A 240,638-nucleotide genomic window follows, 5' to 3' on the forward strand; every position below is an offset into this window, starting at 1 on the left:
TACTCCTCCCCTGAAGGAGGACTGAAAAAACATTTAAAAATCCAAGGAACTCAAACCATGTGAGTTCCATTCTAAAGCAGGAAAAGAGGTAAGGAAAGGAAACAATGTCACAGCCTAAGAATCAATAAAATTTGAAACTTTTTTTCCAGACAACTCATCCTCTGTAAAGGATGTTATTGTTCTCAAAATTCCTGGAATCAATTGTTTAAGAGGGAAAAAAAAAAAAAGAAGAGGACTTCATGTGGTTCAGCAACAGAAAGCCACTTAATACTATTTACAGTAATGAACACCAAGAACTTTAATTAAAATGGAGTGAGCTAAATAGCGTGTATAAATGGTAATAAGAAAAAATAAAAAATGAGGTAGGCTATTAAAAAGAAGTGACAATTAATATGAAAGAACAGCACATCATGAAAGATACCTGTAACAACTATTTAACCACTCAGACTGAGTAAAATACTTCCAGCTGCTAAATTAACTGGGGATCAAATAACAAAATCAGAAAGTAATCCGAAACACAGAACAACTTCAGCTAACATTCCAGTGCATAGTGTCAGGGTACAGCACAATTTTACACATTTAATAAGTTCTGTATTCCTTGCCTTTCAGCTGGTTCAAAATAATTAATTGCAACTTATCACTTTTTGGGGTATTTAGCAGGAAAGGTAAAGTGCATGTCACTAACCTTCAATCCTAACATGGGATGAGCATCCTTGTGATCTCCAAGAACTTGTTCAGCCCAGAAGTGCTATTAAGGAAACAGGTGGGTTTAATTCAAGTTGCTGTCTGGTTTAGCAGCTAATAAATAATCTGGTTTGCAACTGTTTTGAACAGCTTGTCAGGAAAACAAGACACTGACCAGGGCAGTGACTGTCTGCTTAAACTGAATGCTTTTTGTGAATGCACTGATCTGTCTCAGAAATAAACCCCCTAAGCTTCAGTCTGATGGAAACTTGAAGGAAAATACAGAATATTCATGGATTGAATACTTGCAAGTGAGGATGGATTGTTGATGTAAGGACATCCCTCACAGAATGAGCAATCCAGAAAAGTTTGGGAAGTGACTTGCTCTGCTGTGGGTTGAGTTTTGCAGCAGTCCTCAGTGATAAACATGTGCAGGACTCATGGTCTAGATCCTACCCTTGGAAGTTTTAAAGCTTTTTCCATCTCATCATACAAGACATACTCTGGAAGACCAAGCAGCACATATCAGAAGTTGAATAATGCATATTGCTGTCTTTCAGAGTGACAATGTATTTGTGTCACCTGTGTGTCCAGTACAAAACATTATCAGACTGCTCATCCCCATTCTGCCACACAGGGAGCTCTCAAGCCCCAGCAGCCATAACCAGAGTTAAGCTTGGACTATTGCAAAAGCAGCACAAAGCTGGCATTTCCATGCATGATCAATTACCAGCTTGTCTTACAATTGCTTTGCACACCTCAGGCCCAGGGCAGTCTCTGTTCAGGAAGCAGCAGGAGCACAGCACTGGAGCTGGAGGCAGTCCCTCCCTTCTGGCAGAATAGTCTGTTGTTCACCCATCCTGCTGGGACTCAGAGCTGTTCAGGAGCATTGCAAGCTTCTAGAAGCACTGCAGCATACTGGCAGGAGCTGTTTATAGAAACTCTAACCCAGCTGTGCAAAGTTTAGGTTGTATAATTTAAACCACACCTGGAATCAAAAGTCAAAGCACTCATCTCCAGTCTGGGCATCCTGGAGAAACCTCACTGCTCCTGTGAGCCAAGTGAAACTCCCAGGGGTGCTTTGCCCTTTCAGCCCTTCCTGCTCTAAAATACATGAGTAATAAAACAGTCACCCAGTGGCCTTGAATAGCAAACAGAGTCCACATCTCCATTCAGGGGCTGTTATTCTCTAGTGCTACCTTTTAGCACAGACTAAGGAAAAAAGCATCCACCATTCCTACCATCCAAACAGCCCCCACATCCACCACAGGGAACTGACTGGAAAACAGCATTTCTGTAGCTAAGCCTGAAGCCATTCCTGCTTTACTCAGGAAACAAAGCACACCTAACAATTTCTGTCCTTTCTGTGATCCAAAATGCTTGGGCAAATACAAATACAATCCAATCAACATCAGTCCTTCCCCATCCTTTCAGCTGTGGCCCCAGCTCTAACACAATTTCAAGACACTAACCCTATTAGAAGCCAGAAAAGCTTTTACAGTACCTTGCCTCCCAGATGGAGATTTAATTATATTATCCCCTGGACTGTTTAGATGTTTCATAATGAATGGACTAAGGGAAGCAAGATTTACATTTTTCTTAAAAGCAGTTTTATAAACAGATCTCCTGATTTTAATGTAGCTTTATTTAAGCATCTGAACATCAATAAATCCAGAGTCCAGTTAACATTGTTCATGGTTTCAGCATATTTAGTATATATATATTTCATATCTTACATCTGATGAAGAGAGCCACACTGTGCCTTATTGCCCCAACATCCAGGGGATCACCACAAGCCAGGTGATAAGCCAGGTGATAAGCCAGGGCACTCCTGGCAGATTGTCAGGAATCACTCTGGAGCTGGATGGAGCTTCCCCCTCTGTACACATGGGAGGCCTCCAAACTTCTCATCCCCCAGCTTGCAGCACTGCACCTTGGAGCCAACCTGATGCAGAATGTTACAAGCAGGACCTGTAGGTCCAGGTGCCTCCTCTTCCTTCTGATGGAAAAACGAAAACCTTTGTGTCCTGGAGGCATCTTAACCACCCCACCTTAAGGACAAGATAATCAGTAACTGTTACACATTATCTACCTCTGCCAGCCCAGAAGGTGGAGGGGTTTTTTGACAAATACCACCAAACAGGTTGAACTTGTTTCAGTAAAGGCTGCTCTGTTTCAGGAAGTCAGAAGAGCTCAGTCCACAGAGGATTCTCATTCTCCCCCTTAACACTGAGGGAATGAAAAGGGAAGGAACAAACAAGAGGACAAGATTTCTTTTCCAGCACCAGGTTCAATCAGCTTTAGCCTCCTATTTAGGTCAAGAGGTGTAACAGGAACTGACAGCTGTTAAAGTGAGGGGAACAACAGAAGAGAGCAATCAAGCAGCTCTCTAGACTGCATCCATGAAAAACACTGGCAGAGCACTGAACAACTTAATTTAACAACTTAATTTTGGGGGAAGGCAGAATGGGGGACAAGAGGTGCAGAGGAAGCCCAAATTTCCTCTCCAGCCCCATGAGAGCCCCTGACACACTGGCCAGTTGTACATTTCTACTTGATATGCAACAAAATAACAGCAATTAAAAAGTAACTTGGAACTAAAAAGCCAGAAGCAACTCAATGCTTCTCAGAGAGTAGATTAGACAGTCCAACTGCTTTTTATCCAGATCTCCCACCTGCACTATAACCATCCATTTCAGAACAGGTTAAAGCTCTGGAACTGTGTCAGTGCCTCCAGGACATCAGCTGGAGAAGGATGCTGTGATCTACTCACCCAAACAAGTGACTTGAAACCATTACAGTAGTGCAATCTTAAAGGTTTGGTTCCTTCTCCAGGGGCAGAGAAGGTAGGGAGTGTGCAAAGGGGAAAGAAAATTAGTAAAAAAAAAAATTCTGCCTTCAAGCAGCTGCGAGATGTTTATCTCTCAAATCCTAATGCCAGCATCTAGATAAAATCAGCTGTCTGTGTCCTATCCCACCCCAGTCTGGGGACTCACTGACTGAATCTGAGTCCAGCTGTCACAGAGATGGAGGTTCAAGAGGTTTCCTTGTCTCTTGATCTTTGCTTGCAGGACACTGGAGTCCCTCAGCCCCTGACACATACAAGCCCTATTAGGAGCAATGCAGCAATCCCCACATTCATTTTCTCCTCCATTCAAAGGTCATTTCTTCTCACCAGCACCATCCACCTCACCCCAATTCCTGTTCAGAAGAACAGCAACACCTCTAATTCCCCCTGGGCCCTGCTCAGAGGCCAATTAATCTGTCTTCATCCTCATCCCAAGCCTCCCCCATCCTGCATCTGAGGCAAGAAGCTGACTCATTCAGAGTCATGTTTGTCAAGTACTCCTTGGCCAGTTTGATAGTGATTGGAGCGGAGAAAGGGGAGCATCTGGGTGAAAGGGGACTGAAATGGCCTTTTGCTTCCTTCTAGTTGATCAGAGGCTTTCCCCTTTTCTCAGGGGTTCAAGCTTGCTCTTTGTCTGCCCTCCAGAGGCGCTCTTTGACTTCCAAGGGCAGGGTGTTGAACAGGTCCTCCTCCACCACGAGCCCACTGCGTTTGAGCAGCGGGCACTCCCCCAGCTCCACGGGCAAGCACTCCAGGCGGTTCCCGCGCAGCTCGATCTGCGACAGGTTGGTCAGCTCTCCCACCCGCGAGGGCAGCGACTGCAGCACGTTGTTGCCCAGGTTCAAGGTTCTCAGCTTCCTGCACTGGAACAGCTCTGGTGGGAGACTCTCAATCTGAAACAAAAGAAATCAATCATAGGCAAAGTCACCAACAGACACAGGTGACTATCGAGCCAACACGAAGCTCCAAGGTTTACAGAGTCATTTTCAATCATCCACTTCTCCCTTGAGTGAGTTCCTGCTTTCTGAGCTTCCTGCTCTGGGTGCTCCCAGTGCTATGATTGTATGGATTCCTCTTTCAGACACTGCACTAGTTACAAGAGATCACCAGTGATGGTGGCTAAAGTGTTGGGAAATTTAGGTGACTAGAGACTGGAAAAATACAAAGCCGTGGCTAATTCCAAGTTTTGCACCTGCTAGATAGTGTGTCCTTGGGCCTAGCTGTAGTAGGATAACAAATAGTGAAAGAGACATGAGAAAAGAGAGATGTAACCCCTAAGGAATGAGGAAGAGTTCATGGTATAGTTTAACCAATAGATTGCTTGGCTTACAGAATATTCATAAGCTTATTATTTGCTGTATAAGTGTTTGATGCTTTCTTCAATAAATTGGACCTGTTGGACCTGTGATGAACCAGCTGGTGTCCTGGTCCCCTGCCTACAACACTAAAGCAGATGTTGTCTCCAGGATTAGAGGACCAGAAACCTGCTCACAGCTGGGCTACACTGTCAATGCTTTAATCGGTACTGGCTTCTTTCCATCCCAAATCCTTAATTCTGTCATTGGATCTTGGTTCCTTTCCTTTAAGACACCATTCTACAGTTGACATTACACTGAACAAAGACTGGATTTAATCAGGACTTCTAGTTGGGCTGTAATCTCTGTCCCCTTATATGGGTACAACCTCCTGGTCCTGAGGACCAGGAATCTTCTTCCATTCTTTCCGTAGGGCTGCAAAATGTTGCAAAGACTTTCTAGGCTCCAGGTCACAGGGATTTTTTACAGTGCCAAAAATAAAACAAGAACAAAGTCAGCAGCTGTTAGCTTTCCCAACACCACCTTCAGGTAACCATGAATAACTAATTTAGTAAGACTTATTTCTAGCAAATCGTTGTAATAGTCCTGTCTTCCCAAAGAATTTCTTCCTACGGCTAAGGTTTAGCAAACACTAGGCTAGAAACTAAATGCAGCAACTCAGGATCCTCCCCTTAATACAAAGTCTCAGCTTGGAGGCTATAGTTTGCCTTTAAAAGCAAACATGACTCCTCTAAACTCAAATTATGTAGCATATCATTTGTGCTAAATTAGCCTGCAATCCATTCTGAACGAGGAGCAATCTAAGAAAAAGCCAAGATGAAACCAGACCAATTAGAGACAATTCAATGCAGTCATTGTTACTGGTACTGGAGTGTTTTGCAAACAGCAACATATGATCACAGACTCTTGAAAATAATAGAGTTATTTGAGGGACAAGTATTGGTTTAGGAAGGAAGCAATGTGTTAGAACAGCCTGCTTTCCAGGACAGGACAGCAGTGCCAGCCAACTCCAGAAGTCTCTATTTACTAACACTGCTGAACTAGGAGAGGACATTTGAGATAATTCCTGGTCTTGGGAAGTGCCAGTCTACCAGTCCTTGTGTTTCTTGCTGTCACCATTTACCGGGAGTAACCAGGTTGTCAGTAATTCTGGCTTGCCCAGGTACCTAGCACTGGTTGGCTGTTCCATGGGGTCTTCACCACCTTTTGTTTCTGAAGCCACTGGAGCAAAGGCTGCTCTAGCTTTCCTGTTTCATGTTTTTTGGTTTTTTTTTCAGAGAGAAATGGGTGGTGCCACACTGTGCTGCAGGAAATGGAGCTGCCTCTAACTCCACTCATCCAAGAAATGCTCGAGGACACACTGCAGATTAACCCTTGGGAAGCTGTGCTAGGAAGGCTGCCAGAAGGCAAATGGTGCAGAATTATCTGAGTTCTAAACAGTAACATACCACAAAGTTTACCAGAGCTTCAGCCACCCACACAAACACATGCATAATCCTCCAGTGCCAGGAAACCCCAGTGAGCAGATGTTCAGCTGGAGCTGGTGAATGACTGCTCCTTGTCTGCTCCTACTCTGCAGAGGCACAAGCTCTTTCAGACACTAACCTCAACTTATGGCTGGAGTTTTAGGAGCCCTGTCTAATACTGAAATATACTAGAAATTAAATACTTGATTTGAGAGCACTTCTGTGAAAAGTCAAAGCTGTTCTGTGTCTCTCACAAGCAATCTGGCAGTGTTCAGCCAGCAACAGATCTTGCCAATAGTAGAAAGGACCTTGATGTATGACAGTGAAAACTAGCACTGCTCCAGACAATCCTGCTTGGTCCCAGAAGAAACCAGAAGCACTTCATTATCTGTCTGCAATTTGTACTAGTGTTAGAAGTTCTTTCAACTTAAGGTGATGATAAACTCAAAGGGAAAAAGTCTCCCAGGAATTTGCAGACAGAATGAATGAAAGCTTCAGCTTTGTCAGATATGGTAAATGAAGTCTCCTTAGTCTTAAAAAAAGAAACAAAGAACTAGACATGGGTATAGTTTACTTTAAGCAAATAAACACCCTCCAACACAAGCCAAGAAACATCTTATGGTAATCAGGCAGCAGAGCACACTTGGTCATCCACTCTTCTCTGTCCTGCACTTAGACTGAAACAAAAAGAACATGTTTACAAGACCAAACTATGGAGTACTCCCTGCAAATTCAAGGTACTCTTAAGGGAAGCTGTAAGCCAGACATGCATGCCCTACATGGCTGCTCCCACAGTATATGCACATGTCTGAAGTAGGCCGGTTTAAGAACATAGTTTTAGATTAAGACTACACTTCCTCAGATCTCCATTTTAAGCCCAAAATCGATGTCAATCTAGAGACTACATGCTTCCAACTGCAGAGAAACAACTGACCTCCAGGGTTTCTAAACAGCCTCCAATTGGCACTTGGAAGCAGCCTCACTGTTAAGAGAAGAAATGCAACAGGACAAGGACTCTTGGAAGACAGGCTTGCCCTGGAGCTATCTGCAATGTTTGGCCTTAGATAAACCCCTCAGAGAGATACAAAAGCAGTGCCAGTTGTATCCACAGACCATTGTAGCATGTTTAATCACACAGATAACAGAAGTGCCAGCACTATTTCCTCACACAGCAACTTGGCTCTTTGCTCACTTACCCTGTTGGCTGTCACAGCCAGATTCTGCAGGTTTTGAAGAAGTCCAACATCTGGTGGTATGAAAGTTAAGTTGTTGTGGCTGAGATCCAAGTACCGAAGCTTTCGGCAGTAGAAGAGCTGGGTGGGGATCTTTTCTATCTTGTTACGGTTCAGGTAAAGGCGCTCCAGGTTGGTCAGGTTGCCTATCTGCATGGGGATGTAGGCAATGTGGTTGTACCACAGTTTAAGGCAAGTGAGACGATGTAAGTGCTGGAAGCTGATGATTTCCTCAATAGTCTTTAGGTTGTTGTCCTTCAGGTCTATTTCCTGCAGATTGTGGAGGCTGAAGATTGAGTGAGGAATGCGTTCCAAGTCACACCGGATCAGCTCGAGCTCTGTCAGGTTGACCATCTTCTTAAGGCTGTTGAGGACAATAAGCTTGGTGCCCTCATTGTTGATGGAAAGCTTCTGAAGATGGACACCAACATCTGTCACCACCTGTGGCAGTTTGGTGAGGTTACTCTTCATCCTCAACACCTTCAGCCTCTTCAGCTCCCTCAGACCATCTATCACAATGTACCGGTTGTTTTCAGCGCTCAAATTCCCTGTCAGGTGAAGCTCCTCTAGTGTCTTCAGGCTATAAATCCAAAGAGGAATCTCCTTAATGTCTGTGAACTTGATGTGGAGAGATTTCAAATTCTCCCTCAAGAAGGCAAGGGCTGGGGCCTCAATTTTGGCAGCTGTGTGGTAGAGCCACAGTTCCTTAAGGCTGGTGAGCTGAGCAATGCTGGGGGGAATAGTGACATCAGGGATAAGCTCCAGCTTCAAGACCTCCAATTCGATGAGGTCAAAGACTGTGTCAGGAATGCCACTCAACATGAAAAGATGCAATTCCAGCTTATCCTGAGAGTTTTTGGTGATCCTCTGGCGTAGTTTCTCCAAAGTCCACTCATTGTTGAGGTTCAGCTGCCGCAATTTGTTCTCACTCACCTCTGACAGAAAGACAGCAAAGCGCTTGGAGTAGAGGGGGTCGTACTGATCGATCAGATGGAGCATAAAAGCAAAGTCATTTTTCACATCAGGAATGTCACTGTAACTGCTCTCCTCCCGGATGGACTCAAAGGAGTATTTCTTGAGTGACCGCCTCAACATCCACCACAGTGTGTACATGCAGATCAAACCATAGAAAATCACCAGACTGATGTAGAAAGAAGCCAAGATCTTGAAGAGAGTGGCCAAAGGATGAGCACAGCGGTACATCCTGTAGCCAGTCAAGCTCTCAATGTCCACTTTACAGTCTACATCAAACGTTATGTTGTTGACATAGTACACAGTATAGCAAATTATCAGAATGAACTTGATTACTTTGATTATGGTCTGTCTCATGTACAGGCGATAAACTATGTCTCCCTCTTCCACATGAGTACGGAACTTTTTCACTTTCTCAAAGAGTGCTTTGGCTTGCTCACCTTCCTTTTTGTCCAAGACACCAGTCTCAGACCTGTCCACAATCCCTTGCTCAATTCGAGACTTTGTTCTCTGCAGCATGGGAACAGTGGCTTCCACATCCTCACTGACCGTGGAGGATTTCTTGTCCATGGAGCCATTCATTTTTCCAAATGCTGGTTTGGTATCACTCTCTTCCACTACCGTCTCAGACAACGCTCTCGTTGTCCATGGAGAGTCAAAACACTTCAGCAAAATAGACACAAAATGCTCCAGCTTGGAGCTGGTCCTTGGGAACTTGAACCAGAAGTTGCTACAAGCCAGAAAGATGAGGGTATGTAGCAGCACCAGATAAGGAAAATACTTGGCAAACCAGTGCAGACGGTTCTCGTAACACACCGCATCCACGTAGTTGTACTGGTGCCGGTCCAGATCGTATCGGATCCCTGTAGGCCCTGAATCAGCCGAGGAAACAAGACTGGTGTTGTAGTAGGGACGCTCCGGGGCTGCCACTGTCCATCCCCTGACAGAGTCATTGCAAGAGTCTTTGGTAACCCATTTACAGGGCAAACAGATCATTTTGTCCTGGGTGACCTGCAGCGTCCCTCCGAACACGGCGATCATCAGCATCACGATGGAGATGTAGTCCGTGAACACGTCCCACCATGGCTTCAGGATGCGATAGGCTGGCTGGGTGTCAGCGAAGTAGCGCAGCTCGGTGACTGGAATCATGATTCACCTGGAAGCAAACCAGAAACAGCTCAGAGAGTTTTGTTCTGCTCTTCGAGAGGGCATGAGAAAACACATGTTAAGTGCTGGCATAGCAAAACTGGGATTAGCTGAGATGCAATTTCAAGTAACTGTGAGACAAATGAATGAGGCTGCCTGTGAGTCATTTGCTATAGCCCAGGCGGTGACATTTGTTCAGCCTTCCCTGACAGACAAATTGTCACAAAACCTCAGAACTGGTATTTATTGTTAGCAGTCTGTGGGGTAAGACACTCAAAGAAAGCTCACAGGGCAGACTTAACTCCCTTGACCAGACCAGTACTTGGAAATTTACTGTTCTATCCGGGGATTTTATTTCAGGGCTGAAGGAATTTGTCAGCACTGTTAGAAGTGATAAAATCTACACACAGACCATATTTATCATTGGTTTGTTACTGCTCTACACAAAATTCTGCATATGGCAGAAGGGGCAAAGAAAAAGATCTACATACAACACAGTTATGTTTCCTAGAACCACTTCATTGATGCAACTCATTATGACATTCATAAAACAAGCTGGAAAAGAGAAAAAACATTGCTCAACATCATGACTTTTCCAAGTAAGTAATTTTGGCTTCCTTCCTTTGTGTTAATTCTCCAAGGAAAGATTAGCTACTTGCCTTCTGAGAAATTCAGTACTGAAATGCTGTAGCAGCTGGGTTTTTGCCTTCCTTCAGAAACAGAGGAAGGGGAAAAAATACTTCGAAGAATTTGCTTCTCTGATCAACCTAGAGTTCATCCCAGCAGGGATTTAAGTGTCACAAAGGAAATCAAAAGGTTCTGGGAAGCACAGGCCTGATGGCAGTGCTTATTCTGTCCTTCAGACTTGCAGATAAAACTTTGAGCAGGCTCTTCAACAAGCCCCAAAGCCTCACTGATCCATGGATAATGGAGCTCACAAAATTCCCCTATTTGACAGGTAACACAGAAGGACATGGAGTCACTGTAACTCATTCTAATGACAGTGAAAAAGCAGTAACACCACAGCATCCTTCTAGCAGAGTTCAGGAGCAAGAAGACAAGCATTAGTCTTTCAGTGATTTTGAAGCCCACACAATTCAAGTATAAAGGAGAAAAAAAAATTCAAGCATGCTACCCCAAGCCATAAGATTTCATTTGTACAGACAGTCCAACAAGTCCTGGAGGGCCAAAAGCTCAATATCACTGATTGGGACAAAGCCTTCTGTGACAAGGCAGGGGTGCCCACACTGCTTGCTTTGGTAGAACTCAAGTTTTTATTTAAAATTAACTTCCACCACTGAACTGCAAAGAAAGCCATTCCTAACATGAACTCAGAAAGCACCACATTCCCTAGAGACACTAAATACAGAACTCTATTCTTTGGTTTGCTGTTTACAACAATAAGTGGTCAAATGACAGCTTTGGCTCAGTGCTGCTTGGGAAAGTTTCAAGCAATTACAGGTGGCAGATTGATAGATGAAAACTATTCCTGAAGTAAAGTTTTTCCTTCTGCCCATCCAGGTCCACCACTACATTAGTCCATCACAAAAGCCATACTGGGGAAATTCCACTTTCTTTTTGTGGGTAATTTTGAGAGGAAAAAGTGGTATTACCTGTTCTACAAATTCAGTAAAACAAGGAACAGCAAATCTATTAATGATCAACCAGCAAAATCACAAACAAGGGACGAAAACAGTGATGTAGAGCACTGTCAGAGGAAAAAAATGTCCTGTAGAACCCCAGAGAAGTGGCTGACACACCTCTGCAAGAAGGAACTGCACTAAACAGGGCAGGAGAAATGTGCATCCACAGGGGAGGGAGCAGCCAAAGCTTAACTTCTTCTGGAGAGCACCTGAGCAGCCAGAGGAGACTGACAAGGTTTTGAAAGCCTCCCTCCCAGCCCTGTGACTGCCTTGCTGCAAGCCCTAGGCAAAGCATTTCAGCTTCCTCCTTGGAATACATCTGCCCCAGGGAGAGGAGAGCCCACGTGCAAGGTACACTTAGGAAAAGCTGTCTGTGAGTACCACAGAAATAATAACTGCAGGATAAAGCAGAAACTCTCTCTACACACCAGAACACCTGAAATGAATCCAGCAGTTAAACAGCTATTCATGAAAGAACCTACTCCTTCTACTCCATATCAAGGGGAAAAAATATGTTTATCTCTTTCTTCTTGCCTTGATACTACTTGTCCTCAAAGGTCCTTCCTGCTTCCTCCCTTCTTGGTAGACAAACGTGTAGGCAATATCAGACCCTCCATAGTAACATTATGAAACTGGGGTGATCTCTTCTGGAACTGGGGTCTCATGATATTTGCAAACATGTGGGTTTACTCAATTTGTTCAATCCAGAAAATGCCTAATTCTTTCTCACAAGAAATTAACCTTTTACTCACTTTGATTTGTAGCTCAGGATATGTAGGAAGGAAACAAAAAAGAAATTAGCATAGCTGGCTCCCTAGTTCTGCTTACCAGTCACGTGGGGTAGGAAATCCCCCTTTACACCGTGCACTTACAAGACACCTAAAAAAAAATCATGAGCATCCCTTGAAACCTATTACAGTTCAGTGTCAGCAATTAACAGGGTGGAGCAGGAAACCTCCTGCCTTCCAGGAACAATGACAGGGGCACTAGGGGAAGAAAAGAACATTGACAGCAAATTCCCACTTCTGGCAGCAGTGGAGACCTCATTAATTCAAGTCCCAAAGAGGAACAATAAAACTAGGGGCCACCTTTGCAGGAGCTGGAATTTACTGTCTTATCTAACCTTATTCCCAGTATCTGCAATGAAAGGGAAAAGTACCCAGCAAAAACGTGAAAAAGTAGATGGAGAAAGTCACATCCCTCCTCACCAGATTCCCTATGCATACAATTCAGCTCTAACTCCTGATGGTTCTACATCAGGAGATCATCTTGTCATCAAATGTCATCTTTACTTTGTGAACTCCATCCTGTAATGATTTTAGAGCACGATTCTTGCTGCAACATTCTCCATGCTGGGTTAGAGCAGTTTTGCTGCTAAGGTGGATGACAACAGCAGACTACAAGTCACATTCTCAGGGCTCATCTCTGTCACTCGAGTCTCCCATGCACAGAAGGATTCTTCCCACAAGGACTTGGATTTCCACCACTCTACAGGGAGAAAACACGCAGGTAGCTGGAACACCAACTCCCCCAACATGGGCAGCAGAACAGAGGGATTTACATGGAGGGCATTACTCTGGCCTAGGACTGGGAACAATCCTTGCATGAAGAGAGCTGGCCAGAAATAAAGCTACCTTCCGTGTGACCAAGAGCAAACCAAGATCTCCAGGACCAGAACACTGGAGATTTCAAGCTTCTGCTCTTTTTAAGAGTCGGATTCCAGGATGGTATGTCAGGTGAAGAAGCTTTATTTGCCAAGTCACTTCCAGCACACAGCCTCACCAAGGGCTGAGCACAGAACACCTGAACTGAGTGAATGAGTTTATGGACAGGAACAGCTACAGAAAAGGAAGTTCAGTGTCAGGGCAGTGTTGGTGAAGAAGGGTCCAAGCTCTTTCATATTTACTTCAAATTGCAGAGCCTTCCAGTTGGAGCCCAGGACCAGGCAAATTTGCAAGTTTCCTCTGCCTCAGGAAGTCATCAATACTGAGATTCTGAGAGAGTGCTTAAGGACAAGTTGATTTTACTAAACTTGCATAAGCTGATACATGAAAACTTCTGTCCAAACTCCTCTCAACTTACCAGCCACATCTACCACACAGTCCCTGAGCAGTCCCCCACCCCTGCCCCCTCAGAAATGACTTTACATTGGAGGGTTTCAGCTACATCAAGTAACACTACTTGGAGCTTCTCTACATCCAGTAAAGAACCACCTCAGGTCAGTTTAGAACAGCAACATCTGAGATTGTTCAGTAAAAGATTTGTATGCTAAAGCCCCATTGTTACATAACAGGATCAATACAGCCAAGATAAATATGCTCCTGGAAATATTTACACATTCCATGTTTGGCTACTACAAACCTTTTCAGTGCCTGCAAATTCACCTGGATCCAGATTTGCATCCCAGCAGGGACCATCCCTGCCTCAGCCTGCTGGGCACAAACCTCCAGCCTCCCCACTACTGCTGAACAGGCTGTCCCAAGTGAAGGAACAGCAGTTCCAGACTTACATAACCAGCCTGCCAAACCTTCCCAGCCTCCAGCCAACCATAAGCATCACCAAGTGCTAATCCTATGTTTTACCAAACACACCTGGAGGAGAAAGATAATCACTCATGTTGGAATAACAGGGACATTCTGAACAAACCACACCTACACAGTAAAACCAGTCAGAAACAAGATTAAATGCATCTAGCTGACAGACATCATAAAAGCAGCAAGTGCCTTCTTAAAGGCTGACAGAGCTGAGAGCATGAATGCTTCCCACAAACCACAGGTACTAACAGAGTAACTATTCAGATTTTGACAATTCCTCTGTCCAAAACCATTTAATTTCAAAAACTGAAGATTCACCTATTGTCAACAGACACCTAGCTGAACAGTACTTCAAATTCCTGCCTGCAGCTGCTGGCCAGGACATCCAGCTCAGGACAGAGGGAACAGAAACAACATCACTGTTCTGTTTCACTGGCCAGTTTGTCAGCTTGACTCATCATTGCTGAATACTTTATCCAGCCTCCTCTTTCCTCCTTTCTGTTACTAACAAAGCTATTGGCCAGAAAGCACTTATATACACGACATCAAGACACACAACAATGCACAAACCCCCCTGATTTTAAGAAAATCCTCACATTTAGTCTCACAAAACAGTTCTGGGTAAGTAGACGTGGATGAATTTTTATGTTGAATCTGGCAACCCTTTGGTTTTGTGTATACGTATTTTTAATTACCAGTTGATTTCATTTTAAAATTGTGGACTACAAAGCACAAGTCAAACCCTGCTGACAGAATTTCTTACCTCTCAGAAGCCCAGAGAGAGGGAGTTGTTCAGGTGCTGACAGCATCAGAGGTAGACAGAGGAAATAAAAACCTTGATGCTTTCAAGACTACAGCCCTGATTATTAACGCGCTCCAACACGTTACAGTAAGTTTTCAACAGAGCAGAGCTTCCCTCCTCAGCAAGCTGCCACCTGAAATCCTAAAGAAGGGCATGACACAGAGCTCTTTGTTCAAAAATCAGGAAATGCAAGAGCTTACTGGGCAGAAATGGGACTGGGAATTTATGTTTCTCCTCCCCCATGTTTACTAGGTCCAGAATTAAGAGGGGGGGGAAAAAAGGGAGACTGAAAACAGAGCTGCTTTCAGGCACCCCTCAGAAAACCTTCCAAGCTCAAGAACAGCCACATGATCAACTGGAAAAGCCCAAGACATGAGATGGAACAACTGCAGTTGTTTTGTCCTTTGCTGCTTAGAACAAAACAGCAGTGAAGCCAGACACCAAAGCCCTAAATAACCATTATTCCTGCATCAGGCCCCTTATGCTTTTAAAAGATAAAACCCTCCTGTGGGACAAAACATCTTCTGAAGCAGAGAAATGAACAAGATCACTAGGTGATCTTTAAGGTCCTTTCCAACCCAAACCACTCTATGATTCCATGTCAAGTTAAAAGGGTCATTTATCATTTTGACAGGGTGGAACAGGCAGTGAACCCAACACTGAAAGCAGGCTAAGGTGGTTTTCACAGCGTTCAGCCCCACCCAAGCCACATGACATAGCACAATGAAGTGAATCCACTGCATCACATTGTCTTCATTGAAGTTCATTAAAAAGAATAATCCACCTACATTTGGAGTAGTATTTTATCATCTTCACACCTAGCCATTAACTGACTCTGTCAGATGCAAGACTGTCAGTCTCAAGCTTAGTGCAACAGCTCCTGTTTACCATCACAGCCACACGTGTCCTGACAAGCACAGGGAAGAACAGCTGCACCACCAGAACAATCCATGCTAGACTCAGCTTGGCCTGCCACATTTTCTTCCTCCTGACAGTGTTTTGCCCCAGCTGCACAGAACTGAGCACAGTCTGTAGTTCCCAGCATCACTGACACTTGGGGCAGGGACTGTGTGCTGGTGTTGTAAATTTAAGTCCATCAGATGACTTCCAACACTGATGTAAACCAGAGCAAAATGGCTGTGTCAGCTTATAAATTATGAATGCACATGGCCACAGGCTTCCTATCCAAAATTAATTTTCTCTTTGCCATAACAAAAATGCTTCAAGGACAGGGCATTGAACCTGTCTTGGAAAAGCATGACTGGCTGCCTCCAACAGGACACAATGAAGCAGTCCCTTGTGCTGCCTGATACAAGTGATTGAATTAATTCTGCTAGTAACCACTCAAGAAAACCAGACCAGCTCCAAGCAGCTCACCAGATGCAGGAGGGGCTCTTCAGCACTGAACTCCAGCACTGAGAGCTGGAGGAACCAGCTGCTCTCAGTTCTCTGTGGGAAGGGTAGACAGAGCAGAGCTTTGGCATAACTAACAGCAGATAAGAAGGCAACAATAAATTCCAAGTGAGTAAAAGCAAGGATAACTTAATTCATTGATGACAGACTGTCACAACATGCACAAATCCATGGGTGTTACCACAGTTATTTTCAAGCTCCAAGAGATGAGCCAGGCAGGATGAAAGACAACACAGACCAGAGCAATGCAAGACAATTAAGACATCAACATTAATATCTTGTCCCAGTCTGAGCAAAGAGGAGCAAGTACCTCTTCATACATTCCCTACTACAGGGCTTGCCCTCAGGGCCACCAGCTCCAAAACTGTGACTTCCAGCTCAGAACATTTTCTGACTGTATTAGTTAATAAAAAACAGACCACCTCACCCTGCATCATCAAGGCCTGATAAAACCAAAACCCTAAAAGAGAACCTGTTAACTAGACCAGCACACATCTTTACTGTGCACAGAAGCAGGCTGAAGCTCCAGGAGCAGCAGTCACTAGAGGAGCTTTGTGAATTGCCAAGGTAATTTTATAGCACATGTTAACAATGTTTGGTACACAAGGTGAGGGTAGCGCTGTTACTTCAGCAAGGGGGCCAGGACTGAATTCACCTTTTAGTTTCAAAAGCAGTTTCACAGCAGCAGGAAGGGCAGAGATAACCCAGCTATAGGAACTGGATTTCAAGTTGCAATACAAGACATGCACCACATCAGTTGTTTAAGAAAAAAGCTGCTTGGAAGCATTCAAGATACACTCTCCAAAGCATGTAGACTGCTGAATGCCCATTCAGTATTAGTGTGCAAAACCTAAACTGAGGCTGGGTTTGAAAACACTTGTAAAAATGCATAAAGGGAGACTCACCACACAGCAACTGAAGACTGAATTTTAACTGTTACCAAAACAATAAATGTGCACAGCCCCCCTCACTTTAATGAGCCCCACCCAGAAATCCTAATAAACCCTTCTCCAGCACCACTCACCAGATAGTGCACCTCTATTTTCTGAGATACCAGTTAAGCTCAGTTAAACACAAAAAGACTTGCTTCTGAAGTACTCTACTGAACAAAAACCTTCTTTACTATTTGGAAAAAGCACATGAAGGCTTCTAAAAAGCCTGCTCTAATCAAACAGCAATAATTTGATACATGTGACCTCCACTACTTGTTTTTTTTTTTTTTTTAAATAGCACAAGGGACCCCCAAACCACAGACCATCTCTCTTGACTGCCTGCAGCAGTGACTATAATGTAACCAGCTTCAGAAAGTCATCACTGAAAGGCTTCAGGCACTCACATCTCAAGCATGGCAACATTAGCTTTTAACACATGGCTTCTGGCATGCTTTAAGGAAATATTTATGCATGTTGACTTTGACCTACAAGAATTAAAAGAGTTTTCAAATACCACGACAAAGTTAAAAAAAGAAAAGGGTCAGCGAACTGCCAGAACACCAGATGAGCCTGAGGGGTTTCTTCTGTTCTGGAATGAACACAGTGCACACCCCTGCTCAGAACACAGCCAAGCTGGACAGAATTCCCCATCCTGAAGATGGGCACAGAACTCTGCAATGCCTTTAATCACTGTCCCAGTGCAGAACCAAGGAGGCTGGGAGATTCCTGCACCTGGTTTCTGTCATTGCCCAACTGACACCCACACAGGTGACAGGTGAGTGCGCTGGGAAAAGCTGCCTGGAGACGCCTCCACAGGAGGACCAACATCAGCCCACGGGAAATGGAAGGGCACCCACCAAACCAACAGCTCCTCCTGCTTCTGAGCTGCATTCCTTCCAGGCAGCAGTCACCAAAACATTTACCGGGCAGCCTCTGTATTTACTGTTAAGTGCAGTAACAAGTCAGGGTTTATGTGGCCAGGATTTAGTTTTATAGGTGACTATATACTGTTATATTCTACTTTTTATAAGGCTCGGTTCCTTTGTCATCTCCAAGCTAAGGGCACCCAGAATTTAATTAACACCACCACTCCACCTTTCCTCAATATCAATTATCTCATGCACTGAGCTTTGCATCTATGTTTAAGCAAGGTCTTTTTTTTTTTTTTTGGCTTGACCACTCAGAGCTGGCCCAGAGCCCTCACCTTGCAGCAGGGTTCTGCTATCTGCACGTCAGTTCTCTGTGCTGGAAGTGGCTGATATTCCTACTTGCTGGATCCCGAGCGAGTGCTGAAGCGCTGCACTCCCCACAAGCCATGGGAACAGTTTCCCTGAAATGAAACACAGATTTTCAGCAAAAAAGAGCAGATGAGTTCACAGAGGGACATATAAATGCTCAGCAAACGGTATCTAAGAAGCAACAAACAACTCAGAGGGTCACTGGGAGCCAGAAAGAGACATGCTGATACCTGGAAATATGGCAAGAACACTAGGAGCCAAGTAAAACTCAGCAGGAAGGAATTTCCAGCATCTGTGATTCTAACAGAAGTTACCAAAAAGCAGGTGTTGCAGACCAAGCCAAAAGAGATGCTGAATACTAATATCACAATTAAGTCTACACAAGTAGAGGAAGAATAACAAATCATTGTCAGATGGGGAAAGAGATGACTTTACTGCCTAATTTCTAGTCTAAAAAGCTTGATCCACTTTAAATGTAACTATCAGGTATCAGAAAACACAGATCACACTCCTAACCACTCCAGATCTAAGAAACTGCCCCCTTCACTCACAACACGGCTCTTCTTGAAGTGGAAGCAGTTTAGCACCATCAACAAAAATTACAACAGGGATGGGGTTTTTTTCCGTGCTTCCTGCATGTCAGCACGGGGCATGGGAAAACGGGCAAGGGAGCAGATCCTTAGAGGGATCTCTCCAGCATCCAGCCTCCCAGCCATATAGGAGAAGGCTGCAGAACATCGGAGAGCGTTGTGTTAACAACAGGGAGAAATGAGAAACAACAGACATCAGTGGGAGAAAGTCCAACCCTATAATGCTGAAGATGTCCGAGGCTTCATTCCTCTTGAGCCCAAAGTTACCATTCGGGCTGACAGATTTTGAAGCAACACCCTGCAAACCAAAGCTATTGCATTTTAGCCGTACCACAGTGCCGCAAAGGCAGCACCGGGAGGAGAGGACTCTCTGACCTTCTCCCCGCTCCAGGCAATGGGTACCAGCCTCAACCCCGCACACCTCGGCACCAGCCCCCGCCATTCCACCGCGGATTTCCGGACACATAAAAAAACATCTTCTGGGAGATATAAATAAACCCCACCACCCTTCCGTCCGCAGGTAAGGAACAGCGGCGTCCTCCCCTCGCCGGGGGGACACTGCGCACAGCCCGGCCCTGCCTCACCCCACAGACGGGGCGAGGACCCCGCTGCCCCGGGCGCTGTGGGAGCAGGGACGGCGGGACACGGAGGCTCCGAACCACTGCCCAATTACTCAGCAAATCCTTCCTGCTCGCCGCTTCCGAGCCCCCTCAGCCGCGCCCCCCCCCCCGACCCGGCGTCCCACCCCATCCCCTCCGGGACATCACCCCACAGGGGGACACGTCCCCACAGCCCGCCCGTGGCGTGAGGGGAGCGCGGCACACCCACCTGCCCGCCGCGGCCGTGCCGAGAACCCACCACACCCACCTGCCCGCGGCGCCCACCCTCCCTTACGCCGCTCCGGCGCCTTTTGTCCGCCCTGCCCGCAGCGGCCCCGCCCCGGATCTGACCTCACCCGGCCGGCGCTGCCACCATCGCCTCGTCCCGCCGCCATCTTGGGGGTGGGCATGGCGACGCGGGCGCGGCGCCATCTTTGTGCAGGGCGCGCTCCACAGGGGAGCGGGCGGGAACAGCGGGGGGAGTGAGGGCGGCGGCGCCATCTTGGTGCCGGGCAGCGCTCAAAATGGCGCCAGTCTTAAAGGAACAGAAAGCATTCAGCTGCTGAAAAGTTTGTAGTGCCTGAAAAAACTGATTCAGTGGTAGTTATTTTTTACTTGTCTGACTTAATGGAGAACACTGTGCTGCATAATTTCTTTTTAAATTAATAAAGGATGGTTCAAAGGCATTAGTTGTAATTTTATTAGTGTACAGCAGGCGGTTCTGAGTGGTTAAGTGCAGCCAATTTTAATTTGTCTACACCAGTGATGTGTGGAACAATAAAGTGCATCTGTGGCTTTCTAGGAATATTATAAGTCTTAGCAACTTCCTGTAGCCACCGGCACAGGACCTATACCAGAGGAGCTGGGATCCCAGTGCGAGCACATAGGGCTGTAGACTCTTATCAGCCCAGTCCAATAGCTATTTTTTTTTAATTCAACACTAGTTAAGAATTGTTCATGTCCCAATGCATTTGTTAAATTAAAATTACCTGAAGAAAACTAAGGTTTAAACTTTCCTTGAGTTTTATAGTAAAATGTACAAGGTCAGATGTGTCCTTTACATCACTGACCTCATCCAGAAATTTCTGCTGAATTTCAAGAGGGCATTAAGGTGAAGTTTCGTTATACTGTTGGATCAATATAATGTCCAAATCCTGACAGATAAGGTCTCCCTACTCCTCCCTGCCCACATCTTTTTCCTTGCAGAACCTTTTGCCCACATATCCACCCTGAACCAGTTCAACTCATGGACCTGACAGAAAATTGGCCACTTTTCTGCCAAATTGGCTTTTTTCTAATATGTCTAATCAAGCTAGTTCAGTTCAGGGGTAAACAACAACCAGGGAAGATACAAGGCCGGTGGAGGACAGGGCAAAGAAAGCACAGGAAAAAAAGCCACTGAGCCATTCGAAAGTTCCAGGTCTGACGTGAACATTCTACAGAACCAAATTTTCCTTCCATCTGTTTGTTTCAGTGTTTGATTTAAACAGAAATCTAGACAACTGAGTTTTCCTCTCCCTGCAGACATTCCCTCCTGCTTAATCACCTCAGGGATGCCTGAGGGGTGTCGCGTTGGGATTGGGAACCTTTGGCACAGCGGATGCAGCCGCTTCCTTTCCCCATGGCTCATTTTTTCCTGCTGTGAAACGGCGACAGAAATTATTCAGGAGACTTACAGGACCTGACTCACGGGTGCAGGTCAAGCCTTGTCACTAAAGGAAGAGGTAAGAGAAGGCAATTTTCTCTCAACACCTCACTGCAGCAGCTGTCAGCCCTCAAGCACTGAGGGAGAGCTCGGCTCCCACCCACAACCCAGGGCCGGGCAATGCTGCAGGATCGTGGCAGGAGGACCTTACACTTATCCCTTCCCTTCTCGAATAATATTAAGCCTGCAGGACGAAGTTTTTGAGAGGATTTTGACTTAGAAATTCATTTTCCAAAATGACAAAAGGCTTCACCCAAAGGGAAATTCCCTGCCATTGCCACGCTAAAGTATTTACATACCACAAAAAAATATGCCGCTATGGTTATGCCAGCATGAACTTCCACCTGAACACTAGCTGGGGTATTTCCCCAGGCAGCCGAACCCCTCAGAGCCCGCAGAGCTCTCAGAACGCTTTTCCCCGCCAGGGCTGCAGCTCCACTCCCGCCTTCCTGCGGCCTCAGGGCTCCTCCCAGGAAGTCCCAGCCGCAGATGAAGCCTTAGGAGCCGAGGAGAAAGCACAATGTGTGCCAGGGCAGCCTGGGCGGCTGTGCCAGCCTTTGCCGCCTAAAGCAGCGCGGCCCAACTCGATGTAAGTTGTTTTTTGTCCCCGCTGTCCCTCTGGCAGCTGCTTTGTCCCTCAGTGTCAGCTCCTGCTGGCGCTGCTGCGGCTGCTGCTCTAGCCCTGCACTCGCCTTGGTGCTGTGCTCCTCCTGGGGCACATCCAGGGACAGCCGTGTCCCCAAAGCCTCCCGGGTGCACCCCCGAGCTGCCAAGGGAGGGATCGAGGAGCACCGGGATGGAGGAGGCGGCTGCGACCCGCGGGCTGGAGGTGGTGAGTGACCAGTCCCCGAGGTGACCTTCCCGGCTGTCACCTCCCGAATCCTCTGCTCAGCCCAGTGCACCCTCCCAGAGTCAGCGGTGACGCGGGTGCTGCCCTCAGTCCAGCGCACAGCTCTTACACAGCTCTGTGTTTGCTGCTATCTGATAAAGCCTTTTTTACTGCCACACTTGGATTCTGTCCCCTGCAGGGTAGGTCTCCTCATTCCAGGACTCCTTTGCTTTACACCCCAAAGCAGTGTCCCCCCACATCTCAGTGTCATGCAAGCACAAGGTGGAGATTTTACAGTCATAAGCAATGTGATGCTCTGGCTTCCACTTTGTGCTGTTTTTTCCCACTTGGTGAACAGATGTGAAACCTCACTGGTCTCAGCTGGCAGCTGCTTCACCCTTTTTTTTAGAAATAACAAAAAATGCAGACACTGGGGACTCACATCCTGCATGTAAGGATGGAAAGTGCCCTTAGGAGTATTGAGAGCTTACGTGTGGGCTGGTCAGCTTCAAATATGTTTTAATTAATTTATTGGCAGATGGGTAAATTAATTCATGGCTGGTCATAATAAAGGTGGATACATCCTCCAGCCTCATTGCTTTTATCTCAAGTACCTAACAAAACATTCACTTGTTTTAGCTTAAATATTGCATGTTTAAGTAATGCTGTGGAATAGTTGAAGGGACCTGAGGTGAAGTAGCCAGAGATGAAGGTTCTGCATTTTACACACAGAAATCAATTTGTTTGGGGCCTTGAAGGAAAGATAATCACCAAAATCACTTTAGAGATAGAAGGTGTTTTATTCCTGTTAATTGGAATAAAACTTACTGGAATAAGTTTAACTTATTCTGTAACTAAACCAGAGCTGCAGCTGCTGAGATGCCAGAGATTCTCTGATGGGCCAGAAGGTGAAAGTGTTGCAGGGGAGGAAGGGCAGAGGCAGGAGTTACCTGGGCTCAGTGACACTGGATGGGGAGGATGCCCTCTCACTGTGTCCATACCACTCCCATTGGTGCAGAGGAGAGCAGGGGAAGCCTGGACTGGAAGAGAGGAGGCAGAAGGCAGAAGTCATGGTTGCCCTTGTGATCCTGATCCTGTGTGTCACTGGCACAAAGTACAGCCCCAGCACTGGGGACGTTGCAGTGATGACACAAAGCAGCTCGCTTTGCCTTTTCCCCTCTGTGGCAGAACAACCTTTGGGTCTGGGCCTGCCTGATCCCAGGTACAGGTGTGCTTTAACCCTGTGCAGCAGTTGTCTCAGCCCTGTCCTCTGTCTGGGAATTGCAGGTGTGTGCCTGCAGGAGTGAGAGAGCCGGAGCTGTGGCATGCTCAGGAGAGCGGGACCGTCCCTGCGCCACTTCTTGCTGCAGAGGAACAGCAGTGCTGGACACAGCTCGAGCTCCAGAGAGGTATGGAATGCCCAGTGGTGCTGTTCCTGCCTGGCAGCCTGCCCAGGGCAGCTCAGAGCAGACAGAGCACATCGGGAAAAGCCACTCTGGTGCAATTTCCTCTATATCTGCTTATTTCCAGGGAGCATTTAAAGGATCCTCATAAGTAAGGGGATATCCTTCATAGAGGAGTTCTGGGGTTGCTTCTTCTGATGGTCTCTACCTCAGAGAGCTTCTTGGCTTGCAAAGTACTTGGAAAATATCAGCATCCCACTCAGAGATCCCAACACGCAGAGCAAGGCAGTCACACACAGCAGAGAGTCACTGGTGGAAGATCATGGATGCCAAGTCTTCAGCACTGGCACCCAGCTCTCCTGTGTGGCTGCCAGGCAAACTGCCCCTTCTGTCTGGGGACAGAACAGGCTGAAACAGATTTGAGGGCTGCATGGTCCTGAGCCTGTGTTGCTCTCTGTGGCAGCATCACACACAGGCTGGGATAGGATGGGATGGAGGGGATATCAGAAAAAAAAACGGTATTTATTTATCTTCCTGAAGCAGACGAGGCCTTTCCTCAGAACTGGGAATTTCAAAGCTTAAGGCTCCCTCTGATCCCCATCACACTTTGTCATCTGTTAAATTCTCTGACCTGTGGCCTTCAGCAGCCCCACTTTGCAAGAACAGCTTTGGAGCTGTTAATATTTTACCTCCAGCTATCTTTTACTTCCCAAGCCATAAATCCTTCTGCTCCCACCCAAATCAATCTCAGGCACCAGGTCTTGTGACTGTAACAGCCACGAGCTTGTGCAGAAAGAGCAGAGCTGAGGGAGAGGAGAGGAGAGGAGAGGAGAGGAGAGGAGAGGCTGCCATGGATTCAGTGACTTCTGCTTGTCATTGGCTGCCTGCCTGGCACCAGGGTGGAGCAGAGTCCACCTGGTGCCCTCTGAAACACAGAGCTCCTTGGCTGGGTGTTTGCAAAGATCTCCAGTAAGGGCTGAAGCTGTATAAAAATCCAGGGACCTCAGCACAAAGTATCCTTGGGGCACAGCCCAAATTCTGGAGCAGTGCTGGAAACAGCAGAGGGGAGCAGGTAAGTCCTGTGCAGCTGAGTGCTGGGAGGAGGCTGACCCAGTGCCCCCCCACCATCCTGGCAGGGCAGAGCACAGAGCCCTGCACATCCCCTCACCTCAGCTGCTTTCACATGCCTTCCTTGTGCCAGTTCAAATGTATTATATTTGCTGTGGTGACAATGGCTTTCTGGACTCATTGCTTCAGGGCTGCCCTCCTCCTGCCCCCACGCTGGCTCTTTCTGGTGCACTGAGCATCATTTGTCTCCAGTTTCCAACCCCTTCCCTGTCTGTGCCTTTTCCCTGCACTGCTGAGTTACTGAATTCTGTCTCTGCTGCTTTTCATCATCCTCGTGATGAATTCCCCATAAAGCACATCTAACTTTCTCCCACTGTGCTTATGCAACTGGAAGGAGGGTTTTGCTTTCAGTGTTTCCTGCTGTCTTTCTTTCCACTCCCCTGAGCCATGATGTACATGGAAATTTCAAACCAGTCACAGCTTGGTACCTCAGTGTGTCTGTGCCTCACTGACCTCTGTGCTCTGCTCTCTCTTGCCTGTACCTAGTTACTGCTTGGGTTTAACATGAACTTTAAATAGAAAACTGCACATTTTGTAGGATTTAGAGCAAGCCCCCTCACAAGCACTTCATCAGGACAGAAGAGTATCTACTTCTGCTATTTCACAGAGCAGCATGGAATAAAATAGTTTGTTCTTCTAGGAAAAGGGGGTATTTCATGGCTTGTAGAGTAAGGAGGTCCTTCCATGAAGATGGAGAGGTTGTGGAAGGTAAAAGCCTGAGGTCTGGGGTCCTTGGCCTGGCTGTTGCAGCCTGGCTGAGCTTGACCCCATGACTAATCCAAACAGGGAATGAGATTTAAGGCATTGCCACCTCCCCAGTGAGTGTACAAAAGCTTCTCTTGTTCATCTATTTTCCCAATTCTTGTTGAAACTTGTAACTGAAAGCAGAAACCACTGCAACAGTTATTACTGCTCCAAGATCAGTCAGGAGCAGCCCATGAAGCAATACTAAAGCCACACCTTCTGGTGGGAAAAAACTTCCCTGGAGAGGCCACAGCCCCTCTGTGGCCTCATTTAAAAGCTTCAAACTCACTTTATTTTTCACTCTCCGCAGGCAAAAATGTCAAGGCCGTTGCAAGCTCGGAGGCTGGAGGGAATAGATAAAAATATCTGGTGAGTTAAAAGAATATCTGGTTTACCCAGGTGGTAGATGTGGTTTTAGGCATCCTAAAACCATATTGAAACCACAGCAGCCACACAGCACAGAGCAGAAGTTTCCCTCAGCTGCTTTGCACATGTTCAGGAAGCACATGAGAGCAAGTTTGTCCCAGAAGACTTTACCATGAGTCAGTGCTGTACCTGCAGCTCTCACTTCAGCATGTATCAGGTTTTTGCACCACTGGGCAGGCAGAAGCACTGCCCTCCCTCTGACCCATCCACCCAAATCTGAGCCAAGTGTTTGCTGCACACTGGCTGCAGCCTGGCACCTGCTCCAAGCTCACCCTGGGACACCACAAGCAGAGGGGCAGAGCAAGGGCTGCGGAAAATGCCATTCCCATCCTGCCAGGAACAATGTGGCATTGGGAAAGTTGTGTGCTGGAAAAAGAGATTTAAATGGTCCTTCCCCAAGGCCCTGCTGTGTCTGGGCTCGAGCTACAAACTGCCAGTGAGCTGGTGCTTGTTTGGTTTGAGATGAGCAGTGAGTTCAACCTCCTTGCCCTCTGCAGAGGCCTTCACAATGTTTAGGTGCTAAATATTGCAGAGCTGGAACTTGAAAATCTCCAAATCCCCTCCTGCTCAGTCCAGTGTGATCTGAAACACCACAGGCTTTCAGCTGTGACCACACACTGACCCCAGGAGGTGTTTCCTGGGAGAATGAATTTAAACAGTTCCCCCAGTGCAATAGTTCATCATTGAGACCAGCAGGTCTGAAGTGACCTGTGCTGGGTCCTGGATGGCTCTGCAGGAGGGACACCAACCCCACTCCTTCCAAAGGGATGCTGTGAGCAGACCCTGTGCCAGCACACTGCTCCCACCCTCTGAAAGTGCTTTTGTTTCCCTTCTCTCCAGGGTGGAGTTTGTGAAACTGGCTACCACCTACTCCAAGGTGAACCTGGGCCAAGGCTTCCCTGACTTCCCTGCACCAGAATTTCTGAGAGAGGCACTGATGAGAGCCCTCAGCGGGGGGAACCACATGCTGCACCAGTACACCCGTGCCTTTGTGAGTGACACATCTCCCTGCCAGCACCACCCCCTCAGTCCCCACCAGCCCTGGATGCTTCAAAGCTCACCAGGCAGCAATCAACAGCAAAAAACATGAGGCAAAACACACATCCAGCCTCGACCCATGCCCACTGTTCCCAGTAACTCTCTGGGATGTTTGAAGCAGCCAGGCTGGAAGATGTCATGGGGTTCTTGGCTTCCCTTCCAAGGGTTCATCCTTGGTTTAGGAATCTTCTGCAACCCAATTCCCACCCTCCTCTCACCCCACAGGGACACCCACCTCTGGTGAAGGTCCTGGCCCAGTTTTTCGAGAAGCTGCTTGGACGAGAGCTGGATCCTATGACCAATGTGATGGTGACTGTGGGGGCATACCAGGCCCTGTTCTGCTGCTTCCAGGCTTTAGTGGATGAAGGTGATGAGGTAACCCAAGATAAGGGCTTGTAGCACTGGCAGCCTTCCCCCAGGCTGGTTTTCATTGTCCTTTTCCAAAGCAAAACCAGTTTTATTATCCCCATTCTGCCATACTTGAGCTTCCAAAGGAAGAAATTACTTGCTACAGGGCACTGTCTCATTTCTGCATAAAGCAGAATAACCCTTTTTGTCCTGAGTGGTGATGTCCTTCCTGACACTCCCCACAGGCAATGCAGGTTCTCCATTACAGTAATGAGGGATTAAAATGTCCTGTCCCTCCCATTGCTCTCTGCACTCCTCAGGGAAGGTCTGAGCAGGACCAGGAGGATGCTGACATGTCCCTTTCTTCCAGGTGATAATCATTGAACCATTCTTTGACTGCTATGAGCCAATGGTGAAAATGGCTGGTGGGACACCTGTGTTTGTGCCTCTGAGACTGGTGAGTGGCTGGAGAAGGGAAGAGTCACAGCAGTCAGCAAAGAGGTGAGTGGTAAACAAGGTGCAGAGGTAGCAAACCAAACCAAGATTCCCATGTTCTCTCTAGAATCCTCCAAAAGATGGAAAATTGATGTCTAGTGCAGACTGGCAGCTGGACCCAGCTGAACTGGCTTCTAAATTCAGTGAACGGACAAAAGCCATCGTCCTGAACTCACCCAACAACCCTCTGGGCAAGGTAACACTGCTGCCCCTGCTGGGGTGCCTCAGCCTGCCCTGCACACAGGGGATGTGGGTGCTGTGGGAGCACCACATGCTGTGCTCAGTCTCCTGGTGGTTTTAAGCCTTGTCTTAAGGCTTAAAGACAACTGTTAGATCACTGCAGCAGCTCCTGCCCCTCCCTGGCATGGGAGATGGTGCCAGGACACTCACAACCTGCAGGGACAGGCAGGGGCTCAGAAACGCTCCTGCTGTGCCTCTGCTGCAGGTGTTCAGCCGCGGGGAGCTGGGGCTGATTGCAGAGCTGTGTGTGAAGCACGACGTGCTGTGCATCAGCGACGAGGTGTACGAGTGGCTGGTCTACGACGGGAAGCAGCACATCCGCATCGGTACGGGGCAGGGCCGGGCTGGGCGGGGCGGGGCCGCAGGGCAGGGAATGGGCACTGCACTCGGCCCCTGGAAATCCCAGGAGCTGCCTGCATGCACAGCTCTACTAGGCATTAATCCCCCACTGGAAGGATTTTGCTGAACTTCAGTCTCAGCCTCCAAACCAGGCCCTAAACAGAAGCTCTGACTTCAGAGCCAGAGGGGAGATCTTGAACAAAAAGCTGCTTGGCTCCAGTGAAACTGATTTTTTCCCATGCTTTGTAAAGCCACAGTTTTCTGAATGTCTCTAGTTCCCAGGAAATCCATTTCAACACCGTTTCAGCCTGTTCTTCCAGTTGGAGGAACATGCCATCACCTTGATGCAGGGTGATGGTGCTTGGCATCTCTGAGTGCCCCTGGGGCTGGGTACATGCCTGTGAAAATGCTTAATTAAAAGGAGATGCTCTTGAGAAACCTGGCTGCCTGCTTGGGATGTGTTTTGAGGCTCATCCAGGTGAAAGAGGTGCAGTGAACACTAAAGATCACCGTGGATTATGGTGACAGAGGGCTCAGCCCGGAGGAGCATGCTGAGCTCTGCCATTCTCTCCTTCCATTGCCAGCCAGCCTGCAGGGGATGTGGGAGCGCACGGTGATCATTGGGAGTGCTGGGAAGACCTTCAGTGCCACAGGATGGAAGGTGAATATCCCATGTGGCACCTCCTTGTGTCCCCAGCCCTGTCCCTTTGCCACAGCACAGCGCTGGGGACACTGCCCACGCTCAGCTTTGAGCCTCAGGGTCAAAGTACCAGAGGTGCTCCATGAAATTTCTGTCTGTAACATACAATGAAACCAGCACAGGCACAGAAAGGGGAGCCTGAGCAGGCAGCCAGACTCACCATCTTCCTCCTCCTCTCCTGGCTGCAGGTGGGCTGGGTTGTGGGCCCTGACAGGCTGCTGCAGCACCTCCGTACTGTGCACCAGAACTCCGTGTACCACTGTGCCACCATTGCCCAGGTAAGGCAGCTCCCTGAGCCTGGCCCTGCAATGCCCAAGCCCTCAGAGCAGGGGTAAGAGATGGTCCTCTTGCCCACAGCTGACCTGAAAGGCACACACAAGTGATTTGTGGTGCTCTGGAGAGGCTCCTTCCTCTCTCGCTACTGTTGTTCAGTGTCTGGGAGAAAGGGGAGAATCCAGCCTGCCTGGGGTATATTCCTTATCTTGCATTGACAAATCTAAGGGGCAGTTCAGAGGGGCTGAAGGCAGAGAGCTCCCTAATAACCTGTGAATTGCAGGAACTTCAGTTCCCAAGGAAGCCCTGACCATATTCCTCTGGGCTCTGGCCCCTCTCTCCTTACAGGAGGCCGTGGCTCAGGGTTTCCAGAGGGAGCTCATGCTCTATGGAAAACCAGAGAGCTACTTTGTCCAGCTGCCCAAGGAGCTGCAGCAGAAGAGAGACTGGCTGGTTCAGAGCCTGGATGGGGTGGGAATGAAACCCATCATCCCAGAGGGCACCTACTACCTGGTGGCAGACATCTCCCCGTTCAGTGAGTCATCTGCAGTCCTGCCCAGGTGGGCTGGGTGTGGGGCGTGGTGCTGCTGCCAGGGACAGGAACCTGCATAAACCATCATCAGAGCAGGGATGGGCTGCCTGTTCCTCATCCCAGCTGCAAGGATGTGGGCTTGGGACTCAGCTGAGGCACCTGGCAGCTGCCCCAGCCTCTGTCCTGCTGTGCTTCTCCTGCAGAATCTGATGTCCCCGATGTCCCCAACTCAGATGAGCCCTACGACTCCAGATTTGCAAAGTGGATGGTCAAGAACAAGGTAAAAGGGTGTGGCCCTTCCTGCTGCCTTTTCCCTGGGTGGGTTTGTGCCCCTCCAAGCTCAGGGCTGGGGCACAGCCCCAGAGCAGCACCCTCAGCTCTGTGTGCTCCCTCTGCCCAGGGCCTTGCTGCCATCCCGCTCTCCGCTTTCTACAGCGAGGCCCACAAGAACAACTACACCAATTTCATCCGGTTCTGCTTTGCAAAGGTGAGATGTGGACAGCACTGAGGAAGGCAAGGTTGGGAGCAATAATCAGAGCTGGTTTAATGAGAGAAATGCCAAGAAGAAATGCAGGATGGGCCGGGCAGTGGAGCCCCACCATGGCATCCCAGCTGGAGCAACCTCTCCTGCAGACACATGAGCTGAGCTGGGGGCAGCAGATGTGCCAGGGCCATCCTAAACTTTGTTCTATCAGCATCCTACATCTCTTGGCCAAGGAAGGGACTCTCTAGGTGCCCCTTTAGCTGTGCCTGTCTCAGACTGAACCTGCAATGCTTCAGAATGAGAACAGGATTTTTGTATCAACAATGGCTGCAGTGAGGGGGAATAGGATTTGGCTGGGAGCCACTGACCAAATCTGTGGTATTTTTTAGGAGGAAGCTACACTGAAGGCAGCAAGTGACATATTGCAAAAATGGAAACAGGAGAAAGCCAGCTCCTGAATACACTGAGAGAGCCAGGCTCTCCTTGGTCCTTATCTGCCCCAACTGCTCTTCTTCTTCACTTGTCTACAAACTTTGGTATGTTCTTACTTCAGTGCTTTCAACAACATTTTCTGACAGACAAATGGTTAAGTTTTTCCAGGCCCAGGGCCTGGAGGACATTTTCAGTCACTGTGAAATTATTTCAAGAAGTGAGACTTTGTGTGCACCGACAGCATTTGACATTTCTTACATGTGAAAACTTTGCTAATCAGTTCTGGGATGCATCCAGCAACACACAGGGTGAGGATGGCTCCTGAGCTCTTTCTCATCACCAAATGCTGAAAAAGTGTTTCAGGACTTACCTTTAAGGCTGTGCTGGAGGGTTAGTGTGGCTTGTCTTGCTTCACATCCCCACTCAGGGCAGCATTTCCACTGGCACTCACATTCCCACAGGATTAGACAGCATCACCAGCCATCAGTAAGGTGACTCCCATGATCCTGATTATTACAAATCCAGTGAAATGACATTTCCCATCATAAAGTATTTTCCCACAATTTTTTTCTGTCCATCTCTGGGGAAAATGACCACACAATTGCTTTCCCCTCAGGAAACAGGCTTTCAGCAGTAGCCTGGCTATTGTCAAACCTTCCAAATTACTCCTGGCACTTTCTCAGGGCTGGGCAGCATCATCCAGGCTGCAGAGCAAAACCTTTTCTGGCCTTTGACAAGTGCACACAGGGGAGGATGGGCCCAATGGCTTTGGCTGCTCCTACTGCTGGTGGCCACCACAACCTCCCACCCAGTGAGCTGGTGGGGTAACATGAGCAATTCTGGAGAGGAAATTCTTACATCAGAGTCGATTTCAGCCTGGATAAGAGTGTAAAACATCATCATCAACCACCTGGGAGTTGTGTGCAGCAGACTGTGCAATGAATGTTTGTAGCAGTTAAATTATTAAAGTGGAATTACTGCAATCATGGAAGAGTGTCTCTGTAATGCCTGCAGGGCTGGTGGAGCTCTCCTTGAGAGCTGCCTCATCTGTGCTGGCTCCTGTGATGGTTGCTGCTTGTCCCACTCAGGCTGGTGGGGAGAGCTCTGCAGGTTTTCTGTGTTGGGCTGCAGCTGGTGATGCCAGTCCCCTTGGAGCAGAGCTGCACAGGCCAGCAGGAGGGAGGGAGGGAGGGAGGGAGGGAAGGAGGCAAAGAGCCACCTGCCCCTTCCTGGTGTCCCCTCTCACCTGTGTGCTCAGCCTGGGTGGGTGAGGGTGCTGCTGAAAGCCCTTTTGCACCTATGTAAGTACCAAACATGGGGAGAGTTGCAACAGAGAAAGAACCGTGCAATTAGATTGTTGATATGGAGATTAATTACAACACCTCCACATGCGTGGGCCCTTATCTAGGCCATGACACAACCTGCAAAGGGCAGGGTGCATCTATGTATCGCCCAGAACACAGGCAGGGCTTGTACAAAGACTGGCAGACACGAGTACGCGGATTTTACACACACAACCACGCAGGAATTGTGATGTTCCGAGGCGCCCGGGGCTGTGCCCGGGGTCACCCATCCTCCCGCGGAACGCGCCCGACCCTGCTTAGCTCCGCTGCCGCGCGGGCCGCTCAAACACCAACCACGTGACCTCAGGCTCCTCCCCGCTGTGGGCGGAGCCTGCGCCCTCCGGCCAATCAGCAGCGCGGAGGCGCGGCCGGCAGCGCGGGGAAGATGGCGGACACGGAGAGCGGCGTGGGGAAGCGGCCTCGGGGCGCGCAGGTGGGCGCTGAGGGGGGCCCGGGTCCAGCCCGCGCCCTGAGGGGAGCCCGTGGCGCTCCCCGGGTCGGGCTCTGAGGGGAGCCCGGCGGTAACGCGTGCTGTCCCCCGTAGGTTGAGGACAGGAAAGTGGACTGGCGACGCTGGAAGCAGGAGAGTAAGGAAGGCCCGGTATCGCGGGGGCTGGGGCCGCTCGGAGCGGTCACGGCGCGGTGTTTAACGCCAGGCGCTGTTCTCCGTCCCAGGGAAAGCAGAGACGAAGAAATGGAAGGAGATTAAACTGCTGAAGAAACTGGACAAACAGCGGATGCGAGAGCTGGCAGAACAAGAAGCCCAGACGCAGGAGGAGCAGAAGGAAGACAGAGGTGATGCTGCTGTGACCCAATGGGGAGACCTGGGTGGAAGGTGCTAGAAAACCTGGCTGTTAAAAGGCAGTCGGTGTTAGCTATGGATAGGAAAGGTGTTACTTCACAGATCCGGTGTGGATCAGTCCACATGCCCAAGCAGGCATGAGCACTGTGCAGCAACCACTGCAGCAGAGATCCTTCTGAAGAGAAAACCAGTGATTAATCTAAGGAACAGAAGTTGCTTTTCCCCCAGCACACAAAGCAGCAGATGTGATGCTCTCTCGTGTCTCTGCTCCCCAGGGCGGCCGCACACGCTGAGCGTGGCCCTGCCCGGCTCCATCCTGAACAACGCGCAGTCCCCGGCGCTGCGCTCGTACCTGGCCGGACAGATCGCCCGCGCCTGCGCCATCTTCTGCGTGGACGAGATCGTGGTGTTCGACGAGCACGGAGAGGACGTCAAGTAAGGCAAACACTGAAGGAGAGCATGCTTGGATTAGGTTTCAGGAAAGAGTTCCTCCCTGTGAGGGTGGTGAGGGCCTCACACAGCTTTCCCAGAGAAGATGTGGTTGCACTGTCCCTGGAAGTGTCCAAGGCCAGCTTGGATGGGGCTTGGAGCAAACTGGGATAATTGAAGGTGTCCCTGCTCATAAAAAATAATCTTGTTCCACCTCCTGTCAAGTTCCCTTGCAACCCAGGCCATTCTGTGATTCTCTGAAGGAAGAGCCATCTTGTTCTGCATGATATTTCCTCTCAGCTTTCTGTTCCTTCACTCTTCTGTTAAGCTGAGGCCTGGAAGGAACTGCATGTACCTCTCCCCAGTGCCAGGATTACAGGGACCACTATACTCCAGGGAAAAAGATACTGACTGAACTGCCCTGGCAGCTCAGATCATTTATCCCAACATGGGGTTGACAAAGCTACAGGAGGCCCAGCCCTTAAACCTTGCTGTGGAGGGACAGGACATCTGTCAATACATCTTCCTGACATCCTGACACATCACATTTATACATAAAGATCAAAATACAAAACTGAAAAAGGTATTTGGCTTGGAGAGTTCCAAGGATGATTTGTTACAGATTGTCTCTGGAGCAGCCCTTTTACAAATGTTAGAGGGGAGGGATGTGCTGCTGTTGTCAGATTAAGAAGCAAGGCTTGGTGTTCTGGAGATCTGACCAATCTCATGCTGAGTTAACAAGCTGCTTGCTTTCACTTTCAGGAGCGTGGAGGGGGATTTTGAAGGAATTGGGACGAAAGGCAAGGCTTGTGTGCAGCTGGCTCGGATCCTGCAGTACTTGGAGTGCCCTCAGTAAGTTTGCTTTTCTCTATACTCAGCTCCTTTGAGTCAGAACAGGGCCAGAACTGAGATCCAGATGCCATAAACATACCTTTTCACATTTCACCTTTCTCTGATGACAGGTACTTGAGGAAATCCTTCTTTCCAAAACACGAGGACCTGCAGTTTGCAGGTAAATGCAGTTGTCTCTCCTTCCTGAGCTCTGGCTCCTTGTGTGTGGGACAGCCAGGACTTTTCCCCATTCAGCACTGGACCTGAGAGGGAAGGAGCAGGGCAGCACCTGCCCCTACACCTGTGTTTTCCCCCAGCACCTCTTTGCTCTGTGCTGTTCCAGGGCTGCTCAACCCCCTGGACAGCCCCCACCACATGCGGATAGACGAGGACTCGGAGTACCGGGAGGGCGTCGTGCTGGACCGGCCCACCAAGCCAGGCAGAGGCTCCTTTGTCAACTGTGGGATGAGGAAGGTGTGTCTGTTACCCACAGATGCCAAAACAGCTTCCCTTGCTTCTCTGGCAGATTTGCAGCAGGCAGGGTGGGCGCTGCTGGGTTTCTGAAGGCTGCAATGGGCTGGTGGGGGGGTCTAGGGCAGTTGGTGTCTTGTTCCTTCTGACTTGGCAACGTTTGTGGCTTCCCAAGCCCCAGCAGGCCCCAGGCATTCCAGCAGATCATTGCTTTACTGCTGCAGCTGAACCTTTGAGTAGCAAAATAAACTTCAGACTGATGAGCAAGCCCTGAGCCACACACAGAGCTCCTCATCTCAGCTCCATGCCAGAACAGACCCCCACTTCCTCAAAAGATTCCTTTCCTTCCTTCCCCACCTTCCCCAGTCCTTCCAGAATGTCTGGTGCTGATGGTGACTGTCACTGCAGGAGGTGCAGATTGACAAACAGTTGAACCCTGGTCTGCGAGTCACCGTGCGCCTGAAGGAGCCCCAGAATCCAGGTAATCCATGGCTCCAGGAACAGCTGTAAACTTCAGTCCTGCAGGAGCTGCTCCTTCTGCATGACAGGTTTGAAGGTACCCAACAGTTCTGCATGTTCCCTTCACTCCATACACAAATTTAATAACACTCTTACCATGCCTGCCTTAATAACTGGAAAGAACTGTCAGCTCTTCTTGGACAGTAAACAGCCCCAACACACTCACAGGCTTTCCAGAACTCACCAGATTTCCAGAATACTTTTTCACATTGGAAAACGTGGAAAAGTGGAAAAAGAGAAGGTGATGGCTGTGGCTGGTCAAATCCCACCAGATCACAGGGGCTGTTAAACCTCTTTGCTTTCTTTCAGAGGCCAAAGTGAGGAAAGGCACCGTGGTGTCCTCGCAGCACCCCCGGGCAGTCTCAGGCTTGTACTGGGGCTACAGCGTCCGCCTGGCCTCCTGCCTGAGTGAGTATCCACAGAGATTCCCTGCCTGGGTGTCCACACCAGTCCCAGGCCTACTGGCTTCACACATCTTTCCTAGAAATCTGCACATTACATGTGCAGCCAGCAGCAATGTGGCAGTCAGATTTTAGGGCTGAAACAAGACATGAACCACCTAGTCACCCTCCAGGACTCTGCTCTGTAACTTCCACTCACTGTTGCTCCAATGGCAAGAGATGAGTTGATGCCCCTCTCTATTTCCGTGATAACTACATCCCACTCATTTCACATCAGAGCCAGCAATCAAATTTGAGCTCAAGAGCCCTGGAAAATTCTTTTTGTATCTTCTGGTTGATTGGACCTTGTAGGAAGACTGTAAGCTGTTAGGAGGTGGTTCCTGGCACCTGTCTTGAGCTTTGAGTGTGAAAAGGATGTGGGAGACTCTTGCAGCAAGGGAATTATATGGGAAAGAGGAGTCATTCTGTCTCCAGCTGCACTTCAGGCACTGAAAGCAACTCCTGCTCCCACCACTCAACCATGGAGTGTTTCAGCCTGTCCAGAAGGCACATGGGTGAGGACATGGCAGCAGTAATCCCAAACTCTCTTTTCCAGGTGCTGTCTTTTCCGAGTGCCCATTCAAGGAAGGTTATGATCTCTCCATTGGCACCTCAGAGCGGGGCAGCTCCGTGGACCAGGTCACTCTGCCCTCCTTCAGGTTTGTCCTGCCTGCTTGGACCCACTCAGAACTCCCAGTGAGGCTGGTGCAGGCAGCAGAGCAGGGGAAATACCTCAGAACAAGGCCAATTCTTTTCCTCTTTCTCTGCAGTTGGTAGCAGGGACTGTCACACTGGCCAGGTGCTGTGTGGCTCTGGTGGGGAGGCAGCTGCAGTGGCCACCATCAGCAACAGCCACAGCTCCCTGCTTCAGCAGCACACAGGAGCCTGGATGCAGACCTGGACAGTCTGTCCTCTCACCCTGTCCTTGTGCTCTCCCCAGGCATGCCCTTGTTGTATTTGGAGGCCTTGAGGGCTTGGAAGCTGGGGTTGATGTGGACCCAAACCTGGAGGTCACCGACCCAAGCGTCTTGTTTGACTTCTACCTGAACACGTGTCCCAGCCAAGGCAGCAGAACCATCCGGACTGAGGTAGGGCTGGGGGTGCTGGGTGTGCCCAGGGCAGTGCTGGGTGTCTGCCTGGGCAGTGCCACATGGCCCAGCTGTGCTCTGACTGCCTTGGCTCTGCTGCAGGAAGCGCTGCTGATCTCTCTGTCTGCACTGAGACCACACATTGAGGAGGCTGTGAAGACACCCAAAGACACCTGAGGGAAGGGAAACCACTGACCTTGCCCTTGGGGAGGCAGCTCTTCAAATGTGGGGTGCTGGGCAGGTCACTCCAGGAGCCTGGAGAGACCAAGGCACAGTGTGACTGGAGCTGGCAGCGCTGCCCAGCTGTGCAGACCCAGGGACCCAGCACTGGAGCTGTAACACCTCAGCCCTGGAAGGGCAAAGGTGACCAAGATCAAATAGAGACTCCTTTGGATACAGTGGTCTTATGGGTGAGACAATGGTCTCACCCATAAGCATTTGCAGGCTCATGTTAAAGCCACAGGTATATATGTGTGTGTGTATATATATATATCTCACCCAGTCCAACTGCCCTTTTTTCTTTATATAGACTCCCTCTAGAATGTTCTCCTGTCTCTTATTGGTGCTGGTTTATTGCAGTGCCCTGCCCCTGTTGCCTCATTGGTTCCCCAGTTGGCTGCCCCTCCTCTACACCATTTGTACTCAGTTCCCATTGGCCCTTAACCCGCGGATCCATCCCTTTCTCCCTTTATAAACCCCATGTCCTCAGCCCTCTTTGGTCTCTGTCCCTGGACTCTCTACATTGCAATAAACTGTGTTTGGAGCTCCACACAAAGAGCTGTGTCTCACCTTGTTCATCAGCAGTTTAAGCAAGCTCTGGGCTGTAGGAGTGCAAGTGGCTCACAGAGCCTGGTTCTGGACACACCACAACACCCAGCCAGGCATTCACTGCTCTGGGAGCTCAGGTCTGTGCCCTCCTGCCTCTCGGGTCCAGCCAAGGGCTGGGTGCTGCTTCCCAGCAGCTGGCACAAGCCTGGCAGCAGACTGGTCTCAGCAACTTGGACATCAGGGTGGGAATAAAGCTGTGTGGAACTTCAACTGCTGTGGAATCCAGGTGTGTGCCTTCATTCCAGACAGTGCCTCTGCAGTGATGTGGCCTTCAGACTGAAACAAAGTCAGAACTGATGCCAAGAAGCTGTTCCTGCCTCAGCCTGATTTCCCCCAGCCCCCCTTCAAGGCTTCATCTTTCCCAAGAGCAGGAAGGGCTGCAGCTTCAATTGAGCCTCAGCACTAAAACACATAATCTCATTACAGTCTGCCTCTGTCTGTGATGCCTTAAGCTCTGCCTACAGTGAGCTCAGACAGGAAAGCAGCTGGAAAAGTTGGCTCCATCCTCTCCTCCTCCTGCTGAGATATTCAGAGCTTTGGTGAGAGCAGATAAGAAACAATATCATGGGTGTTCAAAACTTTACTGCTAAAACCATCTTCTGAAAGAAAACAATTGTACAGTTCTTTGGCCTGAGGAAGGCAGGAACTTCTCCTCTCCTCCCTTGCCACCCACCTTGCTCCCCTGCTAAACAGCAACAGCTGACTTCCCTTTGTGCCTGAGTGAGCCTCACACAACTCCAAGGCAGCAGTGGATTAGGAGCAAATCCTAGAGAGCAACTTCAGTGTCAGGTGCCCCTGAGCCTCCTGCAGGACCACTCTGGAGCCCTGCTGTGTGTCTGTGTTTCAGTCAGACACAAGGGCAACAGTGGAGAGAAGCACAGGTTTGAATCTGAATTCCCACATTTACAACTGCACAAGGAATTCTGCAGGTGATTGCCAGTCCCTTGCCAGGGGTTACCTGTACTTGTTCTAGTCAGGGGTCACTGCTTTCCAGCTGTGATGGCTTTCAAGTTACTTGTTCTCCTGAGGATGTTTGGGACAAAGAGGAGCCCCGAGGCTCTCTCAATGCTCTCAATGGGAACCAGGAACCGTTCCAGGGGGATTTTATCATCCACAGGGCTGTTGGGCATCACGTAGGAGCGCAACTCAATCTCCCCACTCTCCTTTTCCAAGATGAGCACCTTGAAGAAGTGGGTGGGGACAGCCACGTTGTTCTTCCCAATCACCTGGTACTTCACGTACATCTTCCCATCGGCCTCCATCCTGCACCAAGAGCAACATCCCAGGTTAGCTCTGGTGTGGTGTCACTCCACCCCCTCAATCCTCCAACACCTCCTAAGACCCCACCCACAGCAGGCAGCAGCTCTGCCTCTGCCACAGGGCTGTAAAACAGAGCTGGGGCAGAGGCCATGTGACATAGTGAGGGTGAGCTGAGCATTGGGGCCGCTCCCAAATCCCCTCCCTGCTGGTTTTAACAGCCTTTCCAAGCTACTTCCTGCTGCTGAAGAGATCTCAACATGAGACAGCTGCTCTTTCGTGCTATGTGGAGATCTTTGAAAATAAAATCATGTCCTTAAGTAGAGAAGCAGTTCATGACATTGAACCTGAAAGCTTTATTCTGCAGGGATGGGGTCTGCAGTCTAATCTGGTAATCAGCTAATCTACTAAATTGTTAAGGACTGCCAACCAGAACAAACTGGTTATACTGCAGCTCAACAATCACGCTTGACTCATTAAATAATGATCTTGATGAGAAATACATAAACTAATCCTAAACCTAATCAGGTACCTTCCCACAGAACCTCTGTGCACAGCTGGTCTCACCTACTGAGGGCCCTTAGTAGATCCCTCCTGGTCCCTCAGCCTGTTTTCCTTTGCCAGCACAATGCATCTTTTGGGTGCCAGTCCAGCTCAGCCCTTGTGTTTACCTGGGCAGGAACAGGGGTCCTGTGCAGACGTAGACATTCCTGTTGTTTTTTGCCAAGCTCCTGCAGTACTTCTCAAGGTTATTCCAGGCATTCTGGTTTAAATGAGGATTCTAGAAACACAACCAGTAGTCAGTTACTGTTTAGAATAACACATCTCACAGAGCCCCAAGCACTTTCCATACCAGATCTCGGCTATCACCTGTGCTTTGGGAGCAGTGATGGCCTGGTTTGCACACCCAGGACAGGACCCACTGCCTAAGGCTGCAAGTTTTAGCAAGTGAGCATCTAATTGTTTAATTCTGCTCCTGAGAGGAGCTGCACTGAACGGGCTTGAGAGGCACACACAGGCAGGTGCATTTGCAGGATCCCTGCTGTTAAATCTATCAGGAAATCGGCACCTCCGAGTGCCTCTGGCCCCTCTCTGCCTGAACTGCAGCAGGCACAAACACAGCGGCTCTCCCGGGGGTTTCCCGCAGGGAGCAGCGCCTGCCCTGAGCGCGGGCCGTACCTGCGGGGCGATGTTGCTCAGGTAGAACGTGTCCCTCATGGCCTTCTGGCTCCACCGGTGGTTGGCGGCGGCCGCCAGGTGCCCGCGGTCGAAGCCGCTGCCGCGGTAGTCGGCGTTGGTGGCGCGGTGATATTCGTGCACCGAGTCGTCCTCCTGGAAGTCGCAGGCGGCGCGGTCGGAAGCACCGCTGAGCGTGTCCCGGTTGAGCTGCTCGATGACCCAGAGCGCGCTGCGGCTCCGCGGGTCGTAGCACAGCACGTAGGACTCGCGGCTCCGCAGCTGCGCCAGCCCGGGCAGCCCGTACTTGCTCAGCTCGGTGCGCACCGAGCCCGGCGGCGCGGGCAGGCTGGCCGCCGCCACGGCGGGCAGCACGGGCAGGCGGGCCAGCAGCCCCTCGGCCGCATCGCCCCGCTCCCGGTGCTCCCGATGTTCCCGGCGCTCCCAGCGGCCGAGGGCCGCCCCCAGCCCCGCGCCCACCGCCAGCGGCAGCACCCACCGGGCCCGCAGCATGGCCGCTACCCCGCGCGGCCGGCCCCGCCTTAAACGGGCCGCGGCCCAGCCCCGGGCGGCCGCGCTGTGCCAGGGACATCGCCGCTTTAAGGGGGAGCGCGCACCGCGACCCCGGGGCCGCTGTCCTGAGGAACGGCCCCGGGCCCGGAGAGCGGCCGGGGACACCGGGGACACCGGGGACAACGATACCGTGGACACCGGGGACACCGGCACACGGACATCGGGGACACCAGCACAACGATACCGGGGACACCGGGGACACCGGCACCGGGGACAAGGACACCCTTGCCCACCGCCACCCACAGCGCTCGCAGGAGCGGTGGCACCCGTGCCGCGTTTTCCTGGGGAAGGCAAAGCAAACCCACGGCGGAAAGGAGAAGGCGCAGGAGGGGCCGGGCTGGCTCCCCAGGGCTCTCTTTCTGTCACACCTGCGGCCCCAATCCGAGTCACACCGACAGGAGAGGTTTGCACAGACATCCGTTTAGTTAAAGGAAACCTTACAAAAATAGTGTTTGGAAAAAAGAAGCGTAAAAGAAGGAGTTTTAGAGTGATGAAATGTTCACTACACCATTTTCTGGCAGTTCTTCACAAATAAAGTGGAAAAACATAAGTTTAACAGATAACATAAGTGTTATCTGTTCCTTTCTTTGGGGAAAGGGCATTTTAGAAGATTGCTACAAACAGCTAAAACAAAGTCACTGACATTCCCTAAGGAAAACCAGCCTCTGATTCCCAAACACCCCAGGCTCCCCCAAAACAACTTCTGGCCTTCACTCTGTTCAATGCCAAAGTGTGAATAATTCTAGGTGGAGTCACAAAATTCAAACTCAAAATCAGTCTCCCCAGTGACCACCACCAGCAGCCAGATCTACCTCAATGGCAAAGCCACCAAGTTCTACAAAGCTTGAACTCTAGTGAGGTGCAGGTAGAACAGACCTCTCCTTCCCAGGGAAAACTCATCTCTTCCACATCCAGGAGTGTCCTGATTTCCCTCCCAGCTGAAGGTGATTTCCCTTTCCCCGTCTGGCAGTAGTCCTGCCTGTGAGGAACACATGGTAGGATCTATTTAAACATCCTCTGTGAGATAATGGGTCCCCAAGGCACCCCAGAGTAACACCTCCCACCCCAAAGATCAGCTCTTTCAGCAGGTCAGCACTGTAAGAAACCAGAAGCAGAAACATCTCAAGGCTGGAACAGGCGTTACTTGACCACACAAGTAAGGAAACATCAGTTAAGTATTGTCTCACTTCAAAAACAACAAAAATAAATCACCAAAAACCTGTGAGGAATGAAGCCAAGGGCAACGTGAGGAGATTTAAAAGCTGGTAAAAGGTTAAGACTTTCTTTAGTCCCCCCAGAAAATCTGCTTTTGCTCTTAAAGAAAGGAGAAAGTCCTGGAATAAAGAAATAGATGTGCCAAGACAATGAAAAGTACCACTCCTTTCAACAGCAGGACAGTTCAACCACACAGGAAGGAAATAAGCAGAATATAAAACAGCTTTTTATGTATGGAACAGCCTGTCTGGACGTTTCAAAGTCGTTGCAAGCTCTCCCCACAGAACTCAATAGGTTTGGCAGCCATAGTTTGGATAAGGCTACAGAATTTATCCCAGAGATCCTTTCCAGCAGCCAAATCTCTCATTGCATCCCTTTAAACCACTGCAAACTCCTTCCAAAAGCACCCACTGTCACCCCCTGAAGCAAGGTGACACAACACAAGCCTTTGGAAGGGAGAAAGCACCACACCTGTGCTGCCACCTCCCCTGTACCCTCCCCAGTGGGATGTCACCCCCTGGGCCCAAAATAATGCTGAAAACATGCACAAGTTGATTTCCAAGTCATACTTTCATCCTGATTTGCCTGCTGCCTCCTCAGGTTACTTTAAGGAGATTTCCAGCTGCTCAGAGCAGGAACACTCACGGGTGGTCCCTGGTGCCAGTAAGAAATTCCAGCATAAGGAAACCCCGCAGGTGCCAGGGGAACCCAGAATGAACAGCCCAGCCAGGGATTCAGGGAGATGAGAGCAGAGTTTGTGCATGGAATGGGAAAGCTGCAGTATTTACAGCAGTTCGAGGCAGAAGTGTTTGGAGCAGGTACAATTCTGCCTCCCAAGAGTGGGGCCCTGTGGTTTTACATTTGTACAGAACCTCCCAGGTGGCTCTGACCACACCAGGTCTGGCCAAAAGCCTCCCTAGGGTAGGTACCCAAGAGCTGATAAGAACACCTGGAACAGCTCAGAACACCCATCCAGTGGCCAGAGCAGCCAGGATGCTTCATCACTCCGCTGTCCTGGTCTACCTGTCCCATTTTAATTGGAGGAAAACCATACCCTCAAGAAAAGATTGCAGCACAGAGGGACACTGTTGCCACAGGTATTAATTACAGATTGCTTTAAACCTTAAATTGCTCTTGCACCACAGCAGTAACACATGGCTGCACAAGTGGTACTTGAGCATCTCCTCAAGAGGCAAAGAGTGCCTGGGATTGCCAATAAGAACATGGGAACGTGCACCAACCTGTCCTCCCATCTCCCCACACACCTTGGTGAGAATTACAGCAGCCTGTGAAGGCCTTCAGTGAAGGAAATAACACCAGGAAAAAAAGCTGAAGGCTGCCAGCATCCCTCCTGCTAGGGCAAGTCTAGGCCAGCAGCAGCTTAAGCAGATCTTACAAAGACTGACTGACCTTTAACAAATCAACACCCATGAACACCAAAGGCTGCAGTGTCCAACAGCAGAGGTGAGCCAGCACAGCACAGAAAGAAAGGGAAAAGCATTTTGGATTAGTGTTCACTCAAGAGCTTCTGCACCACACAAGCACCTGGGTGCTGGCAGTTTCTCTCTCTGAGGATCAGGGTTTCTGCTCAGCTCAGCACTGTGCAGGGCAGCAGTTCTCCCTGTGGTTTGTCTCAGTCCCTGTTCACCTGAGCCCATTGGACCATATCTGAGGTGCAGCAGTTTCCCTCTCAGGAGGAACAAGTGTCCAGCTCAGGGCTGTGACTCCAGAAGGACCAGGACAGAACAGTGGATCAGCCCCAGCAGCCAGCTCATGACAGATGTCTCTGTGCCGGCTGGATTGTGCTAGAGAAGGACTCTTATTGCAGATCAGAACTGTCTCTTCCTGGCAAGGAGTACTGTGAGACAATAGCAAGGTTACTGTGACCAGACCTTAAAGAGAGTAGTATTATTTAAGCCACTGAGGCAGAAAACTCCAGTTGTGTGCCTGTATAAATCCCTAAATAATCTGTCTTCATTGCACATGATTAGGTGTCCATTTCTTGTGTTTCAGAATCCTGATTGTAGCTGGATATGCTCCAGTTCAGAGCAGCATGAGGCCTCCCTGCTCTAAGGCTGTGTGTAGTAAGGCTTGACTTGGAACTACACTTCAGAGGGGGGTTAAAACCACCACAATGTTACTTTCAAGGACACCTCGTTGATAAGGCAGTTCTGGATTCAGGCAGTTTGGGTGCACAAAGCCAGCAGCTGTCACTGTGTCCTCCCACCTCAGCTTCCCAAGTCTCTTTCCCAGTCAAAGGAGTGCAAACTGCCAGGTGACCTTCACCAAAGTGATGCAATCTTCTTCTTCTTCCTCACACACCTCAGGGATGGCCAAGTGCAGACATGAGAGAGGAGAATCCAGAATCCACTTGAATGGCAGAATGTGTGACTTCACTGGAATACATTCTATTCACAGGAGGAAGATCCTTCTATCCTCACCCACCAAAATTCCCTGGAATTAAGTCTGTCCTTTCCCCATCAGAAGTTACTCCATGTGTTACTTCCACGATACAGGAGTCCATCCCTTCAGGGATATGCAGACAGAAGGTTTCTTTCTCCCCAAACTCAAAGTCATTAAAAAAAGATACAAAGAACTGCTTTTGGCAGCAAAGAGGCTTTTGAGATGTGGAAAAATCTGGAGTGCAGGACCCAAGTAGATAGGGAAGTAATCAGTCCTTGACCTAATAAATAGAGTAGAAGTCTTCAAGGTGGCCAGTAGTTCTAACAAAACCTGAAGTCTTGCAGAGACCAGTAGGAGCTTTAGTGCACCACACTGCAAGGGGCCATCTCCCAGGATCCACTGCCACACAGTTCTCTGATACCTTTTGTTAGGCCCATGGACTATTTGGAATCTTGAAGTTCCTTTGCCTTCTTCAAAATCAGATGAACATCAGAGATGGGATAATCCTATGGCAAAGGAGCAAAGGCATTTCAGTGACTTCCCAGCATTCCTGATACAGATTGTTTTATTTTAGCAAGGCAAACCTTGACAACAAAGTTCTTGGCCTATTATAACATACAGCCATGTTCAGTTACTCCTTTAACAGCTATGGTTTCCTGTTTTGTAACTGATCAAACTTCAACACCCTTCCAGAAGGTTTGTTGTTGTTTTTTTTTCACTTTGTCCTCCAAGGGCACAGTAACCTGGCCTGACACAGGGCTTTGTCTCATGCCAGAGAGCCTTATCAAAGCCAGTATCTGGCACAGCCCAAAGCAGGAACTGGCAGAACGTGAGATATCCAACTGTGCAGTGCAGGCATTTCCAACCTAAGACTCTCACAGATCTCAGAACTGAACAAAACCCTCTGGCCAAAAAATTTAGCAATGTTACATAAGATTTCATATCCTGGCTTGAAATTATTCAATTTTTTTTGTAAACCAAAGGAACATTAGAAACCTCCAATCTATGATAATTTCTCTGGAGGGTAGAAAGGGTGCATATGCTAAAGACTCCCACTGATCCCTGCAGATTTTCCTGCAAGCAAACATCACAAATGTGGTTCTTGTCTTGAACCAAGCATACTCTCCCACCCTCTCACATACTGTCACCATCTCTCACAGCACTATTTTAAGACTTTTCCAATTGCTCTCTGCACCCACTCTAGTTAATTCTTACCTGGAGCAGCCTCATGTTCAGAGTGAAGTCTCCTTCCAGCAACTGATCCCGGATGAGTCTGAAAGACGGAAATTATTCCAGCTACTTCTGACTCTTTACAAAAAAACTTTAAACCCGACAACCTCTTCACCAGCTGCCCTAAGACATGCCTAGAGAGGACTCCTGGATCCATGGAAGAGAAGAGGAGGAAGGCTGTGTGTGTACTTACGTCAGCATGGCACAGCAGACGAGCAGCAGGAAGTCGAAGCGCTTGTCGTCAGCGAAGAGCGAGTCCCAGATGCGGATGACATCTGGCAGCAGGAACTCTTGGGACAAGAGCAACGTCAGCCAGCGGAAGGCAAAGAACTGGGGTTTGATGTTCTGTTCTTGCTGTCAGACAGGCACCAGGCAAACAATGAGTACGTGCTCCCGGTCAGCTCCCTACAGGCAAGAGATCACCCCATGTTTCCATCCCTGTCTCCTCCCCAGTGCTGCTCTAAGCTCCCAGCTCATCCTGCAGCAGCAGGAAAACCTCTGCATCCTTTGGAGACCCTCCCATTCAACCTTGACTGGGAGATTTTCAGTGCAGCCACACTCCACACCTCCAGCCAAGCCAGAAATGCTCCTCTATCCACAACATGGAGTAAAGGAAGCTTTTCTCCCTAAAGGCTCTATTTGTGTTCTGTTAAAGCTGCCAAGTAATTTTAAAGTTCCCATTTCAACAGTATTTTATCTGCAAAGCTGCAGCCCTCCCCCGCTAGCACAGGCACTGTTTGTCAGGATTTCCTCTGCTTTCCAGAACCCTTGTATTTATGAAAAGGCTTACTATTCAAAAAGATAAACAAAAATGGAACAGAGTTCACACTGATGGTCAGTAAAATATGCTGTAAGCACCTTCAGCCTGAAGTTTTCCTGTTTTCTGATGTTAAATCCAACATAGCCTAAGTTTAACCAAGGTCAAACAAGCTCAGGATTCTGCTGATATTCTTAAGGACCAGCTGCTGCATGGCCAAGACCATTTCCTGCCAGCCAAACATTAAGCAGTTTTTCTCCCCACTGGATCTGCTACCAGCCAACACTGTGGGCTGTGTCACTGTGCTGACAAACCATCTTCTGGATTATAGAAGAAACTTTTCTAGATGGAAAAAAACCTCGTTGTAATTTGGTCAAGGTTGCAGTAACAAGAATAGCTTTCCCTTCCAAAGTCTCCTTGCACTTTCACACCAAATGGACAATAAGACTGGAGATATTTGTAATGAGAGCTGCCTTCTATGTTCTACAAAACTCACACAAACTCAAAGGAGCTGGAAACCTTTGGATGAAAGGGAACAGTGTAATTTGGCCAGTGGGATCACCCAGCTCACTGGATTTCACTTCTCCTTTGGAATGTGCTTCATGGAGTTTAAGTCAGTGCTGTCAGGGCACCATTGGAAATAGAAGTGTGTGTGTGCAGCATGGGGGATGTTTTTTGTTTTGTTCTTAAAAGCAGAAACAATTTCTGTAGCCTGGAATGCTGAAGAGCTCTACAGCAAAACTCGTGTTTTGATGTCTACAAGAGAGTAAAAACTCCAGCTCCAGCTATGCAGGTGACCAAGGATCATGGCCCAGTCCCTTCAGACTCCCAGCTGGCAGCTGTGCAACAACCACAGTCTGCTTTCAGAGGCAGGCAGGGGAGGAAGCCTTGCTGTGTCAGCTCACTCTGGGCTCACTCCAAGAGGCTGTTTCAGCTCTCAGGTAAGAGTCTCTCTGCCCTACAGCAAAGCCCTTCCTGCACTCTGTGTTCCACTCAAGCAGTTTAACAAAACTGACGTTCATGTGCTCTGTTAATCCACTCCTCACATCCCACCCAAGACCCAGAGAAACACCTGGCTCCTCACCAGTTTCAAATACAGCTCCACATCTTTTTCCTTCAGGGTGGAGTACACCTTCTCCATTTTGTAGGTAATACCACACTGAGAATCATCCAGGCTCTTAATGAAGTTGTCCCGAATTTCAGCCATGAGATTGGTAAAGCAGAAAAATGTGTCTGCTTCAGCATGTTCTGGGGAAAGAAAAGAACAACATGGGAGAATAGAGGAAGCCTCACTGAGAGAGGTACAGAGCTGTAAAATTGTCCTTGTTCCATATCTGGTTGCTGTATTGGAGCTGAGGACTAGATCCCACCAGAACTTGGCTTGCTTGGTCTGGGTCAAAAGTAGACAACCTTTTTTTTAGGTTTTTTTCTAAACTAGAAACAGCTACAGAGGCACTGCAGATACTAACCCTGTGTCCAACACAAGGTCTTCGTGACATGAGGTCACAAAACAGTTATCTATGCACAAGAACATAATCTGCCACCAGCACACCCTCAGAGCTCCTGTGAAGCAGAAGCAACAGGCAAAGTCCTCCCTTTCAAATTTTTCCTTACTATCTATATCAATACAAGGAAACAAGAGCTTCAAAGGGGATTTTGAGTTTAATAAACAAACAAAAATTGCTCAAAAATCCTCACTTCCCATGTCCTTGCTACTCCCAGCCCATTCAGCTCCCACCAACTCCCCAAAACTCCTCATGCCATGCAGAGAAGTCACAGTACCACAGCCACTGCTGAGCAGTCAAAAGGCTTCCTCACCTTTCCATTCACTGTTAGGGTCTGTAGCAAAGGTGTAGTAAAGAGGCCCCACAATTTCATTCATGCCCTGGACATAGGCTATCCCAGGGTTCAGCTTGGCATAGATGAACAGGATCCTCTCCACCACTTCCCAGTGAGCTTCGCAGCCGTTGGGCAGAACTTCGTACTCGCTCAGAGAGCTGGGGGTGCTTTTAAGAGGGGAGCTCACCTGGAAAACAAAGCTGAATCAGGACAACCAAGTGGCACAGATCCCTTAGCACATGTGCCAAGCTTGGCTTTTAACACACACAGGCCCCTCAAAAGATCTGGGCTGTTTATACCACATAAACCAAGACAAGCAACTCTGGAAGCACACAGGCAGAGAAGTCCTGGTGCTGGCTGTCCCTGAAGAACAAAGTCTGTACAGCAATGCACAGTTCCTTCTGAATCATTGCACCACATGATCTCACACAATAAAAACCACAGCAGTTCCACTTCTTTGTCAGTAGTATGAGGGAAGGGTATTGAGAGTTGTGGGAGAAACCACCTTCCCCAATAGCACATGTACTGTAACACTCATGAAAGGGGAAAGAGACTACACATTTTAACAGATACTCTGCTCTTCTCCTAATCCCAAGTTTGAGATCCAGTTCTGGAGGACTATGGAAATTTGTAATAAATTCATAGTAAATTAACCCTTCAGTGTTTGCTGCCATACAGGAATGCATATGTCAAGCATAAAATAACTTGTGACTCCAAATTCTACCAGAAGTCAGGTAAAAACAATCTTTAAAATTAAATACACCTATAATTCCCTACAGTCTGTCAAGCACTTCAACTGATTCCACCATGTCCAGCCCTCAGTATCTGCTGGGGTGTTTCCTTAATTCCACTGCACGAGCAGAAAGAGAAACAGAGAACAGCCCAAGCATCGCCCTTCCCCTTCCCAACCTGAGCCCTCGCCCTGTGACAAGGACAGCTCCCACCCAGAGCTCACATTTGTCACCCCGCTGCGGTTCCGTGCCACCGTCTGCGACTTGAGCGTGGTTTGCTCCACGCGCCGGCGCAGCGTCTCAAACTCGTTCTGGGGGTCCAGGATCAGCAGGCAGGGATAGTCCGTGGGGCGCTGGAAAAACGCCATGTCAGGGTACAGCCTCCTAGGAGGGACACGGCAGGAAATCAGGGACAAGAAGGAAGTTTGTGCCCCATGTTGAGTGGGAGGTTTGGTTTAATATTAAACTTCCTTTTCAAAGTACAATTTGTTGGTCAAACCGCCCGGGTTCAGAAGCAGAGTGGTTGTGCCTCACACACCTGACATCTTTGTCTATCTGGAGGAGCACTTCGTTATCCTTGAAGTAGGTGTTCCATCGACTGTCTGGGTTTGGGTTGAGAGGCTGAAGAGAGAAACAACAGAAACAGAATAAGCATGTTTCACACATATCAATATCCTCAGTAAACATACAGTGATTTAACATTTCTGCTGTCACTCTGCCATCAGCACAATCTGAGCACATCAGGGTCATTTTTTCTCTCACATTTTTGATCCTTTTCAGTCATCTCTTCAAGAGTTTGTTCCAAATCAGTTCTTTTTTTCCCCTCTGTTAACAAGATTCCTGACTGCAGCTCCAAACCTGTACCATGGAGATGGTATTTAGGCTTGGGGTAAGAGTTATCCACCCACCCAGCACTTTGATGTTGTGGTTCTTCTCTCCATACCAAGATCCACACAAAGTTAACAACTAACCAAGGAAAAAACAACAAGCAACATTCCAAGGGATTCAGAGATCACTGTGACCTGGCTGTGTGGTTTTACAGACATGCCAGTTTTACACCACCAAGGCACCAGAGATCACAGTGGGGCAGGTGACTGCAGGGGAGTGAACGCTCAGAATGGTCATGGGAGCAGCTGTATCATTTTACAGTCTCTTCTGATCAGTTACTTCACTCACTCCTCCCACACACACACTCCTAACAGCACTTTCAGAAAAGGAGAAAGCCAAGGCATGCAGGAAATAGTCTGTTAAAAAAAAAACAACCCAGCAGCATTATCAGAAATAATCAACTCTCCTGCCTTCCACACCACAGCCCAGCCTGACTCTCCTGCTTCTTTCCTATCCTCTGCTCCAAATTCATTCATGGACCCAAATTCCCAGGGGAGCATCTCATGGCTCCAGGAACCTTTTGTGAGCCTCTTCCTTTCCCTAGGAGACCCATGGCCTGGGCAGGAGGAGAGGAATGCACAGCTGGAAACAGCTCTCTACAGAGCTATTGCTGCTTTGCCAGTAACTCACACTCAAGGCAAGCACAACAAAAGTGCCAGGCTGGCACCTGGGAACCCACAAAAGTGCCAGGCTGGCACCTGGGAACCATCCCTCCCCCTGGCAGGGCAGAACAGTTGGGAACAGAACCAGAGCAGCCCAGGGGGCCAGAAACTCCCCAAGGAATTTTCTGCAGCACAAAGGCTTAACAACACTTACGTGATCCTCCAAGGTCACATCTTCCCTGGAAACACCCAGGTTGGCCTTGGCAATCCCAGGCTGGATAATCATTTCTTTCAGGAACTGGGAATACAGATCCCTTAAAGAAGAAAAGAGGAATTTGCAATGAGGAAGATAAGGTCAAGGTGAGCGCACAGAGTTCAAACAGATGTTTCTGCCCCACCCTGCTCAGCCAGAAGGCATCTGATTTTCTCTTCAGTGTAATTGAAGAGGTCAGTCCACCAGGCAGCAGAAAGAACAGCACATTACACTCAAGAACAATTTGTTTTATGAAAGTACTTAATTATTTAAAGCCTATTTTTCTTCTCTGCAGATATCTTTGAAAATAAAGGGACAAGTACCAACAGCCTCACCTCTGTTTCTTCAGCAAAGAGCTCCATAAGGCTTTCTCTAAAGGGAGGTAGTTCAGGAGTATCTGCACAGGAAACAGGTGAACAGGAATTAGTATTCAATGAGCTGTCACACCTGCAAAATGAGCAAAGCAAACCCAGGGGCTCAAACTGGCTCTTGGAAAATACTGGGATTTCTCTCCAGACAGCCAAGTATTTTGCTAAGCAACAGTCAGGAATATTTCTGGAAATTTCAGGGACTGGCTTTCCACACAGAACTATTTGTAGGACTGATCAATAGCTAACCTGACCGAAATGCATTGCTTGCTTATAACTGAGGCTGCTCACATGCAAAGTGCTGATCTCCACAAATTACTGCTGACTTCTAGTGGCTTTTAAACTCTGGATTTATTGTTTGTTTACAACTTCAACCGCCAAAAAAGCACTATGTGTACTTAACCAACCCAAAGCATCACTCTCAAGAAAGAAAAGCGCCCCAAGCAAAACCCACCTTCCAGCACAGGCAGCGCAGCCCACCATCAAAGGGAATTCCTGTGGAACACCAGGCAGAGAAACAACCACGTTAGCCCATCTCTCACCGCGGGATGCTGATGTCACCTCACAAACAGCCCTGGCAACACTTTTCCTTCCCGAGGAGCACGAAGCTCCCCCAGGGACGCTGCTGGGGCTGTCCAAGGGGTGATCTCCCAGGGGACAGCCCGGAACAGGCGGCAGCAGCCCGAGCAAGGAGCCCCCTCCCCAGCCCGGGGCAGGGCCGTGCCCGGAGCCCCCTCCCCAGCCCGGCACTCACCGCTGAAGCACAGCTCGCGGAGCTTGCTCAGAGCCACCGTGGGTTCGCCGAGCACCTCCTGGAAGTCCGCGATCCTGAGGGGAGCGAAGCCGCGGGCGTCATCAGGGTTGGTACAAGCAACCTGAGACCCCCCCCCCACAGCCCACAGCCCCTCAGAGCCGCCGATTCTCGGGAGCCCCCAGCCCGCGCAGCGCAGCCCCGGCAGGGTGGGAAGGGAAAGGAGCCCAGTCCCCACATAGACCCCGCCACCGACCTGCTCTGGTGCAGCCGCGACATGGCGGCCCCGGCGCCCCTTCCCCGCGCGCCGCATAAACGCTCCGGCTGGAAACGCCGCCCGGGGAGGGGGATGCGGGACGGGCCCCGCCCTGCGGGGGCGTGGCGGAGCAGCCCGCTCCACACGGACCCTTCCCTGCGCTAAGCCCCGCCCCGCGCGCCCCAGGGCGCCTTTCCTGAGCGCCTGGCCCCGCCCCCTCCGCGCAAAGCTCCGCCCCGCTCCGCCCATAGTGCCCAGCCCCGCCCCCGCCCCGTTGCGTTCACCGTCCGGTAAGCCCCGCCCCTGTCCGGTAAGCACCTCCCCCTGCACGACTCGGGGCGCTCTCGGAGCCCCGCGGGCCGGTCCCTGCTCTGTCCCGGTTCCCTGCACCCCTCGGCCTGCGGGACACGGCGAGGGTCCCTCCCCAGGCACCAAGCGCCAGGAAAGCCCCCGCGGGCTGGAGCAGCCGCTCCCCCAAGCACTGAGGAGACACGCGGGGTGGTCGCGCTGTCCCGGGCACGTTGCGGCCCATGCCAATGGCAACCGTGTGCGGGGCTCGCGGGAATGGCCCCGCTCAGTGAGGAGGCGCGGCGGGACCTTGGCTCTGCGGCGGCGGCGGCAGCCGCGGCCCCTGAGCGAGGGAGAGCCCGGGCTGCGCCGGCCCGTCCCGGGGAGGCCCTGCCGGGACGCCGCGGCCAAGCTCTGCCCCGCGCGGTGACGTCAGCACCTCCGCCGCGTGGCGTCACGACACTGTGACGTCACCGAACGTCCCCGTCCCCGCCGGGTCCCCGCTGACCGAGCGTTCCGGCCGGGCCGGTGTTTCCGGGGAAGGACTCGCTGGCGCTTCCGGCGCGGGTGGAGGAAGTGACGGCGGGTTTGTTGACAGCGGAGGCTGCGGCGGGGGGAGCGGGCCCGAGCAGGACGCGGACCCCGGCCCGCCCCGGGGAGCCGGGACCAGCCGGGACCAGTCCCCCATGGCGCCAGGTGAGTACCGGTGCCCCCCTCCCCAGCCCGACCCGGGCAACAGGCCTGCCCGCCCGGGCGGGGGGAGGAACGGCCGCCCCCGGCAGTGCCGTACAGTGCCCCCGGCGCAGCCCCCATCCCCTCCCCGGGGCCGCCGGGAGCAGCCGGGCCCCGCCGGGCAGCGCTCCGGCCCGCGGCTGCAGGTCCGGCGCTGCACGGCGAGGTGACCTCTGAGTGCCTCGGGGACGGGGGAGGGCTCGGGTCCGGGGCCAGCGCTGCCCGCGGGGTTCACAGACACCATCACGGGCTGATGGAGCCCCAGCGCCCAGAGAGCCATGACAGGGACTCCGGGTAGGGTTCTTGGGCAGGTGACCTATGGAATGAAAATCCGTGATGTAATTTAATTCAGTGAGCTGAAGGAACATCTTTACTGCAGGCAGGTAAAGATCAACGCATTCCCCGGCGAGTGAGAGCCGTCTCATTTAGGATGTCAGCCTGGCTGCCTGACAAGTCTGGGAGTCGCAGGCTTTGCTGGGACAGAGGAGAGTTCCATCTTCTCCTCCTTCACTTTCCCTAGTGTCAGAACGGATGGTGTTTCCCCACAGAGGCAGCGATGACCCATCAATTAATGAATCACAGTGATTTACAGCTGCAGGATGCCAGCTAAAGTGACAGTGCAGTTTCCCTTCAGAGCATAACCTGTGCCAAACTCTGCATTTACATTACATTTGTAATTCTGAAGTCGCTGTAATCAGCTCATGTCAGTGCATATTGTTTGCCCTCTCCTTGGATGAGTCCCTGATGCTGGAACAGTCAGCTTTGCCAACCATTTTTGTAGCAACAGCGTAAACGTTGTGTGGCTGGCGTGGAGCCACGGTGAGTCAGGCTAGGCTTGGCTTGGCTCCGGGCACTGCCTGAAGAGAGGCTGCGAGAGATGATGGGTCTGAAGTCCAAGGGAGAGGAAATTGGCACTGGCAGCCCCAGGAGAGTCCCCAGCCTCACATACCAGTGCAGCAGGGAATGCTGTAACAGTGCAGATGCAGCCTGGAAAGAAGCAATATTTGCAAAGAGCCTGGGGGGTGCTGGATGCTGAGGAGGGGGTGAGTAGAGCTGCCTGTACTGCTCCTGGTTTTGGGTCCGTGGATGGCAGGAGGGTGCTGTTACTGCACAGACAGGGCTGTGTGCCATGGGAAGGGCTTTTGTGTGCCTGCTCCCAAGGCTCTGAGGAGCCTTTGTGCACTAAGATGGAAGCAAACCTGTCAAAGAAATAAATTGGAAAAACTACTGGCAACTGAAGTTCCGGTCACTTTTCAGTTCTTGCTCTTGAATTTTCAGCGTTTTTCATGCATCTTTCTTTAACTCTACCAAAATCCACGTGGCACCAGGAAGCCCACTGCTGGAAAAGCACTGGTGGCAGTCACTAGGCAGCTTCATCCTGTGTGAAGCTTCCTGAGCAGAACAGTTAGACAAATGTTAATGTTTTCCAGCCTCTCCAGTTATTTTCTTTTTGTCACACATGGAGGTTATGACTAGAGACAGTATTGATCAGGGCAGCTATTGGCACTTTTACTTCCCTCTCTGCTGCTGAGGTGTCATGTCTTCAGTCTAAGGAGGGAGAGGCCAGCTTGTGTTGTTTCCTCGAGAAAAGGTCACAGCAGCTGCTCAGATATGTGTAATAAATCAGGAGGATGAAAGCTTTTTTTTGGTCTTATTTCAGTGAGACAGCTGAACCATTCTTGATACTAAACTTCTGCATGGGATTGTGTTGGTGGATCACGGGGAGCTCAGAAGTTAAAGGGCAGCTGATTTCTTCAGGGCTGAGATCAACCAGCTGCATTGTGCTGGCCTCAGCAGAGGGGGAGCAGAGCCACAGGAAGGCAGTCCTTGCCCTCTGGTGCTCTGAGCTGCTTGGCCAAGTCCCAAGCACTGGCCTTTTCCAGCTGCACGTGACAATAGGTTGTCAATGGGAATTTGTTTTCGAGTTCTCTGGCCGTCGGTAGTAAACAGTGGAAGAACACTGGCTGCAGGGACCTCCTGTCTGGTGGCACAGGGGAACTGGTAGGGACAGCAGAACACGCTTCCCAGATCTTCCTGCTGATCTTGCCTTTCTGGAAAGATTCTCTCCAGCAAGCTTCAGGCAAAATCTGCAAGAGGGACTTGTTCTGTTCTGGAGGTGAGGCCAATTCATCTCCACAGCAGACACAGGACAGCTTCCTCCCATCTGCATTCCCTTTGCCAGGACCTCCCAGCCAGGGAGACAACACTGTGCACTCTGTGGCACATTTCAGCCTTGACTTCTCACCTTATTTAACCCCAAAGTTAAGAACTGTGGATTGTGGAGCTCCTCCTTTATCAAAGTTGAAAACTCTCCATTTTTGTTGATTGGACCTCATGCCCCTTAATGGAGCTATTGTGGTGCTATTGAAAAGTCTCAGTTTTATGTTCTTGTGACCCCCTGTCAGCACTCAGTGACCAAAAGAGCAAGTTCCACCCTTAACACCATGATTGGAGAGATTTTAAAGTATAATTTTACAATTGTTGAAGTTTTGGGGGTTTTTGCCTCAGCATTTACCTTTTAGAGTGATTAAGCTGAGGAATGGAAGTTAAACTCTTCTGTCTTGTACTGATCCCACAGGAATGAAGGAAAGAGAGCAGCAGAGGCTTTAGAGAAGCAGAGAGCTGGTGACACACAAGTGTCCTGCTATGTGCAGCTGCAGGATAAAGATCAGAAACAGAATATGGTTCAGGACATTTTGCAACAACTTCTCCAGCAATGGCTGCTCAGCTGTGGTGCAGAGAATAACAGCTACCTCCACAGCATCAGTGTTTGCAGGGCCAGCAGGGCCAGACTTTTGATTAGACGTAGGTTTTATATCAAAAATAAACATTCAACACAATTTTTTGTGTCTGTGGAAATATTTAGAAAAGTTTAGGTTTGCTTGTAATGTGATTTGACCCTTTGAAATGTCACTGCTGGTCTTCAAGCTAGCTTCTCTGACAGGTCCCTTGGGGCTCCACTGAGCAAGTCTTGATACCAGAGCAGCCAGGTCATTTCAAGTCTGAAAACAGAAATAGCTTCCCCCAGTTGTGTGCCTCACCCATCCTTTATCCTGTTCTAAAAATGAAGAAGGGCAAAAGCACTTTGCCTTTTTCCAGTTTAGTCACTCTTTGTGACATTTTTGGGGTGGTGAGGGTGAGCTGGATGTACAGTTGTCCAGCACAGTCACAATCCTTGCCTTTGCACTCAGGGGGATCCCAGACCAGTCTGTGTTTCCCTCTGGCTTCTGATCCACCTCACACTCTAGCTCAAGGACTTGCATGAAGTTTCTGGCTTGGCACTACAGAGAAACACTGAACTTGAAAATGAAACTTGACTTGGAATGTTGGCAAAGAGAATGACAGGCAGGAGATACAGGGCCACAGATCCCACCAGTGCCTTACAAAGGATTATGCTAACAGTAAATGTTCTGCTGGTTTATCCAACCCACCCTGAAGGAAACCAAGCAACGTGGCTTCTACCACTTCCCTTTCCGAGGGCCTTTGTCAGCCAGATAACCCTGCAATGAGGAAACATTTTGCTGTGTAGCCTCATTTCCAAACACATCACACTAACTCATTCCCACAGTATCCCCTTGGAGTGGGAATATCAAGGAATTAAGGGCACACTGCCAGAGGGCCCAAACTGCTGCAGGCCCTTTTGAGGTCAGCCAGTGATGAGCTGTAAATACAACATCCTTCTGCTGTGACAGCTTTGTGGGACACTTGCAGTTGTGCCTTTCTCAATGCATCTTTTTTCCCTTCTCTGCTTACAGCTATCCTGATGGCCCCATAAATTCATCCCAGGACTTCATTTGAGGGAAGGATCTCCTGCATCAAACGCTTCCTTGTGCTCTTCCCCTTCCCATAATTTCCCTCAAGATGGCATCTGACAGTCCTGAGTCTCTGATGACCTTGTGCACTGATTACTGCCTTCGCAACCTGGAGGGGACTCTCTGCTACCTCCTGGACAACGAAACGCTGCGGCTCCACCCCGACATCTTCCTGCCCAGCGAGATCTGTGACAAGCTTGTCAATGAGTATGTGCCAGGCCTGGTTTGGGAGGAGCTGGCAGCTCAGAGAAGGGGGGTTTAGTTCTCCAGTTGATCATATGGGCAAATAAGGGTTTGCACGAACTTCAGAAGGAAGTGTTCCCTTTTGTACTGCTGCCATTCTGATTTCTGTGGTAGTCACCTTCCCAAGTTAGTCAGAGCTCAACGTGATGCTGTAAAAAGGGAAATGAAAAGAGTAAACCCAGAGTGAAACAGTCGCTGCTTCTTCCTAGAATGTCAGTGAGCAACAAAGAAGCTTTCCCATTTCCTATCACTGGAGCATTACAACACTCTGTCCAAGCAGAGAAATAAGAGTGCAAAGTGCTAACAGATGTTAAATTTTAAGGCTGCTGCTCCCATAGTTTTACAAAGCAACTTGTTTCCAGGGATTTATGTAATTTGGCTGTCATAGTCTCTTTTGGCTGAACTTGTGCTCACAAAGTCTGGCAGAGAATTCTGGCCAGCTAATTTTCTGAAAAATGGGGGGAAAAAATCAAATTACTAAGTTTAAACAGCTAGGGAAAAAAATTCCTGGAGTCTGTGCTTGCCGGAATCCAGTTTGCTCACACATGCTGAGTCCTGCACAAATCTTTGCCCAAGATTTTCCTAGGGATCATTGGTTCTGTGCCAGAAGAGGTGGGTGAGCTGCTTTGCCCCAAAGGCTGATCTGGGTGATACTGGGAGGGGGTGGGTTGGTGTGTGCTCACAACTCTGTCACACTTCCTTGTCACCAGTGCAGGTTCCAGAGCTGTGGCTGAGCCTGCGCTGTGCTAACACCATTGCCCTACACAGGTACGTGGAGCTGGTGAAGACAGACAGCATCTTTGAACCCCATGAGAGCTTCTTCACCCTCTTCTCAGACCCACGGAGCACCAGGCTAGCTCGGATCCACCTGCGGGAGCACATTGTGCAGGACCAGGACCTGGAGGCCATCAGGAAGCAGGTGGGGCTGCACAGCTGCCACATCACATAGCAGCATTGCACAGGCACCAACTGGATTTCCAGACACCCAGGGATTCCCAAGGCTCCATCCTTTGCTGTCCAAGCCTTCTTTGGACTAACCTCAGCTTCTCCCAGAGCCACTCTTGGGAATGGCATAGGACACTGGTCAAGTTGGGTGATACATGGTTTCAGGCTGTCTCAGTGGGGCAAACAGGGTGGGCACTTTACCTCTGAAATATCTCTAACCTTGATTTCCCTTTTTTCAGGATCTTATTGAGCTCTACCTGACTAACTGTGAGAAGCTGACAGCCAAGAGCCTGCAAACCTTGGTGAGCTTCAGCCACACACTGATCTCCCTGAGCCTCTTTGGCTGCAGCAATATCTTCTACGAGGAGGAGAACCCCGGGGGCTGCGAGGACGACTGCCTGGTGAACCCCACTCGCCAGGTCTTGGTCAAGGACTTCACTTTTGAGGGCTTCAGCCGCCTGCGCATCCTGAACCTGGGCCGGCTGATCGAGGGCGTGAACGTGGAGACGCTGCTGCGGCCCCTGGCCTCCCTCGCGGCGCTCGACCTCTCTGGGATCCAGCTCAATGATGTGGCTTTCCTCACCCAGTGGAAGGACAGTCTGGTTTCCTTAGTGCTTTACAACATGGACCTTTCAGAGGAGCACATCCAAGTGATTGCACAGCTTCGCAAGCTCAGGTCAGCAGATCTGTTCTTCCTTCTTTATCCTTCTCTAGCTGATAGGGAAAGGTCTTTCAGGAATGGTCTTCTTGCAGATCTGTTCTTTCTTCTTTATCCTTCTCCAGCTGATAGGGAAAGGTCTTTTAGGAATGGTCTTCTTGCAGATCTGTTCTTCCTTCTTTATCCTTGTCTAGCTCATAGGGAAAAGTCTTTCAGGAATGGTCTTCTTGCAGATCTGTTCTTCCATCTTTATCCTTGTCTAGCTCATAGGGAAAAGTCTTTCAGGAATGGTCTTCTTGCAGATCTGTTCTTCCTTCTTTATCCTTGTCTAGCTCATAGGGAAAAGTCTTTCAGGAATGGTCTTCTTGCAGATCTGTTCTTCCTTCTTTATCCTTCTCCAGCTGAGAGGGAAAGGTCTTTCAGGAATGGCCTTCTTGCCTGCTATCAGAGAGGCACTCACTGCTGGGTTCAGCTTATAAACCTTCCTGTGAACAGGCTCACTGATTGTACTCATCACTGTACATACCTGACATGTCTAAAGCCAGCCTGAATTTTGCTTGTAAGAAGACACCACTTAGCAGAAACTTCCCATTGGAAAAACAAAACCCAACATATATATCACCCCATCACCGTGACCCCATCACCCCCACTTGGTGTGCAACAGGTAGAAGACACTTTTGTGAGTGACATGTTTGCTCCAGTCTTCAGTATGAGCCTGCAAAGTCTCTCTGTCCTGTAAGGAACCCCTCCTGCACACAGTCTGGTCAGGTTATCCCACCACTCCCTTAGCAGCAAGATTCCCTCAAAGCTTAAGCATTTAAATACCTGAAAGAAATCAAGATAATGTAATAGCCTGGGGTGGAAAAAATATAAGATGGGCGAAGCAGACAAAAACCTGTGCAACTTAATTTGTGGGATGAGGCAAGATACGTTTCTGGGGGTGCACAGATCTTCTGGTGCATCTAAATCTCCAGGTAGAAATGCTCAGGTGGCTGCTGTGATGGAGGTTGGAAAAGGCAGTTTCTGAGCCTGGAGCAATTTCCTTTGTGATGTGTGGCTAGATGACTCACTGTGGTCCATTCCAAGTATTCCTCTACCAAATACCTGTGTGCTTTGGTTAGACACAGGGCCAGCTGCTGCTGCCACAACCTACAGAACCACATTCCTGTATCTTGGGAAGGAAATAATGATAAATAATAATCACACTTGGCTCTGGCAGGGAGGCAGAAGCCCCAGCTAATGCTTTCCAGGCTGTGAGATGCTCTCTGTCACTTGCAGGCACCTGGATATCTCTCGAGACCACCTGTCCAGTTACTACAAGTTCAAGCTGACCCGGCGGGTTCTCAACTTGTTTGTGGAGAACCTGGTGAACCTCACTTCACTCGACATCTCAGGGCACACCATGCTGGAGAACTGCACTATCCCCAGCATGGAGGAGAAGATGGGCCAGACAAGGTAAGGGAACAGCAGTTCCTGAGGTCTGCTTGGATGGATAGATCAGTCAAAGATGAATTAAGAACAATTCTCTCTTCTGAGTTCTCAAATTCTGTAGGTCTAATCAGTACTAAAAAGTAGGATTCAACTCTTGCCAGGTTCCCCTGACAGTAGAGACTGGTGTGCGAATCAGCTGTGATTGCTGTATGCAACACATGCAAGGACTTGTAAGAGTAATAAAGAATTCATCCCATCTGCCTGCCATGCATATTTGAAGTATTTCAGTTCTTTTCCCCACACACACATTCTCCCAGGGATCTTCTGCTGAATTTTTTTCCTGAAAAGACTCCAAAGCCCTTTACACATTTCCTACACAGAATACTCTTACTCTTGTGGAAATCCAGGCTTTTCTGACAGAACATTTACACACTGAGTCAATACATCAGCACTCATAGGAGGGCTGTGTGTTTTAGGACCTTGGAATCTAAAGGTCTGTTTCAGATTTGACCTGAATACTGGGCAGATCAACCCTTGGAAACTCTGGTGCCCCTCAGCAGAGGCACACCTAGAGGTCTGGTTTTCCACATCAGCCAAGAGCTCTGCCCTCCTATTAAGCCCTTGCTGAACAGAATCAAAAAAGTGAGACAGTAATGGCTCCTTTTCACCAGAGCTGGTGAAAATGCACTGGCTTTTGGTCAACAAGAAATATGGCAGCCAAAACAATGTTCTTGCATGTTAACAGAAGCAGACTTAGCACATCTATCACATTACAAATACATTGGATGAGTGAAATCCACGGCCCTTTAAGAGGAAATTTTCACCCCAACTAATGAACTTCCAGGACAGATTTTACCTGGGAAAGTTGCATCCTGTCTGCAGTAATTCTTTCTGCTAGTCCCATTCAGCATGTTCACCTTTCACTCAGGATCACCTAGGATGAATATTTAGAGTTATGTTCACAAGCAGCTGCCTGGTATAAAATGAAGTGTAGCTTTTACCACTCTGGGTATGGAGCAGTACAGAGTGAATGGAGGTCTGGCAGCCATCTCTGTGGCAGGAAACCTGAAGAAACATGGTACCAACATGAGCAATCTCTTGTGTTTTCACCCCAGCATTGAGCCAGCAAAGAGCAGCATTGCTCCCTTCCGGGGCCTGAAACGACCACTGCAGTTCTTGGGCCTCTTTGAAACATCCCTCTGCCGCCTGACCCATATTCCAGCCTACAAGGTAAGGAGGCTGCAGGAATATTGGCAGTGGGAACTTGTTAGAAGTTGAAAGAATATGAGAACCCTGGCTGCCAGTAGAGTGGAGTTCTTTGGGTCTTGGGTGTGACAGCTGAGCTCTGACCTTTCAATAACTACTTCATAATGCAAGAAAACTGCCAGAAAGCAAGACCTGTACCCCACAAAGTTTTTATATAGATTGAAAAACATTGGAGAAAAACATGGAGAAATCATCCTTCCTGGAGGATGTCTGTGACTACAGAGAAGGATTTAAGACAGTAGGAGTCCAACTTTTGAATAGCACCCTCCTGCCCCAAAGGTGCCCTTTCTCATCCCTCTGGACTGAAAAGTGACTCAACCTTTTTCTGATCCTGGGCTGAATCTACTCTCAGGGCAGAGGGAAGGTATACCCTTTGACGTTCCAGAGTTTCCTTCTCAGGTTGCTTTTCCTCTTTCATCATTTCTCCCCTGACTCTTTTTGCTCTTCCACACCAGGTGAGTGGAGACAAGAACGAAGAGCAAGTCCTGAATGCCATCGAGGCTTACACCGAGCACCGGCCGGAAATCACCTCCCGGGCCATCAACCTGCTTTTCGACATTGCCCGCATCGAGCGCTGCAGCCAGCTGCTGAGAGCCCTCCAGGTAAGCCTTGGCCTCACCCTGGAAAGGGGAATTTTGCACTCCCAGTCTTTTTTTCCAGAGGAAGTTCCAGTAGTGCAGTGGAACTGGGTGTCTTCATTTCCTAAGCACATTCCTGCAATGCCTGGGCCACGCTTTCATTGCGGGCTTCTGACATCACTCCAAGAATCAGCAGCAAGTCTGTGGCACTGAAGCTCTGTGTTGCTTCTCTGCAGCTGGTGATCACAGCCCTCAAGTGCCACAAGGATGACAAGAACATCCAGGTGACGGGCAGCGCCGCGCTGTTCTACCTGACCAACTCCGAGTACCGCATGGAGCAGAGCGTGAAGCTGCGACGCCAGGTCATCCAGGTGGTGCTCAATGGCATGGAGTCCTACCAGGAGGTCACAGTAAGAGCAGCCCAGGCACCTTTGGTTCCCATAGTCCTCTTTCCCTGTATCAATTCTTTAGCCTGGTGACAGCATTTGGGTTTCCTCTGCCTGCAGGGAGTTAAACAGAAGTTACTGCCTGCCCAGGGCTGCTCCTGGTCTCCTTTTTATCCATGAACAGTGGTCAAAGCGTGTGTGTGACACTCAGATACCTGGTACTGGCTGTGGGGTGAAAGTGTTGTGGGTAAAGGGCACGTTGAGTCAACAGAAAGAAACATCTCAAATATCTGTACTGGAAGTCAGCTGTGTAGAGAGCTAATAGGCAGTGAGGAACTGGCTTGGAAAGCAATGGGCCCTGGATAATTGGGTGGCCTTGTGAGACTGGAGTGACAGTCATGGAGCATGGCTGAAGCACAGCACGAGATTAGAGGGTAAGAGAAATCTCAGCAGTTGTAGTCAGGCAAGAAGATGCTTTGAGTACCAAGCAGCAAGGAAACACGAGATGGTGGGGTCTGTGCTTTTGTAGCCACTTGGCCCAGTGTTTGCTTCCTTTTGGCCCAGGTGCAGCGGAACTGCTGCCTGACACTGTGTAACTTCAGCATTCCCGAGGAGCTGGAGTTCCAGTACCGCCGAGTGAACGAGCTGCTGCTCAACATCCTCAACCAGAGCCGGCAGGACGAGTCCATCCAGCGCATCGCTGTGCACCTCTGCAACGCCCTGGTCTGCCAGGTGGACAACGACCACAAAGAAGCTGTGGGCAAGATGGGGTTTGTCATGGTTGGTATGGTCCCAAGGTGTCTATTTATCCATAACCTAGGACAATTCCCTTACAGCTGCCCATCAAATGCCTCCTGCCATGATCCAATCTTGCAATATCACAGAAGGGAACCAGTGTCCCAGCAATGCTGAGCTCTCCTGGAACCCACCCTTCACTTGCTTAGCAGCATTGGAGGTTGTGATCTCAGAGACAGGCTGGTGTGAGGGCAGGAAGGCACTCTAACATAACACCTGACCTCACCACATCAGGTTATTCCTAGATCTGGGACCACGTTGTGACTGTCTCCTTCTGCTTCTCCCCAAGTTTGCATCAATTTCCCAAATCAACCAATATCCCTCACTTTTTCCAAGAACTGCAAGGGCTGTTGCTTTGGTGCAGTTATGGTGCATCCCAGACCTTGTCATACAGCTCAAAACTGACTCAACTACAAACTCAACAGCTCAGGGACTGGGGCATATTTCAGCTCTGTGAATACTTACAGCTTGGAACAGGACTCAGTCCCACTGGGTTGGAGAAAGATATATCACGTAGGTTCTCTGCAAAAGATCAAAATTGGCCATAACTGCTGTGATACTGCAGGGCTGGTTAAGTTTTAGGTCCATGATTTTTGAACTGTTTCTCATTCTTCCTCTTTCTTTGCCCACAGACAATGCTAAAGTTGATTCAGAAGAAGTTGGCTGATAAAACGGTGAGTGTTTCTCAAAGAAAAACACATACATAGAGTATTTTCTCTTCAGTCTGACTTAGGCATGGAAATCAGCCCAGAGTGCCAGCTCAGCTTCTCTAACAAACACAAGACATCTCAGGTGATGCTGCAGAATTTCTTGTTCCAGGGCGAGGGCAGGGGAATGTGACAGAGAGGCAAAAATATTAAACAAATAACTCACTTACTGTCAAGTTGAAAGTGAACAACAAGGTTTTCTTACCTCTGAAGTCATCTAGGGTGATGCCAGAGAGGAAACAGGTGATTGCTTTGCACCAGGCTCCTGCATTAGCAAAGCTCTGATTCTGTCCTTTTCCCTATAGTGTGATCAGGTGATGGAGTTCTCCTGGAGTGCCCTCTGGAACATCACTGATGAGACCCCAGATAACTGTGAGATGTTCCTTAACTACAGTGGCATGAAACTGTTCTTGGAGTGCTTGAAAGTAAGTGTCTGATTGTCTCTGGAGAGATGCTGACAGGAGCAGTGGAGATGCAGGTGCCTGGGCAGGATCCCTGGCTCTGCTCCTCTCCAAGCATTACTACACTTCACAAACAAGAAAGAAAAAGCTTGTGTAAGTTCTTCTTTCTCACATCACTCCACCCAGCCAGTAGAACAGAGAATCTTACAATGAACACATCTTCCCCTTTGCCCATCTTTGCTCAGTCCCCTCAAGCAGAGCAGCAGTGAACAGTGGGCCTGGTTTTGATCCTCCCTTTTCACACATACCTTCAGCACCATTTGGCACCTGCCAAGGGGCCATTGCTGACTACCCAAAAATACTGAGCTTTTCTAGATGTGCTGTACAGCCTTTTCCCAGGATTGCTTGTTCTCAGCATCACCAGAGTCCTACCTGTGTATAATCCTGTTCCTTGCCTGGCCAGGAGTTCCCAGAGAAGCAGGAGCTGCACCGTAACATGCTGGGCCTCCTGGGCAATGTGGCAGAGGTGAAGGAGCTCCGCCCGCAGCTCATGACCTCCCAGTTCATCAGTGTGTTCAGGTGAGTGCCTGGCTGGTCACCAGCTGGGCTCTGATCTCCTCCTGAACCACCTGGAGACTTGTGAATCTTTACTGCATCAGCAGCTCAAAGTGATCTCTTCTCTCTTGGCAGCAACCTGCTGGAGAGCAAAGCTGATGGGATTGAGGTGTCATATAATGCCTGTGGAGTGCTCTCCCATATCATGTTTGATGGTTTAGAGGCCTGGGGGATCTGTGAGCCTCACAGAGAAGAAGTTGTGAAGAGGATGTGGGCAGCCATCCAGAGCTGGGATATCAACTCCAGGAGAAATATCAATTACAGGTGAGCAGTGGAAGAGATTGGCCCACTCACATGGGAGACAGGATTGTCATAAGAAGGAAACACCAACAGAGAGAAAGGAAGAGAGAGAGCCTGGCATGGAGGCTTGTTCGGAGTGAAGGAGAAACGTCTTTCTTTAGTGAGGGCTTTACATCTTCCTTTGAAACATGTTACATAAGATGCTGAAATTAGACACCTTACCTGACAATTCCTATGGGAAAAGTTTGGCAGCCCAGCAGAATTTCTCCTGCAAGTTTCTGCTGAAATTGAGTAGTTCAGGAAAACCATGGTGTGTCTGGGACTGCCTAAGCATTTTCCTCTGATACTGTTGTCCTTTGCAATCTGTCCTTTTAAGTCTGTTTGCTTCCCAAAGCCACATGCTTTCACTCTTCTCCGGGGCACAGGTACCAGAAATCCCTTCAGAGTTTAATACAACTGCTGGAATCCTCTAAACACCTTCCTGTAAGAGGCTATCAGGTACTCAGAATTCCCTTATTGGCTTGGCAGGGATCCAGAACTGGCATTCCAGTGCCTGTTTACACTATGGACAGTAAAGTATAGTTGTCAGAAGAAGCACAGGAACCCTTGCACGTGTGCAGTCAGCTTTGCCTGGGTATAGTTTGGCTTTGTCCCTCCTCAAACTAATCAGTGCTGCTGGATTTCAGCTCTGGTGAGGAAATGCCTAATGGAGGATGGAAATCAATCTCTGGGCTCACTTGCCTTTGTTGCAGCTATTTCTCTGAGCACTGTGTTTGTGCTGAAGTGGTGGGGGCTGTAATCCTGCCAGCACTGCCCTGGGACACTGACTTAGCTTTGGTGCCAGAATCTTTGAAATGCCAATGGATTTACTGCTGTGGTATCTATGAGCAGATCACTTGCTGTATTGCTGTGAGTGGCAAAAGTGTTGAAAGAAGAAGCTCTTGGATTTTTAACAACTTTTATAATATATCTGTGCAGGTCATTTGAACCAATCCTTCGACTTCTTCCACAAGGGATCTCCCCAGTCAGCCAGCACTGGGCCACCTGGGCACTCTATAACCTGGTCTCTGTCTACCGTAAGTTCTCTTTTTGGAATCATATTCCCTGCACTGTAGAAGTTGAGGGGGTGAACCTGAGGCTGTCAGCAGAAGAGGTCTTGCAAGATAAACTATGTAGGTAGAGAAAACCTTTGAATCATGCAGGGATGCATGCACAGCCAAATAAAGCTAATTAGACCTTGTGTGTAGGAAATTCCTTCACTGTTTTGATCCTTCTCCTTCCCCTCCTGCCAATCTTTGTACACTGATGTGAGGGTTCACAAGGACCTGATTTATTCTTTTCTCTGTAGCTGACAAGTACTGCCCACTGCTGATCAAAGAAGGTGGGATCCCTCTCCTGAAGGACATGATTAAAATGGCCTCAGCACGACAAGAGACCAAGGAAATGGCCCGGTAGGACGCCAGTGCACATCACAAACTCCCAGTTTAGCCTTAGTTGAGTTTTTAATTCTTCCACTAAAGTGAGGCTACCAAAGCAAGGCCTGTAGTGATCTGTACAAGAGGTATGAATTGATAGAGGAGAAGCAGAGAAAAAGAGGCTGAAAACAGAATACTAGAGATATTTATAGGTGGGCAGTACACACAGATCATTACCAAGCAGCTGGGTTGTAGATTGGCTTTTTGAGCAAGGGAGACACATGGCTAATTGCAGTTCTTAGGCCAGTGGTCTCCAGTTATCACTTTTCCCTGTACTTGGGTGAGCTGCCTGTCTTCAGAATCATACTGGCCTGTCACTGATCTGCCAACTGCACAGTTAAAATGAGAGCATTCTTCAGAAGGTAGAGTCCATCACCCTTGCTATACATGCATTTTTCACACTTGCAATGACACCTTTCTTTAGAGTCATCCTTTCAGAGTTGTAAAAACCAGCTGCAGTTGCTGATCATTGGCAAAGTGAGAGCTGTAATTTCATACCTGCAAGATGAATAGAAGAGAGGGGTAGAGATCTGGGAATACATACCTGGGCAGCAGGTGTTCCCATAGCTGAGGGTTCCTAAATTCTGGAGGGCACTGGAGCCTGCAGAAGACAGTCACAGTTATACACAGTGTGTGGGATGGGACAGGTGACAGCACAGTGAAGGACAAACATTTGTATTAATGTATTTCCTGGTGGGATTTAAAGGCATCTGAGGTTTTGGGTGTGGGGGTAATGAATGAATGGTCGCAGGTGGTCCTGGATATGCACTACCATAATTTGACATTCCAAATTGGAAGTTGCTTTTGTGGAGTTTGCTGGTTTTGACACAGTTTGTGTCTCAGATACAAACAGGACACTGTTAACACAGAAATCAACTCTGGGACAGTTCTTACCTTATGTCCCACAGCTGAGGTGCAATAAGCTTTAAACTAAACACTCTCTCCTTGTCCTTGTTTTATCCATAGGAAAGTTATAGAGCACTGCAGTAACTTTAAGGAGGAGAACATGGACACTTCCAGATAGAGGCACTCACCCACTGCCTCTTGCCAGCACTGTATCCAGCTTCTCTCTAACTCACTGTACATAGGGAGGACTCTTTCTTACCAACTCGCCCGTTGGAAGGAAACTTTATGTGTGTGTGTGAGACCCTCAGTAGATGAAGGTGAATAGGGGAGGGGGGAGGGACTTTTTGCACAACAAAATGCTTTCCTTAACTTAGTGGACTTTTTTGTTATGAAGTTTCAGGTTGAAGTTCTGTGTGTATGATTTCTGTATAAAAAGAAAACAAAAAACAAAGACAATTACATTATGTATCCTTTAACCATTTATTTTAGACCACACAGAGAGCCTCAAATGACCATGAGCTTGAACACCTAGTTGTGTGATCACTAGTGTGACGTTTATTTCCCACTTTTTAGAAAATTCCCTTTTGCTGTACTGCATGAGGTCCTGTGATGTCTGCAAGAACACCAGTCCTGAATCAGCACTGGCTGCTCAGTGGGGCAGTGATGAGTTATTTATTTGGTTAGAGAGGTTGGGGAACACAATACCAGACAGATAAACCAAAAGAACTTTTTAAAAAAGAAGTTTTAGTGAGACTTAGAAATGGAGAAACTAGGGAAGGCTTTTCAAGCTAATTCACTCCCTTAAGGGCTTTTTAATAGAAGACTCACATTAATGGATGCATTGCTAATTCTGTGTGGGTCATTTGGAAGTAAGACTTCCCCAATAAAGTCAAGAGGTCTGTTTTGTCCCCATTGGCAGTACAGTGGGATCTGCCAGCCCAGCCAGCCTCAGAAGGTCAGGAATGATCAGCAGAACCAGTTATACCTTCTTGGCTCGAAGGGAGCCTGTGCAACAAGGCACAAGGTTTGTTCACAAAGGGCTACACATCTTCATTCTAGTCCTTCCTCACTTTTTTAGTAGTGTTCTGTTTTGTAGGGAAGGGCTACAAAGCCAGAGTATTTCCCTCTGCATACTATACTCTGCTAGGCCCTAGCCCTGAGCAGCTGTACCCCCTTGGGCAAGTCCCAGGAGGGGACTGGAGCTGTTCTGCCCTTCCTCAGTCTGTGTCATCACAAGCTGTGCTCAGTAGCATCCTAATCGCCCTTCCCAGGAAGCTCACTGCAGCACAGCTGCTGGAATTGGAGGTGGGGAGTCTCCAGACACCCTTTGAAGGGCAGTCCCAGGAAATAGCACCTTTTGTTCCACCCCAACATTTTCCCCCTACCCTCAGAGGCAGAAGGCTCTATTGCTATTGACTCCCAGAAGCACTTACCAGTGCAGTCCCAGTCCCAGTCTGTGAGACACAGGTGAGAGGAGAGTCCCACTGATCTGGTCTTCCCCTGTGACACTCCAGACCTATAATGGTTCAAAAGAAGCTGAAGGCCAAGCTTTGCCTCACAGCCAGGCACTCAACAGCACAGCTGTCCATATCACAGCCCACTGCTCAACACAGTTCTTTGACAAATCTTGCCTTAGAAGGGACTCAGAAAAGATGTTGTGCCTGGTAGAAGGAAGATGAGCCCATGGCCATGCAGGCTGGCACATTTCAGGCCTCAGAGCACAGTAACTCGCTGCTCTCTTCCCTTGTACACTTTGCTCTCAGATTTGAGTCGCTGCTATGAGGCTCTGCTAATGCTCAGAGTTCATGTTGTCCTCGTGAGCACGTTAGAGATGGATCCTTGATCCACAAACTGACACTTTAACTGACAGAACACAACTGCCTGGAGAGGTTTACTTTTACTGCCAATACGGTGTTATTCATTGTCTATTTTTTTTTTCTTTTTAACCATACGTCAATTTGTTTTGGTATTGTGAGATCTGTACTTTTTTCTTTTAAGTATTTTTCAAACTTATATATATTTTTGTGTCACTTTTAAATTGTTTTCATAAGATTGCAAAACTTGACAAATTATACTTTTTTTGCAGTCATTTGAAATGTATTTTTCTCTTATTCCTGTTTCCCAAGAATTTGTGTCCCTATGAGCTGATATCAAGATCTGTTTGCTGTGTAACATTTGCTAATCCTTCCTTCTATATGCAAAACTAAAGGGGGGCTGCAAATACAGCCTTGGTTGTTAGGGGAGTCAGGCTTTGCTCTTTAACTCCCCATTTAGTGCTGCTGTCCTTGGGAAGTTGTTTCACATGGCAGTAGCACCCACCACATCTGCTTCCTTTCCAAAGCCCATGTAGTGAAAGCTCCTGTCACTAAAATCTTGAACCAGCTGACAAAAAGCACTCAAGATTCTGGCCATGTTGGCAGGGTGGGAGTAGAGCAGAAGGGGACAGATGACAGATGGGAAGTATCAAAAAGCCTTGTCCCCAGAAAGCAGCTGCCACACGGGAGAGACAGTGGAGCTGGGGAACTCCCACCTCAGCTGGAGCAGATCCCAGCCTCTCACTGCAATCCAAGCCCAGCAGTTCAGCTCTACTCTAAGACTTTGGCACAACTACATCAAGGCTAATGGCAACCAGTGGCTTGGTTTTATCTGCCTTGAGACCCCAAAGGTTTGAGTTTTCCAAACCAGTGCTTCCACAAGTTGAGCAGTTTTCTGGAGTCTCACCTGCTACATCCCAAACTAACAAGATCCACACTGCATCAAAGCTGTTTCACACTGCAGAGGTAACCTCTGTTCTCACTGCTCACAGACCCTCAGCAAGCTGTACCTCCCAAACCAGGATAAAAAGATTTCAATTTCCCAGCAATAAGGAGATGAATGGAACCAGACCAGGCTGACAGAAAAGCTCAGCTTGCTGAAATCTGTCACCATTCCCAGGTGAAAGAGGGAACTCTTAACTGGGCAAGTGCAGAAAGCCTCACGTAAGATTTTGACTCAGGCCACCAACAAGGTAAATGCCTCAGGCAGCTCATGAAAAGGAATAACACCCCTGTTAGAGTAACATGAGCTTTGCCTACAAACTTCAGTGTCTTCAAGATTTTGTGAGCTGAAAAATAACATTTTCCCTTCAATAAGCATCAAAGAGTAAAAAGTGTCCTTTGAGCACCAGAGCACAATCCAACAGTTCTGAAACCAGTCTGGGCCTCAGTTTCCCTAACTGAAACAAAAGGAATAATGCAGGACCTGAAAAGGATTTAACTGGTGCCATAGATCCAGAGCTGAGGACAGAACAGGAGAGTTGCCTGCAGACATCACATCAATGTTCTGCAAAGGAAGGGAGGGCAAAGTGCAGATGTTTTTTGAAGGTTTAATGTAAAAGGGGAAGTTGGATACCCTGAAATGCTTGACTGCTCCAAGGATGCCTTTCAGGCCTTCCAGCTTTGCTGGATCAAAGGAACAAGCCAGGAAACTTCAGCTCCACACAAAATCATAGAGCCAGTGACCAACCCTGCTCAGGAAACCAGAATAGGGTTCTATTTTTCAAATGAAAATCCAGCTGTAGAGAAGTCCACAGCATGTAAGGATATTGCAGAGGGGCTCCTTGTGCTCAGTAGCTGTTGGCCCACTCAGACTCTTCGTGTTTTCACTACTGCATTTCCTTTAATATTCCAAAGCTTGGCAAGCAGAGCACGAACACGACTCAGTAGCTCCCTGCAGACACTGTGCCAACAAAGGAACCCTCTACCTGAACTGTGTGTGGTTTCCTTCCTGGCCCTTGTCAGTGACCCAGCAGTGCCAGGTGTCCATGTTCTCTGGAGCAGATAAGAGCAAATTGGTGAGCAACTTCCCACCAGTGCTTCCATTTTACAAAATCTGTGGGAGGAATTGCTCATAAGGATTGGCATCTACTTGGATGATGCTTAACCCCCAGAAGCACTTTCTCTTCTAGACCAAGCCAAGAAAGTTTAGTACTGATATTTGTGGCAATCAGAATATTGCAGATAATTCATCTGCACCATGGCTGCTGTTTCCCTGCACCTTCCTACTGAAATTACCCTCTTCAGCACTGAATCCTACCCAGCTTGTCACCTTGGCTGGGCTTCTGCTGCTGTCACTCTGGTCTCTGCAAAAGATGAGTGGGAAGAAAAGTCTTGGAGCTGTGAGTCAATTCCCTCTCATTACCTGGAGAAGGCAATTAATTACCAGCAGGGCAAGAGCTAGAGGGCACTGCAGTCAGGCACTACCCATAGAAAAGACATTTCCTTGAGACTGTTCAGGGAGGAGTCTGCCACAGCTCAGGTGTTAGAGGACAGCTTGTGCTGGAAAAAGAGAATTAAAAGTGGGGAAACAGCTGGTCTCCACGACAACCATGTATGTGGATGAAGCACAGAGGGCAAGAGTCATCAGGAATAGATGAAAAGCAACATGAGGGCTGAAGAAGAGAGCACTTAAAGAATGAGGGAGATACTCTGCTGAACTGAAACACTTCTGCTTTAGCAGACTGTTTTGATTTCATGTAATTGTTACTGATCCTCTCTGTAACTCTTTCCTTGTTTTAAAAAAGGTTTTTAAGCTAATTAAATATGTATTTCCTTGTTTTGCAATGAAAATACCCTCAGTTATAATGAGCAAGCGTCTCCTTTTACTCTGTCCATGGACCTGCCTGATGCTGAGGCCTGGTTCAAATGTTTGCACCTGGTGAAACTGAGCAAAAAACTCAAAATGCACAACTGTTGCTTCCTTACAATTCTGAATGAATTAACTTTTCTGTTGTATCCGTTGGATACCCGCTGTGTATTAAACCTAGTGCTCAAGAGTGTCTTCTTCCTTTGTTCTATGAATGTGGTTTATTTAGGTACATTATTGGTCCATTGGCTGTCATATATTTAATTAAAAATGAAAGGAACTGCCACGTGTTGATGATGCTGTTCAGTGCCTTTCCCTTTCATCACTCCAAAAGACACAATACTGCTTGTCAACAGAAGAAAGCAGTGGAGGACGAGAGCATTGTTAGGAAATTGTGTGAGAGGAGAAAAAAATCAGGACAATATTTGAGTGTCCAGATTGCTCTGAACTCTGTGATGTGTCTGCAGTTCACACTCCACAGCCTGGCCTTTGGAAGGGGCAGGATCTCAGCACTTAGGAAAAGCCAATCTGCTTTAAGACCAGCCTGACTTCCTTTGTAAGACCCTGGTCCTGGCAGGGCTCAGTGCCAGTTAATTCAATGGTCACTGTAAAGGAGCAAGGTGAAAGGATGGGAGGAGCATTGTATGAAACTGAACTGCCTCTGAAAACACGCTGTGCTGTAAAATCCAGAGAGATACCTTAGCCTGCCAGCAGCATGGCATTCTGAGCTGGGATGCCATAGGAACCAAGATTCTCCTCAGAAATTTACTAGTAGAGACTTTCTGTAACTGAGCCTAATTTCAACCAGTCACTGAGGCTGAAACCCTTGAGACAAGAGATAAGCCCTGATCTCTGCAAGACAAGTTTCAAAGCTGAAGGAAAAGATAAAAATAGTAACATGCACCAAATTATTTTAATCACAAAGAGATTGAGAATATATTCCTTCAGACAGATTATTCTAGAACATCAAAATGTTTCTACTTTCAAGTGGATAATATTATTACCACTCAGATTGCTTTCAGTAAGCTTTAAAATTTACACCTCTCTGTGAAGAAGGAAAGACACTACCCACCTTTTTCTGGGCACCAGTACAGCCTGAGGTGTCTGAGGGAAGAGAGCCATAGGCTTTGCATTTACCTAGAATTTAAAAAAAAAAAAAAGTTTAAAGAGTTTGAATGATTGCTGGAAATTTAGTTGACAATTTTTATTAACATTTCAACCCAGCTGTCTCAGATAAACCATTTAAGTGACCCACACAACCAGGTGCTTTCCTGGCATCAGCACATGGCCACTGACTCATATGAAGAGACTAAAATATTCAATTTGTGGGCAAACAATACCAAGGAATCCACTACAAGGTGCTGGAGGATAAATTTATAAAGAATATGATATTTCTTTCCAAATTTTTATTAGAAAAGAAGGTAACAAATGCAGCAAGGTTAAAACTTAAAGGAATTAAGCAGCAAGGTTAAAACCTAATGAGAAAGCACTGATTTTGGAACTTTTGCAGATCTGTGATAATACTCATCTCCCTTAGACACTCACAGTGTAAGTATATATGTGCTATAGTCACCTTGGTGTTTTGGTTTTTTTTATTGTTAGCAAGAGACAAAAATCAAAGGTGCATCTCAGGTGCAATTCAATTGCTTTTAGGTGTCTGTTCCAGCTGAGAAGAGTCTATACACACCTGCTTCCCTCGGCAGCCCTTGGGAGGGTTCAGTGACCTCACCCCGCCGGGAGCCTCTTGACTGCAGCCATCTCAACCAGACCAAATCCCTCCTCGAATTATGTCAGACATTCTCCAGGATCTGTTTGGTTAATGGGGCCGTGCAGCTGTTTCCAGCCAGGCACAGCCTCTCCGCGCTTCTTCCCTGGGGCTGGAAACCAACACATGGAATAACCACATTAGTAAGGGCAGGATTAACGCAGAGCAGCACCTCGGGAACCACCTCGAGGAGCCTTTGAACGGCACCTGGAGCCCGAGCCATCAGTGCCCGAGCCTTCCCCAGCTCCGGACACCCAGCAGCCCCGGTGTAACGGAGGTTCTGAGCAGTTTGCCCAGCCCTGCGCCCCAGAGCCCGGGGTGAGGGCGGGATGACACGAGGGAAGAGCTCAGGGAATACACATTCCTTAAGGAAACGTCCCACAGTGCACAACAACGCCGGGGCGGTGTGGGGGACAAAAGGAGCCCGGGACCGGCTCACGGTGTTTGCCGAGTCCCAGCCAGCAGCACCCGGGCCCGCTCTGGCAGCGGAACCAGCCCAACAGCCCAGCGGAGCCTCCCCCGCAGGGCCGGGCCGCCCTGGCCCCGCCTCGGGGCGCTGCCCGTGTCCCGTCCGGCCCTGCCCGCGCTGCCCGGAGGCCTTCCGGGCCGGCGCAGCCCCGGAGCCGGTGCAGCCGGGGGGCCATGGGCCCCGGCGGGCGCTGGGTGCGGGCGGCACACACGGCCCTCAGCGCGGCCCTGGCGCTCGGGCTCCTCCTGCACCGCACGGGTGAGGCGGGGCCCGGCCGGGCTGCGGGGAGGGGGCGGCCGGGGCTGGGCTGGGGCCGCTCCGCCCCCGGGGGCAGGCGGAGGACGGGGATGGCGGGCGGAGGACGGGGATCGCGGCCGGGCTGTGCAGCCCCCGCGGGACACGGGCGATCTGCGCCCGGCCGCGGCCCGGGGGTGCCCCGAGAGCGGGGGGGTCTGGTGAGTCCCTTCTCAGCCTCTCCCCCGGTCTCTCCCCATTTCCTCTTCATTGGTTCGGGACCCCTTTGTTGAGGCCAGAGAGAAAAATCCAGGAGGTCTCACAAGGAGCTGCTGCTCTCTGTCTTGTATGGGTACCTTTCAGATCTGCAAAAGCAAGAGGAGCGCGGGGAGCTGCTGCAGCCGCTGATCTTCGTTTTGCTGGTTTTATGCTCCATCCTGCTGTACTTCAAGGTGTCTCTCATGGATCCGGGTTTTGTTAAGCTTGAAGAGGAAGTGAAGGTAGATCCCTTCATGAATAGAACAAAGTGAAGTAGCTGTAAAGTCTATAGGCTTTTCTACTTTTTCCACTCCGGTAGATAAAAACAATCTGAAACAGTTTCTGTTGTGCTGGCACGAAGGACACATACACAGACCGCTGGAGATGAGGACAGACTGTCTCACACTGGTATTTGGTAACAGCAATAGGGTTTACAGGCTTTAAATGTGCCTTTCACACCACACTTCCCTTGTATGTAACTGTGCCATTTGAGCTCAAGTCCTCTCCTAGAGCAGAGGCTGCAGTGCCCTGTGGAATGTGTATATGACCTATTTTACAATAACCACTGCTAAGTGGTACAAGTGCAAAAAAAAGCCCCAAATTAAAGGGCAGGCTTGGCAGACAGTGCTCTCTGCAGCTCTATTTATTGAACTCTTTATGGATTTGTTGCCCTCTCAGAGGACACATCCACAAACAAGTTACAATGAAATAAATGGAGATGCAAAGTTTCAGTAACTGCTAGTCTGCTCAAGGTTCGCTGCCTTATACACTGTAGGACAAAAGCATTATCAATCTTAGTCATCCATCATTAATGTCAGTGTTGGCTGTATATGACTAAATAGCACTGCTCAAACCAAAAAGACATTGTTATTGTGTTTAGAAGTGAAGTCTAACCTTGTTTTTGTCCCAGACTATATCTTGTTCACAGGTATTTCTGCCTCTCTGCAAACATTCTTTGGAGGGTTACAGTAACCTGTTCTCTCTCACTGTACCATAACTGTCTGCAGATGCTCTAGGTATTCTAATGAATTTTTTTGTTCCTAATGATAGAGATAACAAGCACTGTGTAACTGTTAAGTAAAAGTATGCAGCAAGAAAGCTCAGTCATGCATAGACAGGAGCCCAAGAACTCTCAGTCCATTCTTTTCTCTTTTTTGTAGGAAGGTGAAGATAAAGGACAAGGTGTGGTGATCCCTCAGCTTCCAGGTGACATTAAGCTGCGGCGCTGCGGTTACTGCCTGGTGAAGGTGGGCATCCAGAACATGCTGCAAGAGGAAGGAATGAGAGATTTGAAAGCTTATACTGTTCTTCAGCTGCTGTTAGTGGTCTGTAATTGCTGCTCAGAGGAGGCTGGGCAGACTGTGTAGCTAGACAAATACTAGTGGAGTTTTCCAAGGCTGAAACAAGTCCCTGCTGGCTTATAGAAACAATAATGTTTTTTTGCCATGAGAAAATTGTATTCCACATTCTTACTGCCATGTCAGCCAGACCTTGCAGTTCTGTCAAAGAAGTTATTTTGAAAATACCTTGATAGTCAGAAAAGCACTGAGTGTAACTTGTGGGAACTGCTCATTGTTGTGGGTTTGTTCAGGGCCTTGAAACAACAAAACATTGGCCTGAATGGTAAAAGACAGCATGAAGGAGGAATTACAGCAATTAAATTAGCTCTTAAAACAGTTTGCCTAAGCCTAGAAAGGCTTGTTTTCAGAGTGATCCTTATCAGTTTAATGAAATTAAGCACTACCCCAGCTCCCATAAATTCCCAAAGAGTATCAGCCACGAGGAATGAGCTTATTGCAAGAAGAAAAGCTGGCAAAGCATTTATAGACTGCAGGGGGCAAATCCTAGGAAGCACTACTTTTCTCAGCCAGGTCTTTCACCTTCTCTGTGCCTGATAATTGAGCTGTTTTCTGTGCAAGTGTCTTGTACTCACATGGAGGCACTTCTCTGTACATCCCCAAAAAGCATCACATCCCTGCCCGCTCTGTTTGATAGTAGTGGTTCTAGTTTTTCACCTCAATACTCTGACTTGTGCTTTCCTGACTACACTGATTTGCTTTGTCTCCCTCCTTGGCACGCTGGACTTCCTGTATTAGGTGGATAATAAAGAAAATGTGTAGATAGGAGGAGTGTGGGAGAATCATTTAATTTCAATGCCACCCATTTGGGTCTTGACCAGGAGAATCACAATCCCTTTGATTTGTCTTAGCAATGTTATGTGCTGCTGTCTCACAAGTGTTTTAGGGACAATATTGTGGGGAAATACAGATTTGCATGATGTTCTCTTCTACCAAATGGGAGTGGGACAGCCATGAACTACAGCCAGTGAAGTTTTTTCTTTTCCTGGTTGTGTTTTGCAGCAACCCATGCGAGCCAAGCACTGCCAGCAGTGCCAGCACTGCGTGCGGCGCTACGACCATCACTGCCCCTGGCTTGAGAACTGTGTAGGAGAAAGGAATCACCCTCTCTTCATAGTTTACCTGAGTGTGCAGCTTGTGGTTCTGCTGTGGGGAGGCCATGTTGCTTGGTAAGGCTGAGAGATGGCTTTTGGACCTCTGAGATTGCTCAAAGTTGTAGTGCTCCTTGGGCTGGCATAGAACATAGACTGGCTCTGGATCTTCACCCTCTTTTGCATCCTGGAGCTCCCCAATCTTGAGCAGTCTCTGGTAATTTAAGTTTCATTGTTCATTTTGCTTCAGTCCCTGTAACACAATCTTTGTTTACACATTCAAGTGCTGGAAACTCCAACAGGGTTCCAGCTGTTTAGGAGAGGAGTTAACCCAGGGTGATTGTGTCTCACAGCTGTCAGGGAAACAGAATCTTCTAAATTTAGCTTCCAATCCCTGTGGTGCAGTCTCTCAGGACTTCATAGTATATTAACTCTCTGTAGTCAAGGATTATTAGCAGCTCATTAGTTATGAATCAAACTTAAATGTGTCATCAGGTTTGCTTACTTTGTGAAACTAGTTCTGCTTCTTTAACTACAGATTTATTTCTGTTTGAATTGAAAGGTCAGGCCTTTACTTTGAACAATCCCGGGAGTGGCTGCAGCACAACATTTTCCTCCTTGTGTCCTTCCTCCTGATACTCATATTCACCATTGTGGTCCTGCTGCTGCTTGTTTCCCACCTGTACCTGATCTCATGCAACACCACAACCTGGGAGTTCATGTCCCACCACCGCATCTCCTACCTGCGGCACTCCAAGCTGGAGAACCCCTTTGACCAAGGGATAATCCTCAATCTCTGGAGATTCTTCTGCTCACGCCACCTCACTGCATGGGAGAACATCTATTTTCACAAGAACACTGAGCCTGTCTAGTCCCAGTGTGCCAGCACACCTGGCAGGCTGCTGGGTAAAACTTTGCTGCTGTTTCCTTGCACTGAACTTTACCACATCATGGACTATGCAACCTGCTCCACAACCTGTTCATCTGCAAATTACATGTAAGGAATAGTCAGGGTTATTTTTTATATATAAACAACACTCTTAAAGGCAAGAATACAGTTCTGGGAAGGGAAGAGCCAGCAGAGCTGATTTCCAGACTGAGCAAGGTATCTCTAAATTTATTATCTTTTGTTAAGTGCATCCACTATCCTGTCTCTCAAGAAGAAATGCAAGCTTAGTGTGACTATTCATGTTCACTTCTCTTCTCCAAGGTCTCCCTTGCCTTTTGCTGCTAGGGAACAGCAGCAATTACAGATAAAACCAGCCAGGATCAGTGTAATTCCTGTGGCCTTTTTTCAGCCAAGTTCTGACTGTGAGAACTGCAGTGCCTTTTGGCAGTAGCATCAGGCATGTAAGAGAAATATTTGAGTAAATATTTCGAGAGCCAAAAGCAAATTTTATTTTGTCCACATGCCTCAACTTAATGCTTTCCATGAAGACTTAAGGCTTAATACTGTTAATGTGCATAAGAAAGAGCTGTAAGACATCCAAATAATCTTATGAGATAATTAACCTGTATTTTGTGATGCCCTGAGCAGCTTCCTCACAGCTTTTTAAGTTGATGATGCTGCTAACAATTCACTGTTTTGAATCAAGTCAGTGAAGAATACCATCACTTTCCTTTGGACAGAAAAGTAATCCTTGGCTACTGAGTTATTTCTGCAGATAACTTTGTGCTCAGGCCTTTGCTGCAGGGAGAGAAGCAGGAGCAGAGGTGAGTACCTCATGCCTAAAGTAACACTGCTAGTAAAACTACTACCTCAACTCACTAGTGACATTTTAATAAAATAATACAATTTCAATGGAAGAGAAAAGCTGCCAGGTCCTGAGATGAGAGATGCTGACAGCTTTCAGAACAGCAGCAAGAGGATCTGTTTTCCATTGAAATAAAAAGTCATACTTCAGATTTCCATGGGGAACTGAAAGGAAGTTTGGGATGACTGATCTTCGCTTTAAAACAAAAAAGGCTGTGGTGTGAATTTTAGTCCTGACCCTTTTCTGTTAAAACAAAAACAAACAAAACAAGAAAAACCACCACAACAAAATGTTAGCTAAAATTGTCTTGTGCCTTAATTGTCTTGGCTCAGGAATTAACACCATCTCAGAAACACTCAGGGTTTAAAGTTGATGAACACTCATGAAAAAATAGTGTAGTTACTAATACACCATGACAGTCCAAAAGCAATTTAAATGCAGCAAAAGATCCCTTTTTTGATCAGCTCCAGAGTTTGTAATCTCTGCAGAGTCTGCTTTGTTCAGGGTAGAAGCTTTATCAGAGGGATATCAGAATGCTAAGGATTGTTTTTGTAAAGAAGTGTACACCATTCAGAAGTATTCTGCAGGTTGCTTGTGTTGCTGTGGTACCTGCTGAAGTGTGGATCATCTGTCACACTGCAATTCCTGATTCTTCAGGTATCAGTCAAGTGAAACTTTAACAGCAGGTACAACAGCTCAAAGCACTTTTGCTCTGTCTGGTATTTCTTTAAAATACACCTGGGTGTTAATTTACCTTTTTTTTTTTTTTTTTTACTCAACCATAAATTATAAAATAAAAGATTAAATACGCATTTTTAAATTGTCTATGACTCTTTCTTTGAACTCAAGTTCTAGGCTTCACCTGTGCTAACAATCCACTGTGCTGCCTCCCACTGCACAGTGGCCTTGAACTAAAGCCACAAAACACACCACAGAGGCAAAACAGCAACTGCCACTCCAACAAGAGTGAGGAAAATGTGTATCCTGCTCTAAGCAGGCCAGTGCACTGCCAGGGTGAGCAGGAGGTTGAAAGGATCTTTGTACATGGGAATTTTCAGAAGCAGCTATACTTGGCTCTGAAAATAGGAAATCTGGCTTGAGTGTGAAATATGCCTGGTTTGCACAAACAGAGCTCTTACCTCACTGAATCCTGAAGCTCTGGGACCTGCCTTGGTTAACAATTCCCTAGATCCTTGTCTCCAGCTACAGCACAGTTGCCTTAGGCCCACTCCTGTCTCCATCTGGTGAAAAACTGAAAGAGCAACGATTGTGTCCTTGTTTGCATCAGATGCCTCATCTCTAAAAACCCTTCCCCTTTTTGCCCAATGAGCTAACATTATGAATTTAAGACATGAAAATGTATCTTATCAAGTATAATTACAAGATAAATTACGACGCAATGAAATCACCTTTAACTCGCTGATTTTCCAGTACTGACTGTCATTACTTAGCTGTCCCCAAAAATTATACAGGATGTACACACTGATAAAATCTGTGGAGACATAAACTGACTGCAGTCATTGGTATCTCTCAGCTGATGACACCATGCAACATGTACAGATAACCTGAGTGAGAAGGAAGAAAGAAAGAAAGAAAATATTACTACTGGCATTTATGGAGAAAACAAAAGTCCTGCCTGTTGAGCATTTTTAGTTAGCCCTGATCTGAAACATTCAGCTGACACAAAAGAGATGAAAAGCTGAATATTTATTATATAGAAAGGTATCTTTATTTTCAAAAAAGAAAAAAACACGTGCAAAGCTGTGGAGTTTGATATCATTATAAAAAATAGCTAAGAGTTGGCATCCTTAAATAGAAAGATTCATCTTCCTTCCAATAAATCACTTGGATCATTATCAAACATCATTGTCTAGGTAGTGTTAAAATCCATTCCTTGGCTGGTATACACATTTTTATGAGTGGGAAATGGCATACAATCATTACCAGGAGGGAATGCTGCATCTCTAGAAAATCACTGAGAAGTGGCCACTCCCCTGCTATGCTACAACTTTAAAAATCACACTACTTACTTAGGCTTTTTGCAAAGAGTAACCTGGGTTGCAGAGATGATTTGATTTCAAGTCCAGCTTAAATTCCAAATTTCATCTACGTTCAATGACAGAAGAAGATACACCCTGACAAATGTTAATTATTCCTTAAAAGTAATTGACATCCTTCCTACATATGAGGCTGGAAAGCCACATTCAGCTTTCAGGGCACCTCATGCTGGGGCCATCAGCACTATCTGTACTACAAACCCTGTTGGCTTTTCCACTGGCCCTGCAAAGTCTTCCCTATGCTCTCTCAAGGTGGTAACAATCTCTTCGTGTTTTTGTAGCCCAAGAATCACACATCTAAAAGATGTCTGGAAACAAAGTCAAAGTCCTTGAAGACAGTCTGCTCCTTCTTGGTCAGGACAGAAACCTCCTCAGGAGGAGTAAGGATTGGCTTTTGGGAGGTGAACTCTTCATCAAAGTTGCTGATGTCTGTTGGATCTCTCAGTGTGGGCACAAAGGGGGGCTTCAGCCTCCTGGCAAACAAGGCATTCCAATCAATTCCCTGTAAGAAAAGGAAGGCAGAGATTCCATGCAGTGTATTTCACAGCTACAACAGTATTTAGGAAGGACAAAACTACAGCTCAGCTGTGGCCAGGTGGATCTGTGGATCCCAGCAATTTCTGGTGACATCCAAGTTCTTTTCTTGCTCCAGTGCAAAGCCAGACAAGGGTTATAAGGCTAAAAACTTTTGGACAGATGAGTAATAATGAGGAGAGATGGCAACACCTTTGCCTGGAACAAACACATACCCCTGACACAAAGCAATTTAACCTCCATTTCTCTTAAGAATCATGTGTATCCTGCAAATGCAGGTGATCAAATTGACTGACTGACAATCACTGTGATCACTAGATAACATCTTTGATGCTGCAGTTTAATTTTAAAAGGAATATTTGTTCATGTCTCTAAAGTTAAGTATATTTGTACATAGAAGCAGCACAATCAGAAATAAACTGACTCTGAAAGCATAAAGATCCCAGAAAACAGACTTGGGGGATGTCATTTCAAGCAAGACTTGAAACACATATTCCTGAATGAAGTAATGAGGTGCAACAGAAACTATCACTAAGATCTCCCTGATAACAAAGGGAAATAAGCCTCAACACCAACAGAGAGCAAATCACTCTCTGCTCAAACACAAGAAACAAGGGAGAGGTTTAAACCAAGTTCCTACCTTAAAAAAGGGCTGAATTTTAATCTCTTCTGCATCTTTTTCCCCTGCTCCCAGTCTACGCTCTGGACATTTCCGAAGCAGCTGCAGAGATATCAGTTCAAATTTAAACAATGGGAACCAGAATGAACAGAAATGATGTTCCAGAGAGAAAAACAAAAGAAAAGGAGGTGGACTGATCCCTCGGTGTTTCCTCATTCTCACTTTGCACCAAGGTCATCATCTGCCAGGAATAACTCAGACCTAGTTTCTTGTAAACAATTTGCCAACAGCAATAAGATACCTGCCATAAACTGCATGGAGCATCTCAGCTTAATTGTGCACCTGTGACTATGGGGTCACATTTAAAAACTGAATCCAGTCATCTCCACTGAATGGCTCTGACATTCTTGCCCTTGAATCAACACTTCTCTGTGCCAGACTTAGCAGGAACAGTAAGCAGCCTGCTTAGTCATCCTTACATGGAAGAACTGCATTTACGTAAAGAGAAGGGAGGGGAAATATGTGCAAATTTTATATATTTCCTTAGCCTATGTAGGCAGCTCCACATTACACACACAAATGCTGTACAATCCTAATCAAGTCCCTCTGGATCCACTTACACAGTAAATGCAAATTCCTCAGGCTCCCAGAGACCCAGCAGCCCTTTACCTTACGGATTATGGCAAGTGCTTCAGTTGAAAGGAATCGCGGATACCGAACTTCATCATTGACAATGCTGTCAAAGACTTCCTCCTCATCATCTCCAGGGAAGGGTGACTGCAATTGGGACATTCTATTATTCAATCCACATAGCACCCATTCCTCACTATTAAATAAGCATGAGACTAGCAGGGAGTTGTATGGATTAATTAATTACTGTATGGCAAGCTCTATGAATGAGAAAAATGTAACTGAGGTACTAACAAATAGTTGGCTACATTTAGCAATATTTTACCTGGGGTGGTCAGGTCCCCAGGCCTGGTTAGTGAGATGCCCTGAGGGAAGCTGGCCTTACCTCACCAACAAGCATCTCATAAATGAGCACACCCAGGCCCCACCAGTCCACTGCCCGCGTGTATGAGATGTCTGTCAGCACCTCTGGGGCCAGGAACTCAGGGGTGCCACAGAAGGTGTTTGTCCGGTCTCCAAAACCTATTCCTGTAGGAAAAGGACACTTTGGTAAAATCCAGCACAAGTTACTGAATGGATCTGATGCAGCCTCACCTCCTGAAAGCTGTAGTTTGTCACCTGATTTTGTTACCTGGGCATGGAGAATTGCCAGTAAGAGTTGTGAAACCTGAGGCCCTCAACCACTCCAAATAACAAATATACAGACAATGCTTAAATAAAGAGCAAACCCAAGGAAACTTCCTGCATGTTCCATTGCTCATTTATTCATCCACATTTTTTATATGATCCCATGTGGCTCCTTTGAGCAAACAAGCACATTTTAAATGCTTTCATAAGTCTCCTGAAGATTACACAAGAAGGTATTCTTCCCAAATTCATCATGGCCAGACAGGTGAGGAGTTTTTTTGTTGTTTGGCTTTTTTTATGTCAATTTTTTAAATGGGGATTAATACAAGTTACACACCTACTAAACCCCAGATCCTAAATTGATCCTGATGGCTCAATTTAAGCTTCTCCAGTTGCTCACCTTCCTTACACAGTCCAAAATCTGCAATCTTCACAAATCCTTCAGCATCTAAAAGGAGATTATCCAATTTCAGGTCCCTGCAAGCAAAGGAGATGAAAGAAAACAGTGGATGAAGACTGAGGATTGTCACCCAACATGGCTTTTTTGCAAGAGGCAGAAGGCAGATGTTAATAAAGAGAATAAAATCTAGATTGAGTAAAGTCTACATTTGGTTTAATCATGCATTATTTGGAAGATTCCTACTAATTTATTTATATTTTCCTCTAAACTAAAGGCTCAAAAAGCAGCATGGAGCTGGGTGGGGATTATTCATCTGGAAAAGAGCTCCCACAACAACATGACAAATGACTTTTTCCAATGAAAAGAAAGCAGTGACTTACAGGTGCCCCCCAGAATGTATTGACATGTCACAGAGGATTAATCACCTGCAACATGCCAGATGAATAGCTTCTAGGTGACTTTCTCTACTGTGAGCACGATGAACATGCTGATAGTGACAGGGAAAATAAAGACAGGCAGAAAGATTAGAAACCCCAGCAAGAAAGTGAGCTCCAGACACAGCTACAGGAAAAATCAACCTTCAAGTTGCTGAATTGTCTTGAGTCTCTGCTGCATTACCTATAAACAATTTTCTTCTCATGTAAGAACTGGAGCCCCAAGACTACACAGGCTGTATAAAACCTAAAAGACAGAAATAGTTATCAGGCAATATATGAGATTCAAATTAAAAATTTATAGTGCCTGGAGACAAGAGTAATTCTAACTCACTGTGCCATATGCTCTGGAAAGACATCTTCATGTATGCGCATCATCAGATCCCCTCCTGGAGTGTATTCCATCACAAAACAGGCATGGTGAGGGGTCTGGAAACAGGCAAACATGTTCACAAGGAATGGATGATCAGAAGAATTGACCACCTCAAATATTCGCTTCTCACAGTTCAAGCTGCCAGGATTCAAAGAATGAAAACGTCAGTGCTAAACAGACTCAGCAGAAAAGCCTGTTTTGAGAAAGAGAGGACGAAGAAGAAAATCTTTATATCTGAAGTTAGAAAAATAAAAAGTGAGGGGTAATATAATATTTATCTTACATAGTTCCAAACCTTGAGTTTTAGAGTGTTCTTCAGGTGTCATTCTTACAAAAGTTAGACACCATTCTAAGTTTCCTTATTTCTGATTTTAGTTATCCAAGTCTTAAGGTCACATTTAACCTTGAGAGTACCACAGCCAGTACCCTACCTTCAACATTAGATTACAGTTGTGGTAATGTAGCCTCTGGCAATAGCACCATCTCTAAACAAAGCTCACCTATCAATTTCATCTCTCCTAATAATGTCTTTTTTCTTCAAGGCTTTGATGGCATACAGCTTCCCAGTTGCCTTGTATTGGGCTAGCAGTACCTGAAAGACAACAGAAAAGCTGTACTTTAAGCAATTTTGTGTTTCCTTATCAGATTACTTTAATTCAAATTGATGCTAACTATTTCCATCCAGTCCAGACAGTCATCCTCAAAACCAAACTCAAGGAACTCGAAAAACACAGCACTTCTGTTTTACAGCAGTCCAGAAGGATGTCAGTGTAAATTATGTCCTTCTCCCAAACAGCACTATCACAGCTGGCCCAGTGCTTCAGGAGCACCTCAGAGCTCTCACAGAGGGAGTCATGCAAAGTTTTGGGAATGGAGCTCTTCCACTAGTGATCCTCATGAAAGAAATGGTAATGGTGTGCGTTGATTTAGCACTCTCAGGACAGAAGGACAAAACCTTTCTCCAGGCTTTGAAGTCACAAATCCTCAAGAGTTTTGACTGTTAACAACAGTTGCCAGCTGCTTATGTGGCTGGGCTGGGTTTGCTGTTCCATATCTGCACTAACAGATATCTCCTGTCCTGCAATGTTTCTATTCAGACCTCCAGGCAGAGCCCCACTGTCACAACCACTGCCCTCCTCCACAGGGGACTTCTCTACTACCTTCCCAAAGTGGCCACGGCCCAGCATGGCAATGCAGTGAAAATCCTCCAGCTGAACTGTCCTTTTCCTGCACAAAAACAGAGAAGAGATAATACCCAAGAGATGCATGAGCAGATATCAGTGTGTATTTGTGTTAAGAAAAGAAGCTCTGTATAGCAAAAAGGAAAGCAAACAACTGTGCCAACCACCCCTCACCTAATCCTGACAAGTAAAGCTTGTGCTGGTATTCTGCCACTTAAGAAAGAAGAAGGTAACCTTGATGCAAGGAAATTGTCTTTTTTCAAAAACAGTAAATTGGTTTTTTACTTGTCTGGGTATATTTACTGCTGTGTATCCCTGTTTTAAACAAAATGTGTCTGTGTAAGTGCCACAGACTATAATCAACCTCCTGTTTTATGCCTCCCATCATAATAAGAGACAATGTACTGCAAATCAATAGAAATAGATGAGTGTGAGGGATGCCAAAAGTAGTTCTGGAATGTATTACTTAGCACACAGACACATCTAAATATACTACACTTACACTGCAGCACACAGTGTAAGAGGTGATTTAGTAGAAGACAGAATCAGTATTTGGGTTAATGAACAGATAAGACACAGCAGACATTTAGACAAGTGAAGCTCAGAGCAGATTTTTCATTGTATTGTCCACACTCAGCATTAAAAATTTGTTGCTGAGAAACCAAAGCACACATTGAGTAGAATTTTAGACTTTATGTTCAAAACTTTGAGCCCAGTGACTCTTTAATCTGTGACCTGAGACAGCCCATGCTATCCACAGTTACCTTGGAGACGCTGGGATTGGAAATCCTGTTACAGGAGAGCTGCAAGGCTTCTCCTCAACATGTAGCCTCTTCAGGCACTAGGAGGAGAATAAAAAATACAGTGGGTCATTCTCTGAAATCACCAAGTCTAACCTGAACACCCACATCCAACTTTTCTCCTCTGTCTGGATCCAGCATGACCACAAACATGTTCTTGCAGATGGTCATTGCCTCTGCTTGGATGTAAGTAGCATAAAAACAGATTATCTATGAGCACACAAAACTATCCCCATGTACAATAATTTTATAGGGTCAAATCTTTAAAAAAAAAAACTTTTAAAAGTCTAGGATAGAACATTTACTTCCTAGATGTCAAGAGTCACAATGATCAAAGAAGGCAGTTTCCTCTATCACAAAAGCCAAATGAGCAAGGGTACAAACAGGTGGCAGAACAGGTCATTTTACTGCTCAAAGAAATTTCCTGCTCATTCCTGACAGAAAAGTAGAGCTGCTCTTGGTTTTGCCCAGTTTCTTTAATAACAAAGAACCTCATTTGCTTCTGAAAGCCTGCTGAACCTCCTTCCCTGCTTTCTCTGTGCAGTCTCTTCTGTTCTCTTGCACTGAACTCCCAATGCTGACCTACCTCCCATTTGCTTCTCCAAGAAAAGCAAGTTATCATTTTTTTAAAAGAGGGGGAAAAAACCCATACAACTCTTTTTGAAGACTCCATGCCAAAATGGTTCCCTGGATTCTGAATTCCTGGAGATCAGACAGCTAATGAGGCACCTGCCTAAAGTACAGCAAATTTCTTCAGTAATAAATTAGAAGAACAGGGTTTGAAAGAACAGCAACCAGCAAAGACAACATTCCAAATTAGCCCAGATGGTTACCGGAGAATCTGCAGGGGATGGAGCTGATTCCTTGGAGTTGGCCATCAGAAAAAGCCGTGGAGGCTTGGGTGGTGCTTCATCAGCAAATGCAAGCTTAGCCACAGGGAAATCACTGCATTTGTGAGACAGAATTGAAGGAGATTTTGCTTTAGGGTAGAGCATTGTACACAGACACCTTTGCATCACCTCTGCTGTGTTAGTTCAGTCCAAATCACTGCACAACAGGACACCTGGCTCACACTGTGAAGTACCAACAAGAAATATTCTCTCCTAAATTAATTAAAAGTTGGTTAGACTCACATTCTACACTGGCTCTCTGATGCTATAAAATTAATGAAACACAGGTAGGTAGAAATAAGTCTTTAAAGAAATCTTGATTTTAATAGCAACACGGTAACTGAGTAATGTTTTTTTTTTGTTTCCTAGGTCCTGTGCATCAGTGGGAATAATCTCTTTAGAGAATAATTGATTCAATTTTTAAAAAAATATTTTGGTGGAAAATTTCTTCTATAGTACATTCAAAATCTCAGCTATGTCCCTTCTGAGTGCTACATTACTCATTGAAGCAGAGTGCATTTTTTATCACAACAATCACATGGTGACCTTGCATAGCTCAGTTACTGTACTGGTGAAGCCATTTAATGAATGGAATTTTCTTTCCTTTAGAACACAGAAACTGTACATCTTTTTTCTTCTTGAAAAATTTAGTGTCTTCCTCCACCTTGGTAAGGTGCAACAGAATTTTAAGATCTACCCTACACCCATTCCAACACTCAGGACATCACTTACCTACTCAATTTGGACCCTGAATCCCCATGACTTTGTGGGGAAACTGGAGGAAAGTCTGTGTGATTGGGATCATGAAGTGGGGGACTCAGAGTGCTGATGGAACTACAGGGAGGGAGGAAACTCATCATCAGGCGACCCCAAGCTGCAACATTCATGTTCATTTGAGGAGCTCGGAGAAATTCCTTCCCTGGAGGAGCCAGAGTCAAACATCAGTAAGATTACAACACATAAATTACACTCTCACATAGTGTTAAACTCTAGTTTTCAACTAAACACCTGGGGGTTACCCCAAAAGAGTAGCTCACCCTTGGGAGAATGGGCTTTTCTTCAGGGAATAAAGATTAATGAGGATGATGATGAAACAGATCTGCTATTTCAGCTAAGTTCAGCTCCATATAATATCATAACAATCTTCAAGTTGAAATTGAATAGAACATTAATTGATTTTACTTCAAGTCAGGTTTTCTTCTCTTTCAACACTACATTTTAATTATGCAGCCTGCTAACACATTCTGAAAATGTGTTAAAAAGAGTAAATATTTGGGATATTTTCATTATTTTTACTACTTCCTGAAGAGTATAAATATAAAATCTCATTTATCCCCACTACCACAAAAGCTCAGTATGTAAAGTTTCACCTTATTCAGCTTCACAAGAAAGAATTTGCAGAGAAATAAGAAAGTATGCAAGCTATTCAAGTCCATAAATCTCATAAACCTGAGCCAGCTCAGCATTTTATGATGCCAGCTCTAGAGACTTGATAGTCAGGAGTCTGTTCATGCTACAGTGTTCTGTCATTCAGAGTTTTTCTGGAAACCTCCCAATATCTGTTCATCAGTAACAGCATTGCTGGTTAAATGAGTACAGTTTGAGTCCTGGATCTTCTCACAGAATCATGGGATGGTTTGGCTTGGAAGGGACCTCAATGACCACCTAATCCAAACCCCATGACATGGGCAGGGACACCTTCCACTATCCCAGGTTGTTCCAAGCCCCATCCAACCTGGCCTTGGGCACCTCCAGATACGGCACAGGCACAGTTTCTCTGGGCAACCTGTGCCTCACCACCCTCACAAGGAACAATTTCTTCCCAATATCCCATCTAATCCTGCCCTGTCAGTGGGAAGCCATTCTTCCTTTGTCCTGTCACTCCAGACCCTTGTCCAAAGCCCTCCTCCAGCTTTCTTGGAGCCTCTTTAAGGCACTGGGACGGGCTCCAAGGTCTCTCGAAAGCCTTCCTGAGCTGAACAGCCCCAATTCTCTCAGCCTGTGTCCAGAGCAGAGAGGCTCCAGCCCTCTGAGCATCTTGGTGGCCCCCCTTGCTGCAAGAGGCCCACATCCTTCTTATGCTGGAGGCCCCAGAGCTAACTAGTCTGTTAAATAACAAGCAACTAAATCCTTTTAGAAATGTTAATTGTGAGCAGCAGCACCATGACAATATTACATTACATATGGAGCTGCAGCCAGACTGCCTGCACTTCATGTGACTGAACAAACTTTCACATACATTGTAATTAGAAAGAGTTTTAACATCTCTCAGATTGAGTAGGACAGCAGAGCCTCCTTGTGCAAACCCCTGCTCTCACCCTGGACAGTCACTTCTCCTGCACCTCACCTTTCTGTTTGGGGAAAATGCGCTTCTGTCGCTGCAGTTTTGGTTTCCTCTCAATGACAGGATTACAGAACATCACCTGTCAGAGAAGCAAAAGAGATTTTTCAGGATTCGCCATTTAAATTGTAAACCCAAATTTTCACAGATGCCTTTTTTCTCATCAAAATCTCCATTTCTATCTGTTTGGTAAGTTTCAAGTCAATCCTAGACTCCAAACTTGGTTATTCCAGATTCACCCTCTAATCAGCTCCTACTTCATTTGTGGGTTTAGAGACTGGAATTATCTGCTACCTGAAATTGAGAAAACCCCCAGAATTAAGACCAATTTCTATTTCCCAAAAATTTTATCTAATTTGAATGAAATTAAATTAAATGAAGCCATGCATAAAGAACACGCCCATTTATAGGATAACAAACACAGCAGTTCATGGCACAGAAGTAAAAACAAAAAAAAAACAAAACCAAATGCCACAAACCAACCACAAAAAAGAAGAAGGCAGGGAGAGAAGGCAAATTTTGGTACATGAGGTTTAGATCCTACTTTGGAATGATAACTACAGGAATTCTCATCACAACACAAAGGAGAAAATGCTGCGGCTTTTAAGGGATTATCGAGATTATCTCTACATTGATGGTACTTCAAACTATTATTAGGCTCAGAAAGATGATAAAATAAGCATAGCCAGAGGGAGTTTGGATCTCTGATTCTACAGTCTCTGTGATTCAATCCTGACCATTAAGCCATATGTTTAATTAAAGTGCCACCAATGACTCATAATGAAAGCAAATAAAAACGAGCGGATTTCACAGCACACACACACACAGGGTTACAGTGGAGCAGCTGAAGAGTCACTCCAGGCTATGGATGTGCACATCTATTCTATCCTGTTGTTCCTTATTCTTCTATGGGCTATGATGCAAGAGAGTTTCAGGTATCACTCTGCCCTTCTAGATTATTGCTCCTTCCATTCCTTGTACTCTGGGCTGAACAACTGCTTTCAGGGCAGACACCCTAAAGAGACAGAATTCTCTGAGAAAGAAACAAAGCTTACATTTATACCTCTGCAAAAAGCATTCCTTGGGGCTCCAGCGAGAGGCACATCCCATGACGTTCATTATCAAGAAAATCATCCAAACGTAAAAACTTCACTGCACAGAGCTCTCTCCAATCTCTCCAATAAATTGCAATTTCTAGTTCACGAGACTGGTGGGATGGGTGTATGGTGGAGGAGAAAAAAAAAGCAGAATAATTACATACTGCTCCATGCTCTAGAAATGGCACATGTATTTGTGAAAAAATAATAAATAAAATAAAATCAGTAAACTAAAGAGTATGCATAAAATACTTCTTTAGTGCTTCTGTTCCCTGCTTTTGATGTTTTTAGATCTTCTTAGCTACAGACTCTTGAACTCCCCATTCAGAAATCCCTAAGAGCCACTTTGCTGATAAGATGAAATAAAACTGCTCAGATAAGGAGAGAAGGACAGCAGATGCTGCTCAAGCCGAATCTCTGGCAGTGATGCTCTGCCTCCAGGGGAAGGCTGAGCTAACTGGCAAATCAAAGGCCATGGGGACAGCAGGAATACAGGGTTGAGCTGAGTGGAATGACAGCTAAACAAACAAATCAGGTAAGGTTAAATGGAAAAATAAACACCACATGAATCTGAGGCACACTTACCCGGTCCAGCTCAATGGCAAAGCTCTGGTCCCACGCCTGGTTATTAACTGGTCCCCAGTTTGTTTGGCCAACCACTTTATTGTCCACTTTGAGCACAGCAAGGACTTCATCTGGACAAAGGAGGAAACATGGATTATAACATTTAATCTCTCATGCTGAAGGTGGACATCCCAACCAATTTCCAGGAGAGTCCTAGGAGGACCAGGCATAATGCAATTCATTTTCTCTCTTAGTTTTGCAGAAATTGGGTTTCTTTTAACATCACTTGTACCAGGCTGAGCCAGTGAGAAGCCCCTTGCTCTGATATGTCACCAGCAGGTCCACAGGGAACCCTGTACTCACTGCTTGGCTCCTCATTCCGGTATTTTCCTGCAACACCACGGCCATGGATGCCCAGGCCAACTCGTGTCCGGGAAAGGGACCTCAAATCACTGGGGCTGCCACAGATGGGAGAAGAACTTGTCATTCGGGAACGTCCTGGAACGTTTTCCAATAGATCCTGACACCCCATCAGTCTCACTTCCAGCATTCCTGAGGAATTTTAGGAGAATAAGGAATATTATTATGTAAAAGATAAAGTGATTCCAGTCAGCCTGACCTCAAAGAGGTCCCAGAATTTCTCAGATTCATGATTTCTTGGTTAATAGTTTAAATTGAGCAAATCTGTATGCTCAGAAAGCTATGCCTGACCTAGAAGACACAAGTCCAGCTGCTAGAAAATCCAATGTCAATATGACAACAATGAGAAAAAATAGTATTCATTTTTCTCTCTGTCCTCCTCACAACAACATGTGCTGCAGGATCCCTTTACCTGTAAGGGCTGTAGGTTTGATGACTGAGGTAGGTTGCATGCTGCCATGCCGGGCTCCCAGGGATGAAGTGTTCACCAGCTCCTGTTTGATGAGGGCTCTTTTTGGGTGATCAGGAGAAAGCTCACTGAGCTGACGTTCCAGGGAGAAGCGCAGCAGATCAATCTTCTGAGAGGACTCTTGCAAACGACCCTGAGCCTACCAGCATGAAGGAGAACAGAAAGCAGGCAGAAATTTTCCATGTAAACCAGGTATTATGAACTAGAGTAAGCTTAAAAAAAACCCCAACATGACAACATCTTGCTAATACAGGATACAGATAAATTAAAGACAAAATATTTTCCCACAGAGCTTGAACTCCCACCAGTGTCACTTCTGATGTTCCTGAGAAATTTCACCAAAGCAAGGAACGCTATCCCTAGAAGGGGAAGTGATTCCAGTCTGTCTCGACAGAGAGACAGGAAATTCCTAAATTAGTAACTTGTTTAACTCTGCTCATTCATGTTAAATCACTAATGTGGAGGCATGAAACCACCCTCTCAAGAAGGCCTGAGCAATGTCTGCTTACCTCAGCCAAAAACTTGCGATCCTGTACCCGACTGCCCCCCAGGATCTTCAGCACATTTTTTGCCCCCTCTGCTACAGCAGCTTCAATGCGCAGGTGATGCCTCAGCTCCTCAATCCGCAGCTCCAAAGCACTGATGGTGGTCCCCATCTTCACTGGCATTTGGGAGGTAAAACATGGCAAGGATGAAAATCAAGCTAGTACTGTGGATCTTAGGGCTCTGTCTGCATCTGCTGTGGGCTGTATCAGTTACTTAAAGCACGTTACCTGCTGGATCCACTGTATCTTCCATCCCTCCTGCTGACTGAGATACTTTCACAATGTGCATGCGGATTATTTCAATCTTTGTCTTGCTGTCCTGAAGCATCTGCTGAGCTGTAGCCAACAGCTTCCTCTCCTGCCAAAAGGAATCAGATGCAGAGAGAGAACCATGATCACTAAATATGGGTGATGATGATGATGTGCTCACATATGAGGGTGAGGTGGTAGTTGCACGAAGGGGCACAACTGACTCTGAAATGGAATACACAAGTGGTTATGTAAAGGAGGCACCACTGGGGATCAAGGACTCTGAGATCACGATCTCCATTTGCAGAGGGAAAGGACAGGTCAAGGACGTGCCCAGTTAATACCAAATCCTGCAGTCATTGAGACTCCTTGTTCCCTGGTTAACTGCACTTACAGCGTTCTGTAAGCAGAGCAGAGGTTTTGAACACATAAAAATATCACAGCCCTCTTACACTGCTGGTCTTATTGAATTAAGCTTCATAATAAGCTTGGATTTGAAATGTTTTAAATTATCTTTTGACTTTTAAATACGATTATGCCAAACAAAAAATGAGATGAATACGAATCCACTAAACCTCTGAAAATTTTTCTCACATAAAGAGATACCACATGCTGTGTTTTATCCTAAACAACTCACTGATATCAAAACATCACACCAACTAACTCAGTTACAACACCAATGCTTTCTTAGCTTTCTTTCCTCATCAGTGACTTAATGCACCTCTTATACCACCCTTATGTGCTGTCATTATGCTGAGACTCAAAGTACACAGCTAGGATTCAGGCAAGCAACCTTTGCAAATTAATTTCTGTCCCAAATCAATTATCAGAGAGATTTGTGTATAGAATTAAAATACAAATTTTGATCCAGTAATCCATGCTCCCAAATGGCTCTTTATTCCTGCTTACCTTGGATGCTGAATACATTTGGATCATGTTCTCAGCTCCTTGTTTCACTTTCATTTCAACATGCAGCTGCTTTTTCAAAGCTTCAACCTTCCTTGCCATGGGGTCTGGGTTTCTTTCCCAGAGACAGGGATCTGGAGATACAGATCCATCTGCACAAACAACACAATCAATACCATTAGTCATCTTGCCTCGTTTCATTTCACCGGGTTACAGATGGGTGACTCTGCAAAGGACAGTTAGGCTATAAAATAAGGTACAAAAGGTCTTGTCTACAAAACTGATTGGAAAACACTTTCAAATAAAACTCAAGCTCATATCTGTAAATATTTCTTAATTTATCAATGAACCTGTCATAACAAGCACTCTTCCAATTTTATACTCATTATCCTATGAAATACTTGGATGTTGAACTGCCCAGAAATCCTATTCAAATCTCTTCAATTCCACCTACAACCTATTCCTGAATATTGCCCATGCCTACCACTCTCAGCTGGTTTTCTCCCTGTACTTCCTTTCACCTTTATAGCACCATTCTGAAGTCTTTATACCCCAGATAATTTCATCAGATAAAAACCAAGATGTTCCCAATACCGATGAGCCCTCAACATAAGACTATATCAATTCAATATCTCTAGAGATTGAAGCACTCCAAGAGAATGTTGCAGTCAATCATGACCCAAGAACTACCTGTTGTACTCTTCTCTTTGTCTGGTATCAAAATCCTTGCATTGAGCTCCTGAAGTTCCCAGTGCAGCTGCTCCAGTTTTCTGTTGGAAGATTTCAGCACGTGCTCGATGTGGACAAGGTTCTTTCTGTCAGTTGTGGCTTTGCGCAGGTTTTCTGCTCCCTCTTTAATCTTCAGTTCCTTCTGTATGGCCCGGCGGAGCAGCTCCTTCTCACCCTCCAGCTTCTGCTGGAAGCTTGGATCCATTAAATTCACGTCATTGCCCAGCTGCAAGAGAGAGCTGCCCTGCAGCCCAAGAGCATTGAGAAGGATTTCAGAGAGTTCAAATCCAACCATTTTTATGACACTGCAGCAATACCTTCATTAGATTCCACTCCTTCATTTCTTTCAGAAATCCTCAAGTCAATCTTTTCACTAATTTTTCCCAAAGACAAACCTACATTTCAATTCCAGAGGACAGAATACAACTTTGATCTTAACATGCCTTAATTTGATTTTAAACCATAATGGAGAAAAAGCTTCATTTTACTCGACCCCTTGTTATTTAATGTCTACACACATCTTTGTTCTTCAAGAATTAAAGTTCAGCCAATATTTGCTCTTGTTCTGATCAACATTACCTTTTACCAGTTTGATGTTTTAGATACATATTTTTATCTGATTATGCCTTGATGCTGACTGCTCAAAGACACGTTTCAGCTAATTTGTTAGAGCTTTTAGGAATGCCACAAGCATGTGTTAACCCTCAGCTGTTGTCCCTGAAGAAGAAAAACCAAGCCCTACAGCTGTTTCTACAAATGAACAAGCAAAAGAATAAGTTTGACTGTTTGCTGTGTCTGAAAAGGTGAGCAGACTAATGTCTCAATCTCTGTTCTCTAAAGGCCATGCTAAACACTGATTATTTTGAGTAGCATTAGTGGCATTCACTCTTGTCCTGGGCTTTGTTTTACATCATTTCAAACACCACTTGTTCTAGTGAGATATGGCTCAGCAACAGCTCTGGACAGAGCTGCTCTGTCACAGACTCGGGACATACCCAGTTTGGGCAGAGCAGAGTTTATCTCACTGCCCAAATAAACACTGGATTCACACAGGAGCTGCAAAGCATCCCTAAGGGTGCTGCCCAACAGCACAACACATCCAAGCAAGAGCTTGTGCTTCTCTCTTCAACAGGGAGAGCAGCTTTAAGGCATCCAAAGCAATGAATGCATTCATAACCTGCCATTAATGACTCACACCCATGGCTTAAATGCAAAAGAAGTGGTCAAGCACTGCCACAGTAACTGGCTTAACATCACAGAGCACATCAGTGCCTAAAGACAGGGCTCAGGGATCTCGACTCGTTTTCACACTCTGTCACTGGCTGACCACATTTCCAACAACAAACCACGCTGGCTTTGTGTTACTCATGTACATTAATACACTTCCAGAGTGTGCTGTGCATCCAAAGCCTCCTCCAGAAACAATTACTTAATCAAAGACTCAACCAAACATCCTTGATTAGTTTTTGCTACAATTTCAGTCCAATAGCACAAAGAAAAAAGGAAAAAAATCCATTTGAAAAGTTGGCCTAAATCCAAGCTTTGGCTGCAATGGCCAAAATAGGAGTTGTTCAGATTGGTAGCAAAACAAAAAGGTTCAGACCAACATCCTGATTTCAGGAAGTTCTCGCCCAATTAGTAAAGCCAGGAACTAAGCCAGAGCTTTGAAAGACATCCAAAGTTTTGTGAGGAAGAATTTGAATCATGGAGTTCCTGAGTCACAGGCAACCTTTACCAGCCCTAAGTTGGAAAATCAAAAAGCTCTTTATCCAGTCTGTAGCAAGTTATTAAAAGGAGTATGATGGTTACAATTCCTATTTAATAACTAATAAAAGCACATAGATTCATCTTCTATCCAAATTATGCAAATGGGTGTAAGAATTTCCCCCCCTGGATCCACTCAGGGTAAAGGATGAGCAGTGGTACAACAGTGATACCAACAATAAAAGACGCTGAATATGAAGCTCTGGGTATTGATTCAGAGAACAGGTACAGCCTCAGCAGTTCTCAGGTCAATTTTCCCTACATCAGTCTCTGCCAAAAACTAATCTGAATATCAGTTAATGCATCAGGCTAAATTTCTATATTTAGAATGTAACATGTTTCACTTCCCCATCTTCCCCTCTGCGGATCAGAGGGTGCCATAACATGAGCATTGTTTGCACCAGGAAGATAGAACACTCCACTTCTGAGAAGCACGGGAAAGACAAATTTGCATTTGGATTGAGCCATTTTGCCTTCTGGCTCAGGAATTTCGGTGGGGTGTCCTGACACTGCCACAGCCTGTGCTGCAGCTGTTCTTGGGTTCCCTGGAAAGGTCAGTCTCCAACACAATCCTGAAACACATTTACAGCTTGCAGAGAAAGACCCAAAGTAGCTGAAATTGGCTTGCTTTTGGCACTTGCAGTGGGGATGCTGGAGCTCACCCAGAATTTCTGCCAAGCTCGTGTCATACCCAAGTGTCCAGACTGCTTTCTAACTAGCAAAAATTTCAGCAGTATGAGTTACACTTAATCCTTTGGATTGCAGCCAGGGAGATCCCATCCCATCAATTATGCCCAGCTTGGAAATGAGTTTCACCTGCACAAAGCCCAGAGCAGTCCTGCCCTTTACACTTTCACCACTGACACAGAAATTGATTTATAATTTGATTTAATAAGCCAGTGGTGAGGCTGCCATCCTCCCTGCAGCCCAAACATTCCCAGGACATCTTAAATCCCATCTTTCACAGCAACTTCATACCGCAGGGATGAGACGCACGTTGGGGAGCCTCATACCAGCTACATTCATGTCTTACAAGAAAAAGTCACGGCTAATTCAGGAAAAAGACTCTTTGTGGTCCTGCCTGGACCATTCCCAACTCCAAGGCTGAGGGCTGAAAGCAGCGAGCCACCGGGATGGGAAGAACCCGGCAGCGAGCGCTCTTTGTGTCGGTTTCTCTGTCCCTTCTTTCCCTTCTTTCCCAGATTAGGCTTGAAACTTTCGTCTCAAGGGAAGAGGGCAGAACATCTTCCCCCCTCCGGGGAGCTTGTTCCAGACACGAATGTTTTCCCAGCCCGGAGCCTGGCTGCCCTCCCGGCCCCGCGCCAGCCGCCTCGCCCCCAACACCTCCTCGACGCCGAGAGACTTCCTCAGCAGGCACCAACCTGGCCCGAACCCCATTTCCCTGAGGCGAAGAGGGACATTTTTAGGGGATCCCATCAGCTTCCCACCTCCTTGGGGCGCGGCCATGCGAGCGGAGGGGGAGAGGCGTGAAGCCCCTCAGCACAGCCGCCTCTGCGGGGGCTCCCGGCGGGGCGGGACACGGGATTATCCCGGCGGGGGATGGATGGAGGGACCCCCAAAGAACACAGGGACGCCCAGAAGGCGCAGGGCCGCAGGGCTTTCCCAGAGGGGACATGGATGGAGGGACCTCCAAGGGGCGGAGCGGGGTGCGGTGCTTTCCCAGCGGGGCAAGGATGGAGGGACCTCCAAAGTGTCCAGGGACCCCCAAAGGGCACAGGGAACGCCAAAAGGCGCGGGGACCGCCTTCCCTCAAGGCGCTGCTCGGCCCACTGCCACCCCCGAGCCCTCAGCGCTCACCTGCGGGGTCGCCATTGCCGCCATTGCTCCGCCCGGACCGGCACTTTTCAAACTCGGCGGTCCCGGGGCCGCCGCCAGCGCCCTCTCGCGGGGGCGGCCCGGGGGAGCCGCCGGCGGGCAGCCCTCGGGAGCGAGAGCGGGACGAGGAGCGGGAGCCGCCCTTCCCCACACGGCCCCGGGGCAGTCGCCGCTCCGGCCCCCGGCTGAGGAGGCGCCGCCGCCTCCGCCCGCCCCGGGGGGGAAAACGCGCGGTCGGGGTCCGGTGAGGCGGCGGGAAGGAGCGGGGACGCCGCGGACGCGGAGGTACCGGACCTCGCCCGCCGGGGAAGGAGAGGCTGAGAGAGGCTGGAGGGGTCAGTGCCCGCGGTGGCACAGAGCTGCGGGTCCGTGCCGAAGGGAGGGGACGGCAAGCACGGTGGCGGATCCCCGCTCCGTCCCTCTGGAAGCCCGGAGCAGAAAGCCCCGCGGTGGCCCCAGCCGGGCCCTTTGTGCCGGGGTCACCGGGTGGTTCCCAGTTTCAGTTCCCCACAGGGACTCGTGACCGGCGCTTGCTCGAAGGGGAAGCAGCGAAGTGCAGCTCTGCTTGCGACGGGATCCTGCATTCCATCCCTGGGACCGGGCGATGCTGGGCTCTGGGGAAGTTTTCCCCTGCAGAACTTCACACGCAGTTTCTGCTGAATATTTGAGTGAAAAAACGTCCCACATGCATTGACGAGGCTGGCAGCAATCCCCTGGCTACCATAGTGAAAAAACGCCGTGCTGCAGTAGTGCCACAGCATCACACAGAACAGACCGAGCGTCACAACGCCAGTGCTTTAAACAAAATAAAAATATACTTATTGTTTTCAGGTGCTTAAAGACGCTCCTCAGCAGTATTACATAACGTTGCTGTCGTACTAATACGCTTTGCAATAATGGAGAAGTGCACAACTGTGAATCAGAAGGCATTTGGAGGTGATAGCATTCCCACATACAAATTTAGAAACAAACTAATAAACAGAAGTGTGTTCCTTTTACTTAATTAGAAGTTTTTCTAGCCTAAACATTTTGTGATTTGCAGCTGAGTAATTAATAAAAGGAACTCATGATAAAATTAAAAATTTGTACCTAGCTTAACTAATTTGAATTAATAAAACCTTAAACGAATACAAAGCTTTTGAATATGTCCCTGTTGTTAATAAAGCAAGTGCATTTGATTAATATAAACCTTTCAGAAACCTGATGCTATTTAGAGCATGGTCCAGGCTGTTTAGTGTTTAAGCAATTATTTTAATTTGACTGTTCATTCAGTGGAAATACTGGAAAGGGGAAAATCAAACTAGCAAGTGTAGACTGAGTTCCAGAGGAGCAGGGATGTTTCCACACCTCCAGCCGATCGGATCAAGGCTGTTTGGCAGTCACTGGGGACGTGCTTGGGGGGCTCTGGGCCGAGGTCCTTTGCCCACAACACACTCAGGGTTCCTACAGCGGCTTCCCCCTCTTTCCTTCAGCTCTCAGACCCTCCAGGGGAGGCAGAGGAAGGGCAGGGGGCAGTTCAGGGATGCTGGGGAGCTGGAGTTCCCCAGCCTGGAGGGAAAGGGCTGGCTCTCAGCTCCCGGGTGACCCCAAGGCAGTGTCCCTGGCTACCCCATATCCCAGCCCCGGGCATGGCTCAGCTGTGTCCCACAAATCCTGCAGAGAGAGGGGCCCGGTACTTGGGACCGGCAGTTCCTGCCCATTCGGCAGCCCCTGTCCCGCGGGAAGGTAAGTGTCACAGCTGGGAGCAGGATGTGCCCCTCCAGCCCCGGGGGATGATCCTGGCTCAGGTCGTGCCCCGGAGCCGGCAAGGGGCGGCGGCACCGGCCCGGGAGCTACGCGGACTCTTTGGGGGTTCCCGGAGCAGGGCGGGGGCTAAAGGTGCGGCCCGACCCTGAACCAGCAGTCCCTGTCCTCCATTATAACCCAGAGAGCACGCGGAAAAGGTGATGATCAAGAAAAAGCCTTAAAAGTTTCAATTTTTAATCCAGGAGAGGGAAGGACATAAGGGTAAATCTGTTTCCCGCAGGAAGCAAGTGTTGTGTACCAGGCACCTGCGACCTCCTCTCACTCTTCTCCATAAAGGAAAAGCAAGCACTGTCCACATCACCCGTGAAAGATTGTGTTTGGGACTAAAGATTTGAGTTTGGGACTAAAAAACTTGATTATTTTGAAAAAGACTCTTAGAAATGGTAACATCAAGTAACAGTTAAATGTATTTTAATTCCTTCAAACAGAAGGATAGCTTGAAGGTACAGCAGAGAAATTATTGATTTCATTCTCTTTAAAAAAACAAAAAACAAACCAAAACAAAAAACAACATGGCTTCAAAATTCAGGAACAGTATCCAATAAACAAAGAACTATCCTTATGCACCTGGTTTAGTGTGGTACAAAGAGCTTACAGATTCAAATGAATATCATAAATGACTGAGAAATCGATTCAGATAATGCTTGTTTACAGGGACAGAAACTATGTTGACAAGTATGAATAAGTACACAGATAATCTCTTTAAAAACCCCAAACCTTCCTGGCTGTATTTACACACTCAGCTGTATTTGTTTCCTTTGGCACGAGAAATTACAGACAAAAGATTCCATTTTATAGCAATTAAATTTAAAAATAACCTTTGAGATAGTTAGGCCATATAGCCCCACCACAGCAGCTTTATTAAATTGCTGCCAACCCTTATATTCTAGCCCTGGAAATTCAAGCCAAAAAACCTGAAGTCATTTACCACCTGTGACAAATTTCACATGGTGGGATTAACTGTATGTGAGGAACTCAAGCAGCGGGGAATTAATGATATTTAATAAGAACGAATCTCCCATTATTATCCAATGTAGATGTCCTTTAAAAAGCTCTTTATACACATATAAAATAAATCCAGTAAAAAATGGACACCCATTACATATATTCAGCCAAATTAGACATTAAGTGAACAGTCAGAGCACACGATGGCCAGCTGTAGTATTTCTTGAGCATTGCAGAGAAATGTGTTAATCCCTAATAATTTCCATGCTAGGAAAAAAAAATTAAAATAACACTTAACTAATATGGTTTATTCTTTTACCAGTTTACTCTTTAGCCATTGCCAGGAGTAAACCCTCAAGTTTCACAGCAAATTCAGTATTATCAGTACAGTAGCAAGAGTATTTTGGCACCCTGTAAAATCCTAAAGAATGCGCAAGAAAAAATCTCTTAAGTAGCATTTAATTATCCAGACTTCTCATTTCTTGTTCCTGCTATTTGACTTTACAGAGCCTGAAGCTTTGATTACTTTCAAAACAGTTTTTGTAAGTTTTCTGCTAGTAACCAACAGGGATGGAACAACAATGGCACAATATTTTTCCTAAAGCATTCAAGACTAGCAAAAGATAATTTTCCTTGAGGAACTACAATTAGGACTACATAAAAATTAAGTAATGAGGCATCATGGCAAGAAACAGCACATCGACCCTCTACCACAACAGGAAGCTAATTTCAAACTTACAACAAAAAGGAATCAAATTAAAAAACACTAAAATTTATAGGGCTTCATGGGTTTTGTTCCTTCTCTCTCTAGATGGTAAGAACCCATTACTGATCAACGTTGTACTTGGCTCTGCAAAGCAGGATGAGGGCAGAAGCTTTTGTTGAGATGGAATAAAGTACATGGTTGTCTTATTTTTGCATTGATCACATGAGACTGGACGTTGCATTGTCTCTGATAACTGGATTGAATCCAAGCTGGACCACACACTTACAGAATGTTTTCCCTCACACGTTATTTGTGCACGTCTCAACCAGACATTGATCTTGTTCTGCCAAGTGTATTCTTAAGCATCAAAAAAAGCTGAATTTGACTACAGCAAATTCTGTGAGGAAAAGGAATCAGAGAATATAACAAGTCTTCCCAGAAGACAGTCTTTTCTACACATCCAACGAGCTGTTTGAATTTCAGATGAGCTGATAGAACATTTTTTCTTAAATATTTCAAAAGCAAAGCATGTTAAAACAAATTCCATTACATTTTGTGGAATACCAGTTCCAACACCCTCTTATGTGAAATTGTTACAAGTTTCTCAAATGCAGTCTCTTAAAATGAGAGTACAGTGTATCTAAAGCACATATACATGCTGCTACCAAGGAAAAAAAAGCAGTGAAGTAGCAACTTTTTATACATGAACTTTACTAAGAATCTTGCTCTTTGAAATAGCCCCCAAATTATCTTGCAATTAAGATTTGTTTTCAACTGAAAAGACTTATAAAACCACCCAAATATTTTAAAACCAACCCTTGGTCTCTTTATTCTGAGCTTGCATGGTATTTTCATGCAAACTGATGTACTGGACATACAGTACTGCAAATTACTACAAATTCTACAAATTGAGTGACTTTCCTTTTTGCAAAACATGAACATATACCTGTGTATTCACACACAGCACATGACCCTACAGGAACTCAAGAGTCAGTGTGCAGTAGGAACTACCACAGGAAACACTTTACAGGTACTGAAATAGTGGGAACTACATGAACTGGTTCAGTCCACACAACCACAAGGCTGCACTGCACTACAGAAATACTGACAAAATGCCCCCAAAAATGCCAAGAAACTACAGCAAGTTCTAAATAGGATATAAAAGCTGTTTCTTTCAGTGAAGACCAACCAGTCCCTTTGTGTACACATTTAGTTTTATTGTAACAAAGCAACTTGTACACTTTAACGTTTAAAACTGAGCATCTTTCTTTCCTTTCCAGTGGAAACAAAAAAAAAAACCAAAAAGAAAAAAAGGAAAAAAACCACCAAAAAAAAAAACCAAAACAAAAAAAAATTAAAAATAAACAAGAACAAAATTACAATAGAGAATGTCAATTCCAAATAAGATCCTACAGGTTCTGCTGATTCTCCATCAAGTGGCAGGGCTCAAAGTCATCATTAGGAGAAGATTTTATTTTAAAAGTGTCATCTTAAACTGCAAGGATGTTTGTTAAACATCACAATTAAACATGCCAAAGGAGAAGAAGCCATGTTGTCAAAATGCCCACTTAACCCACCCAAACTTCTGAAACCCACCCCGGCTGACCTTCTATAACCCCATTTTTATTTTTATTTTTTTGTCGTTTTTTTCTTTTTTTTTAAACAAGAGAAAGTAGACAGATACATGTTGGTAAATGCTAACTGTCCATATTCACATAGAGACACAGTGTAATCTCTGAGCCCAATATACAGAGAAAGAAGGAAAAAAGCTAGATTCTATGCACTACTACACAGGGGCCTAGCACTCTTCAGCTTCCAGCAGAGTGAAGGGAGCAGAAGGTTTTCTTTTTTCCCACAGAACATGGTGTGTTGAATTCATAAAGTTTTTGTTTTGAGACAGAAAGGGATAAAAATGAACTTGAAACAGAAACTGGTAGATTCTTTTCCACTGTATTCTGCTCAAGATATTTCCCCAAAAGAAATTGTGAACCATGGTGTAGAGGAGAGAAAAAGAGACCTCAAGAGAACAAGGCGACTGAGCACAAGAAAAAAAAGACAGCAACTTGCTCCCAGGGACTGGAGAAAAATTAAAAAGGTAAAAAGGGGGTTTGGAATCCATCAGTGTTCAATTAGTCATCTTCTCCTTCATCCTCCTGTTGAAAGATAAGCAAGAATTAAATAAATCTAATCACTAAGCTTCAGATAGCAAATGCAGTGACCAGAACTTTTTACAGTGCTACTCATGGTGCTCTGTGATCATCTCTTCCCTCACTAAAGGATGGTAACACTTGCTCTGGGTGCCCAGCTACTGAGCACACAGAAATCACTCACTGCCTGGGTGTCCCAGGAAAACACATCAGAGGTTTGAGAAACTGTGACTTAGAATCACTACAAGCACTGACACAAGTTTAGCATGTGGAAAATGAAAGGGTCATCTTTTCCCCCTCACTAAAACTCATAAAAATCAAAATGCTGCACCTTTCACATGCCAAATTCTAGGTTATAGAACAGAGCCCAGCACCACAGCCCTTCTCTCACTGCACGGGGTTTGTGCTGCTGGAAGTCAGACACACCACACCCAGTTTCAAGAAACAAAGACATTCTAAACTAATTCCCAACACCCTGGATGCTGAACTTGAAATCCCACTTACTACTAAAGCAAAGTTTTAATTCCTGAGCCCAACAGAAAGTGTTAGCTAGGCTGGCCATAAGCAGAAGTGAACCAAGTGGGAAGGATGACTGGATGCATCAACAAAAGCCATTTATATGTAAAGCATTGCTAGAATGCTCAGTAATGAAGAAGGAATTTTGTCACATTCACATCCTAGTTCTCCTAGAGCACTTCCTTTACAGATTTACTGAAACTATACACTTCCACTGTCTCTACACACAAACATAGTTATTGCTACCTGAAACCACTCAAGTTAATGCAGTCACAGTTCTCACACCTTGGGGTGCAGAAAAGAGCCAGTTCAGCTTTGCCACAATTGGTATTCTTACAAGATCCCTCTCAAACAGCACACAAATGGCATGAAGGGCAAGATTACTCACCTCTCCTTCCTCTCCCTCATCATCATCTTCATCCTCCTCCCCCTCATCTTCATCTCCTTCTTCATCAATATCCTCTAAGCCTTCCTCCTCTTCATCATCATCGTCATCCTCCTCTCCCTCCCCTTCTTCATCATCCATATCAGGAACCTTAAAGACACATTTGCAACATCAATTCAGTGATGAAATTCACTTTTTCCCAGAGCTGCTGTGGGTGCAATGCCCTGCTCAGGGCTGTACCTACCAAGTAGTACTGTAGAGGGTTTGGCCAGATGTCATCCTTGATGACTTCCCCTAGCTCATCAGCCCCTGCATCAGAGTGGTCAGTGAACCAGGTGAAGAAGCTTTCTGGCTCTTCATGCTGCCTCTTCCTACTGGCTTTATTCTGTGTCTGGCTTGAACGTTTTGTCAGGTCCTGAAAAGAAAGTTAAGAAGTTCCCTAAAGCTGTCTTTTTATGGCTTTTTTTTTTCCTATAAGCACTATTTTAAAAATGCACTTGTCTAAACAACCCTAAGAAGTCACTTTCCCCTCCCTCTTCAAGGGTAAATCTGAAGCCCAAACAACTGACAGAAGATACTGCATTTCTCATAAACATGAGAGAACAGTAAACCCACTGGTTTCTTTCAATGGCCTCCACTGGAACACTGAAACTCACATAATCTCACATTTCATTTACGTTTCCCTATCTCAGGGAAACACAAGAATGACAAGTATTTAATGACACACTGAACTTACAAGGTCTCACAATGACTCAATGCCACTCAGAGTAGTTGTAATTGCAGCAACTACTACACAAAGCCAATTTAAGCAAGTCTCTACACCTCTAAGCTCTTTTAACATTTGGACATAAAGACCTGCCTAGGCCTTTTTGCTTAAGATTTCCCATTCTGAAATCTTCAGGCCACTCTCTGTAGTAAGTGCAAAAAATCTCCACAAAATCTGCTAAAGCACATGGTCACAAGAATACATGTAAGATCTGTATCTATCACCTTACCCTAGAAAAGAAATGTATTAAGTTTGCAACAATCTTAAATAAATTATTTTATTGACCATATGGTTACACCACACTTCCAATGCTTTTTTTTTCCCCTGACAGAATGACAACATTTACAGGTTTGGACTGTTTAAGAACAAAGCAAAATTCATACTGATTTTGTGCTGTATTGTCAAGATCACACAACTGGTCTGTACAGGAATGCAATTTCTGGCACAAGAGGAAAAGTTCTAGTTCTCAATATGAAAAACATGAAATTTTTTCCTTGGTCTGAGAGTGAAAAACCAAGCTGCAATTTAACTGCAAGCCTCAGCTCTACTTTTGAAAACTCAGTTCAAAATCTTCAGGATAAAACTGAAGAACTTCTACAGAAATAAAATGCAGTAAATTAATGATTCTTGAACATTGCCTGGGTGACAGGTATGCCCACATTATTATGGCTGTAAATTCTACAAAAGATGCGGCATCTGAAAATGAAGTCAAAGAAATAGAGAAAAATATAAAACAAGATCACACACTGATATCTTATCCTCCTAAACCTGTTGTCCTTGGAATTCTTCATTTAATAGCTATTTTAAGTAAACTACACAACACAGTCTAGATCCTGGCCAAGGAAGAAACAAGCTAAGGCACTTGGTAATGTTTTCACTTGGTCACACTTGTGCTCTCCCAGATGCAATCCTTACCTTTCCAGATTTCCATTTGATCTCAGTCGATTTTGAAGATGGGTCTCCACTTTCATTGAGGTGAAACTCTTTGGAGAGAACTTTATTTTCAAAGTAGGGATTCTCATCAAAATACTGCAGAGTGGAAAGCAAAGAGTTAGAACTCAGAATGGAAACACACATAACAAGTCAAACCTGGCACTAATCAGGTAACTGTGGAGATTTAAGTTATAAACTACAACCCAACATGCAATTACATTTAAAAAAAAAAACGACAGCAAAATCACAAGAGAACGAACCATTTAAAGTACTTACAAAATCTATTCTGTAACCTGATTTGATGTCTTCAAATTCTGTCACCTCAACTCTGGTCAAGTAATGCAGTGCTTCCTCATCTTCTTCTCCCAGCAGTGCAGATACTGAGAGAGAAAGAGGAATCCCACATTAACAAAGTCATGAAACAGGCAGGCAAAACACAGAAACTGACAGCCAGGAAGATCTAAAAAGCAACACATCTGTCCAAACCAACTCCTCATGGCTCCTTCTTTTCAAGTTACCAGCCAACAGCCTACCCACACATACCCACCCTTCCCTCTCAAACAGATTTTCATACATGTAGTTCGCCCAATCTAAGCAGTCTACAAACTTGTTTTGTAGAAAGTTCACTGTCAGGAGTCCCAAGGAGCTCACTTCCCAGTAAAAAACACCCAAACAATCTGAGACAATTTTGGTTTGTTTGACTGTTTTGCTCTAAGTTTCCCATTAATTGAATAAAGTGGGAAATTTGCAATTCAAAATGCAGAAAGAAATTTTAGGTTTGAAGTATTTTAGTAAACAAAATGCTCCTTTGGCCAACAAGTGCAAGAAAGAAAAAGCTTAAAAAATTAAATCTAGGACAGAGGAAAAGTGTTGTATGCTTAGTAACAACTCCACAAGACCATCAGAGATTTAAGGCACTCACATAACAATCAAGCAAACACTGAATTTACAGGGGAAAAAAAGAGGGCTGTTAAGAATGTACCTTGTGGGTGGTTGACAAATGTTGTTACCCAGAAATTCGGGATTTTGGCGATCAATTCTGACCTCTTCTGGAAGAATGGCTGGCGGAGTTTGTTGTATTTCTGTTCTACTTTCAAAATTTCCTCACTGGCTTGTTCATTCAGTCTGTAGGAGAAAGAGCCATGTTAACCACATGTTAACCACATCCCAGGAGAGAACTGGGATTTAAGGACACATCAGAACAGTTAACTAAAAGTTTGATAAGACCAGTCTGCCATATTCTGCAGATGAAGTGTCCCGAAAACCCCAGAAGCTCAGAGCTGTAACAACTGTTAAAAAAACACTCTGCCAGAAGCAATCTCACTGGTCTGAATGGAACCTTCTAAACACAAAGCAGTGTTTTATCTTGAACATTTTGCCTGCATAAACTTGCATATGGGTAACACAGCCCTATCACCTGCCTCCTAAAACTTTTAGGCAGGCAAGGAAGCCACAGCAAAGAAATTCTGCACCCTGTGCAAGTAAAATCTGAAGACTTTAAACTGAGCTGTTAAAAAGGCAAAGCCCTCACACTGCAAAGCTTCACACATTCACAGCCCCAACAGCCACCTGCAGTTCCTGTAGGACACCGGGCATGGAGAGAACATGCAGACAGGGACTGACACAGAACCCACAGCCCCAAGAGCTCTGGCATATAAAATTAACACCTCAGAGACATTTTCTGCATATTACTGCACAAGCACATGAATATTATAATAAAAATGTATAATAAAAGCTGACTTTTCAGCCAAGTGTTTCGTTCTGCTTGCTAACAAGGAAATACTTCAGCCAAACAGCTTACACGTTAACTTGAGAAGCCAGGGTGAAATACATTTCTATTATCAAAAATACCACAATTAATTAAAAATTTTAAACTCAAGTTCTACCTCTTTAATTATACACAATTAAGCAAGAAACGAGGACACTTCTTTGTTATTTTAATGTCTCTAATCAAGTCAGAACACAGGTATATCTTGGCAGAGTTCAAAGACAGTGAGCACTACTGAGTGCTCACTGTATACTAAACACTTTCACTTTTGTCAGCTGCATTTCAATTTCTGCTAAAACATTTTAAAAGTTAGATAACGTTTACCTGTCTATTTCATTCTGTACTTCATCAATGTGTTCAATTGCTTCCTGTTGCTCTTTTTCTGAAAAACAGATGAAAATGTGTCAATATCCCTTCATTCACAAGCCTGACAAATCACCTGAGGTTTCTCTTTGAGAAACTCTCTAGTGACCTACTGTAGAAGTTCTCGGGTATTTCTATTAAATGTCACAAGAGTTACAAGGCCTGAAAGCACCAGCTTTACAGGGCGTGCTGCAGCTGAAGTGCAGCAAAGTTTGATAAAACAGCCCTTAAACCGAGTTCACCCTTAGAAACCACAGCTCACATCCCGCTACACTGTTTTACAAGCCAACTTAAATTACAAGCCAATAATATTTTAATTAAAAAGTTGTAAGCCACAGTTGCTACGACCAACACATCTGAAGAAACGCGAAGTAATTTACAGAGCGCTGGAATATCAATAGAAATAGCCTATCTGGCTACACATCACCTTCCAAAAACCGAAAAGAACGTTCAAAAATCCAGTTACAAATGAAAGAGACGCGAAAGCCGCCGTTTGGCAGGAATTTTCTAAAGGGCACTTCCCCTGGACCAAGTTTGGCCGAGGCCGGGCTTACGGAGCGCTGTTTACCCACCGCGCGGGAGATGAATGAGCGGCAGCGGGAAGCGGCCGGAGCGGAGCAGCTCCCGGTGCGCGTCCCGCCCGGCCCGGTCCGCGCTCGGGGACAGCTCAGCCTCTCCCGGCGCGGGGGACGCACGTGGGGAACGCGCCGCGGCCGGGGGCAACCCCGACCTTTAAAAGCCGAGATCGCACGTGGGGCCGGCACGGGCGGCCCCGGCACCGCGTGTCTCCGCCGCTCCATCCCCGCGCGGCCCGGCAGCACCACGCGGCCGCGGCCGGCGCGGGAGGCGGCGGCGCATCATGGCGGCGGCGGCGGAGCACAATGAGGCTCCGCGGATGCTGCTCCGGGAGGGGCGGCGGGGGGGTCCCGCTGCTCCGCCGAGCCGCAGCGCCCCCCGCCCGGCCCCGCGGGGAGGGAAGCCGGGCCGGCAGCGCAGACAAAAGGGCGCTAACATGGCCTCCTCCCGCCGCCGCCGGGCCTGCACATCCGCCCGGCCGGGCCCGCGCTCCGCCCGCCCCCGGCGCGGCCGCGGCCCGTGCGGCGGGGGAAAATGGCGGTCGGCGCGAGGCGGAGGCCGCGCCGGCTGCCGCCATTCCCGTCCCGCCCCCGGCGCGGCCTCACCTGAGGTCTCGTCGGCCCCATCGTGGTTGGAGTTCAGCTCCTTCTTACTGACTTTGGCCGCCGGCGCCGACATGTTGGTGGCTGCGGAGCGCGGAGGGCGGGAGGGAGGGGGGGGGCTGCAACGGGGCTGCGCGGGGGGGGGGCCGGGCACTGACTCCTCCTGCTGGTGCTGGTGCTGCTGCTGCCGCCGCCACTCAGGTCCCTCCGCCGCCGGGGCGCTCCCGCCTCCTCCGCGCGGTCCTGCCGGATACCGGGGCGGCAACGGCGCCTCTCACTCCCCTCGCGCTCCCTCGCCCAGAGCCGCCACCGCCACCTCCTCCTCTGCTGCTGGCGAGGGGCGGGCACGCGGCGCGCATGCGCGGCCCCCCCCTCCGCCCGGCCGAGCCACGGCGGCCGCACCGCGCGTGCGCACCGAGCCCCCCGCCCCGGGCGCGCTGTGCCGCGGGCGGTACGATGCGCAGGCGCACTGCTCTCCGGGCACACACACACGCCGGGGAGGTCCCGCGTGCGCAGCCGTGGAGAGGCCGCGCCCCCCGACCGCCCCGAGCTGGGCGCTCATTGGTCGGAGAGCGTTGCGGGGGCGTGGCCGCGGCGCGGAGACACAGAGGACGGCGCGCGCGGGAGGGCGGGGGCGCGCGCGGGGTGTGTAGGAGAATTGGCGGCGCATGCGCGTGCTGCACGTGCCCGCGCGCTCTCGCTATGGCGGCGGGCGCGAGGCCCCGTGAGGTCCGCTCCGTCCCCTCACGGCCCGCGGGGGCACCGAGCCCTTGGTGCGGCCGGGATGGGGCCCGGTCCCCCCCCCCCCGCCCCCGGCCGGGGGACATCGCGGGGCAGTAATGGGTTTCGGGACCCCCGACCCCCAAAGGGTGCTCAGAATGCTGCGTGAGGTGTTCCCCCGGTTGTGGGGACAGCGGTTCCCTCCGGCAGTGAGGTCGCGTTTCCAGCCTGCCGCGCTCTGGGGATGTGGCATCCACGTCTCCCTGCGCTGCCTGCCTTACCTGGGACATGGCACAAAGCAGTCATGGAATCGCCAAGGTTGGAACAGACCTTCCGGAACATCATGTCTAATGTTCACCCAATACAACCACTGTAACCCCCAAACCCCTAAAGCACATCACTCAGAACCAGATCCAGACACCTGAATACCTCCAGGGATGGTGACTCCACCTATCCCAAAGCATGGCCACCCTGGCAGGGAAAAATCTCTCTCAAATACCTCATCAGAATCTCCCATCTCCCCTCAAGGCCTCTCACTGCAGGCAAGGCAGAATTAACCGGCCCCCATCCCTCCTTTCAGGTGGTTGTGAGAGCAATGAGGTGCCCCCGAGCCTCCTCGAGACTAAACAAACCCATATAAATAACTTGAGACATTCTGTGTTGAAGGCACAGAGCCCTGTCAGTCACATCCAGCTCAGTTACTGGGGAGCTCAACTCCAGAAGGTCACAGAGCTGCCTGCCAGCACACCTGCCACTGCACCGAGAGCAGGCAGACTTTAAATAACCCTTTTTGTCCCTTTCCTGTCCACCTGTCGTGGAAGGGCTCAGTGCAGCTCCGCAGCTACAGCTCATCCGTGTTTGCTCTTAAAGGAATAGCCAAGTCACTCTTTTCTATCAAAAGCAGCAGCATATCATTCACAGATGAATGTCAGGATACAGGCCGGGTTAAGAAACAAGTACAGTTGTGATGAAGTAGGAATTTTCTGTGTGTATTTGCTTCCCCAGCCATACAACATTAGCACAGTCTTCCTGCTTGTTTCCTGTTTTGCCTCTTCATGTTGTTCTTTTACTGGACCTACTCAATGAGGCCAGATTAGTTCCTGTCTCCTCAGAAGTCCTGACTATACTTTTCTGAATCCTGCTCCCACCTGTTGCTTCCAAATCCCCATTGTTTTCTCCTTTTGTATTCCCAGCTGTCACTTCCCACCAGCTCTGTCCTCGCTTCCACTGCCACCCACAAGGGCTGTGGCATCTGCAGGGTTTGTGTTGTGCTTCCCAGTGCAAACAGCAGGAGAGAGGAGCTGCCATCCCTTACTTCTCTGGTTTCACATACAGCAATTGTATCCACGGAACATAAAAGGTAAGCAAAGCATCACAACTTTATAAATGCAAGATTATGAAGTCCTCCCCAAGGGGAGGATGTCTCAAGGCCCTCCTGAAGCCCATCACAGCAAGATGACCCTTTCTTTATTCTGTCTGCATCTCCCAAGATTGATTAATATGGATATTTTCCAATTCAGACAAGGTAAACTCATGTGTGCAGCTTGATTTCCTTCCTTCTGTTTAGTTTCGGTCTCTTGACTATACAGTTGTATCTGCTGTAGTTTTTTTCCTCTTTTTTAATCTGTAATTTACAATATTGTTTTTCTCTAGATTAGTCTTTGAAGGTCTATAATTTGAAATACAGGTGACAAGTTTGAAAGCTAATTCCAAGCAGGAATAAGAGGCACCTGTCAGTTCCCTACTAGAACCCCTTGTTTAGTCTATAAATTACCAGGTATTCCTGAAGTACACAATTGTAGTAATACTCTGATGTATCTAAAACCAAGTAATCATGAATTTCAACTGCTGTACTGTTAAAAAACATTTCCAAGATCTGTTTTTACTACCTTAAAATTAGCTATTATCAACAAAAAAGGGTATATTGATTATATATAAAAAGAATATGAATACATGTAAATATTAAAAGAATGTTAATTTAATATCCCTGAAACAGTAACAAAATAACCCCCAAAAATGTAGAAGGTTTATTGATAAATACTCAGTTACCTTCCTTCAAATCTTTCTAATATTTTCATGACCTGTAGCTAACCTCTAAGGCGGTTTAAGTCCTTGAATAACTGTTAATGGTTTAAATGTACAGTGATAATTGCACATTTTCCTCAAGAATAGACTAAACAGACTCAATTTCCTTTATTTGTAAAGGAAATTTCATATTTGCTCCCTAAAGTTCAGATCTCCAGTATTTCTCTCATTGGTTAGATATGTTACTACAAGACAGAGCCATAATTGGTAATCATGTGTACTTTCTGGACTGTCAAGTCAGCTGTAAATTGTAAACTTGAACCTCAATTTAGCAAATGAAATCAGAAAAATGTGCTAAAATCCTCTCCAATATAATGCAGTGCTGTGTGAAAAAAGAAGAGTGAATCTCCCCCTAAGTATTTCTGCAAGGCAAAATGGGCATATACACAATCATGCAAGTCAATGCAATTAATAGCAACTCATGTTTTCACAGCCTTCCATCCCAAAGAACTGGAAATTACTGTAGAGAAATACAAAACAAGGATCATTTTACCATCACTGAAACTGTTTAACAACTGTCCCTCTATGCTGGGAGCCTGGTTTTCCACTGAGAGTTTGCAGGCTCAGGCTCTGTATTAAGAACAAAGATTTCCCCTTGGAGTGCAAGACAAGTTTTTAGAGCATATGAAAGCTTTCAAGTTACTGAGTACACCTGTGAGTTGAAGGCACATTTCAAGAACACACAAGCCTGTACTTGATGGCAAAGCCTGACTGGCACTTCAGGGCTTGCTGGGAGCCACAGGGCTGCTTTGCTGTGTGTGATCAGTCTGACAGCCCCCAGGAGCTGCTGGGCCCCCCCAGCTCTGCACACACAGCTTGGCACACACAAATACCAGCTCCAACTGTTTGTTCATCTCCACTAGTCACAGACCTTGCCAGTCAAGCATTCATGTTAGAACTGAAGGGTGAGATAATGACAGAGGAATCTTCCACATGTCCTCACAGTTGTTGCAGTTTAAACCTTTGGATGAAAATATTTTGGGGCTGATAATTGCCTTGAAGCAGGACAGCAGTTCAGTAACACAGACAATAGGCAGTGACTAATAATATGTCACTGAATAAATCAAGTGATCGTATTTGTATTAGTTTTTTTTTTTTATTTTTATGAAATATCCATTAGACATTGCTAAACCTGACTTTTATTTTTTTCTACACCACATCTCTAACTTACCAGAGCACCTGCTTGTAATTCCATGAAGAGATGTATGGTTACATAACACCTGTGCTTGTTCCCAGACACTAGAGGCAAAGAGGCAGTCAAAATACTCTTTAAAATATTAAATTGAAAGTCAATGGAACCTTAGACGTTTCTGAACATGAGGCATAAGCTTTTCAGACATGTTGAGGATGAGATAAAACTGTACCTTGTGCTTCTGCAAGGAGATATAGAGAAGATCCTCTCCATCTTCTCCACTCATAGGGAAATTAAAAGGGAGACAACATTTCTACAGAGTCAATGTATAAATTTTTGCTTTCCAGGATTTTAACTCTCGCCAATTCTTAAAACTCTTATTCACCATCTCCTCACTCCTACAGCAGGAAAATTCATGCTGAATCCTAGGCAAAGTTGACTATCAATTCTAGATTTGGTCCCTTGGGGATAGCACTAGAGGCAAAAATTTTACACTCAGTGTGTTTCATCCATTGTCTTGTTACCAAGTGGCAGCAGTTTTTGTGGGAATCATTAAAAACTCCCCTTGTTATGTAGAGCACTATTGATATTTGAACTCTCAGGGGGAGTAACCTCTGTCTCTATCCAAAAAGTATCAGATAAAAATAAACACACAACATTGCTCAGCAAAGAACAAGTGCATTAATTACAATTCATTAGTCTGAGTTACTCAAACATTTACAGTGTGTATTGAGTCCCGTGTAGGAGTATGGTGACAGGAAAGGTGAGACAAAAGACAGGAAAACATGTAGGAATCTGTCATATACAGTTTTTGTTATAATAATACATTGTGCACATTATTCTTTTCATCTGAGAATGTCAAAGCTCATTTTAAAAATCTAGTTAAATGTAAAAAGCTCTGTGAGGAAAGTAATTCTTTTACTGGTAGGTGAACTGAATGCCAGAGTCATTCAGAGTTATTGCTCATTAGAGCCAGCAATGGAACTCAGGAACAGAACTGGTCTCCAACTTCAGCTACATAAAATGCTGCATGAGTTGCCAACTATGATCTGTGAGTGGAATTTGGTTAATTGTGTCAGTCTGTAGGAACAGTTATTATTTTTTGGTATTGCAATAGCTCTGAGAGTCCTGCAACTTTAATCCCTGCCTGTGAGGTTCTACCTGCACACACAGCAAAGAGTGGTTCTGGCTTGGAAGAAAGTAGAGTCTTCCAGGACATGGTTTGACAAACGAATTTTTGGTAGAAGCTCCCACTTAGGCATTCGGCACCACACATTCCTCCCCTCTTCCCCTTTACATTGTTCCTGCATTGTGCCAGTGATTTTCTTTTTGTGTGTGTTTAATTGAATCTGAATCTGATTCCAATTAGAAATAGTCCCCACAACCCTTTTTTTTTTTTTAAACTCAGACTAGTACTCTGATCTGGTTCCCTGGTGCAGATGCAGGAACAACGTTACAAGAGAGTCCCATGAAGACAGGAATGAAAGGGTGAGGAACACACAGCACAAATTCAACTTAGCAGAGGTGTTTGTCAAACTGTGCCCTTAACTGAGCACAACCATAACAAGGTTCTAACTGCAACTGGTGTGAAAAAACAGCAATTTGGGTTTGTAAGTTTTTTTTTAATTAACACAAGTAGAATATATCAGTAAACAAAAGAGCAGCTCTGCCACCTCAGGTGATACTGCAAAAACTTTCAGAGTGGAAATTGAGGTCATTGACAAAACATCTTCCTTTCCCCTTTGGAGTCAAAACGAATGTCTCTCAGAAACACACAAAGGAAATAACCTTTAAACTCCATGTTTGTTTTTGCAGTGGTATGACTGGAAAATAATTTCATCTGCCTTTGTAAAGGGGGGGGTGGGGTGGTATAAAACGAAGTGGAGACCATTTCCCTCCCACCACAGCCGTACATCTATTATCTGACTCACCACTTCTGGGACTCCTTCTGGCAGCTCTGGGTTTATTGCACTGAAAACTCAAGCCTATGAAAATATTCCCTATTTTCAGGTTTACTTTGTTCACTGCTTTGTTCAGGTCAGTATTCCTTCCTTTAGGGGTCTGGAACTCGACATTCAGCAAGGGCTGGATGTTGCTGTTTTTAAGCTTTGTGAGAAGGACCAGCTCACTGGAAGGAAGGGGGGAGGGAAAGGAAGGGGGAGGAGAGTCCATATCTGAAGAGAGACTCCAGACTGGAGAAATTTTACTGACATCCATTCAGTTTCCAGCGGGGTCTCCTTCAAGGGCTTTTACTGAGCTCCGAAAGCCCCTGCAATTCACAGTAGCATTTACATGCAACGTTTCCCTCTGGGAGCTAAGGTATAACTGTACTCCTGGATAATAATCACAAAGAATACCACCAGTCTCCCATTGAAATGTCAACCAGCCACTACCGTTGTAGAGAGTAACAAAGAGATGCTAATATAATTAATTATGAAGCCTCAGTTCCCTCATTAACACATCTTTAGTGCCTAGATCTTTGAAAATCAGCTGTATAAAGTGACTGTCAGAGTTAATTCCTTATAAATTGCCTCCTGTCACATGCCAGCACTGCAGCAAGATCTCTCAGGCCTTGATGCTAAGAAATCTGTGGTTTTTTAAAAGTTCTGATGCAGTTTTATTGGTGTTATTAAAGGTATAAGCTGTTGCATAAGCAGTTTGTCAGGCTAGAGTAGAGAAAAATAAAAATGCCTTTAGTCAGCCCAGCTTACACAGTTGGTGGCATAAATAGGAAAAGTTTCAGTCAATTAAATGGAAAATTAAGGACAAAAGAAAAGAACGGGAATGAAAGGTGTCACATAATTTGGCATTTAAATGTTTCCGGACCTTTTTTTAAATTTGAGGACTGCAGCCAGTTTATAGCTCTCCCTCCTACTGCTGCCTTTACGACAGCATTCCAGCTCCAGGCCTCATTCCAGAGCATCCTCCTTCCCCTCCTCTCCCGCTCACAAATATATATTTCAATAGGCTTAGGCTACATCGAGTTCCAAAACCAGCATGTAATTGGTGCAATTGTCTTTTACACTTCTCCAGAGAGAGCCACATTCATGCTGCTTAAGCCCTGTTTTGTCATGTCTTCCCTTTTTCTTTTTTGTTTTTTTTTTCCAAGCTGGACTGGGATCAGTACTTGTGTTGGGAACCCTACATATATACTGAAAAAAGAAGTTACAGAAACAAGCTGTATGGGTGGTTCATTCTGTTATTTCTCAGAACCAGACTGTCACTCTGCTACAAGATAAAGGGAGACGATAAAAAGAAAGTGATCATTACAAATCACTTGGCATTTTCTGTGAGCAGTTAAAACACTTGCACTGACATATCCAATTTGTCTATACAAGATACTCTGCCTCCCTTCATCTTCCATGTGCTTTTGAGAAGGTGATAATTCTGCAGTGCATAACTTTGTAAAGTTATCTCTCTGTGCTTGTATAATACGTTCCAGGATTCTTTGTAATCTCTGTTATACTTGGGATAAAAAAAAAATCAAATGAGATATTTTTATTTCCCATTTAAGAAGTGGCTTTCACACTAAGTGCTTTTGCTGGTCTTGCTAATCTGGCAATATGCAAACTCTCTAAATGGAGGTGAAATTTATATCAGTAAAAGGAGCCCTTGCAAATCTGTCTTTCCTGCTGCATTAGCTAACATGGTAGGAACATTATTTCATTCTCCACTCTTAAATTACATATCCATACCCCGGTAAAACTAAGATGTATTACTGAACATTCAGTGTTCATAGAAATAATGTCTCAGAAATGAAAGTGGCATGCTAGAAATTAAATAAATACAGAGATTTCTGAAGAGCCACCCATAACTACCATGCAAATTCTGCTGGTACCAAGTGGAATGTAACAACTTATTCTGAATGTCCTGTTTTGAAACCACACTTTTGCCAAGGAGAGCCAGTTCTGTTTAGAGGATTAATATCTGTCCACATTGCTTTCTAATATAGCCACTGGCTTCAAACATAGCAGTTAAAATTCCAACAACTGTTTGAGATACTACAGATGCAATATGAGTTGATGAAATGATGTACAGAACAGATAACTAATTTTTAGTCATGCATGGTTACTGAACATGGGATTAATTTAAGAGATCTCTGTTTTCTTTCATGCTGTCAGCACTGCAAAGGGTCAAGTACCTTTGAGGAGTGGCACAGCAGATTGTACCTTCATTTCTGAGATGAGATGCTGGACATGCTGCTATGAACTCAGCAGGAACTAGAGGCTGCTGAGACCAAAAGGAGGGAGCCACTGCCAGTCACCTTGTTGACAGCAGCAATCCCCTGCCCAAGGCAGAGACTCCCAGCTGCCACTGAGCTCAGAGCACCATGGCAGCCAGGACTGAGGATCCTGAGCCTTTCACAGATGCCTCTTTGGACAATCCATGGCACTCGGCCCCGTGCCAGCTCTGCTTGCCATTCCAGCCCTGCTGGCAGTGCCTTTGTGCCCCTGTGGCTGTAACTTGCTGCCACCTGCCACAGAGCTTCCCCCTGCTCCTTCCTGGGCTGCTTACACTTGACTAAAATCTTTGTCTTGTTATTAATCATGAAAAAATGAATAGAGAATAAACAGTACCTCTACAGGGCAAGAAACCACAGCCATATTTATAAGGAACCCCCAACTAATTCTGCAAAGCACAGTAGGTCATGATTTTAATGGAGATGGATTCTTTTGGTAATGTATCCTGTCTTTTGGTATAACAGGACTTCAAAAGCAAGCTGATGTTTTCTGCTAACAAGGAAAAATAGGTTTTCAAAGCAAAAAGGGCACAGCATTTGCAGGGGATCAGGGAAAAGGAGGTCACAAATTAGAGAAAATGCATGAGCCTGTTACAGATGGCACTGGAGTAGAAATAACTGAGGGATTCACATAGCTTGAGGTAACACAGAGTCCACACAAGGACCTGAACCCTCCTCAAGATACTGAGCACCTGATGGGGTACATGGACATGGGTTCAACACTGACAGTTGTGGGGACCTCACTTGCCTCAAGATTTGGTGAATTTTAAAATCATCAATTTCTAACAAAAAAGAAATATAGGAGTAACTGATCAGATATTGTCCATACTCAAATAACAAGCACAAAATGTCAGCAAAAAGCCACTTCAAACTCCAGGTTACATCCTTTGGTTAATGCAAAGGCAATAGCTCAGTACCCAGGCCTCAGGCAGACCACACTGTCCCCTCGGGCTGTTCAGCAGTGCAGGGGTAGGATGGGAACTATTAAGGAACAGCATTAGCCCTTGCTGGTTATGGAAGCTGGAGAAGCAAGTAGGTTCTGGAGTGACAATTCTTTGAAACAAACCCTTGCTGTGGGTTTAACAGTTTTGTTTGTTGGCTGTTTGCTATGAATAAACAAGAATACTTATGAAGTTCTGTTCCTCTGAACAGTCATCAAGCACCAAAGGCTTCGATCCCCTGTCGAGCCACTCCCTGCCAAACCAAGTCCAAGAACTCCCTCATGGCCGGATTGATCTGTGCTTGTTGTTTTATTCTTTTAGTGCATCTGTTTGGGGTGGAAGGCATGGAGGGGAAGGTGTAAAAGGAGAAGGCTCAGTTACGACTCTCCATTTTCGGGTACAATCTCCTGTTTCGCCTGTCTGGAGCCTCAACAGAACTGAATAGTTGCATTTATCACAAATCGAGGGCAGCGACTGCACCCACTAGTGGGGGAATTTTTACCGAGACGCAGCTCCGAGTATTTTTTTGCTCAGGTCACAGCGATCACACGCTAGCGTGCAGCTTTTTTCTGATTTTTCTCCCCCTCGCTTTCGTTTTTGTTTTCGCTTTACCTCAACCTTCTCTTGTTTTTTTGATGCTGATTCGCTCCATTATGTAAAAGTGAAAACTTCCTACACTTTGTCTCATGAAACTGGGAGGAAAAAGCACAGATCAGCCCAGTAAAAGCAGCCACTTAAAAGAGACTGGGTAGCCTCAGGCAAGTAACAGCCCTCCCCCACTCATCCTGATTTTGCCTTATTTCTGATTATGTGAAGAGAAAAACATCCATATATCTGATACTGCCAGGCGAGGGGAAAAAAAAGCAACGTAAGATTTCTTGAAATACCTTTGATATATTGAAACCCCAGAGAAATTGGAATAAAGGATCAAAGTGCAGTTACTTACAAGAGTCCTTGTCTGGAGCTGTTTGCTCCTTTCTCATCCTCAGGGAAGAAAAAGCCCGGACATGCACCACGATACAGGGAACATGTTCTACATTTGCAGTAACTTTGCATACTACTGGCTAAAAAAATGGATTAATTTCTGTCTGTTTCACATACCTAAATTCCAGCTTTCTTATCTCTTTGCCATCTCAAAAACCCACAAACTTTTCTCCTTAAGTCCCCCCTGACAAGTTATTTAAAGTTTTTAAATTGCAGTCTGTGCTTAGCATTTTTATGATGATGCAGCCTGTATATTAATTCACACTCATAATATTTACTCCTCTACTAAAGAGTAATATGCCTTGGCAGTTCTAATCATAGCAATTAATTTATTGATGACTGAAGATGATCTATTTATAGAGGATAAATCTTAAATATTAAGACCCTCTTAAGAAAACTATTCTGCTATTGGGTTCAAATATTTAGTATCAGTTTTTCAACACATGAAAAGCTGCCCCATGCAGTGACCTAAAGCCAGGAGCCTGCCTGCAGAAGTGAGCTGAGAAAGTGCTCAGCTACATCCAAGATGGTCTCTGCCTGCCATTGCTCACGCTTCCACATGAACCAGCTGCTGCTGGAGATGCCAAGCTTGAACTTTGGAAATTCAGATTAACTCCTGTGCTAATGAGAGAGAGAGATGACAGGGCTAAAAGGGCCATCAGTCCAGCCCAAGAGTGTTTATGCTTTTATGTTCTTGTCTCTTCTATGGGGTATCGTGATGGTCCACTCCTGACAGGATTTGAAATTCTAGAGGACTCAGTTCCATTGAGACTTTTTGCTTTTGAAGGAGGTGCCGCTGAACCTCCTTCTGCTCCAGTTTCACTGTCTGTAAATTGGCTGTAAGAGTCCTTTACCATTCGTTTTAGGGACTCTTACTTCACTGTTAATTGTGTAGTACTTTAAATTCCTCAGCAAACCATTGCACTCAGCTGTGATATAAATGGACCCACACGTGCTCAAGAGGTGAAAGCACTACAATCGTTCTGCTGAGCTCCTGCTCTGTATCCTGCAGCCTTGGTTCCTCCACACAGGCCAGACTCCTTCCCAGCAACAGCCGGAATAACTCCACTGAAGTTGGTGCATCTGTGCCTGCTTATGCCAGCACTAAATTTAGCCTGTGCATTCATCATCAAGTTGCTCCAATGAGTTAGTTAGAAAAAACCTCCAAGCAGAGTCATTCCTGTTAGGAATAACCACTTAAATAAGCTCCAGCACCAGTCCGTGTTCCTGCGGACAGGAGCAGCACGGGTTATCCGGGTGCAGGGACCGGTGCCCGGGTACCGGAGCAGCCCCGCGGGCAGGCAGCCAGCCCGGCCACACAGCAACTCAGCCTGGGCACCAACTGCCCTCACTCCCCCATCAAAACCAACCACGGCAGTGAGCAGAGCAACGAGCCAGAGCACACCCCGGGCACTAAGGGCGCATTGAGCCGGCCCTATTCCCGGGCAACCACACGGTGCCAGCCAATGGAGCTTCCCTCGCAAGGCGGCCCAGTCCCCGCTCTCCACCGCGCTGCGCTTTGTCGCCCCCTCCCCGCCGCCATCTTAGCTCCTGGCACCCCGCGCCCTTCGCCTGCGCTGCCACCCGTGCCCGCGGCGGGACCAGCGGGGCCCCAGCGCAGCTACGGCGGGAGCGACCGAAGGGGAAGAAGCAGCCCCAGCCAGAGCCAAGGATCTAACGGAGGTGCCGGAATAGGCCGCACCACTCTCCCGCACGGAGCCACCGCCCGCCCAGCCCCGCCGCCCCGCGCCCTTCCCCAACATGGCCCCGCCCGGCTCACTTCACCGCTAGCAGGCCGGCGGGCTCGGCGCTCGGGTGACGTCACCGCGCGCCCGTTTCCATGGGAACCGGAGGCGCGGGCGGCGGGAGCGCCACGGGCCGGGACCGACCCCCGATCCCCCGGGACCGCCGGGCCCTCTTCGGCCCCGGCATGTTCACGGACAGGACGGCACCCGGTGCCGACGTGCAGTCGCTGTGGAGGAGCGCCCGGAGCGCGCGCTGCGACGCGGTGAGAGACCCCCGGGGCGGCCCCGCTCCCGCTCTTGTACCGCCGGGCCGGGCAGGGGGCGACTGTCAAGGCTGCGCCTTCCCCGGACCTTCAGTGATCGTGCCCCGACTCGCCCCGTCCCTGTTCGTCCGCAACACCCCCGCAGGTCCCGTGGCTCCAGCGCGGCCTGGGACCGAGCCCTCCCGCTCCGGTAGTTGTTGGCCCCGTGCGGGGCCTGTGCCCGCCCGCCGGCTCGGTCCCGTCAGCGTTGTGCTGATTTAGCCCCGGTGTGCGGGGCCGAGCGGCTGCCGCCCCGCAGCTGAGAGCTGACAATGCTGCGCCGTCACCGTATGCGCTGCTCGCTCCGCGCTCTGGAGCTCGCTGCCTTCTTGCCTTCTCCCGTCCTTCCCATTCCATGCTTTAGAGCAGTGCCCGGGTCTGGCATTCGGGCATCTCTGCCTCCGATCACATTATGGGAAGGTCACAAACACATCACCGACACCTGGGCAGGTACGGAGGTACCCTATGTTTAACCATGAACCAGAGGGGCTGGAATGTCTCCGTGAAACGGCAGGAAGGGGAAGGTGCTTTAAATGCCTTGTGCAACACTTGTTTTTCTGCTTAGACTATAGACTGTCTGTCTTCTTTCACTAGAAAACTTGCCAGACTGGGAAAATTTCAACAGCAGAAGCTGCAGCACAGTCTCATACAGCCCGAGATGCTGCGGTGCAGACAGAACAGAGCCAAGATGCTGTCCAAGACTTTCAGCAAGAAGTCCAAGTAGATGATATTGGGCTTCTGTCATTCCTTCAGAGAGTGGAGGATGCTGTTATCAAAGAACTAAATAAAAACTGGAAAAGTCATGCCTTTGATGGCTTTGAAGTGAACTGGACAGATCAGGATGAAACAGTAAGTGACAGAATTCAGGTCATTGTCCAAGCAGAGTTCAGTTACTCTAAGTTGTTAGTCCTTATTGCTGTGATTGTTCTTACCAGGTTCTAATAATTAAACATTACCAGTTGGGCTGCCTTGGGGTTTTTTCAGCTTTTTCCTTGCTTGGTAAAACTGTTCTTCCTGCTGGTGACTGAGCTGTAGCAGCAGTGAGAGGAGGAAGCCTGCAGTTGGTGTAGCTTTTCTTCAGCCCCTTCAGAGCACTGTAGCCTAGCAGGGATCTAGGAACAGTTGCAGTCAGTGAGTTGGCAGCTCTGCCTGCTTAGGTTTGTTTAGTGCATGGTGCTCAGGAATGGAAGCAATTTGTATCAGTACATGTTGGGACTGGCATTCTCAAACTGTTACTTGTGAAGCTCAGTGAGTGCCAAACTCACACCTGTAAATTCTTAGTCACAGCCTTCCAGAGCTGTGCACTCTCTGAGAGGTTGTTTGAGTGACAGTTGTGTTGTGGGTTTGTTTCCCAACAGGAATTCAACAGCGTTTTCACATAAATTCTTGGACTGAGGAAAACCCACACTGTAACCCCACAATCACACCAGGGGTGGGCACAGATCTCATTTCTCTCTGTTCAGAGATTGTTGCCTCAGTGCTTGGATTTGATCTCTTCCAGGTGTTGTGTTTGCATACATTGTCATATCCAGAGGCTCAGGATCAGAACCTGCAGGTCACTGGTGTGTCATGGAATGCCACAGGATCTGTCATTGCATGTTCCTACGGCCGGTGAGTGTCCTGAGGGATTTGGGAGTGCAGCTGAGGCTCATGTGATGGCTCAGGCTGACCTGAGGTCTAGAAATGTTTGCTTTTTCTGTAGTAATAAACTGACATATATATATCTATATCCACTCCTTATGCAAGTTAAATTATTAATCTTCAAAGTAACAAAATCTCAGGCAAGTCCTGAATTAATCTTTTATTTCTTCTACCTTCCCCCCACCCTGAAAATGGATACATGATCTTACTGATTTGTTTCTAGGTAGGTTCTGTTTGAAAGATGTAAAGAGCAGATGCATTTGCAAATACCTGTAGGTGAGGTTTGGGAGAATGCACTTTATCTTCACTGTGATCATGATGTTTAATGTGGTCTCTGAGCACCCTGGATGAACCTGGCACCTGTTCATGCATGTGCTTGGTGCCATGGACATGTTATAACATGTTGAAGGATTTCTGAAATAAGGGTTTCACAAATTATTTATCTAATCCATTAATGTTTGTAGTAGCTCCCTCTTCCCTGGCCCTACTTCTACCCTTTTTTTTTTTTTGATGCTCCTCTTTCCTTACATTAGAAGCCCCAGCAAAAAGGGTTTCCATGGGAGAATGCATAGGGAAGAGTAAAACAGGGCAAACCTGTATGTTAGTTGCTCCTTCTGTTCTCTCAGTCTACAACTGTTTGCAGATGAGGATGTGGTTTTTGTGTCTGTGGGTACCCTCAGCAGAATTCCTTCCATGAACTTTCCATATGCACCCTTTTGATTGTTCCCATTATTTGAATGGTGAGTAGGTCTTGGAATAGGGAAATTGTACCCAAAATTTACTGGCTGCACTTTGAGGTAAGCACAGTCATGTTCCCTGTCACATCCTGGATAAACCAGCCCCCAGAGAAGTTCCATCCCCTCAGGATTCCTTCATGATGGGACCCAAAGCAGCACATTGAGGTGTCCATGGGGAATCTCAGAGCTCTGCTGGACTGGAATCCTCTGGAACACACAAAGCAAGATGCAGCTTTTTTGTTTTTCAGGTTGGACGATGGGGACTGGAGCACAGAGAAATCCTGTGTTTGTACCTGGAATCTGGACAGAAGAGGGTTGAATCCACAGCACCCTGACCTGGTGGTGGATGTTCCCAGTTCTGTCATGTGCCTGGCTTTCCATCCCTCCCAGCCATCACTGATAGCTGGTGGGTTGTTCTGACCTCAGACCATGCTTAAACATATCCTTTTCTCCTGCAACCTGGATCCTTTGGTTTCTCTCTCTGAGTCCAGCCTCAGATTTCCTGTAGAGGAACAGCATTGCAGCTCCTCAAACTGAGGAACTAATGCCCACCAACACAGATAAGTGCACTGTAACATCTGAATTGGAACTTGCTGCTTCTTCAGTGACACCTGCCTTTATATCCCCTCCTCAGAGAGAGGTGACAGAAGGAAATCCAGTTCTGGCTGTAAGGGAATAAACTTATTTCAGCAGAGCAATATTCTCTTACACCAGAACTGGCTGTGCCCTGCACAGAACTGCCCAACGTTGCTGGTTGGGCAGTTTCCACCATTGCTCCATTTGTTCTGAGCTGTCAGACCTCAGATGTTTTGTATTTGTCCTTTCAGGTGGCCTGTTCAGTGGGGAGTTGGTGGTGTGGGACACCAGCAGGACAGAAGACCCTGTGATCTGGAGGACAGGGATGACAGATGACACCCACGCTGACCCAGTCTATCAGGTAACAGAGAGCACTGACAGCACACAGGGCTGGGGCAGGTGAGAGTTGCACTGCTTTGTGTCATCCCTTTGGTTCCCATCCACAGCCAGGCAGTTCACAGGCATTTCAGCAGTTATATTCTTTTTTGGTTGGCTATTTTCCCCCAAATCTAGTTCCTGAACAGACAGCCTGTATAAAATAACTTCACTGTCCAGGATAAATGAAAAGCAGGATGATTCCCAAACTGTAATTGTTTATTAAGGGAGATGCAACCAGTGATACTTGGAGTGGTTTAAAAACACAAATGGGAAAGTGTCCATGATCCTTGGAAGCTTAAAGCCACATGCTTTAAGGGAATTTACAAGCATGTCATCCAGTCTGGCTTCCTAAGGATTTTGCCCTTCTGGGGCCTTGTGACTCTGGACATCCTGTGTATTTTTCTCATCTGCTACTCCGGAAAATACTGTTGTTTAGAGCTGGGTGAAAGTGCCATAAATGCCTATCCCAAAAGTGAGGGCAGGTGAACCATAGAAACTGCAATGGAGATTCAGCCCTGAACACTGGATGTGTTTCAGTCTGTGCCAGCTCCCAGCAGAAGCTCGTTTGGTACCAGGCTGGTGCCTGGCTCTACCCCTGTGTCACCACAGGCTGCATGGGCTGGGCAGTTGTGACAGTCCCCGTTGTCCTGAGCTCTTGGCATTTGGAACAGGTTCACTGGTTACCTGACACCAGGCACAGAAACCACACCCGGCTGATGAGTGTGGGGACAGATGGGAAGATCCTCGTGTGGAGGGAGGAGCGGGACGGGCGGCTGGCCTTGGCTGAAGGATTTGCCATCGTGGCTCAGCAGATCCCTCGCAGCACTCGGCTGAAGAAGGTGAGTTCAGCAGCTCAAAGAGTGCCCTTTGCATAAAAACACTCTGAACCCTGGAGCCCAAGTGTCAGAGGAAAAGCCCCTTCTGAACAAGCACACCCTTGATCCACAGCTCCTTTGCCAGACAGAAATCTTTCTTAGAAGACTGACAACAGCTGAGGTTTTGCCATGCTCTAAAGAGAACCAGGATGGAGAACTTGCCTGTAACGTTAATTCATGTGAACCCATTTGTAGGAAGGATTCAGTGCTACAAACACGGAGCTGTCACAAGCTGTGCTGTGAGCAGCCCGCTGGGCTCCCAGCAGGCCCTGCCCGCCTGTGCCTCTCTGGGGAGCCCCAGCTCACACCAGCTCTGTCTCTCTCTGCCCAGGTGGCCTGGGGAGAGGCAGCCGTGGGGGTTACCTCGCTGTCCTTCTCAGCCTTCGATGCCGGTGTGTTCGTTGTGGGTGTGGAGGGCGGATACTGCCTGCGGTGCTCCACCTCGGCGCAGGGCCCGGCCCTCCCGCGGCCGCGCGGCTCCGTTCCCCTCAGGGCGCCGGCAGAGCTCGCCTTCTCCCCTCACGCTGGGCCCGTCTACTCCGTGAGCTGCTCGCCCTTCCACAGGCAAGTGCTGCATGCGGGACACGATCACTGCCTGGCTCTAAACACAAAATAGCCCCTGGAGTGTGTTACAAGTTCCAAAAAAGGGTCACCTGGCATTAGGAACTTCCCGTTGAGGGAGAAAAAACATCCATTTGCTCTGGTGAAGCTGCCTGCTGGACTATGCTGCATGTGGGCACATGAGCAACACTAGCACCTTCCTTAGATCATCCTCTCTGTTACAATTAATACTCAATCTGAAGCCAAGGAGATGAAAAAGTCCTTCACTTGGACAGATCACTAAGTATCTTACTGAAGATTTTTCTGCCATCAGTAGTTGCCAGAATTTAAATGAGAAGCTCCCATCTCTGCCAGCAATTCACCCACCATCCGTGGAGGCCCCAAGCCCTGTTTGTGTGAAACATGCTGACAGCCCAGGTTTGCATTTGATTTGCATGAGACAAGCCCAGCTCGAACAATGCCCAGCTCTAGATCAGCAGTTCTCAGGCAGCCCTGGGCCACAACCCATCGGCGGTCAATACAAGCCCTCATTAAGCTTAATTGAGGGCAGTAACAAACAGCCCACAGCACAGGCTGGCAATTGCTGCTTTAGGAAACACGGACCTTTACAAAGCAGGAATATTGTCCGAGGTCATGCTCCTTGACTGATTTCTGTTCTTTATCGTTAGCAATAAAACAAAAAGAGCTGTTTCTTGCTTCCTCTCTCCCCCAGGAACCTCTTTCTGAGCTGTGGGACCGACGGACAAGTTCACTTGCACTCCATGTTGCAGACACAGCCCCTCTTTGCTCTACAGTTATCAAAGAAATACCTGTTCTGTGTATGCTGGTCTCCAGTTCGACCACTGGTTTTTGCAGCTGCATCTGGGGAAGGCAAGTAACTACAGGTGCCTTCTCTTGAACATAAAATTAAGAGTGTTCTGGGTATTAGTTAGTCAGGTCGATTGTACTGATTAGCAGATCCCACAAGCACAGAGCAGTGGCCGCTGTTTTCACTGTGTAATTAGTACAAAGGAGTAATTTCTAACTTTAACAAGGTGAACCAGCAGTTACTTTTCACTTCTGATGGTACCTTTAAATCTGTTGCCACAGTCATTCACAGGAATACAGCACAGCAAGATCACTGTGGCTAAATCTATCTCCAGTTTGTTTTTGACATCTACTTCCAGAACTAATGGCTTAAAATGAAAACTTTTTCCTTAGAAAATTGCCCAAACATATTTGAGTTAAAGAATGGAGATTTCACAGAATTTGGCAAGCTGGTTTCAGGTTTCTGACAGTAGAACAAATCCGTGCTGCCTGCAGTAATGTCAGCTGTCTATCACAGCCTAGACACCCATCAGCAGGGGAAACAGGTTAAAAATAACTCTCAGTGCCAGACAAAGCAGATACTCACCTGCTGTTAGATAAGATGTGTGTTGCCATGAAGCTGCAATGAATGTCTGTGTCTGCAGGAGAGGTGCACCTGTTTGACCTGGGGAGGAGCACGCAGAAGCCCACTGTGTCCCTGAAGCAGTCTGTGAGTGACTGCCCCGTGTACTGTTTGGAATTCAACACCAAGCACACGCGGCTCCTGGCAGCAGGGGATGCTGCAGGGACAGTCAAAGTCTGGCAGCTGAGCTCCGACTTCACTGAGCAGGGACCAAGGGAAATGAGTCACCTGGAGCAGCTGGCAAGTGAGATCATGGACTGAGGGAGCAGCACAACAGCTGTGAGAAGCTTGTAACTGCCCTGACTCCAGGGACAATTCCCCACTCACCTGTTCCAGTGTTGGCCTAGAAAACACAGGTAACCAACAGCTGGAGTTGCCTCCACATAAGAGTTAAATTTGCATTTAACCATTAAACACAAAAGTATGTGGTTCGACCAGTAACTTTTATTGAAGCACACTGCAACATGTTTCTTTTCCCTAAGAGTTTTAAGCTAAGCACTTTAAGGTTACATCATAAAGTAACATTGATTATTGTAGAGCACAAAGAGAGAGAGACACATGCAGAGCTACAGTCAGCAAACGTGAGCATGTCCTTTGCATCTTTTGGTGCTAGTGTTTCAGATCAATTCACAAAGAGTGAACGTGTAAATTCTATGTAGTCGTAGGCAGCAGGCAGTTCCCTGCCCTTGCCATCCATGTAGGGTTTCATGTGGGAGATGCAATAATCGGCCTGTTCCCGGGTCAGGTTCTGAAAGAGAGACAGCGTGGGGGTGAGAGGGCTCTGGGGCTGCCAAGGGCCATTGACAGGCAGCCCTCCCATTCCCCGGGGCAGAAACCAGAGCAGCACCACTACACCCAGCATGGAAATGCTCTGGCTGTTGGCACTGTTTGGTTAAGGGTTGGAAGGCCTGACCAGAGTCTTCCCACCGAACAGAAGACAGAGCAGGTAACTGGGACAAGGAAGAACTGCAAACTCTTTATTTCCCTGCCAGCTGGTGGTATTCAGACAGGAAAAACTTGCTGTTTTGGCAGGGCAGTGAGAGGGAGGAGATGTTCATACTGTCTAAACTGAGGCTAAAGCTCTTCCTTTGAATTGCTGTCTGGAGAAACACCCCCCATCTAATTTCCCAGATGATGGAAGGGAAGTTCTGAGGACGGTGCACTCCCTTCCAGGCCTTTAAGTAGCTCTTGTTTTATTCAACCTGAGCAGTTCGTTGGTACCTAAAGCTTTTCCTCTTCCTCTCCAGAGCCAAGAAAGCAGCTGAGTAGGACTGTCACACAATTTCTCTGTTTGCTGCAGGGGATCCCCTGGCAGGGTCAGAACTGACTCGGCCCCAGTGACATGAGCCTCCAAGCCAATAGTGCTGGGCTTTATCTGTGAACAAAAGTCTTGTGTGTTCCTCCCTGGGGTCAACAACCAGCACTTACCTGGTAGAGCTCCTCCTTGGTCACGTAGGGCTTGCCCTCGGAGCTGAGGGCGCGGAAAGCGCTCTCGATCTCCTCGCTGGATTTCACGTTCTCCGTTTCCCGGCTGATCATGAAGGCCATGTACTCCTGCAGCGAGACGTGTCCATCCCTGCCACAGAAACACTGTGAGCACCCAGAGCACAGCACTGCCAGGCCCTCCAGAGAGGGGCTGAATTGTTCTGGGAGGAGTGAAAGTCTTAAGGCAGGAGATTCAACACCAGATCATTCTCTCAAAGTGAATTTCTTCTTTACAAACGTCAGTCTTGCCTTCCTTAAGGCTTTCACATGAGTGACTGTAAAAACAGCCTGTGAAGGACCTCCCAGCCAACTCCTCCATGCATTTCGCAGTACAGAAAGGTCCAACTCACATACCTGTTGGGATCTACAGTGTCAAGAATAGACTCAAACTCAGGGTCTGGCTCTCCTTCCTCAACCATGGGCAGATCATAGCCGAGAGAGCGCAAGCAAGACTTAAACTCCTGGTGGTTGAGTCGTCCAGATTTGTCCTTGTCAAAGTGCCTAAAAACATAAAACCAGAACCCACACATGTCAGTTATTGAGTCCCATGAGCTGTAAAGTGAGCTGAAAACTAGATCAAGGTTATAACCAGCCCCTGTTCTGTACAAATGAGTTTGTATCAATAAATAGTTCTGTCTAGCATACATGAAAAATATGCACAAATTCTTAACTTTGCTTAAAAATCACCTCTTCCCCACCAAAAAAACCCAACTGTATTCTCAGCTGGAATGCATTGACACTGCCAGCAGCAGGGGCTGCAGCTGTTGCCCTCTGGCAGAGAATGGAGCAGCTCAGCACAAAGTGGGGCAGACAACAAAGGAGCCACAAATGGATCCTGCAAATAAGAGCCATCCATGTGCCAGAAATATCTCCCAAGCTTTCCTCTGTCCTGTGTTCCTCACAACTCACTTGAACATCATGCTGAACTCCTTCAGGGCCTCCTCGGTGACTCCAGTGGTGTTCCTGAAAAGGAAGCAGCAAAGCTGAGTAGCAGTTCCTGAGCTGGGCTACTCTGAGTCCAGCACCTGCACCACACAGTGAGGACAAAGGAGCAAACAACCATTCCATGTGGGAACACTTGTACACACTTATTCCACAGAACAAAACCGTTCCACTAAGATCCCACCCTTGCTCATGGCCAACAGAGCTATTCCAAAAGTGCTCACTTCATCCCTCTGAAGGGAACTGGGAGGTGGTGGGGATGTACAAGCTCACTGCATCCATTGCTCTGAGCATGGAGACCCTTTAGCACAGACCATGCAAGGCTGGCTGCAGGCATGGGCAGCTGTGGCTCCTATCTGTCCCCCACCCCCAGTCAGACACTTCAAACCAGGCCAGGCAGTACCGGGCTTGGATCTGCTGCTCCAGGTTGTGTTGCATCCTCATCCCCAGCTGGTCCAGCTGGTCCCACTGCTGTGCCAGCCCCACAGTGCTGTGTTCTGTGTATTTGTTGTCCAGGATAAGTGCTTCTTCCATGGCTGCTCCAAGGTCCTCAATTTTCTTTAGCTGGCTCCTCATAGCTCGGATCTCTTGGTGCTTGCGCTGTGAGAAGGGAGCAAAGAGGAGAGAAATCATGGAGCACCAAAAAACCCAAAAACTTTAAAAAGTTAGAACAGAGGCTGGCAGGGGAGGAAGGGTTATACTCTTTTTTTCCTCCTAGGACTTTATGTCCATATACCGTGATTTGTGAAATAAGATTCAGAGCAATGTCCATCTGCATGCTCACAATTGAAAACTAGAGCTTGCAAACCAGTTCTGGAGACTAAAAAACTTATTAGGAAATGTGCTAAAAATATTGTATCCTCTCTACCCTACCCCACCTCCTTTAGGAAAAAAAATTGAAAACTACATCAGTGTTGTTTAATGGCCTGCAAAGAAGTAGACATCAGATATGTAAACAGATAATCCCAGAGGTCTCTTCAGTATTCCAAATGTCTGAAATCAATTAAGATTTTCCCACACAATTCCATGCATTTCCCTTCTTGCTCTGTGTTCCCAAGCCAGCTGGAAATGCTGTTTTAGCCATAGGTGCACATCACTTACTTTAGTAGCTTCCAGCTGTGACTCCAGTGTTCCCGATTCTTCCACCATACACGACCTAAACACAGAGAACAACAGTGAGAGAAGGCACTTATCTCATAAAAAAAATGGCATGTGGGGCTTGAAATTAACAGTCCTTCCTTGAAATGAAAAATCCTTTCATATATTTAAACACTGGTTTTGTGTTTTGTTTATTCTGACTCATCCTATTTCAGACTGACACTGTACATTTTGTCTGATTCTTATTTCTGTATATAGTTAATTTCTAGCCCCATTTGAAAGGCAACGTGATCAGCAGCCACACTTCATGCCAGACTCAAAGCACCCGCTTTACTGGACCTCATGGAATTAGAATTTAGTGCAGTCCCACCCCCTGCCCCGTGCCCAGCACACACCACACACACCAACTGCAGGTGAGTCACTGGGGATGGGCTGTATTTGCAGTCAGGTACAGGAGCTCTACCAAGGTGTGTTACAAAGGGGAAAATGAGGGTAAAAAAAGATGGTGAGAACTACTGGTTTGGTTGAAAAGTAATCTTAATGTGGCATAATCTTTGCAGAGAGCTACAGACCTCTGCTGCTCAGCAGTGCCTGGTGGAAAGGTGCCTTTCCCACCCCACCTCTCCATGCTGCACCCAGAGCAGCTGAGGTTCAGCCACTCTGCCCAGTGATTTCCACCCTGAGCTTTACATGCAGGTCCCCACAGTGGCCAGGGGCTCTGAGATCTCCTTCATACAGACTAGCTATGGACAGTCTCTGGATGCTGCTTTTCCCCCACCCCAAGATCCCAAGCAATCTCTGAGCAGCCGTGTTTGGGAATCTCTGTCCTTCCAACACGTACGGTGAGAGCTCGCACTGGATGACCCACACGTGGACAGTGAGTCTGGGTGCTGTGCAGATGGGGTGTCCTCTGACTCTGGGGTAATAAAGTTCCTAAAACCTGAATCTCTGGTATTCCAGTCACTAAAACCAGGTTTTCATCCCCACTGGACTCTGTCTTCCCACATGTTTTTGAGCTTCTTGAGAATGGGGATTTCAAGTGCTGAATCACTCTGTAGCAATGCAAATGCACCAAACATCTGGGTGTTTCTCACCACAGGGTTAAGGCTCGGACTCAACGCCCGCCTAGAGATGAAGCACACGCCCAGAGCCTTGAGCAGGAAGCTGGGAACCAACCGTGGAAAGAACCAACAGGGAAACAAAACCTCCAAGCATCTCTAAGCCGTGAAAGTTAGTTGGAAGGAAAGCGAGCCTTGGAATTAACGAGTGCATTTGAAAACCAAAGTGAGGTAAGAAAATAAGAGGAAAAAACCTTCCAGATAGATCATCCCCAACTTCATACTGATAGACACGAATGACACGACGATATGCTATGCTAGTCAAAGGAAAGAAACCAAGTAAATTCCAAAAAGGAAGAAAGAAAGAACAGAGGAAAGAACACACCAAAACACGGCCACTGCAGTGGAGCCACACTCCAAGCCAGCACTGCCTTGCAGCAAACACAAGCAAGTTCTTAATGAGAGAAAATTATTTAAATGCTGGTTGCACATACACAAAAATAAACTGTTATTATTTTCAGGTAAGTCACAAAAAAGTGAGTCTCAGTAAGAGACAAACTGAAGTTTTGCAGTTAGCTCATCTACAGATTGTTTAAAAGCATCTTTTCCCTCAACTCCAAATTGTTCTTCCTCCCTTCCCCAAAGAACACCCATCCCAGGCAGTGCTGGGCACACACAAGCTGCAAAGCAAGGGGTGTGCATGGCAGCTCTTCTCCTGACGCTTCCCTGAAGCTCTGCCTTCCCTCTCACCAAGCCAGGCTAAGCACAGCCAGTGCCTCTTGGAACTAAATCCACGTTTTTAATCTATTCACAGAGAATTAGGGACAAATTCTGCCTGGCATATCAGCAGCCCTCTGGTAATTTGTTCAACAAAAGAGCCTGGCATGAGGATCTCTAACTCTGACCCTGTGTCTTTCAGTGAATGGCTCCTTTCTGTTCACTGGTTCTTGGATACCAGAACTAATCTACATCACTACTTGACAAAGGAACAGGGAATTCAGCATCCATTCCAGGAAAATCTGCTCCCTTCCATTAAACTGTACAACAAAGCCAGTACAAACTATTTTTATCTGGCAGAACACAAGAGACTGTGATCATTACAGAGCAACTAAGCAGCAGAATTATCTGTGAAGATTCCATCCTTCTAATAGGAAAAGCTTCCTCTTTAGGAGCAAGGCCCTGGCCTCCTCCAGCCCTGTGCACAGGCTCTCACACAGCCTCTGCCCTGGCCCACAGACTGCTGGCATTTGACATCACATCTTATCACAAAGCTTCCACTGTGCTGAGACTCGTCCTGCTGAAGGAATTTAACTGGGCAGACACATTTGCAGAGGCTTTAGCAGTCTGAAAACATTTGAAGATCTTATTATTCCCTTTCCACTTCCAGACAAATGGCCAGCACACATCCTCATCAGGAACCATTGCTGTGCACAGAGTGGGCTTAAAACTGCTGGCAAATTCCAACAACGTCTCAAATTCATGTTGGAAGGTTGGTTTTCTCCTGTCAAGGCTAAAATTTGTGTGGGCCATGGTTCTGCAGCAGATTAAGAGTGGGCAGTTCATATTTGCAAACTACAGGGTTTTAAGATATGTAATATCAGCAAAATGTTTAAGAATCTTCTCCTTATCAAAACTTTGGAGAGTTCATTGTTCTCAGAACAGTTATGGTCAAACGTTTTATTTCACTAAGCAAGTCTCTTAAGCTGAAAAACTAGAAATATCAGAATAGCCTGCCTTTGGAAAGGAGCTACACTCTCACACATCTTCTCAACTTAAGGGCCTTTTCCTGTGCAAGCCCTCAGAAAAAGCAGGAGCAAAAGTCAGGAATTCCATGGTGTGCCAGTGGCTGCCTGTTGTAATTTGGCTTTTGACTAGGAGATTCTTATGTTTCTACTGCTTTAAAGCTAACTACTCCAAAATCTTGTTTCCTGTGTCTGTGCACCTCAGCAAAAGGTTGCTCTTTTTAAATAAGAGGGGTTTGAGCACAGCTTTCACAAGCAATGTAACAACAGCAGAAAACACACAGAGCAGAACACGTCACCAAAATTTGAAAGATACAAAATTCAATACTAACCCATCTAGCAGGTAAGTCCTGTAGAATGTGAAGATCCAAACATCAGGCAGCAGGACAGAGACAAGACAGTAAGAGAGGGATAGAGATTTGGGTGGGAAGCAAACATCAAAAAGTTAAAAATCATATTTATATTTCATTATTTCATGAAGACACATACAGAACTATTTGTAAACACAGAGACAGAGAATCACAGGGTTACAGAGAACAGAACTCACCTCCTCTGCCCCCCAACCAGAACCTGTCAGAGCTGGTGACAGCACTGAATGCAGGCACCTGCAATGCTCAACCTTGAGACTTTTTATTCCTAACACAGTTGTTTTACCTTTACTTCCCCTACTTAGAGAAAGTTATTATTAGACAGCGGCCCAGGGAAACGATTACAAACTTTTAAGCTCTTTTCACATCTTCTTTCTCTATTTGAACTGCAGTAAGATTCTCAATACACTGTTCAATACAAAAGGGGAATTAACAGAAATGCCAGTTTGCTTGGAGCTATTTGTGCTCCACCTCCCCAGCTGTGCTACAGCCTAGTTCAGGAATACCTGGAGAAAAACGAAGTCCTGGATAACTGGAATTACTGCAGGAAAAATAATTCAGAAATAGGAACATTTTTAAAGTCTGCTGTTCCAGGGCTTTCCTTTCCCCTGTAGCTAATGAGTTTCCCTCAAATCCCAACTGCAGGGAATGGACAAGTCCTGATGTGCTGTTTTTCAGAAGGAGACAATTACCACTTTGACAGTCCAAAGAGATGCAGGATGCACACAAGTACTACCTAAGGGATTCTCTAAGGGCAGGTCCTGGACAGACAAACTGTACCTGGTCTCCTGAATCCACTGATGGAAGGCATTGGCATGCTGAGCAAATTCCTGCCGCAGTTTGTCATTCTCTTCCTGCCTTCGCTGTTCCTTCTGCAGCTCCAGTTCACGTTCCTGAGAAATGAACAACAGTAATTTCAGAGAAATAAAGGGATTGGTCTCATCCTGTAACAGAAAGCAAAAAACTAAAAGCACAGTTCTGAGCCTCAAAACAACACTGAATGCTTGGTGTCCTGAATACCTAGAGAAAAGCATCTCAGGTGGTAATTCAGAACTGAAGTCCTGAGAACTGCAACTGAACCAGCTGCTGTTTTACTGGATAGCAGAGAAGTTAAATTTCTATCACAATTAGGAAGTAAGACACATGCTTTGCCTTTGGAAAACCATGAGAACAACTAACAATTGCACAAGTTTACAGATAACAGCAATTTTTCTTTGCTCACAAATTTTGAGATATTTTGCTGTATTATGGTGACAAACTCTTGTACCCATTATCTCAGAACAACTTCCTGAGATGACTGAAAGGTCATAAAATATGAAGATACTCTCCCTCACTGACTTGCCTTGATAATTTTCTGCAGATTCCTCCAGGTTTCTTCAAGAGCCTCCATAGTGAACCAAGTGTAGGGGTTGGAGGCCACACGGAAGCTCTTGATCTGGCGATCCAGCTCTGCCAGCTGGTTGAAATCAGCTTGGGCAGAACTGAGGGAGGAACGGAAAGCGTCGTGAGCTTCTCTCAGGGCTTTGATTTCCTCCAGGGAGTTGCAGCGCACAGGATCTGTCAGATCCTCCTCAGCATTCTCAAACCAACTGTTGAAGGCAGAGGCCTTCTTTGCAAAGGTCAGGAAAAGATCCTCAACCTTGAAAAGAGAAAAAAACCAGTTGTTCAGTAATGGAAATATTCTGTATGAGCTCATCTGGAATTAACATGCAAGAGTTTGCCTTGCAGAAATTCTTATGTTAATTCTCCAGGATCTCTAAAATGGTTAGTTCCAAGTGTGTATTTTTAGTGCACAATTAGATTTTTGTAGCCCCATGGTTGGTCACTCACCTTTCTGAAGTGCTCCTGAGCCTCCAAGAGTTTCTTTTTCCTGGCAGCAGAATTGGCCAGTAGCTGATTCCAGCGTTTCATCAAGGAAGCGTGCCGGGCCTCGATGGCCTTGGACTGGATGTGCTTGGCTGCAAGCAGCTGGTCTTTCAGAGCAGTGATGTTTGCAATTCCCTCCTGCTGGAAAGCCTGAAGTCCAGCATCAAACGTTTCCTGAAGCATTAAAAGAACAAAAGGCATTTGAGATTGTATTTTTCTTTAGCCTTTCCAATACCCTGCATATATTTCAAACATGGATTCTTGTGTGTTCACAAGAGTTCAGCTGGTCCCTCCCTCACGGGGTAGCAGCAGCATCAGCACTGACCTGTTTGGTGAGCAAGGTTTGCACTGAAGAGAGGTCACGTCCATAATCATCTGTCTTCAGACTGTTTTCCTTCTCTCCTGGAAAATGAAACAAATTTCGCAAAAATGTCATTTCTCCGTCTCAAACATTCCCTCTGTTCCAGATTTCCAGATCAGGTTACTACAAAGGCATGAAGCAGGGACAGCACTGCTGATTACTCTGGGCTTTGGTCTGCCTCTTACAACAGCACATAAGGAGCTACTGGAGACCTTTGGAAATGAAGGAGTTTAAGGTTTGTTTGTGACCAAATATTGTACAGAACATACCTATCCATGACTCCACCACATCTGCTTTCCAGTTGAACTGGAGGAAGGCTGAGTTCTCATCCAATTTGGCTTTCCTCTGAGCTGCTGCCTTCTCCAGATCTGACACCTTGCCTCTAAGCCCCTTCATCTTGGCAGTGATGTTTGCCTCATGGTGATTGTTCTATGCGACAGGAGGAAAAAAAAATATAGCCATCCTGTATGATGTTAAAGTCATCTGAGGCATTCAGGACATTGATGACAGAGCAAGGACTTCAGCTGAAAGATACTGTCTCAGAAACAGCTTTGAAAGCAGAACACCAACAGCTTATTCAAACACAAAAAATGAGAGCTCTTTTCAAAGACATGACAGAGAAGAGAAAGTCTGCTGTAACATGAAGATGTCCTGGGGAGCCTTTGAAGATGAGTTCATGCTCACCTTTTTAATGAGATCCTCTCCATTAGCACAGACATCATTCACTCTGTCCTTGTGGACAGTGAAATCAGTCTCAAATGCCTCATGCTTCTTCAGCAAGCCCTGCAAATACAAGACACAGACACTTCTAAAAATAATTTCTCACAATTTATTAAAAAGTAATTAATTTTATATATCAGTTAGCATAAACTTCAGTCAAAAATTAATCTTAGCTGATTAGCACAACTTACTGGTTTCCTGTGGACAAAAAGAAACTGAGACTGACTTCCAATCAGAGGTTAAGAGATGCAAAGCTACATCAAACTAAAAGTAATTTCTACAGGAAATAACATTATTTGGATGCTTTAATAAAGTGAATTTACATTTTTACAATGTAAATTTACAATGGACTTCAAAAGGAACAAACAACCTCTAAATTGTAAAGACAGTTAAAGAAAATGTTTGTTACCCTCTAACCAACAGGAATGCAACAATAAAGTGCTGACAACTTCCTCCATACCTGGATAGCAGCAAGTGTGTCCCCATAATCCTCACTGGCTACCAGTGTCATTTTCTCATTGATCCAGGCTTCTTCTTCCTCAACATTTGCTACAAACTGCTGATACTCCAGAGACTCCTCCAGACGCTGGCCCCTGTGTAGGGAAGGTAAAACTGATGAGTTTTATGGCACTGAGATGTAAGATACAAAAACAATGTGCAGAGCCTGAACCTTATCATTCACACTTCACTCCTCCAGCAGCAGCCACAGCTGGAGCTCCAGGAATTCCTTGGACTACAAAGGCTGCTGCTGCCCAAGGACTGAAGCAAACTCTCTCCCAACAGTTTCTAATCAGGAAAAATTTCCTGGTAGTGGATTAAAGCCAGCTGATTGTAAGCCTGTGGTTTCCAAGTGGTGCAAGAAAAGGCTAAACACAACATACACCTCAAAAAGAGGCTCATGTTTCTACGGAGGAACATTGTCAGTAATCTTGTAGTCTGTGATCAGGGATAGATGCTGTTACATCATATTCCTACTCTGAAATTCTGTAAACCTGATCATTATGAATCCATGTAACTTTGAATTAATACTGAATTTTACAGAAATTCATACCTAGCAGCTGCCAGCTGTTTTAACTCTTTCCAGTGATCCACAAACTGAGCCAGTCTCTGCTGTATCTCCTCCTTTCCAATTGTGTTGTCATCTGAAAGCTTCTTACCCGTGTCCAGGACACCCTAAAGAGAAACAGTTATTGGAACATCACCTGCCTTCCTCAGGTGCATTGTTTGGGGTACAGCACAACTACTGCTGGCTTTCATCTGTTCCACAGTCAAGAAAGGTGCTGCTTATAGAGAAATCTGTCATGGGGAGAGGCTTTTACCTGGATAGCAGGTTCGTGGGCAGCTAATTCCGCTTCCAAGCGCTTGTGTTTCTTCCTCAGGTTCTGCACACCAGTCAGGTCTCTGCCATAGTCCTCTGAGCTGACCAACAGTTTCTTCTCTCTAAATTCAACAGAGGAGAGAGAAAGATAAAATATGAAAATTACTTCTAAAGGTCCAACCTGACAAAGAAAACAAAAAAACCCTCAGATTGCACAAAGATCTTGGATGCAAATTCCTGTGTGAGGAAAAGAAGGTGACAGAGGGCCTATAATTTATCTTTGAAGGACAGAATTCCTCTGTACAGTTTTCTTTTTAAAACTATAGATGTCTTTTGTAAAGTTGCCCAAATTTTGTTTGTTTTAAAAGTATGACAAAATAAGTGCTGTAATTTGAATGGTTTCTATCAGCCTGATGTCTTTCCCTCGTCCTGAGGTACTCACACCAATGTGGAAAGACTATTTGATTAATGACAACTGGCTACCATCAAGAAAGTACTTGAAACTGAAAAACTTTGAATTTTTGGTAGGAGCATTCCCAAAAAGACTAGAATGAAATGTCTGAGCCTCAACAGTGTTTTTCTGCTTACTGGGATTTGACCAAAGAAAACAGCAGATAAGAAACCACACCCAAAGCAGTTTTTCTGGACTCCTATAAATACACAGTTGTTGGAAGGCAGCTCTAAAGCCACACTAAAGGATGTGAGTGACATTGGCAAGCCCAGAACTTCCCAGACACCCACTTGATCCAGGACTCCTCGTCGTCCATGTCGCGGAAGAACTGGTGCAGGCGGTGGCTCTCGTTGAGCTTGGCACGGCGGGCGCTGGCCATGCCCTTGATGCGCTGGAAGCGCCCGTTGATGGTCTCGCGTTTATCCTTCACCTGGGACGTGTCAAAGGCGCTGCTGGTCATCAGACTGTCAGCCTGGCTGTTCAGGTCCTTCAGGCGGTCCTGGACACAATGGGAGAGAGCAGGGATTGCTCAGAGCTCCTTTCTGTGCTCATTATGTCAGGATGAAAATCAGAATCCGACTCGCAGTCGCAGGTTTTGTTTAAAACCACATTTTGACAAGTCTGTGACTGCAGCAGGTATCAGGAGCTGTACCCATAGAATTTGCTCATGACTAGGATTTATCTTCCAAAACTAAAAGGGAAAGCAATACCTCATGAGCAGATATGTCAGCTTCCAGTAACTGGTGTTTTTTCAGAAGGTTGTTAACAGATGCCAAGTCCTTCCCATAGTCTTCAGATGCCAACAAAGCCTCCACCTGGAGATGGAGAAGGAAACATGTAATGAAGAACAAATTGTGTTTCGTGAACTCCTTGAAACTATAATGCTTTAAAACCATGCAAATTACTTCTCAATTTTCTATTAAACCTTTACCTTGTCACCTGTTTAATACCTAAAAGCTTCTATGCAAATTTGCTTCTTCTCATCTTACTGTTCATAACTAATAACACACATACAAGAATTTTACTAGTAATAAGTTTTTTTAAAAATAAACCTAGACTTGATCAAAGGTAAACAGAGATCCACAAAATCTAACATCAGCAAAGGTAATAAAAACTGAAAAAAAAGATGCTTTGCAAGTAATTAACTCCTATCTTATTACCTCTGAAAGCCAAAAGTCAAAGTCCTTGATGCCAGTATTGAAATTCTGTTGCTTATTAGCTTCTTTCAGTTTCTGACTCTTCTCTGCTGATTTCTGTACCAGGAACTGCCACTGATCAGCCAGGGCAGCCAGGCGTGCCTGTCAGAAAGTGAGAAAGACAAGTAAGTGTCACAAATGAAACATGAAAAAAGTTCTGATCCATGCAAAACCAGAACATGGTGGAAGTTTGGCTGTTGATTCCAGGTGTGCAAGTTAAAGTCAGTATTTTGAGCTGCCCAGTTATAATTTACACCTCAATCAGAGGATCCTTATCCTCGTGACCAAAGCTGAACGATTCACCTGATCTGCACTGTGTAGTTGAAATACCAAAGCTTCTATAAAGAGAGATTTGTTCTAGAGGGACACTGTCCTGCCTCAGTTACCAAAACACTGCTCAGGGCAAAGCCAAGCAGGACTGGAAGGTGCCCACCTTGACGGCGTCCTCGCTGCCGGCGCATGCACCCCTCTCGATGAGGGAGTTGCCCATGTCGATGACGCCGCGGATGCGGTCGGCGTTGGCGTGGAGCTCGGCCTCAAAGGCCTGGTGCTTCTGGTGCTTGCTCTGCAAGGACAAACCAACACCATCAGGCTCTGCACAAAGGGCTCCTCCATTGTTCTCATGGGCTGGGTGCTCAGCTTTGTGCACAGGCTGAGCTGAAGTTCTCTCTGGGGAGGGAATTTACTGCTCGCTCCAGTGGTTACTCTCATTACCTGAGAAACCACCAAGTTTTGACCTGGCAAAACTGTGGCTGAGCTGATACACAGAGCTCTGGCAGCATGCTCTGCATTTCACTGGTGTCAAGGCAAAATTCTCTGCACTGAGCTGAGCTGTTACTGCAGTACAGATTCCTAGTTTTCAATGCAGCCCTTTGAAAAGCAGCAGTTACATATACCCTGAGTAGATCATCCTTTCTACTCCAACAGTAACTGCACAAATTTTTACTTCCCTTCCTAATCTATAGGTAATTAACAGAAATCACTGCTCCAGCTTATCTGCTTTCTGTACAGTTGTGATATTAGACATACATTGTATGTATAGATAAATACTGAATACATTATCCTCACTGAATACATTAGCCTCATTGTATGTATAGATAAATACTGAATTAACAGTCAAAAATTTCTACAAAAATGTAACTGAATTATTTGGTAAGAATTTTTCACTGCCAAGCTGAGAGCACCATGAGAACAACAGGAGCCTTGGTGTGGGAAGGAGAGTGCAGCTCTCATGAATCCACGATCCATCCACCCACCAGGAATATGACAACAGCACAAAAGTGACAAGACAGAATTTGCAAGTATAAACTGGAAATGCTAGTGACATTGGACATGGGTAGAAAGTGTCCTAGAGAATGGGATGAAAGGAAATGTTAGATCAAAAATAAAAAAGGAAAAATACTATAGCGCTGGTATGAGAAATTCTGCATGAACTGCTTCATTTTGGGAACTGTAACCCCCAAATCCTGAGATTGTGAAAGCATATCCTTCAAAGCTAGCTCTAACAACTTGGAAAATTCAATTTAAAAGCTGCCAATTGCATATCTCCATATAATTACCATGACAACAAATTGCAGACAAGCCTTTCTAGTTCAATATAATTCTCTTCCAACTAAAAAAATAGTAATTTAATGTACCACACTCTGAAGTGACAAATTATTCCTTCATTTCTTACTCGCTGGCTTCTCCTTTCTTTGTTCTATCTTCTCCCTGCACATATCCTCATTTTACTCCCCTTCTTGGATTCTTACAAGTGCTGTCAGCTTTCCATCTGGTACATCTCTTTTTCTGGAGTGTGCTTTCTGCTTTATTCCCTTCTATGCTATTGCAAGAACTAAGCCAATCAAGATCTAACATTTACTGAATCCTCCATCTTCAGCATTTGATTCTACAAACACAAACTCATGAATTTGACATTATGCCCTCTGTTAAATCATCACAAGTGATGATCAAACAGCCAAATTTCTGAAAAAGGGGGACAGAACCCCATTCTCCTATGGGCTAACCCCTAAAAAAGCCTAAACTGCATCATTAACACAGCATAAATTAAACAGATCATGCAGAACACCTGCAAAACAAATACATAAATAAATGATGCTGAATAGGAATGAACAAAAAAGCCACACCCATAGGACGAGGATCAACAGCTGTACCTGGATGGAGGTCAAGAACTAACAGAAAAAACAAGAGATTACATGAACTGATGGATGGAGCAGCAACCAGAGTTCGGGCTTACACAGAAGCTTATACAGAGAAGATAAATTCACATACCAGGCTAGTCCAAACTACTTACCAGCAGTTTGGAAAGCTATAAAACAGATTGAGAGAAGTAGTTCAGTGCATTCATACTACTTCATAAACCAGAATTAAAACATAAGACATAACTTTATTCCTTAATATTGAAAAATAAATGAGATTTCACACTCTAGTTGAGACCCAAGAATTCCATTTCCTTATTGTCTAGATGCTGGGAGAGACACAGAACAGCCACTTGGGTTTCTTTAGGAAACTTTCTGCTGCAGATACCACATATCTTATTAATTATATGCATGAATAATTAATTATAGGCATGAATAATTACTAACCAAGTCCTATTTTGGGTCTCCTTTCATGCATAATGTAACTTCCATTTTCTCCTTGATGAAAGGAGAACATGTCCAACATGATGCACTATTCTGTCATCTCTGAACAAGAATTCCTGAGCATGGATTTTCAAACCAGAGCAGGCCTTGCAAAGTTAAGAATGATATTCTGATTTTTAAGCCAAGAACCACATTCACCTGGATATTTGTGGGATCCTTATAGGACTCATCACTTGCAGTCTGAAGCTTTTCACTGATCCAGGCTTCTATTTCATCCACATCACGACTGAACTGCTGGAGGGTCTGAGACTCTCCCAGCTTCGATCTCTTCTCAATCATTTGGGCTTTCAGACGAAGCCACCTGTGGTAATTTGACACATAAAATGAACAAAACACTAGAGCCACATGAGGCATCACCTTCAGCAGCTACAGAACATTTCTAGAGAGGATTTCCAGGACTGCCTTCTCCTCCCAGGCAGCACTGACCTGTCCAGGACCTCGTTGCGCCTGTTGGCGATGACGCCCTTGGCGTAATGATCTGCAGCAATCAGCTGGTCAGCAAAGGACTGCAGGACAGCAATTTTCTCTTCCTGTTCAAACCAGAAACCATGAATTAGAACTGTGGTCCCCTAAAGTCAAATGATGAGCAGTGTCTTGAACAGAACAAGCCTTTTCATCTTTAAATTTACATTACTGGGACCCTATGAAGGAAGTCTCTCTTCTGCAGGACTGCAGAGTTCAACTCAGAACACTTTTCACCTGTGACTTTTAGGAAAAAAGGCTCTTTTGGGCTAAAAACTTTAGCAGTATGATATCTCAATAAATCTAGGCAGTTTTCTACTACAAGAAACTGGAAATATACCCTTTTCTGCCAAAAGTAAAAAGTAATTTCAAATCAGTAGATTTACACAAATACTTGCCACTATTTCTACACTGTTTGTAGGCAATGGAATACATCCTGATCTGCCAAGCTGCCTTAAAACTTCTGCAGCAAATTCCACATGGCTGAATATTCAGAATTGAACTTTAGAAACCATACATAGCAGAACTCCTTTTGCTAATGATTCACATGAGAAAAAGGAAACTATTTTCCCCTTACTTCAGCTACACTTCTCACCTGGACATTGATTGCTTTATCAAAATCTTCATGTTTCTTGATGAGTGCCTCCACACTGTCCAAGGAGTCTCCTTTATCCTCTGTATTTAAGAAAGCCTCCCGTGCAGCCATCCAGTTTTCAGCTTGTTCACAGTCCCGATGAAACAGCTAGGGAGAAAAAAATCCAAAGCATGAGCAAGACAGCTCAAGTTATCACCATGAAATTGTAAACTTTTTAATGAAAAGAGGAATTATTTTTCTTATTCAAACTGCAGCAGAGTACCTGTAGTTCCAGGCACTGGTCCAGCATCATTCTGCGCTGGACCCAGGCCTTCTCCAGGTCTGTCCGTTCTTGGTCCAGAATATCCAGTTTCTCCTTGATCTCAGGGCTGGCATAGTGTCCATGGGCAAGAAGCTGTTGTCCAAACTGTTCAAATGCCTGGAAAGTGCCAGCTCTTGCATCTATTTCTGTGCGGTGTTCCTGCAAAGGGCAGAGATGTGCTGCTCAATAACCAAAGCTAGAACTGATCTATTTTTGGAACTTTATTGGAAAGTGTCAGAAAAAAGAAACATTTATTGATGTTTATGATACACTTATCTTTGACATACCTGGTGTCTTTCCAATAAAGCTTCAGCTCCAGTCACATCCTTTGCAAGTTCATCTGAGGAGACCAGGCCCCGGATGCCATTGATCCAAGACATGAGGTCCCTGTGAACACACAGTAATAGGGAATTGTTCCCTCTCTCCACTGAAATGAGTCACAACAGGGAGAACAGTCCTTTCCTGAACCCTTCACAGAAATACTCCTGTGGAACAATAAGCCCTGTATACTTCACTAATAATGAACAAATTGAGAGGGGATCACATCACTACCTGAAGTCACTGAGGAAACGCTGCAGGTCATGAGAATCTCCCAGCTTCTCCTTGCGCTGGTCAGCTCGTTTCCCCAGACTGTTCCAAGCCTGGTTCAGCTCAGTGCATTTTTCTTGGAGATCTTCAGCAGATTCTGGATGTGACTGGATTAGGCGCTGGGCAGTTTCACCAAGAGAATTCACCTAGGATTGGAGAAAGGAAAATGAACATAGTGAAGACAGAGAGAACTGCTATAGTTCAACCATTTCTGGTAGATAAAAACAAAACTTTTGGGTTTTCTTCCTTAGAATCCCACCTTGTCTCCCAGAGCTGCCAAGTCTCTCTCAAAGCCTTCATGTTTGCGCTGCAGAGCCTGAACACTGGCCAGGTCATGCCCATAGTTGTCTGTATTTAATGCTTGATTCTTCTCCTCTATCCATTCTTTGGTTTCATCAGCATCTCTGATTTGAAGGAAGGAAAGGCAAAAAGGGAATTAAAAGACCTCCCTCCACTGAACAAGCTGGGGTTGAATATGATTTGTTGAGAACAGGTCCTGCTATATTTCAGAATTCTTTTCAGACAAAGTATTTGAGTGAAGACCAAACAAACCCCTCACCTGTGGAATCTCTGGACCTCGTGGGCACTGCCCAACAACTGGCTCCTCTCCTCTGCCAGCTGCTGCAGGGATCTCCAGCGCTCATTCAGCTCCTGGATGAGAGAAGTGAAAAGTCAAGACTGGCCTTTCACTACAGGTAAAGGTTACTAAGTTCTGTTTCTTTCCAGAAGAATGCACAAATTCAGATAACTAAGTTAAATAAAATAATTTGAGGGGTTTCTCCTGAGCTGTAAAACCAAATAATTTTATGTATATAAGATAGTGATCTAACTTGAGAAGCAAATGCTGTATATAGTAATGCTTCTTTCAATAAATTGATTCAAAAGAGTTTATAAAGCTTAATGCAAGATAAAGACTATGGAAAAGTAGGGTAAAAAATATTCACAAGTTCTAAATCAGGTCAGAGAAAGTTGTGGAATTACCTTGATTGAGTTGAAGGTTGCCACAGTGTGTACCATCAAACGTGCAGACTGTGTGAAAAGCCACAAATAAAAAATACAGCATTGAAGTCAACTCTAACCAAAAGCACAACCAGACTGAAAAAGAGTCCTTAAAAAACCAAACAGAAACCACTAGGAAAGACAATGTAAGGAAATTACAATAGCAATTAAGAATAATGTGTTGTAATTCCTAAGGTCTTATAGAGCAGAGTAAGAATAGTCAGAATTCACAAGTAAGCACTGTCATGTTAGTGTAAACTGAAGCAAAGAAATTTTAATGAGGACAAAGAGGAGGAATTTTAAAGGCAACATTCAATACATTAATTAAAAATCCCCACAATCTCAGTTTGCTAAGTTCCTATGAGACTCTTAGAATTCAATGTAGATGTTTGTAATTTGCAAAAAAATACTTTAAAAGTCACCAGTTCCTGGCGACATGGCTGCATTTTCTGTCAAAATATTGCATGCTAACCTGGGTTCCCCACATTCACACAGCTTAAAAGATGTACAAGCAGCTTTAAGTCTAACAGGGTGGATGCAAGACATAAAACATGGCAATGAAATGCTGGGGAAAACACAGTGTTGGATATTTTAGAAAATATTTAAGATATTTTTGTGCTTTAGCAGGTGACAGCTCTTCCATTGTAAGCCTCTAATGAATGGAGAAAGGCTTCTTCTAACTATTGTAGTAAATAAGCTGGAGATGACTAATGAGATACAGCATATTCCTTACTAAAGTATTGACATAAATGGTTTTGACTTTCAGGAATAAAAACATTTTTGTTGTAGCAAGCAGAAAGCAAAGAACTCATGCAAAGTGAACAAGGGATTATTCAACATCTACTGCCCAGAAACTGGAAATCACCCTCATACTACAAGCTCAAAACTAAACAGAGTTTTGTAGCAGAGAGGTAAAAACCAGGTTGTTGAGAATTTCTATGGCACAGGAGAAGCAAATGGTCTAAAAAAGAAGATATACCGTAATTTTTGGTTTATTTTCTTTTTGTGTGCTACTAAGCAATGACACCTACCTTCCAAGGAGAGGCTGTCTTAGAATCAGTTTCATCCTGTTTGAAAATGTGAAGAAACAGCTTTAAATACAAAGCAGAATCTAAAACTATGAGAATACAGTAAAAAAATCTTGAAAATATCTCTCTGTTCAATCCTTAACAGACTAAGTACATTTTTTCATGCAAGTATTTTTATCAGTTTGGGTTATGCTGCTTGCTTAGATCTGTGATGTGGGGCAAGACACTCAGGAAATCAAGGGATCATAGATAAGAAAATCTTTGAATGTCCATTCCAAGTCATTAGTGAGTTCCATCATGGAAATGAACTACAATTATGGCAGAACTTCTCCTTGTACATCCCAAACCTGTTACAATTGCTACTCCATTCACCTCAGAAATCAACACTTACCCTGGGCATCATCCCATAGACTTCCTGCAAAGGAGACAGGACAAACAATTTTTTATTTTCTAACAGAAAGAATGATTTTCCAACATGCTTCACACTTAGTTGGCACAGGATAAAATTACTTACAGCACAAGTATGTAAAAAGCTGGCAAAAAAACCCCAAACCAAAACAGAAAACCTACAAACTCCCTCCACTCTGAATTTCACTCTACTTTATTTTTCTTTTCCCTTAGCATTCCTCATCCATTTTCCTGCATATAAATAAATGCTAAATTTCAAATTTATATGAAGCAAAGTTAATGCATGGATTCGCCATGACTTCTAATATTATTGTAAAGACTTTCCATTCCTAAGAAAAGAAAGGAAAAAGCTCTAGATGCTGCTGCAATTTGCTCTAGTATTATTACAGAATATAATTCTAAAGGTCTTCTTGAAAACAGCCTGAATCTTGCAATGCCAGACAAAGACAACAGATAAAAGAAAGAAGGAAAATATTTTGCTTCTTAGATTAGAATAAGAGAAAAAGAGCACCTGTTGCTGTACTGCTTGTACTTCATCTGCCATCAGCCCTTCTGACTCCAGGTCCTTGGCAACCTTGTTTATATCCTTCAGGCGTGACTCATTGGCTTTGAGATCCTGCAGAGAACAGGAAATATCCCAGCATTAAAATTCACCAAGCAGAACATGTGGAACAAGGTGGCTCCCCAGGAGAGCCCAGTGTGTGAACAGCAGGAATTGAGCACAGTGACCCTGAATTCCCATCCTGTGCCAGGGAATCCCAGATTTTTTTTTCCCCTCCATATCTCAGGGAAATAACTCTACAGATGGAAACCAAATGCATCTTCCCTTTCAATAGGAATAACTTAGCTGAAGGTTATGCTTTACACAAACTGAAATTCCTCCAAAACTTGGCAGACTCTACTGCAAAGTGTTGAAAGAGAGTTTCAGCTCTCTGGGATCTGGGAAGCATGGAACAACCTGGGGAATGTAATCAAACTGAAGACACTTTATTATGGGATTCTCTATCCTCACAAAATTAAATTTAAAAATTCATATATGCCTTCTATGGACCTTTTATGTCCAATCAAATCCATATTTCCTTCTCAGCTATGAAGAATTGTCATGGATACATGATCAGAAAGCCTGAAGGGAAAGGCCAAAATTAACATACACACTATGCAGCATCACAACATACCTTCTGGAAATCATCAAATTTCTTCTGCAGAACCTCCACCTGCTCCAGATCAGCACCCACTTCCTCACTGGTGAGTGCTGCTTCCTTCTCATTGATCCACTGCTGCAGCTCGTTGGCTTCACGGAAAAGCATGAACTTCTTGCAGCTTTTTTCCAACATGCCTTTACGTTTTTCTCCCAGTTCCAGGAGAGAGTGATACCTGGGACAAGCAGGAAAGAAAAGCAGGGAACAATCAGATGGAATTGAGTCCTATCAGAGGAATTTCCTAAGTACTGGGGTCCCCAAAAATGGGAATCCCTGAACTTATGTCCAGTTCTGCTACAGGATGAGCTACTCATGTGCAGTTGGGAATGAAGACTGTCCATGTCTCTCCTCCACATGGATTGCACACCAAAATGAGAATTCTCACATGCAACACCTCACTGGGCAAATGCAAACCCAAATCACAGCCTAGACTGGGGTAGGCTCTTAAACCACAGGATCACTGCAGGGCAGGAATTACTCCATAGGCTCTTGCTTGCCAAGGGATATTTTCCTAGAGTACATCAAGTTTGCCATCAGGTTATGAAAATCCACCAGTCTCAGGACATAAACACCTTCACTAGCCATTTTCCAGTGCAAAATCTGCTGAATGTTTAAGCAAGGTGTGAATCTTTGATAACACACCTATATTCAACTGGGAAAGCCATTAAACTAATTTAGTGTACGCTTTTTGTATCTGTGGAATTCTCAAATCAGTGATATTTGTACTGCTTTACTTTTGGAACAGTAAAAAAACAATATGAAACCTCAAGCATGTTTAAATTGATCTGCACAGGCAAATAAACCTATTAAGACCAGCCAGTTATTTAAAACTATCTTGTAATCAACTACACACAGATGATCCTACAAGAACTTTTCCAAGCTATTGCTGAAAAAAACCAAGAGCAGTTTTGCAGTCACTTATACTGAATTACAAATCTCTCTAGCAATGCATAATGCCTGTTTTTTAAAAACCTGCACTCAGAAAACCACACTCTTAATACTCATTTTTATTTGAAGTCTTCCAGAAGATAAGACATTTTAGCTGCATCTGGAAGGGTTTTTTATGTCCTGAATCAGTTTGGACATTGGTCTACCACAGTGATCAACAGTAGCAATAGATTCTCATTATTAAGCACATTCCTTCTGATGTTATTAAATCAAATAATACCAGACACTGCTGAGGTACCTGCAGGGCCTCAAATGGGGATGTTTTCATTTCCCACCCCAAAGCACAAGGCCACAGACTGAGCAGTTACAACCTCCCAGCCTGAGGAGTTCAATCCTGCACCATTTTCCTAACCAACAGCCCAGAGATGACAAAGTCCCTTCAAAAAAATCCTCAGTATCCTGGGCTGTAATATCTATATACCAAAGTGATAAATCAGCTCTCCTTCCATGGAAGCAGGGACTTTGTAGCTTCCTGTTTACTGTAGTTTAAGAGTGGGCAGTTTAAGAATCTTTCATATTAGATTTAAATAGAAACTTTTTAGCCTGACTTGAAGCCTGCCCTAAGTGCAGCTGTTTGCCTCAGCAAACAACATTAGGTATTAAGTACTTGTAAAGCTTATAGAGGATCTGGGGCAAAACTCTTTCAGAAGCAAACCTAACCTCAGAGCTGCTTTGCAACACTTGGGAGATTTACATAGAAGTGTCACTTTTAATTTTCAAGAAATATATTTGCTATGACAAGCCAGGCACAGCCAATGAACACCGTGGCTTTGGATTTCCCAACAAATGCCACCAGTATAATGCAAACTTGATATCTTTTCCAGGAGACACAAACACAGATTTCAAAATTCAGTTAATGTTAAAATGAAGGAATAATCACCCTATATAAATAATGTTTTTTGAGCATCCAGCACGAATGTTACTTTGTATGATAAACCATGACAGCCCCACCCTTCCTAAACTCTTAAGACATTCAGATGTGATGCAATACTTGGTAGATATATTTTATATATATTTATATAAACAAGCTAATATTTCCATCTGCACCTCAGAAAATGTAAGCGATGCTTTTAAAGAAAAACAGTCCAGATAGCCCTAATGCCTCTTTGGTAAGCAAAACCAGAGTGATGGAATAAACATGAACCAAATCCAGCAGCACAGAGGTGCCCAGCAAGATAAGCAGCTGCTTGTGAGGAACAGAGGAAACACAGACCACCACATTCATCTAAACTAATCCTCCTTGCAGAAATGGCCTCCTTCACGGCTCTTTGGAGCAGCATTCCCAATGAAAGAAACAAAGGGAGGATGAGCAGTGACAGTGTGGAGACAGCATGGTTTAGGAAAGGGCTAATCCTACTCACAGTTCTTCGACCTGTTTCATACGCAGAGAGACACTGCCGACCTCCTTAGTAATGAGAGTCCTGCACAGACAGGGAGCACAGCAAATGCATGCGAAAAATTAGTCAGATTAACAAAAATAATGAAAGCAGCAGCTCCATCCATGGCTGGTCTGTGGTAGGAGATGGGTAGGAGTTCACATTTAAATGGAGAAAATTAGGTGTTGTTCAGAAGCAAAGCAAATCAGATCAGGAGTACAATTCATGTAAGGAAACCTCAGCAGTACAGTTGAGCTCTCTCTATAAGGTCTCCTCATTTCCTCATGATTGTGCCATGGGATTGGAAACTAAAAGGTGGTCCCCTCTCCTTGGCTCTAAAATAAGGCACCCTGTTCTAGTTACTAAAATCCATATGCAAACCCATGGAGGGATATTGATATTGATAGGGATTGGAGGGATATTTAATAATGATATTATTAACATCCTGACCAATGTGCCACAATTCTCCAGCATTTTTTCTTCATGCTGGTAAAATGTTTTTTTGTTACAGGTTGGTGGGGGTTTTTTGTGCTATTTTATTATATTTTTTTAATTCTAGAGCTAAGGCTAGTAATTATTGCATGGCACTGTAATAAGTGATGACTCAACACAACTGAGTGGGAAGAAATTCTGACACAGAACGACAGCATAGCTGCACAAACAGATGGGAGTACACAGAAAACTTTCAGCTTCAGCTTTCAAATGGCTTGATAAGATGGGCTAGCACTCACAGCTATCACCCACAGCCCTTGCTTGAATTAATCTCCAGCCACCATGTGCTTTAAGAAGGTCATTACCAAGCAGCCTTGCAGTTTTCTGTTTGAAACGATATGCTGCTCTTTTAAAAAATATGATAAAAGTTGAAAAAAAAAAGAAGGGGGGGACACCTTTTAGCTCCTATAATGGCAACAAATATTGGCACCACGTTTCAGAAAAAAAAAAAAGTGATGAGCTAGGAGCAAAGTAGCCCCAGCTCATAAGGAGGGCACCTTCAGAGGCAGCCTTGTGTAGGGAGAGCACTGTACTTAATGGAATCAAATTTAAGAAAGCTTTTCAAAACAGATCACACATTAAGAAGTGACAATTACATATACAAGAGTTGCTTAGGACATATATAATTCACAAACAAGTTAAGTAGTTAGGTACAAAAACAAAAGGAACACAAAATACTCAAGTCAGACAGTAAGTTGAGCTCTAGTGTCATGAGTTGAACAGTTAAAAATGGGAAAAGCAACAAGAAAATCTAGAGTAAGAATAAAGCAACTGAATCCGGTGCCTCTGGCAAAGGAGCCCCTTGTTTTGCTCCAATTAATTACTCCCTAGTGTAAGAAGCATTAACCTAAGCTGGTGGCAATCTGTGAAGCAAAGGCCAAGCCAGCTGATGCTGGCAGTGTCACATCTCATCAGTCAGAGCTTACTGGTTGTCGATCTGCTCCTGGCGCAGCGCGATGCTGCCCTGCTCCTCCAGGAGGTTCTCTCGGGATGCAGACTGGGCAGGGTCCAGTTTCTTCACATAGGCAGCAGGGACAAATCCCTGACGGTCATTGACTTCCACCTTCCACCAGTCCTGGAAGGAAAAAAAACCACAAAGCTCTGTGAGGACATCATCAGGCATAAAGAATGCTGGGCAACTGAATGCTGCAAATCAGAGACTTCTATTAAAACAAGGAAAGCCGTGATGCTCTCAACAGTTTGCTCTTGTTATGGAGATCATTTCAAACAGTCTTTTGAAGACGTCTCCTCTTGTATTTGGCCAAAAGTTCCTCCACATCAGGGAATTAAAGTTCTCTCAGACATGTGCCCTGTCTTGGAAAAGTTGGCAACTGTAGAGGAGTGATGGAAATGAAGTGAAGAAGTTCAGCTGAAGTGCTGAATGGGGACATGGGCTAAATGTGCCAAAACCAAACAAAACATACAGCACTGAGGGAGTCAAGCTGGGCAGCAAAGCAGGAGGCCAGAACCCACCTTGTTGGTGCTGTTGAGTAAGGTGAGGATATCTCCCTTCTTCATTGTCACCTCCCGGGGACTCTTCTCCTGGTAATCATAGAGTGCCAGAACCAGCTCTTTTCCAGTTTCATCATCTGTGGGAGCAACTTGTTGCTAAAAAAAAAAAGCACAAGAAAAAATGAGCTGCTCCATGTTTATTACAATCAATGCTGTTGTCCTAGAATAGACCTCAGCCTTAGTTAAAGCTGCTGTAGAGTCAGTTTAGGTGCTGTCTGGGCTCAAACCCTGAAAAGCACCATATTAAATTGTTTTACTTCAAAACAATACAGCTGTCTTACAATTATAAAAACAGACTGCTAATTTTTTTGAGAAAAATCAAGCACAGTCTGCAATAACCTCTCAAAATCAACAACTGTTATTGAGCTTTGTTTTTACCTTTTGCTGACCCATGAATTTTAGTTACATGATTGGCATCTTTCCTTACCCTGCATGCCTGGGCCTGTTCCCTCAATGCCTGGATGCTGCTACCATAAGCAGAGAGATCAGACATCAAAGCTTCATGTTTCTTCAGAAGAGCCTGAAAGTGGATGATAATAACAACATGCACACCTTGCCATTTTACAGATATGCTTTTGCTTCAAATATATACTTTGACTCCATACAAAGGGAATGTGGGTTTTTCAGAGCTGCCAGCCTTGTGACTCTCATGGGAATAATCACTTCTATTTATTCACAGGCTAGATAGTGGGCCTAATGCTCCTGGTGCTTTGCCTCTACCTTATCTCAGCAACATTCTTTTGTTCTGACCAGAAATGACTATTTCCAGAGTGATATGGCTAAGTTTAAAGTGTGCCTTTAAACTGCACTTCATGTTGATAAAATGTCAGTCAGCTCTGCCTGGGATGTGGTGTTTGACTGCAGAATGACATCAATAAAACAAATCCAGACAAAAAAAAAAATTACTTCCAGGCTAATGAACTGCTGAAAACCAGACTCATACTGAAATGCTCATCCCATGAGGAATTTGCTGATATTATTTTCATTATACTTATAAAAACAAAACTTTGTAAAAGAGTGCATACAGAGGTAAAGCTTCCTCACAGTTGGTTTAATATACTGAGCAGCAGAATTTCACATAGTTGCAATAGCAACTAAGACACAGGAAAATATGTCATCTTTTGACTAAGAGCCAAAATCTTGCTTGATGCAAGAATCCGCCCTCAAGAATCCTGAAATTATCACAGCTCATTTTTTACCACTGGATAAATCCTCACTGTACTTATGCAAAATGGATTTAAACAAGATTCTCAAATACCTCAGCAGAGTCTTCATCTTTCCCATAGTCTGTACTGCCTACAATGGGCTCCTTTTCCCTCATCCAGGATTCAGCCTCATTAGCATCAGCAAAGTACTGCTGAGCCTGCAGGGAATCCTCCAGGTCCTGCCGCCGCTGAGATGCTTTGGCTTTCAGAGAGTCCCACTTCTGGTTCAGCTCGTTCAGTTTGATTTTCACATCCTCAGCTGCAAAGTGTCCTGTGGAACAGAAGCAGAGGGAACTGAAGGACTTCAGCAGACAAAAGCAATAAACATTAAAAGATTACTTATTATTCTTCAAGGTCAAAAAGTCAGACCAATTTAAAGCCTATTTAGACTAGAATTATAAAAACGTAACTCAGCTGTCCTTTTGCCTCAGACTGGAAAACACAACCTGCAAATTAAGCTGTACTAGCATATCTTAATCAATAGGAATAAAATGAGACACATCACAACATTTCTCAATGATGAAACAGAAAAGGTCATCTCTTTCCAGAGTTCTGGCAGCAGACAAATATTATTTCAGACCTGCAGGATTTTTTTTCAAATTTTCATGTTAAAAACACCCAGCCAGAAATACAGATGCCTATTTATTTAAAAGCAAGAATTACTGTCTTTGTAGAGAATCTCTCTCACATCATGATTATGTACCTGAGATAGAGCCCTTTAACAGATTTAATTCTAGAGACTAAATACAATAGGCACAAAATTGCTAAATAAGTGTTCATCAAGAGTAGACAGAGATCTGTCAAAATTAGGACAGGAGGTTCCCATCTAGGAATGTAAATATATTTTCAGGTGAAAGGATGACCAGGAGTTCATCCTGCTAGCAGGTACCTGCCTATTATCAGGATAAAATCAGGCAATAATTCTTAACTGTGCTGGGCCAGAGAACAAAGACTGCCAGAGTTAAAAAATATTGAGACATACCTTCTTCCACCATAGCATTTCCCTTCTGTGTGACTGCTTTAATGCGAGGCTCATGGCCTGCAATTTCTGCCTGCAAAGCCTGGTGCTTCTTTAACAGATTCTGGACACCAATTAAGTCCTTGCCTGAAAGATACAAAGTAATTAAATCAGCTGAATCACAGTCACTAAATCAAACAAAAATTTCAAGGCAGCTGCAGCCAGCAATACAGAAACTTGCACAGGGAGAACTCGAACAATGAGGAGAGAGTACTATGGAAACTACATTACCACTGCAATTACATAAGCAAAATAACAGAGACTCAGGGCAATGGCAAATTGTAACTCTGGGCAATGTTAATTACACCGAAGAGCTCTGAAATTTTCAGAGAAATGTTGTATAAAGATACAATTTATAACAGAGCAATTCTGACATCTGAATCCTAGAGATCCCAGGATGGACCAACCTCGGTTTGTTGAAGCTGCAATAGGTTCTTTTTCCCTAATCCAGGTCTCCTCATCCTCAATGTCACGGAAAAGCTGCTGCAGGCGAAGAGAATCTGCAAGTTTCTGCTTGCGAGCCACCATGGGGTCCTTCAGAGCTTCGTAACGAGCCACTAAAGCCTCTTGTTTCTTCTTGATATTGTCAGCATCAAAGTGCCCAGCCTCCTGGAACTGGCGTGCCTGGATGGTAATGCCATCTATCCGATCCTAAAATTGATCAGCAACACCATTAGGTCAGAACTTCTGTGAGGTGGCTGCAGTGACTGAGAAGCTCATTTCTAATAAAGTTATAAAGATATTATTTTAGACACATACAAGGTATGTTTTATTTCAAAATTATTTCTGAGAAGCAAACTGTAAATCCCAAAGCTAAAAAAATTATAAAAACCAGACCTGCTAAGGTCTCTGACTGAGCATATCTGAAAATGCCATCTTTTGAGTGAGCAGATCTGCAAACGCAGAAATAAAAATTATTTCCTTACCTGATGGGCAGCAACATCTGCCTCCAGCAGTGCATGTTTCTTCTGAAGATTCTGAACATTAGTAAGATCTTTTCCATAATCATCAGAAGCCAAGTGTCCTTCTACTTCATAGAGCCAGAGCTCAATGTCCTCCACATTGCGATTAAACTGCTGCTGCTGATTGGCTTCTCGCAGTTTTATACCTGAGAGAGACAGGCAAGAGAAGAACAGGACAGTAAGTCAAGTGGAAACTGAAGTTAACTCATTTCCTGTGTTCTCCCAGCTAAACTCTCTAAAATTTTGCCCATATTCTTCTGAGCAAGTCATACCTTTGAGCTCAGTGGCCTCCAGAAGTTTCTTCCACAAGCTGATGACTTCATTCATGCGAGCTGCCACCTCATCGGACGCGTAGTGCTTGACATCAATGAGCTTCTGGCCAGCTTTCTCCAGGGCATCGATCCGGCTCTGGTTAGCAGACAGCTCTGCTTCAAAAGCCTGGTGCTTCTGAACTTTACCTTGCAAGTTTGATGGATCCTACAGATGAAGAAAGAAATAGAACATTTCAATGCAAAACCAGTACCCAAAGATCTTTGAAGAATTTTTGAAATTGGAGTACATTTATAGACATGCTATGGTGTAACCAGAGGATCTGGTGCCAAAAATATGCCTTAAATCAGAATTTTTAAGCTATTGGATAGGCATGATTACTGCATGATGGAAAATGCCTCTTGGGGTCAGGAAGAAATTACACAATTCCTCCTGTTGCCATTAATACCACTGACTATCAGCAACATTTGCTTCGTGTCATTAGACTGATTAAGCCTGGTACTGTCTTAAAAGCATTCTACCATTCATCTTTGTATTTACCTTGTAGGCCTCATCAGTTGCAGTTTTCATCTTTTCATTAACCCAGCTCTTGAGCTCATCAGAATCTCGGAAAAACTGCTGCAGATGGAAAGAATCTGCCAGCTGAGCGCGGCGGCGCATGGCTCTTTCATGAAGGGCATTTCGGCGGCTCAGCAGCTGAAAAAAGAAGAAAGGAAAAGGTTTTTAAATTCTTCAAGCTCGTAAGAACCATCACTGTATCCCTCTTGGGACAATTCCACTGACTTATCCTATATTGAAGTCAAACCATGTAAAATAATAAAGCAGAACCAGATTTAACGCCTACAGTCCAAATGTATTTTGGATACTTACAGCATCTCTGCGTGTAGCAACATCATCCATGGCATAGTGGTTATTCTGAATCAACTTAGTAGCAAACTCATCTAATGCCTAGAGGGAAAACAAGTTTCCATTTATTTGGTGTAATAGAAATTGCTTGTGCAAATTTGCTTAGTATATCAATTCCCCAAAGTTTATCACAGTAAAACTGGCAGAAAGCCATTAGCAGATTTATCCTTACACCCTTTTCTCTCTGTATCCTCATCCTCTCCACGTGGAAGAGTGCAGGTTTTTTACAAACATTCATCCACCTGTGCGCTGGTATGATAAGGATGCACCAGGTTACCTGGCTCTGAGACAGAATCAAGTCCTATCCCATACTTTTCCACTCTCTTCCATTTTAGAGACAATTAGAGCTAATACATCAACATAAGAGAAGATCATTCTGCAAAGCCAACCCCATCCTTTACCACCAGTGTCTCCTCCCCAGTGAATAAATGCCCTTGTTTCACTTCTTGTCCATTTAGTGATGGCCTAATGTCAATGTCTTACTGTGATTTTCTCCTCTTGGGCACTTAGGGATTTCTCAAAGTCTTCATGCTTCTTCAGAAGAGCCTCCACACTGTCCAGAGAATCACCAAGGTCTTCATTCAGCAGAAAAGCCTAAAGTAAGGACACAAACACATTTTTATATTTCCATACTCAGCTGCTCTAAGTGAGCTGAAGCACAGCCAGGGATATTTCTTGCCATATGTTATTACTGAAAGGTGAAGATGGCATGGTGTTTGCTTTATGCTTCTAACAGCCAATAATTCCTTTTAGCCTCTTATTCACCCAGCATTTTACAAGAGTTAACACACACAAAAGCCACATCAAGCCCACTTGTCACAGCTCATAGTTTCAGCATTTGATGGAAACAGCCATTGCACCATTTCAGGCAGTCAGATAAATAACTCTGCACAGCACCCACTCACTCGTGGGTGCTCATGGCACTGCCAGCAGGCAATACCAATTGCTTGAGCTTACAAAAGACTACCCAGAAATTAAAGTTCACCATATCTGGAGAATTCAAAGATATGCACTCACTTCTTGTTTGCTCATCCAGTTGTCAACTTGCTCAGTGTCTCTGTAGAAAAGCTGCAGGTCCATGCACTGCTCATACTGCTGCCTGCGGAGCTCCCACAGCTCCAGCAAGGCAGACCTTTCATCTGAGAGGATGGTCAGCTAATTGATGGGGAAGGAAAATATAATGATTTTATTTAACACTCTAGTTCACTTCCATCTCAGTGTAAAATCAAATTGTCATCTAAAAAATGGTTAGCACTGAATTGAAAATGACCTCCTGACCTCCTGTGTAAACAATGAAATCTCCAGTTCCTGATGTGATCATCCTTTTAAATTAAGGGACACAGAAGAAAGAGAAAATTCTTCTAGGAGCTCTTGCTCTCAACTTACCTTTTCTTTAACTTCATCAGAAGCATAGTGCCCAGCAGAGAGCAAAGCCTGGCCTGACTCATCAGCAGATTTGAAGCTGTCTTCATGGGCATCAATTTCTCCCTATGGAAGGGGATGTGAAAAAGCTGTTACCAAAATTTATCTTAGCAGAGAGTGTCAGAATTACCTTACAATGCACATAAGGTAGGTATAAATTTCTACATTAAAATGAAACTAAAAGTTCATTTGAGCTGTATTCTTTCTGCTTAATTATAGGAATTCCTCATGATGGAGAACAAAAACAATCATTAGTCCAACTGGCTGCTATCAGGCCTACTTTTTATAAAATATTATCATAAGCATTCTTAAATACTTAGTATATATCTACCATCTAGAAACAATTTAAGAATATTAAATCAAGACAGCAATTTAGTACTGTGTCAGTTGCATGATCAAAGCATTCCAGTGCTACAGCACTGACTCAGACTGTGTCAGACACACAAATCAGAGTGCTGCTGCCTGGATTTTCTGTATAACCACTCTACCTTATGTTCCTGATGTCTGTCTAGAAGGGCTTCTGCCCCAGCCACATCATTGGCAAGTTCATCAGCATTTATCAGAGCCTTCATCTCAGTCACCCAGCTGGTGAGGTCCCGGAAGTCTGCGAGAAAGCGCTGCAGCCTTGGGTAAGCAAAGCAAAAAATAATTAGGAATAAATAATTTGCAGAGTTTCTCTCCCTTTCCCCAAAGAAAGGGTTATAAACATAAAAGCTGTTCTTTAGATACAAATAAAACAACACAAAAATCTCTTCAGAATATTAAATAACTAAATATGCTTTCAATCAAAACAGAAGTCTTTTGAAGTTACGAAAATGTTGGGTTTTAAATCAATGTCTCAAAGATATATTTTGCATATAACTTATATTGCATGCAAAATTAATATTTCTAACTACACACTGAGGACAACAGAAATCAAAATATAGTTCTCAAGATAATTCACAGGGCTGCTTTTGTCATAACAGTGTGTGGGGGAGGGAACTGACAGAAAATTTCAACTGCACATGCCTCAGCCCTAAAACAAGCAAACAAATCCTCAAATTCCTTCCAGAATGCCTTTAGTTGTTGCCTTTGGCATATGCTTAACACTTATCAGCAATGTGATCAGTTTCTGGTTCCCTTTTATATTTGCTGTTAATTGCTCTGAAGAGACTATGGCAGGGGAGGTAAAGAAAAAGATTATTTGTGTGGGTTTCCACTGCCAAAAATCCCACATTGTGGGAAGGAACAAAGGGCAGAAAAACAAAACCAGAAAGGATGTAAACTAATCACCATATTGGGATTAGTTTGTTTTTAGAATGGCTTCTCAACAGTAATCTAACAGGTTATGTTTCAGATTCCAGGTTAGTGTAGACAAGACTGGATGAACACAAATTCCACAGAAAAAAAAAAAAAAACCAACAAACTACCATAGAAACAAGGAATTAATTTGGTCTCAGACAATATATCAAACAATATAGCATACTTCAGTCTTCATAGAGACTCTTAAAGACTAGTGAACAGATTTGTAATAAAAATATTGAAACAACTTTTTTTTCCAGCAAAACTGAAACATATTCAAATAATGTACTTCCAAATGCATGTCTCAACTTAGATGGAGAAAACAGCAAATGTCCTAAAACATTACTGTGTCTATTTTGATAGTTGATCCACATTTAGAGAACAACAACAAGCTGCAATAATTTTTCAATCACATAAATATTTCTTTTTTTCAATCACATAAACATTTCTTTTACAAGAAGTTAGTGCAAAATAGAATTTGGTGAACGAGAATGCTCTTAAAACGCCAGAATCATCCCAAAATTTTGGAAATGGCACTCTTTTCTTCTCCTTCCAAGAGGCCTGTGTCAGATGTGCCCCAGGAGGGAAGCAGCCCTGTCCCGCTGCAGTGACCCACCTGTAGGAGTCGTTGAGGCGAGCGTGCCTCTCTGCGGCCAGCGTGCGGATCTGCTCCCAGTTGGTGATGAGCTCCTCCCGTTTCACTTGGATTTGGGAAGCATTTATTGGGTGAGACTGCTGCAAACGGTCAGCCTCTGCACACAGGGCCTTCACCTAAACCCAGGCACAAACAGAGTGAGCTTCCACCCTTTTCCAAGCTGGTTACCTCATTTAAATAGATCTCACAAGGTACCTTATCCTCCAGAGCAGCCAGGTCTCTTTCCAGGCCTTCGTGCTTGCGCAGTAATGCCTGCACGCTGGCTAAGTCTCTGCCAAAATCATCTGAGGCCATCAACTGCCCTTTCTCCTTAATCCAGCTGATTGTTTCATCCACATCCCTTCAAAACAAAGCAGAAATTGAAAGCAGATTGTCTTGTATGGAAAAAGGAAGGAAGCAGGATGTGTTCCCATATGTGTGCCAGACATACTAGCATACAAATCCACATATATAAACACTGCAGCCAACTCCAAACATCCTTTAGAAAACAAATAAATAGACTTTCTTTGCATCTCAAGAAACTTTGAAGCATATTAACAGGCCACTGTCCCCCAGGAATTACAGGACCACTGAGCACTGTCATGGAGTGGATCTATTTCCCACTCTGGACCCTTCCCCAACTTAATTACAGCAAATCTCAAAATGCTGTAGACGGAGATGAGAATAGAAAGACACTGCTCAGAGCCTCCAGAACAACTGGGCTGACATCCAATAAAAAAAGCACATCCCATTTAAGGCTCATCTAGGACAGAACTGGGGGAAAAAGCCCTCAGAGGAAAGGAGAGCAAAACTGCCAAGTTCTGAAAAGCTCCATCTAAAGTAATTGTAGAACAACGAGGTCTTCATTCAGCAAGTCATGCAGAAGAGCAAAGCAAAAGGAGACAGTAGCTCCTCTCATACTACTGTGTGCAGCTGAATGCATCATTAAACACCCACACAAGGGTTACATCATTCAGCAGATCCAGCCAAGTTCATACCTGTTGAAACGCTGAACTTCAGCTGCCCCAAAGAGTTTCCCTTGCCTCTGAAGGGCAAGTCCCTTCAGACGCTGCCAGCTTGCATTTACTTCATCTTGTTTGGACTTTATCAGCTCCTCTTCAGGATGTGTTTCCTGGCAAGCAAAGGAAAAATGCTATTTTCATATGTTCTTTGCTTTTATATCCATTGACAAAACGCTGCTGGTCTTCAAGAGATCAATTTATAATTACTGTCCTTTCCAGATGATCACCCAATTCAATATTTTCCCTGAAATTTCACTGTGCAAACATTCAATACTCATGTAGTGTTTTCCCTATATACTGATTAGTCCATGGCAAGAGGGCTATAAACAGTATCTTCTTTTTCCCTGGAATGCCCTGCCTCCATCCTTAATCAGGCCCCAGATATCAAACCAGAAGAGATATTAAACCTCCCTGTCCAAGGGAAATAAATTTAACCCCAATATGACAGTTTCTCTTACTAATCACAGCTCTCCACATTTTCAGGAGCATTCCCAGATGGGGCAGTTATTCAGGCTGTTCAGCAGAAGAACAAGTGAATCAAATGGTGACCATTTTAGGTGAAGAAAGCCAAGCACCAAAGCTTTGCTCCAAAGCATGTGGAGCAAAGCTTAAACATCTGCCCCAAACCAGGGGGAAAAAGAGGGGAAGTTACAAATGCTTCCTGTGGTAACTGACTTGCCAAGAGAGATTTTCAATACCAATAAATGCTTACCTGGATAAGTTTGCCAGCAAACTGGTTCACTTCATTTACTCTTTCTTCATGAGCTGCAAGGTCTGTCTGGAACTCTTCAAACTTCTTTTGCAAAACTTCAACATGCTCTAAGTCCTGTCCAAGCTCTTCTGATGTCACTATTGCTTCCTAGTACATTGAAAAAAAAAAAAAAGTTAATTTCAGTATATCCTATGGGAAATCACTATTAAAACTAGGAAGCACATTGTCCTAATTTTCAATAGGTCAAAGACAATCACAGTGTTCAAGGTCAGACTTAAAACTATGAAGTTTATTCATTAAACTCCATTCCCTGCCCCAACATCTACCCATTATTGCAGAAAATATGCCAGATCACTAAGGTGATTATTTTTTCATCTTCCTTAGTCATAATAATTTTTCAAGTACAAATTCCTACCACACAGAGTGATTAGAATTTGTTCCTTTTTACACTGTTTGTGGGCATTTGCTGTAGGATTCTGATGCAAGATTTCTGCACAAGAAGTGCAGTGTTGTATTCAGTAACAGTTATACACGGTTTACAGTTTGAACCCACAATGATACAAAATAGCAAACCATCATTTAAGGAAACCAGTGTGATTATTTTGTGGCTTTTATTCTTTTGATAGTGTGGTTTGTGGTTTGCTTCCTTAGAGTTCAAAGAATCAAGAGCCAACAGTCCTCCTGCAGTTCATGTCCTTACAATATCTAAAGATATTCCAATCATTTAGTAACTATCTACACACTGTTTGTTGCTTGGGCTGGCTCCTTTCTGAAACAAATAATTTAGAATATTTATTAAAAAAAATATTTGCTTTCACACCTTGAAGATTTCCCTTAGAGGAAACTTGAATTGTATCTGTCTTCTCAAAGCAAAGAATGAATTGATTATGCTAAAAGTACTCTCCAACAAACAGGCTTCCTCTTAGACTATTAACTTTTATTGAGGCTGCAACAAAACAGTAGTACTTTGCACACACACTGCTGATGCAATGTGAATAACTAAATAAAACATACAGGTGCCTTTACAAGCTTTCTGAGACTACCTGACCTCCAGCAACTCTTTGCTGACAGAAATTTTTCACACAAACACATCAGATTTCCATCAAGGACACAATAAAGGGAGGTAATTATACACCTTGTCATTGATCCAGTCCAAGACATCTTCACATTCCCGTAAATATTGCACCAACTTCTGTGCTTGCAGTAATTTCACTCCCTTCTCTCTCATCTTTTCCATCAGTAATTCCCATAGTCGGTGCAGCTCCTGCAGTCGAGTCTGAAACAAAAGGATGTTGTTATTAAAATCCCCTGTCAAAGAAGATGAGATTTATTCCCTTCCTGTCCTTAACAGTAGATTTATTTGTTGTTCTGAAGTTGTACATCCTAAATCTTACTTTAGACAAAGGGGAAGGGACAAACCTCATGATTTTATCTTTACTGAATAGTTTTCAAATTATGTAGTGTTGTAACACAAAACTAGAAATTACAGAACTGAATATTTAGACAGTTGTGATTAATTAATGAAGCTATCAAATAGTTATCTTTAAGTAATTATGAGCTAAACGTCGTGAGATAAAATTTGATTTAAATTCTATGCTAATATGAAGTCATGCCAAAAACTTGCTGCTCTCCCCTTCAAATGTTCAGTCTTTTTTATGAAAGTCAACTCCCAATAAATGCATAGCATCTTCCTTTGGGAATTTATTCTTATGTAAGACAACACATTTGCTTTAAGTCAAACTTATGCAATTTCACTGTATTTTAACCACTTCTCCTAACAGTAAACACTTAACCCTAATATATTTTGCTAACTTTGTGAAGTGACATGATATGGACATACTAGGAGCAATTACTAGTTTTATTACTGAGTTTCTCTGGCTGCAGTTGGCCTCTCAATACTATTGGGAGTAACTAGAAACTTTATAGACAACAAAAAGTAAAACCACACTCCCACACATGCACACAACTTGCAAAACAGGAAAGTAACTGCTCCACCCATTGTCTATTACACTTTGCTCATCAAGACCTGAAACTTGAAAGTCATTCAAGAGAAGCTTTTGAACATCATGGGTGGATACCACTTGATCCACTCAGAAAGTTCAATTAAAGAGGTTTCAAGGGAGGAAAAAGCTCTGAGCACTGCCCAGAAGGATGGTGCAAACTGTCAGCTAAGGAAGGAAGGAGACATTGCAAAAACAAGTTGCACTGCAGAGCCACAAGCTTCACCTACTCGTATGTGGGACCCCACTTGGGTGGCCGTGACTATCGGGCGCTGGGCAGTCCGGTACGGCGTGAAGGACTGAACCAGTAAAGGCAAGTTAGAATGAAATGCTGAACTTAGCAATTAAATTTGATAATCACTACAAAAACATCTCATCTTCAAACAGTTCTCCTCAGAACTGGATCCAAAAGAAGGTATGAGCTGGGTGCTCGTGAAAGAGAAAACCACCTCTGAGCTTTACAAATACAAATTTTCTCATGATTTCACTAATCAAATACCTGTAGAATTTTAAAGAGAGGTTTTGAATATAGAGCTATCTGTGCAATCTGAACAAAGTGCTTAAGGAAAGGCCTGTAAGAGGCAGGGAGGGAAAAAAGCTTTAAAACTCACTCTTATGGTTTCAGATGCAAAATGGCCTTCATTGATCATCTGATTTCCAGTCTCATCCAGTTTAATGATGGCTCCTGAATTGGCCTGCACCTCAGCTTCAAAGGCTTGGTGCTTCTGCAGCTTCCCCTGAAAGGAAAACATCAAAGAATGCAACTGAGATTTGGTGCAGGGACTCTTCCACATTCCCCAGCAGCAAGATTTTAAGTGTATTTTATGCATATTCAGGACTGACAAACAAATACTAAAACTGCACAGTTGAAATCAGTTGTATCATGTGGTGGATCAACAGGTGGATCCAAACACCCCAGTTTCAGTTTGTTATTTCTTGTCTTTGCTCTTGCACATGACAGTGTTCAAACCCCTAAGAACCTGCCAGCTAGTTCTTCCACAGAAGCTTACTTCCTACAAATATATATGGGTTTTTTGTGGAAACAATAAGTGATAATTCACATTTTTTCACAGAGTTAAAGCATCCAACAAATTCTAGGACTAAACAAAGTTGCTTTTACGCTACATTACACTGTGCAACTTTTTCTATGCTGATGTAGCGGCTAATCCATATTAGAACTATTACATCAGCAAAAAAGCCAGGCTTTTGAAGAGCACTTTGCAAGGTCATGGGTATTTGCATCCATTTTCTACACTCTCAGATCAGGTTTCATTTCTGTGTTTGTTCTATCCCAGCTGACCTGTAACACCCTAAAATCAATAGTACAGGAAATAGAATGTGGCAGGAGGACTTGCCTGCAAATTGCTTGGGTCTTTGTAATTTTCATCAGATGCAATCTGCAGTTTCTCTTGGATCCATTTTTCAAGCTCATCTGCATCACGCTGGAAGAACTGGAACCGATAGGAATCTTCAAGCTTTTGGCGCCTCAGAGAAGAGAGTTCCTTGAACCTGTGGTAACGGTCCAAAACTTGCTGGCGCCTTTCTTGGATGTCTTCTGCTGTTTCCAGCACTTTTACACCACTTGGGTCCATTTTCTGAAAGCAAAAATAAAACCTCATTATGTTTGTCTTACAAAACATTGGTAGATCAGGAAGAGATTCATGCAGAAAAAAGTGGGGTTTTTTAAAATCACAATTGGTTTACTTAGAGTCTTACCCTGTGTGTGCAGGTACGCGTATAAAACCTTACATATAAATAAAACCACACTTGTAGCAGAAAGTGGTGAAGGAAAATTTACAAAGACATTTAACACCTATTTGCTTTGGACAAATATGGCTGCAGCCATATAAAGTCTGTGTCATCTCAAACTGCAGCATGCAAGTGTCCAACACAACAGCTAAAAATGTGGGTTTGTGCACAAATGTGTGTAGATACAGACATGACATATTTCTTGTACAACATCTCTAGATATTTTATTTAAAATATTTAATACTAAGGAACATTACTCCTCTTTGAACAACAGTTAAGTGGCCTATATGTATCTATATACACTTACATACATATACAGACCCGTATTCTCTCTCTGACACATCTCTTCTTTATTCTCTCGATTAAAAAAAGTTACAAACCCATCCTATCACTCTCTACATAACCTTTTAGAAGCCATTCAGATGCTTCACAGATGTGACTTTAGTCAAGTAAGTCAAGAAGCATTTTGCTTAACCAATCATCTTGCTCTGGCTGAAAATCCTTCCACATTGCTTTATGAACTAAAACCTAATATTCTTACCACAGGCAGCAAAGACCTGACTACTGATCTGCTTTTTCTCTTTTTTATTAAAATTGCAACAACCTTCAATTTTCAGTTCCTCAACTTTCCAAAAACAACTTGATTTTCAGTAAAAGATCTGGGCACTAGAATAGAAATCTAACACAAATTTTAAAAGTGGAACTATTATGATCATTGAAGTTTGAATATTTAACCACTTATTTAACAACTAACTGCATATCAAGAGGTTGCCACAACAAACACTCTGTGCCTGAACAGTTTTGCAATTAATGTCTTTGTGTAGAAGTGATTACACCAGCCACTCACTTAATGCTTTTCTACCAATTCTGCACTCCCTAAGCTAAAGGTACTTCTCAATCCTATCAGACAGGGGAGAAACCCAGACTAGAATTGCAGACTAAAAGGCATGGACAATCAGTTAAAACACATCATTAAATATTAAATTGTTATTTAGTCATTAGTTAGCTGCATGCTTTAATTAGACACGTTTCTTGCATAATTGTATGGAAAACTCCACAGGTTGGAAAGTGATCTACAGGGCCACGTTTTCCAAGCACTTGTAAAAGGACAATGTGACAGAAAGGAACATATGGGGACGAACCCACACATTCCTGAGCTACCCTTCCAAGGTCCCCACCCTGCAGAGGACAGCCGTGCCAGCAGCACTCCTGGCTCCCATGAACTCAGCCCCAGCTGCACTGCGGCACTTGCAGGAAGGAAAGAAAATTCTGCTTTGTTTTTCCTTCCACTCATTACTGTCAAAAGAGGGCAAGGAAAAAAACCACTCCAGTGTGTGCAGACTGTGTTACATAAATGAAACCCAGGTCTTGCCTGGCAGTGCTACCAAAATCTCCACTTGATTAGTGTCTCTGAGTATTAAAAGCTCAAACCCCTGAACATAACTCGAGCTCAGGCACAGATATGGTTCCCTGAGAAAGCAGCTGTTTGTTCCAGCACTCTTTCAAACAGCCTTTTTCCACCAGGAAAGGAAGTTATTGCTAAAAACTTCCTTTCCTGCTCTGTCATGCTGTGTTGGAATGCCAAAAACACTTCTTTTAAACTGCATTGTGTTCTGGAATAACACAGTGGCAGCTGGTCTAATGTACTGCATGGCTGGAGCCCCTCTGCTGATTCTGGGTTTGGGCAATGCTGGGAGAAAATGAAATCCTGGTCAGTCTCTGGAACACTGTACACTCATTCACTGTACAATACAACTCAACTTTTATTTCAGTATTAAAAAATAACCTCCACAAAGTGATTTGAAAACATTTTAAATTATTTAATTATTTACAATACTAATTTAGGGAAATATTTAAATTATAATTTCAAACATTGTTACAATATTGAAAGTCAAATGGGAGACCTTCTGCAATTTACCCTGAGAGCTGGTTTGCCTCTCACCACACAAGCCAGGCAATCTGGCTCCTCTTTTTGCTGGAATTGGTTAAAAGAAAGGCTCCTTTTGTAACTACAGCAGAGCGAGTCAATTGTAAAAGAAGTGCTTTAGTGGAGCAATAATGGACTGTTCTTCCTGCAGCCCCAGCCAACGTCAGCAGTGTCTGTGCTGCCAGAGCCACCAGGGAGCTCAGAACTCCAAAGTCCTGGATGCTGCAGAACAATGCAGTCTCCCTGCCTCCCATGGTGTCACCTCAACTGCAGCACTCCCTGGAATAGCAAACACCCCTCCCAAAACTTCTTGGTTCATCTACACCCTTTGAGGACACCTGGGAGACACCTCTGCACTTCCTGCACGAATCCCACCAAGTAAAAGCTGTGCTTTGTGTTTTTAAGGTGAGCAGCAGTGGGATGTGCCTGTGCCAGGCTGTCCCCAGATAACCGGAGTCACGCCCGGCACAGCCGGTGCAGGGAGATAAGGACAGGACGGGGCTCAGGGAACTTTCCAGGCCCACACAGCAGGTCTGGACTGTCCTGGTGACATTTCATTCCTCCTTTCCTGCTATAAGACTAACATTAGGTCAGCTTATGTCTTAACTTGAAAAAAATCAGAAATGCTTCTTCACACTGAGCCGTTTTGGTGATGTTATTTAGAAAGGAAAAGAAACATCCAACGAAAAGTAGGAAAATTAAGGGGAAAAGCCTGAAACAACAAAACAAACTTATTACTCTCATTCTTCCATCTCTGCCTTCCCTAGTCAAATCAAATGATCCATAATAGACACTAAAATATACAACTGCAGGTATTTACAGACACTGCAGTGCAACAACGATGATGTCAGCAACACCATTCACATTCGGGAACAGCGGCATCGGGCTGGCTTCAACAGGAATTACAGCGGTGCCACAGCAGAGCTGTCAGCACTTCCCTTACCAAAACATGTTTTCAGGGATTTAAAAGCACAAATGTGAAATACATTCAGTGCTAGGCAGAAGGTTTTAGTGTATTTTTAAAAGCAATTACACAAAACGAAAAAATTTAACTCCTTTGCCTGAAAATCAATCAGATATCAGTACATAAAGATCTTCAAAAGTAGTAAAATAATTTTCTCTTAAGTCAAATCCTCATGTGTTACACATATTCCTCACACATGACCTCAGCAGTAGCCTGGAACAGAAATATTTTCCCTACCAAGACATGCCTGCTTCCCAAGTATGCACACATGAACAGCTCAATGCATTTTTTAAATGTTCATCAACATCACACATCGTCAATCTTGTCTAAGGAAGATTTAACTGATATCAGCTACTCCCTCCTGGGAAATGGGAACAGATTGCTGCTCTTTCTTCTTTAAGCAAAAAAATGGATGTTAAAATAACCTTCAAAAGGACAGAGGAAAAAATAACACACATTTTCCCCAGCTTTCATTTTGCCGATTCACAGCTCCCTAAAACACCAGGGAAGAAATAAACCACCATGACTGCCTGACTCAGCGAAGTCCATAAGTACTTGCACTGCTGGAAAATCAAAGAGAATCCTTCTGCCAACATGCACAGCTCCTGCAAAGGGAGCCTGAGCATGGTGTGTTACAGAGAAGGAGCTAAAGGATGCCATATCCTATCCTAGAGATTGGGACTCTATTGAGACAAAATTATTGCCCATCCTTTTGGTTTGTTGAATTTAAGTTTTACAAAATAAAGACATTTTAAGGTTAGACTATGTGCAGCAGAACACTGTGTCCAAATATGCTATTAAGGAAGGTCACTGAGAGCCCCAAACCTCCACAAATTCCAAGCCAGAAAAATCAGACAAGCACTGCAATACCAAAAAAACCCCAAAAAAAAAGATGTGCTAAAGTTGTTGTTTGATGCTGTAGAACTAACCACAGTGCAGGTAAAATTCAAAATTCAGCCACAAAATTTAAGCAGGTATTGCAGGGACACAGAAAATGTTGCATTAGAAGGAAAAAAACAAAGTAAATTGTTTAAACTGAAGTGGTTGCAAAGCCAGTGACTTAGGCTGACAAGAGGGTTTGAGCACAGCCTCAACTATGCACTTCTGAAATATGAAGACAGATAAAGACCTGCTCATTTTTAGGCATTTAATAATAAAATCTCAATTCCGCTATTTAAACAAGAGCAGTTGAATTGTTCATCTGAATTTGGTGTCTCCACACAGAAGGGGGCTCTTTTGGATTTGCTTTTGCTTTAACATCACAGACCTTTGATAAAACTGTCCAGGCAAGGACTGCATTCTGCTGAGACTCCTGAGAAAGCAAATTACCTTGACTGCATTGCAGAAATGCAGAGTTTACAGGTAATGCAAGATTATATAATTAACCCCAGCACTTTTCATCCCCATTTGTTATCTTTTCATTATCCTTCTAATTGCAGTATAAACATTTACATCACTACCATTTCCAAATAAAATCTAGTTGCTTGTGTTCCCCAGCTGAAGTCTGATCCATACATCCTATTTATTTTATCACCACTGAAACAAAAGCATCACTGTAGAAACAGTTACAACACAACAACTCAAGGATTATAAATTTGTGCAAGTGGATGAATAGGAACCAAACCAACTTTGAATGCACAACGTAAATCTCTTCACAGTTGATTTGCAGAAGCTATAAAGAAAAAGATTTTGCTCAAGTACATTTTAAAATAAAAACCTCTTGGAAAACTAATCAGTATCAAAACCTGATTATATTAAACTATAACTCCTATAAAATGTTCACACATCATGCATCACAGACAGAAATTAGGCAACTCAAAGTATTAAAGGAAAGGCAGATCAGACTCACACTAAGTGCAAATAAAGCACCTGCTGTATAGAATAAATTCAAACCAGTGGCTTTTGTTACAAACAGGTCACTGCAATAAAGGCAGGCAAGTGTGGCAAGGGAACTTCATGCATTATGGAAAAATACCTGGACTTTGACTTTACGAAACGATGACAACATGATGGAAGAATGTAGAGTCTAAAAGGGAGGGGGAAATCAAGATAACGTTCAACTAACGACCAGCATAAGGATATGGCTGAAATCTTTCTGTCACAGTACCTGTTAATCACTTTCCTTTTGCTTCTTTGTCACATAAAACAATTTGGTGTTAGTGTTACTCAAGCTATTGAAAATGACAAGACCCCGCATGCAAAAAGGTTACAATATCAACAGGAAAACTTAGTTAATTCAGTATGTACTAACATTTCCAGTTAGTTCAAAACAAACCAAAAAACTACCATAACCAGAAGGTCAAAACAGAAAGTAAAGCAAGTTATCTGGACTTGGCAAATGATGGTTCTGGGTACAGTATAGTCAAGTGTAACGACTTAATTTGAAGACACAAATTCAATCAGAAGGTTTGGAATGCAAATCTCTACAAAAATGCTGACTTTCAATCGCCGCAACAAAAAATAGACAAGTAGCAGTTGCGACAGAAGGTATTTTTTGAGATGTAGCAGTTAAGAGTATCCAATCCACTGAATTTTCAGCTGAAAATTTCCTTTCCCAGCCCCATTGACATGCTGCAATTCCTCCATGGAGAACTGCAGCAGTGTGCGTGTGCCCTTGTGCCTGCTGGAGCTGGGAGGTCTCTGTGGTGTTTGACGCACCTGGGTCAGCTGCAGCAGAGCCGGGACCTTCCCCTCTGCTGGATCCAGCACAGCAAAACACAGATCCAACACAGCCCAACACAGATCCAGCACCTCTGCTGGATCCAGGGCAGCCCAGCACATTCCCCTCTGCTGGATCCAGCACAGCCCGGCCGGGCTCCATCCCCGGCATCTGCAGTCTGCTCCACCCCATTCTTCTGCTGCCTACACTCACTCCAGGGACAAATGCAAAAAACAAACTCCCACACTACACTAACAAGCTGAGGAGAAACGGGAAGAATTCGTATTATTTCGTCCCATAAAGGGGAAGTGATCAGTTGTCTCCAAAAAGCAATGTATTTATGATTAAAATGCTTACAACCTCATAAATACATTACATGGGCCAAAAAAGGGCAGAAGATACCAAGCTATTTGTGTTAAATTACTAAGGTTAGTTGTAAATGTCATAGCTGAGAAATACAAATTTCTCACCAAGAGGTACCACCCTCCACCAAGAGAATTAAGGCCTCTCTTATCCTACTGCTGTGCAGAACAAAAATGTGCAAAAAAATGCTTAAAATGTGTAAATGCAACCACCATTTTTATTATTGCTGCTACCTTTGTTATTAAAAGAATCAACCAGAATTGTGTTTAACTTCCTGAACTACAGATCTCATATAAGCATTACATATAAATTCGTTTCTTTAAATAAAATTTTGATTTCAGTCTGACCAATACGGCTAGCGTGGCTTTTTATTTCAACAAGAACAGAAATAAATTACTTCTTGTGAACAATGTAACCTGTTATCTTATTGCACATATTTTCCACATCTTAACAATTCCATTATTACAGTTACAGATCCTGCACACAATGCAGCAGAAAGCAACCCATTTTCAACCTTTTGTCCGTTATTTTCTCTGCACAATCCATAAATAAGGATAAATTAAGATTGCAAGGAAGAACTCTCTGCTAGTTGCATATAAATGCATGAAAATCCCACAGTGGGATTTAAAATTTGTATTGAACAAATCTGAATCCCCGACTAAGGCCTTTTGGCGAACACAGTCATTGGAATCTTCTGGCACTTTGCTGAAAGCAAAAATGCCAAAAGAAAATGGATTATTTGTCTTCTAGAAAGATACAGAACCATTTCAGGCTGAGTTGGCTTTTTTTGGGTTGTTTTTTCATTTTTTTCCCCTTGATATGCTCATTCGCCATCTCCAGACAACTGCTCTTCACAATCTATTTAAATATGTATGAAAGACTGCTCAGGAGTCACGTACATTTTCGACAGGAACACGAACCTGGTTTATGACAAAACAGCTACAAAAAAATCCTGAACAGCCAATATGAACCTGCTGAAAAAATATACAATGATAATTACTTGGTTTTCCTTCAATATCAAGGAAAATGGTTGCCCTATTGGCACATATTTATGACCCAGCAATGCAGATTTATATTGTTTTAACCGGGTAAGGTGTATGTGGGCAACAAATTGAGAAACACTTGATTTGGATTTATTTTAAATTAGGAAAAAAAAAAAAAAGCTATTTTTTTAACAACCAGGGCAGGGACAAATCCCGATTCTTTTACAAAGGAAGCAGTAGACCTTGCCCTACATACAAAATAACACATATGAAAGGAACACAGGTCGGGAGATTCTGCTGAAATTCCTCCCTGCTCGGCAGCTCCGTGAGCCGCCCCCACGCCCGTCCCTGCCCGGAGCCCCCCGGGCCCTGCGGCACCGGCTCTGCCGCGGCCCCTCCATCGCTCTTTCCTCCTCCTCCTCCTCCTCCCGCATCTCCTGACCTTGGACAGGGCTGGGCATCCGCGGGAGCCATTGCTGTGCAATGATTCCCGGCGCCCCGGCTCCATCCCCCGGGAATTCTCCCCGGGAAATGCTGCCTGGCAGCCCTGCAGGGCCGGGCGGGCACGGCGGGGGCTGTTCCCCGCCGGGGATGTTATTTATGTCATTTTCCGCCTGTTTGTCCCTGCCCGGGGCGCTGAATGGGATTCCAGCCGCGGGTCGCGCTGCCCAGGACGGCGGCGGCCGCTCCCTGCCTGCCCGCCCTTCATTCGCGCCGCGCCCCCGCCCTTCGCTCCGCTCCGCTCGACCGAGGCCCGCGGGGAGCCCCCGGGCCCGGCTCTGCGGCGCCCCGCGATAAAGAACCGGCCGGCGGAGCCGCGGAGGGCGAGACCGAGAGACGGCCGGGACGCCCGCGGAGGCAGGGCCGGCCTCAGCCTCCCCCGGCTCAGCCGCACACCTGCGCCCGGCTGTGCGTGCGGGGCTGGGTGAGCCCGAGCGGGGCGCGGTGAAGGCCGCGCGGCGCCCCCCGCCCGCCCCTCGCCCCATCCCCTCACCGGGTCTGTGGGTGCGCAGGCACCTCGCGCCGGCTCCGCGCCCTCCGCCACGGACCGCGCGCGCCGCCCGCACCCGCCCTTTTATAGCCCGGCCGGAGGTGACGTCAGCGCCGCAGAGCGGCCCTGCCCGGGCGGCGGAAAGAGACGAAGAACTTCGGAAAGAATCGGGAAAGCAGCGCAGAGAGGCCACGCCCACCCGAACTCCGCCGGTGAACGATGGGGATCGGAGAGAGCCGAGTGAATCCGGAAAGACACGAGCGGTTCCGGAAAAACCGAGGGAGAGGGTCCGGAAAAGAACGAGAGGTTCCGGAAAGAGCCGAGCTGAGGAGCAGGGTGCGGAGGGCGTTTGTGCCCTGCAGGGATCGGCTCGGGCACCACAAAATCACTTTATTAAAGGGACAATCGGGTAAAATGTCCGCGCAGGGGGTCAGCAGAGCGGTCTGTGCCCCCTTCTCCGGAGTCAGGGCCAGTTTGGGTCTCAGAGAGTCGAGGTTCTGCAGCTCAGGGATGGGGACAGGTGACCGGTGCAGCATTCAGTCAAAGCGGCAGCTTCGTTAGTTTTACACTATATAAATATGTATTTATATATACATGTATAATACACACACATATATATAAAAATAAAATTTATATGCAGATCTGTAGGTAAGAGGGGCTGCTTGAAGCACCGTGCAGTGTCACCCAAAGCCTGGCAAGGACACAGCATCAAAAGGCTGCAAGCGCCTGTCAAAGGAAAGCTATTTCTGAAAAGCTGATGCATAAATTCAAAGGAAAATGAGCCTTCGGTATTAAATCAATGTTTAAAATAGACACATTCTACTCTAAAAAAATTGAAATAATTAGAGATTAGAGGGCTGGAAGGCAGCAAGAACGTTATTGGCTCAAAGTGGTGAGTGGGTTTGATGGCTGTGTGAATTAATGACACTTTATTTGAGTGAAGTACTTAATTGGAAGCGCAGGCACTTATGGTGACACTGCATGCCTGGGACTGCCTGGAACTCCTGTCTCCAAGCAGGAGTCTGACTCACACCAGCTTTGATGCATCTCATCCTGAAGGCACAGTTATTTCCACAGCTGCAATGCTCTCCTTGGTCATATTTGATATAAATGTATATACAAAACCACCAGGGATATATGCATATGACCTTAATTGCATTGCATCTTAACAGCACCAACTGGCTAACATCCAAACCTGCTAAAATGACAAAAACAAGTCAAACACTCAGCTGAACCAGCTGATAAAACCTCAAGCTACATCTAAAACCAAATATTGATTCTTATGAAGCACACACATTATTCATTTAGTATTCATATGAGTATTTTTTAAATAGTAGGTATGTGGATTCTCTTTACTGAGGCAGAAAAGGATATCTTGTTTTTTTATAAAAATATATACTTTTATTTACCCCACAAATGTTAGAAACCCCAAGTAGCAGTCAGCAAAAAAAAGTAGTATTGTATTTCACAAGCACATCATCAAATTCTTCCTTGGGTTTGGCACAGGCAGACAATTGTTTCTAACAGACAGGACCAATCACTGTCTTGGCAAAGTGAAATTATCTCCACCATAATTATGAAATATGCAATATATAATTAAAACATCTCCACTCAGTATCAAAAAACTTTGTACATTTTCAAGTATACTAATAAAAGTTGCATTGCTTCAGAGTTATCTGGCAGAAAGGACACCAGGAGGACATTTCCAATTTCCCAGAACAATCACAAGGTAACAGCAGTCTAAAGTATTCCAGAGTCAGTTTACAAAATCCATAAACCAAATACAAATTTAACTTAGGCACTAGACAATTTTAAAGACAATGTTAAGGGTTTTACAGGCCTGAATTCCAAAGCACATGTTACAATCTCTTCTAAGCAATCTCAAGAACTATATGGAAAAATCAAATTATTATTCTCATATGAGAATATGACTTGTTCTACAGCTTCAAACCGTGGTGCCTCTAGGTAAAACAAACCCCAGTCTGGTAAAAATAACATTTTCAACTTGCAACAGTATATTGCCAGAATAATTAACCGCCTTGTAGAACTCAAAAGTAATTTTTTTCATCTTAAAAGGCCACCAAAACAGTTCAAGGGCAGCTCACTGTAAATCCAACAGATTTCACATCCATCAAGGAGCTGTGGATTTTCTTGACTACCCCTTAATCAGCAGAAAAAAATACAGAATTTTGATTGTTACAGGAGCTCTTCTGGAGCCCTCACAAACCTTTTGGAGCAGTGAGTCCACCTCCCCTCAACCCAGAGTCCTTCCTGCCTTGTGGAGTGAAGTTACATCCAAGGGAGACCAGAGTCAGCACTGCCCAACCTTCCCCAGCCTCACCACACACTTCAGATGATGTTGAGACAAACAAGTCCCTCAGCATAATTACAGCTGAATTATAAAAGATGTAAGAAATACAAAAATAAATTTGTAGCAGTAATTTGGAGATTGATTATGCTGGTAAGAGTTCATAAAGCTGTGAGGTATTTTCACTTCCATGAGCCAAACAGCACTGTGGAATTTTTCAGTCCAATTTTTCAGTCCTTAACTCCAGAGCCATCAGCACAATGGATTTAAAGCATCTTCCACATGCTTAAACATATGAAGGAAAAGTCTTGAAGTTTCAGTAATTTATTATACAAAAACTTATAAAGATCTAATGCAAAGATTAGCTTTAAGTCTAACAAATAAATGTTCTTGAATTAAACACTAAGGGGAAAGGAAATACAGGTTGATTTATGTTCTCCAAAAGGAAGGTGTCAGAATGCCCTTTGGTAATGGAATTTCCTCTGCACGTAGACATTTCTAATGGAGAGAAAGACAAATAATAAAGATAAATAAAGATAAATATTTTAATTTGGCATCTCTTCTCAGGAATTCTGTATACTTACTATACATTCAAAGCATTGCTAATAAAATATACCAGTTCAATTATTAAATGAAAGTACACCTCCAAAGCTGTCATGTTTTAATATCATAATCTAAGTCAATATTCACAGAGCAATTTAAACAATCAAGGATTTACAGCTTTGCAAGCTTTACTTAAAAAATATGCAGAATGCAATGCTAAACAAACACTACAGAAAGCAGTTCAAATTGTCATTTCCCCATATATTTAATCAGGACAAGTGCTAGAAACAAGCAACTACTGATAAGAAATAGCCCTGACAGAAATGACTCAGCAGAATCCTCCTCAACCTGTGCATCTCCTCTCACTGATCTTCCTTTATAACCAAAATACATTTTCATTGATAAAAATGAGAAGTGAGGTAAGAAAGCAGTGAGATATTTGATATCATAACTATCATTAAGGTAATTCAGTAATTGAAAAGTTACAAAAGAGGGTTAGATCATAGAGAGAGGTCTAGTGGGTGGCAAGCAGTGCCAGCCTCACTATCCAAATTATGAATATATTCAGTGATGGGAAAAAACAAAACCCAAACCATAATATCTGAAAATTAAATTAACAAAAAAAAAAAAAACAAAAAAAACCAACCCAAAACTGCTTTACCTGCACGAAATTCTTCAAACGTGACAAGCAGCCCATCTGGCCAGAGCTGGTCACAGCTTCAATCCTGCAGAAGTAACAGTACGTTTCAGAATCTATTTAGAAACTTGGGTTTGATTCACAAGGGGTGTGGGGGTGGATGGCAGGGATTGGAAAACATGGATGAGTCATTTCAGAATGAACACCAACATTCCCAACCCCAGATATCATACCTTGGGATATAGGATTTCTGGATAAAGAACATTGTTTTCCAGAATTGAATCCCATACTGCTTCATCAGAGCATTGCCACACACCTGTGATACAGAAAGACACAAAGTGCAGGTTATAAAATTCAGTTTCAGACTTGCTTGACAGCTGCAATGAACCTGCTCCATACCAACCACTCAATGCTTTATTCAGGCATTTAAAGAAATACACCTACACTAAAACAAGCAAATCCTCCCAATGCTATTACTGCTACCACAATCACCTTCTTTCCTGTTATATGAATCTTGACATCCTTCATTTCACCCCAGCCTCCCTCCAAAAATAGTTCTCTTTGCTAACACCATGTGCTGGGGCACACTGTGGTCATTTCCCCACTGTGATTACTGCTGTGTGCAGTGATTCATCAGCTTTCTCCACACATTTTACAGGACAAATGCTCCTCTGACTTCACCACCCCTAACAGAATCCCCCATGGGGTATTTCTCTTTCCACTTTCTCATCTTTACTTTTAAAGTTCTTTAGAAGCATTTGAAGAGCAGAGAAGCTGCTTGTGTTCAAGTGTTTGTGTCCCCTGACTTTAACTTTGGCTCTTATTTAGCACAGGCCTATTATCTTAGGATATAGGATTAATATCCATCAGGCTCTGATCTTTTCAACCTGAAAAATCTATCCTGTTTTAGGAACTAATTTGGCTGGAGCAGCCACAGGACCTCCTTGCACAGTATGAACTGCCAAGTACTTAGAACAGACCTTATATAAGATCACACAGCTATTTTTAAAATGCCAGAAACCTTAAACAGAATCAAATACAACAACAGAATCTGTGTTTATAGAAACTTCAGTTTTGAAATCATTCAGCTCCAAAGCTGTATTTGCAAGAATGTGGAAATATTCATGTTCCTTTCTGAAGGAATAAGAACAAGTTAGAAAAACCTGCTGTGAACTTCACCTCAGCAATCCCTTCAGAACCCAAAAGGGATGTAAATTGGTGACATTGAACTGCTAACAGTTATCTACACCACTTACTTCCAGGAAATCCAAGAGCAGCATGGCTGTCACATCTGCCAGAGGCTCCAGATTCAACATCTGTGCAAGCCAGCGCCATCCATAGCTCAGACCATGAGGATGAGCCTACAAAGCAACAAAGAAGCTGCTCAGCACTTGCTTTTTGACTTGTTAAATACAATTATCCAAACAATTTTCTGATTGACTTTCTTCTTTATAAAACTTGATCATTGTGAAAACATAAAGGAAGTAGAAGTTCACACCATTAATTACTTGGCACTGCTTTGTTCATCATGGTTATGATCATTTTCCTTCAAATATATCCTGAGCTAGCTTAAATTCAGCACACCTCAACTACAAAACAAGCTTCCAATACATTTAATGGACTCCTGGGATAGTAACTGGGTTCTAAGTATAATGCCCCACACATACCCCTTGCCTGTTTCCATAAGGCCAGCGGAGCTGAATGATGGCAGCATAGAGACGAATCATTCCTGACATCCTTTTAAGAAAATGATCTTGTTCTTCCACTTTCGAATCATGAACTTCATATCCAAGCATCCTTAGAGGGAGAAAACATTCTAGTTTTAGTGCAGCAAAACACATTCACTCAAGTCTCTGCAGCTCTCAGCTTACTTGAAGTCAATCCTATTGAGAATAGGGATTCTCCAAAAATATGCAAGAATTATTGAAAGGCTGATATCACCCTCTGGATCATATGTTCCACCATTTGGTGAGGTACAAGAACAGGTTACAGAGAAGCTGTGGCTGCCCCATCCAAGAAAATGCTCAAGGTCTGGTTGGATGGGGCTCTGAACAACCTGGTCTAAGAAAGGTGTCCCTGCCATGGCAGGGGGCTGGAACAAGATGGGTTTTTTGTGAGTGAATCTCCAGAGTCAATGCCTGTGTGCTCAGGGATGGGGGAAAGTGGAGCTCACTCAGAACAGTCCTCACCCTTGCAGGGTTCATGCAGAAAAACTCCAGCAGTGAATTTACCTCTGATACTCCTCCACAGAAGTCCCTTCTTTCCGAGCAGGGTAAAATGGCACAGCATAGGGGCACTTTTTGTGCAGATGAGCTAAAAAGATGTCTCCAACTCGAGGGTGTAATTCCCAGATTCCTGAGAGCACCACAGCAATTGGGAAAGCTGAATCATGGTGAAAAGATACTTCTCCTTCCCCATGTTTCTGGAGGGTAGAAAAAGAAAGTCAGCCACCACTCCTTCAAGTAATTTCTCAGGCAAAAAAGAAACTCTTCATTTTTGTAGTTAGCCTTTCCTAAAGAATCTGAACGTTTCCATGGCTATGAACCAAGGATAGAAAAGCTGATGAAGCCACATATCCTCAGCTCCCACAGAGGATGACAATAAACTGTGGCTCAGGATGGAAAAATGGGATTAGCAAACAAGATATTCTCAACCCAAAGAATCACTTTCAAATATTTACAAATTAGTCACAGTTTTACTCCATGGGCTGATTTTTGCATGCATTTGTTCCTGCAGGGAGAAAAGTTTCAAACAGCCCAAATTTTACAAATAAAGACAAGAGAAAAATACTGCCAACTCCAAAAAAACAAGTTTAACATTATTTCTTGAGAGGTGCTAACAAGAAAGCAGGGACTGAAGTTTGCCTCATGAGCCTTAGTGTTGGGGTTTTTTGTCCTCCAAATTCTGCCAAAATATAAGGTTTGAACCTATACACAGTCTTGTGATACACCAAAAATTAACTGTCAAACTATTTTCCACAACACTGTACCTACCTAGTTCAAAATATGCAAGATGTAAGCCTGAAATTTAAAGTTTTTCCTCACCAAAGAAATAAAAAAAGGGTTGGAAGTGAAAGAGAAACTAAGTTTTTTCACTGCATTCATACAGGCAAACTGAACACCCAATGATTTTTGTTTTTCATAGCTGAAGAGACGGTTCAGTGTCCAAAAGCATCTCCTAGAGCACTGGCTACCTGTGCCACCCAAAAAAAGAGATTTCCTCACCACAAACTTCTCTGCAAGTTTGTAGCAGACAAACTCCAGCCCCTGTGGATGCTGAGTCACGGACACTGCTTGTCCTTCAGTCTGAACAGGCTTCCCAGACAGCAGATTATTGATCTTGTCAAACACCTCTCTCAGCTTAGAGCCTGCAAATACATAGGGAATGCATGGAGACAGAAAATAAGGGAACAGCAGACAAGTCTTACCCAGAACACATCAAGCTCACCAACACCAGACCCACACCCCGAAGGGCACCTTTGCTCCATCTGATTAACGAAACTTAATCCTGATGAAGAAAGATGCTTCTGAGGGAAGCAAGAGGCCTTCAAAACACAAACAAACCCTCCTGCACAGAGAGGCTGTGTGCAGGTCAGCTTTCTGCTACAGGAACACTTTATATGCTTGTGCCCTCAAAAAATCTTTAAAGCAAAAGGAATTTCAGTGGGATTGAGCTCTTGGTGTTTTCCTGACCTGATATGCTAGAGATCTGGCTCACAGGGATTGTAGCAGCTTTCTGCAAGTTTGTTTTTATCTTCTTCACCTGGAGAACAAACAAACAAACAAACAACTTTAAAATCCTTTCTAAACAAGTATATATCTGTAACAGTTTGGATGAGCAGAGTGGTAACAGAGGCTGCTACAACAGTTTTTTAATTTTTTAAAATGAAAACTATCCTGTTTACCCTAGAAATTAAGATAATCTCTCTTCAACAGTATTAATAATTTGTTCATACCTCAGTGTTGCTTTTGCAGTTTGCAATTTCACTGAAAGCAGCAACACATTGCTCAGCTGCATCCTGAAGCTGCTGGTACCACTGCATGATACTTTCTTCTGTTTTAAACTGAAGTCCTGTTATTAAAAAAAAAAAAAACAAAAAAGATAGTAACTCAGAAAGACTAAATCTCTAGTGAGAAAATGAATTTAAAAAAATGCAAGTCAAAGGAATAAAAAAGATTTTTAAAAAAGCCTAACCAACCTTCCTTCTGCTTTTCCCCTGTTTGTTGTGCAGGGGCAGGAGTCTGACTCTTCATCTGCTCTTTCTTCTCTAACTCTTTCTGCTTTTGTTTCTTTTCCTCTTCATCTTTCCTCTTCTTTTCCTCTAGTGCTGCAGTGATTTCCTGCTGCATGCTGGATATCAACCCTCTCATCTCCTGCAGGGCTCGTTCAGTGCTGGCCACATCTGCTTGAGTTGGGAACCCTTTCTGCCAAGAAACATGAGAGGTGACACAGCATTGACCTTTGGTTTGAGGGTAAGAGGGCCATCAGCAAGCACAAGGAGCCTTTGAAGCATTTGCCTTCAGATAATCTGGGAGCTAACTATGTATTTTATCCCCATCTCCCTTATTTGTACATAACATTAGTCATTATATTTGTAAATAATGCAAGTCCATGACTAAATCTCCTAAGATCTTGGACAACAAAAATTAAGAATACACTTGGACAAGTGCAAGTGAACTCCAGTGCAAAGCCTTGACAGCTCCCTCTGCTGAAAGCCAGCTGTGACAAGCTGGAACACAGGATTAGCCTTATTAGTGCTTTATCTTTCAAGATTTGTATCCCATCCTAGAAAGAAAAAAAAATGTCAAGGAAAGCCAGCTACTGCAGAAAAGCTCATGAAGAGAGGAGAATCTTAAGATGTTCAGTATTTAACAATTCACTTAACAGAAGGAACTTTACAGCACCACGAGTTTACAACAATTTAATTTGAATCTTTCTCCTGTAGAAGTTCTCATGCATTTTGATAAGCCATTTTCAAGAGAACAGTTGAAGTGCCAGAGGAAAGAATTCCCCTTTGAAATTGGGTGCTTTATAGGATGAATATCTAAAAACATTGCTGTGCCATCTTATTTAAGGGCCCCATGACAAGCTGCTTGAAGACAACTACAGAGCTTTAGGAAGGGATGACAGCCCAAGCCAACACCTGCAGAGCCTGTACCTCGCTCGTGCTGCGGATGAGCCCTGACACCAGCCCACAGATCTGGTTGCCACGGTTGCTGTAGGCAGACAGATCAATTCTGGGCAAGTCTTTGTGCCTGTAGTTGGGATCAATCTGCTGGTTCAGCTGCAGCAGCTCCTCCTGGATGGAATAGAGGCGCCGCAGCCTCTCCTGGCCCTCCTCCTTGCGCAGACGTTCCAGCTCCTCCTGCCGCTGCCTCTGCTGCTCTGCCTCACGCAACTTCAGGTTCAATATCTGGGGAGACAAAGACACAAGAGTCATAAAATACCTCAATAACTCCAGTTGTACAGCTCCTTCTCAGTCTGATGGCTCCAGCTTTACAGGGCCGTGCTGTTCCTAGGACACAAGTGCCTTTACTGCATTTCCACACTGTAGCACGTACCCAGGATAGCACCAGAAAATCCATCCTCCCTTCAGAGTGTCACGAAAATACAAATAAATCAATTGGTCTTTCCAGTTCCCACCCAGCAGTCATGGTCTTTTATGAAAGACAATTCTTAGGAGTCTCAGACCTTTGCTCTATGTCGGTGTTCTTCCTTCAGCTTCTCTTGCTGTCCCTGAGCCTCCTTTGAGCTACAACACACATAAAGACAGAAAAACTGTATTCAAGACATTCAGGAGACAAAACACAAACCAACACACAGGAAGCTATTCTTAAAACAAGCTAAAGGAACTTTAGCTGTCACAAATGTTGCCTTTTTCTAACCACTGAAACCTCCACAATAGCCAGACATCTACTCTGACAGCCAAACTCTAATAGTTAATGTAAGACAAACAGCAGGTGAGATTTCCAACCACAGGTGACTAGCACAGAATTGTCAGAACAGGAATTAATCTGCACTTGAACTAAATGCTATAAAATTCTACTGATACCAGAGGTAACCTCACCTCTTCTCCATTACTTCTTGCAACTCCTGGAATTCCTGATGCCGCTTCAGCTCCCTCAGTTCATCGAAGCGCTTCAGCTGCTCGCTGGCCTGGGCATAGGCTGCCCTCACCATCTGCTCCTGCTCCTCCAGCCGCTGCCTCAGCCTCTCCTGCGTTACAAAGGTACTCACTGAACAATGTGGACACAAGAAAACACAAACTAAACTGCCCAACATTTATAACTTGCTGTTCTTGCATGGTTACCTCTGACTGTGGAGCTCTTCTGTGATTCACAGATACCCTCTCAATCATTTTTTTCTTACCTTTGCTTTCAGCCTGTGCATCTCTTCATACAACCGAATGCAGCCTTCAACTTTTGCAACTTTAGATGACAGAACTGCTGCTGGAACAACTTCTTGCTTTGTTTCCAGGAGACTAAGATGATCATTTTCCTGCATGGTAAGCATAAAAGCAAAATCAGCAACTAAGCACAGGATCAGCAACTCATGGAGGAAAACAGAAAAAGCAGGTCTCCTAAACTATTATTTGCCCAGCTTCCTACCCTTCTGCCTTGTAAAATAGAGTCAGAATACATGTAAGTCTCTCAATGACTCCAGAGAACCCAGTGTGGTTACTCATGGAGTTTTACAACAGTCCTGACCCTCCTCTGTGACCCTATGGATGAGTCCTGTGCTGCTAATCCATAACACAACAGAGCTCCAACTATTTTCCTCAGTTATGGTGAAAAATGGAGTTTGCTTTGGGTCCACTGTGAAACATTTTTCTATGTACATCTTGTTAATACTAACTTCATAATCACCTGTTCATATCACAAAAAAATTAAAACTGAGGATGTTTTCCCAATAAATTAACAGAGCTCAAAACAGCCTTGATCTGACAATTTATGACAGCAAGTGAGGATTTTATTTTTTCTCACAGCTGCTCCAAAAAAATATGGATTATAATCAGAGAGCTACCTTGGTCTCACTGGGCTCTGCAGATGAAGGTGGGGATGAGCTCCGGTGGCTGCCAGGCGGGATCTTCTCCGCAGATGCCCGTTTTGGGAGCGGGGTGGATTGATTGGGCGTTGAAGTCTCGGAGGGAGTGATTTCCTCTGCCAATTGCCCACTAAGGCTGTCCAGCACCCAGCCGCAGTAAGGGGAGAGCTCAACGGGAGCCACACATCCTTCCAGGGCAGCCTTGAGAGAAAACATTCCCCGTGAATTATTTAATTTCAATAAAACTTTAACACACCACGAGCACACCTGCACAGTTAGTAGCTGCTTTATCATCGCAGCTCAGTATCCCATTTAACCCTTTTTTCTGCTGTCTTTCCAACACTTTTCCCGGACTATCCAACTTTCGCGGGACGTTTGAACTCCCTCGGACCAGCCCCGCTCCCTGACCCGGCGCTCCCAAGCCTGGACCCGTTCTGGGGGTACTTCAAGCCCTCAGTGTCACTGGGATGAGCGATCGGTGTTTCCCTGGACCCGCTCTGGGGGTACTTCAAGCCCTCAGTGTCACCGGGATGAGCGGTCGGTGTTTCCCTGTTCCCGCTCTGGGGGTATTTCAAGCCCTCAGTGTCACCGGGATGAGCGGTCGGTGTTTCCCTGTTCCCGCTCTGGGGATATTTCAAGCCCTCAGTGTCACCGGCATGAGCGGTCGCTGTTTCCCAGCGGGCAGGGCCGGCTCCCGGGGCGCGCCCTCACCTCATCCTCCTGCCAGTGGCTGCAGTAGCTCAGCTGGCCCTTGCTGGAGAGGCGCAGGGCCTCCAGAGTGTCGAAGCGGAGCTGCCACGACTCCATGACGATCGTGCACTGGCCCAGGGGCTCCCTCACGGCCCCCAGGGTCCCTCACGGCCGGGCCGGCCCCATCCCGCCCCTTCCGGGCCGCGCTGGCCGCATCCGCCGCGTGCGGGCGGGACGGGCGGTGCCGCCCCCTGGCGGAGAGGCGGGGCCCGGTGCACGGCCGCGGGTCCGAGTCCCGCCCCCGGCAACACTGCGCTAAGGAGCGGGCCGGAAAACAGCCGCGGGTTCACCGATTTCCCATTTATTCTGTGTGTTCTTGCCCAGAGCTGCCTTGTGCTGCAGAAGCAGAGGGAAGGCTCCATCCGTGAACCACAGAAATAGTTTGTAATTCAGCTGCTTGCACCAACAGCTCTGGGTGTGTTTGCTTTTCCAACTTCACAGCACCTAAAGATGAAATCCCCACCATCACCAATTAAAATGTAGTTTATTGGTTTCTTCCCCAGCACTTCTGGGATTTTTAAAGTGCTAAACACGCACAATTACAGATCTTTCGAAAACTTGATTAGTTTAGAAAACTTTCATGGCAAATACTGCCAGTGACCATATCACACAGCATATAAATAGGATACAAAAGAGAAAAAAAATAAAAACAAGTTTATTTTTGTCCCCCTAAGAGCCATTTAGTAGAAAAAATAGGACACCAGAGAGCACACGGACTTTAGAGACTTGAAACACAAAAGACCCGATTTTCCAGAAGATGCAGGAGAACTTGATGAAGTTGAATACATCCAGCTGCTGGCTTAGTTGGCTTAAGGCAAAGTCAGGATTTCACACACCCCCAGAACTCACATGGCATTTGCACCAAGATCTCAAATGAAATGACACTGATTTCCTTCAAATTTAATTGTTTTGGCTCAGTCCTGGGTGGGTATAGTCAGGATCAGAAAATCAGGGTAAGAGGAGTAAAGCAACATTAGTATCACACTCACAAATAAAGGTAAGGATCAGGGAGTATATAAGAATCAAGTATAAAAAACCAAACCAAACTCATAATTTCTGGTATAAAATTGTTACAAACACTGTGGTTATGCAGGAGACTATTTCTTGTGAGTGTAGAGCCCAGGCACCTCAGTTATTTTCAGCATCACACCGACAGTATAAAAAAACTATTTTAAAAAACCCCCACATGATCTCCCCAACAGTGCAACTGAATGAGAAGTGAAGCACAAAGAGAGCTCTTACAAGAATTAACACACTCAACAAACCTCTGACAGGTTTTAAGAGCTGAAACCATCATGACCTAACAGGAGGAAAAGGATCTTTTCCATTATATGTAAACCACCTGGTTTTGGGGCTCAGTTTATGGTGTAACACCAACCTCCAGCACCAAACCAGTATTGCTGATATTGTCTGATACCCCACATTTTGATCAGATGCCAACACAATTTTATTTTGTTACTCTACAATAAAAACATCTCCCCGCAGTGACCCTAAAATGCCATTTAGTTTTCTAAATCAATATGGCTTTTGAAACAAAGCTTCTGTGCGCTTTAAAAAGGTGCAAGGAAAGCATTGCTCTCAGAGAAGAGAGCGAGTGGGGCTGAGGGAGGAGCCCAGTAAAGGACATTCCCTAAAAACGTTGTCGTAGGAAGACTTGAGGAACTGGACGTAGTTCTGCATGCTGCGGTTGGTGCTCTCCGACTGCTCCAGCCGATCCCGCAGGTCCTGGAGGCGGCTCTCGTATCGGCGCTCTGCCTGCACAGGGGAGCAAGAATCCGGCTGAAAGGCAGCAACATTCACTCTGCTGGTGTTAAACTCTTCCCCCAAAGTGCTGAGGAGAGCCAGAATTAGCACAGCTCGAGATGACATTACCATAGATGGTGCTGTGATATTTATAATTTCTGCTCGTTCTCAACTCCATTCAGCAATCAGCTGATAAAAGCAGGAGATAATGTGGCTTTCAGTTGGGCTTTTAAAATGTGTTAGCTGTAGTTACCGGGAATGAAACACACCTTTTTGTGAAAAGGAACTTAACCTGATCCATCAGCTAACACAATTCCAAGTAAAACTAAAGCAAGGAAGCAAGATAAATAGGACAGGACAAAAGATTGCCAGTCCTCTAGAAGAAATCCTTTCATCTAGAAGGGGAATTGCACTCTCTCTGATACAGGCAAAATGAAGTTAAAATCTGTCCATAATACCTGGTGCAAATCTACTTTGAACACAAGGAAAGTCTGATTCTTTTCTTACACACACATAACTTTACACCAGGTTCACTCACATAGTTGTACTCTGACGTGCCTATCACTTACTACACAATCCTGAACTGGCAATATGTCCTATATCACACATCCATGGACACACACAACAGCACATCACGTTCAGGCACAGCTCTGCATGACTTCAGCAGCACATCCACAGGATGATTTATGGAATCCAATTGTTGCCAGGGCACCACCAGTACAGCAGGACTATCCCCCACAAGCCACTCACATCGTCTTTGCTCCGATGCAACTGGTTCAGCTCTGTTTTATTCCTGCTCAGCTGGGTCTCCAAATCCAACACCTTGGACTGGGCTGCCCTCTCTCTGGAGACTGCTCGTTCTCGAGCTTGTTCCACCTAAACAGAACAACAACTTTGTTAAAGGGATGTCTATGGAAGAATGTTTTTCCCTTACCCATTGCCCACAAAAACCCTTTAAAGTTTAAGTGACACACTCTCATACATAAACAGCAGCTCAGTCTTGTGCTTTTCTCTGTTGTAAACCAAGTTCAGTTCTTCAACAGTGCTGACAAATAGCACCAGCACATTATTTGTATTTCACTGAACATGATGATTTTACTGGGTTTGATCATAAACTGAGAAGATATTTTCAGCACTCTCACTGTTCCCCTTTCACAGCCTGGGTAGCTTTGGGTGAATTCAGAACCATGAAAAATGACTCACTTGTCTTTTGGCATCCTCAATGGCCATCTCCAGCTGGCGTGCCAGGGAGCTGCACTCACGGCTCTTCTCCTCCAGCCGCAGCTGACACTGGTGGATCGACTCCTCGCGTTTTGCTACGACCTGAAGGAATTCTATGTTCTGGGCACTCGTGGATTCTAGTTTTCTAGTTTAAGACAATAAGGGAAGGAAACCTATTCATTTTAAATGGAGTGTGTTTCATTCTGTCTCTTGTCAGGTCCTGACTCCTCTGGTAATAGATTCTATTCCCTCTTGAAAGGTGAGAGCCCCAGGAAATGTTCTCCAGTCCTCAAATCAAAATTTCAAATATTGAAGGACCAACAGAGTACCCGTATACCTGCATTTTCTGAGACATTGGCACTAAAAGAAATGCATAAACATAGGTAAAAATACTGTAGTATCTAGTAACCTCAGAATTGCCAGGCTAGATTGGACAATGAGCTCATTTCTTTGCTGTCTAAGCCATCATCCTGTCTAACAACATTCACAACAGGTGCTGCTGCAAAAGCATATAACTCTCAGTGGATAGCTACAGATTAGAGAACCTTGTGGGATAGGCAAATGCACAGAATCCTGGAGGCATGTGGGGAACTGGAACAAGACTGAAGCTGTTTCAATCCCCTGTAAAAACAATGGAAATGGAAGGTTAAAAAAGCAAGAGAGCCTAGTATTTCTAACCTTTCTAGCTCCTCCACCTTCAAGGTGAGTTGCTTTTTCTCCTCTTGGGCAGACTGATATCTCTCTCTTGTCATCTCCATTTTGTCCCCCTGGAGGTCAATCTAAAATTATAGGAATTAATTACTTCACAGAGCAGTCACTACACACACACATGTCCAGCCATCTAAAACATATGCAACTCTCAGAAGGAAATATGTTCCATTCATAACTTCTGGAGAGCTTCAGAAAGGGAGCCATGGACAGAAAGGAACTAAACATCCATTTTGCTGATGCTTACAGTCTGGGAAGGTGTAGGAAAACTCATCTGTACTGCAAAAGAAAAAAGAAGGCCTGTAAATTCCAGCAGCTACAAATCAAGCACACACACAAGGACAGCAGCCACAAACATGCCAGCAGCCCACAACAGCATCAGAGCCTGAAACACCAGGGAGGGTTATAATTCCAAACCAAGCAGACTAAAGAGGTCAGAGAGAGATCATGTGCTGTTGTGAGGCACAGCTGTAGATGTCATCCCTGTTTGAAATTGTCCTGCAATACTTACACACAGTCTTTCTGGGAACAAAAAACAGAAACTGGGAAAACAACCTGAAATGAGAGTGAGAAAATAGTTGGGCCAGCACCATCACCAGAAAACTACAGCAGGGGAAGTTGACAAGAGGATGAGATAACAGAAACAAGGGCTGGCATTAGCAAGTGCTGCCATGGCTGCTAACAAGTCCCAGAAAGATTCTGCCCCAAGGGACGAGAAACCTTTCAAATATCAAAGAATGCTACCAGCAAAGCCGCTAACTTCTTGCACAAAGACATGGCACACACCTTTATTTTGCAGTGCACGTTTAATCTTTTCAAAAAGAGACGAGAACGGAGCCGAAGTTTGAACCTTGCCGTGATTAGAACTCAATCGGATTTCGCAGAGCTCTGCACTGGTACGGGTACTTTCTGCCAGTCCCTTACCAGCTGACGGAGATCTGAAATCATGTCACACAGGTCCCCGTTCTTCTTCTCGTAACACATGAGCTGCTGATGGCACTCGGCCAGCTGTGTCTCAGTGTACTTCAGGATCTCAGGCAGCTTCTCCAGTTCAGCAAGCTGGCTCTGGAACTTCTGACGAGTCTGTAATTAAGGAAGAGAAGGTGAGGAACTTTCAAATGTTCATAGGATCAAGACTAAAAAAATTCTCAACTTCAATTAAGCTTTGTTAGTCCACAATAATGATGACACTGTGTGGAGATTTGGCCAGTGCTGGAGTTCAAAGCCTAAGGTCTTTTCCTGCTCCAAAAAACTTTCACTTAGGATCTGAAATTCCCTATGGATTGTGTAAGAAGGAGTATTTTGGATTGTGGGCTTCAATTTTACTGGAAATACAAGCTCTGCTTCTGAGGTTAGCTGTTCCACATTAGATAATGGTGTAACCTATCTAATCCACTGTTCAAAACCACTATTTCTGCAGCAAAGGACACACTAAGTAATTTATACAACTCTGAACAATGCCATATAGTCAGGAAGAGGCTGCTAAATATTCATTCTGCAAAACCCATTGAACAAGTCCTGAGAAAAAACTGATGCAAAAGGCAAGATAAGCCTTTTATTTCCTATTCCCAGCTGTTTTTCACTAGACTCAGAACGCTAAGACCCATAAATGTCTACAACATGTCTTTAGAGGGACAGTTACCTCTTCAATCTCCCTGTTCATTTCATCCCTTAAGGTCTCGTTCTCTTTTTCACACTTCTCCAGTCTTGCTGCTAGTTCATCTGCCTCCTTTCGGGCCATCTGTGCCTGGACATTCAAAAAAAGACCCCAGACTTCATCTGTTATAAATAGTTTTCAACACATGTTTGCAATGCCTTGGAGTAATTGAAACTGCTCCAGCTGGCAATAGCTAAGGCATTACAGAATAAGCCACAGAGGAAGGAGAAAACACCTTTGTGCAAGGGCTGAAGGTTCTGAGACCTACCTGTGCTGTGTAGGTTTCAATCAACCCTTCGTAGCTCCTGACAGAGTTCTGGAGATGTTGCAATTCCATCTGTGCCTGGTTCAGTTTGTCCTCCATTGAAATCAGAGCAGCCTGAAAAAAAGAAAGCATCTTCCATTGAGTGCTTGGAAGTATCTGCCATGTGAGCTGTCTAATGATGCCTAGACTAAGAAAATACAGTTTTGTCCATGCAAGTTGCCAAAACTTTCCAGACTTCAACAGACTGCCAAATTTGCATCAGCAGAGCACAGAGGTTTGGGATGGAAAAAAAGATGTAGGTCACCCACAAGATCACTCATGGTAAAGGACAACAGAAGAAATATGTCAGTCATTTTTTTTGTTCTGGAGATTACCATTCTCTCTGTATGAGCTACAACAGCTACAACAGCTGTTTGTTCTCCGGTCAGCAGCATGAAGGTGTAAGGACAAGATTCAAGATCCCAGGCTAGATGAAGCAGTAGTTGGAGATACTTGTAGCCAAAACATGGAAGGAACACGGTCTCCCAGTGTGTACACTCTCTGTGTCTGCTCCCAGCACACTGGCCCTGTCTCAGGTTATATGAACTGGTTTAAACTGTACAGGAACAACGGGTGAGATTTGACTCTGTCCTCGGTGGCCAAGCAAGTTGTTACAATTCCACCTTCTTTTCCTCCTAGCATTTCATCTTCAAACCCTTAGAGTCACTGACCTTCAGTTTTTCATTGTCTTTCTTCAAAGCACTGTTCTCTCCAGTCAGTTGCTGTAGTTTATCCACCAAAGCTTCGTTTTCGTCCCGTGTCTGTTCCTGGATCCTTGCCAGTTGTTCCGTCAGGTCTGCAACACGGCTGCCACACAGAAAGAAAATTAATCCCTAAGTGACAAGAAGAGTAAGGCTCCTAACCTTTGCAAACCAGCTTCAGGAACATGGCTTTTCCCTATCCTTTCATCTTCCTTCTCCAGTCATGTATGCACACCTCTCTGTTAACATGGTTTGACTATTTCAATCTTTTTATGCCTCCTGGAAATTCACTGGAATTGTCCCCCTGGAGCGCAAATGAATTGTCTCAAAGATGGACAGGATAAAGATTTGCCTCTCTCACCTCATACCTACCAAATTTTCCCTGCAGCAACACCTGTACTGCAATGATACCAACATATTTATTTACCTTCACAACAAAACTGGCATCAACTATACTACTTATGTCTTTTCATATCTTCCATTACAGTTATTCAAAAAGATCTCAAAACAAAAATAATCTTAATTCAAAGCATTACAAAATGGCAAAAGAACAGTTTTAAGAGTCAGCAAAGCTTAAAGAGTCTGCCTTTGCTGTGGCAAGGCAGCAGCAGAAGTCACATATCTCTCTCTACCTCTTCAAACTCTGCTCTAGCCCTTAGCCAGTGCTGATTTTGCTTGGTTGTTAACAAGCAATCCAATTAAAATATTCATTTCAATGCTATTTTTCAATTAAATTACCCTTGAACTTTGAACTCATCCCCACTCATGCTTCTCTCTCTGCACTGATTTTACTCTAACCTGTTCAGTGTAACAACTTCCAGTTCAAGGTCATCCTTCTCCTTCATGGCTTTGCTGCAGCGATTCCTCCAGGCCTCGAGATTGCACTGGGCCTCAGCAATAGCACTTTCCTGTCAGACAAGGGAAATACAAGACGGGAAAAAAGTAAGGCAAAATCACCACTGGTGTGAGATATACAGACAATACACAGAAATGCCCTTAACTTAGGTCATGCAGTGAATACAGCGACAGCTGAGCAAACTGGATTTGTTCTAAACTTGGCATAAATGGGCCATGGCATCAAGACAGAAAAAAATTTCATTAGTCGAGAGAAAAGACTCTCCCCATGGCTGCTACTAGAAGTCAAGAATTTAAAATCATGACCTCAAACTAGGCCCCTTCTGTTCCAGCAGGTACCTTTTCTGCTAGCTGGGCAGTCAGTTTCTGCACATAATCCTCACTCCGCTCCGCCCGCTCTTTCTGTGCACGGACTGCTTTCTTCAGGGCCTCTTTATCACTCTCTGCTTTGCACCTCAGGTCTTGCAGCTGCTCCAGAAGACAGTCCATCTCTCCCTTAGTGTGATTTTCACTGATCTCCATATTCTGCAAGGGAACAAAACCACAATATGGATTAATGCACATATTACACCTGCAAACCCAAAGCAGCAACTAATTTCCTAGAAATGGTGATGAGAACCAGGCACAAATCCCCAGTGTTCAGTCTGGAGGTATTTGCAGTCAGGTTTCATGTACACAACCCTGTCTAAATGCTGAAAGAGATGGCAGCATGACATCTTCCTTTTCTTCCAGGAGTCTTCTTCTTTCATAAACTGCTTCCTAAAATACTGATTTCTCTCCTGACCAATATAAATACTGTAACAGTCTTTTGATCTACCTGAGAAAATTCTTTTTATTGATGAAATGTTTGCATATAATAATGTTGCTTTATGCAGCTCTTACTAGAGCAGATTAAAGCTCCTTTAAACTATTAGCACATTTATGTTCCTTGTAACATCATCCCAACATATGCTAAATATAAAAGTCTAATCAAAATACACCAGAGGAACTTTCTCCTCCTCATTTATACTGGAGAACAGATTAATGAGGGTGGTCAAACTGGCACAGCATTTTTCCAAAAAATCAAATTAAATAGTTTCAGTTTGTCTTGATGCTTGACTAAACCAAAGCCATCTTTTCAATAATTATGGAGCAACTAACTTAGGAAAAACAAAATCTAATTAATGCACATAGACCTTAAGGCTAAGATCTTGCCTCAGGCCTCAAAAGTGAAAAGATTTATCTTTTCTTACTTAATTTGAAAATCACGCTGTGTGTTAATGCAATAAACATCACCAGCCAATATTTCAGTCAACCAGACTCTGTAAGAAGCTTTTGCTCCTCCCCTTGTGAGTGAATTCAGTCCATGAGAGCAAAGGAAGAGACAATCCCCAGGGAGCAGGGCAGCCATACCTGCAGCTGTGCAACCAGACGGTCATTCTCAGCTTCTCTGCTCCTCAGCTGGGCTTGTAAATGGGCCTTCACAGACTCCAGGGATCTGGCAAGTTCAAAGGCTTTCTTTGCCTGTTCCTAGATAAGCAAGAACAAGACAAATATGATTTACTCAACAAGCTAATAGAAGGAACACTTTATAATATGCAGTAGTAAGCTCAGATTTCTTCACTGAATGATCTCCAGCCACCCCCAGGTGGACTCTCACAGCTCTTCAGTCCAACAACAAGGGAACAAATGAGCAGCCATTTATTTTACAACACATGTGAAGGACTGGCATGAAAAGTATATTCTAGAGCAAAATATCTTTCATAGCTGATCTCTTCCACTGCATTCTCCCTTTACTTTTCTAAACTAAGGAACAGATTGGAATTTGCCATTTGGAACAAACAGGACCTTAAACAGGATGGCAATTCAGTGCCCAAGCAAAGAGAATTCTACCTATCCATTCCTGTCAGAGGTGTCTTATTAACAGAATATGGAACCCACAATAGTGTGAGTATTGGTATCTGCCTAGTTTTACAAGCAAGCTGGTTATCTGATCTCAAAACAGCAGTCTGCAAACAACCTCATCTTTTGGACTGCCTGGGGTTTTACAGAACTGGAAAGTAGAAAACTGAGGGAAAAACAGAAAAACAGAATTACCTTTTCTGCCACTATTTGAAGTGTGAGGGTTTCCACTTCTTTTTCTTTTCCCTGAAGCCTGATTTGAAGTTGCTGGAAAAAACAAACAAACATGCAGATTTCAGGAACAAACACATTTAGGATGGCAGGTAGAAGGCAAAAGGTGTAACTGCCTCCCTGTCAAGACCAACTGATCTGTGGCACGGCCTGCTGTTCACAACAACAGCATCCTCACCCCCACAAAAATAGGATGCATTCTACTCAAGCAGGAAGCAAAAGGGATACACATACATTTGTGCAACAGGGCACAGGATATCCAGTCAGGACCATATACACTCCACAGACTAAAAAGGGCATTTACCTATGTCTCACAGCAAGTTTTGTAGCTTCTGTAAATACAAGAACTCTTGTCTCAGTTTACAAAGAAGGAAATTAACAAAAAACTGGCACTCATTCAGGTAACTCATTCAGTGACAGAGCCCAATACACAGAATTATTCCCATTCTAAGTCCCCATATTTCGAAGGCAGTGAAACTCTACCCATATTTAAATGCAGGCTGTTAACCACAGGAGCAATGTAGTAGCTCTGATTGCCACAAAAACTCAAATAATTATTTTATTGACCTAAAAGGCACTAGAGTAAGATTTGACAGTGTAATATAAGACAAAGAAGGGCTTGTCATTTTAGATCTCTCTGCTGTATCATTAAAGAAATGAGAGATTGTGGTTTGCTTACCATATTCTCTGCATCCATGTCAGCCAGCCTTTTCAGCAGCATTGCTTGTCGATCCATAACCTTCTGGGCATCTTTCTACAAAATAAATGCATGAGAAAAATTGTTAACTAAAAAATCAATTTTATACAGGTTCTTTAAATGGAACTGGGAAAATCAACTACTTCTTCCCAGCTGCAGCAGCAATTCTTAGAAGATATACAGAAACATCACACTCACGAAATATTTCACGTATCAGTATCCAGCTCAGAAAGCTCTTCCACTTCCCAGTCAAAGATTAAAATAAAAAGCATGATGGCAATATAAGATCATTCTGAACTCTCCCACTACTCAGGGAAAATCATGTGGAAGAATTCAGACCTTTTATCCAATCTCATTGAAGGCTGAGGTAACTATTACCACCAGCCTGCTTTTGCTGAAATGGAATATAACCTACAGAAAAAATAGAAATTTCATTTTTCTATTACTCTTATTAACTGTAGATAATGGTTCTGTACATGCAGCACAGAATTGTTTCTGTTGCCCTCAGAGCCTACAAAATCAAAGTTCTGAATACCATAGGCTCCCATTAGCTGAGGCCATATCAAGTCCTCAGACGGCAGCAACAGCAGCATTTGAGACCAGCAGAATCAGCAGGTACAGCCATATCCAGTTGGCAATACAGAAGGGCTTGAACCTTTTAATGCAGTCAAAGACTTAGAGGCTCTACCATCCCCAGAGCAGAAAAGCCAGTTTTACTCTATTAGGCAGAGATAAAGAAAAAACCCAAGTAAAAACTAACCAACATTTATGGGTTGACAAGGTCTGCAGGGCTGGGAAAAAGAATTGAAAATTTCAAACGCAAAATTCCCTTCCAGCCCACGAGACAACACAGCCTCCTGTAATCAGCCAGGCTCCACACCCAGCAGTTCTCACCTCCCGAGACTGATGCTCTGCAAGAAGTTCTCGGAGTGTGCGGTTAGTTTCTTCAAAGGTGCTCAACTTCTGAAGCAGCAGCTCTTTTTGCCTCGTTAGAGCATTTATATCTGTGCTGCTCATGTGCTTCTCCTGAAGGAAAAACATTCAACAAACAAATGAAGAAACACAAATAAAGAAAGGAATGAGAAAAACAAAACACAGTAACTCGAAACCCACAAAACATAAACAAAAGGATGTAATTGTTCACTTCTCTGCAGAAGGTAACTGGAAGTAAATACCCCACTTCAAAACCAAACCAGCAAACCTTAAGGGTGGTTAAATTCCTCCACTTTTCCTTAGATTTTACTGGATTGGCAACTATAACATTACTTTTTTAAGACATCCATATAACAGGACAAAAGGTAAGAACAAAAAGGGATGCCTACAATGTTGAGTCTCCCAATGGTATTTCTCAGGGCATGGATCTGTCTGGCAGCTGCAGCTCCATCCCTTTCTGCTTCACTCAGCTTGCTCATCAAACATTCCTTCTCCTGCTGCAAGCATTCCTTCTGTAGCCTGCAAGGAGAATTCAGCCATCAGAGGAACAAGAAGCTTTGGCAGCTTTACCAGCCGCTGTTGATATAGAGTTGAATGAGTTAAAATTAATAAAAAGCTCAAATCAGAGGATAAAAGCTCTAAACAAAAACTGCTTAAGATCTACCCTCTATCAATGTGGAAGCTGCTTTGAGGAAAGGCAGTAAGCAGACACCAGGAGCTTGCCAAGATCACAGCTATGACATTTAGAGGGGACAAATCAGGCTTATACAAAAGTGAGCACACTGCTAAACCCAAAACACAATGCTGTGCTTCTCCTGGGCACTTAAGCCACACCAGAAATAAGATTCCAAATGGCCAAACAAAAAACCAGAAGAGCACACCAAGATATGCAGCTCAACGTTTTTAGCCAGCACTTGTAATCTTAGAAGCATTCCTAGAGTTTTCTGAGAAAGGAACAGAAAGTATTAACTTCCAAGTGATATTTCTTAAGGAAAATTAAAAGTAACTCTCCTAAAACACTAATGTCCCCCTGGAGACACAAACTTCACTAATTCTTTAGATACAAAGTAGATGTAAAAACGTCAGACTTGCAGACCTTCAGGATCACTAAGAAAAAAACCCTATGGTTCAGTCCTCTCAGGGGCTGTCACTCCTGGCTCTGTATGATTTTTATAAAGGTAAAAAATTCTCCTTTAGTTTTCAGCTCCATGTTTATTCATTTATTGGTCTATCAATATCATCACAATTCAAGCAGAATCCCTTAATCTTCAAAATACTAACAGCAGAGCTAGGCTGACCCTCCACACAAGCCAACTGCTCTCAGGTTCCTCTCAAAGTAGGGATATTTTCCCATTCCAAAAATCATGCTAGAGCCCTTCCCTGCAGCTATTGCAATCTGGAACCCCTTTCTAAAAGGTGACAAAAAATCCAAGTGCATCAGTTCTTCAGCAGCAACTACAACCTCAAATCATGTCAGCAGTAAAGAAGGGAGGTGCCTGTGGATACCACAAGGTCAGAACAGTGAGAAGTGAAGCTTTCTTACACAGTCAGGTCCTTCTCCTCCTTTATACGCTCAATGTTGCGCCGGAGCCGCGAGTTCTCATTCTCTGTTTCTACCAGCTCCTGTGTCATCTCATTCAGTTCTTCCTTCTGTTCCTCCAGGAGACGCTTTGTGATTTCCTCCTGTTCCTCCATTTGCTGTATCTTGACCTGAAGATATTGGAATAAAACTTAAACATGGGGCTTTGGAAGTGATACACGGAATCCACATCCCAAATCAGTGAACCACTCATAGTCAATTAACTTACTGAAACTATAAAAAAAAATTAAGTATCTATCTCCTCCCAGGTGACAAGTGACAGGACATGAGGAAATGGTCTCAAGCTGTGTCAGGGGATATTCTTCACAGAAAGGGCTGTCAGGTATTGGAAAGGGCTGCCCAAGGAGGTGGTGGAGTCACCATCCCTGGATATGTTTTAAAAAAGCCTGGACATGGCACTCAGTGCCATGCTTTAGATGATGAGGAGGTGTTAAGGTCATAGGTTGGACTTGATGGTCTCACAGGTCTTTCCAACCTAGTTCATTCTGTGATTCTTAATGATTCTGTGGTTCTAAAGTTGATTTTTGTTTTATAATCATGCAAGTAATTCCATTAAATTTCGTAGCATAAATAAAATGGAAAATGCTTGATATAAGAATCTACTTGACTCAAATCCTATTCTTGTTCACTGATTTGATGCCCATGTAGCTTTGAGTAAAATAATAATACAGAATTTGCCACTCTGAGTGTTAACTCAATGTTAAGAATGCAGTTTATGCCCATCATGATGTATCTTATGAGAGCTGGGAACAGCTCCCACGTATTTTTAATGGTGTCAAGTACATAAGAGCCTATTTATCCAGAAAACACAACATCACTGGGTTGCACATTTTTAAAACTGAATCAGAAGAAACAATCTCATTGAATAAAGGAATTTTTTTACAATAAAACATCAATGCGTTGTGTTTTTCAATTTCATTGAAGAAACACTTCCATTGAATAAGGGGATTTTTTTGACAATAAAACATCAATGCATTGTATTCTTCACTTTCTGGAGTCATCAGTTTTCAGATTTTGGGCTTGGGCAGGAGAGATTATTTGGAACCTAAAGCACAACAATATATTATTAAATTTATAATATTTCGAAATGTTTCATAATGTGGCTAAGTGAATTTCTCACTAGGATAGTTCAGCTACTCTAAACAATTCAGATTTATTTTCAAGCAAGCTACCAACAGCCTGGGCAGCCTTCCATTGCACCAAGACCTGCCTCCAGCCTCCTCTTGCCAAAGGATCAGCTACAAAGCCCCAGTCAGCAGGTCTTTCTATTGTCTCCTCACCTCTTTTTTCAGTGTTCCCACCATATTCATTAGGCTGTCTATCTTCTTTTCATATTTGTTAATTTTGCAGCAGGCGGGATCATCGTCGTCTGTGGAGAGGTCACTGAGGCGCATTACGGACTGCATCCTGTCACACTCAGTGGTAGGCAGAGCTCCTAGATGCCCACCTGATTCTTTCTAGGGAATAAAGGGGATAATTTTTTTTAGTCTAACATTATAAATAGTATTCTAACATTGCCAAAAAAACAGAGACTGGGTCACATCACTGCAGCAAGGCTAGGAAAGAAAAAAATATTGTTTACAAACTCTCTTCTCTTTCCATCTGGGAAAGGTCAAGAATGCAGAAAGAGTACAATGAAAAAGAAGAAAATCTAATCAAAGCTCAAATCCTCATCTAGGAAGTGCCAGGAATACAACAGGCAAAACTATGAACTCATGAGAAAGAAAATATGATGCAATGCTACACAAACACTCTGTGCTTTGGAAGACACTGAGACCAGCAGTCCCTCACTGAGCCTCCAGATGAGATCTTGAAGTGCACCAGTAAAATCACAATAAAAAAATAATTGTGTCTGGCTTCTAGAGACAGAAAGGCATGGCCACAGCCTGCTTATGAATTCTCAGTTTTTCTACATTAAAAAAGATTGAAAAATATTTACATTGAAAAAGATTTCCAGAAGACACTTCAAATAGATGGTAGGGGATAGTAGCCTTCTCTCAGATCTGCCCAACTCTCTCACTACACAACTGCTCTCTTGACCCTTGGCTAAACCTCAAAGTTTGTTTTAAAGAGCAAAACCAGGTGTACCTCCCACTTCAAGATGGTATCACGAGTGCTTGTTTTGCCTGGGGGTATCCAAGGGGCTTTAGTTTTCACCGGAACGGCTCGCACGCCGTCCCCTTTAGATTTCTGTTTGTGCTTTTGCTAAAGAAAGAGAAAGTAAAACAAATTACAGAGCCTTAAAGAACCATTTGCAATTTTTAGTGCTGCAAAACCAAACAAAAGATCATTAATACAGAACTATCAGTAGTGCTTCACAGGATGCATCAGGTGAGATGAGGTAGCAGCCACCAAAGGAAGCTGACACCAGCCAGAAGGAAAGATTATTGCACATTCAGCTGGCAGGATGGCTGGATGTAGGACCTGACAGATCCCTGGGAGATCCCTATCCATCCCAGATTCATCTCACAAAAAAGCAGCAATATCATTTGACACCATGATTGATTTTGGAAAGCCCTGGAAGTGTTTTCCCTACTCTAGTCAACTAGAAGATCCGCATTTATTTGTATTGAACTTGAGCTGCTCTATCTGAAGGAGAGTTAAAGTGTTTTTGCATAATTCTAACCTTAGTGAAAAATCAGATGCTGTAAACATTCCCTACTGGCAATTAATTCATAAGACTTGTTATTTTCACTATCATTCCATCCCATTATGAAATTTGCCATTAGCAACAAACACAAAATTAATACAAGACTTAGAACAGGATGTCTGTAGATAAGGAAGAATGAAATAGCAACTTCCATCAACTTTTTAGAACAACTTTCCATAAATATACAGCAACAAAAGAGGATATGGAATAGCTAGAACCTCAGCTTCAGTTTTGCCTTGTGCCTTCTGTGGATAAGTTTGGGAAGAGATCTTCTTGGCTGCAGAACTCAGTGGACAGAGAATGCCCTTAATGCCAGAAGATGGTCCGAATGAAGATTCTTTTTCTAAGTACTTTTATTTCAATGCAATCAAGATGCTACTTGAAATGCCTAAGTACTACCTCTCCTCAAAGCTTTCCTCCTAAAAACAGATATGAAGCCAAACAGAAAACATTATCAGGACACACATCCAAGAAATAAAATGATATCACATTGGAAGCAACATTTCTCACATGAACATGAAAAGCAATTCTGTATCACACCAAAATCATCCTTCAACAAATCAACATAGCAAATGTGTCACTGCAAATTCACCACTGAATATGAAATGAAGTCTCATAGCTCTAACACATCAGTAGAACAGACCTGGCAGATTTTGTGATGCTTCTAGGGCCATTCACCTTCTCTGCAGCCCTTACAACCAACCAGGTACACACTCCTACCTGGCATTTTGCAGGTGTGGTTTTCTGCCCCTTTTTAATATGGACATGGACAGGGGTGTTTTCATCCACATGGACGTGCAAAGGGGGAGATGAGCAACGGTTCTTCATGACTCTTCTCCCACAAATGGGAAAGGGAAATGCAATGAAGGGAAAACCTGTGAATACGGAAACTGGAAACAACAACATTTCCTTCAGTGTTCAGAGAGAAACAGTGGCCAGCCTTGGTGAACATTTGAGCTTTTTATCAGGAGCATCTGCCATTTTGAACTTCACGCTATTCTTCTGTAAAGCCAGGATTAACACAAACAATTTCCTCTGCTCCCAGTATTTTCTGCTTTTAACCTGGTTACTGAAGATCAAACACAGCTGGATCAATAGCAGGTGTCTGTAAGAACCATTGAAGTTCAAAGTCTTAAAGCAAGTGAGCAAATCAAGGGTTCCCATAACCAACAAGATCTGATTACAAAGAGAAATTTGAAGCAGGGAGAAGAGGAGAATTAATTGAAAAGTTAAGAAAAACCATCAGGAAATCATCATACCAATCCATCCTAGAACCCTGAACCTGCATGCTCCTTCATATGTGCTTAACTTTGAGCATCTTTTTTAAGCATAAATCCTTTAAAGCCATTGCATCACAGCATTTCTTTAATCTCCACAGAAACACATAACCATAACCTGACACAACACAGAAAAGAATAGAGACACAAGGTTCAGATCATCATCTTGGAGCCTCAGTTAATGTAAAGGCATAATGTAATTGCAAATCTTACACAAAGCCACCAGCAGCACTAACCTGATTCTGGCAGAAAGGATATTGTCAGCCTAAGTAAAGTTACTTACAGCTTTTTTCAAGCCCTTGGCTTTCCTGCGCACAGCCTTGGGTGTAGAGGAACTATCTTCGGTGTCAGTCGAGAAACACCTGTTACAGAAATAATAAAATGATTTAGAGGAAAAGGTGCCAATTTCTTAACATCCTCTTCTTTTTGATTTAAGAGAATACCAAGGCTCAAACATCAAGTACGTGAACTCAAAAAACAAAAGTTAGTGTGCCCTAGTTTCCTCTGTAAAGCACAGGATGAGGAAAGGACAGACTATAATTCCTAACATATTGGCAATGGAAATTGTTTTAAACAGTGGAAATGTTTTGTACAATTACATGATGGCACTATTCACTTACAAACTTTCATATCCTAGCCCCAACTTTGAAAGAACACAGCAGCACTTCCTTCACTTCAGGAACAGGGCAGGGACTGACAGAGCCTTTGAATCACCACGAGTGACAACCAAACGTCCAAACGTCACTGTGCCTGCCTTAGCAACAAGGCTCACACGTAACCATTCATTCCTCCCGCAATCTCCGCAGGTTTTCCATGGAATCTGCGGTCACCCCAGGCTGGCAGAGCCGCGGTCAGGGGGCCGTGAGCTGCCCGCAGCCCCGAGCAGGGCAGGCCTTCACAGGCCGGGCCCGGCAGCTCCCAACGCCCGCCCGCCCGCGCCGTTATCCGGTGCCGACGGCTGCCGCTGGCCTGCCAGCAGGAAGGAGCCCGAAAGGCAAGGAGGAAGGAATAATTCCCGGGGCGCGGACACTCACACAGTGCGGGGACACACAAATGCTGAGGAGACACCCACCGAGGCAAGGGAACGCCCACACGTTGAGGGGACGCTCCACAGGGCGAGGCCCCCCGCTCCGCCCTGCCCTCCGCGGGCTCGGCGCTCTCACCAGGCAGCTGGGCGCGGGGTCCGCAGCCACTTCAGTTCCCCATCAGTGCGGTGAGAGGTGCAGGGGCGGCTGTGGACTGAGTTGTGGGCACCTTGCAGGCACCAGGCACAGGAGGAGCGGCCGCAGGGTCCCGGCCGCCGTCGCCGGCGTCCCCCCCGCGGCTCCACCATTGGGCGATTCGAACGGCCCTGAGCGGTGGTAACCGCCCCCGGTAACCGCCCGCAGCGCCATGCGGCCGGCACGAGCGGCCTCGGGCGGCCCGGCCCCACCGGCCGCAGCGCCCTCACGGCTGCGGCACCCTCAGGAGGGGCTGCTCATCCCTACAGAAATGGAGAGGGCTGAAAAGAGCATGAAATAAGTGGATTCATAAGTCAGTTTTCTTGGCGTTGCCTTTAAGATGAGTTTTACAGTCTTAAAGGTGACGCCAGAATTGTGTACACAGCCACTTTTACTGTTAAGCAGAACTTTGTACAGTTCTGGCCGTCCCCAATACAAGGACATGGAAATGTTGGAGGAGACCACGAAGTTGATAAGGGGATTAGAGCACCCTCCATATAAAGACAGGCTGAGTGAGTTGGGGCTGCTCAGCCTGGAAAAGAGAAAGGTCGTGTGGAAACCTCAGAGCCCCTCACAGGATCTGAAGGGGGCTACAAGAAAGCCAGAGAGGGACTCCTTATCAGGAACTGTAGTAATAGGACAAGGAGAAAATTGAAAGAGGGGAAATTTAAGCTAGATATTAGGGAGAAATTCTTCCCTGTGAGGGTGGTGAGAACTGGCACAAGTTGCTCAGGGAGGTTGTGGATGCCCCAACCGTGGCAGTGCTCAAAGCCAGGCTGGATAAGGCCTTGAGAACCTGGTCTAGTGGGAGGTGTCCCTGCCCATGGCAGGGGAGGTTGGGAGTAGATGATCTTTAAGGTCCATTCCAATCCCTTAACATTCTAAGACTCCATAAAAGGTGATAAAAAATCCTGAAACAATCTTTATTTAATGTAATATTATTGGCATGTTAGTGTTACGGATATTCATCTTGAGAGGACTGATTCATGTACCACAGCAAGGAGAATTGGAATCACTGAGCCCTTGGTGCTTCAGATCCTCATTTAACATGAAAATCTCTTCCTCCCTCTCAGGTTGAGGTGGATGCTGAAATTATCATCAAGGGTTTCTTCAACCTCCTGTTTATGCATGCTCAATAAAATTCTTTAAAAGAACATTGCCTGTTGAAACTATGGAACACAAGTTTCAGTACAGAACAGTTTAAAGAAATACAAATCACAGCAGCCACGCAGCCATTTGTACTGTAAACATTTTCTTTCTCCCTTCAATGTCAGATCATAACTGAATTTGGAACTAGTCCTCCATTCAGAAAAAACCCAAACCTCTATCACCACCATTGTTATAACCAATTAAGGTACTCTCCCTGAACACACACTGGACAAGCAGTTGTATTTACAGACCAACTTCAGCTGCACCTGAAATATCACAACAAATCAGATTCCCTGAAACCTGCCTGTTCTTCTAGGGAAACAGAACTTGATCAAGGTGGTAATTAAGGATACTTGGGCTGTGCAGAGGATTACTCCCACTTGAACCTGCATTGTCTCTTGCTATGACAAATATGGTTTCTGCGGTTAGAGAGGGACTTTGACAAGGGGTAGTGGCTTCCCACTGACAGAGAGCAGGGTTACCTGGGATGTTACAAAAAACATCCCCCTTGTGAGGATGGGGAACACTGGCACAGCTTGCCCAGAGAAGCTGTGGCTGCCCAATTCCTAGAAGTGTTCAAGGTCAGGTTGGACAGGGCCTGAAGCAACCTGGTCTAATGGAAGGTGTCCCTGCCCATGGCAGGGGTTGGAACAGGATGGTTTTTAAGGTCCCTTCCAACCCACACCATTCTATGACTCTACCCAGCACAGCTCAGAAGACTTAGCTGCAGGTACAGCTCCTAATCTGACTGCCACATCAGCAAATCCTTTGTTACTCTTGCATGACAGAAACATCTAGAGATCCCCTGGCCATGCAGATGGCTCTTAATCCTTCTTTTCCTAAAACAAGAACAAACTGATCTTCAGGGATATTCCAAAGAGATCTCATGCAAGACAAGCCTTTCCAATAACTGCTCTGCATTTGTGATTTCAGTGTAGGCCATGTTCTTTGGGTGTAAAGGGTATGGTAAGAACTCAGATCTCACAAAGAGGACAGAATAAAGCCAGCCTTTATCCTTGCAGACCGTACAGAATCAAATCCTGAGAGAACCGTTTACATGGAAGAGTGAAAGCAGATGCCTTGCTGCTGTCAGAGGAAGGGTGCCTTCTCCAGCACTGCAGATTCCTCCAGTTCCCTTAGCACTAGGTTTACAAGATGCTATTGCAGGAAATATTGTCACTTAAAAACCAGTATCCAGTGTCTTAGTTAGGAAAACACTTCAGGTGACATGGATGATAGCAGAAGACAGCCTGAGGCAAAAGCTGGTCAGGCCTACCACATCTGACACAGCCCTAACACCAGCCAAGAGCATCTTGCTCTTACAGTAACCTGCTCTGAGGGTGTCTCTTATCTGAAAGAAGCCTTTTCATTGCATTCTTCAGTTCAGAGCGTCTCCTTTCCAGCAGCATCCAAAATCTCTTTCTTTTACCTGTCCCCATTCTTCTACAAACACCCAACTGAACCCTTCTCTCACAGCAACTTGATGTTCTGAACAGGGTGGTCTCTGTGCCCACAAGTCAGTCCATTAGGTGTGACCAGTCAACGCTAAAATAAAAGCCATTTCTTCTGAAGTTTTCACCATGCAAGTACTTCAGGGAGGCAGCTGCAGCTGGCATCAGATTGCAACTCCAGTTTTTTCAATGACTTCTTCCATGCGCTGGTACCAAGGCTGAATATTGGTGTGAGCCATCATGTCATCAAAGGCTTCCAGCCCTTCCATGACCCGGAGTACCCCGTACACTGCCTGTGAGAGCAGAGAGGTCAGAACAACACTGAGAAAGCAGTGGAGAATGGCTTAGGGTACAACTGTCTCAATAGCCGAGCCAGTATGGCTCTTCCCCTGTCCTGCCATCTGATCCATCCTTCTGATTAGCAAGGAGGAGTGAATGGCAGAAAGGTAATTAAGAATATGCATGTTTTTCCATGAGGAAATAGTAAGGATCAGGATCTATGTGCAGTTATGGGGAAGTCCCCACCATGTGGGAACTGTATTACTGCACAAAGGACAATGTATCTCATATTAGCTCAACTTCCCTGCCTGTATTATATTAACCATTAACTATCTCTGTATTAACAGAGATGAGCAGCAGGATAATTTGTGATCCACCTGACAATAACCACAGGGATGAAGCCCTTACCAGGTCAGCAAGGTTTGGCTGGTTCCCACCCATGAACAGTCGATTTTTGCCAACAGCTTTCACCCACTCGTTAACTGCTTGATACAAATCTTCTCGGACATCATCTCGAAGCTGGTGTCTGCATAAAGAGAAGAATCAGTTTTTAACACACAAATTTCTTTCTTTCTTTAACCTTCTATCACCTCTCACCTTATGGGCTGGTCTTGGTTTGCAGGTATTTCAGAGTGAAGAGGCAGTCAGTAATTAAACAGTGGATGAGTAGAGGGGTTCAGTACCTCCAGTTACAAAAGTACAGTTGTTACTCATACAGGATTAAATGGTTCAGTTTAAAACTCTGAGGTTCTGCTCTTTGACAGCTGGGGTTCACAGCTAAGGAAGAGCTAGTTCTCCTCTTGTGTACCTTGTGCTTAGTGATACCAACCTTTTCTTCAGCCTCTTGCTAACGAAGAACATGGCAACAGCCCCCACGTATTTGGCAAAGAGACCTTCCAAGGTGCCAAACTTCCCCTCACGCACGATGTAATCAAAAGACGCCAAGGCTTCTTTGGGGGTGCGGTAAACATTGGGGGAGATGAGGTGAACAAGCCAATCATCTGCCCACTTTCTCCACTTCATTTCTTCCCTGCGAGGAGTCAAAAGAAATTTTTCAGTGAACGAAGTTAATACAGATAGAAGGGCTACAGGAGGCAGGATCACAGTTGCCCTAGCCAGAGATCCTTCCAAGGTCAAACACCCTTACCCAGGTACTCTGGTGGCCCCTCTAAAATGCACTCAGCATCGTTATCTTTGGCAAGGCTCCTCCAATCTCCAACTGAATTTAAGACTAAGATAGAGCATTAGGTTCTCTGCCCAATATGAGAAATAAGCAGGAACGGAAATTTTCCCTCAATAGCATTCCTCTGTGGCACAAAGGAAAGGCCAAGAAGGAAACGGGAGGCAGCTGAAGGCCTGTGTGACCATGGTGGTGGTAACCAGGCTGTCTAACAGCTTTGTTTGGAATTATCTAACAAACATAGCAAACCAACCAATGAGGCTTGAAATACTAACAGGAGTGTGACAAGACTAGTCAGCCCTAGTGGGATTTTTAGGAGGCTGTAACCCTAGTTGGAGAGCCCAGAAACTGAAGAGCACTTACACTCTCACTTCTTTGACAGGATAGACTCTTTTGGTCTCCTTCTCATCCAGCATGAGCCAGTACTTATTCTCATACTCAACCACCTCCTTGCCTTTTTCAGTCACTGTTTTAACAGGTGGATAAAAGGACACGATTTCTTCTAAGCTATTCCTCCTGTGAACAGAAACACAGTTAGCACTGATCTGGCTCCTGCAAAAAAGGAGCAAGAGCAAAGGCCAGATTCAAAGACACACGCTATAAAATGTATTACTCTAAAAGTCAGTGCACCATGTTCCAGATTCTATTTGAAAAAAAAAAAAAAGAGCGACTGGAACAGCTACTTGCAAATAACTATTATTAGTGCACATGCCTTTGTCTGTGGTGGAGCAGAAATTTCTGCAGGCATAAAACTTCCTACCATTCTCAAGTATAACTTAAGGACAGGCCATAGGCACAACAATGCCATTTCATTCTAGATATTATAACTGGCTAACTGTAAGCTCAGTTCCAGGACTAACACTAGTCCATGTTTAAGTAGGTTTTGTGCAAACAGAATCTCACAGATGAGAAAGTACTTCTGAAAGGTACAAGCTTTGCTTTACATCACACACATCATAACATATATAGGCATCACCCATAATATCACAACCAGGCTCAGGTCACCCAGAGCTTCAGAGCCTGAGGTCAGCAAGAGACTTAGAGCAGTCTTCTAAAACTCTACTTAATCTGGGCCCTCCATATTCAACTCTTCTCTCAACACCCTGTTTTCTTACCTGGAAACAAGATAGGTCTTTATTGCACTGATTATCACCGAGGAGTCGTTCAATTGCTGAAAAACAAAAGCAACCATTTAAAAGAAACTGGTTAAATTGAAAAGGAAATTCTTCTAATCTTTTCCCCAAGGCTCCAAGTCAGGGAGACTTACCAGAGGGCTCCCAGCATTGGCTAGCAGGATGGGCACCTTTCTGTAGGAAGAGAATTTGATCTCTTTTCTCATGATTGGGTTCACTTCCACAATTTCATAGGGCAGTCCATGATAATCAAGAAAAGCTCGGACTTTGCTGCAGAAAGGACATGTTTTATACTGGTAGAGAGTGAGCTGCAGGCTCCCTGCAGGCAGCTGGGGAAGAAAGAGAACAGAAGATTAAATTTTCTGCTAAAAACATAAACACTACCTTCCTTCCACCCTTATTTCTGTCCTAAATGTTCTGACATTCAGTGTCAACATCTGATCATGAGCATATCTTGGCTATCAGATGCTTTCTTTAAATGGCGTCAAATATTTAAATATTCACCATCCATTGGGACCAATAACCTGTTTCTCTACACATCTATTTAATGTGCTGGAAATTCCTACTCACAGCCAGGAAAAAAAAAAAAGTTAAATCCAGACAGTTTACGCCTTTTTGGTCTCTATTCTGTAAAACAGAATTTTATAGAAAAACACAACCATTTGCAGTAATATTCAAATAAACAAAAACAAAGCCTTTACAAGACAATCCTTCCCCCACAACAGCCTCTGTTGAGGCCACAAGATGGGGAGAGCAGAGTTTGCATTTGATTTTAGGCACGTGTCTGCCCAAATTCACATTCCTGGGGTTAACCAACCTGGGCACAGCTGGGACAAGGCAGGGAAAGCCCAGGGCCACCGTGACATCAGTTACAGGATGATTGGCAAAGCTGCTGCACCTCAGCAGCCCGACAGGCCATGCCAATGATTCCGCACACATTAAAGAACAAATACAGCCACCCCGCTTTGTTTCTCATTTACAATTTACTGGGTTACACAACCCTGCGCGGGTGCTGCGAAAAAGCAACAACAGAAAAGGCTCCACACCCCCAAGGAAGCCCTCACTGACAGCCTTTCCTTACGGCTCCTCAAGGAATGCCCTGCCAGGGGCCTCCCAGACCGTTCTCAGCTCTTCCCTCACTCAAAGCGGGGCAGAAGGAGCCGCTCGGCCCGCTGTCCCCGGGGGCTCGCTGCGGCCGCAGCGGGGTGCCCGCAGGCCTCGGGGAGGGCACGGCGGGGATCAGGGGGAGCCGGCGTTACCTCAGCGGCCGAGTGCTCCCGCAGGCGCTGCCGCGCCGCCAGGCACAGCCCGGCGGTGCCGCCCAGAGCGAACGCAGCGCCCAGCACCAGGCGGCCGCCGCTGCTGCCTCCCCGTCCCGCCGCGGCGCCGAAGGCTCGTCCCGGGGCCCGCAGCCGCCAGGCTGGCGGCAACAGCAGCGCTCCGAGCCGCCAGACGCGGCCGGCACCCGCCATCTTCGGCTGAGGGCGGGCGGAGAGCGACCGCTCCGCCCCGGGCACGGCGGCACCGCCCCGGCACGGCCGCGGCTCGGGGCTCGGGGTTCGGGCATGGCAGCAGCGCACCCCGCTGAGGGCGCACCCCGCACAGCCAAAACGGGACGGAGTTGCTGCCCTGTAATTATCAAATCTGAGAACACACCAGAGTCTAAAGTGGGAATAAAAGAATCAGTTAAAAGGGTGAAGGAACTGGGCATGTTCAGCCGCGAGGGGGATTTCATCGATGTCTGTCACTGTCTGCAGAGAGGGGGCACAGAATGGACCAGGCCGTGGTGCCGAGCAATAGAACTGTTGTGGCGCGGGCAGGAACTGATGCACAGAAAGTTCCACCTGGACATGAGGAAAAACTTCTGTGACCGAGCCCTGAACAGGTTGCCCAGAGAGGGTGTGGAGTCTTTATCACTGGGGTTATTCCAGAAGTGTCTGGACACAATCCAGTGCAGTGTGTGCTGGGGTGACCCTGCTTGAGCAGGAAGGTGAGACCAGATGATCCACTGTGATCCCTTCGAGCCTGACCCCTTCTGGGGTTCTCTGGTTCTCTGCCCAGTGGGGCTGTGGAGTCTGACCAGCACATATTCACAATGCAAGTGCACATCTCCACACTGAAAGTCTTAATCTGTTTTATTAACATGTCGTTACATCCGTTCATTACACTTATATTCAATTTCCCTATTTGAGGTGCAACACGAGGCCGACTTTGCAGTGGAGCAGGGTTATTATTCACAGAATGGAGAGGTGGCTGCAGTGATAAATGGTGACATGACATTTTCTTTTGTCTTTGTCCCAAATACCCAGTTAATAACAGAATCCCTGATCTCAGGGGCACTGCTTGAACCAATGCTCTAATTGTGGGTTATTTTCATCCCAGTGTCTTCTCCCCCAGGGATGAAAACACCGCAGAGTGATGAGATCTCCTCAAGGTGACTGAGGTGTGGCTGATACCAGGCCAAAGACAGGGAAGGGCAAAGTGAATCGTGCTTGTTGCTTTAGGGAAGGAGTGTGAAGGTGACCTGAGGCTGGTTCAAGCCGCTTAGTGGATGAAGCAGAGCTCGTGACAGGGCTGGAGTTGGGAGTTGAGCAGCAAAGCCCTAGCCGGGACGGGATGGCCCGCACGGACAGAATGCAGATTTATCCATATGGAACATCGCTTGTGTTGGAAATGAAGCGCCTAATGCTGATGACGGCCTCTAAGCGGGGAAGTTTGTGAGGACCTGAGGACACTTGGGGAGGGCAAGGACACAGCCTAGCCCTGGGCACGCGTTTGGGAACAATCCCCGAGAAATAGGGAACGTGGCGCTGACCCCCGGGGCCGCCCCTGCCCGGCGCTGCTCGCCGCGCCCGCCCGCGCGCCTGCGTCCCGCGCCCTCCGCGCTAACCACAGAGATCACCGTAGCGCCGGCCCGCGTGACGCGCAAGGCGCCCTGCCCTCCCATTGGCTGGAGGCGCCGCGCGTGCACGGGCGCGCCGTGCGGGCGGCGCCGAGGCGCGGGCGGGCGCGGCGGGATGTCGGGGCCCAACGGGGACCCGCACGTGTTGGGCGGCGGCACCGGCGACGAGGGCGACGAGGGCGGGGACACCTTCGAGGAGGAAGGTGCGTGGGGGAGAGCGGGGCCGCCATCTCGGAGGGGAACCCGTGGCGCAGGATGGCCTGGCCCGTCCCATGGGCTGCGGGTGGCAGAGCGCAGGTGTGCCCAGATGTTCTGCCGGAGCGGTGCGCAATGCCAGCGGTGCACCCGCTACAGGGCAGTGGGGCTGGGGGACTGCAGGGTTTGATTCTCACCCAGCCATGGGGCACCCAGCTCCTACGTGTTGCCCTGGGATGGATTTTTTCTTCTATGAAAAAATTATTTTGTGCCTTTGCTGGTGTACGGGCTGCGGATGTCAGGAAAGAGGGTGTTCAGGTTCGGAAACCACAGGGCAGATCATGTGGGCAACTCTGGAGAAGTAGTCATGCATGGGAAAAGGGAATTTAATGCAGCTGGGCAACTTCCACTTTGGGGCATTTCTGCAGTGCCTGGGTTTGCCCTTGGGTATGCCGGTTCTGATACTGCCCTGTCCGGTTAGAACCAGCCCGTGGAGAAAGTGAGACGACAGCAGAGCAGTAATGTGGACGTAGAGGTCACATAAAACTGGAATTCTTTCAGAGTAAGCACTTTGCTACTCTTCTGTTGAAAATGGTGGAGCTGGGCTCTGCTGTTTCCCAAAACATTCTGTTCCCAGATGTGACCCACCCAGATGTGATTTTAGGAGTTGTGTCTGGGATGTAGCTGCAGTGACAGGACAATCACACCCCAAGTGTGTTCACTGCTTTGCATCATCACAGTGATTTGTATTTCATATTTTTTGAAAAGCTAAGAGACACATTGGATGTGATGGAGAAAGTCACTAAATTTGATCTACATCCTAAATAATTGGGTTGTTCAGCTTGTAATTAACTGGGCTTTGTGTGCTGGTCTTAAAGAGCTGCTGCTGTTTCCTGGTCTAGTGGGGCTGAGGCTGTGGATCTCTCCCTTCACCTCAAGTAGGAAATGTGATTTTTGTCAACTGTTCTTGTAAGAATGTAGAGGAGTTAATGCAATTGCCATGCTCCTGCTCAGTGGTTCCAAAATAGGGATGTGGTTATTATTTCCACAAAAATCCACCAAGATTCCAACTAATGGAAAACAATCAAAGGTTTTTACAACTTATTTTTAAATGGGTAATTTTTTTTTTTATTTCCCAAAGCTGAAGAAATTATATACCCTTCATTTCAGTTTTAGGCATGGAGAAAATTAAGTTTTGTTGTGATTACAAGCTTCTTGCCTAACTGATGAATGTCCCTTCACTGGAACATGGTGCACCGAATTGAAAAGCTGTAATTCACATACCTTGAAAAATGCTGATAGTTTGAAAAATATTGGTATCTGCCACCTTTTTGGAAAGCATGTGTTCGTGGGATTGATTTTTAAATGCAAGAACATAATCAGTGCTATTGCTCATAGTGCCACCTCTATGTATACCTACAAGGCCAAACTTTTATTAATGAGCTCAAATGCAACATTACACAATTCTCCAAAGAATTAAAGGCTGCAACACTCTGAACAGCTCCAAAGTTATAAGGTTATAAGAAAAGGAGGATAATTATTTTTTTATAGTGAAACTTCTTAGCTATTAATAATGCAAATTACTTCAATGTTTAAATATTCACAGTTCTTTTAAAGCTGCTGGAAATGGCAGTGCCTGGACCTGGAAAAGGGGCAGCTGAGAAGGGCAGAGCTGGTCTAGGGGATTTCAGCACAGCCTGACCCTCCAGGGGTGCCCAGAGCATCTTCATCCTCATCCTCCCTCCTCTCCCCACATCCTTCAGCTCAGCCCAGCGTTCCGGGCACTGTGAGTATCACACTGGGCTCAGAGGAGTGGAGAGGAGCCAGCCCCAGCCCATGAGGTTGGGCTTGTTCCACCCACACAGGCACCTTTCCCTATCCTGCAGCCCCTGATCCTCACAAACATCAGCCCACAGGTCACAGCTCCACCTCTGCCTCCCTGCACTCACCCAGCTGTGCCTTCAGAAAGGAACATGGCACTGGCTCCATCTGGGGTCCCCTGCAGCCCCCCAGGGGTCCTGAACAACATCTGCAGTTTATTTTGTCTGTTTTTTCAGTTTGGGTTTTTGTTGTTCTTCAGGACTGTGTGAATATTGCTTGGAGCAATCCAAAAGCAAGAGTTGCAGAAGCACAGCACTCTTCAGCTGGGTAACAGAGCTAAAACACACCACTGTGAAATGCCATTGTACGGAGGCACACTGCTGCACTTGAAACAATGCTGTGAATAAGAAACTGTACCTAGAGAACCAACTGCCAGGATTGTCTGCAGTGAGTCTAGGCTTAATCTGAAGTACCCAAAGCCTTAATAGAGCATGGAAATCCTGTGGCTGAACTCGGTGCCCAACACTTACCTTCCTGTGGAAATGATGGTGCCACTTACCAGCACCTTTGGGCTCATCCCCTGCTCCTGCCACAGCCAGGATGGCTGCACTGCTGTGCCAGCCTGACTCCAGCCAGGCCTCAGTGAAGCACATCCCAGCTTGGAAGCCTTCCCCAGTTCACAGAAAACAAACCCTACAACATGCTGACAATGTGCCTGTACTAGCAGGAAAGGTGATTCCAAAGGCAGCTAAAAAGGCTGACTTGTCTTTGGGATTTATCTGGTCCTGTTGCAGTCAGCGCTCAGCCTGTGGCTGGCTGTTTGTGTGTGAGATCTGAGGCTGTCAGATGTGCCCACAGTGGCTTTGTACTGCCCAGGTACTTGCCTTAGATCTTGTTACCAGTGTTCCAGCTTCCCATTGGCCTAGTTTGATCGGGGAGCAGAGCACATGCAGGATTCAGTTGCATTTTAGTTCACCCACCAGGGGCAAATAAGGCACAGCCAGAATGCTGTGGGCATGTTTTGCCAGAGCTCTTGCTGCCTGCTGTGACTGCAGTGACTTTGTACTTGCATTGTTCAGTCTCTCATTTCCCTCGCTTTTAGAATATGCAGCAATAAACTCCATGCTGGACCAGATCAACTCCTGCTTGGATCACCTGGAGGAGAAGAATGATCACCTCCACATCTGCTTGAAGGAACTGCTGGAGTCCAACCGCCAGACCCGGCTGGAGTTCCAGCAGCAGAGCAAGCAGCTGAACACAGGAGCTGATGTGCAGGGATCCCAGCCTCCTGCCTAGAGTCTGACCACACACTCTCAGCTGCTGTTGCTAAGGGACAGTTACTGGTCACCAATTTAATGTAAAACTTGAATAGCAGAGGTGCCTCGTTTCTGTTACTTGTTCCTTTCTGTGTTTGTATCCTGCCATTCATCTCCATGTTCTGTTTTCCTTTAGCTGTGAGACAGGTGCAGAAGCACAAGGGTGGCTGTAGGAGAGCTGGTTCTTTCTGCTCCCCAACATGAGCCTGACACTCACACTTGGTTAAAGCTGGTTGTAGGAAACCTGAACCCATGCAGGTAGTTTGCAGACAGGCCCTCTTCAAAAGTGGAAAAATTATCTCTGCTCTGTTTTCCTTAAATCCAAGCAAGGAGTATTATGGCTTTACCCCCTTTGGCAGGGGCTGTCCTGACTCCAGGCTTGTCCCTAAGTGTAACTCTGGTGACAGCCCTGGAGAAAGAGGGCCTAGGCCAGCTGCTGCCTTGAAGCTACAGCTTCTTCTTCCATAGTCACATTAACTGTGATGTATGAAATACTGGCACATGGTTCCAGATCACTGGACACTTCCACTCCATTCCAAGCAGATAAGACAAGCTACCAGGGTGATGCTTCTGACCATTGTAACTGGGAGCTGCCCCACTCCTTCAGCTGCCATTAAGGACCAAGGTGTGGAGGGAGGCAGAGCAGCCTGGTGAGCCCCCACCACAGCATCAGCAACAGAGAGCAGAGCCCTCCCTGTACATTCTGACAAGGCACGAGAGGTCTGCTCTGTACTTTGTGATCCTGTCAGTATGTCCTAGAGCCAGCACTTTTGAAGCAAGTCTTACTGTTCTACTTATGTAGTGTTAAAGGAGTTTTTTGGAAAGTTAAAGAGGTTATTTAAAAGAAATCTGTTTTATTAAAATCAGTTTGAAACAAACTTTGTTCCTGAGAGTCTCCACTATGAGAACAGATTGGATTAAGCCTTGTGGTATTAACAAAGGACCAAGGTGCATGTTTTTGCCTAGCTTAGGACTTGTCCAAGACTGCTTGTCCAACAGTGTTTATCTTAGAAAGGAAAGTGTTCTGAGAAGCAGAATTCAGCAGAGTCTCTCAAGAGATAAACATTTTCTCTGGAAAGGAAACGAGAGGAACTACAAAGAATTCTTAAATCTGCATCCATCACTCTGTGACGTTTGTCCCCTATGGAAATCCCATTACCATCTTCTTTCAGGTTCAACAATCCAAGCCTCAGTCTTTCCACATAACTGCTGTATCCCAGCTGTACAAGTAATAAGCAACACTATCCTGTATTAGACACGCTAAAGCCAGGCTTATTTATTCTTAAAATAAAAACAGCAGTAAAGTTGAAGGTTTTGCTCTATTAAAAGACTCAGAAAATAAACATTTCCAGCAAATATCACCTTGTAAAGGGCTCTCCTTTAAGGCCACTCTATCTGGGTTTGCGCCTGGAAGAGCGTCTGCACCCAGCAGAGGTGAGACCGCCTGTCTCACCTTTGGCGAGGGAGGAAGGCTCTGCTGCTGCCTCCTGGCCTGCATCTGCTGCCTCCTTCTGTCCTAAGCCTCCTCCACTCCCTGGATCCTGGTGGTCGTCTGTGCCTGCCCTCTGCCTGGCTGTGTTGGCTTCTTCCTCACGTCCCAGGGGCTCCCCTACGGTGTGGCTCTCCCCAGAGAACAGGCAGTCGGCACTAGTGGCAGTGGACTTGTCCTGTAGACTTTCTTCTTCTATAACCATGATACCACACACATCATCAGTCACACTGGCCAGGCTCTTGCCCTCTGGCCTAGAGGTGGCCAGCTCACCCTTACCCTCCAGAGACCTTGAAGTTTGTTCTTGCAGGGCTGACAGCTCTGTGCCCTCCTTATCTATCCCATGATCATCATTCATCTTCTTGCTGGTATGTGCTGTTGTAGCAAGAGGCTGTTTTGGATCATCCAGCAATTGGGAGCTGGAGCCCTGGGAATGCAAAGGAGCCTCGGGGTAGGCAGTTGTGGCACGATGCCTTGCTGCCTTGTATCTCTGCAAATACAAACAAACCAACATGAGAGAGAAGCCCAGCTCAGCTCCTGTCACTGCAGCAAAGCAGCAGCTGGTCCAGGAACACCTGTACAAAAACAGTGGTGAGTGGCAGGAGCACAAGTGATCTCAGCAGCTCCTGGCCTGGCTGCTGAGGCTCTCAACAGAGAAGGGTCAGCTCCTGTGAGGAAAAGTTTATTAAAAACTGAAGTCCCTCTCGCATTACTTAATGCTGAGCGAGTGCATGGCAGACCTGTGGTTCCCGAGACAGAAATCACGATCTGGCAACTGTTAATATCAGTCAGACTCAGGACTCTGTAGATGTAACAGTGCAAGTGACAGCTCCTGCTTCAGCTACTGCCAGGACACACACCCTGGGCATGTGAGGCTCTGCACAGCCCTCAGCTACTGTGCTGTGATTTAATGTTTATCAGCCAAAGCAAGGCTTAAGCTGAAAGCTTTGTATTTCTTCACTCTGTTGATATAATCTGCACAGTCAGTGGAACTGTTGACAGGAAGGCTATGATATTATATCCATTATATCTCGTTACAAGTCACTGGGGTTTTCCACAGAGTAAAGGTAAGCATATCATCAATAAAAGGACTCATTTGCACTCACTATCATGATGAACCAGTAGAGGTCTGTAAAGAGATTAAAATGGCTACTACGCATGTTCTAGACGGGATTTCAGGAAAACAACTCACTGCAGCTAACACATAGCAGGAACCCAGTCTTTAATGCTCAGAGAGACGTGACCTGAAGGAACAAACTGAAGTTCACTCTTTCCCACAGCAGTTCCCTTCATAATCAACTCCCTTTCAGCTGCCTGCTAAAGGGTTCCTTGAACTGGCACTAGCATTATACCTGACAATTTAAGGAAACAATTTCGAGCACAATGCCTTTCACCAGTCTGCAGTGTGGAATTACAGCACATCTGACAGGCAGCTTTACATTGTAATTCAGTTTATCACTGCAGGCTTGTTCCTCCTCTGTCCTCACAGAGGGATATGAAGAATATCATATCACACTGGAATTGGATCAGTTGAGCCATACTGTACCCAAACCTAAGCAGGTCCAGGCATGCAAACTGGTGTCCAGAGTGATGCTGTAAATTGTCTCAACAGCACACAATTCTCTGCTTTGAAAACCTCTGCTGAGCTACTCTGCTGAGAACACCCCAGCAACTGGCAGTGATTTAACTCAGACTGTGACAACCCCAAGGCACCCAGGCAGCCAAGAATAATAGTTAAGTGCCTGCAGACATGTAAGTCTGGACTCTTCTCATGAACTCCCCAGGTCATTCTGGCATGCATTTGAAGAGCATCTGATTTCAGCTCTAAGTGGGCCAAAAGAGTGACATAAGTGGTTGCTGCTGCAGTTTCACTCTACGCTGATCTAAAACAAGCCAGGAAAACAGCAAGTCCAATTCCTTCATTCCTGAGATGACTAGCTGCCGGAGTGGGAGAGGATGAGCAACCATGAAGGAACAGCTGTAGTCTCCTCCCATTCCAAATCCACTGCTCTGACTGCTGGCAGAATTCTAAAGCACTCCACCCCTTCCTGGAGGCAGTGATGGCTGACTGGGAATAGTTTCTTCTGGCTGAAGACTAGAAGAAAACCATGAAGTTTTGGGGGTTAGGGGTGTATGTATGTGTGTATGGGGTTTTTTTTAAACACTATTTAAAAGGTGGTAGGGAAACACAACAGTTTTTGTGGGTGCAGGCAGAGGACCAAGTCGATGTGGGAACCTCCCTCCTTGCCAAGGACAGGGAATTGTCCCTCTCCCATACAGGAGGGCCCAGGCAGTGGTCATGGGATAGGGCAGAAACAGTGCAAGTCCTGTGTACCCTCCACAAGTACTAATCCAGGCCCCTTACCCCCTGGCAAGTCAACAAGGACAGAACAATGGAGGCAGATTCCAGGCCAGCCCAGTAGGAAAAGCTTTAGATACAAAAGCAGCAAGGGGCAATATGGCTTCTTTAGGTAGAGCCAGAAAAGCAAAGGAACAGCATCAGTTTGCAGAGCTTTGTGCTAAGGAGTTTCTAGGAAAGGGCAGCAGACAGAGAGAGACAGACAGATAGACAGACAGACTTCCTCTTGCAGGCTGACCCTGGGGACAAATGGACTCTCACCAGCTTGTAGATTCTATCACATAAAGAATCTGTAATGTTAAATTTTCAGATTTCTAAGGTATCTGATTTTACCAGGCCTCTTCCTGGATGAATCACACCCACGCTTTTGGCTAAAGGAGCTGTTCTTGCAGTATCACACCTGGACATGCGTATGCACCAGCTTTCTTTACAAGGAACAGCCTCTCTCTCCTGCTCAATCCCACCTTGACCAACCTGTAATCTAACAGAGAAGAGGCCTAGGCTAAATGACAGACTCCACAGGTTCAGCAAACAGAGCGGACACTCTGAGGAAGATTCCCAGCCAGAAACAGGCAAAAAGATGACAGCAGCAGTAGCTGGGAAGCAGGACTTAACTGGTTTTAGATCTACAAGGGCCAAGGGAGACAAAGACAGAGAACACCAGGAGAAAGCTACAGCATAATGGACACCAAGGATGATGGAAATGAGCTGGAGACAAGACAGCTAACGTGGTGGATTCACTGGAGAGACACGCACGGGGGAAACAAATGCCAGGCCATGCAATCGCCAAAGGGTCTAACCTGAAAGTTCTCAAAATGCATCAGGGACTTGCAGTGTGCGAGCCGGGCAGCGGAGTCGCTATGGTAGAATTTGTGACACAGCCTGCAGAGGTAACCTGCGACGGGGACCAGAAAATCCAGGCCTGCGAAACGGGAGGGGAAGGGAAATCACAGATCACATTGAATGGAACTCAAATAATGAAAGCATGTTAAAAGAGAAGGGGGATGGGAATAAAGGAGGAGAGGTGGAAAGCTTTGCTTCTGTTAATCAGGGATTCGCAAGATGACTTGCTGAATATCTCGTCTTACCATGGAATGGCTGTGGTTGATATTCAGAGAGAAATCTGGCTGCCAGAGCAAAGAAACTACACAGAGCGTTAAGGGGAGAAAAAGGGAGAAAAGAATACAATGGAAAACTACAGAGAACATGTGATCTAATGTAATGGGATCAAACCAAGCAGAAGACAGCAGGCGCGCAAGAGGAACACGCAGAGAACATTCACAGCATGAATCATTATTCCATCTGCCACACGATAGTGGAAGGTTACAGCGATATGGAAGATCCGTGTAAACAGAGCTCTCCTTGGGCACAAAACAGCCTCTGCAGAGCTGCCCTCCTCAAACACCAGTGGCCCTTAGGGGTTTGAAGTCAGTCACTTACAGGGTGGGGACCAGACAGGGCCATCTGGAGGAGCCACTGCCCACCAGGCCAGCAGCACGGCTGAGGAACTGCTCGGTAAGCGTGGGGGTTCTGAAGCGGAGGAAACATGCACAGTTTGGGTCTAGCAGAGAGTTTGATACTGTCAGTGATGCTCAGTATCTCTCTGCAGGCTGCATTTCTGTTGGAAAGCATTCCAATCAATATGCTTTCCGACTCCATCTTTCCAGAGCATCCCTCATTTGCTACCTACTTTCTTCAGTACTCCTGCCCTGCCGTGTCCTACCTTAGAAATGTATCTGGCTCTCATCCTTCTTCAAAGCAAAAGGCAGCTGACAAACATCAATCACATCCTCATGTTTTATCACACAGTAATAAAGAAACATCCTGCTTTCAGGAGAGGTTCTTCTCCAGGCAGCAGTGACCTGCACCAGTCCAATGCAGATGCTGGAGCACCATGGCCCAAGTTATTATAACAGTAGGTAGAGACCATCCTCTCCTACAAATACAGCATGTGGCCAGAGAAGGCTCTGTGGCCCTTTGTGCTTAACTCTGCTTGCTTACCATAGGCTGTGTCTGGACAATACTTCTCACTTCCTTCGTAATCCTCCAAAGACACTTCCTTCAGCCCAGTCTGGAAACCGAAAGAACATTAGTGCCTACTGTATCTATGGCAATTGTCAGGCTCTTGCATTTTTCTGGTAAGCTTGGGAGCAAACCAGAAGATTTATATACCAGTGACAGAGTTACAGTCTTTGATCAGGGGCAGATGCAAACCCCAATGTCAGCAGACCACTTCATTACAGGGGCTAAAATCACTCCTTGCACTTCAAGCTTGAAGGAGCTTAGCCATGTACCTCCTTCTTGGTAACTGCTCTCTGTTGGGAATGTCACGATAAACCTCTACACATTTGCTATCAGACCCAGCTACTGCTGGGCTGTTCAAAGAGACTATGTCAATACTGCTTTGTGCTCCTCAACAAGCTTAGTATCTGAAGACAGCAGAAGCTGCACAGCCCAGCAGAAACACCTTCATGTATCCCACACATAGTGCCTGATTCTCTTCCACATCACCCTGTGCCCTTAAAGAATGCTCCAGTCCCACCCTCCTGCTGTGCAAGACTGAGCAGACTCTTGAAAGCCTGAGCTCGACCAGCCTAAGTCATAGGACCCCACAGCAGATTCTCAGATAGGTCATTCCTTCTCCTGTTGCACAGCATACCTGTTTGGCAGCAGAATCCTCATTCTCCATCAGCACTACATCATGGTCTTCCTCCTCACCAGCTCCTCCTTCCTCCTCCTCCTCTTCCTCATCATCATCTTCAAAACAGCCAACAGCATCCACAGTGATCAACTCCTCTGAATCTTCTGGGCTCCCCAGTTCCTTCTCTCCTAGCCTAACCTGTAAGGGACAGAAAAGAAAGATCAGATCAACTTTGCACTCACCATTTAACCAAGGAAGAGCTCAGACTCAGGACAGATTGTATGTGATGAGCAGAAGGGACTGAAAGAGGGACATAAAGCTCTATTACTTCTAGACACATCCAACACCTTCTCCCTTTTTCACACAACAACTAACAACTGAAGTTCAGCAAAAGATGAAAATTAAAGAGGGTTGGAAGAAGTGCGTATCTTCCTTTCAGCCCCAAAGTGGTCAGGAAAGCAGAAAGTTATTCTGCTCTACAGTGGAGCTGCCTCCAGACCTGCACAGCTCTCCATGCAGGCAGTATTACCTCTTTGGCTTTCTGTTTGTGCTCAGGGGACTTCATATGCTCCACAAACTTGCGGGGGGTCTTGAAGTGGCGGCTGCAGACGGTGCAGAAAGGACGAAGCGAGCGTTTGGCCAGCTAAGGAAAGAGGGACAGTTTCATTTCACAAAAGGCACTGCTTTGGAGGAATGCAGATGAATCTTGAAACAAAGTCAGCCCCGCATCCTGGGAGACCACACAGAAAATAGTTTTTCAGCAGAAAGAGCTCCCTAATTCTTATCCACCAAAAAGATGAAAAACATGCAGAGCGAAACAAGTGTGTCTTAAAATAGTGTGTCTTAAATGTTCTGTCATTCTTCCCTAAAAGTAAATAAATATGCTGGCCTGCCTGAAGTTTAGCTTAAAGAGGATGCCCACCAACTCCTCCATTCAATTGATTACGTGAGTATGATAAGCCATATTTCTTCTTAAGAACAGTCAAGAATTACAGACTGGAGGTGCCTCAGACCATACTGACACATCATGACGACTGGAAGCTCCAGCAATGCCAGAGGCAGGGGGTAGCACTGCAGTGCCCTTGTGGAGGGAGTTACTGGCAGAACTCACTTCAGTCACTTCTCCTTTGCTGCTTGGGGAGCAGGAGGTGCTACACACTTCCATTTAATCCCCAGACAAAAGGTCAGTGCAGAATGAAGTCCATGCTATGGCCGTTACCTTGTGTTCCTGGGTCCTGCGATGTTTGATGAGGTCCCCTGTGAAATGCACCTGGCAGGTGTTACACCACCGCTGCTGGGTCTCTCTGAAGTGACAACAGATAGAACTGGAAGTCACACCTTTTTCATTCTCCATGGAATACTGCAGGTAGCAATCAGTCCCTGGCATTGTTTTCTTCACAATTCCTATCTTTACAGGCTCAAATTTATCTTCTCTATTTCTCACCAACTTACAGGTTGCTTTAGCTTGTGCTGACAGAAATGCACCAGATAAAACAGGTCTCCTACTTAATCTACTGTATTAAGAACTACACAGGTCAAAGTCAGCTCTGGTATCCTTCAGCAAGATAGAAAGTTGCCTGAAGGAGATTAAGGCCCTTGAAACCAGAGGGGGTTTGTACCTTACCTTAAACTGAGAGGCACCCTGATGCAGTGAAAAATTTTAGAACCCATGTAGGGCCACACTCAGATCCTATTTTCTACTGCAGACCAACACTTACCCATCTTTTCCTGCTAGCACCTTCTGTTGTTTCACCATGGGCAGTAGTGAAACAAAACAAACATTGCTCATGTGTTGAATCTCCCCAAGTCGCTGCTGGTGCTGAATTCCAGCCATGTGGGATTGGAAATTCTGAAAGAGAGGTTAGGAGAAAAATCCTTTTAAATGTATTCCAAACACAGAAAATAATAGGTATGAGCTATGCTTTCCTTTCTTTTGACTGCTGTTTAACAATGAAATATGAAAGCTTAAGAGCATGGCTGCCTGTGGATCCGCCCACATTCCCTCTCTAGCAGCTTGCTTGCCAGCTCTCAGGAGAGGTTTATTTTATCTGCATACTTGTCATCATTTCTTATGTTCCTTGCTCTTAAAACATGAGCCCTTGCTAACAAGAGATCAGCCCTCTAATTCCCATCTCTTGACCACCCTGTCAGACCTGTGCATTTTTACCTGCTGACTGCAGCAATTGGTCTTGCAGATGTAGCAGTAGAATTTAAGGACGGATTCCGGGTTGGGGTCAGCTGTGCCCACGTCGCAGGCCCAGTGCCCTGGTTTCAGAGCTGTGGTACTGATAGCTCTGCTCTCACTGCTCTGCTGAATAGTCACTTTCAGTGAACCTCCAGAGCTCAACACCTGTCAAAAGAAGGAGTCAACATTAAGTTCAATCCCTCAGTAGAATAAAAATTACACCTGCTTTTTGTATGTCACCTAAGCTCTTTACCCTTTAGGAAAACGCACGTAAGCTTGAGCCTACAGGAGGCTGATCAGGACTCTCATACACACTCCTCCCCAAGCTGCTAAATCAGCAATCCCTGTGTCATAGCACCAGCCCTATTAGCACAGATGGTTGTTTCTGCAGCCTCTGCAGCCACTGTATGATCCAGTCTCTGGGGACTGGAGCCACAAACAATTGTTGCTAAGGGACACAATCAGCTCATTTTTCTCCACAGCAAAACTAAAGCCTACTCAGCACAACACCTGATGGAGTCAGGAACTCAGACATGGGCAGGATGATACATTTGATCACATCAATAAATGTCTCCAATTATGGAAGACTGTCAAGTCTGATTCACACCTGAGGTTAAATCTTTGTCTGCTCACAGCTTTACACAGCCTGAGGTCCTGATTTAACATCTAGCATGGGGGCCACATATTTAATGCAAAAGACTCTCAGGTTGAATCTTTTAACACCACCTGAATCTTTTTACACTTGCTTTTTAACAATATGAAAGATGTATTTAGCTATGGCCCTCCACACATAGAGTTTAAGTAACTCTTTCAATTCATCTTTCCATCTTTCCAGCTGAATACAAAAATCTTAATGAATGCCCCATCCATAGGCAGCAGTAGGTGAGGAACAGGCCAGCAGAGGTACAAAAGCAGCAAGTCAGAGCAGACTGTGCACTAATTGCAGACATATTATGCCTTATTGCCAGGGACAACAGCTTACAGCAGGAGACAGAGCTCCAGACGTGGGTGCCAGCTGGTTCCCAGTGGCAACGGGCTTCTCCAGGATGGAGGGGGAGGTTGTATGTTCTGCACCACCCCTGCATGGAGCGATGTCTGCTCACCTCAGGAGCCTTCGGTTCCTCTGAGAATTTCCTCTCTCTGGAGAGATCTTCAGCTGGGTACTCCTTTGCATTGTCTGTACCTAAGAAGGGAGAGTCCTTTTACCTTTTAGCAGTCTTAAATCAAAACAGCAATGACAGGAAAAACAGAGCAGCAGGTGAGTGAAGTCAGGGAGCTTTCCTCACAGCACTGTTGGCCATAAGCCAGTTCACAAACCTTTCTCCTTATCCTTAATAATTAAGACAGAAACATCCAATCATTTGCCTTTGGCAGGTAACAGATATTAGGGGACATAGTTTGTATTTGGTTACTAGATTTTATCCTGCTTTCCCCATCCTGTACAACTGGGGGAAGAACATTTCTGTAGATCCATGGGACCTACAGGTGCTGTTCCACCAAGGAGAGCCCTAAAAGTTCAAATCACAGGGTTCAGCAACTCACCATCAGCTTGGACATGGGTGCATGAGACTCCTGCTTTCTTGCTGTCTGTGGCATCCTCTAACGCAGACTCGCCAGTCCCACTTCAAGGATATCAAGAAAAGTACCTTAATTGCCATGTTACAGACATGAGTTTCAAAAGGCACACCAAGGCACAGGCTGGGGTCTAACCTACCACACTCTCCACTAAACACAAATCAATAAGCTACTGGAAGTGGTATTTCAGGCAAGAATTTTGCAGAAATAAATAAAATAATGTAGAGTGGGTGTTCTAGAATGGATTCAGAAACAGCAATAATCTGGACAAGAAAGCTACAACTGATTTTTTGGTTAGCTGCCCTCTCCTGCAAGAAGCCTGAAGGGAATTAAGTTCATACAAGAAATATTCTCAGTAAGAGCTCTGAGAGCTCTCTCCTGTCATGACTGCTGACCTGTAGGGAAATTGCAACACCTGGACAGTGCTCCTGGCTGCTCTGTACATGAGAGAAGAGACCAATTAGCACTAAAGGAGTTCTCCATGGTGCCTTTACAGGGATTTCACCACAGCTGCCTGTTCTATTCATACCAGTCGTGTTTCATTTCAGAGTCCCTACAGCTCTGCTTGTGGGGGAGGTGAAACTCTACAAGATGCAAATCAAAAGGGCCTTGCTTTTGGTGATCTCCTAAGAAGAAAAGCGTTCCTGAGGGGACTATTGAGAATAAATGCCTGAGTTCCAGAGGGCACACAGTGTTCTCTGCAGTCTCTCTCTACATCCCCCATTTTTCTGTCAGGACTAACTTGCCACCATGACTTGACTGTCTGCTCTGAGGGCGGCTCAAATTCCCACCTGCTGGTGTCCTTGTGCCAAGAGGTAGCAGCACCTTCTGCACAAGCAGGACAGAGGATAGCGCAGGTAGCGCGTCCCGTTATCCGCGCACGCACACCGCATAATTTATCAGATTGATAAGTGATAAGGGAACTGGGTTACACGGCTATAAATATGCAGCAGGGTTTGGGCACTGCAAACACGAATTAAACAAGAGTGACTGGCATTAACATTATTTGTCAGGTGCTGCCAGCAGGCTCAACGCTGACGGTACCACACACAGATGGTGCCAGCACTCAGGGCGAGGGTTTGCAGCCTGAACTGCAAACCTAAGGAGCGATCTAAAGGAGCAAAAGCCACCACGAGCATGATTTAAAGAGAAAATGGTATTCTACAGATACTTGTCATGCCATGCTAGAAGTGGGTGTTCAAGGAGGATTTGAAGATCATGAGTGCTTTCTGCACTGGAATGAGGATGTTGTTCCAGGTGTACAGATGGTACATAGGAGCAAAGGCAGAAGTGGGAAAAACCTGAAATGAAGAAGGAGGCTGGTATTTCTGGCTAAAGGGAAATGGAACAATGAAGCATGAAACACAATTTATGACATAGATGGGGGGAATGCCTTTCTCATTTGTGAAGGGCAGTATGAGAAGAGAAAACTAATTTTTTTCACAGATCCTTCATCTGTTCATTGGAAGATACTAGAAACACTTAAAAAAAAAAAAAAAGCTAAGGAATAATCTATTCTAGGTAAATACCAGCCATAATATATGCATCAAATCTGGCAGTCCCTAACTGCAGCTTAGGAAAGAATTTTCCTAATAGCTGGCTTGCTGCAGTGAGAGCTGTCATTCCTCAGACTTGATTCTTGTTTTCAGTGCATGTAACAGGACTTTGATTAATACCCTGCTAAATATTAATGTAATTAAAATTAAATTAGCTTTGGCAAACAGATTAACAAAGCATGCACTCAAATGTATTCGACCTAGCTTTAATTGAATTTATTCACTTTCTTGCTAATCAGAGTCCATAACTCACGACGGTCCCTGAGCACACAATATTTACCACTCTTTAATGTTTTACTTTGATGTTTGGATATTACCTTGATAATGTAATCCTGGAATATTCCCCCTAAAGCTATCCATTAATCTGTAATCTACAGATGGGAAACAGCGAGGTGAGGAAACTTGTCCAAAAGCAGGTGGTGAACGCCTGTCAGGGAAGGTAAGAGGGCCCAGGAGTCCTGACTCATCGTCGTTAACACATGCTGGAGAATTCTCAAGTCAGTGCCTACAGAAATCTGTATTCACTCCTTCCTCTTCTCCCTCCACACCAGCCAAGGGTGACAGCTCTGGGAGAGGAGCAGCCCGGTGCAGATGGCAGCGGGAACTCCGCGAGGTGCCTTCCCACTAGATGGCAATGCAGCCCTGCCTGTCCCTGCCGCACCCTCGGAGGCCGGGATGGGCCTGCCAAGGCCAGCCCGCCGCGCATCCCTGGGGGATAATAGGATTGCCTTTGTCTATTTTTACCCAACAGACAGAGATACTGGCAAGGCAACCTTTGCAGAAAGGATACAGAACTCAACGCTCATGGATACAGGCTTGGATACTATTGATTCCCTTTCCTTTATCATTTCTCAAAATAAACTACCCTCCTGTACACCTACTGTAACCTAATGGCTTTCTTTCCCTTTCTGCTCATTTCACTTTTTTGACATTTAGGGAAGAAACTGAAGAGAAATACACCAGAATAGAAAAGAACCTCTATGCTTCTTACAGGGATCCTAGCAGAAGAATACACGAACAAACTCAGCTTTGTTGCACATCTAGAGGAGGTGCATCTCTCATTTTTCATTCTCTCCCTAGCAGAGACCCCACAACACCCAGTATCTCAGCAAGCACCACAAGATTTTCTGAAGCAAGCTGTTCACAAGCATCTGAAATACCTCTTACATGCTAGACAACAGGCCAATAGAGTATACAGCCCTAATTATCAGAAAATAAAATTAGACAATTCTAAACTCAGTAACTATATCAATACCCCATTCAATAAATACCTCTTCAGTCTTTTTGCTGCAGGCTCAGTGTTCAACACAGACTCTGCTGGAGTTCTTGGCTCTGCAGGAACACAGAAGGAGACTTCCTTAGCAAAACAGACCATGCCACCTTGGGCGTGTTCCATATCTGAATAGCAAATGCCAATGAGGCTCTGTTAGAGCAAATAATACTAAATACTTGCTTATTCTGAATTTATGAGCTGCTCTGACAAGGTTAGATAATGACCTCAAATATTTGAGCTTTATTGCAATGTCACTGTATGAGGTGTTGATCAAAAACAGAAATATGTGTTTGTATCTAGTAAATGGGTCTCAGTCCTGTACCTAAGTGACAAGAGCCATGATCATGGGAAATTAATATAAGCCAAGGTGGCACATCTACCTGACAGCAACCAGTTAATAAGACAGTTTTCACTGCTGCATATTCCCTGGTCACAACCTCATCACAGCCTGCAGTTTTAAATCGTGCACTCCTCAGTCAGAAATGACATTCCCACATCTGTGTTGTATCTGACATCAAGATACTCAGTGCCAGCAGTTTCTGTTTTGACAAGTGGGGCACCGGGACTTTCAACTCATCTTTTTCTTAGCTCATTGTAACTGGTTCTGCTTGATGAGTTTGGCTGCATGAGATATTGACTTCAGCATGGGTAAGGACATGTGAAAGCTTTAATTTCAGACCAGTTTTCTTTTCCCCCCCATCTTAAACAGAGCTCAGTGTCAAAAGGGACTTCTGAGAGGCATCCATGCAAGACAAATGGACTAGGTTCATAAAAAAAACCAAACAGGTAAAATGGTACATGATGCACATAGCAGAGGGCTATCAAAACAGTTAAAGTATTTACAATTAGAGAGAAACATAGCTGATTAAGCCTAAAATCATCTCCAGTTTTTGCTGCACGACTAGTCAAGATATGTTTATCATATTTGCAAGCAGTTGTTTCACTACAGGCTCCCCCTTACCTGTGGATGGTGAGGAATTGTTCTGCTCTGACCCTGCTTGCATTCCCTCTGCAATTTCCATTTTGTCATCACCTTGAGTCTGAGATGAAGAACCAGGATCCAGTTCCCGCTTCCTGTCAGGAACCCTCTGGAAGTCCTGCAATGGGCAGAGAGTCACTGCCTTCTCTTAGTCCTTAACATACACTGCCTAAAGCACCAGAGTTCTACTGTGGGGCAGGAACAGAATTCCAGTGATAATGCAAAGGAATAGATGGCTCACAATGGACTGCCCCACCTAAGGCAAGCTTACATGGTCAAAGAGAGAGAGGTATTTCAGTTCCACAGGCAGCCAGGACACGTCCCAGTGCTTTAAGCAGCAGCTGTAGGAAATCCAGCTGCTTGCAGAGGGTAGGATCATGCTAAAGAAACTCTGGCAAGAGGTACATGGGCAGGGAAAAGGATAGTCCAAAATAATTCCCCTTCTTTTGACTCTGGAGGACAGTCCAAGACTGCGAGTTTACCTTATCCACCACATCTTTTTGACAGAATAGGATGAAATATGGCAAAGCTAATCTAAGAGGAAGCAAGTAGCAGTCAACCCTAGAACCATTTCCAGGATACAAAAGAGGTCTTAATTATGGAAAGTGAGAAAGGTTTTCACAAAACAAGAACTGTAGATTTTACAAAATTCACAAGGAAAAATATGAGTCTGATCTTGAAAAGTGGAAAACAGCCCAAAGATGCAGAGTGTCCACAGTAGGAGCAATTTGTTTGGGAATAACAAACTGCTGTGGAACAGCAAAGCACTTAGCCAGGATTTCTTCTGTTGTAATTACTTTTAAGCTGATACCTCTAAAGGCTCCTTTTATATCCCAGGTTTAAACAGTTCTATCATGGAGAATTCTCTCTCTTGGGCAAGTAATGACAAGAAACCTTTGCATTGTAAATGTAAATATGGACCACAAAAGCCTTTGGGATGGAATGATTTCTGCATTTCTGTGTCAGCAGCATGGCGCAAAACATTATTTTCTTTGTAATGCTGTCTCCCTTCCCCTTTGTACTCCGCCTACTGTACACTCAACAACTGCAAGTTGCAGGAGCACAAAGCTCCCAGCAGCTGGAAAGCACAGCCCCACCTTGCGGAAGGTCCGGTTCTGCCGCTGGAATGGGAGGCTGGGGAAGCCCAGCCGAGTCGGCTTTAAGGAGACCCCAACAGGTGGCGGTCCCAGGAGGGAATGTCTTGTAGCCTGAGGGAAGAACTGCTGCAGTGCTGGCGCTGTCATGTTAAATCCACGCAGGTTTCCTATAAATGCAAACACAGCGTTTCACCACCCTGTGCTGCGCAAAGAGAGAGAAAATCTTCCACCTGAACAAGCAGCAGGTGGGGAAGGGGAGGGGAAGGGTTCCTCTACACATGACCCTGTCCTTTACTGGGCACTGCAGAGGTGCTCTGTGCTCTGCCCTCTTCAGCACACAGAATGATTTGATGTGATAGCAACCATTACTATGGATCAGGCTATTTAATTATAATTGCCACTCCAGGCAAAGATCATTAGAGCAATTATTTGATCTGAGCACATTAGCACTCGTGTTTGCAACAAACAAGGTCTTGTTTTACAAAAATTCTCTGTAAAAAAGGAAAATTCACCCCACATTTGTGCAGCTGACTGCCCACACCATAGCTTGAAGCTCTTTAAAACAAGCCACTAAAAGCATTTCATTTAAAACAACACCGAACTTAAAAAAAAAATCCCACAGTCCTCTCTGCCACCTGGTTGTCATGCAAGCTCAACAACTCTGACACTTGAGACTCTGCCATTTCCAATTACAATGCTCTGCTTTCTGAACAGTTCAGCATCCACAGACTATTAACCAAGTGTCAAAAATTTCTTCTGAAGACAGTCCTTGTCACTCCCATTTCAGGTGTGAGGGAATGGAGAGGCCCAGATGCCTCAGCTGTACCCTCAGAAACCATCCATCATTCAGGGAACCTGGACTTAAATTGCCATTTTTTCTCCCTCACTTGAATTAGTGCCCACTCCAGCCTTTTAGCAGCTGTCAAAACAGGGTAGCAAAGTTTGGAAACAGGCACCCAACACCTGAAAAACCAAGCTACACTCCTAAAAGTCAGCAACACAATAGGAAGTACTCCCTATGTTTGTCTTCAAAAGCAATCTAATCTATTATTACTTCCCATATTTAATCCCTTACTGTAAAAGGGCATAGCTATATTAAAAAAAAATTAAATCTAACAGAAGAAATCATCTTCTGCTCTCAGTTTGACAACATTAAAGAACCACACATCTGTTTCAATTTGAAGTATTTATCTTTTCCTATTCCCACTGCTGAAGCCACACACAGCCAATGAATTATTTATGCTGATGCTTCCCAGGGACAGAAATGGCACAGCATCAGATATTCTTACATGTAACCCAAACCTGAATGGCCAAAAAATTCATATCCCTAAAAAGGGCCACATGGACATTGGCAACCATATTCCTTGTTACCTGTGGCTACCTGAGGTAGGTGACTAAGAGAAGCCACAACTCCACGGAGAGGTGAAGAGGAGCAACACTAAGATAAAGTGCATGTAAAGTGCTCATTAACATATCTTATCCTGCTCTATCTAATTAGCCCCAAGGCCTTGGCACACTATTTAAATACAACTCCTCAATAAAAGATTCAGGGAAAAACGTCAGCTGCAAACATATCTAGAAGGAGCATGACTGGCTGAAGGCTGGAGTCACAATTTTTCCTGATATATGTACACCAATCATCAGAGTATGGCTGGTCCTTTCTCACTGTCACTTTCCCTTCAACCTGAGAGAGATCTGTGGAGAGCCACTGGAGTCACTAGAGAGCCCTCTCATTAAATGGGCAAGAGAGAACAAAAGGAGAGTTAACGACATGCAGAATAAATCTTTTGTCTTCACATCTGGACATGATTCATAGGCAAGGTAGAAATTGCAGGCATTAATCTAGACTAGGCATTTGAAAACTATCTCAGGTACTGATTTTCTGTGTTGAAAAGAACTGTCAGGTTAAGACATGAGCAAAAAATAAAAACATTATCTTTATTCCTATTATCTTTACATTAGTAATTCTATTATTAAAGCAGCTTCATAATTTGTTTTGAAAATACCAAAAGAAAAGGAAAATCCACTTGTGGAAACACAATAATGGAAAGACAGGGATATTGCCCACCATAGAAATTACAGTCATTTCAGGGAAACAAAAAATCACAATACAATTGACACCCAAACCGTCTTCTACCTTAATATACTGCGTTTGTTTGTACTGCACTAACTTTGGACAAAGAAAAGAATCTACTGCAAACAAGGTTAGTGTGTACGTAACAGATAATTAAATAAATAGCCTTAACCTTGTAACCAAGAAAGACAAACAATCAAAATCTCAGTATCTGATCTAAATATATTGATGAAAAAATACTTGCTCCATCACACCTAAAAGGGAAGGCATGTATTCAGTATCTAACCTGATACCTCCTAGTGCTATTCCCAGTTGTGAACAGCTGGGCACACGTGATTTTCAACAACTGAAGAGCCTCTGTTCTGAGGACTAGGGACTAATTTAAAGAGAAGATGGAAGAAAAAAAAAAAAGACAACAAACAGAACTGCCAAGCACAAGAACTGCACTGGTTCAGCAGGAAATAGCCATGGTATGGTTTCAGTCCAAGAGGATGATTAAATAACTCCAGTAAGTAAGCGTTTCCCATAACGACAGTACCTTGCATCTGCTGCATGAGTAAGGCCCGCTGAAGCATAGGATTGGCACTGAGCAGCGATGGCTGATTTGTTGCCCGTAAGCTCAGCATCTGTTGCTGCTGCGGCGGCGGCAAACCCCTGGAAAAGACGGCATCAATCATGAGAGCCCAATAAAAACTGTACCCTTCCATTCCAGGCATAAAAGAGAGGGGCAAATAGCTGAAAGGCTGATATACATGCATGAAAAGACACCATGCGCTGGCACTGTATCCTCTTTCCTCCACTCTCCTGGAATTTCCAAAGCTGACAGATTGTCTATCAAAGAATTTGAGGTCAGAGACAACTCCTTAGCACCAAGCCCACATAGAGCCTCCCAAGCAGCATAAAAAAAGCCCAGGAGCTGACTGCGGTTCTACAGAATTATGCAGCACCCGTCAGGAGAAATGAGTGATCTAGATCAGCAGCTACATTTAACACGACAACAAAAAAGTTCTAAAAAACAGGGAGTTTTTGCAGTAGCTTAGAGCTCATTTTCCCAAAATCAACACCTCCCACACGGAGCCAGACAGGTCAGAACTGTCAATGGTGCCCCCTAACTGCAAGAACCAGATGGAAAAATAAAGCACGGCCTTCATATTTAAAACACGAAGAGGAAGAAGCAGCGGGGAAGAACTCTCCAGTTCTAAGGAGGGTGGAGCAGACGTGAGAGAAAAGTCTGAGGAAACTGGCAGGCACTTCTTGAGGCGATTGCAAGGTCAGGCCCACCTCTATGCACGCTGCTGACACAGCTGAATCTGACAGAGCTGAAGAGAGGTACAAACAGGATCGAAATATCCACCCTGACAAAAAAACCCAACCCCTTTAGCAGAATTCACAGCAGCTCATCTTCACATTTGCTGCTCTAGATTGTTCCAGTCTCTGAGCAAAGATATTTATACCGCAAAAATCATACTTTTAAAGGTGTAAGATGCAGCCGTGCTATCTAGCAGTCAGCCCCTTACTGGCATTTTAAGTGCAGCTTTTTTTATAGCATAAAATATATAAAAATGGTAAAAAGATTTGCAGGTTCATATTTTGAGTAAAACAGAAAATTTCCCACTCTTTCCTCAGAGACAAATGCCTTATAAGGATAAAGTAATACAATAATTCCTTAAATAACAAATTAAATTTCTTCCTAAATTCAAATCCCATTGCTTTGAATTTGCAAAGAATAAGTCTTTAAAGATAACAGTAACTGCAAATAAATGCATTATTTCGGAGAATTTGTGTTGGTTCTACAGATCTCAGTTCATCGGGGACAACTGCTCCTATTTAAGTTATTTCACATCTTGCATTTTTTAGGAAAACCGTGGTTATTTTCTGGCAAATGTTCTTTCTCCTTTCACAAACAAAACACAATTTTCTCCATCCCGTCCCTGCCCCACCGTGCTCAGCCTTAGAGCTGGTGCCATTGCAGAAATAAGTTCAATCATCGCACCCACAGCAGCAGACCCAGCCAGAGAAAGCAAATAAATAAACACTTTAAGTTCAACAATAAAACAATAAAGTGCTCGTGTCTGCTGAGGGTGGCTCTGCTGAGTGCTGCGTTTCTGCAGGAGAAGGCGTTTTCCCCGAACCCCGGCTGCCCTGCCCTGCCCGCCCTGAGGGGCTCGGAGCATCCACCCACCCAGCGCTCCCACACGGACTGCCCGGGTCACCCACGGGCTCTCGGGGACTCCAGCCCCGGAGGGCGGACAGGGATCCCGGGAGCGCTGAGCGGACACGCAAGACCCCACAGGCGCCGCCGCCCTCCCTCCCACACCCCCGGCCCCCTCGGTGCCTCCGGGCTCGGCCCGATCGCGGCCCGCGCCCCCCAATCCCCGCCCGGCTCCCTTTGTCGCCTTCCCCGCCAGGCGAGGGCAGCCCCGCACCGGCCCCGCCGCGGCGAGCACGGACGGAGCGCGGGGAGGCGGAGGAGAGCGATCCCCCGGGACAGGCCCCGGATCCCCGGCCTCGCGTAGCGGCGCTTACCGGCCTCCCTGCTGCGCCGGAGGGTGGTGATGGTGCTGCTGCTGCTGCTGCTGGAGGAGGTGCTGGAGCTGCAGCAGCTGCTGCTGGAACTGCTGCTGGTTGAACATGTCTGGGGAGCCCCGAGCGAGGCGAGCCTGAGACAAAATACGGGAGGGCGAGGGAGGCACCGGCTGCGGGGCTGGCGCGTATCAGCCCAGCAGCCATTGAGGAGAGGAGCCGCCGCCGCTGCCGCCCATTCATTCACTGAGCCGATCCCCCCCTGCCGCCTCCTCCTTCCCCCCGGGGTCATCGCAAGCGGCAGCCTGTGGAAGAGGTTTCCAAACCCCACCTCCCAAAACCCGCTCCCACCCTCCCCTGCCCGCCGCGGGGCCGCTCCGGGACCCGCAGCCGCTTCCCGTCCCTTCGCCTCCTCGCCCCGCCGACACTCACGGCGCAGCCCGCGGCGATCACCGCTCCCCGCCCGCCGCCTCCATCTTCCCGCCGGGGACAACAAGCACCTGCCCGGCCCCGCTGCCCGGCCCAGCCCAGGCGGGAGGCAGCTCCTTGGGCAGGGCTGCGGGACAAGGCCGCCCCCGCGGGGCTGGGGATCACCCCCGGAGCCTCCTCTCAGGTCGCCCCGGCCCGCAGCACCTCCATCCCTCATTCCCCGCGCAGAGGCGGCATTGAGGTTCCCTGTCCCTCGAGAGGGCTGGGAGGGAATGGACACCATCTGCCCAGGGCTGGGCAGGGAATGGAATAAACTGCTGCACAGGAGCAGCAGATGGCATCCAACAGCGTGGGCTTTCTGCTCTTTGTTGTTTTTTTGGTTTTTTTTAAATAGTCCAGGGGAATCTTTGGTAACCATCTCACCGAGAAGATGGAAAAAACCCAAAGCAGCCTCTGGCCATTTGCTGTGGTCACATCTTGGCAAGCCTATTATGAAAACCTGGAAAAAAACAAACAGGGACTTTTGTAATATTGCTTTATACTGTAGACTGAGATGACTTCTCTAGCAGGTCCGTCCCCCTTTTTTTTTTTTTTTTTTTTTTTTTGGTTTGTTTGTTTGCTTGGTTTTTTTTTTTTTTTTGGCAGGGGGTGGGTTTGCAGCAAAACCTTTCGTGCACAGCTTATTTTCCATAGCAAAATTAATTTTAAGCACTTTCAGTACACACAGGCTCTCTATAAAAATATACTGTGACTATCATTTCTTCTTATGCTAAACCTCACAAGGATCAAGATGCATTTCTGATCCTTGCTATTCTAGAGAATCCATCCTGAAATAATTTACTTTATAGTCTTTTTATTCATGCCAGTAAAGACTACTTGATTCATAAAGTCCTTGGAATTGATTTTTACCTGAAAGCATTGTAGGCTGAACACAGACAGTTACTGGTGATATATAGTTATAATTAATAATTTTAAATGCAGCAGCAGCATATGTTGATTTTTCCTTTGGTTCTTTTTATACCATCCTGATTTTGCAATCATCAATTTGGAGATGACTATCCATATTAATCAATGTTCGTGTCCAGAGCCCTTTAAGGCTGTCTGCACACAGAGAAAATGCTTTCCTGTTAAGCATGGAAACTTAAATGTCGTCCTAGGGAACACACACACAGAACAAAAAACATGCATGGAGTCTTTTAAAAATCATTTTGCATAGTTCATCCTCTGCTCCTGTAATGGTGCTGTTACAGCAGCCACTGGCCTGGCTGGTTTGCAGCAGAGGGGGTGAGGGTTAATCCTACAATCCCAGTACAGAAATCAGCCAGGCCTGGGAAAGCCAGAATTCAGGTTGTATAGATAAATGTAAACGTGAAATTGATGTCCTCTGTTCTTAAATCTACAACTAAAGCTCTTGTAAGTATTCTTTGTATGTTCCCTTTGGAAATTTACAAACCGCTTACTAATGAAACATACAAGTAACTAAGTTTCTTCACTGTCAGATTTTACGTTCTGACATAGTCTACAGGCTCCCCTCATAGACTGGGCTTTTCTCTCTGAAACCCTACATACAAATAATTAAATAAACAACATTTTTGAATTTATAAATAGTCCATAGGTCTACTGCCTTGAACACAAATCTGGACATGGATTTAGTCCTGTGCCTGCACAACACAAGACAGGACCATGGTTATAGGAAGCAAAGAAAGATGTGCTGCTCCATCAACTTACAACCCAAACTGATTTCAGACATGCCTTTATGTCCAAATGTGAACCTACCTATCAGAGAGGGTTTAATTGAATGCAGAAGAGAAAGCCCCAGATTCAGATAATCAAACCATTTAGTTTGAAAGTCATACAGAGATATAAGGGAACTGCAGAAAATTGGGTTAGGATCCTTTCCTTCACTACAAGCAGCAAAACAGCGTGTCAGGCTGACAGCTGAAAGGTGCTGTCAGTGCCTAGTGGTCATTGGAACACAGACCTTGACCTCCCATCCACTGACAGTTGTTTTTTCCTGCAAAGAACATCTCCCTTTCAATAATTAAGCAACTCACTACTCAGTGTGCAGTGGCAAATAAAGCTCTTAATGGGAGAATACACAGAACCTTAATAAGAGCCACAATGCAGACTACAGCACTATCACTCAAAACCAACCCATGTATCCCCTAGGCTTGAGAGTGCCTCCTTGGCAATGGGAGTGAATAAAACAGAGTAAGATTTAGAAGTTCAGGCTAAGAGAACAACCCAGAAAGCCTCCTGCAATGCAGAGACTGTAGCCAGTGCAGTTGGTGGATCATGACTATAAGGCAACCTGCTCTACACCTCTGTATGATTAGATCAGGGTTATGAAATCTGTTGGCAGATAAGAGGACAGAGCATATGAATGCTTTTTATTAGGAGATGGATTGTATTATACAGCCAAGTTTTTGCTGGGCTATATGAATTTTTTCCAGGGACTGGATCAGGCATGCAGATAACCAGAGATTTCTAATTTCCAGCATATGACTGCACTGTGCAGTTTTATGTTTTAATTTAGGCTTTGAAAAAGACTTGGTATGCAACCCTTGGTGAAGCCACATCACTTTTGAAAACCCAAGTTTTCTCAGTGCCTATGACAGCACCAACATACTGCGGTGCCCACAATTTCCTCTGCAATCTGCAAGGATGGTGTGATTACTCATCCATTTCACCAGGATATAACTAGTTCTCACCATAATGTGTTTAAGCCTCACAAACTTCTCGGAGAAAAAGCATATGGAGCTTGAAAGTACTTTCTTCTCCTGGTTTGGGGGCCTATCTATTGAAAGAATGGGTCAGGTTTCACCAGACATGCTCTTAACAGCTGACATTAGTTACTGGAATTACACTGTTTTCCATGTCTGTTTTATCTGGAGGATGACTGGATTCACACAACATTTCAAACCAAAATGATCTGTGAATTAAAGGATGTTTTCCCTTGTTCTTTGTAATATAGTTCTAGAAACCTATTCTTGATATATCTTGATGGGCAGGACAGGCCCACAAGAGCTAAAGATAGTTTTTATATCCATTTTACCACATGTTCAATCAGCTCCTATTAGTGATTTTCAGTCTCACAAGGTAAAATACATACCAGAAGCCATTTTATGACATCTCACTAGATGCAGAAAGCACAGAGAACTCAGCTTTGTTGCTCTTAAAATATTAATTTAAACTCATATCCTTGTGCAGATCCCATTCTTATTGGAGTATAACATTCAGCTTCTTTCTTTCCTTATGTATACTCTGGCTTCTGGAGAGTCACACTCACAATAATACTGTCTTAGTGTCTTATGCACCAGATTTATCTTCTTTTACCTCTTTTTGGGGGATCTGCACATCAATTCAGTTTAAGTACAGAAGATGAAGAAGCATTTCACTATGTTATTCTACCAATAAAATACAATATATTTGAAAATTCAAAAATTAAAGGCTCTTTTTCTTACAAATAGCTTTTGCAATTAATAGGAGCATTAAAAATAATTTTTTTTTCTCTGAGGAACTGATACCACAAGAGATCAATGATGTTACTATGGTACCATTACTACTATAGTAGCACTTAAGTACCTATAAAATAGATACTTAAGCATTTTCTATATCTATAGGCACCTTTAGATAGTTATGAAAATTTAAGAAGCTAATTTTAGTTAACATTTTAAACTATTGATCAGCTGTATTATGTAGTATTAGTATGGACAATGACAATCCTAGGCCAGTTTCTTTTTGGAACTTTTAACCTCTGCTTTTAAACATTAAATTTAAATTCTTACCTGTGTTTATAACTATTTTTAGGAACCCAAAAGGCCAGAATTGTCCACTTCAAGACCCACAGTGAAATATTCTAAACATTCATACTACCTGGAGTCAGCAGAAACATTTTGCAAGTAACTTAGAGACTCATAAGCTGATTGCATTCCACATTTTTGCCTCTTTTTTACTCTGAGGACTAGATATGTTATTTTTGCAAGGGCAAGGAATGAAGGACAGAATCCAGCTCTCAAATGTCTATTTCTAATTATGCTAACTAAACTGGGAGTCCTATTTGCATGAGGTGACAAAATCAGCATACACAACTGTGGTAATGTTGATAGCCATACATAGAAACACACATATGCTTGGCCACATGCACTTTTAGGGATTCATGTTAAAGTACATTCAGAAATATTTATAGCACTGGTGTGGGGGGGGAATGTTTCATTCCTCTTGTTTTTCTTTGTTCACATCTTCAGTTTTTCTACTAAGATTAAAAAAAAAAAAAAAAAGGTTTTTCCTATTAATTCCAGTTACTGAAATACCTTTTGTTTTTCTTGCTCTGTCTGCTACACGCTGCTGAGTAAGTCACAGGTAGGAGGTATTACAGAATCAAAAGGTTTGTTTGCTGAGAACATCCTTGGAACTCAGTTTGTGGCAGGAGAGAAAATGGAAGGCTCCAGGAGCGACTCCGAGTGCCTGCAGTTCACTTTTTCATCAGCGGGAGGTGCAGGTTTGTAACGCTTCAGAAAATCCAAGCCTGGCTGCCCGGGATGCTCGAGGTCAGTCTCTCCGGGCTGAGCGGCTGCAGAAGCGTTCAGACTTCACACCGTAAATGAGTGGTTTGGGGTGACAATGCAGGCAGACACTGGAGCTCATTTTGCTTACAAATATCTCTGCAGGACAAAGAAGCCGGAGCAGATTCTGTGCATCTCTCAGTTTTACAGGAATATTGATCCATGTAAAGGTCGCCAATATTCTGCATGTTTTCCCAATGCCATCATTCCTTTTGTTCCTTTCTTGTGCACCTGGAGAGCACACTATTAGCTCCCCTCATCCCTCCTGTCAGTTTTGCCCTTTAAGACTTCAATTAGGCCAAAATCCCCCATATATCCCCCAAAGAACCACATTTCCTAAGTATGAGTTTCATGGAAAAATAAAACTAGACAGCATAGGAAAGAAACCTGCAAAGAAATCATGCATAAGCCTTTGTACTGTATGAGCTCCCTAACTGGCAACATAAATCCTACTTTTCCCCTCAATCTTCAAAATCAGCTGTTGATATAAACTTATATATGTTGATGTAGTCTTATGTATGTTGATACTTAAATATGTTTTCAATAGTCTTTCACAAACATTTCTCAAAGCAAATGGATTAGTTTCATTTTAGCTTTGCCAAAGAAGTGGTATAACCTGAATGATTATTTCTAGAGCTGATTAACCCAAAACAAGATACTCACTCAGAGTTCATGGGGACAAAGCTAAGGAGTCAACCTGTGAGTGAAACCCAGACCCAAAGGCTCCATGGGCTGCAACTGAACCAGAAACAAACACTTCTCCATGAGTCAGCAGGGACTGATGGACCTCCCAGGTCCACAGATGTGGGGGGAATGTGACCAGATGTGTCCACCAGGTGAGGCTGGTCATGGCCACTGAGAGTTTTTAGTACAGCTGGTAAATTGTGTGAGGTGATTGAAGTGATGCAACTGGGCAATCTTTCTCTGTATTGCACTGGTGAACTTCAAGTTACAGTGAGCTCTGGGAAAAGGATGGTTTTCTTCTTATGGTTCCTCAAATAAAGCTTCAAAGATCCTCATGGTCTAAAGTTCCCTGAGCTTCGGCTCTGATCCAGGGAGGAAGGTGACATCATTATTTGAGCCTTTGATACTCTTCATTGCTCTTTTTGTGGTGACCTCTTACAAAGAGCAGCTATCCATAGCAGTTTTTTTCCAGAATCCTTCAACATAAATTATTAGAATGGCTGCAAGGCTGCTCAAAGGCTTTTGTCCACAGTCTATATTGAATTTCTTAAGCTCATTTCTTGAGATTTACTGGGTAATTTGCTGAGAGGAAAAAATAGCATTGACAGCCCCCAAAACTGCCCACGTATGCCCTACAATGGTGTTACCCATACAGATGGAGCAGCTCCCTTCCCTCCCTTCAGTGCTCTTACCTGCACACTGGTGATCTGTTAGAGCATGGGGCA

At 45.4% G+C, this 240,638-nt stretch overlaps 16 protein-coding genes across 26 annotated transcripts; 6 read left to right on the forward strand and 10 right to left on the reverse strand.

Annotated features, from left to right (window-relative positions):
* Positions 1-2,495: 2,495 nt before the first annotated feature.
* LRRC8A (leucine rich repeat containing 8 VRAC subunit A) lies at positions 2,496-19,749 on the reverse strand. Of its 3 annotated transcripts, none has more exons than XM_054284178.1 (4): positions 19,684-19,749; positions 18,193-18,318; positions 7,511-9,674; positions 2,496-4,425 (listed from the first exon to the last, which is right to left on the reverse strand). In XM_054284178.1, the coding sequence occupies exons 3-4, from the start codon at positions 9,665-9,667 to the stop codon at positions 4,150-4,152; spliced, it is 2,433 nt and encodes an 810-aa protein (XP_054140153.1). In that variant the 5' UTR covers positions 9,668-9,674; positions 18,193-18,318; positions 19,684-19,749; the 3' UTR covers positions 2,496-4,149. The 3 variants fall into 3 exon arrangements, with proteins under 3 accessions (XP_054140153.1, XP_054140152.1, XP_054140154.1); XM_054284177.1 differs by having other exon boundaries at positions 19,645-19,715; XM_054284179.1 differs by lacking the exon at positions 19,684-19,749 and adding an exon at positions 19,401-19,446.
* Positions 19,750-21,622: 1,873 nt separating this feature from the next.
* KYAT1 (kynurenine aminotransferase 1) lies at positions 21,623-30,812 on the forward strand. Its single transcript, XM_054284381.1, has 14 exons — positions 21,623-21,709; positions 23,237-23,358; positions 25,535-25,593; positions 26,491-26,641; positions 26,914-27,063; positions 27,407-27,493; positions 27,599-27,727; positions 27,977-28,097; positions 28,695-28,771; positions 28,999-29,088; positions 29,432-29,618; positions 29,819-29,895; positions 30,016-30,102; positions 30,489-30,812. The coding sequence occupies exons 2-14, from the start codon at positions 23,275-23,277 to the stop codon at positions 30,555-30,557; spliced, it is 1,368 nt and encodes a 455-aa protein (XP_054140356.1). The 5' UTR covers positions 21,623-21,709; positions 23,237-23,274; the 3' UTR covers positions 30,558-30,812.
* Positions 30,813-32,241: 1,429 nt separating this feature from the next.
* SPOUT1 (SPOUT domain containing methyltransferase 1) lies at positions 32,242-36,911 on the forward strand. The gene is made up of 12 exons (XM_054284382.1): positions 32,242-32,307; positions 32,419-32,461; positions 32,550-32,669; positions 32,952-33,111; positions 33,868-33,957; positions 34,068-34,117; positions 34,280-34,410; positions 34,816-34,888; positions 35,236-35,334; positions 35,923-36,025; positions 36,307-36,454; positions 36,557-36,911. The coding sequence occupies exons 1-12, from the start codon at positions 32,260-32,262 to the stop codon at positions 36,629-36,631; spliced, it is 1,140 nt and encodes a 379-aa protein (XP_054140357.1). The 5' UTR covers positions 32,242-32,259; the 3' UTR covers positions 36,632-36,911.
* A 1,232-nt stretch (positions 36,912-38,143) lies between these two features.
* Positions 38,144-40,834, reverse strand: ENDOG (endonuclease G). The gene is given in 5 exon segments (XM_054284216.1): positions 38,144-38,545; positions 39,211-39,320; positions 39,719-40,398; positions 40,473-40,644; positions 40,646-40,834. Coding segments are annotated over 5 exon segments (1,305 nt in total). The 5' UTR covers positions 40,706-40,834; the 3' UTR covers positions 38,144-38,262.
* Positions 40,835-42,587: 1,753 nt separating this feature from the next.
* TBC1D13 (TBC1 domain family member 13) lies at positions 42,588-51,726 on the reverse strand. The gene is made up of 12 exons (XM_054284119.1): positions 51,582-51,726; positions 51,329-51,402; positions 51,029-51,069; positions 50,542-50,603; positions 50,168-50,267; positions 49,002-49,084; positions 48,688-48,847; positions 47,712-47,919; positions 46,978-47,141; positions 45,330-45,490; positions 45,122-45,179; positions 42,588-44,412 (listed from the first exon to the last, which is right to left on the reverse strand). Exons 1-12 carry the CDS (start codon positions 51,602-51,604, stop codon positions 44,347-44,349), a joined length of 1,200 nt encoding a protein of 399 aa, XP_054140094.1. The 5' UTR covers positions 51,605-51,726; the 3' UTR covers positions 42,588-44,346.
* A 178-nt stretch (positions 51,727-51,904) lies between these two features.
* Positions 51,905-69,563, forward strand: ZER1 (zyg-11 related cell cycle regulator). The gene is made up of 16 exons (XM_054284152.1): positions 51,905-52,565; positions 56,357-56,620; positions 57,425-57,575; positions 57,841-58,277; positions 59,538-59,714; positions 60,806-60,920; positions 61,412-61,558; positions 61,771-61,944; positions 62,485-62,700; positions 63,348-63,389; positions 63,728-63,847; positions 64,287-64,402; positions 64,514-64,702; positions 65,657-65,754; positions 66,027-66,129; positions 67,120-69,563. The coding sequence occupies exons 2-16, from the start codon at positions 56,463-56,465 to the stop codon at positions 67,175-67,177; spliced, it is 2,301 nt and encodes a 766-aa protein (XP_054140127.1). The 5' UTR covers positions 51,905-52,565; positions 56,357-56,462; the 3' UTR covers positions 67,178-69,563.
* A 4,466-nt stretch (positions 69,564-74,029) lies between these two features.
* On the forward strand, positions 74,030-79,287 carry ZDHHC12 (zinc finger DHHC-type palmitoyltransferase 12). The gene is made up of 5 exons (XM_054284369.1): positions 74,030-74,114; positions 74,454-74,590; positions 75,509-75,595; positions 76,709-76,875; positions 77,360-79,287. The coding sequence occupies exons 1-5, from the start codon at positions 74,030-74,032 to the stop codon at positions 77,667-77,669; spliced, it is 786 nt and encodes a 261-aa protein (XP_054140344.1). The 3' UTR covers positions 77,670-79,287.
* Positions 79,288-80,741: 1,454 nt separating this feature from the next.
* On the reverse strand, positions 80,742-98,065 carry PKN3 (protein kinase N3). Its single transcript, XM_054284163.1, has 22 exons — positions 97,999-98,065; positions 94,378-94,660; positions 93,691-93,839; positions 92,761-92,890; positions 92,497-92,648; positions 91,931-92,126; positions 91,462-91,650; positions 91,120-91,229; positions 90,501-90,644; positions 89,444-89,519; positions 87,829-88,015; positions 87,040-87,151; positions 86,171-86,247; positions 85,386-85,452; positions 84,726-84,817; positions 84,187-84,363; positions 84,037-84,099; positions 83,419-83,495; positions 82,777-82,919; positions 82,431-82,538; positions 81,783-81,863; positions 80,742-81,110 (listed from the first exon to the last, which is right to left on the reverse strand). The coding sequence occupies exons 1-22, from the start codon at positions 98,020-98,022 to the stop codon at positions 80,898-80,900; spliced, it is 2,850 nt and encodes a 949-aa protein (XP_054140138.1). The 5' UTR covers positions 98,023-98,065; the 3' UTR covers positions 80,742-80,897.
* A 2,151-nt stretch (positions 98,066-100,216) lies between these two features.
* SET (SET nuclear proto-oncogene) lies at positions 100,217-109,634 on the reverse strand. The gene is made up of 8 exons (XM_054284397.1): positions 109,533-109,634; positions 108,313-108,370; positions 107,203-107,345; positions 106,497-106,600; positions 106,203-106,316; positions 104,766-104,936; positions 104,525-104,671; positions 100,217-103,626 (listed from the first exon to the last, which is right to left on the reverse strand). The coding sequence occupies exons 1-8, from the start codon at positions 109,603-109,605 to the stop codon at positions 103,603-103,605; spliced, it is 834 nt and encodes a 277-aa protein (XP_054140372.1). The 5' UTR covers positions 109,606-109,634; the 3' UTR covers positions 100,217-103,602.
* A 563-nt stretch (positions 109,635-110,197) lies between these two features.
* On the forward strand, positions 110,198-128,202 carry DYNC2I2 (dynein 2 intermediate chain 2). Its single transcript, XM_054284501.1, is given in 12 exon segments — positions 110,198-110,253; positions 120,869-121,076; positions 121,327-121,532; positions 121,534-121,639; positions 122,273-122,527; positions 123,180-123,289; positions 124,305-124,462; positions 124,884-124,993; positions 125,682-125,849; positions 126,217-126,449; positions 127,159-127,316; positions 127,898-128,202. Coding segments are annotated over 12 exon segments (2,007 nt in total). The 3' UTR covers positions 128,137-128,202.
* Positions 128,203-128,299: 97 nt separating this feature from the next.
* On the reverse strand, positions 128,300-174,178 carry SPTAN1 (spectrin alpha, non-erythrocytic 1). Of its 4 annotated transcripts, XM_054284374.1 has the most exons (57): positions 174,102-174,178; positions 165,818-166,057; positions 165,074-165,199; positions 163,598-163,738; positions 162,463-162,609; positions 161,727-161,860; positions 160,945-161,089; positions 160,711-160,865; positions 159,302-159,437; positions 158,778-158,879; positions 158,409-158,546; positions 157,875-157,985; positions 157,356-157,433; positions 157,026-157,181; positions 156,488-156,692; positions 156,180-156,361; positions 155,661-155,904; positions 155,218-155,340; positions 154,289-154,506; positions 153,458-153,550; positions 152,992-153,126; positions 152,445-152,593; positions 151,012-151,071; positions 148,679-148,877; positions 148,015-148,119; positions 147,487-147,510; positions 147,099-147,134; positions 146,050-146,097; positions 145,628-145,719; positions 145,328-145,472; positions 145,033-145,214; positions 144,768-144,867; positions 144,442-144,639; positions 144,180-144,326; positions 143,549-143,652; positions 143,261-143,423; positions 142,774-142,788; positions 140,914-141,045; positions 140,445-140,582; positions 139,995-140,099; positions 139,575-139,783; positions 138,835-138,955; positions 138,567-138,688; positions 137,976-138,108; positions 137,480-137,578; positions 137,065-137,224; positions 136,760-136,836; positions 136,399-136,608; positions 135,911-136,207; positions 135,349-135,461; positions 134,533-134,550; positions 131,404-131,458; positions 130,706-130,902; positions 130,270-130,323; positions 129,715-129,861; positions 129,304-129,451; positions 128,300-128,623 (listed from the first exon to the last, which is right to left on the reverse strand). In XM_054284374.1, exons 2-57 carry the CDS (start codon positions 166,052-166,054, stop codon positions 128,498-128,500), a joined length of 7,434 nt encoding a protein of 2,477 aa, XP_054140349.1. In that variant the 5' UTR covers positions 166,055-166,057; positions 174,102-174,178; the 3' UTR covers positions 128,300-128,497. The 4 variants fall into 4 exon arrangements, with proteins under 4 accessions (XP_054140349.1, XP_054140351.1, XP_054140350.1 ...); XM_054284376.1 differs by lacking the exon at positions 151,012-151,071; XM_054284375.1 differs by lacking the exon at positions 142,774-142,788.
* Positions 174,179-176,277: 2,099 nt separating this feature from the next.
* GLE1 (GLE1 RNA export mediator) lies at positions 176,278-185,495 on the reverse strand. The gene is made up of 16 exons (XM_054284190.1): positions 185,342-185,495; positions 184,610-184,831; positions 183,956-184,084; positions 183,654-183,802; positions 183,278-183,338; positions 182,745-182,999; positions 181,785-182,010; positions 181,542-181,657; positions 181,279-181,348; positions 180,811-180,953; positions 179,818-180,008; positions 179,254-179,383; positions 178,843-178,947; positions 177,820-177,902; positions 177,611-177,674; positions 176,278-176,904 (listed from the first exon to the last, which is right to left on the reverse strand). The coding sequence occupies exons 1-16, from the start codon at positions 185,435-185,437 to the stop codon at positions 176,836-176,838; spliced, it is 2,109 nt and encodes a 702-aa protein (XP_054140165.1). The 5' UTR covers positions 185,438-185,495; the 3' UTR covers positions 176,278-176,835.
* A 544-nt stretch (positions 185,496-186,039) lies between these two features.
* Positions 186,040-203,171, reverse strand: ODF2 (outer dense fiber of sperm tails 2). 4 transcript variants are annotated; one of them, XM_054284188.1, is made up of 21 exons: positions 202,459-202,633; positions 202,122-202,200; positions 201,282-201,451; positions 200,000-200,116; positions 199,192-199,368; positions 197,855-198,021; positions 196,701-196,830; positions 196,273-196,404; positions 195,361-195,435; positions 194,646-194,717; positions 193,962-194,078; positions 192,909-193,094; positions 192,513-192,622; positions 191,685-191,820; positions 190,978-191,088; positions 190,695-190,799; positions 189,977-190,135; positions 189,023-189,123; positions 188,327-188,489; positions 187,874-187,999; positions 186,040-187,135 (listed from the first exon to the last, which is right to left on the reverse strand). In XM_054284188.1, the coding sequence occupies exons 3-21, from the start codon at positions 201,387-201,389 to the stop codon at positions 186,959-186,961; spliced, it is 2,469 nt and encodes an 822-aa protein (XP_054140163.1). In that variant the 5' UTR covers positions 201,390-201,451; positions 202,122-202,200; positions 202,459-202,633; the 3' UTR covers positions 186,040-186,958. The 4 variants fall into 4 exon arrangements, with proteins under 4 accessions (XP_054140163.1, XP_054140160.1, XP_054140161.1 ...); XM_054284185.1 differs by lacking the exons at positions 201,282-201,451; positions 202,459-202,633 and adding an exon at positions 203,002-203,171; XM_054284186.1 differs by having other exon boundaries at positions 201,282-202,200.
* Positions 203,172-205,198: 2,027 nt separating this feature from the next.
* Positions 205,199-209,722, reverse strand: PTGES2 (prostaglandin E synthase 2). Its single transcript, XM_054284175.1, has 7 exons — positions 209,510-209,722; positions 208,385-208,579; positions 208,233-208,288; positions 207,481-207,633; positions 206,767-206,967; positions 206,346-206,463; positions 205,199-205,951 (listed from the first exon to the last, which is right to left on the reverse strand). Exons 1-7 carry the CDS (start codon positions 209,720-209,722, stop codon positions 205,823-205,825), a joined length of 1,065 nt encoding a protein of 354 aa, XP_054140150.1. The 3' UTR covers positions 205,199-205,822.
* Positions 209,723-211,246: 1,524 nt separating this feature from the next.
* BBLN (bublin coiled coil protein) lies at positions 211,247-214,469 on the forward strand. Its single transcript, XM_054283956.1, has 2 exons — positions 211,247-211,355; positions 214,271-214,469. The coding sequence occupies exons 1-2, from the start codon at positions 211,268-211,270 to the stop codon at positions 214,462-214,464; spliced, it is 282 nt and encodes a 93-aa protein (XP_054139931.1). The 5' UTR covers positions 211,247-211,267; the 3' UTR covers positions 214,465-214,469.
* An 849-nt stretch (positions 214,470-215,318) lies between these two features.
* Positions 215,319-234,513, reverse strand: CIZ1 (CDKN1A interacting zinc finger protein 1). 3 transcript variants are annotated; one of them, XM_054283954.1, is made up of 16 exons: positions 234,239-234,513; positions 232,251-232,366; positions 229,639-229,805; positions 228,524-228,659; positions 227,561-227,621; positions 224,701-224,780; positions 224,262-224,341; positions 223,141-223,323; positions 222,692-222,822; positions 222,193-222,277; positions 221,503-221,616; positions 220,992-221,171; positions 220,334-220,403; positions 219,133-219,254; positions 216,253-216,463; positions 215,319-216,168 (listed from the first exon to the last, which is right to left on the reverse strand). In XM_054283954.1, the coding sequence occupies exons 1-16, from the start codon at positions 234,343-234,345 to the stop codon at positions 215,876-215,878; spliced, it is 2,136 nt and encodes a 711-aa protein (XP_054139929.1). In that variant the 5' UTR covers positions 234,346-234,513; the 3' UTR covers positions 215,319-215,875. The 3 variants fall into 3 exon arrangements, with proteins under 3 accessions (XP_054139929.1, XP_054139928.1, XP_054139930.1); XM_054283955.1 differs by having other exon boundaries at positions 216,036-216,168; positions 216,264-216,463; XM_054283953.1 differs by having other exon boundaries at positions 215,319-216,463; positions 234,239-234,512.
* Positions 234,514-240,638: the final 6,125 nt, after the last annotated feature.

The sequence above is a fragment of the Melozone crissalis genome, unplaced genomic scaffold (assembly GCF_028551555.1).
Source record: "Melozone crissalis strain CALT ecotype California unplaced genomic scaffold, PUWL_Pcris_2 ptg000041l_1, whole genome shotgun sequence".
NCBI classification, from domain to species: Eukaryota; Metazoa; Chordata; class Aves; order Passeriformes; family Passerellidae; genus Melozone; species Melozone crissalis.

Bases quoted from the DNA above. Each gene is read 5' to 3' on its own strand.
- BBLN (XM_054283956.1), top strand. From the start codon at position 211,268: ATGTCGGGGCCCAACGGGGACCCGCACGTGTTGGGCGGCGGCACCGGC. The intron at 211,356-214,270 runs GTGCGTGGGGGA...CCTCGCTTTTAG, and splicing joins GGACACCTTCGAGGAGGAAG to AATATGCAGCAATAAACTCC.
- SPTAN1 (XM_054284374.1), bottom strand. From the start codon at position 166,054: ATGGACCCAAGTGGTGTAAAAGTGCTGGAAACAGCAGAAGACATCCAA. The intron at 161,090-161,726 runs GTATGAACTTGG...TTTGTTTTGAAG, and splicing joins GAAGTTCAGCGTTTCAACAG to GGATGTGGATGAAACAATCA. The intron at 135,462-135,910 runs GCAAGTCAGTGA...TTCATTTCTCAG, and splicing joins ATCTGCAGAAAATTATCAAG to GAACGTGAACTGGAGCTGCA.
- CIZ1 (XM_054283953.1), bottom strand. From the start codon at position 234,345: ATGTTCAACCAGCAGCAGTTCCAGCAGCAGCTGCTGCAGCTCCAGCAC. The intron at 232,367-234,238 runs GTAAGCGCCGCT...CGTCTTTTCCAG, and splicing joins CCGGCGCAGCAGGGAGGCCG to GGGTTTGCCGCCGCCGCAGC. The intron at 229,806-232,250 runs GTACTGTCGTTA...TTGCATTTATAG, and splicing joins ACTCATGCAGCAGATGCAAG to GAAACCTGCGTGGATTTAAC.
- TBC1D13 (XM_054284119.1), bottom strand. From the start codon at position 51,604: ATGTCGCGGCTGCACCAGAGCAG. The intron at 49,085-50,167 runs GTAAGTGTTGTT...TTCTCTCTTCAG, and splicing joins ATGTGACCTTGGAGGATCAC to CCTCTCAACCCAAACCCAGA. The intron at 48,848-49,001 runs GTGTGTGAGGCA...TGTCCCTCCTAG, and splicing joins CAGATAGACAAAGATGTCAG to GAGGCTGTACCCTGACATGG.
- PKN3 (XM_054284163.1), bottom strand. From the start codon at position 98,022: ATGGCGGCAATGGCGACCCCGCAG. The intron at 92,127-92,496 runs GTAAGCAGACAT...TCATGCTGGTAG, and splicing joins ATCGCAAGTTTTTGGCTGAG to GCTCAGGGTCGTTTGCAAGA. The intron at 84,818-85,385 runs GTAGTAGAGAAG...GTTGTCTTTCAG, and splicing joins GCCGTGGCCACTTTGGGAAG to GTACTGCTAGCCCAATACAA.
- GLE1 (XM_054284190.1), bottom strand. From the start codon at position 185,437: ATGGAGTCGTGGCAGCTCCGCTTCGACACTCTGGAGGCCCTGCGCCTC. The intron at 182,011-182,744 runs GTACAGGCTCTG...GTTTCTTGGCAG, and splicing joins TCATCCGCAGCACGAGCGAG to AAAGGGTTCCCAACTCAAGC. The intron at 178,948-179,253 runs GTATGTGTGGGG...GTTGCTTTGTAG, and splicing joins CTTATGGAAACAGGCAAGGG to GCTCATCCTCATGGTCTGAG.
- KYAT1 (XM_054284381.1), top strand. From the start codon at position 23,275: ATGCTCAGGAGAGCGGGACCGTCCCTGCGCCACTTCTTGCTGCAGAGG. The intron at 27,494-27,598 runs GTGAGTGGCTGG...TGTTCTCTCTAG, and splicing joins TGTTTGTGCCTCTGAGACTG to AATCCTCCAAAAGATGGAAA. The intron at 28,098-28,694 runs GTACGGGGCAGG...TTCCATTGCCAG, and splicing joins GAAGCAGCACATCCGCATCG to CCAGCCTGCAGGGGATGTGG.
- ODF2 (XM_054284185.1), bottom strand. From the start codon at position 203,171: ATGGTGGAGCCGCGGGGGGGACGCCGGCGACGGCGGCCGGGACCCTGC. The intron at 196,831-197,854 runs GTAAGAAAGCTT...TTCTCCTTGCAG, and splicing joins GAGGAGAAGGACCTGACTGT to GCTACAGAAGGAATGCTTGC. The intron at 191,821-192,512 runs GTTAGAGTAAAA...TCTGTGTGGCAG, and splicing joins GAAGTTGTTACACTGAACAG to CCGTGTTGCAGACCTGACGG.
- PTGES2 (XM_054284175.1), bottom strand. From the start codon at position 209,722: ATGGCGGGTGCCGGCCGCGTCTGGCGGCTCGGAGCGCTGCTGTTGCCG. The intron at 207,634-208,232 runs GTAAGAAAACAG...TTCTGTTCACAG, and splicing joins AAGACCTATCTTGTTTCCAG to GAGGAATAGCTTAGAAGAAA. The intron at 206,968-207,480 runs GTAAGTGCTCTT...GACTCCTCGCAG, and splicing joins CCTGTCAAAGAAGTGAGAGT to GGAAGAAATGAAGTGGAGAA.
- ZDHHC12 (XM_054284369.1), top strand. From the start codon at position 74,030: ATGGGCCCCGGCGGGCGCTGGGTGCGGGCGGCACACACGGCCCTCAGC. The intron at 74,115-74,453 runs GTGAGGCGGGGC...GGTACCTTTCAG, and splicing joins GCTCCTCCTGCACCGCACGG to ATCTGCAAAAGCAAGAGGAG. The intron at 75,596-76,708 runs GTGGGCATCCAG...TGTGTTTTGCAG, and splicing joins GCGGTTACTGCCTGGTGAAG to CAACCCATGCGAGCCAAGCA.
- SET (XM_054284397.1), bottom strand. From the start codon at position 109,605: ATGTCGGCGCCGGCGGCCAAAGTCAGTAAGAAGGAGCTGAACTCCAAC. The intron at 108,371-109,532 runs GTGAGGCCGCGC...TCTGTTTTTCAG, and splicing joins TGGGGCCGACGAGACCTCAG to AAAAAGAGCAACAGGAAGCA. The intron at 104,672-104,765 runs GTAGGTACAGCC...TGTGTCTTTAAG, and splicing joins ACCCTCTACAGTACTACTTG to GTTCCTGATATGGATGATGA.
- SPOUT1 (XM_054284382.1), top strand. From the start codon at position 32,260: ATGGCGGACACGGAGAGCGGCGTGGGGAAGCGGCCTCGGGGCGCGCAG. The intron at 32,462-32,549 runs GTAAGGAAGGCC...TCTCCGTCCCAG, and splicing joins GCGACGCTGGAAGCAGGAGA to GGAAAGCAGAGACGAAGAAA. The intron at 34,411-34,815 runs GTGTGTCTGTTA...CTGTCACTGCAG, and splicing joins TCAACTGTGGGATGAGGAAG to GAGGTGCAGATTGACAAACA.
- ZER1 (XM_054284152.1), top strand. From the start codon at position 56,463: ATGGCATCTGACAGTCCTGAGTCTCTGATGACCTTGTGCACTGATTAC. The intron at 59,715-60,805 runs GTAAGGGAACAG...TTTTCACCCCAG, and splicing joins GAGAAGATGGGCCAGACAAG to CATTGAGCCAGCAAAGAGCA. The intron at 63,390-63,727 runs GTGAGTGTTTCT...TTTTCCCTATAG, and splicing joins AGAAGTTGGCTGATAAAACG to TGTGATCAGGTGATGGAGTT.
- LRRC8A (XM_054284178.1), bottom strand. From the start codon at position 9,667: ATGATTCCAGTCACCGAGCTGCGCTACTTCGCTGACACCCAGCCAGCC. The intron at 4,426-7,510 runs GTAAGTGAGCAA...CTTTTGTTTCAG, and splicing joins TGGCTGTGACAGCCAACAGG to ATTGAGAGTCTCCCACCAGA.